General features: G+C 38.9%; 3 protein-coding genes across 10 annotated transcripts; 2 read left to right on the plus strand and 1 right to left on the minus strand.

Annotated features, from left to right (window-relative positions):
• Positions 1 to 37,169: 37,169 nt before the first annotated feature.
• gabrb3 (gamma-aminobutyric acid type A receptor subunit beta3) lies at positions 37,170 to 102,969 on the minus strand (the record flags this gene model as incomplete). 3 transcript variants are annotated; one of them, XM_079460277.1, is made up of 10 exons in its annotated part: positions 37,170 to 37,520; positions 39,831 to 40,075; positions 47,524 to 47,676; positions 54,169 to 54,306; positions 55,182 to 55,264; positions 58,994 to 59,214; positions 74,299 to 74,366; positions 74,476 to 74,567; positions 78,101 to 78,148; positions 102,875 to 102,969. In XM_079460277.1, the coding sequence occupies 10 exons, from the start codon at positions 102,967 to 102,969 to the stop codon at positions 37,170 to 37,172; spliced, it is 1,494 nt and encodes a 497-aa protein (XP_079316403.1). The 3 variants fall into 3 exon arrangements, with proteins under 3 accessions (XP_079316403.1, XP_079316404.1, XP_079316405.1); XM_079460278.1 differs by lacking the exons at positions 78,101 to 78,148; positions 102,875 to 102,969 and adding an exon at positions 74,657 to 74,736; XM_079460279.1 differs by lacking the exons at positions 78,101 to 78,148; positions 102,875 to 102,969 and adding an exon at positions 74,657 to 74,706 and having other exon boundaries at positions 39,825 to 40,075.
• On the plus strand, positions 68,115 to 112,227 carry gabra5 (gamma-aminobutyric acid type A receptor subunit alpha5). 6 transcript variants are annotated; one of them, XR_013786899.1, is made up of 11 exons: positions 79,977 to 80,069; positions 81,100 to 81,184; positions 81,390 to 81,514; positions 82,442 to 82,509; positions 83,424 to 83,644; positions 87,952 to 88,034; positions 101,285 to 101,428; positions 106,755 to 106,907; positions 108,374 to 108,585; positions 110,212 to 111,516; positions 111,734 to 112,227. XR_013786899.1 is itself a non-coding variant. In XM_079460283.1 (10 exons), the coding sequence occupies exons 2-10, from the start codon at positions 81,102 to 81,104 to the stop codon at positions 110,497 to 110,499; spliced, it is 1,377 nt and encodes a 458-aa protein (XP_079316409.1). In that variant the 5' UTR covers positions 68,115 to 68,223; positions 81,100 to 81,101; the 3' UTR covers positions 110,500 to 112,227. The 6 variants fall into 6 exon arrangements, 4 of the variants coding, with proteins under 4 accessions (XP_079316409.1, XP_079316406.1, XP_079316407.1 ...); XR_013786900.1 differs by having other exon boundaries at positions 79,992 to 80,507; XM_079460283.1 differs by lacking the exon at positions 79,977 to 80,069 and adding an exon at positions 68,115 to 68,223 and having other exon boundaries at positions 110,212 to 112,227.
• A 2,846-nt stretch (positions 112,228 to 115,073) lies between these two features.
• Positions 115,074 to 217,435, plus strand: gabrg3 (gamma-aminobutyric acid type A receptor subunit gamma3; the record flags this gene model as incomplete). The annotated part of the gene is made up of 9 exons (XM_079460286.1): positions 115,074 to 115,126; positions 115,863 to 116,011; positions 140,475 to 140,542; positions 188,343 to 188,563; positions 197,863 to 197,945; positions 209,210 to 209,347; positions 211,587 to 211,786; positions 214,944 to 215,150; positions 217,157 to 217,435. 9 exons carry the CDS (start codon positions 115,074 to 115,076, stop codon positions 217,433 to 217,435), a joined length of 1,398 nt encoding a protein of 465 aa, XP_079316412.1.
• Between the last annotated feature and the right edge of the window lie 30,957 nt (positions 217,436 to 248,392).

The following is a 248,392-nucleotide window of genomic DNA, read 5'->3' on the forward strand; positions in this document are numbered from 1 at the left end:
GGAACATCATGTCATTCACACGTGATGATTTTTTGTCATTGTAATTTGCTTTGTAACTTGTTTATCAGACATTACAATGAATCAGTGAGCCATGAAATCTGGCATGGAAGGCTTATCGATATTCCAGGGAAAGCTATCATCGGTGAAATATTCAGGAATGATGACCATTCCAGATGATGGCATGTATGTCACTAAACACTGATATTGTTTTCAGCAATCAGTGACCAACAAGTGGGTTCCAAAATGATATTATCAGCATAAAAGTGACTTTTGAGTAAACACTGAAAACATGAATGTAATTGCTTATAGTTTCTGATACGTCCCTCTTTTGATTTAATGTCAGCATGCACTCAAGCTGGCGTGGACTGCACAAGTTTTCCACAAAAAGGCACGACCCATCTAATCCCAGCATGATCTGAGAATGTTCCATTTGTACAAAGATGTCAAGAACAATGGGATACATTTGAAGCTCCATTTTACAGCATTAAGATGTATTCTTTAATCCAGGTTTAAACTAGATAGCTAACAATTACTCATTTGCTATGAAAAAAAGGGTTAATTATATTTGAATAAATTCTGGACACAAAACAGCTGGCGAGAGAAAAGTTTTGTCCTCTGGCACCTTATTGCGCACATAGCAGAGCTTTAAAAATTGCATTGCACATATTATTCAGCTTTATTTTGTACAGCTCACAATTCAAGCATGAGCAATGAATCTGCATTACGGACAACGTATTTCACTTCTACATTTGTTTTCTGTTTATGTCACACTTTGCTGGTTAAGCAAATGAAAAAAGGCAAAGCACAGTAGAGTAGATCCCTTTCAAACCTTTAATAACAACTATTGCTTAATAAATTAAAGTAGTTCACCCACAAATTAAAAATATTATACCCATGTTGTCTAAAATCTGTTTTGCCTTATTTCTTACAACACAAAAAGTAGTTCGACTTTCAGCAGCTTGGACAGTCAGACTCATATGATCTATATTACAGGCATCTATGACATCAAGCCAAGTGTATATGCATGTCCACAGTGAAAACAAGGTCAGCAGTTCAGCTTGGTTCAACATAACATTCTCTAGACTGTCTGTATCGTGTGCTTTTTTGCAGAGGTGCTCTTTTGATAAATGACTCTATGCTTTTATGTGGTGCGTGCAGATTTTGTTTTGTTCATCTATCTGTGCCTATGCAGTAATGAGTAAGAGGGCAGGCAGTGTTGATAGCAGCAGATTCACATCCCAATCACTAACATTCTTTTACAAGCAAAGCTCTGAAACACTAGAATCTGCTTTCTGAGCCAATCTCAAGAGGATGCGGCAGTATCCGTTAAAGATGAGTTATCGAGGAGCGGTCAGGTGGGAAGAGTAAAAACAGTACGTGTGCGTGAAGGAGAGAGATGGAGAGACTCTGAGCTTTGGTCCAGTTAAACAGTTGGTTATGCCCTAATTACCATCAAAAAGAGCAATATAAAAACATTAAAATATTCTATATTATAATCTTTTCAATATTTTGGAAAAGTATCCTCGAAAAACGGCATAGCTATATATAAATACATTTTTATTTTTATGTAGGCCTTAATCACATTCTTTACTGTAGTTTTATTCTATTTTGTCCATCTATGCATGTCATTGATCATATTCTGGGTTCATAAAGTGATGGTGAGCTCAAAGCTGCTGTGCTGCAGTTTAGTAAAAACGACAAGTCAATTACGTACACAAACATATGAATCACCAGCAGATGGCGCTAGACTCCATCCATATACTCACAGATCCATCCTGGCAGTAGCAGTGTTGGCTGTGCAAAATGAAGTTGTAGCATACTGGTTAGTGCATATGTGTTGTTCACTCTACTGTTTAGTTATATTAATAATATTGTGCATTGCCACACGACTTGATAACGGTTTTCATATGACTTCAGAATCCAGTTTTGTTTAAAAGCTTTGCCAGCCTAATGAAACACAGATGATGTTAAAAAGGGCAGTTGATTTTACTTATCGTTCATTCATCACCCTGTAAATGAAAGGCTGATTGAAACACAGTAGTGATACAGTTTTCCTTACAGTCTGTATTGTTGTACTGCTACACTGCAGGAATAGCTTCTTCGTGTGTTTGTGTGTGTGTGGCAGAAAGCAATATACATCCTCAAAGTGTACACCTCTTCAGTGGGGTTCAATTCTAGGTTGTTTTTTTCTCGCCTGCACGCAGACCATTTTGGTGCAGTGAAGGAAAGATGGTTCTTTTAAACCCATCTGCAACATAAGTGTTACACTGCGAGGGCATCACATTACAAAAGCCCTGCCACTCATTCCTCTTCCTGTTTCCATGATCAACAAGCTGTTGTAGGAATATTACTGAAACAATCAATGCTGGGAAAGAGCCAAGTGTAATAGCCAGCAATGAGACAACATCTTATGATATTAGATTTAATCTGCCGGGCGAGATCTATGAGGAACAGAAAGTTCACCATCCAGCAACGGTCCTGTCAGACACCTCGCAACGACTCTGAACAGTTAGATAACATCCTCCTAAATCTGGTCCTGGTTGCCTGGAGACAGGAGTATGATTTGGATGGTGTTGATATGGGAGCCAAAGTGCCACTCCGGTGCACAGAGATGCTCTAATATCATCCGGGGGTGCTCGAAAATGCCCTTTAAACTAATGAAATAATAAAATTGACTAACGGCATGGGAAAATCACAGTTCTATTTCTTCCCCTGCAAATATCAAGCATGCATCTATTTTCTGTGCTGTCATATAGAGATGTCAAACACCAAACAAGCGACTGGAATGTACAGAAGTACAGGAACGAGCCAGCTACTACCTTTATTCAAGTGTTATTCCGGGACTAAATCTTTTAAAAAAATCCTCAAAGACAATGATAAACAGTCAAATAAAAATAAAGCCGTCTGTACGACGTTCAGCGACGATCAGCCCACTCAGCCATCTGCAGATATTTGATGGTTTCACAAGAGTCACCCAGAGCAATTCAACTCCAAATGCAATTATCATCATCCAAAGCCAGTTGGAAGTAATGTCAAGAAGAGTTTAGCACTGGGGAAAGCAGTTCATATTTTTCATACATCACTCTGCGGGGTGCTGGCTAATGACTTCTTGTGACCATCACTCTGCATCTGATCAATTGTGCTGATTTCCATTTCTAAATAGCTGTTGAAAGATTGAGAACTTCACACCAATCACAAGAGGAATTGAAAATAGCAAATTCGCACCCCATCACAACATACACCAAAGTTGCTTGTTAATGAAACATTTCACCCAAAACATTTTTTTTGGTTGAACTGTTCAATTTTAGCAGCCACACCCTTGACCAATCATCTTTGTTCTTTCTGCCATGCAAGCTCTTGTTTTTCAATTTCGCTAGAACTGAACCATATGGAAGACTACAGAATGACTACTGCAATCTCTGACGTACAAAACATAGCATATGTTACATTACTTTGGTAAGCAGAGCTCGAAATGAGAATGACTCAAGACCTATGTATGACACGTGACAGGCTGTATAAGGTGTTGTGTGGACACAATGGTATCTATTTTAATCCAAAACCGTGGGTGTCCTTCATGCTATACTGCCATAGCAGCTCCCCATCTGGTGATATATTGGTGATATACAAGTATGAACCAACTGTACATGGTGAACAGAAGCAAAGCAGCTACAGACTGAAAGTTCTCTGCAAGACACACACACTATGCTTCGTTCTAGACGTAATATCCCACAATACTCTATATGCAGTGGTAAAAAGAAAAAAGAAAAAAGAGTAGAAGAGAAATTGAAAGACTATTTGAAATATTAATTTATGTACACTGTACAAACAAAATTAGAGGGTGTGTCTTGTTGTTAAAGTAGGTGTTTTATTCTTAAATGGAATGTGTGGGAGACGAACAGTTGGGGGGAGGGGTTAACATATATTCACATTAACAAAAAATGTGTGACTTGCAGATATAGATAATTTAAAGAATGGTCAGTTTTGATTTCATGTTGACTTTAACCATAGTCTGTATACGGAAGTCGTCCCACTCGGTGGCCATGTTTGTATTTTAAATAGAGCAAGATCACAGTTCTGTCATCCACTGTAATAGAACTAGCTAAGTTTAGTGACCCTTCAAACTGCTTAAATTGCAAATAAAAAAGGGCACCATGGAGACACGTAAACAAAAAACATCCGATGCATCTTTGATATCGAGAACACATCTGGGTACTTTCATGCATTCTCTGTTCTTGTGTGTTGGAACCGGACTTTGACGGTTATTGATGACCTAGAGTGAGAACACAAGGACACAAATCCGCTGAAGAACGCAGACGTTTTAAACATTCTGCGAGGGGGGCCAGAGGACCAGGGTTAGAAACCACTGATAACTCTTCACACATTCTCAGGTGGGAGTACGGACCTCTAAAGTTGGTTCGCAATCCACCATCAAACTCAAAGCATAAGTTTGCTAAGAACTACTTATCACAAGAAGGACAAACTGCAATAAACATCACAACATCGTTTAATAGAAATGCAATAGTTTGACTGAAATGAGACGGCCTCGCAGAGAATTTCCGAATTGGGTCACCTTTATAAGCAGAGACGTTTCTGACTATTTTAAACAAATATGGAGCCAGAAAATTATATTTTATTTTAGAGAATATGACACGTTAAAACACAATAATGCACCAATAATGTTAATTAACAACATCAAATATAATATTAAAACACTGAAATTGACCATTTTAGTGAATTACATTCTTTTATTTAACTAAAGTTTTGAATGAATATTTACAAATTTCAACGGATTCTTTGTGATGGCGCCTCCTTATGGGCACGGGATGATGATGCAGAAGGGCACTTCAAGAAACTTGTGTGGTCCCATACACCCTTCAACCCTTCAAAGCTCTCACTCCAGAGGGTAAACTCTTCGAAGGTATTATAGGGATGAGCTCAATATCTATTCTTTTGCTTAGAAACAAGCTTATGTACATCAAAAAGGCTCAAATCGAATTTGTTTTCGAATTAGTTTTAGATCATGTGATGTTAAAATGGCCTTGAAAGCCTGTGTAAAACGAGTTTCTTTTAAAGCAACCTTCACACATTGATGCTGCCTTTAAAGTCAATGAGGCAGCAGGGCAACAAGAGATTGCAGACAAACCTGGGAGGCAGCAGGCTGATTTTATATATTGATACGATGAAGGGAATAAACAGAGTGATGGAAAAACATGAGCTTGGAGGAATGGCGCTAGGGTTAAGAAAAAGGAAGAAGAGAGAGAGAGAGAGAGTGAGAAACAGAATCTCAGACCCTCAGAAACAGAGGAGAGTGGGCCGCAGCAGATGATTGGTTGTGTGTGGGAGTTGCAGGCACCACACTGCCACAAATATTAAAACAAACTCTCTCGAACCGACCAGAGAGAAGATCTCAGAAACGGGACAACAGCCCTGAGACTGATTACCGTCACGATTACGCTCCTGCTCATGCTAATTAGCTCTCCAACCAATAAACTTCATTCAGAGATGAGTAATTCAAGAGAAGGGAGGTGGAGAGAGAGAGAGAGAACAGTCATGAGCAGTGGGGTTCAAATGAGATGGTCTCAAGATGACAAGCATATCTAGGTCATCAGTACTGTCAGGAACTTGGCTCATTGTGAGAAAGACCTGAAACTTTTTTGGAGTAAGATCACATTGTACAGTTTGGTCTGTTTTAACTGCACAGTCTTATGGCGGTGGTAACTAACCCCAGCACTAAAGAAGAAGGGTGATAGAGTTACAGTCAATTGGATTTCAACTAAATGTAAGACTACACAACAGAACACAATCACATCGAAATGTTAAGACGTGGCTAATTCATTAGAATTGATATGATCTCATCCATATGTTTTTTTGATAGGCTACAGTCTGCTTTTGCACCAGTGATGGTTAGGTTTAGGGGTGGGGCTCAGAACATGCTACTTGGTTTAAGAATTCTTGAGAAAGCTTGAGGCATCTTTGCATTCACATACCTGCCTAGAGTTGAAAGACAACAATAAAGTGTCCATTTGAAGTCAAAATAATATGCAAATAAATAATTATATAAATAAAAGTAAGATAGGTAGATTGACACAGTTTAATTTAGGTTATACTTTTTATTTATTTGTTTATTATTTTATTTATTTTTGTTGATATCCTTTTAAGGTAATATAAAAAATAAACACTATAATAAATGCAATGACAACATTAACAACACCACATAACATAATTATATAAATATTAAATAAAATAAAAACTTGTGGCAAAAAGTAAGCTGCAGGTAAACTTTCCATACATCATTTTATTTATTTGTTTATTATTTTAATTCATTATTTTTGCTGACACCCCTGTGTAATACAGTTCGTGATGGTAGGGAAGAAAGGAGACGTAGGCTGGGAAGCACCTCACGTTTTATTTATAACTTTCTTGGTTGGTGCCACTGCGCTCTTAACAAATAATAACTCAGAATAATGACTCGTCGTCTTTTTAAACACGCTGCTTGACGTCGTCTCGCAGGAGACGTTTAAGTTTCGGTTTCGGTTTCTCCCCACCAATTACTGAAACAGGACACAGGTGTTTACAATGTGAAATTGACCGAAATTGACTTACACACCGCTTACCTCACGCTTTCGCTGCCGACTCCGCTTAACCACGCCCCTCCACACCCTGTTAGGTAATGTAAAAAATAAACACATAACTGAAAACAAAAACTAGGATTTAGAACAACAACAACAAAAACATGCAACATGATAATAGAAATAGTCCAAAAGAATTAAATTAGTGACAAAAAGTAGCTTAAGGTAGATTGACACATTTGAAACTACAATATTTTTTTGCATATCTTTATGTATTTATTTGTTTAAATATTTATTTTTGCAGACATTTGATAATGTAAAACATACAAAATAGAATTAATTCAACAGTAGCAACAACAGCTTAATGAAAAAACATAACATATCATTCAAAGAGTAAAGCGAGGCTATGCATTCGGCTATCTTTCAGATCAGGAGGCCTCCACTTCAGATTAGATTGTAATATAGGACAGGACTGCCTTACTGATGGAATTTCAGAGTCCATTAAAGCAGAACCGATGGGAGGATTGGACCAGACATTAAACGATCCGAATCCAGAATGGAGAGGCTGTATCAGCCACATCTGTTAAGAGCATTATTGAATTAGAACAATATGGTAGAAGAGGCATACCGGCAAAAGAGGAGATCAATCAATATAGGTGATTTTTATTCTCTCGGAGCAAGTGCTCGGACATGCGGTAATATATCAGCTCTCTGTACTCTCTTCCTCACCGTGTCCTGCCCCCCACTCGAGCATTCGGATCCATCTGTGAGGATGCCCCGCCCACTTTTGCACTTTCTCAAGCAGTTCCCTTTGCAGGAGTGAGCAGGGTCGGCTCTAATATGGAGAAATTTGAGAAGCTGTCCGTGTTATCATTGCTGTTGAGTGTGTTCCAGCCACTGTCAGTGTACTATATTCAACCCTGATTTATGGCTAGTGTTTATCACATGCAGCCTGCAGAAAAGAGGATGCTGTGGAAACCGTGGGGATTTGACTTTAACACCACCTTGTCTTTCAGCAGAATGCCACGCTAGTGTTGCTGTATGTGCTATTTAAAAGCTTTTCATTGTATCATGTTCCAGAGCAGCAGATAGTGTTTAATCTGGCATTTTAACAAGAATCACAATCTTTAAGAAAATATACCTTTAGTGCACGTGGATCCCTGAAATATAGTTACAACTATACACCTGACGTTTAATGATAGTAACCATATTCATACATTTACAGCTATTCATTTAGCAGATAAGCTTATTTCCAAAGCAAACTGTGTACATTTTTTGATTGAGATTTACTTAAAAGAATAGAAATGTATTCACATTTGGGTTGTAGTTAATATGATAAATACATTTTGGTAAGAACTTTTTTATAGTAGTTTTCCAGTAGTTTTATAAACCGTCTTAAAACGTACACATTCAGGTGGGTAAAGGCTATTAACTATGTAATATAAACAATCAATAAATAGTAAACTATAAGTATGATGTTAAGTTCACTTAAGGAAACTTACCAGTATGACTTGACTAGTAGTTTACTGAGAGTATACTTCAAAGTGTACTAATACACTTGTAAGTGTACTTTTTCAATACCTCAAGACAAAATTGACCTTTTCAGTTTAAAAAATACATTTTAAGTAGGCTGCCCTCACTTCATAGTACAACATTTTGAGTAAACTGCTTAACATAAAAATTTTTCATTTGCACTCCAACTCCAAATAATATTGATAGTTTAAAGGTCCAGCATTTGAAATTTAGCGGTAACTAGTGGTAAGGTTGCAAATTGCAACCAACGGCATACTCCATCCCTCCCTTTCAAAGCACTACAGAGGCTGACACAAGGCTAATATGTCATCACATTTTCGCTTTTAAGGGCAGTGGTCTCCAAACTTCAGGTGTCCTTCAAAGTTTAGACGTGCAGGTGGCCACGCGCCACTCACACCAAACAAGTCAGTAAAGAGGGAAGCGCTGTTTATCCACTAGATAATCGATGATAGATACAGTCATTATCAAGGATGGATAACAAATTACAAAACGTGGCGGCCAATAATATACCTGGGCGGAGCGTCCAAGTAAATGCATTGCATGGTAAACGCTGAGCACCTTTATTTTTAAGAGCATGGCGAAATCCATGCAAGGGGACACGAGGTGTATGTAGATAGAAATATGTAACATTTCATTTGAATTCTAAGGTAACGAAAACATAACACTTCATTAACCTCTGAACACATAGTTATTTATATTATATTGCATTTATGTCAATAGATCATACAAAAAATTGCACAGAGCACCTTTAAAGTTTGATAGTTTGGGTGCTTTAGCGAACTTAAAGAACACTTACAATGCTTGTATAGACCATTTTTATCAACATAAGGGAGATGTTGTTTTTGTTGATATGTTTTTAACTATATAACTGTGAAAGAAGGGATATTGTGGTGTAAATGAAACAAGCACTGTAACGTGTTGCACACACACAACAACACTTTTGGGGCAGTGAGAGTACAACTAAATAGACTAAGAGTGTGTGATTTGAGTTTTTATAGAACTTTCTCAAAACCACAAGTCAGGACAGCCTCTTGCATCTTGATATCCAATATACTTGTTTATAAATGAAACTCCAAATGGTATTTGATATCCAAGTGATTTATGAAAGAGAGAGGGAAAGATCTTGCAGAGGTCAACAGCAGTAAAACTGCCCTCCATGGCTTTCAACTCACCATCCAGTAAAACAAGAGCCCGGAAGCAAAATTGGTATTTAATGAGAGAGCACATTGGTTGATCACTTCAGCCACCCAAGATTTTATGAAGTAACCACTGGTCCACTTAATTAAAGAACCATCAGCCCATTTAGATTTCCAAGAGTTGCAGAATTACTATATTGGCTCAGACTCCAGCCAATAAGTAGAAGCCCAAGTGCATTTTTCACAGGCAGGGAAAAAGAAGCAGGGAATTATATATCAGCAGCAATAGAGACTCTAAAGAGAAGTGAACGGAGAAGTGGGTGGGAGGGTGTTTGTGTACTCTGCAGGGTGCACTGAGAGATGCTCAGGTGACATCGGTGCCTGTGTTGTCTATCACAGTCACGACGGCAGTACCTAAAGTGAGGCAGCGCTGTCTATCGCTCTCCCCCTCTTCATCATTCCGTTACGGGCCAGTGTTGCTCAAACTCTTCAAGATAGAATCTTGTTTCTTTAATCCATTACAGGCTCACATTACCAACACAACACAAATACATCTCAGTTTGCCATGTCCTGCTGTTTGGATATAAAAGTGCCTCATTTAATCGGCTCATTATTTTCCCCGAAGACCAGCTCGCTCTAGTTTTTGTGTCTACTCGCACAAATTCTCACGTAGCACAATATCGTTTTATATCACGTACATTTACACTTACATTTATGCATTTGGCAGATGCTTTCATCCAAAGCGACTTACATAGAAAAAAATGTATTGGATAATGGTAAGTATGTGCTATCCCCTGGGATCAAAACCACGACATTGGCATAGTTAGCGCCATGCAGAAGAAAGAACAGACGTTGCCTTTGAGATGTTGTAAAACATAATCAAATCCAGCTCGTTTTTTTGTCACCCTTCTTCTTTACTCATCTTTTGTCTAGTTATACAGTGCATACACTTTTAATATACTTTATGCTATTCATAATATTAATCTCCATTTAATTATACCATGTTTTGTCTATTCTACAGAGTTCCCCACCAAAAAAACATACACACTAAAAACAGTTGTATTAAAAGCAACACATTTTGTGTACAGTTAAGGACAACGTATTGTACTGAACACATCTCTGTGTTATAATGTTTTCAAAAGCTTTCAAAAATGTGAAAAAAACATGATAGCAAATGACAGGAAGAGAATACATTAGGACATTTTGGGTGAACCATCCCTTTAAGATATTTTTTGGAGTTAACTTCCACCAACAGACATGAAGTCCAAAATAAATTTACCACCTGATACAGTACCTATTACTTGGAATATATTTTATTTTAAATATATTTCCAAGCTCTTAACTGAAAATGCACTGTATAACTGGACAAAAGATGGGTGGAGAATGGTTTTACAACATCTCAAAGGCAACGTCTGTTCTCTCTTCTGCTTTGCTAACGTTCCTACTGTAACTATTGGCCTCTTTTCCATTTATATATGAAAACTGATAAACACAAAGAGAAGAATCTGAGCTAAATTGCAGCACTCTGAAATATTTCTACCGTTGAACAACTAAAAGAAAAGAACACCTTAATCCCACAAGGAAATAACAATCAGACAAGACAACATTCTCTGTGGGATTGAGTAGTCTGGAATGTTCCTCTCTTTTGCTGATAATATTATTATATGATTTTATGGCTATTTGTGGTACACTCCCCAACAATAATCTTTTCCTAATGACATTTTTTCTTACATTAATCTCACTCAAAGGTCTTAAACATGTTTTCTTTCATTACAATTAAAGCGTCTGTTTAATGCCATAGAGGTTTTTGTTTAATTAACCAATACACCTTTGTTCTTGCCGGAGGCAATGAGAAAATGCATATCTGACAATAAATGTCACGATGTAACAAATGCATGTTACACCGCTCATTAAAATCGCGGTACTTTTAAATTATTCATACACTCTTGTTTTGTTATAACCGTTGAGCCATAGCAATTGGAAAGCACCAACCAGTCAGTGGATTTGTGCATGATGATCTGTTTATTAAAAAGGCGTGAGCTTGCCTTGTTTTTCTGACGGAATCATTCTAAAACTCCTGAAGCACAAAATCCAAATAAATATTCATTCATTTGGTAATTGATTTCATAACTTTTCGTGCAAAAATAATTTTTTTAAGGAGAATGGCGATGGAGGCAAAGATTGGGATCACAAGGCAAAGGTTCGGCACATAACAGATTGCCTAGAGGGTAAGTCACTCTTTAATTACACCAAACAGAGCTATGAGGCATTCAGCAACCCTTTAATCACACCACCAGAAATGGCAGCGCACATGGAACTTGCAACCAGTCATGCAAACTAAATTCACATGCCCCCCTCTGTCATTTCGTAGCTTCAATGCAACATTCAGTAAGTTTGACCTAATTGTCAAAATAATGGAAAGGTTTGTGTATAGTAAACAAATAATAAATGAATAGATAAATAAATAATAGAATAGAATATATACTCATATTAAAAACATGGCATTTTCTATGTAGTTAAATCACTTGATTTTTAGGGTCACATCATGTTACATCAAATCCTGTTATTTGGTAAGTTTAGATGTCTTTGGTCTGTGTTGCAATTTTCAATGACCACACCAGAATTCATCTGAAAGTGACCTGAGACAAACCTTTTCAGGGGTCTCTGCCCGCTTGTTTGGTGCACACCAAAGTTTCGACGGCAGCATTCACACTTATTCAAACGAACCGCACTAACAGAGAAATTGCATGAAACTTTGTTTTCATCGAACATTGCCATGCCAAGTGTGAACACACTCTAAAAATACTATACGGCAGCATCAGATCAGCACTCATAGGGCATGATTTTACTCAACCACTATCTCAAAGCAAGCATAGACAAGTCTGTTACTCTGAGCACTCCTCCCAGTATGAAAAAAATGAATGAGCAAAATATGGCGATTGAATAAACAATACAAACGTTAGCTCATTTTGACCCATATACTGATATTATACCATATCACCAGGTCGTTTCTGATTCCCACCCCTTGAAAAAAGCGAATAGGAAGAATGACAGGTCAGAGTTATGTGAGAAAACGAGAAAGAGGGGTGTAGAAATGAAGAAAGAGGATAGAGAAAGCGAGACGGCCTGTGCTGACCTTTATCTGGACGCATATAGTGGAGTGTGTCGGTGTGTGTACGGGGAGTGTATGTTTGTTTTTGCTTCTGTCAGTTCAGATTATGATCAGTAACAAAGGTGTGACCTCAGATTCACTGACCGCAGGCTGATTCCCGCGAGTATACGCTACAGATTACAGCCCACTTTTCACACGACCACGCTGTTCAGACATCTCACTCTCACGAGACCCAGACTGAAAGACAATGTGTTTTCTCGGCTCGTCTCTCAACACCAGCCAGCCTGTTTACTCAAACACTGCACTTACTGTTGAGTTTCCTTAAGATAACAACCAGTGGCTAAACATGTTCACAGGGGCTTTCATAACACCCCCTTTCAGGAAAAAGATTCTTTGTGAAGAATCGTTCAGTCATTCCTTAACTTTATTTTATAATACAATCAGTATGGAAAGGAGCAATGAATTTTGGTTGTTTGGCACAGTGATCAAATAACTGAAATAAACACTGAAATAAACATGATGGAACTGAATGGAAATTTTTTACAGGTGCAGAAGCTCTGTTTACCCTTCAGTCGGTCTCTCGACGTTGTGTTGAGAAACTGACTGGGGTTTGATCTTGAGAACCTATCATCTCCGAGATAATTTCAAAATGCCAATGGCTTGGCGAATGGCACGCGCACGCCAGTCTCCCCCCCGTACATACGGGTATAAAAGGAAGATCGGGGCGGTCATTCACTCATCCTTTTTTATTCGGAACCTGTTTGGCACATGCTGTCATACTCTATCGTCTTCGAGACTATGTTTCCTGCTGGATTTATGATGCAGAGCAGCGGACTTCTCCTTCTTGTGGACTTCCCCTGGGCGTGCAGAGAGCTACAGACCTAAAAGAGGTAATTTCCCACAGCTACGAGAATGTTTCGTAGCTGTGTCCTTGGGTGTGACAGACACATCCCTGAGTCTGCCGGCCATTATACCTGCGTCACTTGCTTGGGGCTCAATCATGCTGAGGTGGGTTTCACTGATTCGGCATGCTCCGTCTGTGCAGACATGGCAGTCAGGGTGTTGCAGTCACGGCTGGCTACGTTCTTCGTGAATGCTGCTGCCACCTCGTCTGCTTCCCAGGCGTGTTCGACTGACACTCCGGCGAGGTTGACCACCCATACCCCAACACACTCACTTGGTTCGTCCCCTATGGGCGGCAGTCGGCCGTCCCATAGCGGAAAGACTCCTTGCAGGGATGATTACGAAATCTCTGTCATTGCATCGGACAGCTACTGTCTGGCATCGGATGCGGAGGATTCCTCTGAGCTCCTGTCTTCGGGTGGTCGAGAACGTGCAGTCGTGGGACACCTGTGCCCGCAGACAGCTGCCACCTGTAGGGGTCGACCTAGACTTCCGTCCTCTCTTCGACACTCGTGTCTTACAGCCGCTTCCGCTCTCCATGCCATGGCAGTCCTCCAGGATCTGAAAGGATCTTAAAGTCCTGAAGGATCTGTACGGCGGGAAGTTTGCATAAGCGAGTTGCACACTGCCACTGATCTTGCGCTATGAGAGACGAAGGCCACGGCACGTGCCCTGGGTCGGTCGATGTCCACTATGGTGGTCCAAGAGAGGCAAACGGTGGCTCAATCTTGCACAGATGAGCGACACCCAGAAGGCCTGTGGTCGATTGGTTCGTGGCAATTGACCTGAAGGACGCGTACTTTCACGTCTCTATTCTCCGTCGAGAATAGCTTTGGATAAAAGCGTCTGACAAATGACTAAATGTAAATGTAAGAGGGTGGGGGACCTACAGGCATTCTCCGTGTGTCAAGGGTGCCTAGAGTTCGGGCCCGTTGATTCTCACGTTGTCCTTAGACCCCATCCCGGTTACGTGCCCAAGGTTCCCACCCCTCCCTTCTGGGACCAGGTGGTGAACCTGCAAGCGCTCCCCTCTGGGGAGGAAGACCCAGCCTCCAATGTGTTATGTCCAGTACGCGCTGCACCTCTATCTGGACCGCACATGGAGCCTTAGAAGTTCTGAGCAGCTCTTTGTCTTTTATGTGGGACAGCACCCGGGGAGGGCTGTCTCCAAACAGAGATTGGTGCACTGGATTGTGGATGCCATTACGGTGGCATACCAGTCCCAGGATTGCCCATGCCTGCTGGCAGTTAGAGCCCACTCCCCTCGGAGTATGTCCTCTTCATGGGCACTGGCACAGGGCGCCTCTCTGGCAGATATTTGTAATGCCGCGGGTTGGGCTACGCCCAGTACCTTCGCGAGGTATTACAACCTCTGCGTGGAACCAGTGGCAGCCCATGTCCTGAACGCCACCGGCGAATAGGACGGGCTTCTGATTTGGGCATACGCCTGCGAAAGAGCCTTCACGTGAGTCAAGTGCGCTATTTTAGCTTCCCCACTTTCCCCCCTCAGGGCGAAGTACAGGCATTCCTTCCATCAATCACTAAGCATTTGCATTTGGTAACAGACTGTGCGGAGCTGTATGTTGGATCCAAGTCCAGTATTGTTGGGGTCATCCCTACTCAGGTAGACCCCTTTACTAGGACTAGTACTCCATATGTAGTGACTCCCCTCTGGGTCGTCCCGTATGTTGAATTCCTCAGTCCTTATTTCACGATTGGTGAATATGTGACCTCCCCGCTGGTGGTGGTCCCACCTGGATTTGTCCCCCTACTCGGGCTGACACCTTTTGTCGCATGTTGTTCTCCCCACTGGTGAGACCATGTTTGTGTCTCCACATGTAACCTCCCATTTGGGTAGGATGTGGCCTCCGTAATACATTCTTCAACGAGAAGAACAGTGTTTCCCCAGTATTCGGCTCTGGACAGCACCTCGCTACTAGAGGCGTACGGCACTGTCCGTGATGACCGTCAGTACAGGCTTCTCAGTATGACCACTACTATGTTACTGGAAGATTACATCTCGCGGTAGCACTTTTGTGACTCACTAGCCTAGTCAGTGTCGCTCCGCTGGAGGTCGTGATACGGCCCAGCGCCGTGGCGTGTAGAAATATCCCCAGTCAGTCTTTCAACACAACGTCTCGTTCCCTCCATCAGGGAACGGAGGTTACAGTCGTAACTGAGACATTTTCACCATTAAAAATGTGTTCCCTGGTAAATCATTACTCCATGAAATAATCCCCAACAGTGTTTTTAGAGGTTTGTGCCCATGTTGCATTATTTGTGAGATTTACTGTATATGCACGATGACGTATAATGTCCCTGCCAAAGAATGTAGTTGCTTTTAGAAACTTATTAGCAACCGCCATTTAAAAGACACAATGATGCTTTCGAAAAACCACAAGCTGGTTATATCTTGGTTGTTTAATGTCATTTTGTTAGCCACAGATGTTGTTTCAGGCAATTTACCAAAAACCACCAAAAACATTGACTTTGGGGCGATGGAACCGGAAGTCGCTTCCGGGGTTTGCACACAAATATACGCCATCACCGATGTACTCCATACAACCCAACAGAACATTTAACTCAATCAAAGTGAACTCATACAAACGCCTTTAAGACTTTATTACATACTGTATGTAAAACAACAAAGAACTGCTTCATGACCAGTGTTGTTTACAGTACATATTGCAAAATGTTCTAAACAGATGTCAGGTTGTGTATTGGCAGCTCTGCAGAAAAATTGTTTAACCTCTGTTGATTTTTTCCACCTGCTAGGTTTTGTAGGTCATATCTGACAGAGAGAAAAACACGATTTTAATACTCAGCTCATTTAAGTTTACAAACATGATTTTCCCCATTTTGACTGATTCATTTGATTGAGGATCACAAGGTAAACAAGCAAATGAGGTGCCCCAAATGAATCAGTGCAATCAGTTTACAACAGGACCTTTAGTGAATATAAAACACAATCCTGTCAAATTTTTCCTGTTGAAGTTTAGCATGGTGTTAATATAGATCAATTCATTTCAAAAGGTCAAAGAAGCCATCAGGGAACCGATCTTTAAGATTGGGAATGCGCTCTGCAGAAACAAATGTGCATATTGCCTCAAAATTAACATTTAATTGCTTTGTTGATTGATTATTGATTCAAGCCAGACAGTGCAATCCTTCAAACAGATTTATCTTAAGGAAATCCCATGGTATTTGGAATTTTTACTGATCATACATATTATTTCCTGCTGCTTTCTTTACAACCATTTGCAATAAATACATTTTTATTGCTAATTATTATTGTGTAATATTGCAGCCCTAAATAATACGTAAAAACAAACTGTATTAGTCAGACTGCGTCTTTCTTCCTTTTCGTTTTTCAGTTATGATTTGTAGTTGGCTTTCTTGCTAATGTAGTGAGGCGTAGCAGGCAGGCTCAAGGCCATTTGCTCACCTGGGACAGAAATAACCTAGATATGAAAGATCAAGGAGGAACGCATTGATTTTTATACTATGAGTCAAACCGGCGACATAAGACTCAAGGGATCTATTTAAGGGATTCCCCAGATCTGCCGCATATACCCTAAAGGATTAAAAGCTGCACTCAGATGCGCTCTCACCTAAAGTTTGATCATAATGCTTTCCACAAAAGGTCCTTTCCGAAAGAACTTTAGTAGGGGCTTCCGCGATGCCCAGTTCAAAACATCCTGTATGTTTCTTCTGGAGACGAGAGTTCCTTTTTTCTGGCAATGAGGCACTTACAGTATATATTTTATTTTTGTTATTCTGTCAGTTAAGCACACAACAATATTATTTATTTTATCTCCCTTCTCTCTTGAGATAAACAGAGGCAATCCTGAAGAAAATATCACAGGGAATTTATTCTGTGCTGATTTTTGAAGAATTTTATGTCACTAGTGTTTGAAGATTTTATGGCACCAATTTAAAAGTAGATATTGCTTATGGTCCACAATATTATATTTAAAATTGGGAACACTTCAAATGTTACTTTCAGAGAAAAACATCCCATGATTTTGTTTTGATAATTCTTATATAATAACATTATTACATGTGCCGGGGTAACCTTTAGGTACAAAAGTGACCAAAAATGATTGTACGAAGTATACTTTACAATATTTGGTTTTAATGCTCCCCGAAGGTTAAATGAAACCATTGAAATATGACAAAACAATAAACTTTCCAGGTATTTACTGGATGTAATTATTTGGCAATAAAAATTCACTGCCTGGAATATGGGTTTAATACTAACATATAAAAACTGCAAAGAAAAGTAAAAAGCTCACAAATAAAACAAACATCGACTACAATTTTAGCTATTATTAATATTTATAGTACAGTATTTCTCCTGAGCTATGCCTATATAACTTTCCTCATGTATTGTCTTCACTTTTCTGTAAACTTTTTTTGTACAATACCCTATTTTTTAAAGTGTTCAGCTCCAAAATTCTTGAAAAATATGTGTAAAGTTAGACATTGGGCTATTCTACAGTCTCATAAATGTTCAGCCCATCACATTACAACATGAAAAGGCAACATTGAGCCTCCAACTGAACGCAGTGTATTTTTCTTCAATTCTTTAAAAAGAAAGGCTGTATCAAAAAGCACACAGGAATAAAAATCTATTCCCTGTGTCTCAAAGAGAGACTTTAATGAGCTGCTTTTTCTTTCTTTCTTTCTTTCTTTCTTTCTTTCTTTCTTTCTTTCTTTCTTTCTTTTAAGGGAAGTCATCCCACCCAGCAGCCATTTTTTCAATGCCCACTACAGCTGTCAAAATGTCCACAAAGGTCACTATAAAAGACATTGTTAGAATGTTGGCTATGTTACGTAAGACAACATTATATCTTAGCTGAGAGGATGCCAATGAACCAGGATCTTTGAAAAAAGCTGACTGTGTTCAAATTAATGTCTATGTTGTGTGGGTGCCCTGTGATGTAATTGGCTCAGCTGATGGATGAGAATAGCAAGAGGTCAGAGACCCAAGTCATTCTCCCCTTAGACTCGGTTCCAAAAATCCTCAGATACATCATTGGGACTAGCTGAGCGAGCAGGCACAAAACCAGTTAGTTTACAAGATTTCATTGACAACCACAGACAAGTTGATACTGCTGTGTAATGTCTGTAAATATACCCTGCTACTTGGGAATAAAGCGGGCATAAAGAGGGTTGTGGGAGGTAATGCTGAGGTTTGTGTGCTAGAACAGAGGACACCAGTGAACATTATAACTCTGTTGACATTCCCAAGCTGTAAGAGGAGAGAAGGGTTGCGTTTCAGCCTTGCGGGATGTCGATTTATTCAGAGAGTCCTTTATCTGAAGAGTATGAGTCACAGAGGGGCACGAACCGCAACACACACATTGAGAGAGATATATGCAGTCCCAAATCTATGTTTATAGTTTCTGAGGAAGATAGATGTGGTAGTGTAATATTACTGAAATGTTTCCATTTTTTATTTGGCCTCAGACAAGATTGACTCTACATATTGTCCCCGCCTATGTTGTGCTGGGACTGGTCGCGAAAACTTCACTCTTCTCCCCCAAACACTGTAGCTTGTGAACTTCATTCGCCATAGACCACAGCAGACTAGACCATCTGACCAAATATGAGTAGGCTGGCGGGAAGGAGGGGATTTTGGAAGGATGATTTGTTGAACAAATCATTTGAGAGTCGTTCAAGAAGTAAGGTGAGAAAAACTGCCTATTATAACAAAATAATAATGTTGTTGTTGTACACCAAAACAGGACTTAAAAATATCTACTCTTTAAATGTACCCATCTCTTACATCAAAGATTGTGGCTGTAAAATGGTAGAATGATCATAAATACAATTTTTAAGAACTTAATAGTTTCTTTCAGACAACAAATGGAGCAAATATTTCTTGAGGTTTCAAGTTTATGTCAATGTAACACACAGGCTACAACAATGCCATAGAAGAACCATTTTGCTGTATGGTTCCATGACGAACAAAAGAATTGGCATGAGTTGTAATGTACTGCTCTTGTCATTGTATACTGTCATTTAAAGTGGAATTTCAAGGTCTGTGTATTGTGTTGAAGCTTACAGAGCCACAATGACTGGTCATGTGTAGGTGTTTGCTATTAAATTGAGGGGTTTCTGGGAGCCGTGCCAGGCTTGCCAGGACAATGATAGGATGATAGAGCTCAACATCAACACAGTTATTGGAGTCCACCATCAATTACAGGAACGATGAATGTGTTTATACTTTAAGGGAGCTATGGGGAAAGAGCATCTTCTCATCCTTAATGTTTGTTTGTAGTTGTATATTGTCCACTGTTAATATAATTTCAGGGATGGGCAACTCAAACTGACCACCAGAGTTGAGCTTCAACTTTTATAAAACAGACAAAATACAACCGTGATATACTCTATATTTCTTTACATTAAAGGTCCACTGAAGCAGAACAAAGTTAAAGTTCACCCATGAAATATAAATTCTGTCATCAATTTTCACCCTCTTGTCATTTTAAACCCGTATGACTTTCAGTAGATATTTTGAATAATGTTGGTAACTGAACAGCGCCGGCACCCATTGACTTCTATTAAGTTTTTTTCACCTGCTACAGAGAAGTAAACTGACTTATTAGAGGGGTTAGATCTGTAGCACATCTGTTAATAAAAGCTTGTTAGGAGCGTTTGATCGGTGCATATCTGCAGTGCGGTCATTGATGGGCCCTACATCTGACAGAAGTGATTTCCTGCCTTGCTCGCCTTTGATTAATTGTGCTGTCTTCTGTGTGTGGGTGTGGAGGTCAGTTGTGGGAGATGGCAAATGAGAATTTAGTCCACACACACTTATTTGATATTGGAGAAGACTTATCACACACACTTCACCTCATGCTACCGCTTTTGAATACAACCCACACACACACGCACACACTCCATTTGGGGATCTTTCTGTTTAATAATAAGCACAATCCCCAGTGGGTGAAGGAATGTGATAGATCCAAGATAAGGAGAGGGAATTCATTGGAAACCCAAACAAAAGCTTTGTATAAAAAATTTAGAAAGTTCTTTACATAATATATGCGCACACACAAATGCATATAGAAACAAAGTCCTAATGTGTGTGTTGTATATAATATTAATAATAACAGGCCAAATTATTATTATTTCAATAAATTATATTTTCTTTAATGAACCTTAAAATTAAAGTGAATAGAGAACATGACTTATACAGTATAAAGTTATCATATTGTTTCAGAAGATGGGTTCAGTGGAATATAGTCCTTGAATTGTTTATTAACAATGGTGCTTTTTGCCCCATTTGGAACATTACAGGCCGGTGTCCATTCACTTTATAAAAGCAAGCAGCTTGAACTCATTCCACAAAATATTTTAGAAATATTGAAATTGTTTGAAATACCTTGATAGAGACCAAATTTATTTTTTATGAAAATAAAAAAATCACATTTTAATGTCTGTTAAATGATTGTTTAATGATTCTGTTTCATTAAAACAGAGTGGGATGTGCAGGATAATGCAATAGCAGATGTATTTGTAATGTTGTTCCCTAAAGAAATGCTTGAGCAAGAAAGCACCCTCCAGAAGAAGACTAAAGAATAATAGACATTAGGGGTGTCCCCGACTAAGGATTTACACATTCGAATCAGAATTGTCGAATCTTTCTATAGTCGACTGATAGTCGAATCAACTATGTGTGCGTGTGAATGGGTTACGAGGGGCACGACACTTGGAAGTCAGCAGGAGGGTAAAACTATTTTTATTTAATTTTACACACTGCACACAGCAACAACTTTTAAAAAAGCGACCAAAATTGCCAGCCAACTGACAGACGAACTGACAATGGCATTCTTATTTAGGTTTACATAAAAGTTAATGTTGTGGATAAACATTCGTAAAGCCTTTTCTCATAATACTTTAAAGCCGCGATCGAAATACAGAACATCACACAAATATATAAAAGAACATACCTAGAATACCTAAAAAAATACCCGCCTAAAGAGAAAAAGAACACACTGACTGCAGACAGGATTTGCATTTCACATTTTGCGAAATTAAATTAAATCTGCAAAATTGCCTGTGCCAGCATGCTTAAAGTGCAGCGCAACATCAAGACAACGAAAAACAATAAAAAGCATTAATTTACAGAATTAAATTAAAACAGAATATACATTTCTAATAATAAAAAATAAATAAAAACGAAATCAAGTCACAGGAAGCATAATAAATGTGTGCAAAATGCCAACGTGCAGGATAACATATATAAAAAAACACAAGCCACAGTTAAATTAGGTAACCCTGAGTGATCAATAAATAAAATAAAAATAAATAAATGATTAAAACGACGAAAGTTTAGCCAGAATTCTGAACTTTCTCTTTTTGACTGCCGCAACAACAATAAACGCTAAACGGACAGTTTTTTTTAGCTAAACATGTTCACAGCAAATTAAAATAGAAACGGCTGAAATGTTTGAAAACACTTGTACCCTACCCGATCGAAAAAAATCCAGTCTTTCACTCTGCTTGTGTGCGTTTGAGTCTTTTCAAATTGTGTGCGATAAAAACCAACTTGTTAACGTTGGCCAGCAGCAGTACGCTCCTGGTTTTAGGAGCTTGCCTTTAACTTTTACCATTTCAAAGTGCATCCACCCTTAAGATTTTCTCATTCCAGACATTGTTAAGAAATCCCTGCCGCCAAGATGCTCCTCATCTGTCACGGATCAGGGAAAGTGAAACTTGTCACAGGGGTGGTTGAATTTATTCACACGTACGTTAGATATATTTATTGAACGCTTCTTTTTTTCACGTTTTTTTAACAGCATTATCAATTAAAGGCTGTATAACTTAATACAGCCTTTAATTGATTAAACCCCCATATTGCCAAAATGGTATGATCGTTGTTTTTATAACAACCGCGAAGAATCGACTGTGAGATCGGTGGTCGAATCAGGCTCAGCATATCGATGAATCGAATCATCGACTATTCGGGTCACCCCTAACATAAAGAATTAATCCATTTATCAATTGCCTTGTTTAAAAATAGTCATATTTTCAAGATTTGCATCTTTGACACAAAGTATAAGCAACACAATCACACATGAATTTGTGACTAGGGAAGTGCAGACAGCGTTTAAACAAAAATACTTTTATTTAAATAATAAGGAGGGATACTAAGTCTGAGAACCAGAATCTGGAATCTGGCGAGACCCCTGTTGACGAACCTTCGCCAGGACTCCCGGGAGCAGAGCTATCAGAGGAAACGCATAAAGTCTGGGCCACGTATGGGCCATCGCGTCCAGACCCAGGGGAGCTGGATGACTCAGAGAGAAGTAGAGGGCACATTGTGCTGTCTCCTGTGTAGCAAAGAGGTCCACCTCTGCTTCATAAAATCTTTCCCAGATTTGTCTGACTATCTCGGGGGGGTTCCATTCCATTGTCAAAGTTTGTCTGGACAGCAAGTCTGCTCCCACATTCATCTGCCCCGGGATGTGAATCGCTCTGAGGGACAGGAATTTGCCCTGGGCAGGATCTGCTGGGCCAATTTATTCAGGTGGCACGACCGCAGCCCACCCTGGTGATTTATGTACGAGACTACTGACGTGTTATTCACCCGCACTGGGACATGGTAACCTCGTAACTGCCAGTGGAAGTATTTCAGGGCCCAAAATACAGCCATCATTTTGAGGCAATTGATGTGCCAATCGGGAAGATCCCTTGGGCTGGACGGCCATCTAAGACCGCACCCCAACCCGTGAGGGAAGCGTCTGTTGTTAGCATCTTGCGACGACAACACGGATTGAGAATGGGACCTTGAGTCAGAAACCGAGGTCTTAACCACATAGAAAGGGTGTGAAGCCCCTGACGCATCACCCTTATATGCTTCTGGGGGTTGGCCCTTGGATGCAGAGCATGTAATTCTTGTGTCAACAGATGTGCTCGCTCCGGTTGCACGGAAGTGGAGACAACGCCGTTGAAACCAAGGCGCGATATGCAAACTGAATTTTGAAACAGTCCTTTCTACCCAAGGAGAGATACCTGGTAGTAGCTTCCACGCTGCCAACTTCTCTGTAAGGGGTATCAATGTTGACACCTCTACAGTCCCGGGCACACACGTCTCAGGATCACCTCTTCTTAGAGGAGATGAACTGCCTCAGGTCCGGCCTCCACGAGGTGGCCTGAGGGTATGGTGGCCCTCTCCCCATGGGGGTGCAACTCGCACACACTGCCTGATGACTTCACACCTCATGTAGACCGTTAGACCGGACCCACCCAAGACTGTGTGCATGATCGGGAATGGGGAACTGGTCCGGAGTGCGTGGCTGACACTCCAGACGCTTGAGCACGATGGGGGAGATATACTACGGTTTTATCTGCATCACCTAACAGTCCAGAAGGCGAGATTGGGACATCAAGGAGGAACGCACTCTCCCAGTCCTTGATGACCCTGATGGCTGATGGCACGGGCTCTCTGCTTTGTCGCACAAAAAGACAAATCTGTCGCCCAGCATAGTTCTACGAACCCCGCCTCGTCGATCACCCCGTCAGTGCTCACGTCATGCAGCAGATCAGCCTGCTATGCCTGCAAAACCGCCATGGTGTGCAGGGCAGCACCAGCCTGACCGGCTGCCTGAAAAGCCTTCCCCACCATTGCAGATGTAATCCTGTAAGGCTTGGCAGGGAGAGAGGGCTTTTTCAGGGACGATGATGTCCCAGGGAAGATGACCATGATTAAGCCAGCGTCTCTTCGTCTATCATCGTGTACCCACATGGTCTCGCACCAACAATTGTTGAAGAAATTGACATTGATGGCACGAAAACACGAGAGGAGTGAGGTCTCTGCCATGATCAAGATACCTCGGCGTGGAGATCCTCAAAAAAGGGGAGGGCCGAGTTTTGGGCTAGTCCCCTTGGCCACCCGACAGATACCTGTTGTCCAGTTTTGAGTGCTTGTGGGTCTCTTGTTCCTGTGGCCAGTCGAGCTTAAGACGCTTGACTGCATTTGTCACCACCTTGAGAAGCTCGTCCGACATTTTAGCGTTGCGAGAGGAACTCCCTGAGGCGGCGCTCTCCAAGCCCACAGAAACAGGCCCACATACTTTCTCTTGATCAGTTTCACATTTGTTGCTTTGGATAAAAGCGTCTGCTAAATGACTAAATGTAAATGTGATAAATCCAAAAAGAGACGTGGAGAACAGCAGAGCAGTTAAGCACAGCTATCACATATGTTATGTTTAAGACACAACAATGAACAGGAAGAGGGTGAGTAAGGGATAGTTTCCTACTATGGTAATCAATGGTGGCCAAGAACTGGTTAACAATCTTCCAAATATTCTTCTCTGGGTCCATCAGTAAAAAGACATTTATACAGATTTACAACTTGAGGGGGTGTAAATGATGACAGAATTTAAATTTTTGGGTGAACGGTTTCATTAAATGCAACAGTCACCACCCCAAAGTGCAAACCTCCCCATCATAAAGTACCCACTTCTACAGATTTTTACAGTGAGTGTCAGCAAGTTCCAATGTGCTTGTTATTGGTTAGTGCCCAATATCATGTATTTTTGAAGTGCACTTAGCTGCTACAATGCCTTTTCTTGGTTATTCTTGATGGATACTTAAAAAACCCCACTCAAACCACAATTTCTCTGCACTTTAAGTGCTTACAACCTTGAGTGTACAAGTAACGTGCAGACCCTTGCATGATTTAAATGTCATTTAAGAATATCTTAAGCAAAGGATTAGACACGAAAGCGTGTGTTTATTAGGTCAACACCATAGTACATGCAATAAAGACTTGATTTTTATCTTATAAGGAAGGATCAATACATTTCCCCTTCCTAAAATAAAGGGGATTTAATTTATTGCTAATTTGATTTAATACTTTAATTAAAATGTTAAATAGATTATTCACTATACTGTTTTTGTATCAATTTCTTTTGTTGCATCTTTTTAAGAGTGTATATTTGTATTTATTTTTTATTGTTAGTAAAGAACAATCAGTTGTAAAAAAACATAATTCTCATAACAATCTAGAATAATAAAAATCCCATACAATTCCTGGGAACATAAATTAGAACATCTATGTTTACTTATACTATATACCATTGACAACGTTGACAAAAAGGGGCATTGGTAATGAGGGGGTATAGGGTGCAGCCTGTAGCATATGGTGGTATTTGCAGTCTCAATGCTACCATGGCAGAAAATCAGTAGTTGATCTAGTGTGCATTTATAGATTTTAAAATGTCTAAGTTTTCCATCACAGGAGTGGAGATCAGAGAGAGGATGTGGATGATATTTCGGAGAGTAAATGCTTGTTCTAGAATGTTCTGGGTGATGGATTAGAGTTGAGGTTGTCATGGACCGTTTAGCTCCCAACTGCCTGTGGAGCCCATTGGTCAAGAAGGTCTCCCTTATTCCTTACAAGTAAAAGATTCATTGCTGTCCGGTGAAGGTTGTGCTGTGGACTGCCTTTGCCATGGCTTCATATCTAAAGGGTGGCGCTTCGTGACAGAGACCGATTTATCATTGTGGCAGGTGGACTGATCAATTGGGCGGTGATTCAGTCAGTTTGGTCAGGGGATGAATGAAGGAGGTGATTGAATGCTTAACCCCAAAATATTTTCAAAACCTTGGATTACCATCCAAGACATAATCACTTTTACCATCCAAGACATAATCACTTTTGCATATATATGATATAACCTCACTCCACTTTTATTGCGTTTACCTGTATATATTCGGAGAGCAATGTGTTCTTCAACTACTTCTAATGTTCTCTAAAATTATATTCAATACACCAAAGATGCATCAATATGTGAGTGTATGTAAACAGAGCATTGACACATTTGTTTGTATTAAGTTTTGTAATTTGGTTCTGATTTCTAATAATTTACGGACCAGTCATTCATTATTTATGTATCTTATCACAGTGTGTGTTAAACCCCTTTTCTTGGAGAAATGACTTGGGCAGAGTTGGGGAAACATAATTGTACACGTAATACTATGATTTACATTTTCATGAATTAAACATATAGTGTGCCTAGCCCTCAGACCTCTGAAATAATACCGATGGCACACGGCCTGCCAAATATTGCATAAACAGCTATAACTCATCTCTCATTACCAATTTTTATCATCTTGATTACCTTGGACATTTGATGACAATTTTCGATGGAATATTTGTCAGTTTAGCTTCAGGGATAAATATGTTAAATGGTAAACGTTTATTCGTGCCAGCTTATTGCAAATGGACCCCACTTTTCTATTAATGTCCAGGAATGAGATCTTCCACTAACATTTTTTTATTATAATAGTGAGTGCAGTTGTTCCCTGCAGGAGCTGCAGGAGCTCATTCATCACACCATGCCTGGCTAGTCTCTTGATGGAGAAGTGCTTCTCTAAAGAGTATTGAGCTCAACCTCAACATGGTCCTTATCGGCCCCAAACAGCTTTCTGTCCTGCCTGGTTACTGTATATCTTCTGAGTAGCCCACCGGTCAACACAAGAGCATGGATACTTCTTAGCTGCCATAAGTCTAACTTTATTGGAGAGAAAATGTAATCTGATCATGAGAGACAAACAGGCTCTTACTCTCTGGGGGTCTACCATCAAGGCCATCTTGTTGTGGAATAGTTCACAGCAAAATTACCATTCTGCCAATACTTACCCTTGTCTTTCTTCGGTGTAATCCAAAATCAACACCAAAAAATAAAAGTATGATAAAGGTATCTGAAAAGTGGCCAAAGGAACTTACACACTTTATAAGAAGTCATTCAGAACAATATGTTTGTGACTACCCGATATTGTTGCTTTTTGAAAGCAATGTTAAATGAACAATTTGCTTCACAAATCAAAAACTTTGCACATGTCAGAACACTAACAGTACATTCTGGCATTAACGATTTTCATATAACTTAAATGGGTGATGTCAGACATTGTCCGACCTTTTTATAGTTCTTGTACAAATCTGTGGTGGTAATTGTTGTGGTGATATCTATTTTCAATGTTTTTGTTTATATTTAGCTCAAGTAAATGTTGTATTTCGGAATATTGCAAATAAACATAAAATAAAAAAATATTTTAATTCTAGAAATTTCTGTGGCAAAGGGAGGGTGGGTACATTTATATGAAATGTACCTTATATTAAATGTGTGAAAATATTTTAATATTTTTTTTTTGTGAGTACCTTCGATGGTAAAAAAAAGAATATGTGATTTTCATATTAAGCATGTTAAACATGTTCATTGTTTTATGTGTTTTGTTGCCGTTGACTCTCTGGTTTTGCTGGCTGCATATGTTGAACGCTTCTAAAATTTCAAGCGCTAACACAGGCATCAACCAATCAGATCACTTTATTCAAAAGTCCTTGCACAGGCACTTACCAATTGCATTCATGCAACAGAGAAAATGGAGTAACATAAAATAGAAGAAAGGCTATTGTTGTGGTGGATAATGACAACATTCTTTACCACAAATCTTAATACGTATCATATTCATAACGGAAGACTAAAACTGGCTGTCAATACCTCCTTGCTTGTGTTGTGTTGCGGCCCAATGTCATTGGCTGGCCCCCCTTGTGAATGTGGTGGAACATAAAATATAACTGCAATATTGTATAATGGCTGCATTCATTGAATTTATATATCCAGTGCGCTGGTGCACAATTTACGCCCTTTAAACAATCTGTCATTATAATGTAATAACATACATTTTATGACCATTTTAAAATGTTAAAAAGTTTCTTCACTAACAAATGGACGATTCCGTGAAAATGTCAACCTTACCATGAAAAAAACGGTATTACCGTTACGGTTTTTACTATGGTAATAGCAAAGATATTAACATTTGGTGGTTCAAATACCCATGTGAGATCTCTCTTCAAATTTGTAAAGCATTTGTTTTATTTTTAGTGCCTGATTTTTCATAGTCAGGTAAGTGGATTGTCACTTCCATAACGCTACATATTCCTCATAAATGGACACATGAAAATTTAAATAAATAACTATTTTATGTTCTATAAAGAAGCATCCCTTCTCCATTCATTGGGTATTATTGCTTCAGGTTTGTGCATTTTATTTCACAGAAATCCTAGAAAAAACGCATCTTTTTGTCACATCCTTAACGTTTATCTCCCTTTAGTTAAAATAGAAAAGAATTCATGGACTGACATTTGTTTATATTTAGACTCCATCAAAATATAAAAAGTGGACAAAGCAGTAGTTGAGATAGGGACGGACAGCGATGAGGAAAGTGATGTGAGTGAGGAGAACGATGAGAACGATGAGGATGATGAGTAATTCCTTTTTAAGAAGGCAAGAAAGTGATGATTTCTTATTTCAATGATTTCTTTGATTTCCAATTTTTATTTATTTCCTTTTCTTAGAAGTGATTTTAAGTAATGTTATGTAAAACAGCTTGCACATAAAAACAAAATAAAAATACGCCAATTGCAAATGATATATCACTAACACATTTGAATATATGTTCTGTTTATTATAGGGACACATGTTTTTTTTGTAAGACTGTTGGTCTTAAAGTGGCCATTGTTAGATTCTAGAATCTATGTTTCTGATAAGACACCATGAGTCTCGTTTCCATTGTGCCCCGGCTATAAGCGACCTACGAGGATGATATATGTTTCCTTATAAGGATGTATCTTATTGTGATTTAGAGATGGCACTGACGTGTTCCGAGAACAAATAACAAAGAACTAATAAATTGTCTTAGACAGGAATACTAACAAAGGTGTGATATATGTTCTGTAATACTAACAAATGTGTGATATATGTGCTGTGCACCAATGTGATGGATTTGAGCTCAAATCTCACTTCCTCCTTTGCATATATATAAACTGAACCCCTTTGTAATAAACTTTGACTTTGAGTGAACTGCACTTTTGTGTCTCAGTCATTCTTGGTCCCCGGATCCGGAACTGCTGAGTGTTCCATCGACGAGACTCATCAACTCGTAAAAGCTTTATACCTAGACAAAGGAATAATCTTACAATGGTTCAATATATTCGTAACAAATTCATTCTCTGAGCATTTTATGTCACTAAATGCAAAATTTCACGACCACAACGTTGAAATTGCCCAAAATGCTAAACGTTTTTCATTTTTCACAAAAAGTGACTACAACATTGCAGTGTGACCAAAGAACAGTTCTATACAAGTAATATCTGTATTATTAACTTTTTCATTGCAACGTTATATGGTTCATATTGCAAAGTGTTACCCAGGAAACCAAAGGTTAAACTGTTTTCATGCGTTGATTTTCCAGTAGAGCAATATTACTTTAATAAGCCGTGTGCGAGCATATCAAAGTAACAGCTGAGGTGTGCGCCATTGCTACATGTACAATAGTGTTTACGAGAGCATGCGGACGCAGCATTCTGCTTGACCCCTGTTTGTGATTAATGACCTTCTTTAATGAACTGCCTCTGCCGAGCATCCCTTTCCCCTCAGGTCTCATTGTGAATTCCCCACCACTAGAGTTTTTATTTCCTCTCTCTAACATTGCTAATTTAGATTAATTACACATCTCTCAGTGCAAATGTTCATGCCGTGCCTGTTATTTAGTCCAAAATATACATTATTGCCATCCCTACAGTTCTCCTCATATTGCCCTCCTACCTAGAGGAGCAGCACAAGACAATCACATATAATATGAGCTTCCCCGTCTCCTCTCTATTACCCAGAGGTGCGATCTTTGTTTGTGTAAAAGAGAGGGGTGAAAGCAAGCAAGAGAAGGCAGAATGGAACAATGTTTTCATACAGTCATCTCTCATATAATCAACAATCCAGTGACGTATTCTGTGTCGGGATGAACTTTTGTTTTTTATTTGCGGGCACTGTTTGAACCCTAGAATTGATTTGTACTAAAAATCAAAACATTTTGACAGAAATAATGGTTATAATGAGAACTGCATTGTTTTAATGGAAACTATAATGGTGTCTACATGTCTATATGGATTCTATTGGTGGGACATTAAATGATACTTTTGTAATGGAAACTATTAGAGTTTCTGTGATGGTTTCTATGTTTTTTCAGCAGGGACAGAAAAAAAATGTCAGTAAGCTGATCTTTTTGAAACTGTACAGCTACGCCACACATATCACTTTAGCATGTTGCCCAACGCACTCACGTCACAGTGGATCGCTTTAGCAATGTTTTGTTTTGCCTAAATATGGGACCACGCATCCTAATTTGAAATATCTGAGACATTTTTGTCACATCCAACAGTATGTGATTTTTCTGTGGCTCAGAGCTCCGGTTAATTTCTGTTTATATTATTATTCAGGTGAGTGGAAAATAATAGCGATTAAATACGTAAATAATGCTTGTTCTCCTGTAGTTTGAGCTCTGTAATACCACAGGAGTTCCATTTTCCATTGCACCTCCTTCAGAGAGCCCTTCCTGTCATTGCCGAATATCAGGTCCCTCATTTATACGCCAATTATTAACCAAATAGGCGTGTAAAATAATCATGTTAATGAAGCCAGTCAGCGCTGTTTGTTCCCTCATATCTGTTGTACTCCAAATAAACTAATAATAGATTGCGACCTTTTAACATATTCTTTGCTGCTCAGGGGCTGAGGATTGATAATGCTTTATAATTAATCATGCATGGTAATTATGCATCCCGTGACATTTTCCATTACACCCATTACAGCTGAGAGAGACATATGGAGCATATGTTTTTAGAGGAGAATCTACTGTGCTTATCGGTGCGTTATGAAATTCAGCAATATACACCATGCTGAGATCTTTTAAAATAGTTTACTGACGCTTTAAAGTGCCCTTTCTATCCATTGGTTGTAAAAAACGATTTTCAGATTATTTACTAATCAACTATAGTGTACTGTATTAGCCTATAGATGTTATAGGCTGACTGGCATCAAGGGCCACATCTATCAACTTAATAATAAAATAAAAACAGAGCATTTCTAGATTTAGGCCGAATTCTACAGTAACTAATATATTTTATTGTTTTAATTTTATTATTAACACTTTATTGGGTAACTTAGAATATGTTTTACAAGCAAAATTAAGTAACTTAAAGGAACAGTTCATCCAAAATCGAAAATTAGGTCATCATTTACTCGTCTACAGATGTAATGCCCCAGTGTCTTCTGTTGGATCATTGTGTGTGTGTCAGAGGTTGCTCTTGTCTCCCACCTTGTCCTGTCGCTCAAACGTAAGTCTAGTTTAGAGTATTGTAGTCATGTCTAGAGTTGTATTTAGTTCAGTGTAGTCAGTATATGTTCCTGTGTACCCTTCCTGTTCTGTTTGTTTCTTGTTTTGTATTTATAATTAAAAAACGCTTGTTAACCCCTTTACCGCTGTCTACACTTGTTCCCGCAACACGTCCCTGACAATACTTGAGCTTTGATTTGAATACCCAAAGAGTTTAGTCAGAAATGTAAGTAAACAAGGGAAATGTGTGCAGGCAAGAAACTGAAACTGTGCATATCAGACTCTAATAAGATTCCCGACCAAGCATGAAACTTATTAAGCAGTTGGAAGGAGACGCTCTTATTCACAAAACCTAAAATGTCATTTTTTTTACATGAAATGTCCTCTTTGAAGGATTAGACATTGATCTTATTTTAAGCCAGTCTCTTAGAACGGAAATATACAGTAGTAATATGCTGCAATACTATGTAATGGTAGATATACGGTGCAGTCCTGCTGAATTGGATTCAAATGACAGTGTTAAGAAAGAATGCGAATAATTTAATTTGTTGTTTGTATGCTGTTCATTTGTAAATGAACTTTGGTCATTTCCAGCACTATTTGTTTGTATAATGTGTAGTATATAATGTACAGTAACTGTAGCTTAATTGTGATCTTAATAACTTACCACATTCTGGGTCATTATAACATGGAGACCTAGTGCCTTGGCTTGTTCCTCAACAATTAGGCTCAAATTATCCCATTCACCATTGTGACTGATAACAGATGAAATAAGCAGTTTGCAGCTGAACTTTACATTTCAAGGTCCAGTGTAATTGTAACAATATCTAGTAAGCATTGTCAAAAGAATGAAAAAATTAACAAACTGCAGTTTTTTGCCCATCTAACAACATATTGCATGCCCTTCCAGAGACAATAACATTCTGGACCACTGCTACATTACAATAAAAGGTGCATATCACTCCGTCCCCAGAGCAGCTTTAGGACTCTCTGACTACTGACTGGTTCATCTTCTCCCAACATACAGGCAAAAACTTAAGACTGCTAAGCCAGCAGTAAGGATTGTAAAGAGATGGACCAAAAAAACAGAGGGGGCCCTAAAAGTTGTTCTTATTCTTATTCTGTCTGTGGACTTCAGTTCAGTCTTTAACACCATCGTCCCTACACTCCTCCAAAATAAATTAACCCAGCTCTCTGTTCCATGCTCTATCTGACAGACAACAGATAGTAAGAATTGGTCAAATTTCATCCAACAGCCGTGCCATTAGCTCCCAGGGATGTGTGCTCTCCCGACTGATCTTCTCCCTGTACACCAACGACTGCACCTCTAACTCCACTGTCAAGCTCCTGAAGTTTGCAGACGACACTACTGTCATCGGCCTCATCTGGGATGGTGACGAGTCTCATACAGATGTAGGTTACTGTCTGGTGCAGTCATAACAACCTGGAGCTGATAGTGGACTTCAGGAGAAACCCCTCAACACTCCCCAACTCACCATCATGAACTGTGGCTGCAGTACAGTCATTCAGGTACCTTGGCACCACCATCTCTCAGGACCTGAAGTGGGACATTCACATTAACTTTATTGTCAGAAAATAGAGGTACATAGGCTGTTCTTCCTTCAACCTGCCACAGGATCTGCTCATACAATTCTACTCAGCTGTCATGGAATCCGTCCTCTGCACTTCCATAATTGTCTGGCTCGACTCAGCTGCCAAAACCGACCTCCGAAGACTACAACGGATAGTCTGGACTGCTGAGTGAATCACTGGCACTACCCTCCCCACTCTCTAAGAACTGTACTCATCCAGAGTGAGAAAAAAAGGGCTCGCAAAATCCCTCTGGACCCCTCACACCCAGCACATTTTCTATTTGTACTGCTACCGTCTGGCCGGCGCTACAGAGCACTAAGCACCAAAACCACCAGACATAGAAAAGTTTATTTCCTCAAGCCTTCTACCTCATGAACAGTTACATTTTCTCCCCCACTGTGCAATAAAATATGTGCAATGCCTTTTACTCATATCTATTTATGTGTTATTCTTAGGCTACTGATTTAATACTGTTTACAATTCCCTTACATCATTTGTGTATACAGGTAGCACATCTGTACATAAACACTGTTACTCTGTTGCGCTTTTGTCATATTTGTATTTACATATTTATTTTTCACTTGTTTGTTACATGTCTTGTCACTTTCAACTATATGCGCACTGGAAGCTGCTGTCACTAAGGCAAATACCTTATGTGTGTTAAGCACACCTGTCAATAAAGCTCTGATTCTGATCAATCATCTTAAAAGATCATTATGGATGAAGAATCGATATTTGCTGCCAAAAGCTGATGTTGTTTTTTTATACAGATAAAATGATACACCTGAATGTTCCTGTTTCATATTCGCATTGGTTGGGTGGCAGGGGCAGGATCAGATCAGAGAAAAATCTATTAGTTGCATACTCGTGGGATTCATTAGAGAAGAAATTGTTCTGCTTGCAAGTGCAACTTCTACTTTAATTTGTAATTCCTGCCAAAACCCCTTTTCAAATTAGTTGGGAGAAGTAAATGAAGGCCTGTTTGTACATGTATGCACATGCATCTGAAGGTAATTTCCATTTTTTATGTTTGTTTAGTAATCTGAATAATTATTATAAACACACTGTGATTTGAGCATCGAATGAAAGAGGTTGATGTGAATGCAGCGAGAAGCTCATCCATTTGAATCATCCCCAGCAAAGCCACTAGAGATATTACAGACTATAGCTATAAAACAGAAAATTGTTCAAATTTGCCTTTGCATTGCTGTTATATGATGTTAATGGCGAGCCGAGGCTGTAATTAAACATTTTAGCATTAATCTTCCACCCTGAAACATTGTGAAATAAAAACCAACATTACAGAAAACTCAGACACTGAAAACTAGCTTCTAAAATATGATCCAGTCTTAAATGACTCTCTGTGGCTGAATATGAAAATATGAAAACTAAATGACTTTAGTGCTTTGCCACACACACACGCAACGCACACACACAAACCCAGTGTCCTTGGAATGACTGATGAAGAACCAATGAATCACACTAGTTAAAAACTTATTCAGCTGCATTGGCAAGATACAATCTCAACAGCAGCACCACAGCTACAGCGGAGCCAATGATTAACACACCATCTATTAAATTATATCCCTCACATGAGCCACAAATAACATTTGTCATGTTTATGATGCCGAACTCATTATTCGAAACTTGGCCTGCTTTTGGGGGAGGGATTCTGACATTCGTGGCATGCTCGTCTGTTTTCTCGAGAAATGTAGGACGATGTTTTTGATGTTTTTATTTACATATTTCAAGAAATAATGCTGATTTATCCTTCTTGGAATTTCTTTTTCGTTTCCTTTGTTAAGTCTTTGCTAGTTAAGTTACAAACAGGCGTAACTAGACCTCTTATTCCTTAGAAAAGTGGACTGTGTTGTGTAATTGTGAATGATGTCATAAAGCTGGTTGACTTCATGTAAGTCTGCCAAATGAGTAAATGTAAATGTAACGTAAGTGAAGAAATGCACAGACATGAAAAATTGGACTAGGATGAAATTATTTGATGTTTTCTGAAGTTATACGAGAGAATAGTTTATGGATTCCGGGGACAATTATACAGTTTAGCAGTTCAAAACACACTGTAAAAACAAGTTGTAGGATTTACTTAATTATTGTTTTTATTTGCGCAAGTTTAGCAAGTAAATTAAAAAAAAGTTGTAAAAAAAGTTTTAAAGTACATTTTAATTACAAAACTTTGCACACAGCTTTTTTAAAAGTAAAATCTGAATCAAGTATTCCAGAAAGCCAGGTAATAACTTTGATTATTACACCCTTCACGTTTTAAAATTAGTTTTAATATTAGAATGTTAAAATTAGTATTCACACAGTATGTCAAAAGCAAACTGGATTACATTTGAAATAAGACAAAATATATACTTGAAAGAGTAAACTTTATTCCGTTTCTTCATATTGCCCCCTGCACATTCCCCCCCTTCATTATCTAATCATTTTAACACATTTCATAAATAGAGATCTGGTGATTATTTGGGGTGGACTGTACAGAATAAACCTTCAAAACTGAATATTTCAAAAAAAGACGAGTCACACATGTGGATTGTGGGTTAAATATGTACAACATACAATAGAAGAGGAAAAAAGCAATTAAAGAATAATGAGCATCTACTGACACAGAGCAACCTGTTAAAATGGCATGTTATCAGCACACACAGAATATTTTAAAGAGATTTATAAATATATTGAGACGCTTTGCAAGCATGAGTTAAGTATACAGCATTACTCTCTAACCAGACAGGCCCGTGAAACAGAGTAAGTGCTAATAATGATCGTTGATAAAGAAACGTCTCGAACAAAATCAAATACAATCTCTATATGCAAACGATATCATGCGGTCTCTACGTCAAGAAAAATCTGTGATGGCGCGATACATTGGGTACATATAATATAAATTAATTACAATAAATAAGAATATGAGAAATTGGGTCATTATTATGTTAGAGGAGAACCTGAGACAAGTTGTGTATCGATGTCAATGTACAATCCTCTACAATCCCATCAAATGCAGCGTTTTCATTCACTGAAAGTAGCCTTCACCTTCTATAGTGAAGGAAATAAAATGCAATGCGTCTCATATATGGGCCACACTGCTTACATAAGGCCTACAATAATATCTTAATAAAACAATGACTCAAGCATTCCTAAAAATGGGGGGGATCACTCACTTGAAAATCATACGGTTGTTGACTACACATACACTAACAAAAAGCGACAAATCTGAATCACAACGTCAGAAATGTTTGTGTACTGATGTTTATGATGGAAATCCTCTGCAGGCCCTGATTCAGATATTCCACGTTTCTAATGTTTTTTTTTCTTTTTTGATATCCTTGAAATTAGATAAGTGTACAATCTTATCTTACATGTACCGTAGCACTTTACATGATGATTTCAAAAAGTGGCATATAATCATATCAACCGAAGGCAGATGGAAATCACGTTCCAAAAGCATATCATAACATGATTATATACAAACTTTGTCTAAATAAGATCAAAACAGTAAAGTGTAAAGTTTAGAACAGCTGATGTAGAAGATGTAATTCCACTTACATTTCTCTCTATATTGCGCTTCCACATTCTTCTTTAATAACATTGCACTATCATAATATAATATAATATTAATATCAATCTCCTGCGCTCCAAACAAACAAACAAACAAAGATTTATTGGCATTAAACATTCGCAAACAGCATCCTTCAATCGGGATAACATACAACAATCCATGATTCATATCCAGATTGTACGAATTAAAAACAGTGCATCATGCGGAAGTCCTGTGGCTTCAAAAAATTCAATACCTATATACAGAAAGAGTCTTTAGAAAATTGATTTGTGTGTTTGTGAATGGGAATGTTTGACTTTGTCGTGTGGGCATGGGCGTGTGATGAGATAGCCCCTTTTAGTGCAGGTAGTACTTCCTATGAACCCCTAGAAGGGTTTAAATGTAGAAAAACCTTGATATATATATATATGTATATATATATATATATATATATGTATATATATATATATATATATATAGCGTATAAGTATGTCCATTCGTTGGAGCAAAAAAGTCTCCATTTTTCACTTGGCAACATGAAAAATAACTGCGGAGGGGGAAAGCCCATTGACATCTGAATCCTAATTCACGTAGTACAGCCAGTAGATCAAGTTGAAAAGGGAGAATGCGGCGGGAAATATTATCCGTGACCATCGATCGATGGAGTTCACATCCGTGAGGTCAGGAATTTTGATTTTGAGCTGCGAAGAACGTCTGCGCAGCCGCGGCTTTTTCGGCTGCACGTTCCTGTCCAGACTGTGGCGTCCCGTTTCGGGCCGTGCTGTGCTCTGCTTTCGATATTGGATCCCTGAGTTATCAAACACCATTGAAGTGGAGTTTCGGGCCTCGCTGACGCTGGTGGTGATCTCGTTCCCGGCCACCTCGTTGTGGATCTCAAGGGTTGTCAGAAGGATATTTCCCTGGGAGTCCACCTGCAAGCACAGGCAATCCAGGTCACCGCACGTACTTACAAAACTAAGATTTGTGAATTCATCTCTAATAACATTTAAGTATATACACTTCTACATTACAAAATTATTTTAATTTCTAATACTATCTGAAATTAAACATATGTGTAAAATATGAAAATGTCACTTGGAAGAATACTATGAAGGTTTTTCAGTAATCTTAAATTCTTATTTGCTAAATACCAAAAAAAAAATGATATTCTTATAAATGGTGTAATGCTGTTATTAAGATGAATTGATGCTAATCTGGAGACTTCTGGGCACATTTGAGTAATCTATCAGATTAATTGTCTATTTACTATTACCTCTGGGTCTCTGCAGCAATAAATAATTCAGAAATACATTCTAGCAGAAATATCATTACAGCTCGACCTCGAGTCATAATCTGGATCAGTGTTTGTAATAGTATCAAACACCAAAACATGGGCATGGCATATTGTCGTATGAGATGAAGTGTACTGAACCAGAATGCTCCTCTGAGCGAAGGACATACGAAATATAAATTATGGTAACGTTGGTCGCGACTCACACAATCATGAAATGAAAACAAATATAGAAAATTCTACTAGATAACTCCACCAAAGCACACAACAATGTTTTGTGCTATGTTTTTTGTCGCTAGATTGAAAAGTTGAAGAATTTCTGAAGGTATGTTGATAAAAACTGGCAGGATTACATGCACTCACCCCTCGTGCATGGCGATGGCCTTGTACCTGATTGGATTGTTTAACGGCTGATGGCTTGCAGTTGCCTCCCTCTTGAACAGGCTGGTCAGAAAGATCACAAACAAAAACAATTTTTGAGTTTTATTAAAGAATTTTCTAGATTTTTTCTTTTGATTCAAAGGACAGATTGCGCATTCTTCAACCCATTTCGGATTTCCAATCATTGCTGCTTAAATGAACAGTTAACTCCCCCAAAAATAGTTCAAATAATTTTGTCGTTTATAAAATCATTTCGAAGAACCCTTACACAGCTTTATTCCATGCACAAAAAATATTTTAAACAGAAATACAAAAGTATTCGGACGTATTAGAAGACGGAGCGCCCCAATACTTTTTGTTCCTATGTGCAGTTCGAATTTTAATTCAACCAAAACCATATTCAGTTATACAATGCTTGAACATCAGTTCTTTTGGTTGGTGATTTAATTTTTCAGATGCTTAATTGTATAAAATCTATGATTAATTAAAATTTTTCATATAAAGCGACAAAATATGTGGCCCCCCTGGATCCATCTTGCCCCCCTGTTTGAGAACCACTGCTATAGTGTATGTTGGTCAACATGCTTTATAATAGGGATTATTTAAATTAATTGAATGACAGAAATGTATGCATTGTGTAAATCAAGTGATCAGACGTGCCCGTTCGCGGGAACATCGCTTGCACAGGATTTCGGTTGCATCCTCTGCAGGAATGCGAAATATATGTTTGGAGCATCATGTTAATATGTGCATTGCGCATCATGTCAACATACTTGTCTCCAGCAGATGTGTCGATTGGGTTTATAATAAAAGAGACGCTTGTGTTTGCTAGATGCTCTCTCAGTCTCATGTGTATTCAGAGATAAGCGTTAAGTTAGTGTCTTGCGAGCAGTGTTGGGTAATTAGTAAATGTAATTTTATAATTTTTCTCTTGGAAAAGTAAAGTAAGGTATTACTCTTATTTTTCTGTAATTTTTGACAGTTATTTATGATGTAATTGAACTGCTGTGTATACTGTGTAATAAATACTGTGTAATAAATGCTGTGTAATAAATACACTAGTGGAATTGACATCAAAAGTGAAAGCCTAACTTTAAAATGCATGCTTTAATTAGTCTTCACATTTGTAATACTTTGGTCGGTTAATACGAATACTTTATGTTGTTTTATATGATTTATTATATAGTTTTAGTAATAAGGAATTAAATACTTTTTGGAGAGAGTAATTTGTACAGTAATCTAATTACACTATTGAATATGGTATTAGTAACAAGTAAGTCATTACTTTTTCAGCAAGTATTTTGACATGATGGCTGACGCACATCATTTCATATGACGCGCCAAACACATTTTCCTGCATCCCCGGAAACGCAACCTCAGGTGGACGCAGCCAAAATCCAGTGCAGGCAGTTTCCCTGGGAACAGGTACGTCTGGTCACCTTAGTGTAAATAACCTTTTGCCTTTGTGTATATTGTGTAGCAATAGTGTATATTTTTCACTTCATTCATGTCTTTCTTTGGACCACAATGCAATCTGCAGTGGCACGACAAGAGATAATAATGACTTTACCTTGTTGCTGTCATATTTGTTGCGGTCATTATTGGCTTTTTCAGCTTTCTCAGCCAGCTTCTTTTGCATCTGAGGGCCTCGGCCAAAGAAAATGTAGTTGACAAAAGCATATTCCAGCAGAGCCAAGAAGACAAAGACGAAGCAGCCCATCAGATACATATCTATGGCCTTGACATATGGGATCTTTGGAAGTGTTTCCCTCAGGTGGGTGTTGATGGTGGTCATGGTCAGCACAGTGGTGATACCTGTGGAATTGTATGCAATTGGATTTTAACTTTGTGCAAGTTAGAATAACAAAAACGAAAAATAAAGGTGTGATCAAGATCCATAGAAGGGAAGGAAGGACGCGTGAACTGGGCGAATATTTTACAAACTTTAATTAAATTAAATAAACAAACAAGGAAGTAAAAGACCGGCAGCCACCTCACGGTAGACTGCCGGTCATAAAACCATTCACAGAAACTTAACAAATGCCCAGGCCCGGTCCTGTCTCGTCAACAGTCCTGCCGCTTGTCCTCTTAAGCTCCCGATCTCCTCCGTGAGATATGCGGGCCCCGCCTCACGACTCATGTCCGCCTTCCTCACCACAAAAGTCATGCAGAAAATTTTGCACACATGACCAATGACCAATAGGATAACAATGATATTTATCAACTATATGCAATGCATTTAAGTATAGTCCAGCATTTCTATTCAACCTTGACTGTAAGCTTAGCATTGATCCCAACATTCCAAAATATACCTGCTACAAAAAGAGTTCATATTGACTATAATGAGCTTTTGATATAGCTCCATAAAGTACTTTCTATACACAGAAAGTCGAGTTAATTCGATCAAGTGTAACTCATTTGAAAGTTGGAGCTTATGGAAGGGAGAACACATTGACACTGAAAATTCAGGAAGAGACTCAGCCAGGGATGAAAGCGCTCTCTTCTGACACCTCTGTTCTGACGCCCACCACAAATCTGGACTCTGAGCATGTTTAAAATGCCAGATCTGAGCGCTGCTTACTAAAAGGAATTATACAAAAACAACAACGTCTAATCTAGATATGAATTATCCACTTATGATGGCCGAATCACTAACATATTTCAATTCAATATCAAATAAATGCTGTTTTATCCCATTGCCGACTGCCTCTAAACCTTTAATTGGCTGCTAATTTTTTTTTATTTTATATTATGCATTATGAGAAGACGACCCAATTAGTTGTTTATATTCAATTCATTTGTACTGAAGCCAGGTCCGAGACGGTGGGAAAAACATACAGTATATCAAACAGCATGACTGATCAACAAACTTGGCCACAGCACACTTGCCTAGAACTGTTCTCCTACACTTCCCCTATTCCTCGCTTTCCTACCCAAATGTCAAATTCATATTAAATAGTCTTATATTATAGACTGCATTATTGTAGTGAGGTAGGAATCCCGGGAGGAAAACAGACATGCTTTCGGGGAGTCCTCCCTGCCGAGTGGCATCGCGGTGCCGGAGAGTTCGGGTAGTGCGGACGAGAGACAACTGCCAGAGGGCGGAGCATGAGTCTGTCCGCCCGAGGGGGCACAAGGTCTAGCGCTCAGGGCCACCGCGAAGGAGAGTACCCCGGGTGGTTGAGGACTGAGCGGCAGCATGTCAGGGAAACAGACTATAATTATTTTAGTTTTTTCCTCTCTCCCCCATCTCATTCCGGTCGCTCAGAGTGCTCCAGTCTCCATTCTCTCTTCTCGTTGGTGCATACCACCAGGGGATAGTCCGCTAGGGCTGTAGCAAGCACAGTCTTGGGGGAACCCCGGCCAGTGAGGGGCGATGGGGGTATGTAGTGAGGTAGGCGGGACGAGAGCCGGGATTCGAGGTACGCGCACCGGCCTTGTATCACGGAGGAGATCAGGAGCATAAGAGGATGGGTCATTGAGAGAGGACCAGGCCTGGACATTAAGTTGTGTTTGTATGGCCGGCAGTCGACCGCGAGGGAGATTTTAATTTTGTTTTATTGTTTGTTCATTTTATTAAATGTTGTATTACGCTCACCGGTTCTTGTCTCCTACCTTCCTTTTATGGAACTTTGTTACAATTATATAAGCTAAATATTTGACAGTTTGTGCATATTCGTTTGGATTCTACGCTGTGATACCCTATGCTGTTGATACTGTGAGTCAATCCTGAGTCACTGGCGTCTGAGTTCAAAGAGGAGCAATATACCAACTGGTCAAGCATCCATTCTGAAAATGTTCAAACACACACACGCAGAGAAGATAACGCAAACATACTGCTAAAACTCCCACTCGAGAAACGTCGCCATTGTTTCTCCAAACTTTTCTTTACACCAGCAATCTGCCATTATTTAACGTGTTGGATCCACAAACGTGTTGGCATTTGGGAAATAATGGCAAGTCAACATCAAATAAAGTTGTGAAGTGACACGTTATTATGTAACTTGTCACTTTCAAGAAGGTTTCTGCATAAATGGCCTTTGTAGAAAATACAATTAGGCCTACTATGAGAAATACACAAACAATGCCATATTGTCCAGTGTGAAATGAGTTTTTGGCCTAACCGTCTAATTTCAATTTAATACAAGCGAAACATGTTGTTGCTTTAGCATTGAAAAGAGTTCAAAGACATGCATTTTATAGGGATGGCCAGGGATTCCGTGCAAATTTATATAAACATACTGCACTTTACTGTGCTTTTACTGTTAGTACACACTGTGACATGTTTTTGTGGGCGGAGCTTAGGTGGAGGCAGAACGATCCAACTGACAGCTTTTCTAGATGTATTGTGAATAGTCCAGTGTCTGTTGAATTTCAAATCAAATTTGAGGATAATTTCCCTGATTTACATAAACACATACCTATAAATAGTCAAAGACATTTTTTCGTGGCTGTACAGTACATCCTGACAACGATATGACAAGCATGATCTTAGCTCAGATCTTCTCAACTAAAGCTATGGAGTGTAACGCTGTTTTTTTTTCTCTAATTAAAGTGTAATAAGTGCAGGGCAGGGGGCTTTACAGGAGACCATGTCTCCGTCACATTCGCACTCTCGTAGGAACGTCATTACCTCCTTAACAAGAAAGAGGTCTCGTCTGCTGACTACAAGGCAGGAATGTCCTACTTCCTGCGGAGCAGCACCGCATTAACATTTAAAGTTACATTTAGCACAAATCCTGGAATTACAATCCAGGCACTTTGCGACCATGACTTTAAATGCCCAGAACATCTCAGACAGTGGATTTTAGAAGAATGTACAAGCTTTTCAGTCTCCTGACTATTTAAATGGCCTTTAATAATTTAATGTGGGTGTTCACCCTAATGCTACAGTGAACAGGTTTCCACAGCGAGCAAAGTGATTTCTGTCCAACACTATTATGTGAACATATATTTTCTTTGAGGTAAGGCATATGCATATGCTATTCAATCAATGTTTTATGTTTATAAGCTTTTCATGGGACACAATAGGGAGGCAGGAAGTAAAGGGGCACTAGAAGTCTAAGATGGCCAGTCCAAACTGGTAGAACATATTGGACAAGCAAAAACCCAGCTAGCAGCAGGTCATATCAGCTTAGGGTGGTCAAGCTGTTCTTTGGAACATGTACTGTATAGCACATCAACCAGATTGGACCACAGCGACCATCCTGAGCAGTATGTTCCAACATGTACAGAATCCAAACCCTTGACAGGTGAGTTTTAACAGAAATACATAATTGACAATCCAAAATGTGCAGGTCTAGACTTCAAACCTATTCTCAAGCGGTATTACCAGAGTTGAGTATTACATTTTGGATATGACATCCATAGAGACGAAAGAAAATGGGTTTGTCACTTCACTCCCACAGCGTTTTAGCCATAAAGCCCCGAGTCTCCAGAGTGAAAGAGGACATGTGTGGGCAGATGGATGCTTGTCCTAGCTTACATAAACTCAAAAGCAGCATTCTGGTGTGAGGAGGGATGCACATGGAGCATGTTGCATCGATTCATGCATGGCACTGTCACAGAAATGGAGACTCAAATGCTTCTTTATTCCCATAGACTTGTGTGTATGAGCACAATGTGGCAATGTAGTTTCTTTCTTGGTTCATTTTTGAACAACCAAAAAACGCATTTGCTTGTTCTTTGAAGCACCCTGACCAGACACATGCACTCGGATGCCACCTTGCAACCATTTTTATGTAAATAATAGACATACTTCTATATTAGACATAGCTTCTGTATTCCTGGAAGGGGAAACAAATCCCCAAATCTGTCTATAGACTGTTTCAGCAGAACCTACATAAACAGCCCAAACCTAACTTCCAGTAGACATCTGCAAATAAACTTTTAAGTGGTTTTAATTTAATTAATATGCAATGTAAATTAATATTACTATAAATTAAATATAAATATAATATAAATTGTTTAATTATAACCAAACACAGAATGGAAATTTACTTCGGGCCAAGGCGCGTGCGCCATATGAACTAGTTTATTGAGATTGCTTATAACAAACAATAAAATCAACAATAAAATCTATAAAGTGATTTCACACTTTAAGGAACAGAAACGATTTCTTTCATCATTTATTCACTTCCGTGTCACTCAAAACCTGTATCAGGCCTTTTTCTTCTGAGGAACAAAAAAACGATATTTTGACATTTGTTTGAATGGCTTTGTCTCTACAATGAAAGTCAATGGGGTCCAACGTTGTTTGGTTATCCACATTCATCAAAACACCCTCTATTGCATTTCTGCAATACAAGAATTACATGGGTCTGAGTAAATTCTGAAACATTTTAATATTTGGGTGAACTATCCGTTTTAAAACATTGATTAAGAAATCAATCTACCTAGGGTGACCAGATTATGTCCTTATCTCAAAAAATATGAAAAACATGTAAATAATTTAATACTACATGAACAGTGACAACAAAGAATTATCTTATCTAAAATCAAAAGTCAAATATCTACAGAAACCATTTTGTTAAAATTAGCATTTTTATCTTTGGAAATATTTGCTGTTTGGAATTTAGGGAACTCATTAAAATACCAGAGGAAGCGTGTTAAACAAAACAGGCCAAAACAAAAGTGGCCCGTCTCCTCCTGCCTGATATTTCTGGTAGAATTAAAATAACAGTTGTTCACATACAGACTAGACAGCAAACGTAACTCACTTTCAAAACGCTCTCTGCTCGAGTCATTAAGCAGTCTTTAGATTCCAACAACCTCCCGAGAAAGAATCCACGCGTTCGACCACGTCAGCAAAACAATCGAATCGCAAGAGGCATCAATGAAACATCATCTACATCATTTCATAGGCTTGCCTCTTGTATCAGTGGATAACTTCCTTTCTGAAATGACTTGAGCCCTTAAGTGTGCTGCAGTAATGCAGTGTGAGATACAGTATGAGGTCGGGCCGGATGTGGCTGTAGAGGATGAATGGAGTGAGTGAGAGGCGGTAAGACTGGGCATTTAAGGCTGAGATTCATCTGTGCTGCTGCATGCCCTGGGATTGAAATGGAAGTTAAATGTAATTGTTTTCTAGCTGCATTGATCCCTTTGTTTTCAGTTGGCTGCCTAGCTGTGGGAGGACAGCACAAAAAAAAGAAAAAAAGAGGAACGAAAAGAGAGAGGAAGGATGGAGAGAGTTACATAGTAGAAGGATAGGAGGAGGACTTCATAAAGCTGCATAGATCACCAGCAGCTGGTGCTTTTAAAGGGGGGAGAAGCACAGATGCTCCATATCAATGGCCAAATATGAAGTGTGTACTTAAATCTTTGCAACTGTAATATTGCTTCTAAATGCTGAATCTTAAACACTAAGCAGTTGTACATAATTCCTTAACTAAAATCTCTAAACGCTCCACATTTTGACATTTCTATGTGTGTCACTTTTTCAATAAGCCGTTTATTTAAGAATCGCACCTACTTTAGAGCATGCTTATTCTTGTACAGGGAAGTTGGCTTCCAGACGGTTAAAAAAGGATTTACAGTGACTGAAAGCCCACATGAGTCAACCAGAGTCCATTTTTTCTAATGCAAATAGCACTCATGCTGCTTTACGGCGTCTGTGTTTACAGTCTCTTACCCAGCATACATTAATCTTTGCACAATTAAAAACAACACTAAAGGTATTCGTGATGGGTCTCTGGAAATCCTACACACAGACTAATGTACATTTAAACAAAGAATAAACAGTGTGGCAATATTTACACTTCAATTCTCTAAAACAATGAAGCACAGTCATAGATAAATGACATTCTCACATTTTTATCCATATTTTCAGGTTAAAAATGATGCAGCCCTGCAAAGCAATTTCTGTCACCTTAGGGGGCAGGTGATATAGATTGTGTGCATGTGGGAAACCCATGAGGCCGCTTCCTCCCTGTGTAAAGTGTTCTAATTTATCCACTTAACATGGTTAATGAGGACAGTTTTCCTAAAGCAGGTCCACATCCAACACATCACAGTCATCTCAGAGAGCTCCAACTGCACCTCGGTGCGTGTGCAAACACACACTTACATGCATAAATTACACGGTTAAAACAAACATTTAGCTGCCATTTGTAATCTATGATTTAAATCAAAAACCCAGATGCCACTACTGTATGTGCTAAATGGACGGACTTTACACTGGGTCTCTCTGTCCAAAATGGCAAGTGAGTAGGCTGGAAGCAATGAGGCAGAAGTTTTTAGTGAACTGCCTTGCTGTCAGCCAAATCACAAGAGTGAGTGATCTGGAACGCTTTACATATGTAACAATTCAACATTTTTGAATTGTTCTATTATACTGTTGTATTAAATTAAACTGTTGTATTAAATTGTATTATACTGTTGTATTAAATTAAGTGGTTTTACTTCAATGCTTTTGCCAAAATAAGCTTTGGGGCAAATAAGGTATCTTTGAGGGTGATCTCATAATTTATTAACCTGTATATGACTCTTTCTTCTATGGGACACAAAAGAAGATATTTTGAGTAATGTCTTTGTGTCCATACAATGAAAGTCAATGGGGGCAGATGTGTCTCGGTGACCAACGTCAAAATATCATGTTCAAAAAATCTTCTGTGTTCTGTCTTCCTTATTTAGGTTTGGGATGTCATGAGGGTGAATACTGTGCATGATCGAGGAATGTACATTTTTGAACTTTCCCTTTAAGATCTCCAAGCTCACTAGGTTTTTGGAAAAGAGCTATTGTGTCCCACTATTCAAAGCAACTGGTGAGATTCTGCACCCTTTGGGCAAACTGAGTCACTCCTCATACTTCAGTAACATCAGAACAATTTGCAGTGGAAAGACACACACACTCACACACACACACGCACGAGAACTCTCTTTATGAGCCGTAGTGTGTCAAAGGCAATGGGTCTGTGGCTACCTCAGAGCGATGGGTCTACCCTGTTCCTTGTTAAATGATGCATGCACCCCCAACAATATCTGTCTGCGTACGAGTGTGTGTTTGTCTGGAGGCAAGATCTGAGAAAAGGTAAACAAAGGGAAGGAGTGAACTCGAAGGAGGCCTAGAGTGCATCCAGAATGAGTTACAATTCAAATAGAATATTGAATGTTGGCATTGTAGTTACTCGAACATCCAACAATGTACTGTTCAATAAGGCACACGCTTCTACCGTGAAAGAGAAAGAGGACACGGAAATCTCTGCCCTGTTGCTGTCAGCTGTAAACAGGATAGCCCATGCAGGGTGTGCTGTAGAGCATACCTAATGCCACTCTGGCTGCTGAGGCATCATAGTTAATCCAGAAGGATACCCAGGACAGGATGGTGATCAGGATCGAGGGCATGTAGGTCTGTAAGATGAAGTAACCGATGTTTCTCTTCAACTTGAAGCTCAAAGACAGTCGAGGGTAGGCACCTGGTATAGCAATACGAGGCAAAGAAATAGATGAGAAAAGAAAGGAGGAAGAGTTAGTGAGTGATAGCAGATAGGGAGAGACAAGAGGGAGAGAGAAGATGGATATTTATTTCAAAGCGCTTGGAGAGATTTTTACATTTTACATCTTAGCATTGGCAGAACAGCTAGCTTTTGTTGCTATGGCAACAGGCAAGCGTGTACAAAAAAATGCAATTTGTAGCCTTGAGCACAACACCGCAATGAAAAACAAGAAAAAAGCAAACAGTTCGTAAACATTAAATGTTACAGTTTTTCTCGATTGTTTACACACAAATATTGGTACTTGAGACACAATGACCACAACATGTAACTCATTCACCAACACCCTGAACCAATTCTGCTAAACTACAAGCACAATTCCTGCTTTACACTCACATTGCAGTTCTAAAACACACTTTTTTCAAAACACTACACACAATTCTCTGCATTTGGCACAATTTTCGGGCAGAAAAATCTCTTTTGTTTTCACAAGGAACATACTGCCATTCAAATATGAACACTGACTCATCACATGGGCAAACACCTGTCACAAATGCATATAGCCCTTCTCCAAGCTATGGAAGATGCATGTGGAGATATAACAGCTGATGCTTTTCATGGCTGGACTGAAAAACATTGCTTGAGATGTGGATGAGGTGCTGTGGCCAAACCCAAACCGAAGAGAAGATGCAGCATAGTTTTTAACTGTAACGGTATACAGTCAATTCTTCTGTTGTTTTGTATGTACACCACTGTTTGTGCAACTTTGCGTTGGTTGGGATGTACACTGTACATTGTTTTTGTTGGAAAAATAAAATATATTTGTTATCGTGTATTTGTGTGTTCTGACTATGAAAACTATTTATATATATATAAAACAAAATACCATTTTGATAAGAAAGAACATTGTTTTGAATGTGAAGTTTAATTTTGCAGGAGAATTGAGGGGTTTTGCCCATTGTGTTTGTGTTTTTTGATTTGTGTGTAGAGTTCTCAGAATATGAGGCATGCTTTCAGAAAATGTGTGTAAACAATTGAGAAAAACTGTAAAAATATTTTACAACACACTTATATGTACTGTCTGTAGTAAGTGTAACACTGAACCATATAAAGAGCAAAGTCATTAGAAAAACTGTAAACTGGCATGAAGATATAGGATACATACATGTGACATGAACACGTTTTAGATTTTCTAAAGAACATGTTAGTCTTGCTTGTTTGTGCGAACCCAACCACTATAAAGCTATAGGGCGTCCATAAATACAAGAATATAGGCAGTGTTGTTTTGTTTTTGCTTTCTGGATTAGTTCGGAGAATCCAACACTCTCTATATTATATTTTAGTCTTTAGATATGACTTACAGGGAAAGTTCACCCAGAAATGAAAATTCTGTCATCATTTACTCTCTTGTCATTTTAAATCTGTATTACTTTCTTCTGCAGAACACAAAAGAAGACTTTTAAAGAATGTTGGTAACCGAACAATGGCGGTCCCATTGACTTGCATTGGTTTTGTATCCATACAATAGAAGCGAATGGGCACTGCCATTTTTGGTTACCAACATTCTTCAAAATATATTTGTTGGTGTGTGTTCTGTGAAAGAAAGTCATACAGGTTTGTAGTAACAAAAGGGTGAATAAATTATAACAAAATTCAGTTTGGAGTGAACTATCACTTTAAGGCCTTTGTTAAATATTAGCTTTTACAAAAAGATTTGTCTGCGAGACCAAATCTGTAAGTTTAATCTCCTAGACATGTAAAAATCACATAGTTTGAAATATCATTAATTTCCGTAGCACAATGTTTTTTTTATTTATGAAGTCACAGATAAAACTACAGAACATCAAGACAAGGCAACTCCATCAACAGTCATATATTAAGGCAAAGCAAATAAAAAGGTTTTCAACCTGGATTTAAAAATAGTAAAACGTAAAGGCAGTTCTAATTTCCATTGGCAGACTGTTCCAAAGTCTTGGAGCAGTTATGGAAAATACTTGATCTCCCCAAGTCTTGAGCCTAGATCTAGGAGCCACTAAGAGCTACAAATTGGCGGACCTAAGAGCTTTTGTAGGTTGATGGACTGTCAGCAGATCAGAAAGGTAAGACGGTGAAGACAAAAAGTGTGGCAACAAAATCATGACTCTAATTGAACACTTTGAGTTATGCCTTTGTGTAAAACCCAACATCTAAGTGTGTGAAAATTATTATAGACATTACATTCAATTTAGGACAATGAAGAGCAGGGGCTGGCGATATAACATCACCGTGAAACGCCACCTAACAACACTGCGACGCAAAAATACACGAGAGTGATCTGACACTGAACCGTGGTGCTTTTGAGAATATAAATCTGTTCTTAGTTATTTATGGATGTGAAAAAATAAGACTAATAAGCATTCAGCCCAGATAGACATGCACACACCCTATCTATGAATAAATCACACATCCTACATGCACATAACACAACCTACACATTATGCAAGCTGTATACAAATCACACAATCTATTAAAACGTGCTACATAAACTACATGATGAACTTACGCTACCTACACATACTTCAGACTAATTACTTATACACTTCACACAACCTTCCCACACATAACACACACAAACCAGTCACCATCATTCAGTACATGCAGTGCCGTACACACTTTACACCGATACAAGCACATGCATCCATCTATGTAATGTATGTGAATGATCCACGCACATCATGGTCAGGTCTGTGTTAATGTGAATTCCTTCTGTTGAAAATAACTCAAGGCAGTAGCAAGCCTCATCCTCAGACATCATGCCCACGGACTGCCTACGGTCTATTCACTGCCCGTCTGATTCATATCGCAAACAAAACTGGAAAGTGCTTTCTCGATCTGGCATGCTCTAATCGGATTGGCTGAATTCCAGAAGTGCATGTAGAAATACATACATAGCAATGATACACAGCACATAGAAAGACATAGTCAAATCGTGTTTACAAAATACCAGGTTTACACCATGAGCGTCTTCGTAGGGTGAAAATATTACTGGATGTGTGGTTTGTAGGATTTGTGTTTTGTTAGATAAGTGGCGTCCAATCAGATTTTTGTTTGAGGCATGAAGGGTTAATGAATACAAAATAAAAATGTTGTCAGTATTTACCCTCACGTTGTTCAAACCCCTGGTTTTCTTCTTTACAATGGAAGTGGACGCACACCTCACTCGTGAATATCACTGTTGTTTTAGCTGTAACTTTTTATATAAACTCGAAAATGACAATTCGTGTGACCAACTAATGTTTAGTCAAAAACGTTATAAGCTCCTAGCCCTCTCGAAACGAACTCTCCTCACTTCCTGTCATGAGGACGGGGCTATTGGAGAGAAAAGATTGCGAAGATTAGCAAATGATAATCAAGTTCTGCCAAGTACGTTTTTTCTCATCTCAGAAGACAGAAAAGAAGACAATCACTACTGCCCTATCATGCCGACTTTATAAAAAGTAAATGTCTCAAAACTGCATAAGCAACAAAGTTCAGGCACACAGAGAATGCGCAGGGAGGGATAGTGAACCCAAAAATAAAATGTATGTCATGAATTACCTTCAATTTGTTCCAAACCTTTATAAATTACTTTGTTTTGTTGAACACAAAGAAAGATATTTGGAAGAATGTTAGCAAAAAACAAACAGTTCAACCATTTTAACGGTAGTCAGTGATCCCTTTAAAGCTTAAGAAGACAAGTTCATAATCCACTCCCATTGTAAACAAGAAAAAACAAATTTTTGACAAACTCTGTATTTTGAACAAAGAAAGTCATTATATGCTTGAATGAGGGTGAGTAAATAAGCTTTTAACTACATTTCCACAAGCAGAACTGTATACTGTATAGGTCTGAGTGCATGTTAGTAGCAGTAAGGTAGCCACATCCTCTTTAAAAATAAACCTACTATTCCCATGAACCCTTCACTGTGTGCAGAAGACAGCCAGTTCTTTCTGTGTCATTAATTCAGGATGGAAAAAATCATTACCAGCGCTGCCTTCATGAGTGCCTCGGTTTCAGAAGAGAATAATTTATGCAGTGGGTCTTCTACCTCATGAATATGTGATGTTTGTATCAAGTGCCTCTTTTTTCTGTCTGACTCTATCGCTCACACTCTCCCCTCTTCTATCTCTGTTATTCTCTTTAGAAGCTTGAGGAAATAGACAGATAATTGCTTCCCCATTATTACGGGCCTGTTCTATCACGAGGAGAAAATGCATTTGATGCACAGGCCCCAATTAGGCAGCTTTTCAAGTGAGCTTATCACTCTCACTCGTTCTGCATTGGCAGAAAACAGAACATCAGAAGAACTGCGCAAAAACAACCATTGTCTGCAGTGTTCACTGATTTTTCAAATGTTCTACGTATAATGTAAAAAAACTGTTGTTTTACAGATTTTGCATGCATTTTTTAAATTTCAAAAAACTTAAAATGACTAAAAATACCAAACATTTACAAGAAAAACATGCAATTTTACTGGAAAAAAAATGTTATTTTACAGTTTATTTCTGTAGCCGCAGCTCGATTTTATTTATACAAATGCCACTACGATGTAAAGTTACTTAGTAATGTAAAATGACCACAACAAAATGGGTTGTGAAAGGTTGATGAGATACAAAAATTGGTATGGTAAGTAACAGTAATATTTTTAAACTGGTATATTTTATTCATAACTATGTCTATGTTATATATTCGCAAGACCAGAAAGTTGCCGGTTCGACCCAACGGGTAACGACTGAGGTCCCGGCGGGTAAAGACTGAGGTGCCCTTGAGCAAGGCACCTCACCCCACTTGCTCCCCGGGTGCTGCAGGGATAGCTGTCCACTGCTGTGCGTGTGTTCACTACTCTCTGGATGGGTTAAATGCAGAGGTCACATTTTGGGAATGGGTCACCATAACTGAAAAACAGGTCACTTTCACGTAATTGCATTTGTGTTATATCGGACTCTTATCGGCCAATCAGCCACATTGCTTTCCTAATATTAGTATCGGCTATTAAAAAACACTTCTGTGTTGTGAAAAAACAATGTCAGTGTAGTGAGGAAGGCGGGACGATGCGGGGCCAGTCCGTGAGGGATAGTTGAAATCAGCTGTGTGCGCACCGGTCCCTCATATCTCACGGAAGAGATCGGGAGCTTAAGAGGACAAACGGCAGGACTTGTGTTAAGTTTGTGGTTATGTTTTATGGCCGGCAGCCTACCGTGAGGTGGCTGCCGGTCTTTAACTTCCGTGTTTATTGTTTGTTTATTTAATTAAAGTTTCGTTAAACGTTTGCTGGTTCCCGCCTCCTTCCTTCCCTTCTATGGACCTGTGTTTTAAATATCCTTTAATGGGAAACAAGAATCATCTCTCTAAACTTACAGTTACACTAAAGGCTAAACTAAAAGCTGCCCCACAAAAATACATTTTGGAATTAACTTGCATAACTTTATGATCTTTGGTTGCATTTGAGAGCTTTAGTTATTGTCTACACACATTCTATGTCTCTATTTTTTCTTTATGCTACTAAGAGCTGAGGTGGACTAAGTGTTTGAAAAAAGATCTGCTTTGTTGTGAAGGGCTTTGAAGAAGGATCTACGAGACTGTACAGCTCAATATTTTCCCCTAGACTATTTAAACAAGCTAATATAATATTTAATAATTAATAATTAGAAACAATTGAAGTGATGCAGAGCAGTTGAGAGAGAGAGAGAGAGAGAGAGAGAGAGAGAGAGTGGCAACAACGGAAGTTCGAACTGCTCGAGCCTGACATTATTCATGTAGGCTTCAGAGTTCCAAGAAGTCTTGGTTATTCCTTTAATTCTATAATTTCTTTAACGTCTTTAAATGTGTTAAAAGTTCATCTCAATTGGTCTGATCTGCTGCAGCTCCATGCGTTGCTAGTAACTTCCAGGAACTACTGAGGCTCCATAAACCACTGTTAATGTGAAAAAACTGTTTTATGAAGGGAACAGAGTTGACGTGACTCTCTCTCTCAAAGGCTCCGGAGTGATGGAGGGATACTGAAAGATCTGTCACAAGGGTAAGATAAATAACAGCTCGATTTTGCTTAGTTAATCACACAAAGCTGTCATGACTTTAGTGTGACCACATGATGGTCCTTTTTTCTTTCGGGTCCTTTTAGACAGACAAGGTCAATAGAAACTGTCAATGTATGGAGGTTAAATAAATAATGAGATATTTCTCATTTTACATGAACTCTGCTTCTTGAAATGAAAAACAAATAAAAATAAAAATAAGACAAGCTATTATTTATTCATTAACAATGTTTAAAAAATCAGGCTAGAATTAGAAAGCTCTTCGTAGTGTGTACCACAGGGGAAGTGTGCTTCTCCAACCCTATTTAAAGGAATATGCTCTCTTTCAATGACGCATGCGACTGAAGCTTTGCATTACACGTTTAGTGTGTTTTGAGCCTTTTTGGTTGTAATTTCATCCTGTCTTGCTCCTTTCTTTACCTGTGGAAAAGACGACATTTCTGGAGACGAGTTTGTAGTCCACAATGGAAAACTGTGGGAGCTCGATTCGTGACACACCAGTCACCGCATTTTCTCCTCCCTTCCAGTAAAACTCGATGTCATCTGTTGTGTATCCATCTATAGAACAAATATACATCAAACTAATCAAAGCATAACTAAAACATCAAGTAAATATCTCAGGGTTGATGTTTTATTAAGATTAATTAACAATCATATTTCAAAAACATCTTCATAATATTGATACATTTATTTCAAGGGACAGCAAAAACGAAATGTTTTAAGATCTCTGTCCCAGTTTTCTGCCACTTTCCCAAAACTCGCTAATCAGAGAGGTTTCATTTATGTTAAATAAATAATGTTTGTTCAGAAAAGCTTCTCCCTTATTTTCAATTCTGATGATGCGCTCCTTAAAATAGTATTTATTTTCCATAATTAGTACGTGTAACATATGCTGAAAAATAGAAAAAAACGCACAAGTGCATTGTTTGCATAATCATGCATATGAGCATCTGTTATACACAAGTGTGGGAAGCTGTTAGGGGTCAGTTATCCCACTGTGCCACAGACCGTTCCGTATCGTACCGGCATTGTAGTGTTCGTAAACCATGATGAGCTATGTGGTTTTATTACAATGCCTTTGAAGGCAAATACTACTGTTTGAAATTCACATTTGGGCCACGTACTGTACACAGTGCAGCTTACAGTTACATGGTTTTAAGGGGTGCTTAAACACATTCTATACAAATAAAGTTTAAATGACATTAATAAACATCGCATCTTAGGTTCGAACTGTCATGTGTCTTGTTTTCCAAGGTAACAGGTTTATTATCATTTGGCTGACCCACCAAAAAGACCATCTTTCAGACTGGCTCTAACCAGCATTAACCAACATGGACCATAAAGAATTTTTACGCTACGGTATCAGATGTCTTTCTTTTAGAAGAAGAGTGTGTGTGTGTGTGTGTACATGTGCAAGGTGAGATAAAACTTACAACTCTCTATCTCCAGAGTGCAGTTCTGTTCATCTAATGGATACCTTCTCAGATCCATCATGCAAGCAGCTGTGGTGGTGATCCTAGAAACACAGACCAACTTGTTTATGGCTTTCCATTCCTTTTACCATGAGCCAATGATATTTTCTATCCTCTAGTCCTCACACAACCCATTTTTAGATTTACATTATTTAGTATGTTTATAAAGCCATTTTCTCTTTCCCACTCAAGGTGGCTGGTGCCCACAATTTAGGCGATTTAGTAACCTTGTGGGGATATTTGGTCCAAACCATTTAGGAAAACCTGACCCACACAAACATACACAGGTCAGATAAGTCAAACGGATAAACACAGTCAAAGACAGTCCAATAAATTAAAGTGGTTAAACTTTTATAGTATATAAAAGACAATGTCATACATGCTCAACCAAACAGTAGGACAAATAATTTCATATTAATTGTGGCTGAACTACATTATTCTGAACTACATTTTGATGTCAATGCTGTGTTCTTAACATACCAAAGTGCCACATTACCATAACAGCTATCAAGAAACTAAGATAAATTGTTACCATATTATTATTTATAAAGATTTTATTAAAGACTATTAGCATCACATTGATTAGACATGAGATCTGAATAAGCAAACAGCAAAAAAATTGTGATTATGTAAAAACAGTGAAATGTAAATGGAGCAGTGAAACAGGATGGAACATAAAAAATGGCTTATTCAAAAGGCTTTTGAACCAAATATAGCGCAGGCCATGAATATGCAAGATCTTGCATCAGTGGGCATGAACAAAACAGAGATTTCAATATGACATTATTAAGCAACTATTAAAGTGAATTTTGTGCCACATAGAAGTGAATAAAAGTAACGAAAGGTGCCAGACATAATTAGAAACCACAACTTTAACTTTGAAGAAAAGTCGTCTTTAAGATAATACCAATGAAAGTATATGGTTTGGTTTCTCATAACCCAAATGATTGTTGATTGACTGTTGTAAGAAAACCTGTAAATGATGTAATCTAGGCATGTCCAAGTTGGCCTGTCCATACTGGCATCAGCCCAGTTTGGCTAGATTCTACCAAGTGACAGATGGAGTTTGGTCGCAGAGCCTTTAATGTCAACAAAAACATGAAAATCATTTCCTTTTTTTGTCTGCTTACCCTATTTATTTTACTATCCTAACAACGCACAATTATATAATTCATTTTAATGTATTTATTTAATTTGACTTTTTTTCATTTTTAAAGGGGATATGCAAAGGTGTTTCATGCATTCTGACTTCTTTACATTGTTAAATGTAAATGTAATGTCTTCTCATGCTTGAGATGATTTAGTATTTTGAACTCAATACACTCCCCCAGCGTTCGTATAGGAAAGTTTTTTCCACCATGAAAATCTGTTTCTAAACAACTTTTCTTAGTCCCTTATTGGACAATTCTACCAGAAAAGCATGCCCACGCGTCAACCCGCCAGAGCGAGAAGAAAGAGCTCACCTATGCGTCAACTTAGGAGAGCGGGAGAAGGAGCATGCGCAAAACCAGCTGGGGCAACACGCGTTTGCGAAGTTCAGCTGTGTTTGTTTATTAACTGCCTTTAGGTGAGGAATGGTGGATATAATGCTGGATTTGGAGAATGTTTGGAACTGATAGATGGAGCGGTCCAAGTGCTAAAAGATGCCGGATATGAACCGCACGCAGTAAGTGAAAGTCATATGTCTGTGATTTTTGAGCAATGGGTGTGCACATGCTTTCGTTCCGATTCACTATGTAAGGTCTTTATGCACATCTAAAATCATAGTTATGTATATTACAATAAATTATTTGTCAATAAATCCTCCAAGATGTGTGTAATAAATAGTGTGATAGGAATTTGTGACAAAAAGTCACAAAATTGTATCTATTGATTCTTGTTTATGGACACGAATTTGAACTTTTACGTGTCACTCAGCACGACTTTCAATCTAATGTATGTCAACAATAAGTATTGTTCCTGTGTATTTATGAATAAATATATATATATATATGAACACAATCTGTATATTTTTACAAGGTGGCTCATTCCTATGAATTCGTACAATTCCTTCTCTTTTATACATTTTAGTATGATTTGCCTTTACCTGTGACATTAGGGTTAGAGTTGGCCCTTTATTTGCTTAGTAACCTTGTACAATTTTATCACAGATTTGCCTTTGAGCCTGTGATGTTAGAATTAGGGGTGGCTCAGCCACCTCTTAAAATATATAAATATAAAATCGTGCTAACTGACATGAAAAAAGGCGAAATTCATGTCCATGAACACAAATGAATAGATTCTCAACTTTGTGACAATGTCACGAACTGCCGTGAGCCTGGGTTGCCCATCCTGATAAAAAGGTATACCTTGAATGCTCGGTAAGTAGCTTTGGATAAAAGCTTCTGCCAAATGCAGAAGTGTAAATGTGAAATGTAATAGCTTACATTTTTGGGACCCATTTTAGTGTCAGGCCTTTGAATTAAAGCAATGGCCCTAGAAACTATCATTACTTAACAAGTGGACATATCATTTGAAAGTTCATTTAAAACGTATGGTCCCCTATGATGCATTTAATCACATTTTTAATTCGTTTTTTAATCCCTTCACTAACACATACAAGAAACAGCATACTAAAGCAGTCATTCGATTTTTTCATTGTCTCTCTAGTGCTTGTGCCCTCGCAGCATGTGCCATTCCCATCCATCCATTTAGATTAAAGGATCATCAAATTTGCATTTTGACATAGCAGCATATAACATTGCTATGGAGTGGGTTCTATTACCACGATTCATATGGTCCCTGCTTCCTGGAGTGGGTAAATTAAATTAAAGAGGAAACCTTATTTTATCTTTAAAGCCATTTTAATGAAAGCACATACATATGCCTTACCATAAATATGCAAGCTCTTTAATGGCTCCCAGTTCTAAGAAAATCAAATGAAAGCATTCCATCCCCACCATCCCTACATACAGCTGGATGCATTACATGATCATGGACCTCCCTAGTTGAACTGTGAAATTATGTTCAATGGATAGCTGACGTTACGTTCAGGCGTGATGCGATAAACCGTGAAAGTCGGAAGTGGTTCAATAAACTTTCCTCGCATGCACCGTGGAGTACATTAGCATATGGCTACATCAGTCCACGGGATCTCATTTGGAATGAAGCGAGAAGTTAAATTAGGCTACGGTTCCTGGCTCAAGAAGTAGAGCTCTAGCTGGAATAGGGGATGAAGACTTGCCTGAGCTCTTTGGTATGGGAATGAGCCAAGCGGCTTCTTTAAGATCAGACTCTGATATCACTAAAGGGTTTTAACAAGATAAAGGCACACATTAGCACTCATGTAATTTAGTAGCCGAGTGCACTGACCAGAATAGTGCCCATTCTCACAATACATAAGGGTGTCCGCTTAGGTGTCATGCTTGTTCCTCATCAGTTTTAAGTAAAATAAAAGCAAATCTTCTGACATGTGGCAGATTACAGTGTGTGGTAGAGGTGCACTGTAGATCATAGTCCATTTGATAAGATTTTAAAAGCAATGTTAGTGTAATCTTGGTTATAAAATCCAGAACATTCTTTAAAACAAAATTACAAGCATCAAAAGCCTGGTAATAGCCACAAACAGTAACAAGCTTTACCAGAAAAAAGTTAAACCCCAACACAAAAATATCATCCTGTTGTGAGCTGATTTTGTTTAGAAGAGTATTCTACTAATCTTTACTTGATTATGTCACTAAAGGATGGCAGTGCACAGAAGCAGAGGATATGGGACTTTAGCAACCAGTTCTTACCTTAATCCATAAAGGACTGTGCCATCTGGGTGCAGACGGATCATGCGGTTCTTTACCGTGACACCATGGACGAATGACTTCTTGTCATTTAGGAAATATGTGTCAGGAACCCAGAGCTGGTCGGCCACCCGGTTATCCAGGGTGAGATTAAGAGGGATTCCAGAATATGCTAGCCGCTTGTCCCTCCAGTACTGCTGGAAATACATTGTCAGCGTGTAGTCCTGTAGAAAAGTAAAACAAAAGCATCAGTATTTAATTTAAAAGGCACTATTATTAATAAATACAGTAATAAATATAAATATATTTATTTATAAATATTATAACCTAAATATATATTTTATCAATATAAACATATTTAGGAGAAAAACAAACAATTATACTTCATATGTTATAAGACAAACAGGAGAACTACTACTAAATAAATAAATAAGTAGAAAAACAATACATAGATAACAAAATATAGTAATAAGAATAATCTATAATACAATAATAAAAATCAATAAATCACATTTTCTATCTCAAACAGTACAAACTGGCCTAACACAAAAATTAATTTCCTTACATGAATGCCGTGATCAAAACCTCTTTCTCCAAAGCTTTTGAACCTCACTTTCATCTTGTTTAAAAAATTGTTATCTAGAATAATTTACGATATTTTAAATAGCCAACGATAACTATAGTGTACAAACAAATTATCACGGTAAGTGGCATTATTTAATTCCAACAATTTCATTCTTTGTGAGCTTTAAAAGGACGCACAACAAAAATCTTCCGTTTTTCCCTAAGACTCAAAAGTGCCAAGGTTGCATTTTGAAATCCAAAGGCTGTGGCCTTCGGTAAATTGATTTTCTGTTGTCCGTGTGATATTTATAGATGCATCAAACAACTTGGATTGGAAACAAGCTGCCTTTGGCCTCCATTTTTCAAGCCTGTCTGCCATGAAGACGCTGCGTGGCTGTCTCCGCAAGGCAGTCTGGTCTGCGCTGCACAGACTATAGATTTCTATTACCATTGCAGTAATCTCGGTAGTATACATCAGCTTGTAGAGCTATACTATATGACCATAGCAATACACGGTATAGAACTTCAATCAAACGAAAGAATTATATTTGGGCTGTCTCGCAGACTCAATGAATTTTAAAAGGGTTGAAGTTGTGGAATTTATGGATTCTATTCGCCTCCTGGGCCAGTGCCGAATCTAGTTGGAAACCAATAGCAGGCACAGTATGTATGTGTGTGAACTACTGTATGAGGTACTCATGGGTAAAATGAAGACCTGACATCCTGTCGCCTACAATGTGCTTAACCTGTTGATGTAATAAGAGGTAATTCACTTAGAAACATATGCTAGAGGGTCCCTTCTAGGCTCGGACCCCTGAGGTGGACTTCAGACACTGCCAACAGATCTGAATACAAAGGCTGTGCGATACAACGAGTACATTAGCTGAAGAGAGACGAGAGGGGACGGCGTGACACAGGCACCTTCTTTATGATAACTAATGTCTGTGATTCTCTCTCTACATCTTTCTTTGTTTCCACCCCTCTCCACCCTCCTGTTTTTCTCTCCTTCTACCTTCATCTCTTTCTGTAATGCTTTTGTTTTAATTACACCCTAAATGACACTTATAGATACAAATCTTTTCCACAATACATTAATGCACTGCCCTACTGAAAGTGTAGATGCTTATTAGAGTATTCAAGAGTGCTTGATGTCCCAGACAAATACAGTGTCGGCCAGCAGTGCCATTAAAGGCAGTTCATCTACATTTCTCAATAGTGATGTAGTGCTGTTTTTGATAGAGTGTCTTTTTTAATGATTCTGTTTAATTGATTAAGGTGCAGGGTGGATTTGTGAAAAGTTTTTTTCCCATGAGAACATCAATCATAAGCAGTTATTTTACAATATTTAGTATCGTTCACTGCGCAGAGGCACTTCCATCACGAATAACACAGTCATAATATTTATTTATGAATAAATATGCATAATTGTGCACTTTGTTACCATAGAGGATTAGTCAACGTTAACTATGCATCCAGTATAAACTGTACTGCAGGATGTTTCCGTTTGGTTTCGTAAAACATATTCAGCAAAAATGGGAAAAAGTTCATCTTTACTAGCAAAAATGGGAAATAGTTCATCTTTACAATGTGTGTATCTACTTTATTTTTTACATTTCGTTTAAAACTGGAATGGCCACAATGCATCTAGAAATGTTGATTAAATGTACATTTGGAATGGTCTCGTATACGTATATGCATAGGAAATCACTGTCATGTATAGCGTTTAGGAATGTATGGGTTGAGTGAAGTGTGTAAATACCAAGCGTGAGCGTTAGTCATGCGTGTCAATCACGAGTCTCTCCATCTGTCACTTTTTCTCTCTGTGCCTCCATCACCGTTTCTGGATGTGTGTGTGCGTATAGCATGTTCTGCGGCGAGGTGTCTCGAAGCTCTTGTTATGGTGACTTCCCAGGGTTTCGCTGTGTGGGCTTTGTGCATCAGTGCTGTTACACAACCTGATCCAGACAAACCAGCAAAGCCAGCATCATTTTGAAAACTGTAAAACCTGTGTCACATTCCTTCATGTTCATGCATCTCTATATGTGTGTGAGCGCGTGTGTGTACATTATGGGTTGCAAGAAATAGTCGACATCAATGCTCTGTCACATCATTTAAAGCTTGATGTCGACTAGTTGCGGGTACCTTTAAGACGGCGGCTGACTGTCCTTGCGCGGATGTCATTCCCATCGTCTTAAGCGGGATTCCGTCACATCCTGGCAATAATATCTGTAATCTTGTCCTGCTTCCACACGCATCATTCACAATGTGTCCTGTTTTCTTCCATAACATTCACAATTTGTTATGACGCCGCAAAAGCTTGCAGGTAAACCCATCAAATCTTGTTGCAAAACATTCCCTATCTCTTATTTTATTTCTTAATGACAATATCGACTAGTCAGTGCGACTTTTATCACATAACAGTCGACTTCAAAAAATCTTGGGACATTCAACCCCTGTATACATGCATATAGGTGTCACCAGATATCAAATATATCACAGTACTTACATGCATGATGTATATCTGTAAAAATTGAATATATCTCATACTATATCTACACATATTTCTAAAAACTAAAATTATAGCAGTATATGTCAGTGACAGCTAAAAATAAAAGCATCCAAGGATGCTCCTAGCTACATCTCAGGGTATGACTCCTCAGTAAATCATTGTTGCAGTTTTCCACCGAGAGATACAAGAGAGGGATCCCCTCATGATGAAGTGACACCACGTTCTGACATCAACACAAGTTCCCCTGTCCCCCAGATAAAAATAACAGATGAAGTGCAAGAGAAACAAACAGAGGAGATCACTTCAAATGTGAAAGCGACAAGCTATTAGTGTGGGGCTGATATGAAACACATGGGACCTTGAACTGACAATGGAATTGTGGCATGGGATGTGTTCAAAACCGATAACCAGTGTATTGCCTACTGTATGCTGCTTGCTGTTTTTGAATGTATTAATTGTTAAAAATAAATGACACACTATTTGCTATTTAATAGCAATATGCATAATATCGTCACTGTTCTTCTGAGACTTTGTATGTCCAAATTCCTTTTTCAGGAAATGTAAAAAAACTTTTTAAATGATTACATTCTGTTTTGTCAAAGTTGAAAATCACTTCATAATACTTTTTGTTGGCTAGATATTTGCAAAACTCACTGTCAAACATCGAGAATGACTTATGGCAAAAATAAACATCACTTAATATGGTGAAACGAGGTTTCGGAAGAACAGAAGCGGCATGCAACACTTTTAGTGAGAACCAGCCTGACTAAACATAAATCAGGTAAGATATTTTATACATTGTGGCTGGTATCACTTTTGGGTGAGTTGACACAAATCAAATAAACGGCTAATATGTGTAGTGTGCTTTATAGTATACAACACAATGAATGCAGATTAATTTGCAACTGTGCAGGAATACATACTACATACTGACAAAGTAAGATTACTGTACTATGGAAGTATGCAACTGTATTTCGAACACAGCCCCTAGGTACTTTTTGAGTGGATAGAAGTTAATAGCAATCATTGATTTAGAATATTTTAATTTGTATTAATTTGAGTCTTTTATTTGGTATTTTAGTTTTTAGTATTTTACAGTTATGATGAGGATGAAAAACAGTAAAAAACTGAGTGTAAAAGTGTCTGAAAAAAAGAAACCAATAAAATCCTCTGGTGTTTGGAGGCGTGTGCTCTCACACAAAGACGTATGCCAGTCAAAGAGCATTTACATCAACTTACTTGCAGAATGTCTACTTTGAACACTGAACTAAAAACAAGTCCAAAATACAGATACTTTTGTGGTAGGGCTTTTATCCAAAGTGTACAACACCTTCTTTTTCGTCATAGGCGTCCTATTTAAAAAAAATCCCAATGCTTGCTACTACTTAAATACAATGTTCCTGACTCTTGAAGCGTCAGACTCTAACCTCCTTTGTTTGTAAACTGTATTGGACAGCTCAAGGTTCGGGTCAGTTGCCGACACTGATTTCTTTCATTTTATATGGATTTATCTCCAGACACCAACGTGCTTCTTCACATGCAAACAAGTGCGATGGGAGAAACAGCTACTGTAGAGCACAGGAAAAACTTCCTGGTAACAGCTGATGAATTCCGGGGAGCGGAGAAAGATGCTCATCTCCAGAGCTCTGAAACGCAACAGGCTGTAGTTAACATGGTGTTCAAAGAGGCTGATGTCACAGCGTGATCTTGCTGGTTGTCCTCTCAACTGCCTGCGAGTGCTCTGCGGGGATAAGCCCAGGGGCCTTGCGGCGTATTGTGTATGTGTGTGTGCAAATGTTCCCGTGTTTATTGCGCCTACTAAGACTTTCAACAGGAGCTTGATAGTATCCCACAAGGCATATTGGCTGGATTTAAACAGCGGGATGTCCTCTTAACACAGGGTTCCATCGATAATTGAAGTGGAGCTGGATGTCACCTCATAGTTTACCCAGTTTTGGAAGGCACTTCCCACAGGAGTGAGAAAACACAAATAAGATCTCTTGAATGTCTCAATATTTTCTCTTGGATAACAATGTGTAGATGGAGAGCTCCTGTTTTTTCCTTTAAAACAGCCCCTGGAGAGTTTTAGAATCAGTACTTAAATCTCAACAGACTAAATTATCTGGGCCATACTCTCAACATTAATTTTAGATGCAACGTTATGTCGACAATAACCGGTATTGTCAATTTTTCACACTATCGGCTACAAATGGTTGAAAGCAGATGATGGTCAGGGCCGATATCCAGTAAATCAAAAGGAAAAAGCAGTGAATTTGTGCTCTGTATATACAAAATGTCCAGAAACATCACCAGTTTGATGTGCGATAAATCAGTGACATCAATGACTCTATGGCTTTCTTTCATTAAGAAATATAAACTTTGATATTGGCATATAGTTAATGCACCATGAACTAATATTTATAACTGTATTGACATGAACAACCATTGTCATGGATTCATAAATGCTGAAAACTAAATTGTTCATTATTAGATAATGTTTGCTAATGCATTTACTAATGTTAACTAATAGCACCCTATTGTAAAGTATTACCATAATTTTACTAAACTTAAACATCAAGGCTATTTCTGGGAAATTGCAAACCTTACCATTATTTTTTTAAAGCATGTTTTTTCTTAGTCAGATCAGTGCCACTATTAGAATTGCCACATCCGTACTGGTTCATAAGTAGGCACATACAAATTAAAATATTATAGCTATGAAGAATAGTTTTGAGAGATCCATTTGAGCGATTAATCGAAATCGCTTTCGATTTGCATTGGCTGCTTTGTGAAAAATATGAAACAAATCTTTTCCAAGCCCGCTTTGCGTGGCATTCTTGCTAACCAACTGAGTGAGTGCACTTCGTAATGCTCGTTTGTACTTGAGTCGGCTCTACACCGCAAGCGCATCTGGCAATATGGACGAGGCTTGACGTGCACCTTGTGTCAAAACTCACGCGTGGCTCCGGGTTTCAAACAAATGTAAATTCAATCAAACTGTTTTGTAATGAAACATTCAGCAAATTTTCTTACTTCTTTTTAAAATCTCAAATGCTTAAAAATTAATCAATCAGCCTATGTAACCTATTATTTGAATAATTCACTATCACAATAGAACATTTTATGGATTTAAGAGATACGATGGGAGTTGTATTTGTTTTAATAGTGTACACTGTTTTTTTATTCTATTGATGTGATGTAATCTGGCAGTTAGGAACCAGAACAACAGTAATTCCTATTTGAATAATGCCCAAAACACACTACAAAAGGAATTTTGTAATGGTTTTAATGGAAGCCATTAGCATTTCTGTAATGTTTTTTATTGTTTTCTTTCAGTAGGGTAACTATACCCATACTGTGCTGCACACTATTGACAATATTGAACTGAACTTGACTTCAAATCGCAATGTCTGTAAAAAAAGTCACAATTACAAATGTGCCCGAGATCGCACAGCCCTAATACTATAGAGTGATTTTTTCAGATGTCTGGACTCTACCAACAACAATTTAGAAAATTATAAACAGATGAATCAATATATTGCTTATAAATACATTCTCCGAAATATTATATTTCAAGTTATGACTGCAAATGTCACATCCATAACGCTGAAACTGACCTTCTATTTCATCCGAGAAAACATAATAGAAACATCTGAGACATTTGATTCTTCATGAGACACAACGCAGGACTCAAGTCTTCTGATTTAATAAAGAGCAATCTTTGAGAAATAAAATTCCACTCTGGGTTAGAGCGTTCCGTGCTCCATTTGCCTCCAGGTCATTCCAACAGACACCAGCCACTGAAAGGCAAGCACACCTATTTATCCTAAAGGTGGAGATAATAGGCACTTACTGAAGTTTGGAGTTAACACTTCTATACACTGATATTACGCCTGATTGAACAATTACAGGCCACAAAGCCGACTATCAGGCTAAAAATAAAGGGGGTGAGAGCAAACAAAAGACTAAATATATTAATAATTCCAGTCTCCTTGACAACGCTCTCTCTCTCTGCAGAACGCCCACACAGGCGTGCTGAGCATTTGGGCCGATACCTTGTGCGATTCTAAGGTTTCTCAGGCTTCTGCCTTCATTTTCGGTGCTTCTTCTACTTTTACTTTACTTCGAAGGTTCTGTTAACAATCGAGCATGTGACTCAACGTTCATGTATTGAGTTAAAGGAAATCACCAACATCCATCATCAATAACCAAATCATCATAAGGTTTCTGAAAGCTTCTGTGAGTTACAAGCCACACAGATCAATAGATCATTTAGGCATTTTTTTAAACATACAGCTTGACCGAAGCATAGCAGGCACGACTGGAGCCTTTTGTAGATATGATTATATTTTCAGCGTTTCATGCTTTAAAAATAGTAATTTCATAAAACCAACCCGACCTCCCTCTTCACCTGGGTAAGTACCACAAACATCTTCAGATCCTGACTAAAGATGATATTGGTTTCCAGGGCAACCACTTATACTTGCCACACACATTGTGCCAGAGCGATCATCTGCTGTGTATCCATGCAGAGCTCACACTGAATACGTTTCGCGGTGGTGTTCGTGCACAGACAGAATTTCAGACTTGAGAATTTCAGTCTTGTGCGTCAGTAGCAGTTATGAAATGTTCCCTTACTTCAGATGCTGTCGAGGAAAAGTCTCTTTCAGGCAGAAAAAATATCAGCAGCTTCATTACAGAGAACATGTTTACAGAAAATGATCATTTCTATTAAGCTCAATGGTAATTCTCATTACATTCTCATTACTGAAAAACCGCTGTAATAGAAGGATGTTTACTTGAATCAGCATATTAATTAAAGGCAAATATTACCACAAAGATAGTTACCTCAAAAATAAATTAAAAATAAATTTAAATCCTCCATGGCTATCTTTATTCTGCAGAACACAAAAGAAGATATTTAAAACAAATGTTTACTTGCATTGGTTTTGTGTCCATACGATAGAAGTCAATGGGGACCAATGGTTTTTGGTTACCAACATTCTTCAAAATATCTTATTTTTTGTTTTGCGGATAAAAAGACAGTCACACAAGAAATAAGAGTAAATTATGACAGAATTTTCATTTTTAGGTGAACTATTCCTTTAAGATTATGTTTTTTGCAAAAAAGATATAATGAAATCTGGCAAGCATAATAGTCACAAAAAGAAAAAAATATATATATTTTTGGGCTGAAATACTTGTGACTAGGATATGATCTCGACAGGTTTCCCTCCGCTGCATAACAAAAAACAGCAGCGGTATATTGATTATGTTTGCATGCTCTTGATTTCTGAGAACTATTCTGCTCACTAACAGCACATTTTGACAGTGTAATTTAATATAGCCTGTGCTGGGCTCCTATCAGGATAGGCTGTGTAAGCAGCATGGTCCGTTAGATGCACATTGTATTTAATTCATTTTTATGAAAGAGCGTTATATTTTCAACAACTTGCACACTTTTTCTCTTTCCCCAAACAATCTTGCTGACAGGCGGCCTGAAATGAGATTTCATGCCATAATTCTTGCGTTACTGCTCAACTATGCAAGTCAAAATGTGTGTGTGTAACATTCACTCTTAAAAATAAAGGTGCTTAAAAGGTTCTTCACGGTGATGGATGCCATAGAATAACCAGTTTTGGTTCCACAAAGAACCATTCAGCTAAAGGTTCTTTAAAGAACCATCTCTTTTTACTTTTTTATAATCTGATGATTATAAAGATGTTAAGATGTTAAAGGTTCTTTATGGAACCATTCTTTCTTATTTTACCTTTTTTAAGAGTGTTGTTCTCTACACTCAGATACTCTGTCTTAGCCAATAACAAAGCATGTGGATCAAAGTAAACAGTGACATTTCCTCTGTATGTTATGTTTTATGGACAATAATATGCATTGACATCAGAACATAAAATGTATACCAAAAACTTGTATCTCATTTTAAAGTGTTCACCCAATAATGACAATTCTGTCATCATTGACTTTCCTTGAACACCAAAGAAGATATTTTGAAGAATGTTGTTAACAGACAACCATTCACTTGCATTTAATGTGTCCATACAATATAAGTGAATGGGTGCCGCGGTCACAAACCTTCTTCAAAGCATATTCTTTTGTATTATTCAGAAGAAAGAAAGTCATTCAGGTTTGACATGACAAGAAGGTGAGTAAATGATGACAGCATTTCCATTGTTGGGGTGAACTATCACCTTAAGCTGAATCCATGTGGATATTTCATGATGTAATATAATTCAGCTTCATACGACAATAATGCTAATGTCAAGGTATTTGTACAAAAATGCAACTATGCAATTTACCAGGGCTCAATATGAATTAAGTTCTATTGACAACATCCATCACATGAACATTTTCCGCGCATCATTCTAAAATGTTAAAACAAACAAAAGTAGTGTTTACAGTAATACACTAACTATCGGAGAAAAAATACCTGACTTATTTTTCAAACTCCCTTCCTGATTCACATAACACATTAAGGCAAACCATTTTCACAAACTAAGCGCACAAAATAATGGTAGTGTTAGAGTAGAGGTAAATTCAAGACAGTGACTCATTCAACCAACAAAAAACATCTTTTCCTAGGAAACCCCCTCTGGGGTAAAAATCTGAAGTTCGTCTCAGTGTAACGGTCTTGTCTCAGCCTGTGTGCTCGATTGCTGTGGGAAAAGCTCAAATTCTCCTGTAATTTCCACCCATGTCACCACAGAACCTCTGGGACCGCTACTTTCGTCACGTAATACGATGGCAAGTCGTTCCGAAAACATACTCTATTGATCTCGCACTTCTTAGTTTTATAAACAACGTATTAACCAAAAACTCAATTGTGTTTCATGCTGTCTCTTACACGTCAGTCTGGCTAATGAGGTACCACAGTTTAATGTTTGACACACACGCATACACACATAGACACAAGCACATGCTGCCTACCCACCTGACACTCTGCTAGAGCGAGGCTCATTGCCATGGTAGCCAGCTATTTATACACTACGCCGCACAATCAGGCCCTGTCACAGTCAACAGGGGTGTAAGAAAAGCAGAGGATCTGTCAATCAATCATTACATATTTTTCTGTGACTCACCGGCTAATGGCCAGAGTTAACAGGCTGGACTCATCAAAGGTGGACGATGCAGCTGATTGTCCAATTCTGTCATTATATTACGTCTATCAATCTATCACACACATCACAGGCTTGTGACATGCAATATCTTTCATTTAAATTAAGCATTTTCTCACCCTCATATCAATTCAAGCCTGTATGACTTTGTGACTTTTCTCAAAAAATCGTGATTCTGGAATATTTATTTTTGGGTAAACTATGCCCTCAAGATTTCATGTCGGGAAAAACGCCCACATTAATAAAATGCACAACTGAGGAGAATGGCCATAGGTTGGATACAGCCGTATGTTTGATCCACAGTCTGATCTCAAATCCAAACACAATGAACCAGCACCACAACCACAAAGAATACTACAGCCTAAGCATAACACTTCTGAAATAACAACGAGGAAACATATCAAAGTCTGTACACTCCCAAATACCCTAAACCATAATTATCATAGTCATCAGTAGATTAATCACTAGAATTAAACAGGTTACATCTTCAGTCGAATAGTTTTTAACTGCCCCATCTTTAAATAAGAGTTTCTTTGTGAAGCCTGCATCATTAAACTAATTCGAAGTCTGAATTGTGCCAAACAGACACATAATCCAACACAGACAGCATCCACCGCTTTGTGATAATAAGGTTCACCATTCTTTCCTAATGATGGATTACATGATATTAATGAAAAATATGATACAAGATAACCTTCTACATGTAAATAATTTGACATACGCTATGCAATGCAAAAATGCTTCAAGTTTGTTAAATCAATATAAATTAAATGAAGACAAAAAGTTGAAAAAGAAAAGCTGAAAATGATATAACCAACATGCATGTTTCATTTATTAATAGACTTACTCAAAGTATATTTCTTTAAATATATTTTAGGCAATATTCTATGTCTAAGAAATTACATTTCTGGGTAGGGATACAGCTTCAGCTCTACACACAGGATTTTTGTCCACAGCTGTTTTAGAATCACATGCTTTTGCACTTCAGTCCAGACCTGGCTGGCACAAACATCCGCTTAGGTCAGCAAACATTAAATGCAGTTATTTCACATTCAGATACTCTGATACAAAAAGTCCTCTTCAAGCAGGGATGTTCATGAGAAAATACCTTTTGAAGGCAACCTGGGGTCAAGGAAATTGTAAATAATTGAAATTCTTAAAGCCTTTTGTGTTGTCAGCAACACTACAGGAAAACCTGTATTCAACACTCAGGGGGCTTTTTACTGGAATTAACCAAACACAAAGTGAAAGCTACTTGGTGTGACATATTGACAGCTTAAGGTCCTTTGTGTGTATGCATGTCCCCTTTTATACACATCGTATAACAAACAGTAGAGTTTAGTATATATAGTAAAATTACATTAACATGGTCATCCCATGTGGTAAATTGAGTAACCTGCAGCCACGAGTGACATGCTGTAAAAATGTGCTATGTGAGCATTTACCCTAACCAGTATGTTAAGAATAAGGTAAACATACCTTCCATATAGATATTTTGTGTTTACATTGACCAGAATTATGTGACATATTAGCCATAATAGTCTCAATGACCAGCAGAGAGTTGTTTGCCACTTGTGTTGCTAAAAGTTTGAAGAAAGCAAATCTGCCCAATATGACCAGTTTTGTCGGTTATCTTTGGAAGTAAATTCCAAATTGTGACATTATTAAATCAAATCAAGTCAATATTCTGAAGCTAAACCAAATACAATGAAAATCAGATTTCAGCACCATGGACAGCGACATAAGCTCTGTCTAACCAATTTGTCATCAACTTTTATACATAAACGGAGACACTCTTATTTTCATCCTACCATACACAAAAACACGCTTATATCCCAAAGTCTTTAAAGATAATCACAAGAGAGATGAGCCACTAGAACCATATGTTCATATATAAACAGGCTATAAATTTGTGTGTGTGTGCACCAGTGATGGGAATAACGGCGTTATAAATAAACGGCATTACTAACAGCGTTCGTTTTTTTAAAAGAGTAATCAAACAAATGTCTGTTCCCCTGTTACAACGCTGTTACCGTTACTGACAATAAAATGCAGCGTTACTCAAGTTGAGCTCACTGAAGTTTTCAAAATTTTCATCTTTTGCCAACCAGAAGCAGAGAAAGGCGGGCTTACTTTTCACACACAAACACAGTCGCACAGAGTACATCAATGCATAGGAGTCAGAGAGCGATGGCAAGAGCAACAAGTTCAAATGTTGCTTTCACAGACTGGAAATATAAGCACAACTTTTCCCTCGTAATGGCAAAACACTAGGAATGTGTATGTAATGTGCAACATTAGTAGCTCAGACCTTGTCCATAAGTTTCCCATTGAAAACTGAGTTTTCGTTTTAAAACGGTCTTCGACCACACTATCGTTTTCAAGTGTTTTCCAAACGCTGTCCATCCACACTGCTCTAAAGTAGGCCAATGCATGAACTAACATTCCGCCATCATACTGGAAAGCAGTCAAAACATTAAGAGCACTTCTTGTTATTTAACCATTTACTTTAGTAAGAAACTACGAAAAACAAATAGTACAGTACTGTATGTCTAGCAGTTGTGAAGTTGGTACATGTCTTTAGAAGCATCATTTATTTTTAGACTTATTTGTTGACCAGTTGCGGTCTGTGCAATAACTGAACAGTTGTAAACTGTTCTATTGTGTTTTATTGTTTCAGTATAGTTATGATAATATGTACAATATTTACAATAATATTATATTGATATATAAAATATTGAATGCAATAGGTGTATCTCACATTGACCCAGAGCAACATTAAAATAGTGTAGATAAGTGTACAATGTTTTATACACATTCTTTATTCTAATTAGTTTCCATTTCATTCATATAACATATTTAATATTGGGGGCATCCAAGTTATTTGAAATATTTGAAAAATGTTAAAAGGCAACACAATAGTTACATTCCCTGACATTAGTTGTATAATGAATCAACTCAGTTATTAACCCAATTACTATTTGTGTGAAGTAACTATAATGAATTACTTTTTTAAAGTAACGTGCCCAACACTGGTGCGCACAGATATGGCTGTGTTGGTAATGTTTCATATTGCTCTCTATTTTTGCCATTCCCTGGATGCTTAACTGTCTCACTGAATAATAATCACATTGACTACTGTAATCCCTACTGTGCACAGAGGTTTCCCTGATATCCCCACTGTGCCGGGCTGCGCTCAGAGCTTTGCCGAACTGAGCCTCCCCCTCCCACACACGTTCGCTTCCTCCCTCCGCCTGGATCACTGCTATTATCAATAATGGCCAACCCGGCCAAGTAATCCTAATTTGTACCTCCAAAAAAAGAAAATCCGTTATACAGAAATAACTAATCTGTAAAGAGCAACACCATTCTTAGACTGGAAAATCCTGTTAGTGCCTGCTTGATTACCTTACCATTAGACTTCCTGTGCAGGCACTCCGAGTTCTGTCAAAAGACTAACCCCGCCAAACGGGCTTGTATCTGCAGCAGTGTTGATTTCTGCTATAAACTGAGTTAATATTTCATGCTGACGGGGTCAGTTTAACTCCACGGGAGAAATAACATTAAATGTGGCTATAGTTAATAATTCACATACCTGATAAGACTAAGTGTGGCTGTGCTTAATTATTAATGATGTTAATATTGCAAAAATGCGCTTATCGATGCATCACTATAGCGAGTGGGAGAAGCGAGTGAAAGATGTGGGCGGAACAGCTGAGCTGAGTGGTATAACATTACAGACAGCTCCAATCAGAATGATGTAATAATGGTTCTGGAGTTTTCTTCCCAGCAATGACACTACTTAGAAACTGAGTGACACAAAAATGCTCATTAACACGCTAACAGGTTGAACTGGTTAACAGAAACAAATTTTCAAGATGAGAAACTATGCCAGATGTGGGCAACACAACATTTCTAGCTTGTTTGATTTTTAAGAGATGTTGATAATTAATTCAGTTTGTTTCATTATGTTTTCTGACCATTGATATGTGTGTCTGGGGGTAATCCAGGATTATGTCACCTTGTTTAAACTCTCACCTTTAAAATTAAAATCATAAGGGATACAGTATACGTGATGTCTGCGTGGTCCTTGCATTAAAGTCACGAAAACCAAAAAGATACTACCATTTATAACACATTTTTTCATTTAGTTTGAGATAAATTCTATCACCCTATCAAGACGTACACCAGACCAATGTCATCATGTCAATGTGCATCAACTTTATGATTGGCTAAACAGCCTGTTAACGAAATAAATGCAGGTCCTGGTTACCTCCCGTGTCACAGATAATAGTCTTCGCTGTGTTCTTAGCATATGTGTCCATCCCCTTGTTAACCAAGAGGGGCTCTAAACTGACAGCGTCCTCTATTCAGTGCCCAGGTGAGAGGGCTAACACATCTGCATATTCATGACTGTGAAATGGACACGGTCGCCATGGAGACAGCTCAGTCTCATATGCTGATGTGGAAACTGACCACTGATGACTTTTGATGCTACATATCTGACAGGACTTCCACAGCCAGCAAACATAGAATAGACAAATGTGACACAATAATTAATGCTTCAAATCAAACCTTTCTTGTGCGAGAAACATGAAAACAGCCGTGAAACCGCCGTGAAACAAGCAAAAAACGTATCCACTATTCAGTTGGGAACCCATTTTCTTTGACAGCACTCTAGTAAACAGTCATTACTCCAGTCGTACAAACTTTTTTATACACAGCCTTAAAATGTCCAACCCTAACCAAGTGGGATATAGCCCGACTTGTTTTCACATCATGATCATGAGAAATCACTATCACCTAATTTTGACAGTGATTTGCTGGTGCTGATCTGCACAACTTCCACCACTGACAGGAATCTTCTAATCAAATGTTTTACATGGGCTTTAAAACAGATTGAGCAGCAGTCTTCTGCTCTCAGTTAGAAGACAATAAGCTATGTTGTTTCAGCAACATGATAAAACCAGCACATATTAACAAACACATCAACAATTTAAATCACTTTATATGAGCGCCATCAAGTTTCTCAACAGGTAGGTATACTGTTATACTACAAATTCATTAGTTTACAAAACAATAAAACAGTAAGAAGGAAGACATACCATGTTGACCTCAGACACCATGTCTATGCTCGCCACATCGATGCTCATCCCAACTGCCACCGGTGCACCTTTAACGACAGAAAACTTAAACCTTAAGTACACCGAAACCGAATATTAGGATCTTTAAAGTATTGCGTAACGTTGAAAATGAGGTATAATAAAGTAGCAACACCTTACCTCCAAAGTCAGGTCGAAGACGAATGTCATACCCTTTCAACAGCTTGTCTACCGTCTCCTTGACAAAGGACATATTTCCTGGTTCATTGGCGCTGAAAAGAAACAATAAAGACTGTTATTCCATCATATCAGAGAGCCCGGGAGGTCCATGCTCGCGCGCGTCTCCGCCAGCTCTTCTTACCTTTGAGCACAGCACATCACTGCCACAATTACCGGTAATGAAAGAACACCAAACAGCCTTCGTTTCTGTTTCCCAAACATTCCTTACACTCTTTCGGAAAAGGAATCGAGCGACAAAACCGACGTTGAGAGGTTTCCTTGCGTGGGTAACAGGTTACGTTATTCCATCAGTAGGTCTTTGCTAAAGAAGTCATTGATGACTCCCAATTACTGTCAAACACGCGGAAACAATTCGCCGCAATCCGGGGTTTCGCTCTCTTGCGGAGACTGTGTTATTTGGATAGGTGCTCGGTAAATACAATGCATTTTGCCCAAGACACTACCGGAGCTTGCAGCAGGGGAGTCGGTGTTTGGGGCTCAGCCAGATCTCCATCCTTCGATTATAACGCCCGGTGCTGCGCTGTCCCGAATCTACACCCTCTGTTGAAGTCACAGTCTTACGCCTCTTTTTTTTATTAGAGCTATAAGCAATGGAAGGTCTGACTTGTTAATTAGGGAAACTGGATATTGCGCAACATTATAGACGTATTTTTGAGTTTTTCGGCACCGGCGACTCCGGGAAAACGTGAGAATTCCAAACTGAAACCGAAAGTTCGAATATTGATTTCGGCAACAGTAACCTATAACCACGCAAGACAGGAGTGTGATGAAATTGGCATATGAGCACGAGGGCTTCGCTATAAGCGTCCACGTGACTCGATGTTCCACGAGCTCGGGTGCGAACGCAGTTTTGTGGACAGCGCCGATCGAGTTTACTTTAAGTTTAGTCAACATTCAGTTCAGACAACAAGCGGGATAAACCCACGCGAGAAATGATTTTGGCATCGTCAAAAAAATAACGTGGGGCATTTCGGAAAGAAAAAAATTATGTTTGTGTTAAAGAGCAGAATTGCATTTTAGTCGAGGCTTGATTCAGCTTCGTCTTTATATTCGAGAAATCGACGGCATTCAGAAAAGGTTTGCAATTTTTGTGCTGTTGGTGCAGAACTTGAATTCAACCTGTGTACATAAATTCAAAGCTCTGAGGAAAAAGCAGCCACTCGGCAAGCAAACTGAGTCACGACTTTCTGATGTTGTGAGTTTCCTCGCCGTTCAATGGCGAGAAAGGTAGGCATTTTAAGAGATGTTTCTTCGCACGCTAGCGTTGTATCTGTGGTATTTTACGTGATGCGGTCATTGTTAATTAGCATCGGCTATTTCCTTCAGTCTGAGTAAGGACACGCTCTCTCTCTCTCTCTCTCTCTCTCTCTCTCTCTCTCTCTCTCTCTCTCTCTCTCTCTCTCTCTCTCTCTCTCTCTCTCTCTCTCTCTCTCAGCTGCGCGATCTTCTCCAAAGGTATCAAATGGATGCTTTAGAAACGTATAAGCACATTACACCTCTTGTACTGTATACCTCTGTGCACGCGCACATACATAGTGCTAAACAGATCAGCACGCGGAGTGCAAGAAGAATAATGCTGCTTCATTGACACCTTCGGTGATGGAATCAATCTGATATATTACTTGTCCTAACCACCACTCACCATCAGTGGATATTAAGGCTGTACCAGTGAGCCCATAGACAATTTTATTATACATAATCCGATTTTAAATGAGGCCTGACAGTCTGCTGGAGATTTAGCATGCGTACAATGGCTGCTACCAAGGCTTTAAAACTCACCTTTAAATTAAATCCTGTTATTTTGACCTGTGTTCAGAATTACAGGGCCCATTGCTTGGACTGATCAGAAAGGTGGTTTACAGGAGGCATTGGTGGATTGACGCAGTCATTGGTTCAAGTTAGTGGCCTTCTTAAATCCCTCATGCTGCATTAAGGCTGGAGTGTGCGGACCAATGCCGCCCTAATGCTTTTAGAAGCAGACGCCGGATATAGAGGGATGTGGCTGTGCTTCCTGGTACTGATTTGGAAGCTAAATTCCAGAGAGGCGAAGGCAGAGGCTCTTTCTTCTTTTGTCCTCAAGTACATATTATTCTGTTCTAGGATGGCTACATTTAGCTATTGATCCACTGTCTGAAAGAGTGTTAGGTTGATATTAGGAGACAATAATGGATACATTTAGATGGCCCTCTACGATTTGAATTGTTGGTGAATCGTCTCTTAAATCTTATAATCATTTCTAAAAAATTCTATTTGCTGATGCAATTTTTTTCACTGTTTTACCTGACACTTGGCAGAGAAGTATTCAATAATAATGTTGCTAAAAATGGTTTCCTGCGAGCCGTGCTGTATTTTGGGGAATGGTTTCTATGCTTCTTGCGATATAAGCATTTATCAGGAACAGATACTATAAGGAGAGAGATGGGAAGTGAGGGTTGTACTGAACAGCACTTACCCACACACACCCACAACTCATCATCCAAACAAAGCACTCCACTCACACATCATCTGCAAATGCAAAGGCTCCTCAGTGTGTGGGTTGAGCAAATGGAAGCAAGTCACGGTCAAACACCAAGCCAAATGCTGGTAGAGACTTTATAATCAAACGGGCCGTGGGAGGACTGAAACATTTTACTATGATCTCTGTTTCTATGGCCAAAAAAGTATTTTAAAATGGGCAGTCTCCTCTGACCCCTCCTATTGTGAGGTGTAAGCCAGTGTTCCCAAAGCCCACTAGACGTCGAAACGTTCAGAATGTTCTAATCTACTGTGGGATGAGCTACAGAAATATAACTGAGAGGGAATGAAAACAGTTGTGCTGGCTTCCTCTAAAAAGGGTTATTTCTTTTATTAGTGTCAAGTCGCAGATGCAGAAGACCTCACTCCTCCACATGCCCCCACAACCTCCTCCAGATTAAATGGATGCCGATAAATAGATCCTGTGGATGAAGTGAATATTGCGATGTGCTGAATAATTCATACAGTATATGTATGTGGCTGACATTGGGGCCTGGTTTGTTTTAGATTGTGACAGAACTCGCTGTAAAATAACTTGTAATACAGATCGAATTATACAGATTACGTGAGAGACAGCAAAAATTGACTTCTTATTTAAAACCCCTGTTGTTGCAGACCTGTCTGACTGAGTTCTTTAGATTGCAAAGAAGATCTGAGGCAGAATGTAAGTGACTGACAGCCTCACTCAGTATTCCCTTTCATTGTGTAGTGTCAACATTCTTTTATTTTTCTCTAGTGTTCCACTGAAGAAAGAGTGAAATATGAAGGATGAACATGACAACAGAAAATTTTTTGGTGAAATATGAAATATGAAAATCTGCCGTCTTTTCGTCATCCTCTTGGCATTTTGGCATATTTAGTAGAATGTTGGTAACCGAAAAACGGGGGTTTTCATCGACATGCATTGGTTTTGTGTCCAAACAAGGAACTAATTGGTACTGTTGTTGTTTGGTTACAGCATTATTAAAATATAATCTTTTGTGTTCTGTGGAAGAAAGAAAGTCATACAGGTTCGAAAAAATCTTTTCACCATATGTAGTCAGTAACTTACCTTGTGTCATAGATTGCAAAGAGTTTTTTATTCCCATCCACAGCATTCCTGCAAAACAGGGAAAGGAATTGGTTATAATAAGTTATTTGAAATCATGTAACATTGGCTTGTGTCCTCTTAAAAAGAACACTTTTTAAAACTCTGACCTATTCAAATAATTACCAAATATCATTAGTTCTTATAATATGACATCTCATACGTGGCTTGAATTGAAACAGGCAGGGATGATGGCTGTAATTATCCTGTTCTAATAATCTTAGTTATTCAAGCTCTGTTTAACATGCCCACATACACAATAACTAAATCAAGATTTTCAGATGGTTACAGGGCACAGGTGGACTGGAGATGTAACAGCTGCTCTCGTGTTAGAGTCTCTGGAGTACACACATCAAGTATTCAGTATTCACACATCAATATTAGCGTTCGGACTGAAGCGTTTCAAAAAGAATCAATCCCCAGAATGCACGACTAATATCACATTGTTAGTTTTTGTTTATGTCTCACAATGATGCAGTGCAACTTCATGAACCTTGAATTAATGTTGCTTTGAAAATATGTTCCGTTTTTTGTAACCGGCGCTGTGACCAAATGTGAATATATTGGGGCGGTTTCCAGGACAGGGATTATTTTAAAACCGGTCTTGGTTAAATTAGTTTAAATTGTTTTAAAAAAAACGACTTCACAAAAAATCTTGATACGAAACAATCGCACTGATATGTTTTAACACATGCCAGTGCAATTGTTTTCGATTAAGACACCTCTAACATTAAGTTAGTCTGGGCCTAGCCTTAAACCCAACGGTCCCTTTAGGTTTAATTTAGTCAAAATCTGTTTGGTGCTCCTATAGGCTACTGTAAATCGGTGTAACACCACTCAACAGTACTTTAATCTGCACATACCCATTTAAAGGTCATCTTTATGGGTCACACAAACGCAAATATTTATTGACTGGAAAACTATATTTAATGTTTATCTTTAAGGTTATTGTTTGTAATAAGTCAACGATCCCACATTCCTAACAACATAAATACAGTAAGCTTGTTTCTGTTGAAAAATGTGCACTCTCACTGCCAGTCCGAACTTTTATAAATGCTGTGCATTATGTTTATGTACAGTAGGCTACTACAGTAGGCCTACCTATCATGTCAGTCCTCCCCAATTCAGCAGAAATTGTATTATTATTAAATAAACTAGTTCAATAATTTTAACCGAGGAACATGAAATTGGAGCAGCCCGCTGTAGGACTTCTCGTTGTCATGTATTGACCAAGTTTAGGCACTGCGGAGTCATTTTCAGCATAAAAAATGGGATAAGAGTTCCCTCTGATGGCTGTCCTCATAACTACCCTGACAACTCTCTTTCTTTCCCAAATACATACCGAAAACACAACGCACTCGGGTGTTCGCATTTGGTTCCAAAAATCTGAAATAGCCATCTCTCTCTGACCTATGATTATACGTTTGTATATAAATAAATTATGTATGTAGACAGTTTATTAGTTTAATGAATTATAGTATATTTAAGCGCAGGATGTGCTTTAAATGACATTAACTAAAAAAAGCAAATCTAATATTTCAACAATAAGTGGATATATATACAGTATTGGTCTGCAGTTAGTCCTTAGAGAAATCGGGTCTTCATTAAACATCCTCACAGACTCAAGGGAGCTGCGTACGGGCAAATGCTCAGTCAGAAAATGCCCAGTAAGCAGAATTGTTTGGAAATCCGCTCGTTTTATACGATCCACGTATTTATCGCTCGCCCGCGACGGGGTAACCGCGCATTTCTCTAAATAAGCTTAATAAGTTTCAAACGCCGCCGGTCGCTAAAATGTCCCTCGGGGAATAATTATGCAGCGCGCGAGCGGAGGTGACGTCCTATTACTTTGCTCCGAAATATGAACGAACGCTACTAGAGTGACAGTCGAGTCGGATCGGAGACGGCGACGGACGTCCGAACCGGCGACCCGGTAAGCGGAGAATCCCGTTGAAGTCTGTTACGCTCGAACGGACGCGCAGATAAGCGTTGAGATGCTGAACGGTAGGCTGCCACAAAAAGCGATGTAGAGGGATGAAGGGAAAAGTAATGGTGTGTTAAAGGGGGTGCGCTGTGTAGAGGGAGAATAAGGAAAGAGAAAAAACTGGGATGTTGTATAGGCAACTGTGCGCTTTCTGTCGTTCAATTGGATTTATGAGTGATGAAAAGGAAGGGTTCCTCTGCAGCGGTCGCTCAGTCACTGAAACGTACGAGAATACGGAACAATGAGTCTGTGTGTTTGTTAAGACTGGATGTATGTGAAGAACAATGCATCACCATACAGCTGTAAACTGAACATTGCGGGATTTTGCTTAGCGCTTCGGAAGGAATTCGTTGCCGTTCTTCAACGTGTATCCATCGCACAATTCAGGTAAAATGGGGCTTTTACAGTACGGGGATTATGTATCTATGATATGCAGTTGGATACTGAGTTGGACAAGTTTATACGCCAGAGGCTGTTAAAACTAAGAATGACGGCTGCTGCAACTCTGCGCCCTAACAGCCAAATTGCAAAGGAGCGCGTTGCAAGAAACATGCCAAACTGCTATTCGCCAGATTCGTTGATTTCTTTCTTTTTTTTGCTTTTCTTTTCTTTTTAGAAATTGTTGGGGTTTCTGTATAAAATCTGCTATTAGAAATGTTTTAAAAAAGTCATAATTAATACAATCATTTTTATTTATTTAATTAAAATATCTGTGCTATATTTAAATCTGTGCAGATTTAGGTGTGATAGTGTTACAGCATGCATTCAAATCAGAGAGCTGTTTGATGAACTTTTTTTCATGAAATATGATATTTTATGAGGAGATTTTGCACACATTCTAGTATGATAAAGTACGTCATATAAGGAGCCTGCATAATTCACTCTCACCGAGAAGGATCATATAATCAGTGATACAGCCTGTCTGGATACCACTCTCTTCAGTGCTGGTGTGGATGACTGTATGCTGGACTCTTTGCAGGTATGGGATATGGACCACACTGCAGCACCAAAATGAGAAGTCTCTGGGTCGGTGTTGTTTTCATGACTTTCACCTGCCATCTGAGGTGTGTTACTTTAATACTATAATATTCACTTTCGTGCTATTTATTGTATTGTTTCATTTTTATTAGAACATGTAAAACAATGTCTATGTGATTTGATGTCAGCATATTTCTAGACCATCGCTCTAAAACACTTCATAGTTGAAAACGAATGCTTATGGCTGTTCATTCTCTGTGGTAATTCTAGTTATTTATTCTGTCTGATCAGCCTTTCCCAGTCCACTGCAGGGACCCCTAAAGAGGCAGAGCTCAATGATAACATCACCGTTTTCACACGGATCCTGGATGGATTGTTGGATGGCTATGATAACAGACTGCGACCTGGGCTAGGAGGTAAACTCTGCCTAGATACCATCTCTATCTTAAAACACCATCAGAACAAGCTTTGCTTTGGAGGTGTTTTTTCCCATTGAATGGTTTTTTTACATCACTTACATCTGACATTGACCTTCGATGGTTCTTCTGAAAAGGGATCTTCGGATAATGGTTGATGTTTTTTGAAAAATAATTCTGTACATTCTATCATGACATCTGCATGAAGGACTTTCATTTGAAAAAGGCGATAGTTGCTGCTTCTATTCAATCCACCAACAGATCAGAAGTACACAGAAACGAAAAAATCTCCTACAAGCAGAGATGTTTTCACTAAGCAGAAGTGATTACTGAAATTGCCAGGTCCTCTGTGGAACTCAAATGGGCACAATTTCCCAGCACTCTCAATTACAGTGTTCTTGCAAGGGACAGAGGTGGAGAGAGGGAGGACGTTTGGCCACTGACCTTGAAAAATCTATCGTTCTTTTCGAAGGGGGCAGGTTCATTGTTTTTGGAGGGCAAAAGCAAGGCATTATGGCAGAGAGCGAGAATAAACACCGAGCTACTTTATTTACAGTATGTGGGAGAGAATAAAAGAGAGAAGCGCTGTGATGTCGGTAGACAAATAATGGGAGTGAACCTGATGTAGTGCTTTGAGAAGCGTAGTCAGATGAATAAAATGGAATGCTACTAAAGACAGTCATTAATTTTAAGAGAACACAGCTAGCTCATTAATATGTCGCTTGTATTTCAGAATCAAAGCATTCATTAAACTTATGCATTTTTTCATATTTGGATGTATTGTGCATGTGTCCCTATTACTAAAAAGTAATTAAGCCATTGTATTGTAATATATAGCAGATCCATATTTAGAAAAGGAGATGTTTTATATACATGATGAAATAAAAAATGACTCTGATTAATCTTATTCTGCATGTGGCTTTACAGAGAAAGTGACAGAAATTAAGACCAACATCTTTGTCACCAGCTTTGGGCCAGTTTCAGATACTGAGATGGTAAGAAGCATTTTCTTTCTTCATTTAGAAAGCATTCATTAGACTGCACAGCTGGAAATTCCCATCCGTGTTTTTCCGTTTCATCAAGGGGCCGATCACTTCATTAAACCCAGCCTCAATCATTCCTTTACCTCGCCAACATTTCCCAATGTAGGAATAAAATGCATTATGCCAGATATCTTAATGTGAACTGATGGTACTGTTTTGATATCTAGTAAAATTATGCTTTTGATTCTCCATTAGAGAGGTCCATCATGTATATTTACAGGGCTGAAAAATATATAAACAGCTTTAGGAAAACGTAAGAGATCGTTCCAAAATTGTTTTCAGTTTTTCATGTGTTTATGTAAAATTATGATTTTTGTTTCATTCTTTAAACTACCAACTTTATTTCTACCACATTTCAAATCAAAATATAGTTTATATTTGCATTTATAGCAGAACAATGAATACAGGTCAAAATAACTGAAAAGATGCTCTATATTTTTTCAGACCTCAAATACTGCGTAGAAAACAACATCATATGCACTTTTAATCAATACCGCAGTAATATTTGTTTGTATTTATTTAATGTATTTATTTAAAAAAATGTGATAACCTCGTTTTTATCACAGTTTTCATGTGTCTTGTCATACTGTCAGTCTTTCACATTGCTGTTGGGTGACTTTATATCACTCCTGAGGTTTGATTATGTTGAAATTCAACAGACACTGGACTGGAATAGCCACAATACATCTAGAAATGCTGATTAAATAAAACATTGAATAGCCTCTCAATTTTTTCATGACGCTCATTGATCCCCCTTCATCACAGGACCCGGGACAGCGTTCCTGGTTTTTCAAATCCACTCACCACCTCCCCACCCCAGACCAACACCAGTGCTCTATTAAATGACATTGCTGTTTCCCTTCCAGGAGTACACCATTGATGTATTTTTCCGTCAGAGCTGGAAAGACGAACGTTTGCGATTCAAAGGCCCAATGGAGATGCTACCTCTGAATAACCTGCTGGCCAGCAACATTTGGACCCCTGACACCTTTTTCCTCAACGGCAAAAAATCCATCGCCCACAACATGACAACGCCCAATAAGCTGCTGAGACTGAAGGATGATGGGACATTGCTGTACACCATGAGGTACCAGTTTAGACACTAAAGTCTCAAGTACAGATCCCTGTCAGCATGTGAACCAATGTCTGCTTGAAGGGTTTGAGTTTTTGTCTGTAGAGGAATCATACAATTTACCGTCATTTCATTTATGGCTTTCCTCACCCACATCGTGCACTGAACCTTTGTCATTTGATAGATGTGTTAAGCACACGTCCGCTTCGCTTCAGCTGAACTCAGCTGCTCATGTTCTGCACCATACAATCTCAGTGGGAATGTTTGGTGTGCCCCTTGCTAAAGCTAGGATTTCTCTTTATTCTCCTTTATTATTTTTTTCCCGAGGTTATGTCTATTTTCATTGTTTTAAAAGCTTGGTTGGCCATGAGCTTCTGCGTCTGTAGTCAATCGGAAAGGATAAATATGCTGTCAAAACTTAAATCTTAAAACGATTACACGCAGTTACCTACTTTCAACAAATCGGTTGAGACTGCAGGACGGGTATTATGTCACCTCATTAATATTCACTAGCGAGACTGATTTGCCCCTTTCTTGACTTTCTGCCCCTGCTGTTTACTCAGTTATGTTATTTTGACTTTGTGCCTCAAGGCTGAGGTGAACAACCCAAGGTTGTACCAGAGAAACGAAAGAGAGAGCAGAAAGACAAGGAGAAACAACAAAGGAGAACGAGGGCATGTGGCTGTATGTTTATACCCCGTTGTTGAATCGTTCTCCACAGACTGTCTGCTCCATTACTCGCACTAGCAGGGCGGAGGGAGAGAGCGCACACGCATTCACTCGCATTCAAACACACACAGTTTTTGCTCGCCATGCTGCCATCAGCAACAATCTACTGCCAAGAACTGTGCATCGCTGTGTTAGGACTGTATAAAAGTCGCTATTGTTGTTCTAAGAATGGCATCAATATTGTGGAAAACACTTGACTAAGTGCTGAGGAGCACAATCGCAATGATGTTAGTCAGTTGCTTTTATTCTCTGAGGTTACAGTTATGCTAATGCATTGTAAAACAAGTTATTAGCTTTTATTTACTCAAATTTGAATGCAAAGGGGGATCCGGTAACACGGGTATAATTAGATTAAACGTAGTAGGGCTAAAAGGGATCTAAAATAAATAAAAAAGATGGATCATCTATTTGCATAAAATGTATTTGTTTGCTGTCTGTGCTGTATTATGAGACCAAACACACAAATGATTACAAAATCCTTCAGTTGATGAAGACTTAAATAGAACTGCTTTTCGTGATCACGTTGTCATTTAGATTGAAGGCGAGCTCATCAATCAAACATTAATGACTCTGAGACGGAAATGACTCAGTCTATGTCATTTAGAAATCGATGTTGGAGATATTGTATCTTGCCTACAATGAAGTCTGCCCGGCGTTGTATTTCCTAACAATGCAAACCATTAAAAGGGCCTTTTACCACTCGCTAATGCACACATTGTTTCGGGAAAAGCGATAAGCAGTAGGTTTTCTTCTCTTTCCTTTCAGGATGAAGAGGAGAACCTAAGATGCCATCAAAAAGCAGGGCAAACTGTTTCACCACCCACATTCTAAAAGTGGAATGCAGTCTATGGGCTTTTATTAGCGTTAAAAAGGAGGTTATGAGATTGAACAAAAGGGAGATGTGCTAGAAACTGTCAAATCTTTTGAAGGGTCTGTCATTCTTGAAAAATGTGTGTGTGTGTGTGTATATATATATATATATATGCTTGTGTATATGCATGTTGAGACGAATGGTGCAGTATAGGCAAACTGGGAGTATAAATTAAGAATGAAAGCATGTGAGATGTTCACTAATATCAAGTAATAGATGTCACAGATTTTTTATCATACAAGTCAACTTTAAATGCGCAAATGGATACAAAGTCTAGAGGTCATTTTTTCTAGGCTACACGGCTCCTCTTTAATTTTCTAATACATATTTTAGGCAGTATTTTGAAACAAAACACAAAAAAATGATCTGTGGCATTGGCGTACTTAGTCCCCACTGTACGAGATGTACTGTATAGTGTACTCTGTATTTGTTTTCCCTACTATGGCAGTAAATGGAGGAGGAGATCTGTTTGGTTTCTGACATTGGTTACTGATCGTTTGGAACGATCTTAGGCTCAGGAAATGATGACAGATTTTTTATTTTTGGTGAACTATCCCTTTAAGAAAAAAAACACGACCACCTCTTTACAATTCTAATAAATATTTAATTAAGTATTTCAAATGGTTGTGGCTAAAATACAAAAAATAGCATATTTGTGGCTTTGGCATATTTAGCCCTCACTGTACGAGATACTGTAAAGAAAAATTCACGATCACCTCATTACTACTCAAATAAATATCTTAAGTAGTCATTTCAACGGTGCGTTACTACACCTGATATGTGTGACTTAATATTGCCTAAGCACAGGATCAGCCACTGTTAAATATTCAAAATCCATCTATAGGACAGGTTTATGATATTTGAAAGCAGAAATAGTTGTAATGGACTATCGCAGACCAAACAAAGCTCAAAGTCAGTATGAAGCTCTGAACACTCCCAGCTTGTCGAGGCTCGAGTACCACATCATTTCTTCTACACCCAGCAACGCTGACCTCAGCACTTACTGCTTTCAGTAAGTACATAGCGAGCCCTTCACCTCCCATATGGCTGGTTTTGATAAAGTTGTGTGAGCTGGGTGAATAGAGGTTGAGTTTAGAGCACATTCTTTCATTTTTTCCATACAGCAACTCATCATCAAGCTGTCAGAAATGAAAGGCCCCGCTTTGATTAAGCGACGGAACAGCGCCTCACGTGTCCCGCCCCATTAATTACATTCTCACAGGGTTTCCAGTCAGAGATGCAACCACCGGCCCTTCAACTCTGGCCCCTTCCTCAGCTGCTGATGATGGAGGTTTCAAACAGTTACAGCACTGTGGCAATATCAAGCCTTTCATTATGCTGTCATCTGAGGGTCAATGCTTTCATCTTATTGCATTGCTTACACCAAAGCCCTGAATGGAAAGCAGGGACTTTGAGAGTGAGGGCATAATGGGTACAGTGTGGCATAATAAGGTAGCCATTATGATAATGCTAGCTATGATCCTCTCTGGCCTCCTACAACTGCTTTGCTAAATGGCCTTGCTAATGACTTTGCTTTAGCAGCAGACGTTGATAAAAAATGACTGTTGTATTAAAGAGGCTTATGCAACTTTTCTGTGGTGTGGTGAGCACAATTACGTTTTCTCAACACATCTAAAGACTTTTAACACTGCTTTACTATCACTCATAAACAGGCAAAGCACTATAATATCTAACATACTATCATACTCATCAGAAAAGATTTTTGTATGACTGTACATTGTTTACATATGTTTCTTAAAAATTCATCTTAATGACATTTAATGTTTATACAAATTGTATCTACTCCACTAGAGGTCACTGTAGGACAGCTGTTTCCGCCATTGCAGAGTAGCGTCTTCTCTACTTCTGAACACTGATTCAGATTATCTTACTTTATTTTTTTATACATTTTATTCAACCTAAAAACATGTTTTCTGTTGTAATAAAACGATTTATTACATTGTTGTTGAAGTCATAATATTTTAAAGCAATAATTAGACAAAGTTGAAACTATTTAGAATCAGAAAAGCTGTACAAACATATGCGACAGGGCATATAAAAGGGTAATCCAGAAACTATTTTCATTACAGTTGTGTAAGAAATACACATATAAGTGTAAATCAAACATATAAGGCAAACATAGTCGGGTTTTTTAACAACAGAAGACATTAATTTAATTAAAATGAAAAAAAATTAATATAAGAAAAGATAAAATAAAAAAAACAATAGTCGAGATTTGAGGTGACAATTCTCTTAATGGTAAAGAACTGAAAGTGACAGCAGGATTTCCCAAACTGGGATGCTCGAGCCCCTGGTGGACATGTTTACCTCCTCAGGGGGGGTACCTATCAGGGGGAACTTAAAGTAAATTATTTTGGTCAAGTTTGAACCCCCCTGATGTACAGTATTCTATTGTTTTGTTGCTCTCAAGAATTCCAGCAGGTGGCACTATCAGCCAAGAAATACTTTGCATTCAGATATTGAAATAAAGCATGAATGAAAAATATGAGTGTTTGCGTGTGTGTCTAAGCAAAGCCTGAATCAGAAGTGATTTACTTTGTCGGTTTGGCAGTGCTCCACTTTTTGCACTGGATGGCAGCCTTGTTCTTTAAATAAATCTTAAGAACACATTCAAACCGGTTTAAACTAACAATAAAATTACTGTAGTTATTTTATATATATTTTAAAAGATCAATTTACATGTTAATGTTTCTTTCTTCAGATTGACCATATCAGCAGAATGCCCCATGCAGTTGGAGGACTTCCCTATGGACGCTCATGCCTGCCCACTCAAATTTGGCAGCTGTAAGTCAACCAATAGCCTTTTCTTTCTGAATGAAATTATGCTAAAAACAAAATGAAAGATTATATTTCGGCTCTCTTTACAGTAAGTGGTTTTGCAATTAGTTGATATAAAAAATGAAAGAATTTGTAATGTTTTAATTCCTGTTAAGCATCAAGAGTAAATCAATTCGATTTCTAAAACTGAGCCGTTACAGCCCAAGCAGCAGGAGACCACACTTTTAGAGAATCCCCAAATTTCTAAATACCAATTTGGTTGGCTTAGTACAGCAAGGAATTCCAGCAAGGGATATAAAAGTTGGCAGAACAGTAATTTAGTAGAAACACTAATAGAGATTAATCTTGTATTTGTCATGGGAGATTCCTATTGAAGTGGAAGATGGGAGATTTATCTTTCTGCTAGTATGTGGCAAAAATATTTTAGTCTTTCTCTTTATTTATTATATATTTATGTTTTTATTGACCAGTTTTATTGCACTTTTGACCAAACTGTTGAAGTAAATCAACTTAAGTAGCAATAAATGCTATGGGAGTCATGTCATAGATTAGGCTATAGGGATATTTGTTTCATCTTGGACTAATGTAAGATTAATGTCGAAACAAAACAAACATTTCCTGTTCCCTTTCTGTCGGTCTCTCAACGTTGTGTCGAACCGACAGATGGGGTTTGACTTGAGAACCTATCATCTTCTGACTATTTTGAAAAGGCCAATGAAATTGGCGAATTAAATTTGAATGCCGGACTCCGCCCCCGGATATCCGGGTATTAAAGGGAGACGGCGTGCTGCATTCATTCACCTTTTGTTCTTCGGAGCCTTCGCATCTGATGACAATACTTCTAAAAGAGCAGCGTGGGTGATATGGGGATTTCCGTGAGCATTAATCCGTCAGCCACCGGCTCGCGGCCCGTTCATGCCCCGTCTCGCTCGTCTAGCCACTCCCTAAAAGACGGCACCTCGCCGTCTTGCTCCTTCCCCACGTACTCGGACACGATGCATGATGAAAATTAGATCCCTTGCAGCATCGGAGGGAGACGTACTGGCTTCCGACCCGGATGATTCCTTGGAGCCCCCTCCCCGGGAGGTTGCGCTCGGGATGAAACGGACTTGGAAATGTCTGCCGTGCGCTCTCGGGCCGGCGCGAGCATTCGGAGGCGATGCACAGCACCGACTCTAAGCCGCGCCCAGCCCCGGTGCCTTTTTGTCCCCGAGGTGCATGAGGAGCTCGGTAAGATTGGGAACGTGCCCTTTTCGGCGCGTTTTCCGTCAGACTGACTCTGTCACTTTCTCTTCCCTCGATGGGGGGGCAGCTAGGGGCTACGTCGACGTACCCCGGGTGGCGGGTGACGTTGCGGTGCACTTGTGCTGCAGGTCCATCAGTGAAAGAGTTACACGAGGGAAGACCAACCCAAAGGTAATGCAGGAACTCTGCGCCACCACCGACCTCGCCCTCCGGGGCGACGAAGGGGGCCTGGTGCCCACATGTTCACAAGAGCTTTCGTTCCCCTTGGGTCTTTCTCACAGCCGCTCTCACCCTCTGCGGACGGTGTTCGGCGACTCGACATTGCGTCACGGTGACGCGCAGTGCAGAGTATAAACACTTCCCGTGGGGGTCTCCCCCGGCGGGGGACCGGCACTGCTGGCTGTCGAACCACCCCATCGCGGGGGCGATGAAGCAGATTGTACCTCTAGTCCCCCTGTTTCGGTCTTTGGGTGCTTGGGTAGCACTTTCCAAGCCGTCACGGTGGCTACAGAATACGGTCCCTCTCGGCTATGCGATCCAATTCGCCAGGCCTTCGCGCAGGTTTCGGGGCATCCTCTTCACCTCAGCAGAGGCAGAGATGCTCCTGTACTACGGGCCGAGATTGCCCGTCCCCCCGGCCAAGATGTCCAGCGGGCTTTACAGCCGGTACTTCGTCGTCCCCAAGAAAGGTGGAGGGTTGCGCCCTATTCTTGATCTGCGTACCCTAAACAAGCACCTGCAGAAGCTGCCTGTTCAGGATGCTCACGCAGAGGCGCATCTTAACGTCTGGCAGACGTCAGGATTGGTTCGTAGCCATCGACCTGAAGGACGCATACTTTCATGTCTCGATTCTCCCTTGTCATCGGCCGTTCCTACGGTTCGCTTTCGAGGGACGGGCATATCAGTACAGGGTCCTCCCATTCGGCCTGTCTCCACGGGCCTTTACAAAGGTCGTGGAAGCCGCCCTCGCTCCCCTCAGGGATGCTCTCAGGCTCCTCAGCACAAAAGGTGAATGAATGCAGCACCCCGTCTCCCTATTATACCCTGATATCCGGGGGTGGAGTCCGGAATGCAAATTTAATTCGGCAATTTCATTGGCCTTTTCAAAATTGTCAGAAGATGATAGGTTCTCAAGTCAAACCCCATCTGTCGGTTCGACACAACGTCTCGTTCCCCCCATCAGGGAACGGAGGTTACATACGTAACCGAGACAGTTCACTTCATTTTCACAGGGTTGTGGTTATTCGTATAAACAATATCTACACTTATATTCTTATCTGTATAGATTCTATTGTGCAACGATTAATTGCATTCAGAATAAACATTTTTGTCTACATAATTTATGAAGAGTTTGGTTCCAAAATGAGATAACTCAGTTTTTAAGCATTTTAAAAAATCCGTTTTTTTATTGTGCAGTCCAATTAATATCAATCAAACTGCAGATGTTTGTTTTGATTTGAGCCACAATAACTCAATAAATACAGCTAACTAACACAATAAAACACAATAAAAACATGTTAATTGAAAAGGTTTAAAGTTATCTCATTTTGGAACCAAACTTTTCATTTGTCTGTCTACTGTGCATATTAATTGTGTATTATAAAGACATTTTCACCTGCTAACAAGCATTGTCAATACTAAAGCCACATTTTCAAAACTCTTCACACATTCAGCAAAACAAAAGTCTGTGCAGTCCAAACTGTGATTGATTTTTCATTGCTTTCAAACTAAATACATTTAGTGACCACATTTTTCATAATTCACAAATACTTTTGTCATTTTAAAACAAATGTCATGTATATATTATATATTTTATTTTTAAGTACGTAAGCAGAAAGTTAAATAAAATTATTTTTTCCTGAAAGATTTATGACCACCATTTACATGACTAGATGACTTAACTGTACATGTATGTGAGTGTGAAGACACTTCTCCTGAAAACTGCCAGTGTTGGATTAGATATTCACACTGTATTTTTCAAGATGCATTTCCAGAGAAGATGTGATGTTGATGAGAACTTGTGGCCAAATGCGAGAGGGAGACATTTTTTCTTTTAGTTTTTTTACAGAAATTATCATTGCAGTCCTGGGATTTCAGGATTCCCCGTCAAATCTTTTCACCTTTTGACTGTTATTGTTTGTACTATATTAAAAAAATTGAATTGCTGCATCTCAGATTTAGTATTTTTATAGTACATTCAAAATAGTGGAAAGTGGTTATTCTATATAAAATTTGGATTCATTTAAATTTCAAAATGAAACTTAATCATTTCTGTAATGCTCCCTCACCTTTGTTAGTGTTTTTAATTAAATTTTTGTTTTCTGAAAGAGAATTGTTGCGAGTGTTACTTTGCGACAGGCTTATTTTTAGACATACATGAAGTGTTTTGTTGGTCTAAGTGAGTTTTGGAGGTGAGATGAACTGTTTGGCCGACAGTCATGTTGGTAATGCAAACTGTGTGAAGCGTTCTGAAAATGTGGCTTCAGTATTGAACAATGCTTGTTAGCAGTTGAAAAAAACTGTAATAGGCCCACATGCAAATGTTTCATAAATGTTTATATCTATATGTGTACGTGTATGTGTATATAAATACAAAATGAATATGCACAATACACAGACATAAATTATGTAAACACAAACTTTTATTCTGGATGGGATTAATCCCTCTGCATGCAGGACAGCTAACGTACTGGTGTTTTAGATTCACTGTAAAATGTCGACAGAAACAAAAAATGTGGTAATGTCCGATTTGTCTAGTGTTATTTTTTTAACAGGTTGTTTAGCCTGATTGAATCAGTTTGACTACATCAGGCTTCACAAACACAAGTCGTAAAAGGTCAGATCAGGTAGAAATAGATCATTAAGGTAACAACTTCAGGTCTCTGCTTTTTTCGGTGTACGTCTGTCCAGTTTAGTCTCATTATCACATGGAATCCTGTTCAAGAGCAGGATTAAGATTATCACCTGCTGGCTGCAGGGAGGAGGGTGATTTGAGGACTGGATTAGGAGGAAGGTGTCCTGCCTTAAATCCACTCCATTCCTCCCATATTCACATACACTTATACACTGCGAAGAAAAGAAATTACTGCGTATAGAAATATGATATCCATTATATTTGTACTAAAAGTTAAATTATAATAGACAACAAGATTTGATCTGATTCCTTTTTGATATATGCGCCAACCCTGAAAGAGCCACAATGTGCCAATTTATGATACCCAGCTGTCACAAAAGCCTTTTGTGCACGGAGAAAACGCCCATATTCTTGTAGCTGACTGGTATGCCAAAACTTTTTCAATATTATTATTTCTCTTATGTTTAGTCTGGGAGAATGCATACCCACCTGTCTTTGATTCTTGCTTTTTTCCAACCTTGTTTCCTTTATTTCACTCTCGCTGCATGTACAACAACATTTACTTTGAACGTATGTGTTCTGTTGAACATAAAAGAACATATTCTAGGAATGTAGGAATGCAAACACTTTTGACTTCCATTGTGGAATGGGCTAATGGTGGCCAAGAACCGTTTAGTTACAAGCATTCTTCTATATATCTATCTGTGTGTCCATCTGAACAAAATAATTTTTAGAATTTTTATTTTTGGGTGAACAATCCCTTTAAGTATGTTCTTGAATGTTTAGTACACAATTAAGCTTTAATTATCATCAATTCTCACTATTAACTAGTTGTTATTAGCATGCCTATTATTGGCATATTGGCCGTTTAGTAGTACTTATAAAGCACATTATATGCATGACCATACTCTACATCCCTAATCCTACCCAACACTTAAACCTAACAACAAATTAAGAGTTTATGGGGGGAAAAATATCGTAGTTAATGGTTTTTTAACAGCGAGAATTGCCCTTATACTGAAGTGTGACCTATATTTGTTTTGTATATATTTATTTAACCTGATTTTACATATATGCCAAATATTTTTAAAAACCTTGTAAGCCCACATGATATATAAATAATTCATTATTACGCGATAATTGCATCACGAGACTCACGCAGGGAATAGTTTAACACCTTTTCTACTTTGCGTTCTTTTGGAGTGTTAGCTCAGATGTATAAAGTGGAGAATTAGTAATTGTACTTCAGGCAACAAATGTGTTTACTTCAAGTATTGTGCTCTGTTATGTAAAGAGTTATATAAATTGTGGCAGCACTTAGCAGCTTTTGTTTGGCCGGTTGGATAACAGTGACAGACGGCTGGTTTTCACCGTCATCTCGACCAAAATGCTCCAGAGAGAAAACAGTGCTCGAGAACTGTTAAGAGCAATTGTGAAGCTATGGTAATGCAGAGCCTTTTGTTCCAGAATATTCTGCTCTCAAAGAGATGCTCACAATCACTGCCGTAGTGGGTTATCTTCGGAGACGCAATGCACATTAGTCACAATGAACATTAATCCTGAATTCATGCCTTTGTATCCCATTCATCAATTGTGTTAAAACATTCTTTCAAAGGCACAATACGCTTATGCTGTCATCTAGTTGATTTTATTTGCTTGAAGAGTTAGCGAAGGTTGTTTTAACAAAGGGTCGTTGAATTGGATCTATTCAAACCATTCATGGAAAACTGCTAATGCTATGAAATACTACCTGCTATATGACCTTACCTGTAGCCATGTGCTGGCCCATAAGTGTGGATGTTGGCAAAAATAAGAGACAATTGAAATCTTACAAAATGATAACTATTATATTAGAATTAAAGATGTTACCATTTTTATAATCTAGCATCCTCTACTGAGGTATTCACGTACTCTTTCACGTCCTTCTTTTGTAGAAGGAAGGGTTCATCAAGGCTCCAGACTACAACTATATGGTCGAATTTTGCAACCAGTTTTTGAGACACCGCAAGCATTTTTTACAAGTACTCGTGCATGTGCCACCTTGGATTTTTTTCTAGTGGTTATATCTCATGTGAGGCCCACCAGTGTAGGCCTACAGTTATGTATGTGTGAAAGGGAGAGTCCGGAGCTGCGCGCCGTGTGCGGCTGGGTGACTGATGTTTCTCGCTTTCGTCGCGTCGGTAACAGCTCAGCTGATCATTCACATGTTTACAGACACAAGGGGAGCGCGTTACTACGATTCGCTGTTTGCTGTGACGGATTTTCTGAGCCTGAGGACAAACGATTTGATATTTGAGACGTTGAAAACGACACTAAACGCTGAGCAGTTCAGAATACATCATTTATCTGTTGAATACTTGAGACAGATATGAATCATTTCCAATTCTTTCACAACAAGAATGAACGACAAGCAGGGGCGGACTGGCCATCTGGCGTGTCGGGCCTTTTCCCGGTTGGCCGCTATCGTTTGGGGCCAGTAACGGACGCTTTTGGCCGTTAGCATATTATGAATGCGAATTAACCACGCATTAATACGAGCCATTTCGTTTGCTTTAACACTACAATTCAATTGGCTATAGTATACTTTTTCATACAAAATGAAATGCACATTTTTAGTTGGTCACAATGAATTAATTACTAATTTGGTCTGGTTTAAACAGTCTCTTTACTAAGCACTAAGCTTCTCTTTAGGCTCTTGCCTCTTTTTAAATGATGAGCAGAATCACACCCGCCACCTGCGGTTAACAGGTAGTATTTTAAAACTATTCTAACACATTTACACATATTTAAATATCTGGATATGGAAATATTCCATATTTTTAATGGGTCCTTTCAATAGTTAAATTTACTCTTAATCATATACAGATTCTAGATTTGCACATTATGTTACAAAACTTTTTCTCTCAATATGTTTCACAGGATAATGTGCAATGATATAAAGTGAACGTTCACATCCAAAGAATGAGGATTCAGTCAACATTTACTCACCCTTGTAATATCAAACCTGTATGACACCTGTATGACTTTCTTTCTTCTGCAGAACACAAAAGAGGATATTTTGAAGTATGTTGGTATCAGAACAACGGTGGCAACCATTCATTTATATTGTATGGATACAAAAAAAACAATGCAAGTCAATGGGTACCGCCATTCTTTGGTTACCTACATTCTTCAAAATACACTCTTTTGTGTTGACAAGACGGTGAGTGAATGATGACAGAATTTATCCCTCTAACTTCACTTACTAATCAGTTCTGGGTCCTGTTTTAAATCGATATCCTACAGTCTGTATCTTCTGTCTTTTTTCCCCAAACACTTTTTGCCACGTGTTTATCTAACTCCTTCCATACAGCATTACAGCTTCTGGGTTCTCTGTCCAGATTCCCCCAAAAGATGATATAGACTAAAGATTATATGATTCAACCTTGTAAAGGTCGCCAAAGGTGAATCATATTTATGATCAGAATAATCCAATATATATTTTCATATATCTATTTTAAAAAGTTTAGGCTTTGGTGCTGAAAGGTTAGGTCAGCACTGGAATGTGTAATATCAGCAGGTCTACACAATAACGTGTTACTCAAAAATTATAACTCGGCCACCATTTTTCTAACCCTTGTGTCATTCCATACCTGTACGACTTCATGGTTCTGTGAAACAAAAGAAATGATGAAGAATTCTGATGAATTTTATGCTGCGTTGTTTGCCACACAGTTACAGAACAGTAAATAGTCATAGTCAATATGTTCTTTCTCAACCTGCCAAGGTAGTGGATGAAGTTGAAAGCAAGGTTAACTGCTGTCTATGTTGCTGGAATCACAGTATTAGATGGAGCTAAGAGAGAAGGGCTTTAAGGACAAGCTGGAAACAGAACTGTGTGGGTGTTTATATGCATGGAGCGAGTGATGTTTCCTTTTTGTTTTTAAAAGCAGTTCATACTGTATATGCTTTTTTCTCATGTTAGCATTCTGAAGGTAAAATTTAGATAGGGCCTGCATCCTTAGTTATTATGTCAATATATTTCCTTTCGCACAGCTAAAGTTAATATACAGCGTAATAACTGAGCTCATATTTAAGAGATTATGGAGGAAGACCAACGTTATGACTAAAGTGCGAACAAAAACCAGATGGGATGTTTAACAAAAGTAAAACGTTTTCATTTCTTTAAAAATTAAAGAAATGCATATTCTTAGAGGCAGATCGTACGTACTATTCACTCTGTGTGCTGTGGTGACCCTGCTTTAATGGAGTGCTACATTTGTTTCCCCTCAAGCTTCAAACTCTGACCTATGACAGTACATTCCTCTTTGGCAGCTAGACCTTTGCTGTATCAAACAATGTTTCTGTAGTGTTCATGTAAAAAGCATACAGTATCTCCCACTGTGCTCCCACTTTTTTTCTTATTTGCTTCACAATACATTGCTTCACAATACAAACATTTCATACTTTTTGAGGTTCACTGGCCCTGAGTGGTCAAATTTATGTCTTCCCAATTCAGTGCTTTGTAAAACGCTTTATCTACACTGAGACTAAATGTATGGTTGACCAGTTTTAACTCATGAGTGCAGATCTTATTAAGATCAGCTAATGTCCACTAAATTTAAGCAATTACTTCTGCTTAAAATCACAGGCCTTATTTAGCAGTGCTGTCTTTACTCTCTCAGACTCCATTGGCTGTAGTCTCTTACCTCCTAGCTAAAGTGCTTCAGACGCCTGCCTTGGGAGATCTGACATCCTTTGATATGTAACCCAGAAACCCAGAAAAAAGGAAAAATGATGTTCAAAGGAGTCATGCTCTTAACTACAAACAATGGTTTTAAACAGAATAGGAAGTGACAGAGGTTTCACTCATCATCTGTTCAGGTTTCCTTTATAAAAGGTCTTAAATGTCACACACGGTTTGCGGAAGTTGATACCATGAATGCATCATAGTGAAGACAGCTGGTCCAACTAAGACATTTTTCACTTCAGAGAACACAGAGAAAACAGACTTTGTTCTTCAAAAGTTATGCTTTTGCATGGGGAAAACAGAAAACAGACACGCATGAGAACAGCTTATATGCTTGATTTATGTAATGGCTGGAACAAGCTGAAATTTGGAAAGTATTGTTATGCAGTAATTGTGTGCTAGAGGACGATCTCTACCCAGAAAATAGCATGTAAATAAGAATGGCAAGCTCGCTGTGAAATTAGCACTAGAAACATGCACTCTCTCACACACGAATGCACACGCACACACACACACACACACACACACACACACACACACACACACACACACCCAAGTACCATAGTAAAATGGTTATGCAATGATAACTGCTGTTTTAATCATTTATTACCATTTTTCAGAGGCTTTTGTTAACACTATGCAGTGATGCTAATTGTATTAAGTATGAAAAAACAATAAAACAATAATTTCTCCACTGAAAACGGTGCTGTAATTTAGACAATTGTAATTATTGTAACAATTAAGAGTTATATTTTTCAATTAACATCGTAAGCCTTAGCAAACATGAACTAACAAAGAGCAACTTGTTTTTACAACATTTATTAACGTTAGGTAACATCAAAACTATTTTTGATTGCTTTGATACAAATTTAAATATTAAAAATGAATTCGTAAATGTTGAAAGTAGCGTGAAGATAAATGAATGCTGAAGAATATTGTTAGTTCATGTTAACCATTGACCAAAAAAGTCTTAAAGGGATCACGTTTACACTTTTTCAACTTTTGTGTGTTGTGTTGTGTTGTGTGAGCAAAAAAAGGTCTGCAAGGTAAAGGGACTACAACAAGCTTCCTCCCGGGTTAGTGACATCACAAACCTAAATCTAAATTAACATAAACCCCACCCACAGGAACACACAACGGAGGGTCTCACACGAACTCTCCAAACACAACAAACAAATCCACAGGGCAACGGCAAACAGAGTAATCCAAAAGACAACAAGGCAAGACCAGATATTCAGACATAGAGAATTGCAGTGTGACACTAGACAAGACTTTGCAATAAGTGACTGAGACAACCGGGTATAAATTGGCAGACAAACCACAGCTAACAGGACACAGGTAAAGGTAATAACAGATAATGAGTCTGGTCAATGCTTTTGTGTAATGTAGTGTGATATGGCAGTGATGAGGGGAGTGCCTTCTAGTGGATTTGAGAGGGCACTGCAGCTGGTGACTGTAACAGGCCGCATGGGGCTGCTTTAGAGAAGATAAAGAACATTTCCAAATTTTAAAACCCCACAAGCCGTTTGCATAACTAACTAAACCAACTAAACTCCAAAAAATGTTGGGTTATTTTAACCATATACTGGGTCAAAAAGGGACAATTGGTAGAAATGGTGAAGACAGATGCAATAATGTAAGATGTGTGAAAAATATATATTTTGTCGAACAGACGAGCAAGATAACCTATTATAGGACACCCAAAATCAAGAATTTGTAAATAAACAAAACATGACCACTTTAACATGTTGACTAATGTTAGCAAATGTAACCTTAATGTAAAGTGTTGCCCTATTAAGTGTTAAAGTAACAATGCTTACTAGTTGTTCTTTTTTATTCCAGTTGTGTACATTTGCATCTGTTATTTAAATATGTTCTCTGTTCACCGTCTCTTACAATCTTTTGTGGCTGGTACACTATAGAGATTTAATATGTAACACGTTGGCTTGTCCTCAAGCCATTTGAGAGCTCAAGTCTTCGAGCAGCCTTGAACGCCCCTACCTCAAATCGGCCTTATGTAACATACAGCAATGTTTGAGTATGCTAAATATAATCTTTGTGGCACCTAAGACATTTGGTTTGGCTTGGCACATTTTTGTTTCAGCTCTCTCATGTGTGAGTATGCGTTTGTCATGATTTAGTCAGAGGTTGGGGAGAACTGTCACTGTTGAGTGTATTTGAGTCTCCTACATGGAAAGGCAAGATAATACTGAGAGTTTAAGAAATGAATTGCAATGTGGTGGGGTTATTCTAAGGATACTTTATGTTTGTAGACTGTGGGCAGAATAATCCCACAGTCTAGATAGCCGGAGTCAATCTCAGAAGCTTTGGAGACATCCGGCATGAGTGGTAGGATTAATGTTTTGCTTCAAGATTGGATGTCACAATGGAGGGAGGGGTGAGGGCAAGAAAAGTAATGAGAACTGAAATGTCTGCGTCCAAGTGCAGGTTTTTATGTAAATCATCAGGTGTTTATTATCAGTTCATAAATTCATTGCACTTTTTGACAACTTGATTTTAGAGAAGGAACAAAAACAGTTCCGCTAAGCTCTTAAAGTTGCATGACCATACAGTGATAGGAAGACAAGTTATGTTATAACAATGTCATTGTGAAGGGTAAACTATGCAAGGTTGCAATTTTTAGCATATGTGGGAGCTTGGCACCAGTTCAGAAAACGTCGCTTTTGTTAAAACGTCCTATCGTGTTGTCTTTAGGTGAGGTACATGTGTCTGTAGAAAGCTGTTTTTTCACCTGATCCTATTATGCCACACAGGTGCAGATGATTGAATTTATTATCTTGGCACAAAACCTTGCAGAGTCAGACATGCATGCCTGCTGTTAATAAAGAAAGCAGATATTTAGCTGTGATTGATAGATGAAAGCCCACTGCATGTCCTTAAGTTGAGAAATGACAGTTTGTCCATGTACAAGTAACTCAATAAATGTACAATGAAGAATGACAAATCCTAATTCGACCAACTCCATGCAATGTAGACTTATCTAGTTACTCACCATGTGTGGTTTACAAGATACCATCATTGCCAAAAGAAATAAACCTAAGCCTGCTTTTTTAAAGCTCTGAGTTCTCAATTGTGTTTAACTTTAAGTAAAAATGAAATTTTGCGGAATCTAGTGGTGAGGTTGCGAACTGCAACGAATGGCTCACTGACTCAGGGCCAAGATGTCATCACGGCTGCATTGCCGAAGGAGATAACATATGTACGAAAGCAGTTTGTCCATTAAGGGCCACTGTAGAAACAACATGACGAATTCCATGTAAGGTGACCCGTAGTGTATGTAGATAGAAATAGCTAATTCTAAGGTAATAAAAACATAACATTAAAATTATAACACCTCTGAAGAGATAGTTATGTATATTATAATGCATTTATGTCAATAGATCTTCCAAAAATATCCACACTGGACCTTTAACTTGCAACTTTGTTAGAAATAATGTTTCCCCTAACATTCTTACACTGTGTCTACACCGGATGCGACAGCCACATCCAGTGTCATGTTGCATTGTGAAAACAGTTAGCACACAATACAAATATTAAAGCCACAAAAGATGTATTAATTCAACTTTCATGAAATTAAAACACTTAAACCCATCCTTTCGCTGGAAAAAATAGTCCCTGATTGACTGTAAACTGCAAGGGAATGTTTACATTGCTAAGGGTGGTTGCTAAGGATGCTGCGCACTGATATATCGAATCGATGTGTGCATCTGTGTTTTATTGAGTTCCAGAGTGATGACATGTTTTTGTATGCAAACCATGGATGCAAGTTTGCATTTTAGTGCTTTTTTGCACCGGTTCCATTGCCCCAAGGTCATTGTTTTTTTTTTTGTGTTTTGATCAGGTCTGTGGTGAACAAAAGCTCGATATATTTTTACCTGCTCTTAATTTTTAAAGCGTTTAAAAATCTTAAAAACACTGGTTGCTAAATGCAATACAGAAAATGTCAGGGACGTTTAACATCATCTCGCATAAAAGTCCTCTAAATAATGCAATGTGGGCATAAATCTAAAAACTAAAAGGTAGATAGGAATTAATTCACAGAGTAATTCATTATCAGGGAACATGTTTTCAATAGAGTTTTGGGACGCTTGATGGTGGTGATGTTGAGTGACCGTGGTGTAGTCTGTTTATATGTTAGCTTCTTTTTTCTTTTAATTGTATTTAGGCTTAAAAATAAATGTGTTAATTTGTAATTACTTTAATAGAGAAACTGTGTATGTATCATAAACCTTTGTTAATCACAGAGGTTGTTTTTTGCTATCTTTTAAAAGTTTACGTTCCAAAGTTCAATAAATATCAGAATTAAACATATGGTGTAAAACAGTTGGGATATAAAAAAATGTATACATTTTCTATAATCGAACATGCTGGCAGTTATTGGATGTAAATTTCTGTTTACTATTCCAGATGCCTACCCTATCTCAGAAGTGGTATATAAGTGGACTCAAGACCCTGCCAAGTCTGTGGTCGTGGCAGAGGAGGGCTCACGACTCAACCAGTACCATCTGATTGGCCAGACAGCTGGCACTGAAGACATTAGCACAAGTCGAGGTAAATCATTTCCTCACACTAAATCCCATCTACCAGACATTTTTTAATCATTAGTAAGATCTAGTTAATCACAAAATGATATTGCATTTCTGTAGCTCGACTAGATCACTGCATTAGGAGTGGAAAGGTCATGGGTTTGATCCCAGGGAACACACATTATGATGAAATATCTACACCATGTGTCTGCCCGGCTTGTAAATGTGTCATTATCAATTTCTCACACCGTAGGGATTGATCTGATCATTGCACTTGTTGCATCTCACGCATTACAACCTTGAATGACATTTGTTGCATCACACCATTTCGGATTCACTTTCCTACATATGCTGCACATCATGACATAATTTCTCTTAAATAATGTGATAGCCCTTCTGTGATTGTGGCTTTTTTCAAATCAAGCCTGATGACAAATGTGTGATAAGGATTTAAATACACCTCCCACTCATCGCCAGCTGTTGTTGCCGTACGGCTATGGAGATGAAGATGAAAGAACGAAACAGAGAGAGATATAGGAATAAAACAACTTATCCTTATCCTGAGCCATTGGGTCTGGAGGGTTAATCCCCTCCCTATAAGTTGTGCTTTTACCACGTGACGTCAGTGAACGGCCATTGGCCAAAGCTGACGGGAGACACATGGGAGCGGGGTGGGGAGGGGGCTGGGTTAGACAGGGTGGCATCTGCCTAATTCTGTTATGTAAAGAGGACTGGTAATATACTCTTATTATTGCTGCCTCTGGCTTTGTAATCATTACAGGATATGTGTGGTGGGCTTTCCCCTGTTCCGCCTTTAGGGATGTACATATATGGACAGCCGGTCAGGTCATGCTCAATATGACATAGTATTGCGTAGGTCATGATCAAAGCAAAACAATCAAGTATGTTGAGCACGTCACCGCTACTGAGCCATTTTTCTTGCTAACTGAAACACTGGGATTGATTTGGTACGCACGCAGCATACGTAGCACATCTTTTAGAACGAATCTCAGAGGCTTTCCATTTCCACCAGTGTTTCCATCTCTTCCCTTTTTTTACACAGCTCGACATGCAGGACAAAGGTCTCCTGGTCATTACTGCTGCTAATCTGAGGTGCAAACCTCTTTACAATGACAAAAATAGATCCAGCGCGATTCAGTATCATGAGCACAGGGTCATTAGCTGAACTTAAAGAATCCAGCAGGAAGAGAATAAGAAATAAAGATCACATTCTGCCAAATTATCTCCTGTGAAAATGTCAACATTCCATCACTAGAGCCGCACTGTAAAGACATCCAGATAACCTGTCACCTTTAATGATTAAATACGCTCATCCAGAAAATAGCACCTGCCCTTCCCAACACTTTCATATTGATTTGGAGGCTGGCCCCTCGGGTTCTCGCTTGTGCTTTCAACTTTCAACGCCTGCTATGTTATTTTTAGTTTGAGTAGAAGAAAGTAGAACACTCACCAGTTGACCAGCATGGCAGCATTGTTCTCCGCTATAAACGGTAGCTCCCCGTAAACACTCCAAAAGCTAAGCAGTAAAATCCACCAGAGTCGCATGTTTGAAGTTCTCAGTAGAGTCTCACCCCGTAGGGCACATCCAAAGTGGAATATCTGAAATGGGGCACTGCCAGTCCTGTGAGTGGGAAACGGGGGTTGCCACCTGCACCTCTTGATGAGGACATCCTTGTCCCCCAAGGCCTCCACAAAGCACGACGGTCAAAGTTTTCCTCAATTTCCGATGCTCAACAGCTTTCGGTTCCCTTAATTGGATCCGCTAGAGCCCTCTGCTTTTATCCCGGCTTTGATTCCCGGATCACGTTTTCCCTCTTTTTTTCAGAATTTTCCTATTTTTGTAGGCTGTCTCTGTGAGTTGAGAGAGTATATCCTGAACAAGGATGCCCCGGGCCGACAGTATGGATGGAACTATTGAAAGAGAGAGAGCAAGAGAGAGAGAGAAGCCTGCAGGATGCAGATTGTGACAAGGGATTAGTGGGACACAAAAATCCGATTTTGCCAGGAGAAAGCAGCCGTCATCAGTGGATTTTCTATAGTTTATCAGCCTGTGTGGCTCGAAAGGATTTTTTTAAAGCTTCAAATTCAATCTTCGCTTGGTTAACAGGATATATTTTTCACTCTGTATTCTATTTTCTATTCCGGTTAATGATTTACTTCACCGTGTTCCAGTGCACAGTGTGAAACATGTGTGACAACATAACTGCTCCTATTTAGATTGGATCTATACAGATGTCCTGATCTATGGGGTTGTTTCATATTAAAACACACAGACACACACAAAATATAATAGATTTATTTTTGTATAGGTTTGTTGGGTAGACATTACAGTAAACGCCCACTATTTGGTGCTAATGAGACCACCAAGCAAGACCTCACAACACTACTCTTTATTGAGTCTTTCACAATATCACAGTTTTAATAAACGATTATTGTGTGGCAAAAACAATTCCCAATAATACAAAAAAAATGTTGAATAAACTTCATTACAATTGATGAAAACTTTTCAACAAAATTGAATAATTTTTCAACAAAATCTAATTTGTTTGAAATTATTTTTGTAATCATGCATAAACTTAATTTTGTTTGTAATCTTGACTAAATGAAAATCTGTTTGATTAACAGTTAATATTATTATTGGTTGGACATAGTAACATGATGTTTGATCATCAAATTTGTTCTGTGTTCAAGTTGCCTAATTTTTGTTGAACAAACATAATTGCATATAACATTTAAAGGGACAGTTCACACAAGAATTACTCTCTAGTTGTTCCATATCTGTATAAATGTCTTTGTTTGGTTGAACACAAAGAAAGATTTGTACACGAATGCTTGTAACCAAATTCTTTGACCCCATTGAATACCATAGTAAGAGAAATGACAATGGTATTCACAAGTGCCCCATAACTGTTTGCTGTCCTACATTCTTCAAAATGTCTTCTTTTGTGTTCAACAGAACAAAAAAATATAAAGCAATTTTTCCTAATATGGTAGTCAATGGGGTCAAATAACTGCAATAAGCATTCTTCCAAATATCTTTCTCTGTGTTCATCAGAACAAATAATTGTATACAGATTTCAGAACTCGAAGGTGAGAAAATAAAACAAAATTTTTATATTTTTGGGTGGACTTTAGATTTTGTATTTAAAGTTCCAAAGTATGCCGGGTTAATGGAAGTCAGCTTCCAGTTCAACACACAACACAACACAACACAACACACATATGATTAAATCAATAAAAATCATGCTGTGTCAAAGCCAACAAGATATCACAATTTCTGATGTTTTTTTAAGAAATAAATGTGAACCTTTACTTTTTGCAAATTGAATTAAACTTGACGGACAAATATAAGGAGGGGGAGAGAAAGAGTTGGTGACCATTGTGGCTCTTAAAGCAAAGCTTTAAACGGTGCTGAAACTAGTGCTATTAGTGTGTTTCAGGCTCTTGCCCTGTCCACACTGGATTATTGCAATGCGCTTCTGGCTGGACTTCCTGCTTGCACAATCAAACCTCTCCAGATGATCCAGAATGCGGCGGCAAGAGTGGTCTTCAATGAACCGAAGAGAGCATGTAACTCCGCTCTTCATCAGGTTACACTGTTGCCGCCCGCATAAAGTTCAAAGCTATGCTCATGGCCTACAAGACCACCACCGGGTCTGCACCATCATATCTTCACTCGCTAATGCAGATCTATGTTCTTGCCAGATCCCTGCGGTCTGCAAAGAAACAACGACTAGTGGTACCATCCCAAAAAGGAAAAAAGTCACTCTCCCGTACCTTCTCTGGATCTGTTCCACATTGGTGGAATGATCTACCTGCTGCTACAAGATCAGCAGACTCTGTTGCCATCTTTAAAAAACGCCTAAAAACGCATCTCTTCCGTCAACACGTCGCTGATTGATTTTTCCTAATTCTCTTCCCTTTCCTTCTTTAAAAAAAATAAATAAATAAAAAAAACACTTACTAACCTCACTATTCTTAGCTTTGTATACTGTGCTAGGCTTTAATGGACTAGTTTGATGCACTTATGTATTTTGTTTCCTATGTTGTTATAATTGCTTCCAATGTTTCCTCATCTGTAAGTCGCTTTGGATAAAAGCGTCTGCTAAATGACTAAATGTAAATGTATGTCTAATATTCAAAATATCCTAGTAAAAAGCAATACATTTAAAATACATTTCTTTCATATTAAGACGTTTATATGTGACCCTGGACAACAAAACCAGTCTTATGGGTCAATTTTTCGAAATTGAGATTTTTACATCAACTGAAAGCTGAATAGTTAAGCTGAATAATTATTGATATGTGGGTTGTTAAGATGGGACAATATCTGGTGGAGATACAAGAGTGTAAAACTCTGGAAGTAAAGGGTGCAAAAAATCTAAATATTGAGAAAATCGCCTTTGAAGTTGTTAATCCGAGGCACTGTAGCAGGCCAACCACTCACAAAAATAAAGTTTTTATATATTTTGGGTTGAAAATTTACAAAATATCTTTATGGAACATGATCTTTACTCAATATCCTAATGATTTTTGGCATAAAAGAAAAATCTATAATTTTGACCCACACAATGTATTTTTGGCTTTTACTAAAAATGTTCCCGTGCTACTTAAGACTGGTTTTGTGATCCAGGGTCACATATGTATTAACATGTATTTACTGACATAATACTTACTGATGTAAAATTATAAGTAAACTTTATTTGGAGAACTACTTGTACACAATGAACATTACTTCATATTAAGCCTAAAATGTGTTTTAATGCCACTTTTGATAAAGATTTTAATGATTTTTTAAACAATATCAGTCTTTTAATTCAAGATTTTGAAATCATGAATGAAGTATTCGTGCAATACTTTAGCACAATCATATATACTTAAGTGTTTATCTTTAGTTGGACATCGGCACTATTTCTGCACAATGAAAGTGCAAAATCAGTTTTCCAATTTAGCTGAGGGTCTGAGGAAGCACAGCACCTTCAAATGTACAAAGTAAACACCAGTAAACACCAAATTCCAAATACTTTCCTTCACAAAAATAATCTTCTGAAAACCCTAATCACATAACGTTTCATTTGCTTTGATTGATATTATTATGTCACCATATTTCCTTTGTGCCGTTTCTTTCCATCCCTCTCTGTCTTTCTTCTTTTTTTTAAACCACTCAGCTGGTTTTCACTTATCCCCCAAGAGTTTAATCACCCTCTATCCCTTCTTTCCTTAGTCCTTTTGTTTCTTTAGCATCCCTTCTTACTTATCTTTCAATCACTCTTTCCAATCCCCATCCTTTCTCTCATTTTTGTGCTCTCCTGTTTCACTTTTCTTTGCAGGTCAATACACAGTGATGATGGCCCATTTCTACCTGAAGAGGAAGATTGGTTACTTTGTGATTCAGACCTACATGCCCTGCTTCATGACTGTCATTCTGTCCCAAGTCTCTTTTTGGCTGAACCGGGAATCTGTCCCCGCAAGGACCGTGTTCGGTAAGTGCTTCCTTCAACCATAGAAATTCTCTAAAAAACTCATTAAGGTTGGCTTAATAGTATCAGATATTTACTCCCTAAGGCTGACTGTACATAGAGCATCGTTGAGAAAATAGGCTATGCTACTTTTTCCCTCACCTGCTTTACTCTACATTTCTTTCGCCCATTAATGAACGATTTGCCTTATATGTCGATTATTCTCATCAAAATGGAAATCAACATTGAATGATACAATCAGAGGGAATCAAAAGCTAATCCACTCAAACGACTGTTTATGAAACGCACCGCATCCCATTCAGCTCTAAAGGCCTTGCATTGTGTCTTGGCAATATTCAGCAAATTGAACAGACAGTCCGCAAGGAATACGCGCCCACGCAAACAAGTACATCTCCATGACTCCAAACAGCTTTTGTAAACACGCACACGTATATAAACATGAACAGAGAGAGAAGCACTTGCTGATATTGCACATGCGAAGATGTTTTATTTGCATAGCCTGAGGCTAAGAGATCCCTGAGACCTATACCTGAGGGACTGTAGTATCATTCCTATTTATGTCGAAAACCACCGCTGTCCTTCTCTGCCTGGGGCTATCTGCAGATCTCTGACAGGGACAGCACACCTCCGTTCTTTCAGACAATTCCCAAGTACTGTTCTCTGATGCCTTGCACCAAGAATTATTAATGACACTGTTAGTCCAATGCCATTTTATATATTAGACAGGTCACCTAGACGTGAAAATTGTGTCGAGTCGTACTAAACTCACATGGTTTTCTTTAGATTCATACCAAAATGTAGCACTTATGCACTATTCTACGCCATTTTGTAGTATAAATAGTAGTGCGTTGATAATTCTAAAAAAGAAGCGCACTTCAAGTACCCGGACAATGCTCTTTTTCAACCGAAAATACGAAGTGTGGAACTCTGGACACTTAAAAAAGTAGCAGTTTCCTTTACTGGGTTTTGCAAACATCTAGCCAATAAAAAGTATTTAAATAGAATCAGGAAGATGACAGATTCAACGATTTCTTTAAGGGACTGTAATATACAGTATTTTACCTTGCAATGGTGTCCTATTTGGCCATTTGTTATTACTTTTTGTGTTTGTTTTTTGAAGCTGTGTTCCAAGCTGGTTTGCTTTGTTTTGTTGCTAAGTTTAGTTTACGATTTATGAACCAATATTTTATTCATGCACAATGTTTTAAATAATAAAAGATTGTGTCATCATATTTGATAAAAGAGAAAAATGTCCCTCGCACTGCACATTCACAAACTCTGCCTCTACTTTAAAGTTTTCGTCAGGCAAACAATGTCATTAGCATTGCTTAAAAGCATTTTGAATCGGTTTATGTGCCAGCAGCTCAATTAAAAAAAATAGAGAAATGTTGTGTGAATGAGATCGATAAATATGTAACAATGCTGTATATGTTCATAATCGATGTGTTTAATCCTTTCTCTCTTGTAAGGTGTGACCACTGTGTTGACCATGACCACCCTGAGCATCAGCGCCCGTAACTCCCTCCCCAAGGTGGCATATGCCACTGCCATGGATTGGTTTATTGCTGTTTGCTATGCCTTTGTGTTCTCGGCACTCATTGAGTTTGCTACAGTCAACTACTTTACCAAGCGCAGCTGGGCGTGGGATGGAAAAAAAGCTTTGGAGGCCCAGCAGCCAAAAGTGAGTTTTGTACATAGGGTCCGAAAACCATTTAGTCAGACTGAGTAAGGTGCAAGTAAACAAGTTGTTTATACCGTTTACAGATTTATATATTTAGGTTTATATATATATGTATATAAAAATATTTATTTATATTTAAATATTTATTTTTCATTGCCAGTAATTTCACCCCAAAAACATTATTTAGTTAATTAAATGTCACGTTCATGCATTTGTGATGCACAATTCTCAGAAAGGCTCAGAAACAAAGCAGTTGTTAAGCAGTGCAGTTGCGTAACATAACAGTTCAGTTCCATGTGATGTGAAGGTTACAATGCATTACTTGCTTCATAATAGTTATATAAAATTCTTGCTTTTTCTAAGTAAATGTTTGGAGACAGCTTTGGGAGTCCTCAGTCACAACATTTCAGATGGTGATACTTAATCAAATGTCAACCAATTATTAGATGTGCCCCAGTTGTGTTCAGTTGCTAATGGAAGTCAAATTTTGAAGTTCTACAGGATGAATATTTAGCCTTTACCCTGAATGCCGCTTCCTTGAGATTTCTGAGAGCTGCTCATTTGATGTACACCTAAATGACATATTTTCATTATGCAAGATCCGTCTTCACACGGGTAGTAATTTCATATTCGTGGTGGACAAACTGAATCCAAAGAGATGTCATTGCACATGTGACAGTGGTGGGTGGGTTTGTAAAAGCTCTACTGTTGCACCTCTGAAGGTCAGATCTGGACCTCCAGCACAGCCTTCTTAAATGTCACCCTTACACTTTTATTTTATCAAACGCCAACATACACCTCGTCTCCTGCAGAGGAGTCTTTTCACAAGCTTGAACCCCTGCTGAGGAGCCCTTCTGTAGGCAAGGGCAGGAAGTGACGGTCATAGAGGCCGTTCATTATCTGTGAGGTTTAATTTCTCATGCTTCTAGAGAGTCGAAGCTGTTAAGTCCTTGCGAGGGCTGTTTTTTAAGGTTATTCTGTGCACATGCTCCACAGTAAAGAAAAGATGAAGTAGAATGAATGGGCTGGCTAGAAGTGGAGCACGATCAATACGTCTGTGCAACTCCAAACCCCATGAGCAGGAATTGTGCCAGATTAGCTCTGCCCACCTGAACCCGAGTCCCCACACCACTCGCACGTATTCCCAACTATTTTCTTTTCGATCTAATGCACTGATGTTAGATCGAACAGAACATACAGTACCACACTACTGTTGTGGTGCTAATTGAAAAAGCCTTGAAAGGATGTGCAGAAACGGCTCCGAAAATGTATTGTAAAAAATGTCTCTAAGTCACAGGCACATACTCTTTGCTTAAATTGAGCACATTAGGTTCGATCAGCACTGCTGACAAGCCCTTTGAACCATAGTTTCGGCTGCTCAATTATACTGTCTCTTTATTAATTAATCTTTTCTCCAAGCCCTTCAAAGGTCTTCGTTTAACGTTCAGAGCCGAGTCCCTGTTAACACTTGACTGTATTTCACCTTTAATTAGAAGGTTATGACCTTCAAACAGGTCCATTATCTGGGCTTTCTCAGAGCAGTTAGTTAGCGGATTCACTCATACAATGAGTCTCATTTAAAGGCATCTGACTTTAACGATATCATCTCACCTTTCTCAACCACAGAAAAAAGACCCGTTGGCGCTCTCCAAAAAGCCGAACAATGCCTGTTCGGCTCTCACGAAGGACGCGGCTATCTCCACCATCTCCAACAGCACCGCCGTTCAGCTGAAGAGCGCAGAGGCCAAGCCAGCAATGGACCCCAAAAAGACCTACAACAGCGTCAGCAAAATTGACAAGATGTCCCGGATTGTGTTTCCTGTCCTTTTTGGGACTTTCAACCTGGTCTACTGGGCCACATACCTCAACAGGGAACCGTTAAAGGGAATTAAAGGAGACGTTTCTCCCACATAAAATTGTTGACCCCATCACGGCAGTCCCTTTACATCCTCTTTTTCTCCTCCACTACAGTATTTAATGACAAACTGACCCTGCAAGAAACGATGCCAAGCACTTGTCTACCACAATTCTCACTTCACTAATCTATAAGGAGATTGCTACTCTTGAATTTCCCTTTCCTGATATCCTAAATTGCATGATAGATTCAAAGCTCTATGGGAATATTATTGCCATATCTGCCTTGACTTTCTACTTTATATTCCCCTGTACTAGGATTTCATTGGTTATTGCATTCATCTTACAAGGAAATGAGCACCACACAAGCTTCTCTTTCAAACATTCGATTTTCCAAAGGATGGGGACAGAAATAATGCATTTGGCATCAACATTCATCACATAATCCAAACAGAGTTATGAAAAGTACAGCAAGGCCAAATGCTATGCAAAAAACATGGTTTTCTACTACAGTATACTGTAATCTATAATTGCTTATGAAACCTTTGCTTTGTACGAATGGATATCTGTTAATTTGAGTAGCTTTAGCATAAGGGTGTAAGGCAGACAGATAGCCATGCTAAATACCTTGACTTCAGAGGGAATAACTTCATACAAGTGCTCCAGAATTTCCTGCAACTACTTCTTAAAGCTAAGTTTGATTCTACTCTTGTCATTTTTCTAGGCTTTTACAAAGTAGCTAACTAGCATTGTGAACCCTAAAGGCAGCTTTTCACACTTTAGTCTCTATTCTGCAAAAGAATTTGGTGAGTGCGTGGCAGCCAAGACTTTCAAAGAATTTGTACATAGCTTGTGTATGCTTTGCTTTAATGTAGACGCTGCTTAACGTTAGCGAGGAAGAGCTAAAAGCGGATTCTGCTACGCTATTCAAATGTGCAGACAATTACCATAAATGCGAGCTAGCTCGTTAGCCGTGAAAATGCAGATTTGTATCGTGAACTATCGTGGGCTTTGACAGAATGTGACATTTCTTTACAGTTCATAGTTTTTAACTCATTGAACGTAGCTTTTTACACTGTTTATGCGACAGCCATTTTGTTGTTTTCTGTGCTGTAAATTAGTAAGGATTTTGATATTCTGGATCAGGTTGGGAAGAGTTGGCCTTAAATGTTGACATCTAGTACAAATATGGCTCTTTGACTGTATTTATTATCTGAATGGAACTCGTCAGGTAACAAGGTATGGAAAAGAGATACTCATGCACATGTCCAAGGTGCATCATTATTCAGAGCAGATTCTAAAATGGCTGTTTAAAATGTAAGAGAGAAATTATGTTTCAGAGATTGTAGCTGCTGTTGTCAAAGCATGTGAAAATGAAGCTTTTTGAATCTGACATGTCACACCAACACCAGCTCCAAGCTTCCACACAAACGCATGGCTACTTTTTCGGGGACTAAAATTGATGGAGGAACGACCACCTTGTTAGAGCAACTCGAGAAGACTACAATTATTCTGTTCCGAACGTTTTACATGAAAGTGAGATGGCACAAAGAACAAAGTGACCCCGTGGATCCCTGTGTAGGTCATTAAGGGGGCCGACTACAGCAGCCATTAAGCCCAGTTCATCTGTAAAGCACTCAGGCCAATAGGAGCGAGAAATGAAAAATGAATGAGTTAAAGAGAGTGGGTAATGTGCCCTTTTACAACAGTGGATGGTTCCAGAAATGTGAAGTGTGTACAGTTCCTCAAAGCATACATGTCTATAGCAATAAATTCATGCCTGATATATTTCTCGAGTATGTTCTGTGATTGCTCTGCTCTATGGACATTGTTTTGACTTTTTTTTCAAATTATTGGCTTTTGAATTTGTAAAAAAAATTGTTACAAGGATTATTCTAGTAGTTACAGTGGAAACATCACTGTAGAATACACACCCATGTAACCTAGTAAATATGTATGCAGTTCCATTGCATTGCTAAATGCTTGACTGCACGGCAGAGGAAATTTATTTTGTTTACCGGGTTACGGATGCTCTTCACAGACTCATGTCAACAAGATTTTGTGCGTGAAGCTTAGCATGATATTTTCCTAATGGAAGAGTTGCTGAAGCCACTGTAACTGGAAGAAGGATTCTACAGATTACTCCTGGGATTATACAAACACACATGCATGCGCATGCATCAAGAGCGGAGTTCCTGGAGCAGCGAGGATACCGAATCCTTCCTCTGGTCCTCTGCGCTATCAACATCTGCCCCACATCTGTTCCAGTAGGATTTAACTCCACTTAAGTTGCTTTTTCCAACTGGTGCTCCTGTTTATGGTACCAATATAAACTAGTATAAGTGCAACCAAATGACTGCATCTCTGCATTGTGTACGATCTTATAGTCTAGAGGATTATCAGATATTCTGCTGTGTTTAGTGTGCGATGTCAACTCATGCTATACAATAGGAAAGTACAGCTGCAAGCGAACTGGTCGTAAAACGTACCAAGAATATACAAATTAAATATTTGTGAATTCTGTGAATCTTCCATTTTGCTGTTATTGCCACACGGTGCGCCACTTGAGCTTCCTAAATGTTAAGCTATGCTGCTTCTTTATCTATGTCTAAGTCGCTCTGACATTTATTTGACATCTCATGCTTTTGTTGCCGAAAGACTTACTTCATTTTAATACATGTAAGGCGAGTGTAAGCCACTCCAATATACTTAACTCATCTCTCACACAATAATGCACAGCATGCCAATGGACCTTAAACCTTTAATCCCCTGAGTGGCACATGCAAAGCTAGGAATCCTATTCCTGGTGCCGGACTGGAATTCCGCTAGTGTAGAAAAAAAGTATTTTTTTATAGATACATTATTCATACATAACGCTTTCATATTAGCAAGCTTTCCAGTAGCTCAGTGGTAAGAGCATGGTGTTAACAATGCTAAGGTTGTGGGCTTGATCCCAGGGGATTGCACATACTTAATGATGTATAGGATGATGCAATGTAAGTTGGCTTCGGATAGAAGCGTCTGCCAAATGCATAAATGTAAATATTATTATTTAGAAAATGTCACATTGCTTAAAACTTTTGATTATGTTTTATGTCATTTCTAACATTTATGCATTGGCAAATCCAGAAATGACTGCTGAAAATCATTACAAATTGTGAAAAGACTGTTAACCTGAAAAACATTTGAAAGTAAAACATGAATAGCGACGAATCAAAGATGGTTAAGAAACAAACAGTATTCTTATAACGTCATTTGCTCCGTGGTTTACTAGATCGGTTGCACCCTTTGAAATTCCACAACATTCTGTTCAATTTAATATGTACCGTTGTCTGTATGTGGCTCTTCTTATCTGCATTACTGGACTCAACCACAAGAGGATAGTCTATGATACATTTGCAGCCTGGGCGTCTCTGCTCTCTCTAAGGGAGACACCATAGCCACATTAAAACTTGGGAACGAGGCGAAATAGGTCGACGTAGTTTTGTGTGATTATAAAATAAATCACCATTGCACCATTTCTTCCCCAAATGACAACTTTAAAATAATGAAAACAGATGAGCGAGTGCCGCAGGTATCGAACCTTCTAGAAAAGTCTAAAAAGAAATTCTGGGAGCGCGCATACGAGAGAAAGGGGCTCGCGCTTTTTCCTGAAGCGCGTGGGCGAGCGGGAGCTGCCTGTGGTGATAAATGTCGGCGCTGTCTCTCAAATATTATACTGCATATGTGCACCTGATCACATACAGCAACAACGGTGCGGATACAACATATGGATTCATATTTGCAGCAATTGGCTTCGTTTAAACGCTACATTCGAAGCAGAACTTCTATATCCGGAGCCAACTCAAATAAACGATAAGATACTTATCGAACAAATGAAAACGTAACTGACCACAAGGGCAGAAAACGATATTTGACACTAAACTTAATTTAGTTATGCGGCGCAATGCCAAGAGCAGTTTTGACGTGTTTTCGTCAAGCTCTGTGGTAATTCATCTTCAAATAGGTTGATCATATTTTCTTCACCCTCAATCTTGGTTTATTGTCGCGAATCACGAAGGTTAATCGCGCCTTCGTGAATGCGCATGCAAAGTAATTACAGCAATTACGCGCCAATTTCCATTTCGAATACAGTCAGCGCGATAGTCATTTACCAACATAAACCATCGCGTCTCCTCGATGTTCTGGAACAGGATCTCAACTTGCACCTCACTGCTCGGATAAAGAGACGTGGCTCTTTATGACGTAATTCGAAGAGAGCTGGAGCATCTGTGGCTTGAAGGTGTCCACTTTGGAAGTTTGCGCCCTGCCTTTTGTGTGAACGTCAGTATGTATGTGTATCTGTTGGTGCAACCGAAGGCAGCGCAACTTCAAGGAGCAGGAGGGGCTATTTTATTATTTGATCTGATTAATTGCCAATGTAAGTGAACTGTAAGCACCGGACTCTACCTGAAGAGGTCTCGACGTTCTCTCTGGACTATAACCTAAGACTATTCGCCAGATTGTTTATTTGAAGGTAATTGTTGGAGTCTGGAAGAAAAGGCTGCGGCTCTGTCCCTTTTTCTCCTCAGCTGTGTCTCCGCGCAGCCCCCGCTCTGTGCCACATTCAACACGGAGTCAATCTCAACTAAAACATGTCCACCAAATTGTTCCTCTACTTCTCACTTCTGTCAGTGTTTCGTGTATGGTAAGTGACGTCGCTGCTCTCTTGTCTCGACATTTGATTCGGTTTGGAAAGCATAATTGTGCACATAGCTAGTTTTGTTATACTCTAGAAAAGTCTTATTGATAATTATTAGCCTTTAGTCTAGTGTCCGACGCCACATATCACCAATCTGACGATGATGCACGCACCGAGCACTTTTGCCTCAAAACTTTTAAAATACGTCTAATATTACATTCTATTCCTTAAGTTAAAGACTCTGGAATGTTTTTCTCAGTCATTGCATAGAAAGTGGTGGAAGATTTGTCGTTTTATCTATCTGCTTATCTTTCCAAAGGGCATCTCTGTGGGTCTTCTCGTTTGAGAATGGTCTAGATATGTTATTTTCTTATTGTGAGCGACTGTAAGGTTTCGATTTCTATAATGAATTAATCTGACAGTCAATGACTTCCACGCTTGTACAAAATCGTTGCAGTTTAGCACAGATAATGGTCTGACTAAAGAGATTCAACATTTTATTTCATAACGAGTTGAGCTTGCATAAGGAGTTATTTTAATTAGCTTTATTAATTTAATCGTTTTACATTCAATTTATATTACAAAAAATCTCTCTCTAAATGTTGCGTTGCGGAATTGTCGTCTACAAACAACAAAATAAATTACTTAAACCCATTACACATGCTCACTGCTTGTTGGACAACGTCTTTACAAAAGTAAAAAAATGGTGACACGGGAATTACATTTTCTTTTCTTTCTTTAGTTCTCAAACCGTCGCTTCTGAGGATGACGAGTACGACGACGTAACTGTGAATCAAATGTTGGCCCCCAAAACCCACGAGACGGACGCAACGCAAATACTAAACAACTTACTAAAGGAATATGACAAAAAACTTCGCCCGGACATTGGAGGTGGGTCAGTGTTAATTTTATATCGAGAACAACGCTCCGCACAGTCACGCGGGATTGTGACTCTGTCCATGGTGCTGAAATGTGTTCAAACTTCTCTTGTGGCTTTGTTTCCATGCATTACAAACAGACGTATTACGTTTATAAAGGGAATTTACATTCATTTACATTTATTGTGACTGTTTATTGTCTTGGTTGTGAATTGCATTAGCTGTATTGTATGTGAAGCTTAGAACAGACCTGCAAATTATTCAGAGTAGCTCAGCGGAGTGGAGGCAACAATTTTCCAATTGTAAGCAACAGCTAGACTGCGTGTTTATGGTTCAGCCTTAAGTAAATGAATCCCTGTAGCAGTGGAACATTCTCCAGTGATTTTCTACTTGCCATTTCATATTTTTTCATTTGCTTTCTTTTTTCAACCATGCAGTACTCATCATAACCACTTGGACTGCACTTTTGAATTTAATGTGACAGATTTGCTTGTCTTCATGTTTCAAGAGTTGCATTAGCTTACTTGCCTTCACAAAACTACTCTCCAAAAGTAGGATTCCTAGATCTGGCAGGAGTTTCTGCTGTTCAGCCAGAGTAACATGCCATTTTCATTTCACCTCAGACTAAGAGATTGATGCTCTTTTCCAGTAAATGCAATGTAATGGAGTGTCATAAGAGAAAATCACAATCTGAAATTCTCTTCTTGATCAGAGATGTCACAGCAGAGAATCTCAACTGCTCTTGACAGATCTGTCGGGTCTGTTATTTGTTTTCAGGCATTGTCGTGATACATCAAATATGATTGGATTTAAAGCATTCCCGAAGACCCCATTGCTGGAAAATCTATTTTTTTGTTTGTTTTTAATGAGAGGAACAACCTCTATGTTTGATGGATGTCAGTATCCAAATTATATTTCTATATTCTGATGTGTAAGAGGGAAGAGTGTTCATGTGCTTTCTCAGACAAACACACACACACACCTACATCGACCCACACAAGTCAAGCATATTGCCTCTGAGCTACCTTGGCGTGAAATAGCTTTTGTTTTTCTCTTCTGTGGTCGGTCTGTAGAGAACTGTAGTGTTGTAAAACAGTCAAAAATACCTTTGAATGGTTGTGTATAAAGACACTTACACAAAACAGTATCACAGATGTGCAAACAAATGCACAAAACCAGTGAACATATGCTGATGGGCACATCTCAGATTTGTCAACTCAGGTGCAGAGTGGAACATTGAAAGGGGCTCTGAACATACCGCTGGACTGTGGTTTCCCTCCCCGCTTATGTCTCAACCCACACACACTCACACCCACACTCTCTTTGTCTCTCCCTCTTTCCTTTATCAGACTCCGTATTATAAGATATTACATTTTTACCTCTTCGAATTTAGAGCTAAATTAGAGAAAGAAACCTCTTACAGATTTTCATGAGGCTTGTTATAAAGTACGATAACAGCAAGCGAATAACCCAATTCTCTTTCGGCTATAATTATTTGTCTAATAGTGTTGGGGTATTAAGCTAATGTGTTGTGCTGTTGGCATCATGTCCAGCTTCCTGTGGAGTTGTGTGTATTAAATCTGCAGTTCTGGTCACATTATCACAATGGACAAGTATAGATTTTTCACAATGGAATGTAAAACAACCCTCAGAGACGAGTAGCACGATTTAGCATCATCACTTGAATGGTAGACACTAGTGGAATAGTTGGAGCTATTCAGAATTCTCCTTGGATCCTTATTATAAAAATGTTTCCTTTGTAGACCAACCCTGATCTTTGTAAATAAATTTAAGACCAGGCTTAATATTGCATACATCCAATAAAACCTGCTCAAGAAGGTTTTAATACATATTGATCGTATCTTCACAGCCAAATAGCACCACAGACAAGTTTACTGCAGGAACTTACAAAACTTCAAGTAAATTTAGTTTGTCCTCTATAAAATAACAAAACCTCTGAAGTATGTCCATTGAGATTTAGTCAAATAACCATATATGGAAGGATCAGAAGACACACATTACAGTATACAGTAGGTTTTAGCTGTCCAGCAGCATACTGGCATGTTTTAAAACAAGTGTACAGCATTGTTGTCATAATCTTATTATACCTGTAATAATGAGAGATGCTTGCTATCTCTTATCATACCGAAAGCATCTGCCAACTGCATAAGTGTAAAATAGTGCATTACCGTCAATGTAAACATGGCTCTATTTTATGGAGTTTGAAAATGGGTGGCAGTCCATCTGCAGAAGTGAATTAGCTGAAAGGGAAGTTGTTTGCGTTGGCTGGGCGGCGAGAACTTGTCTCATTGAGCTTAATTCTATCGGTGTCCTTATCAGGGTCCATTTTGCCAATGAAATGACCAGTGGTTCACTCGTCTTCACTGACTTTTCCTCTTCAGCTTCCATTTGTTGTTTTTGCGCCTTTTGTTGGCCAATGTTCAAGGCGTCCATCTGTGCTGAGCTCAATCAGCTAGTTACAAGGTTGTCTTTTAAAAGGGTCACATGACTGAGTTGTGGCGTTCTGAAAGCAGGAAAATGGCTTGTGCATTAAAGCTAATATTCAAATGCAATTATGAAATGGAGCCATTACCGTTTTTTAGAAAGGTACCTAACAATAAAAGACAGCTAATCTTTATGATAATTTACATTAGATGGATGCATTTTAAATGATTTGTGATGTATAAGAGCATTTGCTAAATTGACTGGGTAAAGTATTGTTGATGGAAGTTGACATAGAGTATCATATTCAGTGTAGCATTAAAAGATTCTCTTGACTGCATTGTTTTACTAACAGTATATACAGAAGAGTGATTGACAGTGTCAGAAAGTGATTTTCTTCTTATCTTTAACAGGCAATGTTTTTTTTAGAATACTGTAAAACACAGAACCATTTATTTTAAATGTTTGAATCAAAGGCATTTGAAACAGTGTATTAAAATGTTGCCATGGTGACTAAATCATAACATGATACCAGGTTCAGGTTACTTTGTGTACCCGTAGGAAGATTTGGTTCGCATTGTTTTGTTCTTACATCTTACACACTTTTACAAACAACACAGACAATTTCTCATCTGCACTAAAGCAAGTACTGTAAAATAATTAAAGCTAATTTAATAGTATATACAAATATTAAATTTATAATAGAGATACACCGATACAAAATGTCTCCACTGATAATGACAGCTGTTTATTCAGATTGATATCTGCTTATCCCGATTCTGAACAATAAATTAATATATCTTTACTTTGGGAATTTACAAATTCCTTGCATTTTCCTGTTATATTTTGATTAACAGGATATATCGGCTGTTTTTAAAATATCAGCCAGTAACAAAAAAAGTCTGATAAGGCAGTTCGTAGCATAGGCAATAGTTTAGAATCTATTGATTCCTATTCATAGACACAAATTCCCCCCTTTTTTCAATGACAGTCAAGCATGCACTTTTTCCGTCTAACTTGGCATGTTTTCAGACCACTTGTGAATGTACAATACATTCAGAACCTGATTTTAAAGGAAGTTGAACATATTTGAGGTGGCTGACCAACACCATATCCCACCGCAAACAAAAAAGTACAGCTGCAAAGGCTAACTTTGCTAAAACTTTTATGAGGTGGCAAAAATATTTTATTTATTTTATGAGGTGGCAAAGCAACGATAGAGGCCCACCCTAAACCTAACATCACAGGAGCAAAGTCAAATATAAAAAAACCTACAAATGAAATGACACGAAAGAAACAGGAAATTCGTGTCTATGAACAATAAATCAATAGATTACATTTTGTGCCAATGTCACGAATTAAAAATAAATAGTAAAATAATAAAGAGACTTTTGTTCAGTTGAATAATGGCTGCTGGAACAAAGATGTTTTTATACCACTTTTGTCATGAACAGGTAAGGGAAGAACCCAATTGCAGGCAGACACAGGGATGACGGGGTTAACAAAGATTTTATTATAAAATAAACACAAAAAAAACCCCACAAGGGGGTAAAACAAGACAAGATAAATAATAATCAGGACACGGACTAACTAGACTGAGAAAAAATAAAACACTAAGGACACGACTAGACTCACTCACTCACTCACTCGGGTACTGAAACACTCAAGGAAGGTTAACGAGACAAAAGGGCGGGAAACACTGACGAGACACGAGAAAGCACATGGCAAGTCAGAATCAAAACAAAGCCATGTCTTTCTCACACAAAAACCTAAGGCTATGCCATGACTCCGCTGCAAGACCTAGAATAAACATGACATGCTGGCGGAATCATGACAACTTTGCACTTCTCTGTGGGACTAGGAACATACAGTACATCCAGATATGATATAGAAAAAGGCCTGGAATTGAACAAAGAACAGAAATTAAACGTGAAATGTTTAAACAGATAAAAACCGGGGAAGTCTCTGTGGTAGCATTTTAAATATCTTGAGAATTTTTGTCACTCAGGTTGGCATGCTTCCCCCGAGCCTTCATTTCCGACCTTGGAAGATGATATGATGCCATTAAATCAAATGTCTGTGCGCCAATCTTCAGGGGTATGCATTTGCGCATTTTTGGTACTGACACAGCAGCTATCACAGAAGAACTTGTGTCACAGAGGCCCAGTTGTGTCAGCTTTCCTTCGGCTGAGCTGTAGGGGAAACCCTCCTAAGTGGGTCAACCTCCCTCTTCTTTCTGTGTTTAAGTGCACCGAGCCTCGCACAGCCAGGCGGCATCATTAACCAGGGTAAAGGAATGACTGGGTATGAGGAATCAGGAACATTAAACTCATGTGACACGCATGCATTCAAAATGCAGGAAGTGATTCCTGGGCTATCCATGCAAGTTCCCTTCGAAAGGCGAGATGCTTTTATGGCATGTGGCAGATGTGCTCAAACGATTCGTTTCGTCTGCTGCATAAATTGAGGAAGAAGAATAATTTCACTTTGGGTAAGTCCCCTGACCAGCCCCCTGGAGGAATACTCATTATAAACTGCTAGTGTACGTTAGCCTTGATTCATCCCTCTAACAGAAAGATTGAGAAAGCTGGAGGCGTGGAGGGGGTAGGTTGGGGGAAATCCGTCTGGTCATTACCATGTTGTGATTTTTTCACAGTGGAGAGATAGTGTGTGGTGCGAAAGATGTAATGGTCCAGAAACAAAGCGATAGAATGTGGGAGGGAGAAAAAGAGAGAAGTGTAGAGAGAAGTACAGTAAACAAACCCTCAGGCAAGAGTGCCAGCCTGTAGAAATATGTGTTTTTTGTAGATTCATATGCATACTGTTGTCAATGGGGTAAGTTGGTTTATGTCAGGCTCATGACTCCACTTCTAGGCCTTTCTCTCTCTCTCAATTTAGTTTTTCTTTTCTCATTGAAGTCATGATGGGTACTTATACTGTATGAGCAGCAGTCAGTTTTTCACACATGTCACTCAACCACTGCGCTCTGCTCTATACATCAAGTGTGACATGTTTACCAAAGATCTGTTCTATTGAAGTCACAGAGGGTCAAACTTACATCTTGTGGTATTTTACCCAAATAGACAATAGCCTGTTATTGGCATATGGCTTAAAGGACAGTTCACTAAAAAAATTAAAGTCCTTTATGATTTAATGACCCCCTTGTAATACTAAACCCGCACCGCAGGGTCTAAAATGAACATTTGTGATTTTAGTGTAAACAACTTACAGATACAGTGGTGTGATACAGTTAATGTTCAATATGTTTTCTTGCAATTTTTAAGTAGCTCAGTGGTAAGAGCATGGTGTTAACAACACCAAGGCCGTGGATTCGATCCCAGGGGATGGCACATACTTAGAAACAAATGTATAGGACAATGCAATGTATGTCGCTTTGGATAAAAGCGTCTGCCAAATGCATAAATGTTAATGTGCTTTTGTGCTTTGAAGAAATGTTATTGTCTTAGGAATTTTTTTTTAAATAGACAAAGCTATTAGTAAGTAGGGCAACATGTAATTTTGGATTCAAAATAATAAAAAATATACAGCCGCAAAAAAGAGACCATTTCAGAAACTGGTTTTCTTGTTTTAAAATGTACTATTTAAAGGTATGTGTTTGGGTAAAATTACATTCTCTTACTATATGTTTTCCAAATTTCAAATAAAAATATAATTTCTATTTGCATTTATTTGCAGAAAATGAAAACGGGAGAAACAGGTCTACATAATAGAAACGATGCTTTGTATTTTTTCATACCTCCAATATTGCAAAGAAAACAAGTTCATATTCACTTTTAAGCAGTAATATTTGCCTACATGTATTTAGGAAAAATTCAAATTTTATTAACCTTCCATCGTGTCCTAACCAGACAACGCGGCACATTAACTTTTTTCCATGTTAATCCGAGGTTTTGCCCTAACCAGCCGTGACAGGGTTGCGCGACGAGCAAAGGCAATTTCTATTTTCGAAACAGTTTGTTTATCTGCGACATGGCGGCTGACAGCTCCGCCCACACAAGAATCTCATTTGATGTAAGTTCTGCAGCTCATGAATATTAATAGCATATTAATGTGCTGACATCACTGAATTCATGAGAACAGAACGCATCTCTCTGCATGTGCCCTCTGCAGCTGCATTGCGAGAAGGTGCGTTGACAGCAAAAAACTGTTCTGATTGGCTGTGTTTTGTGATTTATTGTAGCGTCCAGCCCCTTTTTCATGTTCGGTATGGACAAACTAATTGCTTATCGAAGGAATCTCATCTCATCGAGTTTGCATTCTGACTCCTTTACAATGTTAAACGTGCTGTCTTTTCATGCTTAACATGGTCAACTTGTCAAAAAACGAGTTGGACGTATTACGTAGTATTTCTGTGCTCAATACACTCCCCCAGCATTCGTACAGGTATCAAAACGTTTTGAAAAAATCGCTACGTAACAACTTTTCTTAGTCACTCATTGGACAATTCTCCTGGAAAAGCAGGAGAAGGAGCATGCGCACAAGTAATTTTCACTTGTGTGGAGGAGAGAGACAGCACTATGTTCGCGAAGTTCAGCTGTGAATGTGCATTTGGGTGATGAATGTGATATAAATTATGTTTTTATTAACAAAGTTTGGGAGGAGATGGAGCGTATAATCAATCTGCATCAGCAATTGCAGCCTTCTACCCTATCAGACCCAGCAAACTATCCAATAAATAAGGTAACCCTATGACCTACACTTTCTCAGTCTGCGACATCTCAAGTCCATGAAACAGCTCAACTCTACGACAGCTCAAGTCTACGACAGCTCAAAAGTCTTCGACATGTTAGACTCCTCGTCTTCTGCCGAAAACTAAAGCTCCAACGCCCAGGTCATGGCAGCTCATTCGAGCAGCGCACCGGCGAGGACCCCAGCTCAGCCATGCGGTCGATCAACTCACTGCTCTACTCCTCGCGCTTCAAAGCGCCGACGTCAGTCGCCACCTAGATCTGCCGAGTGCCAGCTTCCTTCCATAGCGTCATCTTACGCTTCTGTGCCATCCACCCATAGGGAAGTGGACCATCACCAGCTTACGCCCCAGCCCTCGATCCATCACTTGTCTCCGGAGGAACAAGAAGCCAGATTTATCAGGTGCGGATATAGATCTTTTTAACCTTCTTTCCCCACTTGCTCTCCCGTCATCAGATCGCCAGATTGCCTACGGCTATCTTTGCCTCACCTTTAAAAACACGTCCCATAGTCACACTCGCCCCCTCTCATTTTCCGAATTCACTGCTGCATTCTCACAATATTCGGAAGTCATCTGTTCAGCCTTCCCTCATAGGAGGTGCAAGCTCAGCAACTATCTAGCCATAGTCAGGGTATCAGGGTTGCTTAGGGGAACCAGAGCCCCTACTGAGCTCCACAACCGGGTCTTCTTAGGAATCAATAACATCACCTGCGCAGTTTGTCGCTCAGTGACCCACAGCACCGCTGTTTGCCCCCTGGTCAACTCCCCCGCTCTTTCAAGCCCAGTCACCCCTCCCACCGTCTCCACCGCTCACGTTCCGCTCCTGCTAAATTTCCCAGCCAACCCAACCCCCCTTGACCCCGCCATTTCCCGCACACATGGAGCTTGCATGAGCTATAACGCAGGTAAATGTGTTATATTTGCAAAAAGCTTGCATGTTTGCAGCCATGAATGGTATGTCCTGTGCGCTGAAAAGACAATTAAAATCTAAACCCTACCTTTCGACTCCTGTGAATGTTTTGCACTTGGACTTTGAATTATCAAACTACCCTGACACTCACCTTACAGACTACCTTCTAACTGGACTCGCGAAAGGCTTTAATCCCGGCGTTGCGAGTCCTCTGTTACATGTATCGTGCATTTGTATTTGGGGTATTGATCTGTGTCTGTGTTAATTATTTAGATGCTTTGCAGCTGTGGACCGTTGGAGTGCCCTAGTAATTGCTCCAGTTGTAATGGAACGCAGGGGAACTGCCTCTGGGAAACGAGTAGTCGCGCACATAATAGTTTAGGAGGTACTTGTACCCAGATTTTGAACGTTGAAAGGGTCCAACACAATCAATTATTACATCAAATGGTTCCGAGACCATAGGAATTGGATAAAGCGGGACAGGCCGAATAATTTGATTGTTTTTTCCCACTACCTGACAAACATGACAAGTACGACAAAACCTGGAAACATCACGTTTTAAACCAGGCCAATAGAAATGACGCAAATCCGATCATATGTCTTTGTGACACCTAAATGACCAGCCAAACCATTATGTGAAACACTCAATACCATGTCACGATATACTACCGGAACTACAATTTGATTCACGGTATCACATTCCTCCGCAGATTTGGGGGTACACCCATTTTCTCATCAGAATCTCATTGGTAAGAACAAATGCCTGAGGGGCACTTACCCTTTCTTGATCGGTTTCAACCAATTCAAACAATGGTGCAAGAGAAAGATCTGCCCTTTGAGCAGCAATTAAGTTATCGGAGCACAAAGGCAGATCAACGGGATCCTTGCAAGCATCACCTGCAGCACTTAAAGGAACCTGACCTAAATCTTCTTTCAGAGACACAGAAGACAAGTCATTTACATCAGGATTTACCATAAACATATAACAAAAATCATTCATCATTCCTAATGCCCTACATGGATCTCAGCTCATCAGGATCATCAGTTCATTTTAACAGCCAAACACATACCCGGGTCAAAAAATCTCTCTCGATTTTCCTTCCAGAAATTCAGGCTGTAAGCGCCGGAGGTGGACCCCATGCCAGCGTCCCTCAATATTCGGAGCTGATCTTCGAGTGAATCACTTTCTAAAAACACTTCTAGAGGCCACTCTCAACTTCATCACCCAAGCCGTCTCACCCAGGACCCTCAATTCCTACCGCATGTAGGAGCTTCAAATCATTCCACAACATCTACAACCTTCCCTTCCCCGACTTTTCCTTCCTCACCATCACGTCCTTCATCTCCTTCCTCAAAATCACAAAAACCTTCAAACCAAGTCTATCAAGTGGTGTGCAATTCTTCCACAAGCTCATCTTCAACGCACCCTCCCCAGTCACAGTCAGCTCCCAAACAATCATGTTCATTAAAGGCATTCAGAGAACCCAACCTGCCCGCCGAGACACTAAGCAACCCATAACCTTAGAATTATTGACAAAATGCGTATCGACCCTCCGCAGAGGCTATCAATCTATGCACATTGCACGCACTCTCGAAGCCATGTCTATCCTGGCGTTCTTCGGCTTTCACAGAATCTCGGAAATCTCCACCACCTCCAGCTTCGACCTCACCCTACGATCTCAGACCTGTCAGACACAAGCCCACGCTCTGCCGCTGCAGACACTAGCCCACGCACTGATGCCTCGTGCGCCTTTGGGGGGTACACAATCGAGGGGGAGAGATCCGGTTTTGAAAGGACACCAATTAAGCATACCCTCACTACTCCTGCTACTATCATTATTATCTGCATAGGTGAGCTCGTGAAATTATGTTTTTATTAACAAAGTTCGGGAGGAGATTGACCATATAATCAAGCCCGGCTGATTGGCATCACCAATCGCAGCCGATCCACATTAACTATCACGCCTTCTACCCTATCAGACCCAGCAAACTATCCAGTGAATGATTTAACCCTCTTACCTACACTTTCTCAGTCTGCGACATCCCTCCACCACCCCGGCTCCTCTTCCCAAACTCGCTTCTCTCACAGGATTCTGAGGGGGGTACGCGGGGTTCAGGCCGTTTCCGAGCTTGACGCAACTGGTTTATAGCTTGATTGCAGGGTCAGGTAAAGATTTAGAGAACAACAATATACATTTGAGTTGGAGAGTTTTATTTATTCAAAGAATACATTTTCTTTCAAAGTGCCACACCATTACTTTGGTTCATACAATGTTCCTTCCCTTTTTTTCACTGACTTCATCCCCTTAAAGTATTTGTTTATTTAATGAGCTCTGGTCATTTGTCTAGTTTTAAAATGCACACACTGATCAGGGGTCTGTGGAAACACTGTACAGTAAATGCAGCATTTGTTTATCAGTGACAAATGGGAAATAACAGTTAAATATTTTGAAAATTATGGTTGAAGAAATTTGAAGAAATATTAATATTTCTTGTAAATTAGATAGATTTGATACTTCAGTAATATTACTGATGTCCCTGACTGCTGTAACATCAAAAAGCAAGGAAAATTATGACATTTACATTTAGTCATTTAGCAGACGCTTTTATCCAAAGCGACTTACAAAGAAGAGTGCCCTCAAGTGGGACATATTGAAATCCCATTTGAGGTAATTTTGGTTCTTATGTGTTTAATGGGAGTTAATTTTGGACATTTCTAAAGACCATCCACTGCTCCACTGTGTAGCTGCGAGTAAGGGCAGACAGGCGAGCAACCTTTCAATAATTTAACTTCCCATCACTGTGGTCTGATTTGCTTAGTCCTTTTGCTTAAAATAAACAAAGCTGATGGAATTTTAATAGAGTCTTTAATAAAAGTATTTCGGAAATCAGACAGTAAAGGATTTAATTCACATTGAAATGGGGGGTTTTATACTATGTAAATAATATAATCTCTGTATAATCCAGTTCTGGTCAAAGGTTCATGTTCCAATCAAATTTGTCTCATTAACACTTATTCTTCAAGAGCCTCCCGGTTAAACCCTGACTAGTTGCTAGTCTTTATCAAGCCCTATTAAATAGGTCAGCAAGCCTGGCCGTCACACTGTCTTTTCCTTTTTTCAGCCCCTTAGCAGTTCAACAGATCCCTGCCAATTTCCAGAGTTGTCACGCCACCTGGCTCCTGATGTCTCTTTCAGTGTCTGTGACAACTTCCAGGTTCTGACTTGGATATCTGTCCTCGCTCATTGAATATTTCAAAACCCCTTGACATTTTATCCTGTAATGAGCCTGTACGCAGCCGTGGAAGGAAGGGCAGCTGCTAAGCACAGTCTAGACTCGGCTTCATTAATCCAAACTCTTTTCTGCTTGAAGCGATGAAGCCACCACCCAGGCAAGTCGCTGCTCATTCACCTGGTCTAGACCCCATTTATTTAGGGTAGCAATGTCTAAATCACTCATTATCCAGCGAGTGTGCAAAAGTCTGATGCACCCGATCAGGTAGGAAAGGTGAGCATGGAGAAACACTTAACACCTTTCTGGAAGTATATAAGCCTTAAAAACACACTTCTTTCCTCCTACGCAGAATCACAACTTCATATTGCAAGTTATGGAGGGTTCAGGCACAAAGATAAATTGAACAAATAGTGAAACCACTGGCTTTGATGAGGCATGAAATGCCAAAAGTCACTTCTTCAAGTCAAATGTAAGTTCATATTTCAAGTTGTTTACATTTATACAGATAGTAGGTTAAAGCCATACGAGACACTATTGGCAAATTCTTATCAACAAGCAACCAACACTTTTTAATATTCATGATAACATATTTAGTACTGTACTGTTTGGTACTGCGGGTACCCTTGCATGGAATTCCCCATGTTGTTTCTACAGTAGCCCTTAACAGACAAACTGCTCTACAGAGCTCATTTTGTAAATACTTTATCTCCTTCGGCAAAGAAGCAAAAACAAAGACAATTTTTTGAAAAAAAATTTGACCTGAAGATGTTCCTGCAGCTCGTCGGTTAATTTTGGTTTTCTGTGCTGGCATGTCGCATGTCCCTTGACTACAAACGTCCACTTCACAGCGACATCCATGAAAAGTGTCTCTACTGCTTTTTTTTTATTTAAATTTGTCCTCTTTTGTCCATTCCGGATTAAATGAGGTCTCACGTTTCTGCAAGTTACTGTTATGATGTGACGAAGCCAGCAAGTGGACTCCACTTTCACGTCGTGGAGGCTTGTTTACGTTTTTAACCAATGATATATCAGGTATTTATTTGACACCTCTTTCAGCCAATCATTTGTTCGACCAGAGATCTTACGGCATCAGACGCTTTGCTGCTGCGTCCCAATCAATGTTCTAAAGGGAATTTTGTTTAGGCCGGTTCAGCACAACTCAAAAAAGAAGGACAAATGAGCAGGGACGTGCACAGGGGGGTTGCACAGGTTGCCCGGGCAACTGCCCATATGCCCATCTCGACTCGCTTTGCCCTCCCAAAGTGGAAAATAAATAAATAAATCATACAATGGATGCAGAATTTCACATACGTCTAGATAAAATAACGCGAAAAGCCTCATTCACCTCCGTATTCGGGCTACGAAAGTGAAAGTCAGAAGAGGAAGGGCGAACTCTGTTTACATGGGTTCAGGGCAACATGAGTCGAGAAGGGCATATGGGCAGTTGCCCGGGCAACCTGAGCAACCCCCCTGTGCACGTCCCTGAATGGGACGTATACAAAATTGCTAAAATTAAATTTTTGGTAGAAAATAATAGTTTGGTCGATTTTAGAGTAGATTTTATGTATTACATAAAGAGAAGTTCAAGTAATTAACTTATTCTATTTCCACCAAGAAACGTAGCCTGCTCGTCAAAAATGTAAAAAGGCTATTATAACATACCTTAAGAGTTGCTATACCTATGTGACTTCACCATTCTTTGATATTAGTAGCCTATTTTTAATGCCAGAAACGATGCAAGATCTCTGCCAAACCTTTTATTTCTCTCCACAGGAGTGATGCAATAACTTGCCATGACAAGGATGCTATTAAATGTGATTTGCACTAGTAAGGCAAAACTGTGGCCACAAGCTTTGTTTTGTATGCTTTCTCTGTCAGCATATGTCACACTAATTGACTGGTGTATAATTCCTGGACTCAACTCTATCTCTCTCACAGTCTGTCCCCGTCACAGCTTTTCTCTCCTTCCTTCACAAACACAACAGATTATTTCCATATATTAGCAAGGACATCCCATTGTTTCAATACCAGGCAAAATGTTTTTTCTGAACTCCTGTTGACATGATTTGGCCAGTTTATAAATCTTTTTGCTATAGTGGCAATCATCATGGTTGTTTTAACAATCAATCAAGTATATAGCGTTTTCTAGCATGAACTGCTCGAAGATACACGGATGAGGATCCAAATGCAGTTTATTAAAAAGAGGTAATACAAAGACAAAATACACATGACAGGCATAAATCCAAACAAAGGTGGTCAGTCCAAACACAACAATCAAATTCACAAGACAACAGCAAACAGAGTGATCCAAAAGACATCAAAGCAAGACAAAAAACAGAAATACAGACATAGAGAACGCTAGGAATTAAAAAAATGACATGATACAAGACTTCTCAATAGGTGATTGAGAAAACCAAGTTTAAAAAAGCAGACAAACAACAGTTAAAAGGACACAGGTTAAAATAATGATAATGAGTCCGGGCAATGCTTTATGGGTAATGTAGTCCAGTTGAATGGCAACAGTCTGGGCATCTTGATGGTGGCCATCTTGGATGAGGCAGGGAGCTCAGAAGGGAACATCTTGGATGAGAAAGGGAGCTCATAAGCGGGCATCTTGGATGAGACGGGGGCTCAGTGGGTTCAGAAATAGCCTCTGGTGCGGACGAACAGCGCACAGCCCAGACACACAGCAGGGCAGCAGCCACCGCTGTCAGAGCAGTCTCCAAGGGTAGAACCTCAGGTACAGACGATTCTGGAACCACCAGAATTGGGACCACCGGTACAACAGCAAACCGCACAGATGCCAGTTCAGTGTCTGCCAGTCCAGAGACCAGACATTTGAACCTGGAACCAGCCATCACGCAAAGGGACTCTGGAATGGCGGCCATCTTGCGAACAGGTACTGGACTGACGGCTATCTTGGGAACGGGTTTACAGTCAGGACTTTCTGATATTTCTCTCCATAACACATGCTAAATTGTATGATAGTTGTAAATTTTTTTTGACCATAGTAATCCGGATAGAGCTATATTTCTAACATTGTAGACTAAAGTAGCCAACCCTGCACGCAACAGAATGTACTCCTTATCCATCGTACAAGGATTATTTCAGAAAGCTGCCTCACATAAATAGTAGAGTTATAATAGAAAAACAGAAGGGTGAGAATAAATTGAAAATATACAAACATTAACTGAATATATACAAATATGTTGAAGGAAGATTTGAGAGAGCTGGGCTGAAGTCCTCATTTATTCAACATAAAAATATATTTGTTATAACTTGGAGCTTAATTAATATTTACACATTTCTATGCAGAACCAGAAAGACAGGAAGTCCAGCCTAATCTTATTAGTTCAAATAATATTTAGGAATATTCGTGTGGGCGCAGGCATTTTAGAAGATTGTACCTGTCAATCAGGACAGACAAGTAATGGATTTTAGCACTTGTGGTAAATTAGCAGTATGATAACTACTCTGATGACACTACATAAATTTTGAGACGTGCAGGTTTGTTGACCAAAGATGAATGAGCACTGGCCTTTTTCGATTAAGGATAACCGGATTACAAAAAAAACGAATTATTTGCCAAGGATTACAACTGACCTAAATGACCCAGTTTCTATCTTAAGATGTGAAAACTGCATTGTAAAGGTGAAGGAAATGTATTTTATTCTGGGCCAGTGTGTCCATATACAGTATAAGAAAGTTTGTCATAAATGAGGGATGATATGAAAGGTAAGGACAGACATGAAGGAATTGTGGGTCAGACCTGAACTAAAGGATATACACTAAACTATATGTAAATACAGGATTATCAAACTGTTTCAGTATCATTTTGTGTTGGTAACCATAGCAACAGTAGGCTGCTCCAGTGTTTCCAAACATTCGCCAAACAATAAGCGCTATCATTATTTATCATTATAAAATCTCACACATTTAACACAAAAATAAATTTTGTTTAGGAAAATGCTTTTAGTTGACATATGGCTGTATGTACACAAAGCAATTCCTTATCTGAACTTGTTGACAGAAACTCCTATAAAAAGTCGACCGGAGGTATGAGAAATGATGAGAGGGAAGAGACTGGATATGATAGAGAGATCAGTCACCCGCCAGTGATATCGGCCTTGTTTTTCATGCCCTCCCTGGTGTCTCCGATGCATCTGAGTGTTTGAGATTGATATGGTTCAACTCTATTGTGACATCAGCTCCTCTTCTGACTGGTCATTGCCCTGGTGAAGATCAGCTACACACACTCCTCCAGGGGATGTTTACACACCCTCTCTTGCCAGGCACTGGCTCCCTCACTGAGGTTATGGTGATGAGTGTGACGATCAAGATCTGTTCTTTTCTCTTTCCCCGCAGTTTCTTCTCCTTCACCAACCCCCACCACTTACTTGATAGTTGCAGGCGTGCTGGACAGATGGTGGGAAATATCCTTGCTTTGTATATGTTTTATTTTTGTTAAAGTCACCAGTGGCTTCTTTTAAAAATGCCCCCTATGCCTGGGTTGTAACAGGTTTTTTTGTTTTTAAAGCACATTTTATACAACCGGGGTTGTCCAAAATGCTGTACATTCAAATTACCCAAAATATTAACAGGAATAGAATCCAAACCAAACAAATGCAAATCAGACAAAAGGAAACAAAACAATAAAAAATTAAAAAATTATCTTGTTATTAGAAAACATCTGATTATTAGTTTTTGGAAATGACTGTCAACGGGAAACTTGAATGCACAAATGAAAATTTAGAAAATGGAAAAAACCCTGTACTTATTGAATGATTAAAAACTGGGATGTCAAAGTTAACAAGCACTTTTAATACTTTAAATTGGTTTGATATCAACAAACCCAGTAACAAACATAAAGAGTGACATAATTTTACTAAAAATAAAAATGAGAATATAGGGATTTCAGAAGGAAAGCCAAGGTATTTGGCACATCTTCCTTTTGCTTTACTAATAACATTGACTTGTGCTGGCAAGTTTGTGCAAAACCTGATGATCCATGTTATCCCAGTGTGATTCGAGAATGTTCCAAAGAGCATTTTATGTGCTTCATTGCATTTAAAGAAATCTGACCTTTAGCACTGAGGTTTCATGGTAAATGAGTTAACATGGTAAATGTCAAAAATGAAATTTGAATACTGACTAAGAATTAGTATAACATATTAAATATTTATCATTTATTTTATGTCAGCTCTAAATAATTAAAATGAAATTATAATGTTAATATTTCATAAATATCACATTTAATATATTACAAATTACTTATTATATTACCATTTTGATTACGGCCCTAGTTACAATTACTTTTTTGCAGTTGTATATCGTGCAATCAGTAATGTGTTACGATAGCAAAAATCAAGCTCATTTTTATAAATGTTTTAAGTATTCAAGACAATAAAATTAACTCAACCTTAAATTTAACATAAACCAAATAGAATCTAGACAAGTGTAGGGGTAAGGAGCAGGGGCGTTTCCAACATTGAAGGACATCCGGGGCTTAGCAATGACGTATACGTGCTTCTGACGTATGCGACGTCAGAGGCATGGTCGGCTGTCAGTGCCAAACTCGTTTATAAAAATGAACCGGGATCCCGATCAGCACGACCTTAAGCATCCACTTCATGCATCAGTCACCATTAGAGACAACACCCTTTCCACGAAGAGGTTTTTTTTGTTTGTTTCCCGCTCTAGCTAGCCTAGAACCAATTATAACGCATCTGCATGTTCAGTGTTTTCTTATAAATATTTTTTAGAATTGTAATTTAAAGGACGATTTAATAAAATGATGCAGACAAAATTAAAATGCGGCACAAATCTGGCTTCCAATTTCAAAGCTTCCCGCAAAATGTGAGACAGGTGGTCCCCCTTTGGTAATATTAAGCAGGTTTTTGATTTACACACGGTTTAATGTTTGATGATGATCACGTTATTTTATTTTGAGTGAGTGAGCAATCTTCTATCACTTGTTTCAGTTTATTCTTCTGTGTTTTAATCCGGATGAGATTCGGTACTAGAAGATGCCAGTACAAGTGCTACCGTTTAACTTTAGCTTAGTTGACTTATTTCCGAAAAATCCCCAAAGTCTCGTTTGCTTAATTTTTCTTAAATGTTTTCTTTCCTGCTTGCTGACTGTCTCAGTTGTTAAGCGCAGTCAACTCTTGCGGTTGACTGCGCTAGCTCATCCCCTACCTGCTGCATTTTCAACCGAGAGGAAGAAACGGAGCAGCCAATAGGCTACCGACAGCAAATAAATGTATTTTTAAGGTCTATTATAACAGGCTGTATGCAGTATATGCAAAGCCAAAGTGCAATTAAATTAAGCAACTTATGATTTCGGGGGTTTACATTGGCTATTGTCCAGTATCATATTTGCTCAGTGACAGTCATTACATTCGGGGCTTGACTCAAAACATTTGGGGCTTCAGCCCCGGAAAAATTGACTGGTGCCACCCCGGTAAGGATTAGAAATCGGATTGGGCCCAAGTCATTCCCTTGGCAAAGAATGCTTTTTATAAACTCCACCCAAAAAAGACTAGAAGAATAATGTATTTTCCTTTATTGCCAGTCTAACACCTCCCAGACAACATGGTGTAAGATTATAAATACAATTGTGATATTAGTGGGTTGTAAAATTGTTCAGTGCTTTGGTCCAATACAACTATGACCCATTAGAAGCCTGCATATACATTTATTGGAAACCAAAGAGAGCTTGTACACAAATGAAGAATAAACACAAAGGTCTTCAACAGTGTTGAAAGTTCGATTGCATACTGTGAGAACATTATGAACACACCTACGCTAAACGGGTGAGATACGGTGCTGGCAAATTATGCTCTTTTGTTGAATCATAAACACCTTGAGCATTTCCCATAAGAAACACACAAACTGAATCCTGGAGTGCACTGAACCAAATAGTGCTTTTATTTCAAACTGCGTACAGGGACGTTGCGGTTTTGACAGTCGTTTCAATAGAAGTCAGTCCACGATGATTCCACATGTCTGTTTATAGTCTTAAAAGCAATGTTAAAACATGGCACAGTCCTGGAGAGAAGTGTTGTTTTGGCAGGTGGGTCACTGTCTTCTCTTGTATAAAAGTATTTTGGACCCACATCGTCCATAAAATCTAATCTTCTGCTCAAATGCAGCCAAACCAGAGTTTTATTCTCCGTCCGAGCAATATCTGTTGTCGAATTGATCTTTGTGTTCAGCGAGGCAACCCAAACCGGAGCAATGCTTAAAAAACAACTCATGAAAAGACAGAGCGTGTTTTTCAGAAAAGCTTTCGAGAAGGACATTCATCTTCCCTCAAGGTATCAGTAGTGACTGGCGACTACACCACCCCCCCTGCTGTTATTTCACTTACGTGAGATGGTTGAGGTTAATGAAAGAGCACAGGACGTTTTCCCGGGGGGGTAAACACACTTCAAACTAATAGAACAACCCACACCAAAACTTCGAAACTTCACAGTGGTGTAAGTTACAAGCAATGCCTCCTGCTTCTTATATCTCATGATGGTCTGATCCTCCTCCAGCTCCTCCCTCAGGCTGTAGATCCCTCTGAATAGAATAAAAAATTTCACTTTTTAACATGACCGGGATTCTGAAGTCTTAATGTAAGCTCCAGCAGGCGGTGGATATTTGCAAGCAGCTGATTGGAGTTTGAAGCGACGGCATTGGAGTTTTGGAACTCTAAAATCTCAATTTCTCTTAGCAATAATTCATTAGCATCTGTCTGCAAAATGGAGATGAATTTTAGCCTTCCAAAACCCCTATTGTTCGCATGTAAATTTAACTTCAGACGAAAAGCATGCGTTTCCATGACTTCACAGAAAAGAGGCTTTCGCTGAAACCATTACAGCAGTATTTAGGAAACAAATGTCAATTTGGGGGGAAATCTATTATGGAATGGAATGAGAAAGGCCATAAAGTTGTAACATCACAACTGCACCAGAATTCTAAATCCAGAACGGTTTCCCACATTAAAAATATGTTCTTTTGTGTTCAACAGAACAAAGGTTTTTGAAAAACTCGAGGGTGAGGGTGAGTAAATGATGACAGAATTTTTGGAAATGAATGAAAACTATCCCTCTAAGAATCACTGTTTATCAACATCCAGGCCAAATATGCAGTCATACTCTCCATAACAAAGTGTGAGCTCTGGTTGACCTTTTGATTCCGTACTGACATAATATGCATGCAGTGCATGTTTGCAGAAACAATTTAAAATGACATTTCACTAAATATCACAAACAACGGTGGTCCTAGAAATACAGCCATTGCGAATAACAAATCATTTCCCACACCACTGCTTTTTCAAGATACATATAATACAGACACTTCGTACTATAGATATCATTTATAGAGCTCTGCAAAATAAGTATTTTAATGTAAAATAAAATAAAATAAATTACAATTCTGACTACTTTTAAGTGCAACCCTAATCCACACCTTAGCTGTGCCTCAAAACCCAGCACAGACGGCATTTCAGATCATCAAATCATTCAGATTTAAAGGCTACCTCAAATTATAAACCCTTTAAAATACAATATATGTTCATGTAGACAGCTGCACAACTGAAGTGGAAAGTGAGTAGGCCTGGTAGGTTTCGAGATCCAGACTTTGTCCATTTCATCAAATGTTATTTACGTCTTAATGGTTGCATCATTAACAGGGTCATGGTTCTGTGTTTAGAGACTTTTAATGGCTGTTTATGGGGTGGTAGATGTCATCGTTATTGTTTCTCGGTCTTGCTCTGTTGCGGGTGATTTAATTAGCATGTCAATGGTGATTCTGGACAGAGAGCTTGCATATTAATGTTTTCATGGATAGACACACACAGAACACCACAGTGAGGAACCGTGTGCTACATGTGGCTGCACAGGGTCGATTGTTGCTAATTTGTTGCTGCACTATGATGATGGCTGTGTTGACAGAGAATTGACCCTCTGTCTACGGTTCGAATGCAAAACACCTTTTTGTTTCTTTTAAAGGACACTGTAAACAGAAAACTTGTTTTTTCTAACATGCAACACGCTTCAGAAAATCCACCCAAAGTTCCCTTTCAAGTAAACAAGCGACAACTCTCAATTGTAATGAGAATTTATTCACAAATGAATTTTCAAGCGATTATGAACTCAGTCTTACCAATCGGAGTGCCCAGCATAACGTATCTCTGCTTCTTAGCAACCCGCCACCCACATTGGTGTCAGCTTCCCCCGAATAACATTACACTGTTGTAAAATTATCATAGAATACATTCTGCTATATGTCACCGTCAATACGCGTCAGGGTGCAAACAACTGAATTCAAGCCATTAGTGTCTCAAAGGGCTATTTGTCAAATTGCATTACACATAACGCATGCACTTTATTACAATGACTACACAATATTCATTTTATATATACCTTAGGGAAGGAACGATATCCCTCAGTGCCACAAGCAGATAATCCATAATATGAATGAGTTCAAAACCAACTTGAAAAATGATGCTGGGCCATGCGTGTGCGTTCCATGAAACCTTCTATAGGAGTCAAAATCTGCAAAAGGGTTATTAAATGTAACAAATCATGTAAAGAAATTTGGAAAATTGAAATGTTATCAAACTTTGATCATTAAAAATAATCCAGGAAACGTGTGCACCGTTTCTCTGCTTCTCATAAATCCAAGGTATCGGGCATGCTATTTTTGGGAAGACATCAGTGTCATGATATTTAAATATGTATTTGAAAACAGATGGATGGTAAGGTAATAATAATTTTTTTCTTAGCCAGCAAGCCTTCGGCGATGAACGTCCATGGGTGTGCAATGCTGATGTTATTAGCTCTAATATTCCAACCAAGAGCCAAGAAGTTTTATATAAGGCTTAGATAAATGACATGTAACTCAAAGACTGACATGTCTGTCTTGTCAAAAGTGTTACATTCAGATGTCACAAATTCGTTTACTTTGCTGTTTTTATGATCTCCTGTAAAAAAATGGTGTATTTAAATCAGTAAAATGCTGATCCAGCTGTAATAAAATAGTGAAAATCATGTCCCATTACTATCCATTTGCAGATTTCGACTGATTTCAAGATGAAAGCTTGTTGTTTGGTTAGACTGATCACATAGACATGTTACAGGCTATTTATTTCAAAGTGTTTTATATACACAAATTGTGCAATTTAATCATTAAAGATACAATTATTATTATTTTAGACTTAAGACCATTTAGTAGCATTTCTCAGCATTCTCTCTTATTGCGGGGTAGTGCTTGTTCATGTTGCTCACTGGTTAATTCTATTTAGTTGGCCTTGATTATAATGTAGTGTTTAATCATTCTTTAAAATTTGCTTTGTCCTCCAGTATTAAAGCCACGAAGATAGTCTCCAGGGTCTGAAATGTTTGTGCATTTTTGCACATAACATGTTTCTTTACTTGTATTTTCCTCGATCAATCCATTAATTCACTCCCTCATGCATTCACAATAATTCTTCTGTCTTATTTCTAGATGCTTCTATTACAGAAATATTATTTAATTATGGTTGGTGGAATCACGACACTAATCTGTAGTGACCACTACAAGATAATAGCTCTTCTATTTTCGTCTCCTCTCCCGTCTATTCTATTATTTTGTATTCTATTTATGTCTAATCTTTGTTGCCACATCTGTGTGTCAGGCGATTAATGAGTTACCATGACATGCGACGCAGGGGCTTGTCCTCATCCTCACACTAATGAGCAGACATCATCTCTCAGAGACAGGCACCTGACCCCTTGCACCCGACAGCTGCCAATGGACACCAGACGCCAAAATGAAGTTTACATGCAGTTACATTAACCAAACTTCTTCCTTGACTTTGCTAAGGCAGGAAGCAACAAAAGATCTTAAAATGTGATTCAGAAGTTTAGAAATACAGTACAGAATCCCAACATTCTGTGTTTAGCTCCGAACACTAAGCTCATTAACGTTATTCCACAAAAACATAACGGAGCAACAAAATCTGTATAATTTGTATCATTGCTGTAAATTGAAAGCAATTACGAACAGTAAATGTAATTTTCCGGCTATGAAATAGGACAGTGGATGATGAACTATGAAGTATGAGTAATGAAATATTCATGGTACTTAGCTCTTATTTCCCATATCACATTCAAAGTTGACAGCAATGTGTTATACTTCTTTATAATTGATCACACACGTCGAGTAAAAGTTTAAAAGAGGTACCATGTATCGCTTCTGACTGAGTACCTTATAAATGCTTCATGTTGTGTGAGTGCATATGCTTAACAGCATCATCTGCTTTTATAATGTCGCTCAGTTTAGTCCGGTTAAAACACTTACTCGGGACAGAATCAGGATTTTAAGACATCATAGATGTCTTACGGACACAAAGTCTATAAGATAGACATCTTAACTGTGCTTCCTTATTTTTTTAATGGAGAATAAAGAGTTCAGTGAATAAAAAAGAGGAGTGAGTGTTGTGATTGTAGGCCAATTTGTTACATTTAATTCTGTAAAGTATTTATAAAAAAAAATTTTCATCAAAAAATGTATTTTACCCCAATTTGTTCTGTTCTATTAGGATAGCAATAGCATGTTAATGTAAACACAGTTCAAATCAATGATGAACATAATTTCTTCCAATACAATTCGGTTAAGATAAATATGATGCTGTCTTAGAAGGCAGCTGCCTATATAGGTATCATATAGGTTAGTGCCATTTTGTTCATTCCAACAAGGATGGAAATGTCTATTTTTGGTGCAATGCTTAGCAAAAAATTCAAGGGGAGATGAAAATGTAATGCTCATATTTAAGATTGAGCACACCTGAGGGATTGTGCCCACTGGAATGCTGGAGACCTAACAGAAGTGGTCAGAGGTTATCTGAGGAAATAATACACCTGAAGATGGAAAGAGAGAAGATAGCTATAAGAGCATACATAGAGTAAAATTGTATCTGATATTAATATCCTCTCGCATAGTCATTTTATAGCCATTCTACTGGGCCTTGACTCGGTAAGCTTTGTGCCATACATGTGTTGTGTGTTTGATGCACATTTGATGCAAATAAACTATGCAACATATACATTTTTAATATATCTTTAAAAGTATATTTAGAATCACAAACATGCTGCAAAGCAACTGTCTTTTGAGTGCAACTTTAACTGACACTATTCTTCTTTTCTACGTTTTGTGAAAATGTAACCCCTCCTCCACGTCTTCAGTCTTTTTCTGTTTAAAATGTCTTTCTAATTGAGGGTTGTCAGACAAAGCTTTCACTCATATTGAAATTCTCAGTTTCTTTGCCTTTTCCAGGGTCTTTCAATAGTGAGGAGTGCTTTTAAGCCACGCTTAGTGCCAATCATACCAATAGTTAAAAATGAAGATTGTTCAACGTCTCAAAAAGAAAATGTTTCGAAATTATCCAGGATGTTATAACATCATAAAGATTTTGACCTCTTCATTCATTACACTTCATTTCATTATACATTGTCCAACTAATTTGTTGAGTGATAGTGATAGATGTCCTCATACACGGTCAAGATATCTTGATCCTTTCTTTGGTTTTAAAATTTTAATGTAGTAATGCAGCGATACAACACTGATGCCTGTACCGTCTACCTTTTTCACAACACAGTGAGACCAATAAAAATAGAATAGCTTCATAATTACAACTTCACCTCAAAAATTGTATGTGCTTGTCACAAACATGGAAAGCAAATTTAACAAAAAAATCAGTGAGTTATGTCAGTCATGTTACATGAGGTATCAGTCAATGCATTTTTACAAGTACATGTACATGAGCTTAGTGTCGGTGCGTCCCTATTGTAATGTAATGAGACATGGACATATACAGTATCATATCCTGAGCCACTGGTGAACATGACACACATGCTGTAACAGATACGTTTTGATGGGGTGATAGGGTTTAAAATAGGGTGTGTTGTCTGCACAATTTGAGGTTGGTTGCTTGTAGTGAAGACAGCTTTGTTCATTACAGTATAGTGAAAGATTTTTGTGGTGAGACAATTGGTTGTTATCTTGATTGGGTAGAACCGATAACATTTGAATGGAGTCTAACAAATTTCAAAGAAACAAAGAAAAGTTGCAATGACTATATTATTATGTTTTGTTTTGTGGTAAGGAGTCATCTCATTTCTATTTATTCTGTTCTTTCTCTCTCTGCAGTTAAACCGACAGTCATTGATGTTGATATCTATGTAAATAGCATTGGACCTGTGTCATCAATAAATATGGTGAGTACACATCTATAAACCCCGTTGATCACTATAAACAATGTCTTTATCTCTTTGCTTTCTCAGTCCCATACTGGCACACACACACTCCCATAGGTGACACATGGCTGTAGGTTTGGGTTGAAAGCAGGGCCACTAACTTTCCCTTTGAGATGCAAGTAAATTCTTCAGCTTCCCTATGGCTTCGAAAAGCTTCAGGGGAAACAGCGAGACAGAGAGAAAATGGAACCAGAACATAGAAAGAGGCAAAAGTATGCATGAGTTGGCACTTATTTTTATAGTTTGGGAAAATTGGCTGAATCAACTGATATAAAAAATAAAGCTGTCCCTCCGTTCCATATTCAAGCCTACTTCCATAGATACAGTATATTTTACACAAAGAAGACAACTGTGAACGATCTTTTAAAATAGATATACAATTCCTCTGAAGCTCAATACATCACGTTCGTTCTTGAAAATCTAATTGTGCATTCACTTCCAATTATTATCGTCCAGGGTTCACAAAGAAAGAGAGAGAAGGGTTGGATAATGACTAGATTCCAAACCACGACCTAAGGAAACAGCAACTATCGATTGGTATGTCACATAATGGTGACTTTGTTAGACTTGTTTTAAAGCCTTTAGGGAGATGGATCTCAAAAGAGTTTCACAGGAGCCTATAATATTCGAAAGTGTTAAAAGTTTCCAAGGTCTCCCTTTGCACTTCACAGTTTGGAACATGGTTGTTAGACACGATGTCTAACAATCTTTTTATTTGTTTACTGTATGGTTTTTATGAGTTGGTAACAGAAAGGGGTTATTATAAAAATGGTTTGTTTCATGAAAGGACTGTAAAACAGTGTCTCTTTTGATTTCTCAATATCCCATTTATTTCCCATGACAAATTCATTTTCTTTCCCAGCTGGCCTTTACACTATCCGCCTCAGTAAATAAAATAGCTTGACACAACAAATAAATTGTTTTACACAACAAATTTTGTCAATGGATACATTAAACCCAATTTTTTACCTGTTTTTCAAATTGTAGGTGAACTCAACACCCTTCCTATGCATGTGTTGCCATCATGCTACATCACAACAATTTTTTGTGCTTTTCTGTGTCTGGTTAATGTTATATTACAATGTATGAGAGCATAAACACACCCTATACAGAAGAAGCTAAACCAGCGATTTAAGTGTGCAGTGAGTGTCGCAGCATGCAAGGTTTTCGGTTGTGCTGACGAGTGGAACTGATTTGGTTGTAGAGTGTCATTGTGCCGGGATTCATCAAGTTTATACTTTACATTAAGATACAGTGTTTGTTTTAGGAAGGACTCACATCATTTGCTTTAGTGCGACAAGCTTGGAATAAATTAGTTTATGTCCATCATTCTAATTATATTAAAATTGCATTTTACATCTTTAGGTTTGTCCAAAGAATAAAAGCACTGAAAAGTGTGCAGAACTCTATAGTACCCTGGAGAATTCTTTCCTTGACGTAAGAGGAAGACTTGCTAATGAATGAAACTTACAGAGAACAACAACAAACAAACAAATAAAACAACAGAGAGCAAAAATAGGATGCGAAGAAAGAAGTCATTAGGTGTTAATACTGTATGTCATTTTCATCAGTATTCTAACACCACATGTGACGTCAACAACTGTATTTTTGAACGAACTTGGTTCAAATGACAGATGTGCAACAAAGTTACTGTTTTCGGGAAACAATTGGGACTAGCAAGTTGCATTGTGCTATGATATTGATGATGATTCAGCAGCAAGATACTGTAAGCCGTTGTTGGGAATGGCTATGCTGACTCAACTGCCATAACAGATTTGACCAACACCAAACTAGTAAACTAATATAAATACGAGACGATCAAACAGCTGCCAAATCTCCATCTCTTGTAATAGACAGGAAATTCATTGCGTAATTTACCTGCGATTAAATCCGGCCATCATTGTTCAAATTCACGCTTCGATGGTGGATTAAAAAATAGACCTTAATAATTGGTATGCACAGGACGTGCCAAAGCATTGTCAAACAGGGACAAACTCTCTCTCTTTATCTCTTGTTGTTTGTGTCAACAGGATTCTTGCTGAGCACCTCCATAATTATGCTGGATAACAAATTTAATCAGGCATTGATTGTTGTATTAAAAAGGGTCTTCATTTGGGTTCATTTTTAAACTGTCTAAAACTGATTCTGTAAAACGGAATGTTTCAAAGCACAGATGTCTCTGGAAAGTACTGGCACAGGTGAAGTTCTCTCAGCATTTTATCTTGGTCTGGTCTTGCGGATGTTTCCAGCCAAGAACCACCCACGTGGCCTCTGGTTGATATGTAACCAACCACAATGAAAGCTTTGGCAAATCCATATTTTCATATTTCATCATCTCCAGCCAATCAGATTAGAATTTGACAGATGAGAGAAAGTGTGTGTTCATTTTTTAGCACAGTATGCATCAGGCGGTCAATGTGGGCTGTCTGCGGGTGTGCCGCCTGAGACCGAGACCATTACCACCCCGTCCTCCCTGCCACCACTCCAGTGGCACAACATTTACAAATTAAATTGAAGGCCTAGACAGGATAGACAGGGTCCATTTCGTCCAACACAGCAGGTCTCTTTTAGCTGCACCTAATTCTTCATGTGCCATTTAAAATCCTGAGGATTATGGGTAACAATTATATGAAAGAATGCAGGGATTAGTCATCGCGGCAGGCCATCACCATCACAAAACGCAGTTAATACCCTGCAGATGAGGCAACGGTTGAGCTGGGTTCTGTCTCTCTTTGCTCTGAATCCTTGTCCCTACGGAAAAGGTGAAAAGGTATAAGCATGTTCTCAAAGCTTTCCTTCTTTTCTGGCTAACGCTAAGCCTGTCCATACCTGATTAGCCTTAGATTTGGGCCCTTTCAACTGCAAAACTATCTCATCCTCAGCTTACACTTCCTTTCCGCGGGTTAGTTTGGTGTTGAAATCTCTGGAGAAGGACAGTGGCTCATTCAGTTTTTTTTGCAATAGTGTGTTGGTTTTTAATGTCGGCGCAGATGGTGCACCAAACTGACTTTTTATCTTGAACATCCCAAGCATTTGTTAGAGATAAAAAATGCACAGTTATTACAGTTTAATTATTGTTGCTTTAATCAACTGCAAAATTAAAATGTATAAATGTTATGTTTTGACAATTTTGTGTGCATGTGGAAATTCAGTTTTGCTTAGCTGCTGTTCAAGTAAAGCCCCAGGGCAGCTATTTTCTATGCAATATATAAGTAATACAAATACATCTCATATCTGCTGTATACTTATATGGGGAAAGACTAAAATCTCCAAGCACCAAATTGACAACAACTAATCAATGCTAAAAAGCTATTCTTGAGGACCTTGTGCATGGAAACAACTGGAATAAAAAAGCAGATTGGTTCTTTTTCACTAAGAGGCGGGACAACCATTCCTATAGATGCAATATGAAACGTTACGATTTCTCCCATGTATTTTGCTATGAGTCGACTGTCTCCTTCTATTTATAATGTCTTTGGATCAATTCACTGTGGTACCTGTGGTAAAGATCATGAAATCTCATTATTGGTCCTTGCAGTTAACCAGTTCACTGCCATTAGAATAAGTAGCTCTCATTCTGGCTTTTGATGTAAACATTGCTTAGATATATTAAATCTGTATGTAGTCATAGTGTCATTACCGATGCACACACAATGCTGCTGTCATTGTTTTACTTGGTTATGTTGATACTCATTTCATGATAAAACCCTACTATTGATATTTACTCTTATGATGCACATTTAAATTGAACACCTAAAATTAATAAAGGCAATTTTTCAATCATATTTTGGTGTGAACTGCAACAGTCTAAGACTAAACTGTTTCTGTAGAAAGGGGAATAAATAACAGGGTGCAGCACTATTCACAAGGGGTCAAGGTTTGTCTGGTTAGCACAGAAGTACGCCATCTGGATCGAAACCTTTTTCCCTCGACGGGCATTTAAAAGCAGCATTGGTTTCTGACAAAATAACATTCTTTGCAAGCAACACAGAAATCGCAACTATTTCATTACATTGTGGTAGTTGTTTATCTGCGATTATTTTCTGATTATTTTGAACAAACTCTCACAGGAGTGAGATTGAAATTGTTTGTGATTTATATTATTTTTATTTTAGACTAGCTAATAGTCGCTGGTGAGGACATTCTTGTGGTCCCTGTTGTGGAAACACTGAGTTATGCTGGTCAAAAAACAGTATGGAGAATTGAGTTCCCTCAGGGAAGCATGGGAGATTTTAAATTGTGTACTATTCACAGATCCCTCTTGACCCACCAACCCCAATGGTGGTGCTCAGAACAAGCCAATGCATGTGCTATAAAAAAATAAAAAGGCAAAGCAGTTTTGGATGGAAAAATGTTCTTCCCTGAGGCTGGCATGCAGAATTACTAGGGAGGTACTGTATCAAATACGGAAAGCTGCTGTCAGCTAACATCTGCTTGTCAGTCTGAAGTCAGTAAGCACTCCATTCACCAAACTATTCGAGTCTGTCCTTAACCACGACCACCCGGGGGAGCGCAGGGTTGTTAGAAGGGTTAGAAATGGTCAGTCTGAGACGATCAAATTAGTCAGAGGACCGATTAGGGTATTTTAGCACATAGCAGGACGACATTGTGGGTTCTGTTGAAATAGATTTGTATTGGAAATATCTGCACTTACAACGTGATTTCGTTTTTCAAAAATATAAATACTCGTAATAACTAACCAGGATTATCAAAGCTGCAGTGAGTGGCGCTTGATTTCTGTCCACATAAGAAGTCAGCTTTGCTCATCAGTCTTACTGTGTGAGGCTGAAATAGCCAACTTCATAGTATTCACTGTGAAAACGGGTTCTCAAGCGCAATATTATGTGATTTAAATGTCTCTATAGAACACCAGTCAGCTAGCAGCAAGACATTGAATAGGACTGATAAATAAGCATCAGTCATTAATCCCTGGTCTGAATGTCCCTCTTCATCTTAAACCTCAGCAGATAATATACTTTTATTTAATAAAGCTTTGGGATTCTGATTACATTTTGTTAAATTATCGTACTAACTGTAGATTGTACCTTTACTGCACAGCTAAGAAAAACATCAACCCAATGTTGAGATGTCTCCGTATTAGATTGGATGTCAAGCCCTGCATAAAAATCGATGATCCTGCTTGCAAGCAGAAATGTGATTGATAGCGTCAAACTGAGCATCATTTTTTGGTTTCCCTCGGCGGTAATCTACGAGTCAGACAGGTGGATGCTCCCTTAAATAAATGACGGCTGTCATTGTAGCATATCAAAGGTAGAAATTTTCTCCCTTAACACAATAGTCTTTTAAGATGACATGACCAAATGGAGAAAGGACATTCATTTTACTATTGGCAGTTCTGTATAACAACCTGAACAATAAATTATTGATCACTCATTTCTGCTCCTAGAATTAGCTGCTAATAACTGTTATATAAAAATATTTAATATTTTGTATAATGAAATTGGACCTTCTTTCTTTCTTTCTTTCTTTATTTTCATCACACTTGTTTGTCTTGTCTGTTTCACTAGTGCAGATGACTGAATAAAACATAATTGTACAAAAAATGTACCAAAAATAAGTTATTTGTACTGCAATTTTTCAAATAAAATGTCTTAAAAAATCATTTTATGAAATGTTACTGTTTTATTAACAGATTTTTCACAGATTTTTGAAATAAGGTCAAAAACCATCAAATAAAAAAGGCTGCAGATTTACAAAAAAAATATTTACTGGAAATAACTGTTTTAATTAATAACTGTATTTGAAATATGGTCAAAAAAAGTCCAATTACAGAAAAAGACCGCAATTTTACAAGAAAAACAGAGAAGGCCATGTTATCTTACAGGAACACACTGGCTCCAGCAGCCAGAAAGTTTAAGTCTTTTTACTGGATTTTTATACAGTGTAGATAAATTGTTAAAACTAAAGTCTGATATTATTTAGTTAAGTGCCGTTTAATCTAAACATTGATAAGAAAACAAGTTTTAAAATAATTACATTTAAATGTTGCTGTTGTTTACCAACTTTCTTCAAAATCTCTTCTTGTGTGTTCAGCAGAAGAATTTAAGTCATACAGGTTTGAAATGGCAGTTAATGATGTCAACCATTTTCATTTTTGGGGTGAACGATCACTTTAACATTAGATAAGAAGTAAAAATCTATCTGAGGTACAGCAGAAGAGCATTACCAATGATGCACGGAAATCACAAGGGCTTTGCATGTAACATTGTCTGAATTGAGAATTCTCTTGATCTTCAGGCAAATAAAAATAGCTGTTCCTTCTGCACTAAAATGCTTTTGATGTCACTTAATAGGGCTCTTGTGAACATGCAATCTCAGTAACAGAGCAGATCAAGATGGAAAGAAAATAATTTTTGCTTCTATTAATTTTCAAGGCTCTGCTACGCACATTGTTTGTTGTGAACTGTCTGTTTCCTATGCTTTGGAAACCAATAATTATTTATTGAGACAGCTAAGGTGTAGTAGCTTGAGTAGAAGGTTTTAAAAGGCAGTACATTCTAGACGTCTGACAGCTTGTTCTCTCTTTTTCTCAGATTGACCACTTTGCATGGACTTTTCATCAGGTACTGATAAACTCAACAAGTCTGACATGATGTTGTGACTGAGCCCATCACAGACAATGAGTTTCACCTCATTAACACAAAAAGACTTGGAAAGGCCAACATCAATGTGGCGGCGCTCAGGGTGGCTATTTTTAAACGTCTAGGTCAGTCGGTGTCCTAGGCAACCATGCGTAGCTAAGGAAATCCTTCACTGTGGTACCCGTCGATAATAACATGCAGGCAAGCCAGTCTCACCCACACAAACCCTTCTTGTACAGTTGGATCTCTTTAGTAAAGGCATCTACTGTCTGGATTGAAGGTATTAAAATTCAGGAATGTGAGGAACATTCCCCACTATAAAAGTTCAGATGTGATGGAGCTTGTATAGTTCCATGTATGAGAATACAACATTAAATAACCCACAAAACAGTATTTTAAGTCAGGGATTAGGGATATTCAATAATGGGCAGTGCAACACTGTAAAAATAATATTGTGAAATTTACAGCAACTTGCTGGCAGCAACAATATGCTGACTGTATTTTAAAGAAATGGTTAGAGACATGCGGGTGAGTAACTAGAATATTATTAGCGGTGCAGTTACCCAGAAGGACGAGGAGTGTGGGTGAAGTTGAAGTTGTTGGAGAGGGCCGATGGAGAAGCAGTGTTCTCTTTACAGATCCATGTTTCGGTGCCAGAACATTGAGATTGGACTGACTGGCGTAGTCTGCCTTATTGACAGATGACTGGCAGTTCTAGTGCCCTACAGCCAGACAAACAGACTGTGGAGGGCTAGTGCAGAGTGACCGAAGATGGTGCTGAGGTCTCTGCTGTGTACATTTGTAAGTGCATCTACAGTGGACAGTCTGAATGTACTGGAAACACGTTAGTAGCAAAAAAACAACATCAGCTGCTGACAGATTTGTTGAAACATATCCAACAACATAGTTTCAACTGAAGATGTTATCAAAACAATCTTGCCACATACGAAAATATATCATTACATGAGCAAAACTTTTATTTTTGTAATAATATGCACACGCTATCATACTAGCTCTGGTCGGTGTTGTTCTTTCGCTATCCCTCTCAGCGCACTCAGATACCCTGACAAGAGGAAACGTTTGTTTAGAGAGACTGACTGGGGTTTGATCTTGAGAACTTATCATCTCCGAGATAATTTCAAAACGCCAATGGGCTTGGCGAATGGCACGCACACCAGTCTCCGCCCCGTACATACAGGTATAAAAGGTCTATTCACTTACCCTTTGTACTGAGGATCCTGAAAGGTCACGCCCGGTGGCTGCAGCGGTTCGGCGAAGCATTGTGACCTTCAGTCGGTCTCTCAACGTTTTGTAGAGAGACTGACTGGGGATATCTCTACACGCCACGGCGCTTCGCCATATCACGACCTCCAGCCGAGCGACACCGACTAGGCTAGCGAGTCACGAGAGTGCTACCGCGAGATGTAACCTTCCAGTAACATAGTAGTGGTCATACTGAGAAGCCTGTACTGACTGTCATCACGGACAGTGGCGTACGCCTCTAGTAGCGAGGTGCTGCCGGAGCCCAATACTGGGGAAACACTGCTCTCCTCATTGAAGAGTGTGTTACGGAGGCCACATCCTACCCAGAGGGGAGGTTATATGTGGAGAAACTAACACTGGTGGGGAGAACAACATGCGACAAAAGGTGTCAGCTCGAGTAGGGGGACAAATCCAGGTGGGACTACCACCGGCAGGGAGGTTACAGATTCACCAATCGGGAAATCAGGAGTGAGGAATTCAACATACAGGACGACCCAGAGGGGAGTATGGGGCACTAGTCCTAGTATAGGGGTCTACCTGAGTAGGGATGACTCTACCAATACTGGACCTGGTTCCAACAGACGGCTCCGCCCAGTGTAAATGCATAGTGATGGATGGAATGCCTGTTCTTCGCCCTGAGAGGGGGAAAGTAGGGAAGCTAAAATAGCGCACTAGTCTCTCCTGAGGAGGGGAGAAGGCGCTTTCGCAGGTGTACAAAACCAGGAGCCCATCCTATATGCCGGATGCGTTCAGGACATGGGCTGCTACTGGTTCTACTACTGGTCCCGGAAGGGAGTGGAGGGAACATTGGGCATGTAACCGGGATGGTGACTCAGGACAGCGTGAGAATCGCTGGGCCCAAACTCTAGACACTCTTGGGACACAGAGAATGCCTGTAGGTCCCCCACCCTCTTGATAGAGGCATGCTCGTAGCCGCGGGAACTTACCTCCTAAAGGTCTGTAGCTCTCTGGCGAAACGCCCAGGGGAAATCCTTACCAGAAGGAGAAGTCCACTTCTCTGCGTCGTAAATCCAGCAGGAAAAAATCCAGCAGGTTCTCAAGATCAAACCCCAGTCTACACAACGTCGAGAGACCGACTGAAGATGAACTGCGCTAAATAAACAATTATAGCAACAAATAATGATTCAAATTGAAAAATTACTTTTCTGAATTCAAGATTTTGAAGGATATATCGAGTCTCTTCAGATTTGTACTGACAAAAAAATAAAAGTTAAAAATGACTTTATATTGATTCACAGCATAAACATATTTACTGAAGATTTCTCGCGATGCTTTGCAGATATACAGCAACCTGCTGTTTACAGGTTCTACAGTAAGGATTGGATAGTTTTACAGTAATAATGCTGTAAAAAACACAGAAATGTGTTACAGTGTACCCAATAAAATACAAATTGGAACCTCCACACACAGTATTTGAAAATGCATTTTAGCTCTCTTGTTGTTCAGATGTGCAGAATAAACTTGTACATATTTTAAAAGTAAAGGGTATATTGGACAGTGCATTATAAATGTTTCACCAAATATGTCAGCAGTTACAAATTTAAGCGCGAGAGTCATCCGGTTCCTCTGTGTTGTTTTGTTCCTTCACATCAATAGCCAAATCACACATACAAACACATTAAAGTGTTTTTAATAGAACAGTTAATGAGTAAAGCATCCATGTAAATATCCAATTCAGATTTGTGTGTGGCTTTCCTTTCAAGGAATGCCTTAATGAAAAAACAACATATCAACATTTAAGGCACTGCCATAATCAGCACAGGGCCACATTAGTGCACTTCTAATGCTGAATGATCATTGTACAAGCTATTACATTTCTGATCACGTCCACGATTTCGAGGAAAAGAGTTCCTAACTTATTTCTCTTGCCCTTACATGGAAATCAAAATGGTGTCCCAATTACTGATGGGCTGGAGAGTGATCTTTAAATAACTTCCCTACAATAGAAACAAGAATAATATTAATATTATAGATTAACTTGTCGGATATTTTATATATATTATAACGGAGCTATGAGAATAAATCAGAGACTATAGACAGTCTATATATCATTGATGATCAGCAAACGGTTCCCACAGCTCAAATTCTGTGAATTCTGTTTACAATACAATACAAATCGCAAAACCTCATATGGCTGGAGTGCAGTAATTTAGTAGAAAAAAGTCATATTTTAACCTAAATATAAACTCGGGTTGCAGGTGCAAATATTTTGCCGTCCAAGGTTGTGAGTCCCAGGGACCACACATACTGATAAGCGTTTAATTTAAATAAACACATCTGCCAGATGCACCTTAAATGAGATGATGAGCAAGATTTATTTTAGGTGCCCCAGGTTATTTCACTCTGCCTGTGGGAATGGTCCACTGATTGTGGTTGCCAGGGCAACACTGAACTCACCACAGTTGGGGTGTGTTCACACTTGGCATGTTGGGTTTGATGAAAACAAACTATGTTGCAAAGTGTGGTTCTTCTGAATAAGTGTGATCGCTGTCATGGTACCAAACAGGACGTGGTACCAAACAAGACGACCCAGATGCCTAGATGCCTAAGATCTTTCTTGGCTTGAAAAGATGTATAGACGGGACATGGACCAAAACATCAAAAGTACCAATAACAAAATCTGATAACCAGATTCGACTGATTTTAAATATTCTTAGATATTTATGTGTGCCTAAGAGGAATGCCACCATTGTTTTTAATCCTTTAAAAATTAGCTCTTTGTAATAATGTGACATCAAGGTGAATAAACAGCTCTCTTTGTATGGCCATGTCTAGAATCGCTTTTGTTTGTTTAAATTTTTATTTTCCCAATAAATAGAAATGACAGACACAGTTGGTACTCAAATGAAACACAGCTGAGATATCAAAACAGTCTCTTGAGCAATAGTATTTTAAAGAATTTTTTTCTTTGTGGTAATAATTTTTTGCTCATCTTTGAATGCCATTTTGTATATAATTGTTTAATTCAATTTAATTCAATTTTATTTATATAGCGCTTTTCACAATTTGCATTGTTCCAAAAAAGCTTTACAGGGGAAAAACGAAAAACCCAAGAAAGGGTAAAACACGCTACATGGTGTTTTATATAATAAATCCAATTATTCTAGTAAATAATATCTAATGTCAGCATCTCCTGGTGGTTTATTTAGCATATTTTTCATTAAGTGAATGCTTGGCATGAAAAGATGCATTTTTAATCTAGATTTAAATTGGGTGAGTGTGTCTGATCCTCGAATAATATTAGGAAGGCTGTTCCAGAGTTTAGGTGCTACGTATGAGAAAGCTCGACCCCCTTTGGTGGATTTAGTTGTTCTAGGTATTATCAAAAGTCCTGAGTATTGAGATCTTAGAGAGCTTGATGGGTTGTAGTGTGATAGAAGCTCTGTTAGGTAGGTAGGGGCTAAACCCTTTAAGGCTTTATAAGAGATTAAAAGAACTTTAAAGTCAATACGGTACTTAATGGGTAGCCAGTGAAGGGTTGATAAAATTGGGGTTATGTGATGGTATTTTCTGGACCTGGTTAGAACTCTGGCAGCTGCGTTCTGAACTAACTGTAGTTTGTTTATTGATGATGCAGGACAACCACTAACTAGCGTATTACAGTAGTCAAGTCTTGAGGTCATAAATGCATGAAAAAGCTTCTCCGCGTCAGCAACACACAGAATATTTCGTAACTTGGCAACATTTCTTAGGTGGAAAAAGGCTGTTTTTGTGACATTTGAGATGTGATTTCGAAATGACAGGTTGCTGTCTAATATAACGCCTAGATCTTTTACTGTATTTGTTGGAGTAACAGTACATCCTTCAACTTGCAGTTTATAATCAGAAATATTCGGTTTGCGTGTCTTTGGTCCGATAAGTAATATTTCTGTTTTATTAGAATTTAAAAGAAGGAAATTTCATCCAATGTTTTATATCTTCAATGCACTCTGCCAATTTGGATAGCTGGGAGGAATCATCTGGTCTTGATGAGATATATAGCTGAGTATCATCTGCATAGCAATGGAAGCTAATTCCAAGTTTTTTAATAATGCCTTTTTATAACAATTTGCACTCTCTTTCCACGCCATTTTAAAGACCTCTATTGCGATTTTATCCATTTGCGCTCTAGTTTGCGAGTTTCTCTTTTAAGGGCGCGAGTGGTGCTATTGTACCATGGTGCAATATTTTTCTCATAAATCTTTTTTGACTTCGTAGGTGCGACAGCTTCTAATGTATTAGAGAAAATAGTACCCAATTTCCTGGTCATGACATCGAGCGATTCTTTATTTATTGGTATGGTTATTAAAGGAGTCAGATCTGGCAAGCTCTTTGCGAAGCTATCTTTAGTAGCGGAGGTGATTGTTCTACCCTGTCGATAACGAGTTAAAGGGCCGATTCCTGACGTGCGCAAAGTACCCGTTATCAGATAGTGATCGGTGACATCGGCGCTTTGAGGCATAATATCTATATTGGTTAGATCGGCTTCGTGAGAAATAATCAGGTCTAGTGTATGATTAAATCGATGAGTGGGTCCTTTAATGTGTTGTATTACCCCAAAAGATTGTAGTAGTTCTGTAAACGCCAGTGCTAATGCATCGTTAGCGCTATCTACGTGGATATTAAAATCTCCGACAATTAGTATTTTATCAACGTTAACCAATAGGTCCGATAGGAAGTCCGCAAATTCTTTCAGAAAATCAGTATAGGGACCAGGGGGTCTATACACCGTAGGCAATGTAAAAGAAAGCAATGGTTTTTTACTTTTGTTAGGAATAATTATGTTCAACGCAAGCACTTCAAATGATTTAAATTTATGCTCTGTTCTCTGAGTTACAGTAAGAAAGTTTCTAAATATTGTAGCGACGCCGCCACCCCGACCAACCGGACGTGGCTCATGCATATAACAGTAGCTTGGTGGGGTACACTCATTTAGACCGAAATAATCATTTGGTTTAAGCCAGGTCTCGGTAAGACAGAGTATATCAAAACTGTTGTCCGTGGTCATTTCATTTACAATAACTGCCTTTGAATTTAGTGATCTAATATTAAGTAGGCCGAACTTTATAAATTGGTTTTGGTTGTTTATTACATTGTCTTCAGGTTTAATCACGATCAGATTTTTTCTCTGACTTTTGCCAAAAAGTTTACTTTGTAGTATTATTCGGGGGACACATATGGTCTCTATATATTTGGAAACAGTAACATTTATAGCAGTTGAGGCGCACATACTAAGGTTAAAGTTTTGACTTACCTAAGGGAGACTTACCGGAGTGAGACATAGTCAACAGGTGAGTAGCGCCTTCGAGATGTTGTCGGACAGGAGAGCCGCTCCGATGCTGCTGGGGTGCAGGCCATCGGGGCGGAAGAGCCTAGGTCGCTCCCAGGACAGATCAAAATTATTTACAAAGAGCAGCTTCTGTTCAATACACCATGACATCAACCATTGATTAAGCGAAAAAAGTCTACTGAACTTATCATTCCCTCGTCGGTAGGTAGGCAGCGGTCCTGATACGTAAATCCTCGCTGTGGGCGATGCGTTGCGTACCGTCTCAATCAGACTCCTGAAGTCCCTATTCAGGATCTCCGACTGCCGCATCCTGACGTCGTTCACTCCCGCGTGCAGCACGACAGCTTCGACGTTAGCGTTGTCCTTCAGGATCACAGGTACCTGCGTAGACACATCAAGAACACGAGCGCCGGTAAAACAGTGAGTGCGCACCTTACCTTTAGTAGATGTAGCGCGTATGTTCCGGACGATCGAGTCACCAATGATCACAGCGTTGCATTCGGTCTCGCAGAGGGCGGCAAAGCAGTTCCTGGTCGGGATCTCGAAGACCGGTGGCGGCAGCTGAGTCATCTCACCGGTCCTGGCTTGCGCCTTTCACCGTGGGTGTGCCGGTGCAGGAGTGAAGTTCATTCGGGCTGATCGTGTTCTCGTAGCCTGTGCAGAGAAGCACGCGGAGTAGAAGTGGAAGAAGTATTATAATCGCGATGAAAACTTACCGCGGATTTGCGAGCTTCAGCACGGGATGTTTCCAGCGCCGTTTTACGTTCTCATAGCCGTGTCTGCTTCTGAAGTAAATCCTGGATCTGCTTCTCCACAGCCTCCAATTCCGACTGAAGCGCGAGCGTTCCTCATCTGAACTCAAAGGTACAAACACGTCTGAAGCATTAGCATTAGCACAGTATGCAGGCTGGTAATGCTAATAGCCACAGAATGATCCGATAAAAATAATTTATCAGTACGTTTAACAACGATTTTTGTTTATGCTATACTTAAGGATAGGTTTCACTCTCGCTTAATAACAATTTAAGACACAATTCTTCAAGATGTAACAAGAATTATTAGATTTGAAAGAGCTCCCACTCAAACCACGCGCTCTCAGTAAACTCTCAGCAAACAGGAAATGACGTCACAACCCTTTGCAATCTCTCTATTGCAAAGCTTTTAGAGTGCAAAGCTTCTAATTGTTTTGCTTTTAGAGTGAGTCACCTCCAAACTGTCACCACAGTGTTTCCAGTCATGCTGAGATAATCACTAGATTCTGTGTATAGAGGGAAGAAACAGGGGAAACAAGGAACTGCGGCTCAAACACTTCACTCAGTTAATAGAATAGGGGTTTGCTCACTTCTTCAGGCTGAGACAGAGCAGATTGAAGTGGACACCATTGACTGAGCTTTGGAGCAGAAACCGTAGAGGCGTTCCGTCGCGAAATGTCACCTTGAAATCGGAGGGTCATTTGCGATCAGGAGCGTTGCGTAGATTAGTGGAGAGAAGACAAGCGGAGCCGACAACAAACCACTTAACTTGTCTCTTTCTCGTATTTCTCCTCGAAAGATGGACTTAGAGGAGACTTTAGACTTCAGATGCCGGTCTCAAGACCGCAGCTCAAAGGATCACGATAGACTTGTTTTCAAGCTTGTGCTGTGTTTTAGAGGGTTTTGCTTTTAGCTGTTAAGCGAAACTAAACTAAGAACATGAAAGCTGACTAAATAAAGATGTTAGTTTATCTAACAAAATAAAATTGAAATACTGTTTGTATTTTAATAACATGGGATTATATATTGAAAACATTATAATATCTAAAAGTTGGTTTTAGCACTGGAAATATTTCTGTATCTTATTCTGAAATAAAACGAAAAACAAAGTGAAAAACGGGATAAAGTCATCTCCGCATGTGAGTCATTTTCTGGTTAAATGGAATGCCAGCATGAATTCTCCTATTAACAAGATTGTTTTCTTGTCAGCATCACGTGACATATGGAAACAAATCACTTAGTTCTAAATCGTTGTGTTTGTTTTGCTCTTTTATTTTGCCTATTTGTTATATATTTTCATCACTTGCAATGTTAGGATAATTAGGTGTCGGTGATAAGGCACAATGCAGTCTTATCTTCAGACCAGATTTAGCCTCAAACAGCAGCATTTTTCAAAGATGATACCAGCCTCCTTCTCATTGTCTGACAAAGACAATGATCTTAAATTCCTTTGCAACAAAATATAGATGATTGGATATAAATACAGCAACTGCCATCTGCTTATGCTCTCATAATCATTATCTATAGAAAATTGGATTTCCTTATGAGAATCCAGCTGAATGTCAAAGGGTCAGTATATTTTAATCATGAATAAATGCTTGGGAGCTTTATATTGCTTAGAGAGATGCTGTTTTCTTGCGTTTTCCTGCTGATTTAATCTTGACAAGATTGTATACTTAAATGTTATGATTCTTCCTGAAGTCCAAAATAGCAAAAACATCTAATTCATTAACGCAATTTTACACCTTATTTTCTCTGCTTTCCTCTCATTTAAATCTGTTTTTAGTGCTGGTTTTACTTTCAACATCAATATCTCTGGATTCCAGTATTTGCATAGAAATTAAGTATCAATCAACCTCCATGCCATATTGCAAAGCACAAACATACTATGCTTAATAATGGATTATGGCGCTTGATGTCAGCAATTTATAATCTTAAGCGAAGCCACATACAGTTCCTACTGAAACAACAGTCGCAAATACTACTCCTCATCAAAAAGAAAATCTGGTGAACTTCACACTGTCATTCATCAAAGTGCTTTCGAAGAGTTAACACGAAAACCATTTTCCATTAAAAACCAGACATTCATTGAAAGCTGAATGCCACCAGTAAGATGAAGACAACAAGGTCAGTAAGCTGTTGCTTCTGAATACTTCAGTAATTAACAGACACATTAGTTTGTTGTGTTGATTTATTTAAGTCTTACAGCAGTCATTATTACCCAAAACTACACTAGTTACAAATAGGAAGGGTTTATAATTGTGTACCTAGCTGTTTAATTAATTCTAGGTGATGCATAGGCTGCTGTTGCATCATCCATAAATATCAAACATTAGAATGAACTTTAGAATTATATCGTATATAAGTTACATTCGGGGTCAAAATGGCAGCCCCCATCTTTCAATAATAGTTGAAAATAGGTTGACATGTGCTGAATGAACATATAATCCCACACTGACATTAGAGACATCTTACAAACCTGTCCTTTAATGATACCCTAGCGATTGTTATGAAAACAACCCCATATGCCGTCTTGTGCAGACAGATACATACCTATTTATTTTGCATTTGTTAAACTATTAATGCTTTAATAAATGTTTATGGATTCAAAGATATTTTTAGAGTACCTAACCCCACAATTTACCCTAACCAGTTGACGCTGTTTGTCACAAGACAGACGAAAGCAATGATATTTCACTTTTGAGGCTGAAGTAACGTGGCGCCAAATTTGACAGTGCTGTAACAATGCCGAAACCGGAAGACATCAGATGGGGATCGCCTCGTCTCTGTTCCGCATACAAATAAATATTTTGACCTCCGTACATGTGGAATGTTTTTACTTTTTAAACAATTTTAAATAAGCAAACCTTTGTGGGGGCCATTGTCAAAGTTAAATTTAGATAAACATCTGTAAACTATAAGAAAAAAAAAATCATTTTACACACTTGAAATGAATAAAAACTGAAGACAAGAACATTAAACTGTTAGTTAGAACAAGTAAGTATATTACCCAAAGTAACGTGTGGAACCATCTAGCTGTCAAAAAAACTGTAACATGCAAATGCAATGTGTTTTTACTAACCAAATGAGTGATTAACAAAAATAAAACATGATCAATTTAATTTACTCAAGAGAGCTAAGCATATGAAAACACATCAATAATTCTCTAAATGTGATGACACAAAAATATCACATTATCATGAGCAAACGAACAGTGGATTGCTGTGCTGAGATTCACATGATCACTGCACAGCTGGTATTTTGACTGTAGGTCATTCCTATTGAGCTTTAAATAATGGTATATTTTGTGTATGAACCCACAAAGTTTTGAAGTACACAGTAACATTTACATGTTATTTGACAGTTTATTGTAATAAATATCAAAATTTTTAAAGGTGTGCATTACAGCTGTCACCCACGTAACCTATTGTAATGGTTTCGTGCAGAGAACACCTGAGAAACGCAGATAATCCAAAATGGTTTAATATCATCCAAGGGAAAACAGGCAGAAGCACATCACCACATACATAAACATGTATTTACATAAGCAATACCTAAGAGGGGTAGACAGATGATGGGGATTAACGAATAATGTCCAAACGATGGGGATCAGGTGACACGGCTGCAAAGGATTATGGGGAGTGTTGTCCGGTGGTGAAAGAGGGCAGACAGTGTATTGTGACACCTATATTAATGTGTAGCCTATGTAACTTTGGAGACCGTCACTAAATTCAGACTATCGAACATCCAACGTTAAACCAACTTTACATTCTAGTGTTTTTAAATGGGTACTCAAGGGGGCCCCCTGGTGGTGCAGAGGCTCTTTGCAACCTGTCTAGTCTGCGTATAGGAAGGATCGGCTATGTAAATAAATGTGTTGCGTTACTTACTCAAAATGCCTGAATATGTGTGTATGTGTAAAGGCGGGCGTACAGCGTTTCAAATTCTGACAATTGGTAGCTCGTGAGCTCTTGTATATGTCGCGAGTGAATTTATTCGGCAATCGTATAGATACAGTCACACACGACAAGATTTTACTATGATCCGACGAATTTTGAAGCAGGCATAAATCAGGTTTAAAAATATAGTCACATTAAGTTTTTTATTTGTACTACTATCATTTTTATATCTGTAGCAGCCACAATGTTTTCCCAAACCCAATGTCTAGGCCCACTTAACATGTTTAAAATGTCATATCTTACAGGCAGATTTTAGAAATATATTGTGAATTTGTCACATTATTGTTGATATTCGATTTTACACTGAAATATGTTTATCTGCTGTAAAATATAATTTTTGATGACTCTGTCATGGTAAACGCTGTACGACACACAACGCTGGCCGGTCCTCAAGTAAACTTCTGATTGGTCAACTTCAGATGGATTGTTAACTTCACACACGTCACAAACCGACAGCTCCCGAATCTTTTTGACATGTTTGAAAATGATCAGGAGGTCGGGAGGTGCTCGTAACATGCACGGCTTGGCTCGTAATTCCTCTCACACAATGCGAGCCGTGACCATACGAGCATAAACGATTTTCTCTTCGCCAGCAAAAATCGCACTGTGTATGCCTGCCTTAATGTAAATTCAGTTATCATGACATGTTCAAATGAAAATCAAACCACAATACATGCTATTATTGCAAACATGGGCAGACTGAGAGTTCTGCAGTCTATTGAATACTTCCATGGCAATAAAATGTAAAATCACACACAGTAAAATCTTATGCTTCATATGCTATAATCGTATCTGTTTCAGTGTGTTTTCAGACATGTTAACTCGAACACACGTCTTAAATTACATGACAAACCATTTTTTTTCCCGAGGTTGTCCACAACAAAACTCACAAAAGTTAAGTAGTTTGCATCTCTGTATCTTACCATTGAACGTTTTTATTGTAAATCCGTTGGCTTTGTTATGTTTGCCTGTTTACATCTCACTACACGGTCATCACTAAAAATGTTTCCCCGCATTGGAGTTAGAGCATGTAAAGCGCCCGCCTACCGACAGGGAGTTCTGCCTCCTTCAATTGGATTGGCTGAAAGTTCTGTCTTCTTTAGTTTGATTGGCTGTATTCTGTGTGGTCTCTGAAATCTGATTGGCTTGAATTCTGTGAACCCGGTCTTTATTTAATTTGAAATCTTTAGACATTCACAAGCACTTGTTACCGATGCTGCATTAAAGCACTGGGACACAGAAATCACAACAGCCAGGGAGGGCAGAACATTTGCATGGCGCCCGCATGATCATTGCCCTTATCCATCTGCATAGAAAAGAGATGTAATATTATGGCTTCTGACTTTTTGTACTGAGCTGGCCGGCCCACATTTGCCAGTGGCCCACCAGAAAACTCCCAGTGCTGCAGATGGCCAGTCCGAAGCGGATTACATGTACATTTTATAATGACGTTATAGGCGATAGTTTTGCTATTTTTGAGAAAACATTACAACAGGGTACAATAGCACCACTCACGGCCTTAAAAGAGAAACACGTAAACTAGACACAAATGGAAACAAACCCAAACTGTTATAAAAAAGCACTAAAAGCAGCAAAGGCTAAGCACTTCCGAAACCTCATAGAAACGAACAAAAACTGTTGCTAAATTAACAAATAAACAGACATCACCTGACCTGGTAATTCCGCCTCACCTTGGTAGCAACGAATTTATAAAAAAATTTACAGAGAAAATCGAAAACATACAAGACAAAATAGTAAAAACTCAACCTCCAAGATGTTGCCTGTCATGCATGTGATGTCATGTGCTAAACGAAGGCGTTTGGATGTTTTCGTGCGACTCGCACATGAGGGGTAACGTTACATATTCCATTCGTGTCGCAATGGGAGTGCGCACCGCGCAGCTGAACAGCAGATGGCTATAACACATGTGTAGCAATTGCAAGTTCGCATTATGTTATATTAAATACACTCACAAGCAAACATCTTCAAAAAGCGATCATGTTCTCCTCATACCCGGAACACTATTGCGATGGAGGGGGCCCCGTGTACAGCTTAGCATGAGCCAATGTTCAGCTCTTGAACTTTTACCTCCATTGGGATCAACTTTGCAATCCTTGATGTTGTTTTTTGGACCGATCAAAACAAAAGATGACAGATGTCAGATTGCAGCGTTTACCCAGAAACCATCTTTTGCTTTTGACACAGTTTGACACTTTTATACCCGAGATCTAGCACAGGATGAGCTGATGTTTAATGGGCTCAAACGTTTTCCTAGTCATTTGGCCATTTTGTTGTATTACTGTACATTCAGATATATGCCAGCGCTAAGTTTAAATGTACTTTCGAATAACAGAGACCAATCATTCAATCTTGGAGGACAAACAGAAGTCAGGTTTATTTTTGATGCATAAATGATTTCAAACATGATATGCCAAATTAGCCGCTTATCAGGAACGCATTACCGATAGCAAACTCTTCATTAAACATGAATTAATCGGTAATTGACCATAGAACTAGCATTTAAAAAAATGCTGCACTCATATGGAACCGCACTCTCTTTCTGTGTAAAATGCAATTCCAATATTCCAATAGAGATCTCAAATCAAACAATACAAAACCACGGTAGCCTTTGTTAAAGAATATGCTGCCTACTGAAACAACACAAAACTGAGGTGAACTCAATAACTCAAAGGAAATAAAGGCATCAAAGAAATGCACAGTTTATGTCCAAATATAATCGCCTTCCCAAATATTTACTGTGATAATAAGCAAATTAACACTGAAAAAGTTGCTCCCCAAACTTCCCTCACAAGAAACTCGCTGCAGGAATTGCTGAGGAAAGCACATTGCTCCTAAACTGAGTCTTTCTTTGCTTAGAGGATGAGGAGAAAAGGAAGAGGAAGGCCTGTCTTAACATGAAGGATGGAGAACACGGCACTCTAAACGAGTTAACCAAGAGCGATTTTGATCTTTCCCGAAGCTTACTGGGGGGGGGCCGGATCAGATCTGTTTGCTACACAGGAGCAACACCTACGCCCTCCGCAGCGTTCAGGCGGCGGGGAGCAGTTGAACTACATCATCTTCAGCTCTCAGAAGTGATGGAATCCTATTGCATCAGCCGAAGAATTTATTTAGTTCTCGCTTTAATACGGTTGAACAGTCAGCCAACCTAATTCAATAGTGATAGCTTTGTGATGTATTATGGGAGGCTGCCTCAAGCTGGCCGAACACAGAAAATGGGATCTTTACAGGATTTACTTCTTCAAATATATGAAATGGAGAAGGTTTAATTTAAAGCTTAAAGTCTCACTAATGTTCTCTTATTTTAAGAAATACATGGTTACATAGTGGTTATAATGTTGTGGATTATTAGACAGGGTGAGGGAAAGGGATCAGAACCCAGATCTTTGTACATGGGATACCAGGGTTACCAACACATGTTTATTTATATTACCAAATATTTGCTTTTATCCAAAACAACTTTAAAAAATGGACAAATGGATCTTCATTTTGCATATTATTGATATCAATTAATAGAGCATGTCAGAATCTTACATGTGTCTTTCTCGCTTTTACCTTCTGCATGAGTATAACAGTAATTTTAATGACTGATCTCTTAAAAGACATTACGAGATGATAAGGTGTGACTGTTGTAAACAGAAATAGACTAAAGAAGCGGTTCTCAAACCGTGGAACGTCTACCACCAATGGTACTTGAAGAGGTGGTGGTAGGTGACACGACAAAAAATTCAAACTACAGCATATTTTAATTTACATTTCTATTTTAAATAGAATTTCAAATGTTTCATACATAATAGATAAATACGGAATACATCTCAGCCTATGTGCAATTTTAATGTAGTTGTATGAATTATTGTTTATTTATCATTGGTCGATGTAACTCAGGCTCGTGACAGGCAGCTCAAACATGAACACTTGAAACCATAAACTAGACATTTTACTGACATTTAATTTGCTTTCCATGGACATAAAATAACTTTTGTACATTTCTTTTGATTGGGACATCTTAAAGTCTTTGACCCTAATGTGGCTCTACATTACTCTTCACTGATTCAGTTTTGAGATCTTAACATTAATGAAACACAAAATAATTTACCCTTTTAAAGTAAAAAAAATACATTCTTAAGTATCAAAAGTATTAAAAAAAGATGTGTTTGACTTCATCAACAACCAAGTACAGTCATTGGCCCCTTTCACGCTGTCACGGTGTCGTGCCGGAGAGAGACAGACGAGTATCCAGGCATACGAAAACAGGTAACTTTTAATAAACACAGACTTGTACACAAAACGCAAGACAATCAATAACTGACAATGGGAAAAACGGAAACACAGAGTATAAATAGTCTTTGATAACGAACAATGATGGCTGGCAGGTGCGGGAACAGCGTGATCACAAATGACGGACAGGTGCGGGATAGTGAATATAAGTCCATGGGGAAAAACCGGCAGGGAAACGGACGGGAGTGTTACAGTACACCCCCCTCCCCAAAGGCGCGTCCTCGCGCCAACGAAACACCAGGGAGGGGGGGTGGGCAGCTGAGAGACTCGTGCGGGACATACAGACTAGTACGGGACAGGGAGTCTCTCAGCTGGCTTCCCCCTGGCTTGGGGTCAGGAGGCTTGGGCTCGGGCTGTGGGTCCGGAGGCTTGGGCTCGGGCTGAGGGTCCGGAGGCTTGGGCTCGGGCTGAGGGTCCGGAGGCTTGGGCTCGGGCTGAGGGTCCGGAGGCTTGGGCTCGGGCTGAGGGTCCGGAGGCTTGGGCTCGGGCTGAGGGTCCGGAGGCTTGGGCTCGGGCTGGGGGTCCGGAGGCTTGGGTTCGGGCTGGGGGTCCGGAGGCTTGGGCTCGGGCTGGGGGTCCGGAGGCTTGGGCTCGGGCTGGGGGTCCGGAGGCTTGGGCTCGGGCTGAGGGTCCGGAGGCTTGGGCTCGGGCTGAGGGTCCGGAGGCTTGGGTTCGGGCTGAGGGTCCGGAGGCTTGGGCTCGGGCTGAGGGTCCGGAGGCTTGGGCTCGGGCTGAGGGTCCGGAGGCTTGGGCTCGGGCTGAGGGTCCGGAGGCTTGGGCTCGGGCTGAGGGTCCGGAGGCTTGGGCTCGGGCTGAGGGTCCGGAGGCTTGGGCTCGGGCTGAGGGTCCGGAGGCTTGGGCTCGGGCTGAGGGTCCGGAGGCTTGGGTTCGGGCTGAGGGTCCGGAGGCTTGGGTTCGGGCTGAGGGTCCGGAGGCTTGGGTTCGGGCTGAGGGTCCGGAGGCTTGGTCTCGGGCTGAGGGTCCGGAGGCTTGGGCTCGGGCTGAGGGTCCGGAGGCTTGGGCTCTGGGCTATCCGGAGCCATGGAACGACTGGTGGGTGCCGGGCTCCCCGGATAGGCAATGTGCACCCCCCCAAAAAACATTTGGGTTGGCCCCTGGGGTTCCTTGGGCTCTGGAGAGGGCTCGGGCACGGGTTCGGAGGCCTGGTGAGGCTCGGGCACGGGTACGGAGGCCTGGTGAGGCCCGGGCACGGGTACGGAGGCCTGGTGAGGCCCGGGCACGGGTACGGAGGCCTGGTGAGGCCCGGGCACGGGTACGGAGGCCTGGTGAGGCCCGGGCACGGGTACGGAGGCCTGGTGAGGCTCGGGCACGGGTACGGAGGCCTGGTGAGGCTCGGGCACGGGTACGGAGGCCTGGTGAGGCTCGGGCACGGGTACGGAGGCCTGGTGAGGCTCGGGCACGGGTACGGAGGCCTGGTGAGGCTCGGGCACGGGTACGGAGGCCTGGTGAGGCTCGGGCACGGGTACGGAGGCCTGGTGAGGCTCGGGCACGGGTACGGAGGCCTGGTGAGGCTCGGGCACGGGTACGGAGGCCTGGTGAGGCTCGGGCACGGGTACGGAGGCCTGGTGGGGCGCTGGCACGGGAGTGCTTCGGGGCGCTGGCACGGGAGTGCTTCGGGGCGCTGGCACGGGAGTGCTTCGGGGCGCTGGCACGGGAGTGCTTCGGGGCGCTGGCACGGGAGTGCTTCGGGGCGCTGGCACGGGAGTGCTTCGGGGCGCTGGCACGGGGGTGCATCGGGGCGCTGGCTCGGAACACCAGAGGGAATCCAACTCCCGGAGTGCCTCTGGTGCGATCAGGACCGGTAGCTGTGCCTGGGAAGGCCGGGGATTTTGACCCTCACGGCCTTCCATATTCCGCTGCTGCGGAATCTCAGGAGCGCACTCGCGCTGCTTGCGCTGTAGTGCCCGCCGACGTGGATGGCGCCGACGGGACTTCGTGGAGGAGTGAGGCGCGGTCCCGGAGTGAGTCAGAACAACCCCCACGCGGATGACCGGTACCGGACGCGAACCGCTCAAGCCACCGTCCAGCTCCCCAACGCGGTCCACGGATTCCTCCCCCGGGAGAACCTGATTGATCAACTCCTCCAGGGGAAGGTCGTCCGCGTACGGGAGCAGAACGGCGGCGAGCAGGTCGTCGTCCAGACCGGTCAAAAACACACGGTTAAGTGTGGGATTGTCCCAACCCACCCGGTAACACACCTCAACAAACTCCTCCACATACCTCTCCAGTGGCCGTCCGTCTTGAAGAAGACCCACGAGCTGGTCCACTGGAGAGACGTAGATGTAATCCATACTAGGTCAGTTATTCTGTCACGGTGTCGTGCCGGAGAGAGACAGACGAGTATCCAGGCATACGAAAACAGGTAACTTTTAATAAACACAGACTTGTACACAAAACGCAAGACAATCAATAACTGACAATGGGAAAAACGGAAACACAGAGTATAAATAGTCTTTGATAACGAACAATGATGGCTGGCAGGTGCGGGAACAGCGTGATCACAAATGACGGACAGGTGCGGGATAGTGAATATAAGTCCATGGGGAAAAACCGGCAGGGAAACGGACGGGAGTGTTACACACGCGTAGTCGTCACTGTTAAATTGCCAGAAAATTGCAGATTGTGTGTGAAGAACCTTTCCAGTAAATCAGAACTCCATATTAACCAGTAATAGGAGCTATAAGATTACCGGCAAATTACCAGTTTGAGATGCTGATTACCAGTAAAAGCATGAACTACGCATAACGACACGCTCACGTCCCTCGCGCACCTTCTGTGTATCTGAATCTATGAACAATGCTGTTTTTGCCTGCAGTTGTTTTATAGGGTCTCTGCCTTCGTCCTCATATAGTTTAGGTCAGTTTTTTAGTTTTCAATCTCCCTGTTGTAACATAAAGTTGGGAAATATATAAAAAAAAGTAATAAAATTTTCAGAGAAAAGGACTGACACAAAGCAAAAGTTTTTAATACTTTCCTTGAGTTTAATAAGGCAGCGTGTGCATCGTCACAGTCATCAGCATACATGCAGATTCTAGAGACAAAACATTTTAGATATCCAACTTCAGTCACAGAAACAAAAAATAAATAAAATAAAGAACAGAAGCCGGCGGAGCAGTTCTCTCATCTTACGTTAGTTCTCCCCCTCACCTCTGTCTTCTTGACATGCCACCCCATGCATGTGCAGATCTTTTTTACACGAAGTGACTGTAAACTGTCTACATCTACACCTCATGCGAACGGCAAGGCGCAGTGTACTTGGGTTCGTTTTACGGAAGAGCAAGTGCATGATCGAAACATCAACAACACTGCGTACGTTCGGATATAAAATCACACCCCGCCATATTTTTAAACATATGTCCGGTTTTATTGCTACTTCTGCATGATGACATCATATTACCGGTATTTTGAGACAACTGTGTGAACGCTGTCTTGCCGGTAAATTTACAGAATGCCATTGATTGTGTGAACAGCACATTTGTGTATTTACCATAAATGTACTAGTAATTTACCAGCATTGCTGTATGTAAAGGGCTATGGACAATAAATACTAAAGGAATGTGATATTATTTATGCAAACTCCCCATATGTGATTTTTACATCACTGATTTTTCAGGTCAACTGTCTTCTAGACTCTGATAGGATACATTTTATTTTGTACAATAACTTTGAATTGTTTTCAAAGAAAAAAACAAAAAACTAAAGAACAACCCCCCAACAACATGATTTATGCACATGACATACAGTGCTAGTTAAAATAAACAAACACAGAATGTACCTTCCAGCAGCAAATAAGAAAAACATTAAATAATAAACAAAAGTTCTAGGTGCTCATCAGTGATGATAATAACATATTTAAAAAAGAAAAAATCATGGATGAAAGTTATTTACTTTAACACTAAAAGAAATAACTTATTTTGCAGTAAATACCAATACGGCCCAGTAGCTTGGACAAAAAGAATCGACTTCTGGAAATGCATTGACTCTTTTCTTTTTTTTATAATAATACAAACGTGGGATGGAAACCGCAGCTAAACAATAACTCTGAACATGAAGAGTGCTTAACAAAACGCCATTATCTTTCTATGAGCACAGAAATGTTTCAGTACTCAACAAGCCTTCAAAACTCATCACAATTCAGTTCACTTCATTACGCCGTAAATCATCCAATGATTATTGCTTTCCAAGGTCAGTGAATAATTACTTTTATTATGTATCTGTGCCACGGCGTTTTCTGTTGTAGCCCTATCAGACAGGTTTATTTACTGTACGCCTATACACATCCGTTGGTTTACTAAGCTTCACCCATTGACAAAACCAATTGTATCTTCACTGATGTATGACTAGAAGTGCTGAAGCTGGTCTCTATATAGATAACCCCCTTATCACAGTCTATTGATCACTATGGGAGCATTTCATCACTCTTGTGGTCTTTCTGCGCTTTTTCGCCTGACAAATTGGCTCAGTGATCGCACAAGACATTTTTTCTTACAAATCAAACTGTCTATTATCTATCACCGACCCCTTTTAACTCCCACATGCATACTGATTCAAAGGCAACAAAGATGTTATTCTTGAGCTTCAAAACGATGTAGAAAATGCATTTAAGTAGGTGTGTAGTATAAATATTCTTGCTGCATGTTCCAATGTTGCATGTTTGACTGCATGTTGGATTGCATGATGTTTGTAATAGCCACTCTTTGATGATAGAGCTGTGATAATAATTATGGATGTGAGGCCACGCACATAGACCCATACAGTATGCAGGGCCGGCCCAAGCCTTTACAGGGCCCTAAACGGAATTTTATTTTGGGGGTCCCCCTGTGCCCCCAATAAAATTGACTCTTATCAATGTTTGATTATTTGCACGCACACTTTAAATAAAAAAACAACTATAGTAGTTATAGTTGTGTTTGGAATGTAGCAGTGTCATAAAAACAAAAACGCATTACAAGTACATTGTGGTTGTCAACATTATATAACTTCATTACTTCAAATTTAAGGTGAATTTTCACTTTAAATTTTGAGCACAGACCATACAGGGACTAATCATATAAAGGTTGTATAATTTATTGTTCAATGCATTTAACTATTTGCTAAGATTTTTATTTTAAAATAATTTAAAATTTGTAATTTAACCACAACCTATAAACTGTTTTAAGGCAACACAGACCTTGAGGATGATTTAATCTTTTTTTGTATGTACTGTATTTACTTGAGAACCATTAAATTAATTTACAATGCACACAATTCAAATTCAGAATTCAAATAATTCTTAACTTTATCCCAAAAAAGATGAATTGACAGATAATTCGAAATGACCTGAATTTCATAAATTAGATATTTTTTTATCTAAATCAGCATTTTACAGTTTGCCACAGTGAATGCTGACAGGTTGGTCTACATTTACATCGTTAAACACTAAACAATTGTCAAATATTCAATGTTAAGTCACTTACAGTATGTTATGTGTTTCACAGCACTCTTTCAACTTTAAAACTGAAGCGTCTTGCTGAACAGCTGAAGACATGACAATAGCTCCGTCTTCTTTGATTTGATTAGTCAATTAATATTGTGGGTACGGCCCTGGTTGAGAAAATGGATGTGTGTTGTGAATATATCTAAAAAAAGCTGTGATTTAATATGCTTTTTGGGGACCCCTAGTGGTGGCGGGGCCCTAAGCAGCCGCTTAGTTCACTTATAGGGAGGGGCGGCTTTGCCCATATGCTTAGTAAACCATCAAAACTGCTTTTTAAGTAGTGCTCCAAAAATACCTAAACAAGCAGGGTTAGTTTGGGAGGAGAATTACTCAAGTTTGCTAGAGAAAGTGGGTCATTAATCTAGAACCGTATAAGCAAAACACATTTACATTTACATTTATTCATTTGGCAGACGCTTTTATCCAAAGCGAATTACAAGTAGTTTTTTTTTTACAGTGACACATTACTGCAGAGCAATCAGGGGTAAGGTGCCTTGCTCATGGGCACTTCAGTCATGACCTGCTGGCACTGAGATTTAAAAGCTCTAACCCCCAGGCCACAACTGACCCAGTGAGGGTATGAAATAGAAATAGAAAACACGGAGGAGTTTTCGAAAAACCTGTTGTTAGAAAGCGCCCGTAAAAAATACGGAAAAACTGTGTGAAATTGTCTGTAAAATTAACACGAAATTCCATCTTTTTTATGGAAAAACCCTGTAAAAAATGCCTGTGAAATTAACAGTGAAATTCTGCAGTTTTCACAGAGAAAACTGTTGTCAGAAAACGTTCGTAAAAATACGAAAAACACTGTAAAATTCTCTGGGAAATTAACAGTGAAACTCCACAAACACTTTCACCACCTTCACTTACAGACACCATTGTAAAAAATTTTAAGACAAAATGAATGACATTTCAGCAGGTAGCCAAAATCCTTGTTCCAGAGTACTGTCTTCCCACTGAGTCAAAGTTAGCTCACCTGCTAGTATTGCTTCTTGGAACAAAAAAACTGTCGCTTAAGCTTTCAAAACACTTTCTCCCCATCTATGCAATTTCACACAAATCCTCTCTGCTTCGCTGAAAATATAAACAAACTAAAATATAATAGCATGCATGCATGGCTTGAAACTTCGAATCTTGAAAGCTATTTTCCTCAAGCATAAGTTGGAAACAAACACAATATTTTAAGACTCTATAATGAACCCCTAGTGTGGCTCTCGGTCACAGGAGGCCGCATTTTACGACAGCAAAGTCTGTCCATGTGCTGTCGTCTGGTTAACCTTGCATGCCCCCAATTTCATTTCAGATTAAACACGCTCAATTTTGGTGGTCAGCGCCATTCTTCTATTTAATTTCCTCCCGAACTATGCTGTACGGCAGGGAACGAGTGCCTTTCGGACGTAATCTGCTTCCCTAGTAAATCAGTTTATTACGGGAAACTATCAAAGAGCACAGGGCATGATGGGAAGGTAAGAAGCAGGACTAGAACATTCCTCTGTGGATAAAATTCTGTGCTTGTTCATTGCATTCCAGAAAAGTTAATTACGAATTTAATTATTCTTGTTTAGCACAGATGGACTGCTAACAAGGTATTCAGGCCAGGCTGTAACATCCTTTGGATTTGTTATGTTTATTTATAATCTTATGTAAAGCCAGATACATGTATTGTCTAAACAAACATGTAGCCTTTGTGTCAGGCAATCACTTGACCAACCGTCTCATGAGTGAATCGGTGGGTGTGCAAATTTAGTGGTATTTGGGTGTCCTTTATGATACTGTATGATGTTTTTAATTAAAACATGACTCTCACTTAAAGTTACTGATGACCTTTCTGCTTGCCTCACGCTGTTATGAAAGCATTTTAAAAGACACTTCTTGGTTCAAGAATGTGAAAGCGATTATTAAATGTTCTGCACAAAACATTAGGGGTGCTTCCTACCGAGGGTTGTCAGTGGTTGGTAGGGCATTACTAAGTTGTGGCTTACTGTACTGGCTGAATCCCAACAACCCAATCCCACTTCTCTATGATATTCCAAATCTGGGCAATTTCAAACAAATGTCAACCTTAACATGAAAAAATTAAGTTTTGCCCAAAGGTTTTTACTATTCTGGTAGCACAAATGTCAACATTTGGTGGTTCAGATACTCATGTGAGGTCATGAGCATTTTTTAGAGCCTTTTTGTCACATCCATAACACGTTTATTTTCCTTTTTTAAAGATTTTTTTGATGTTTAGACCACATCAACAAGGGTTTAGTAAAATATAAAAAAATATGTTTTAGTACATTGCTAACAAATACATTTTTAGTTTTAATGTCAGATCCATGACGCAAAATGTCACATCCATAACTCTGGAATTGCCCTCCTTACATTTCTGGCTATTTTATATAACAAAAATCATAGTCAAATCATTTAGAAATGTAATAGCGCTCTAATAAGCCACAAAAATGACTAATCATTCATTTCCGGAAAAGGGCAATTTCATGGCAGAAAACTATTAAAATATTAATTCTCAGAGAATATATTTATTACCAATATATTTAATCATCTGTATATATTTTACTAAACCCCTGACGATAGTCCAGACACCAGAAAAATATCAGTCTAAAAGACGGAAATATACGGGGATATGGACTGTTATGGATGTGACAAATTCACTAACCTGAACAAAACACATATTGACATCAATACAGTAGAAACCGTAGATTATTTACCCTAAGGTTGACATTTGCAGGGAATTGCCCGATACAAACTTTGCAGTTACAGTATGTACCAGATTTTAAAGCTCAAGGTTTGGAATTTGAACAAACCCTTAAGCAATAACCATAGTGATGCTTGCCATAGCAAGACACAAATAATATATTGTCATTTCTTAGCATTTAAATAAATATCTGTGTAAAAATAGAGCACTCTGCGCATATAGGCAAGATTCATATAGCGGATGTTAGCTTGTCAGAATGCATCATTCAGAGGAGGATTGTGATGCCGGAGCAAATGTGTTAACTCATTTATATGTGGCTTCAGGGGAGTTGTGACATTAACTGCACAGCACAGAGGTATGATACAGTTTGTGTGTGTGCACACTACTGGTAGATTCTGTGCTATTCAAAAGATAAGAAGCAGCAAATGTTTAGATTGAGTTCACGGCTTTGCCTCCAGCTTGAAACCGTAACCTATTTAGCTTTTTCATTTAGCCTCGACAATACTGTAGCTTCCATCGATGAAGCAACCCTGGGGTGTCCATAATGAGGCGAATGCCTTTAGGACTGCCAGCGAGCATAAGCGGTTGAGTTTCAAGTTGACCCTGTGGAGTTCTGCGGTACAGTCATGCGTTGAGCTAACTTTTTAAACATGGATACATCAGCCATCCACTTAACTGTCACTTTGTCTGGGTGGAGTAAGATGATCTGAGAAAACTGCCATTTTAAAACCGAGCCTTCGAGGAGCCAGAGATCCTCACTGTCTCTTTCTGCCTTTTAAGAGGATGTCAAATGGTGGGGTTGAGATTTGAAGTGCAGGGTAAGAACTTGACTGAGATGGTGAGTTTGAATTCCAAGAGGGACAGAATGATGGAAAGAAGAGAGGGAGGGAAAAAATTGAGCGAGAGGAACAAAGATGACTCCAGGTGGAAAGGTGAAAGCTTGAGACAGGATTGGATAGAGGAGAAAATGAGGCAGAGAATGTGAATGAGCGTGTGTATAAGTGGGGGAAAATTGAGGGGTAGCTAAAAAGGAGGGGGGAAAAAGGAGTGTTTGGGTAAGAGGACTGCAGAAGGTGAGAGGAATGACATGAAATTAGAAGCAGTGTAAGTACTTTTTGTGTGAAAGGAATTTCTTCTACAGGGAATTCCTTAAACTAACTTTTTTCATGGATTTCACAAGGCTTTTCACAGCTGAGGGGTGTCTAGTATGAGGAGGATTCAGACCTGAGCGTCGGTTTGTATTATAGGATTTTGGCCATGATTTAGTCTTTTAGCGTCAAGGAATGTATTTATTTTGTTGTAAAATTGACAGTGACTTGTTGTGACATGCTCACTGCTGACTTTTGTGATGAATCTTCTTTTGATTTTTGTTTGCCTGCTGTGTGAATGATTCTGTGACGTCTGCAAAATCAGAATGCCCTTGTGTTCTGACGAATTATCGATGTATTACTGTACCTCTTTGCCCTCATTGGAAATGTTCTCATCTCATTTTTAATGATCGTTTGTGTAATTGTTGTGTAAGGTCACCTACAGAGAGCAATCACTCCACCTCGGACCACTGGTATCTTTATTTAAATATATGTTTGTTCAGTTTACCCTGAAAAATATAATGTAGCTGCTTTTATGCTGCTATCGAGGAAATTACTAATGCATTTGTTATAGTTACTCCATAGATTAAACACATAATTTACATAGTGTAGCTTTAGCCTCTATGGGGTAGCGTAGCAGCAGGAGTTGAATTTGTCCAGTTAAGTGTTGTTCTACCTCTGAAATAATTTTAGAGACATTATTTTAAGGTCCAAAACAACAAAGTGTTGCTTTCGGAGATTATATATATCTTAAAAGAACTTAAAATAAATAAAGTTAAAGTCTAATTTGAGAACCATTTTAATCAAAACACAAACAAATCACACCCAACCGACTATATTAACCTTTTTCTAAGGTCCAAAATGTTCAGAAGGTCTATTATTATTATTATTTTAATTGGATAAAGATTAAATGTGCACAGACATCTTCTTAACTACAGTTTTTTACCAGGAGGTAAAGTATTAATGATGATGAGCACAGCCACGAGGCTGCTTAACATTCATTAGTATCGTCTCAAGAGAATGAAACTGTCTGTTTTTCTTGCATAGGAACATCTTTGAGGGACTCCTTCTGCATGATTTAAATAGTTTTAGCAGGGTTTGTTTTATAAATAGAGACTAATCCAGGTGAATTATTATTAAACCATCTTTAACCACACAAACTAGAAAAGCTAACACCTTAGCCAGCAAAAATAACAGCACACTGTAATCCTTACAAATCTTGCTGATGCTTTTAACATTGGGAGCAAATATGTCCAATTATATTAACATTGGATTATTTGGCTTCTTTCTCCGTGGATTAAAATTGTTCCTAAAAGGCCATGTTGTCCTCAGGGGACACAGCAAAGATCTGCAGCTCAGTTGGAAACTACTTTTCTCACTCTTCAGACTAATCTAAAGAGTTTACTCAAGGCTTCTGAGAACACATTGTTATTTCTCTTTTTTTTTAGGGGACAGAATTAAAGTACATTTTGTTGAATTCATGAATATTTTATGATGGTTTTATGGAACATGAAATGGCATACTATATGTATTTAAAGATATGGATTAAAATGAGGACACGGCATCTTGATAGGCAGAATTTTTTAAGAAAAAATGAAAAATCATTAAAGCTGTGCTCATAATCATAATAAGGCACTTTTGTGTAATTAGGTGAATAAAATGATTTTTTAAATTACATGGTGAACTAAAGTGCAAAGTACAGTATTTTAAAGTTTTTGTATCTAGAAGAATAACCCATTCTTAAATTGGCCCTGCACCCGTGTGTCATGCTTTCTGACTTACTTAAAATGTTAAAACTGTTGTCTTTTCATGCTTGACATGGTAAACTTGTCAAAAAAACAAGTTGGACGTATTATTTCTGTGCTCAATACACTCCCCCAACGTTCGTACAGGTTTCAGAACGTTTTTTTGGAACATGAAAAATCGTTACTTAACAACTTTTCTTAGTCCCTTTTTGGACAACTCTCCCAGAAAAGGACACGGCACACCTACATATCAACCAAGCAGAGCGGGAAAAGGAGCATGCGCACAAGTCACTTTCATTTGTGTGCAGGAGAGAGAGAAAGACAGAGAACTATGTTCAGACTTTGCTCCCTTTCTGACGTAGGTAGCCGTTGCTATTATAATATTACTGCCACGTTTTCTAAATGTGTCCACCCATGGCGTGTTCTTTCGCAGATAGATAATGTGACGTGTTTGTTTGGAGTCCGTTCGCTTATAAACATACCTGTCAACACTCCGGTTAGAATCTCCCGCCACCCTCCCGTGTTGTTGTTTCACCCATGAAAAACAGGTTTCAATTTGAGTTTTTGGTTTCAGAACAGCTGATTTGAGTAAAATAAATTTACTCTGAGTAGGCTTACCCTGGATTAAGCACCGCGACAATAAAAAGCCATGATCAATGGAGCTCCGATATCAGATTATCCATTGCAACGGCACCAAAAAAAAGCAGCATGGTGGCAAAAAGCACTTGAGACTGCTCTGCATACAGTGGATTTACCGATGTACTGAACATTAAATTGCTCTGTCCTGAAATCAAAGTACATCCCTATGAGCTAATGACACCTCTTCGTGTACTAAATCCTCTATAAAAGCAAATACATGGTCACAGAGTAAGTTACTATGGTTACTGACTCGGAGTATAAATTACCTCTCTTTTAGGAACGGGCTTGAGTTACCCTGCTTTCTCGGGTTTGAGATACCTCACATTCTAAAATGGAAAACGTACTCGGTTACTAACGTAACCTCGGTTCCCTGAGATACGGGAACGAGTACTGCGTAGCAGGACGCTATGGGGAAAACTCCTTTTTCTCTGATGACTGAAGCAATTCAATAGCGCAGTGAAAACTGCACGGTGATTGGTTGGAAAAAAGTAAAACTTTAAACCAATCGTAGCGGAGCTGCCGGACCAATGGCGATGGCACCCGCCAAAATGGGCGGGGCTTATGGCTATATAAGCAGACACATCGCCATAGGGTCTTCAGGTTACTTCGACTGAAGCGACGACAATGCAGCTCGTAGCACGGCAAGGAACGCAGTACTTGTTCCTGTATCTCAGGGAACCGAGGTTACGGTAGTAACCGAGTACGTTCCCAATCGATACTTCACTCGTACTGCGTAGCAGGACGCTATGGGGAACCAGTATAATCACGGCGTGCTACAGATGGAATGAAAAACACAGATAGTCTCGGAGCCTTGGCTCTGAGACGGGGTAAAACAGGGAAACCCTGAAAAGCGGAGAAGGCCAAGCTAGTAGGTGGCTTAGTCCGGTTATCGTCCCAAAGTTGTTAGGCGCTGGCGTGGCTATAGAGCCAGGGCTCAGCGGCCTAATTCAAGTAGAAAGGACCCGGGCCGGAACGTCCAGATTGTAAAATCTTGTAAAAGTGGACGGCGAAGCCCAGCAGGCCGCCGCACAGATATCTTTTATAGAGACACCGCTATACCATGCCCAGGAAGAGGCAATGCCTCTAGTGGAATGGGCTCTAACTCTCGTGGGACATTGAAGGCCCAAGGAAGAGTACGCCAGCGATATAGCCTCAACTATCCACTTTGATAGTCTATGTTTCGAGACAGAGGACCCTCTGGTGCGGTCACCGAAGCACACGAAGAGCTGTTCCGACCGTCTGAATAGGGCGGAGCGCTCAATGTATATTTTTAATGCTCTGACTGGGCAGAGCAGACTAAGCTCTGGGTCCCGCTCGGAGGAGGGGAGAGCAGAGAGCGTAATGACCTGTGCTCTGAACGGAGTAGAGAGCACCTAAGGTACATAGCCATGCCTTGGTTTGAGGACGACCCTGGCGTCGTTAGGCCCAAATTCAAGACAGGATGGGCTCACAGAGAGAGCCTGTAGGTCACCCACACGCTTCACCGATGCTAAAGCGAGAAGCAGAGCGGTCTTGAGCGTTAATGAACGGAGGTCCGCAGATGGCAGAGGCTCAAAGGGAGGACCCTTTAGAGCCCTCAGGACCGTGGGCAGATCCCAAGTGGGAACTGTAAGAGGGCGAGGGGGGTGTAGCTGCCTGGAGCCCTTCAAGAAACGAACAATAAGGTCGTTCTTGCCCACTCCTTTTCCTCCGATGTGGGTATGTGAGGCTGAAATAGCTGCCACATAGACTTTGAGCGTGGAAGGGGCACGGCCGTTATCCAACAACTCTTGTAAGAATGACAGTATCAGCGATATGTCACAGGACACCGGGTCAGCGCCGCGTGGTGCACACCAGGAGGCGAAGACAGACCATTTGAGGGCATAGAGACGTCTAGTGGACGGGGCTCTAGCCTGGGATATGGTGTTCAGTACGCTCTCGGGGAGGTCCGTAGGCTCCCGTCGAGAGGCCAAAGGTGCAGAGCCCACAGCTCTGGCTGGGGGTGCCATATCGTGTTCCCTGCCTGAGAGAGGAGGTCCCGCCTCAGGGGAATGGGCCACGGGGCTGCTACTAGCAGCTGGGAGAGATCTGCGACCCAAGGCTGGTTTGTCCACAGAGGGGCTACCAATAGCACTCGGTGCGCTTGATCCTTGATTCTCCTGATCGTCTGCTGCAAGAGCGCGATCGGGGGAAAAGCATAGAGGAGCCGGTTGGGCCAAGTGTGGGCCAAGGCGTCCTTGCCCTTCGAGAAGTACGTCGGGCAATGAGTATTGTCTTCTGAGGCGAAAAGGTCGATTTCTGCCTTGCCGAAGATTTGCTAGATTTGCTGAACCGACATGGGGTGGAGCGTCCATTCGTCCGAAGGAACATTGCTCCGAGATAGCATATCTGCTCCCCGGTTCAGTTTGCCTGGAACATGAGTTGCCCTCAGTGAGCGCAGATTGGACTGGGCCCATTCCAAGAGGCGTAATACTAGGGAAAAAAGGTGTCTTGAGGAGAGGCCTCCCTGGTGATTTATGTAAGATACCATCGTCATGCTGTGTCTGTCGTGGAGGCGTCTGTCGTGACCACTTTCCGGCTGTATGTGGAGCCCATGGGCATACCCTGCTCTAGCCAAAGGGGATCTTTCCACGAGGCTAGGGCTGTTACGCAGGCTTGGTTCACCAGAACACGCAGACGTCCAAGATGCCAAGCGTGTGGAGGAACTCTGGGCTTCAGCCAGTACTGGAGGGGGCGCATCCGGAGGATGCCCAGACTCAGCACTTGAGATGCAGAGGCCATAAGGCCCAGCATTTTCTGAAAAACCCTGAGGGGGCGTGAAGCCCCGGGTGTGAATGAGGCCGCAAGCCGTCGAATGACCAGAGCTCGTTCTGGCGATATTCTGGCGGTCATGCGTTTTGAGTTGAAGACTGTTCCCAGGAACGAAATACGTTGGCTGGGTGACAGTGCACTCTTGGCAAGATTGATCCTGAGTCCCAGGCACTCCAGGTGGCTGAGGAGGAGGGATCTGTGGGACCTTAGCTCGTCCTCCGACTGGTCTAGGACAAGCCAGTCGTCGAGGTAATTCAGAATGCGGATTCCCTTCTGTCTGAGAGGGGAAAGAGCCGCATCCATGCACTTCGTGAAAGTGCGGGGAGCTAGAGAGAGTCCGAATGGAAGGACTATGTATTGATAAGCAATTCCCTCGTAGGCGAATCTCAAGAATCGCCTGTGACGGGGGCTATCTGAATGTGGAAGTAAGCATCTTCCAGGTCCAGAGAGAAGAACCAGTCCTCTGGGCGTATTTGCGAGAGGATCTGCTTCATCGTGAGCATTCTGAAGCGCCGTTTCATAAGGGCGCGATTCAGATGTCTGAGATCGAGGATGGGGCGGATGCCGCCGTCCTTCTTTGGTACGAGGAAGTACCAATTTGGTCTGGGGGAACCATTTCTATGGCTCGTTTTCCCAGTAAATTCCTCAACTCCGTGCGCAGAACGTGTGAATTTGAGACCTGTTCTCGGGTGGGGACGACCCCGCGGAAGCGCGGGGGTCGACGAGCAAACTGGAGTGAATATCCTCGGGATATTATATCCAGAACCCAATCTGACACACCGGGGATGGCTCTCCAGGCCTTGGCCCGGGTGGCAAGGGTTCGGGTGCAATGAGGAGGTACGCCGCCTTTTGGGGGCTTGGCTCCCAAGGACAATGGAAGAGGAAGTTCGCTCTTTTTTTGACAATGTTTGTGTTTTATTCAACATTTTGCAGAATGTGGTGTGGGCGTTAGAAAAGGCCCCGCACTTACAACTTTGCACATTATCAACATTTTGCCGGCACCCGGAACTGAACAGGGTGACCAGGCGGACATGAGAGCAGTCTTTGAAGGAGGGCCAGCCGGAGAGGGTCCTGTAGCCTTCCTCTTCCTCGCATCTGTCTCAGGATGGGGCCTGAGGCGCAGGGTCCAGTGTGATCCTAGGCCGGGGACCTTGTCGGGGAGGATGCGGGTAGCGTCGTCCAGATCGGGAGCGTTGACGGCTGTCAGCTCCCGGAGCCTTCTGAGCAGCAGGGGTTCTCACCGGCTGTTGCGTCGGAGCTGGCTTAGGGTGGGTCGCCACCGGTCTGGATCCGGGTCTCTTCGGCAGAAAGTGTCTCATGGCCTGCGAAGACTTCTGCGCAGCCGTGAAGCGTTCCGCGAAACCCTCCACCGCCGGTCCGAAGAGATAGGTAATGGAAATAGGAGCGTCTAGGAAGGGGACCTTGTTTGCTTCCTTGATCTCCGTAAGCGTCAGCCACAGATGACGCTCGAGAACTATTAAGCTGGCCATGGATCTTCCTATCGCCTGGGCCGTGGCCTTGGTGGCGCGTAGAGCAAGATCCGTTGCGCTCCGTAGCTCTCTGAAGAGCACAGGGTCAGGGTCGGACTCGTCCATTCCTTGGAGGAGCTTGGCCTGGTATACCTGGAGCACCGCCATGGAGTGTAGCGCTGAAGCCGCCTGGCCTGAGGATGAGTATGCGCGTCCAGCGAGGGCCGAGGAGGTTCTGCACGGCTTGGAGGGATGAGATGCCTTTGCCTTCCATCTGATGCCGGTGGGCGGATACAGATGTGCGGCCACTGACTAATCGAGGGGGGGCAGGTTCTCATACCCTTTCTCCTCTGCGCCGTCCACGGAGGTGAGAGCAGAGGAGGAAGAAGGTCGAAGACGGGCCGAGTAGGGGACGCGCCATGACTTCGTGAGTTCGCCGTGAACTTCTGGAAAGAACGGTGAAGTTCTTTGACGAGGGGCCTGACGGCGGCCCGGCAAGAACCATTCGTCCAGGCGGCTGCGAGTGGGTTCCTCTGGGGGGGACCACTATAGACCCAGTACGTTGACTGCCTTCATGAGGACCCGGAAGAGCTCGGAGTACGCACTTGGGCCGTGTCCCCTGGGTTCTGGCGACGGCGAGGGGGCGGGGTCATCTACCGAGCCCGCTAACTCCTCCCCGTCTGAAGCCGCTAACAACATGGTGTCGTCTTCCTCGAGTTCGTTTCCACCGAACGAGATCATGTCACAGGCGGCCACCAGTAGACGCTGATCTGTCCGGGTGAAACAGACCGGGGAAAGCTCTCTCTCCGGGGAAGGCGAGGCATGGCGAGCCGGCGTGAGCTCGCGCTTCCCCGAGCGCTTAGTTCCTCTACCCCGCTGCTTCATTCGCACAGTGGCCTGTGCGGGCAGAGGCGGCGGGGATCGAGGGGCGGAGTCACTCTCTGAAAAGAAAGCTATCCGCGAGCGCAGAGAGGAGAGACTCATACTATTGCAGTGAGAGCATTCCGTCTCTTTGAGCGCGTTCTCTGCGTGGGAGAGACCCAGGCATGAGACGCACTCGTCGTGTCCGTCAGCGGCGTGTAGGAAGACCCCACACGACAGGGACGACGCAGCATTGTAAGCGCAGTGAAAACTGCACGTAAATACCGCAGGAAATTTGCTCAGAAATTAACTCTTTTAGCGTCGCCGGATAGCGGCAGGGAAAAGACCGTAGCTGAGTAGCGAACCGTTCGCTAGCGAAGCCGCCAACAGAATCCGCCGGAGGGGAAGCGCTGAACGAAGCCGCTGAGCGAAGACGCTGAGCAGGAGGTCGAATCCGCTGCAGGTGCTCTCTTGACGGCGAAGCAGTCAGTCTCGGGAAGCGAAGATCAGGTCGTCGCTGAAGGAGAAGAGATCTGAAGACCCTATGGCGATGTGTCTGCTTATATAGCCATAAGCCCCGCCCATTTTGGCGGGTGCCATCGCCATTGGTCCGGCAGCTCCGCTACGATTGGTTTAAAGTTTTACTTGTTTCCAACCAATCACCGTGCAGTTTTCACTGCACTATTGAATTGCTTCAGTCATCGGAGAAAAAGGAGTTTTCCCCATAGCGTCCTGCTACGCAGTACAAGTGAAGTATCGATAGGGAACCGAGTGTTTCCCTCATTTCGGGGTCAATATACATACTCAGAGTTTTCACTAAACCTCCATTCTGAAACGGGCCCTGGAACGAGATCGCTGGACAAGATCGCTGTTATCACTCCAAAAGCGATCTTGACCGGACCAACGGGGACACAAGAGTATATTGTTCTTTCATTCCTGAACAAAGTGCAATAATTGCGGTAAAATCAGTCAAATGTGTTAGAAATTAACATGACGTTTATAAAATATTATATACTGAATCTATGAAAAGGAGGTCAAACTTTTTTTAACTATAGTATTAAGAATTATTTGGGACAATATTCCAAAAAGGCTGTCAAAAGCAAATGATAAAAAGCTGGAATTTTAGACTTATTCGATAATATAAATTATATTTCTTGTTTTGAATTTATTCATAGGGCACTTCTTGGTTATATGGTTTGTTTTACTATCTTTTATCAATTTTTCATGTCTTATCCCCTCTTAAAAATGATTGTTTTGAATGTAAATTGTCGACCATCTTGTTTTGTACAGTTTTTGTTATACTTTATTAAAAATTAAATGAAAAGCGCATTTATCGGAGATTAAATCAATGCAATTGAATTGCCACTGCTTTTACATGAATGTGGTTATGAGGACAATATATTTCACATAGGTGTGATTTTTCCACATATATCTCACAAAAACTACTTCAGTTAATGGAGTTATTAATGGAATGAAAAATATATCAGCTGACATTCTGGAGGACAGGGGTGGAGGACAGCAGCTCATTTGGACTTAAAGGGACACACACCAAAACAGCGCGTTTCTCCTCACATGCAAAAACTGGGCATCTAGAGCACGGTATAATAAAAGATCTGTGGTGTATTTTGAGCTGAAACTTCAGACACTTTACAGATACATTTATTTTATATTTGTGTAAAAATAGAAACAATTATTTCGTTTAAGGTCTGACTGCATCCCTTGTACAAGCATGAATTGGCTATTTAGAGTCCATAAAATGTAATATTTTCAAGGCTCTGCCCCACAATCATACACCTTTAAAAAGAAATCTTCAGGCATTGTTTCCAGCTTGTCAAATTTTCAAAGTGCATCATGCGACCCCTGTATAATCTGCATAATGTTTTAAATGCAAGGACATGTTCTGTGAAAAGGCCCACACGAAACATGTTCAATTTGGGTCAGGTGAACCCTTAACTGGTAACCAGCCTAATTATACAGGGCTCTCCGTAGACAAATTAATCAGCCACTGTTGTCATGGCAACCCACCAACTAGCTGATCTTGAAAAGATGCAGTTTAGCACATAGAAACCTAACCCCATTATTACAGAACAAAACTGCTAATTGTGTTCTGTCTTGGTCACCAATAAATTAATTTATCAAGTAACTCAACTTTATCAATACATTTGTTACGAATGTATTAAATTCACATTTTTAGACCGGACTGTATCACACCACTTGGTCAATTCAAATTTGCTCGGGTCGCATCATTTACCTGCTTTAAGGAACAATACTAAACATACCGTGGTAAATCACAGTGCTACATATAAATATATAGAACAATTCTCTAACAATTTGTGGTTTTGCAACCAACATCCAGGTACTCTTTAGACCGTGGGCTCTTCCCATGACAATGGCATGCCCAAATGCCACATTCATTTAATGCTGCTCATGTGAAGCCCCATGGACATGAATGTTCCAGAGCTTGCATAACTCTGCCTTTGCCTGTTTTATCATTCATTCGGCAGGTCTTTATTTATGTATTCTCTTTCTTGGATGATAAATGGCACAAGGAATTTAATTAGAGCAATGGGAGAATATGGAGGTCTGATGAACCTGATGCTGTGCGGCTCTCACACACAAATCAAAGGTGAAAGTGTGTGTACGCATTGAGGCAGCAGAGCAGGGAGATGTCATTACCTCAAATGGTGTGATGTGTCTGTCAGGTGCGTTGGAATTAACTCACTCATTCTCATCTAAACAGCTATGGGAGACAGCGGGACGAGCGAATCCGTCATCTGTATGCAGGTCATTTGTGGACATGACAGGAACCTGAGCAGAAAATGATTTGTTATTCAAAAGAGTCTGAGCCAGACGATTTACTGTAATGACAAATGCTCCAGTTCATATGTTTTAAAAAGTACAAAATATTTCTACTCTAAAACACTGTTTAATGCATTCAGAGAATTTTTTTGAGTTTAAGTTTTATTTCCAGAGTTGGGTCGAAGGTGCCAGACAACAGCTGGATTCTGGAGAGGTTATCACAATTTGCTTTGAATAAGAATAGGTCCAATTTGTGGAAAGAGAGCTAAAATGCAGTGCAAAGATGGTTATGTATTTTTGGAAGGAGTTAAGACAACATTATAGTATTATGCACATAAACAGGACTGAAACAAAAGGCTAACAAAATTCTCACTTTAATTATATCCTCATCTTTTTGGTGTTTGACATCTGGTCACTATGAACAGTCACTGAGACTCAAAACAATCCAGTTGAATTATTTGTTGTTTTAGTTGTTAACACAGACAATCATATTCCAGTGCTTGCATCATATTTATAATTACATACATTATATAAAAGCCACTATACACCTGCATTCCTGATTTGTTTTGTTTACGACAGCCAACTCTAATGAAAATCATTTGAAACTGTTGAACCACTTGAACTCTTTATGTCGGTGTGAACTTGAAAAATCTTAGTAAGTTGGTCGTTTTTGATGAATTTACATAATGTAATGTTATAGATAATCATCTGTGGAAAATATATGTTTTCATCATCACAATATGGTCTGTCTGCACGTCTCAATTTCAGCTGAGGGTCGATCGAGAAATCGCATAAAATCACATCAAATCTACCCAATCAGCATCCACAAATCTTATCTGAAATGGCCGATTTTTCTGTGGCCCCAAACTGCTTAAATCAGGGTGGCGTTGTAGTGGCGCAATTTCCAACTGTGTGACAATGGCGGGCTCAGGTAATTCCGGACACGAAACTGACTCTGTAAAATCTCTACTCCAATGCACGTTAGAGAAGAGAACTTTGGCAGAAAAACTGAAGGTTAAGGAGCTGGGTCCAGATCAGCCTGACCTCTTAATCAGACAGCAGACAAGCGAAAAAGGGAAGAAGTACACGAGAAGCTTCTCTTCCCGTTGGTGCACCAAAAAGGCCTGACTATGTGGTTGCGTTTCTGCTAAATGCCTTATTCTGCTTTCTGTGCCTGTTGTTTAAAGCAACTGGGAAAGATCCAGCATGGACAATTACGGAAGTGTGGGTTATGAAGCACCTGTCCGAGAAAGGAAGAAAACATAAGAACACCAGGGTACACGTGGATAATTCTGTAATTTAACTGGGACTGGTAAATTAACTGATCAGAGATTATTTAATGAATAAACAGGTAACTAGATGTTCTTAAATTTTGTTGCTTGCTGAAATTGTTTGCTGTGCCACTACCTCAAACATTTATCACCAGCCGCCACTGCTGAACTTACTGACGGAATTTAAAGTATATAGCCTACACATATCATGCCTGTGGAGAACAGATACGCTTTTCCCTATACATACTTCGCCAAGTACACGGGTAATGTATTTCCTCCACGGGTATGAATCAACTTGTATGCTAAAGCAGCATCTAATGAATGGTACAGCACACAACCACTGACATAAATGTGTCAGTGAGGAGAAATTAGTTGTTTCGCTCCTCATTCATTAAACAGGTCTCAATGCTGCAACATAACAGGAAGCTTGATTCTCTATACATTCACATTATCTACATATCTTTCCCACTGACATCCCAGAGGATTCCCCAAACAAAAACTCAACTGGCGGAATCAGACCGAAGCAGACGCTTTCTTTTTATCTCAGACTCCCAAACCTGGCGAGTAAATGTGCAAAGTATGTGAAGGCTTGCCTTAAGTTGAGGACTTCCATCGGGACACAAACAAACCTTCAACGTTTATTTATTAGTCCCTTGGAGTTTTGCACAAAGATGCACTGATACACACAGCTAAAATAAAAGTTCTTAAATGGTTCTTTGTAAGGCTGTGTTTTCCCATAAAGAGCCCATAACATCAACAGAACATAACTACAGTACAAAATATTATTTTTAGTTTCTTAAGACCATGAATGTAAGGGGAGAAACATTAGGAACCTTTCACTGACAAGGTTTGAGGGAACCACATAACACACTTTTACATTCAAAGCACATATCTTTGATGTGTTTATTGTGTGAAATTGTTTTAGTAATGCAAATCTTTGTTGATCACGACAAGAAAAGATTCTTTCATGCTCATTGAAGAGGTTTTTTTAAGCTGAAGCTGGTCCACAGCTCTGAAGTGAAGCAGCGCTCTGAAATCTAATTAATATAACAGATTGTCTACCAGTGCACAGACTGTGACAGTCTGGGACCCTCAAACACTAACAACAACAACAACAACAACAAATTTACACTTAGCCTGATGTATGAGTTCATTGATAATCTCTTTCTTTAAAGAAACAATAGTTTTTAATTTTACTTTGTAGCTCCAAAATGGCAAAGACTTAGCTTGGCTTGATGCATCTTTTGGACAAATATTGTTTTCCCACTCCATCTGTCTTTTGGTTTCATCTCAATGTAATGAAATCATCTCACATTAGTTCTGTTTAATCCAACACTCCACATATTTTGACATGGATGGTTATTGGAGTTGAAGTGCTCTGTTGTGATTCCCTCTGAACTCTCTAAAGCATCCAGAACAAAAGGTCACAATTATGGCCTGATGTTCTCCTGTCTTCTGACCGGTGATAAATGAGACTTGTGTTATAATGAAGATCCCACCTTTGGGGAAAGATAGCAAAAGGTCAAACCGCTGTCAGGTGGGATGTGTAGCAGTGTTGATTGGTGACCACCATTAATCATGAAATGCGACAATCTGAGTTTCAGGTAATATGCTAAAGAAAAAAGGACAACTATGGAACTTTGAGGTCTTTTTGAATATGAAGTCGTTGCGCTTTAAAAGTGACTTTGTTTAACTGTACAGTACAAAGGTGACATTTTTACAAACTGTGCATCACGTGGCGCACAGATGCCACTAGTCCCGTTCATGGACCATTTACAGAGTTACCGGGGTCACAATGATCCAGATCGGGTCAGTGCACTTAAACACTGTCCGGTTGAAATGGCTAGAGTAAATAAGCTGGACTTTTATAGGGCTGTATTCAAACATCAAAGCTGAAATAGATAATGAGACCATTAGTCTTTCTACCTCAGATCACTCTGTAGAAGATAGTCTTTCTCAAATACACTTTCACACACACACACACACACACTGATGCGCAGGCATATATTTTGATTGGACTGCTTTCACATAATGGTTCTAATCGTGGTAAATGTTTGAAATGGAAATTGATTCTGTGCTATTTATGCACCATTTCAGATGCAGTGAGTCTTTGAGCAAAGACACCCTGTCAAAGAGACATCATCTGCATTCCGTTCTGGCTCTTTAAACTAAACGTCATTTTATTTTTATATTTCCATTTACGGAGTGTCTATTTACACTGAGTACAAATAGCCCGCCTTGTTGGCAGAGACTATTTGCACTAGCTCCGCCCACCAATATGTGATTGGAATAAAGAAAGTGTAAGAATGACACTATTCAAACGGAGATTCCAGTGGCGTAAGGTGTAAAGTCTCTATAGCTTTGAGACTGGGGTTCTAATCCACATCTCACTGAAAAAGCTCTTTTACCTTTTTCTATCACATTACAGATCAAGGTTGCGTTTCCCGAAAACCTTCTTAACCCTAAATCGTACTTAAATTATACCTTAAGCTGTAATTTATCATTCATTTGTGTTTCCCGAAACCTTCTTAGTTAAGTATACTTTCTGTAAGTCATACTTTTGTAAGGTTGGTCTGGAGCGCGCTTAGCTAAACCTTATCGCCTTTGTTTCATATGCAATAAGCTTTTCCACATCGCAGTTTAATTTCACATATAAAATTTTATATAATAACTTAATATAAAATTCTATATAGTATTAAATTTACAATTTTACTTTAACTTAGTTTTAATTTTACAAAAAAACTCTGGTTTAAGTGGCTATTTACGTGTTTTCATGAATAAAATTGTCATACACTGATGGTTATTCACGTTTTTAATTATAGCCTATTATCCAAAGCTTCAGCTCTTGCATCTTGTTGGCCCAACTTTGTAGAGACATACTTGACGTAGCTGCCCCCTCAGCCCCAAAAATCAGCTGCTTCGTGGGGAGTTTTCTGGAGGTGTTTGGGGATGAATATGGGCTGAGAAAGACCTCGGGGTGACGGTGCGTTCACTCATCTTGCTCTGTTATGCCACTGATTTACATACGTATGCCTTTCGTCAGGCATGAAAAAGTCATACAGGTTCCGATAAGGGTGAATAAATACCGATTTTTGATTTTGGGGTGAACTACCCTTTAAGTCAAAATATTAATAGGTACAAAACTGTTACCAATGTTATCATTCTGTATGTCTATTACAGCTATAATCATGATTCACAGTTATCAATATTATGATTATTGTCAATGCTGGTATATCGTTACACAATAATATAACCAAATGCATGCTCTCCATATTGTCTCTCGTGAAACCACTTATTTATTTTGTAGTATTCGCTCTGACACTAATAAAAAATGTATCTCCTGGGAACGGTCTTCCATGCATAAGACTCATTGTACCATAATTAATGTATTAATGGTATAATCTGATTTCAAAATTACCCCTTTTTGGAGACTAATTCCTACTGTAATGATGACAAGCGGTCACAAAACAGTTGTTGGGCTTTCAATAAACCCTGGCCTTGGCTGTTTTTGCTTAATTATCGTTGCTTCAAGCCTTTAAGCTTAACCCTCTTAAAAGTCTCTTGTGCAATAACGCAAGGCCTCTAACATTCATATATAAACTATACTGAATATAATATAAACATCAGATTTTAACTCTGACATTTATACATGAAATCTAAATGTCCACAAGAATTGGACATCTGTAAAACTTTTATGATGGTTTATGGAATAAAGCTTATCTAAATTATGTTTCTTTCACCATGTTCAAGGTTCCTCAAGCCAGTCTCTACAGTGACAGAAGCTCATAATTCTTGTAAAGTAGCTTATAGCTGACTCTGACCTCCATCCAAGCCACAGGGGAGTTGGCTGAACTCCACTGTTGAAGTCTGAATACTGCTCACATTAATAAAAGGGCTATGAATTGGGAATGTTATTAGCTGTATTGTAAGGCGATGTGTGAGTGGCACCAATCAGAGCTTCTGTAAATACCTTTACATTTACATTTAGTCATTTAGCAGACGCTTTTATCCAAAGCGACTTACAAAGAGTTCGGGGAGCAATAAGCGACATGTCATAAAAGAGCAATAGTACAGTAGGTGCTAATACAGTTACTAGTTTCAACAAAAGCTAGACCCCTACTTGTTGAGAGAAGAGGGTTAGTGTACGTTTTTTTTTCTTCATTTGTCTGTCAAGTATTCGCCGAAGAGGTGTGTTTTAAGTAGTTGTGGGAGATGTGGTTGACTGGAGCGCATTGGGAAGAATGTTCCACCAGGAAGGAGTTGTGAAGGAGAATGAGCGGGAAAGGGATTTAGTGCCCTTATGAGAAGGCATTACAAGGCGCCGCTCGTTTGCTGAACGCAGGGTTCTTGATGGGGTGTAGGAGTGTAGTAGGGTGTGAAAGTATGCCGGCGCAGATCCAGTGATAGTCCTGTATGCAAAAATCAGTGACTTGAATCTGATCCGGGCTTCGACCGATAGCAAGTGTAGAGACATGAAATAGTGCATAATGGAATTGTTGTAATAAATGCCACACTGTGAAAAAACTGAAATTTTCTGGCAGAATGGGCATCAGAAATCGACTGTAAAATATTTTTTACAGTGTAGAGACTGTATATTAATTACTAATTCAGTAGGTGAAAGAAAATGTATATATACAAATGTTATTTTTATTCAAACAAAATGGGTCAATTAAATACTTCTTTTCCAAAGTTATAGTAGTTGAGCTTCATGAGTTGGATTTTTCTTTGTTTTCCCACAGGAGTACCAGATTGACATCATTTTTGCCCAGACGTGGACAGATAGCCGCCTCAGATACAACAGCACTATGAAAATATTAACTTTGAACAGTAACATGGTTGGACTCATTTGGCTACCTGATACGATCTTCAGAAATTCCAAGAGCGCTGATTCACATTGGATTACTACACCCAATCAGCTACTTAGAATATGGAATGATGGAAAAATACTTTACACTCTAAGGTAAGCCTATCCAAGTCAATATATATCAAAGTATAACAGCCTGAAGAAGCTCAAGGAGAATACAAATAAAATACTATGTTGGTTTGTGGTTAAGTGTTTTTGTGTCCTCTAAACTAACCAGGTTGCTGCAAGTTCTGTTGTTTTCCGAAATCAAGTTGTGTGGTTGGCACTACCTGTGGTTAGAAGTAAAGCTTCCTGTTTGTATAACCAGTAGACTTTGGTCGTTCTGTTGAACTAAAAAAAAGCAACCGAATGTACGTATATCCCCATATTATATTTCCTTCACCCTGACAAAGCCAAAAAACAAAAGAACATCTCTAAAACCCACAAGCTTTGACAATATTATAGCTGGACTGTAAATATCTGCAAGAATACTGTACAGTAATACAGAATTGTAATGCAGGATTGTGTTCATTAAACGGGTACTCGAGTGTTAATGATCTTATTTCACGTTTTTGTACTTTTTGAGATCAAAGAAGTTCTAAAAGCCTTTGTCTGAAGAAATCATCTGACATGAAATTGCATCCACAGTCAGACAATTCAAAGTTCTTAATTGGGGTGAGAAGCCTAAAAAGTAATCAGCCACAGTCAAAAATATTAGATTGAAAAACTTTTTAAAGCATAAGAAGAACAAATAAGGTTTTCAGAAATGTTTTCTATTAATGCAGCTACAGAAAAAAAATTATTCACCACTCAAGAATTATTTTCAGCTTTTCAGAATTATGTGTTAAGGTAAAATTCTGAAGAGTTGCTTATTTTACATGTCAACAAGTTTAAAATATTAGTTCACATTATATAATTGATCATTTTTTATTAATGTCAGTTCATTGTGCATTAGCATTGAAAATCAAAAAACAATAGTTACTGTTAAAATGACATATTATGAAGTAGAGTTATTGTTTATGGTTGGTTATTGTTACAAATATAATTTTATTGTAAGTGGTTATCAAAGTTTCTCTAAGTGAGGGATAAAATAAATTCACAGATTACTACAAATCCACATTTGTCCCCAACTAGCTTCTACACTGTAAAAAACATTTTTTTCAAAGAATTGTTGGGCCGGTTTCACAGACAAGGTTTAAGGCTATATCCCAGACTAAAATGAATGTGTGACCTGTCTTAACCGAATGTAACATGCCTTGAAATTTCTTAAAATATATCATTGCCATTGTTTTGTCTGAAGATACACACCATGTATTCTTCCAAGGTATTTTTATAAAAGCGACATAAATATAGGCATAGTCCTGTCTTAAACTAAGCCGTGTCTGTGAAACCGGGCCATTATATTGTAACTAGTTCCACATAAAATTTACTTTAACTCAATATTCTGTCTCCAAAGTGTTACTTGAATTGTTATTTTGTAGTTGGCCCAAAGTTGACTCAAACATTAAAAATTATGTTTTATAGTTCATTCAACTAAGATGTTATAATCTGTAATTTATTTTAACTGCAGTAAATTCAGTTAAAGTTTTAGAATTAATTCTATGTGTTTTATGTTATTTAAACTAAGATTTATAATTTGATTATCGCCTTTATTTTTGAATAATCTGCATTGGGTAAAGTACAGATCTTCTAGATGAAAGGGAACAGTGACGCGCCAGAAGAAGTGCCTCAATGAACCATTTGCAACCTGTTCTAGAAAGAAGATAACAATTTAACCAGAAATGCTTTTAAAGTCATTTAAAATATTTGTTTATTGTTGCAACAAATTAATTTACTCCACATTGTAACATACACCGGAGTGAAATTACCGTCGGACACTAAACATTATCCAGCCCCTCTCGAAAAACGCCATTTGGAACTATCCCGTTTCAAAACACATGATTTTATCATAGATGGGTGTTATTACGTGTGTGCACGCATTCAACATGCTTACGTTCCAACAATGCATTTTCTGTGTTTAAAAAATCATGTTTGATAGATTTTAGTAAATTGTTTTAAAATTAAGCGTTACAATTAGCCTACATAGCATAAGAGAAACAGTAGCTTCATGCCATCACTTCAGACACTCGAAAATATATAATAAAATATAACACAATACAACAAAATTAAACCTAAAACGCACTGCAATAATACAACTTTAAAAATGACGTTTTATGAATTAAACAAAGTTAAAGACTACGTACCTTTGATTTGTCTGAACTCCCATCGAGATGCTTGCTACTTCTCACTTCTAAACAAAAAAAACACAAAACATTGAATACACTGTACGTTTCCGTCGTTAAATTTGGTTAAAAATTTATGTTTATTTAGTGCCAGTTATATCAGGTGACGCTTCCCTCCCGCAACCCGCAAAGTCATTCAGGCAGGAACGTCGCATTGAATCAAATAAAAGGTCGGTAATCTAGATCCTTCCGTGTATGGAATCATGGAATTAAAAATGAACTACAGTGGGGCAAAAACGTATTTGGTCAGCCACCAATTGTGCAAGTTCTCCCACTTAAAAAGATGAGAAAGGCCTGTAATTTTCATCATAGGTCTATAGAGAAAATCACATTGTCTGATTTTTAAAGAATTTATTTGCAAATTATGGTGGAAAATAAGTATTTGGTCACCTACAAAAAAGCAAGATATCTGGCTCTCACAGACCTGTAACCTCTTCTTTAAAAGGCTCCTCTGTCCTCCACTAGTTTCCTGTATTAATGTCACCTGTTTGAACTCATTATCAGTATAAAAGACACCTGTCCAGAATCTCAAACAGTCAGACCCCAAATCGACTATGGCCAAGACCAAAGAGCTGTCAAAGGACAACAGAAACAAAATTGTATACCTGCACCAGGCTGGGAAGACTGAATCTGCAATAGGTAAGCAGCTTGGTGTGATGAAATCAACTGTGGGAGCAATTATTAGAAAATGGAAGACATACAAGACCACTGATAATCTCCCTCGATCTAGGGCTCCACGCAAGATCTCACCCAGTGGGGTCAAAATGATCACAAGAACGGTGAGCGAAAATCCCAGAACCACACGGGTGGACTTAGTGAATGATCTGGAGAGAGCTGGGACCAAAGTAACAAATGCTACCATCAGTAACACACTACGGCCCCAGGGACTCAAATCCTGCAGTGCCAGACGTGTCTGGGCCCGTCTGAAGATTGCTAGCAAGCATTTGGATGATCCAGAAGAGGATTGGGAGAATGTCATATGGTCAGATGAAACCAAAATATAACTTTTTGGTAAAAACTCAACTTGTCGTGTTTGGAGGAGAAAGAATGCCGAGTTGCATCCAAAGAACACCATACCCACTGTGAAGCATGAGGGTGGAAACATCATCGTTTTTCTGCAAAGGGACCAGGACGACTGATCCGTGTAAAGGAAAGAATGAATGGGGGCATGTATCGTGAGATTGAGTAAAACCTCCTTGCATCAGCAAGGGCATTGAAGATGAAATATGGCTGGGTCTTTCAGCATTGACAATGATCCGCCCGGGAAAAGAAGGAGTGGCTTCGTAAGAAGCATTTCAAGGTCCTGGAGTGGCCTAGCCAGCCTCAGATCTCCACCCCATGGAAAATCTTTAGAGGGGAGTTGAAAATCCGTGTTGCCCAGTGACAGCCCCAAAACATCACTGCTCTAGAGGAGATCTGCATGGAGGAATGTGCCAAACTACCATCTACAGTTTGTAAAAACCTTGTGGAGAATTACAGAAAACGTTTGACCTCTGTCATTGCCAACAAAGGGTATATAGAAAAGTATTGACAACTTTTGTTGTTGACCAAATATTTATTTTCCACCATAATTTACAAATTAACTCTTTAAAAATCATACAATGTGATTTTCTGGATTTTCTTTCTCATTCTGTCTCTCATAGTTGAAGTTTACCTATGATGAAAATTACAGGCCTCTCTCATCTTTTTAAGTGGGAGAACTTGCACAATTGGTGGCTGACTAAATACTTTTTTGCCCCACTGTATCTATCAAAAGATTTGTGATGCTCTTATGTATTTAATACCAAAATTAGGTCCTATATTCAGGTTACGGTTATTAATTCTTTTAAATAATGGTTATATTAAATTGTTTTGGCCATAATGTTGTATTATCATATATTGGCTGGATCTGGGTTTAGTAGTTCAACTTTAGCCACTATGAATGTTAAATGAATTAGTAAAGAAGGCGTCATTTTATTGTTTTTTTTATATATATTTGCAGGCTTAATTAAACTAGTTAATTAAGTCCAACCAAGAATATTTGTTCAACCGAGATATTTTTGCTCTTCCCTCGTTTTATTATTGGGATTTTTAAAGTCTACTGGGTATTTCTGAGGTTTTATTTACTCTAACTCGTCCATTGTCATAAGCCCTGTCCGATTTTGAGCTCTGCTTCGAGACAGCGTTTCTGGTGTGGTGTGACTCCAGTGTCTGTGATGCTGAGAGGTGATGACGCCCGATCATATCCAACTGGCCCAGTTTGGTCCAGTGCTTGGTGTTCGTGACAGATCTATTCAATAAGAATCTAGGCAAGGTTCGGTCAAATTTAGGCCAGGAAGCTGTAGAAACTGGATGTGATGTCTTATGGATGCGATGTCTTATATTATTTATCAGTCTTCTGCAAATGGGTCCGTAAACAAACCATTGAATATCCTCTGCATGGGCCAAACCACAGTGCTCTAGTTAATCTTTTATGGGGTAAACCACTGTGAACAAACTACAGAACAAGATCTTTTACTTGCGATGTCTTGACTTTTGATAAAACAAAATACTTTTGAACTGATTTAAGAACAAACCGCAATACTTGTCAGAAGAAAAAGAAACACATGTGCCTGGAAAACATATTTTAAACAAAATTGTTGAAAAATCACCACTGTTGACATTACGAGTGGATGTAATATGAATTACGGTACACGCTTCTGGCCCTTGTCATAAGTACATATTTTTCATTAAAGTAGACTGGAATGCACTTTGGAAAACTTCGTCTGCTCATAACTTACATAATTGAGGATTCAAGCAATTGGTTTCCACATTCTCCTCAGCCATGGGTGCCCACTTTTTTTCTCTCAGACCCTAGGGAAATGATCACATCTTGTCCCAGTCCTTCACCAATAGCGATCAGCAATCTTTCTCTCTTGTTTTAATTGCATTGTCAAGATAAATGTGCACTATATGTGTTTATATTTTCTTTTGTCTGCTTATAAGTCTGAATGTAGTGCTGCAGTTTTGCAAATTTAGTCATATGAGGGGGTGTCCACTGAAGTTGAATCTGCCCTAGTTATTCAAATCAGGGCATTAAAAAGCACACTGCCTAGTAACTTGTCATGTCCTTTTTAAGCTATCCCATCGGAAAGGCTCACATCAATGAGGACAATGGTTTAGGCAGGCAGGCTCAAACCTTGTCTAGTTTGATAGCATCATGATTTAAAGACCATGTGTTCATAAAAATGTGCATTAAAGTTGGTATTAACTAACAAAGCAAAGTATGGCCTTATGAAGTGAGTTAGTGAATGTTTGTACTTATTATTTGTAAGATCAACATGATTTTATAGTGTGTTGTTATCTGTAAGGTCTGTACCACAGCTGCCCTGAAACTATCAGTATTTCTTTTCTGCATTGGCTAATCCACCAGTATGTGAAAGCTCTGTAGTCATAGTATTTGTAATGCTAAAATATAATCATTGTTGTTATCCATTCTTTTTTCTTTTGCTGTTTTAAAAAAGGCAGATCAAATAGCAAAGCACTTCATTATCTTTTTATTCAGATGATCAATTACAGACGATAACAAAAAGGCAGTGTAAGTTCATACAGTAGCCAGTGAAAATGCAAGCTGCTATCAATAATTTTTGCTTATTTTGAACAAAGACAATTTAGTTCTTGCAGTTTGTTATTTCCCAAATAAATATAATTGCTGCAGTGTCTTGACCACACTTCTGCTGGAAGATGTTGAACAGATTAAATATGTTTATACATTTCAACATATACTTTTAAGACTATTACAAGAAGGGCTGTCCAACAAATAATCACGATTAATCACATCCAGAATAAATGTTTGTGTTTACATAATATGACTGTGTACTTGTCACAGCCCTTTCTGTTCCCCTGCCGGTTTTCCCCTTGTGCTGTATCACCCATCCTCGTCCACGCGTCCTCACCCGTGGTTATGGCTAGAAGGGATACAGCTACTGGGCATGCGCACTTCAATACTGCATATTTTTTGTCATGCTGACAACAGTAAATTACTATTATTTTGATTATTGTAAGGTTAGGTTAGGTTAGGTTTAGGCGTTAGCTTATGTTATTTATTGTAATTTAATGGCCAGATTTTGCATCACTTCCGGCCAAAGCTGTTTCCCTTCCCGTCTTAAAAGTGACTCACGTTTTGCTGTGTGTATTTGCTCTTTTGTTTTTGGTGATTCTCTTAAAAGGACATTCTTGGTTAGTTCCTCGTCTGTGGTCCTTGGAGCAGTGTTACAGTACTGTGCATATTTATTTGTATTTATAAACACAAAAACACTAACCAAGTTGTGTAAACACAAACTTTTGGATCTGAATAATCACAATGAATCGTTTTACAGCCGCAATTACAAGTAATTTCTCGTATTTTTGAGAAAACCTCATCTATGTTGGTAAAACATAACATTACATTGATAAGATTTTATCGGCAGAATATACAATGACAGTGTTCCATATGTAACAATAATTCAACATGTCCGATTCAGAAGTAAATTTGCGAAGCATTAAAACATGATGAATACAAATTTACACGGCAGCTCTGGATCAATACTGGAATGAAACCTCCTCACAGTCTTTAGCTATCAGGCATTCCTCATTGCTGAATGCTGCTCTGGAGCTTTGTTTGTTACATAGTATTTGCCTTGGGCCAAAACACGTTAACAAATCTTTAGTCCAATGCTAAATATAATTTTAGATTCAGACAGCCACTAATGAAGATTAAGTTTAAAATACAACACAACAACAGATAAACCAAGACCAAACGGCACTCTGCGGGATTCAGAGTAGTATTTTAATTAAGGCAGCTACTCGGTTTATGCAACTCTCTCATACCTTTGTGAACGGGCTTCAGGTTTCTCTCAGTTCTCTGAACAGACGAGCGTTTATTTAGACCTGAGGAAATTTTACAGGCCAGTGGAGAGACTAACATCATGCGTCTCCATTACTCCATGAATATTTCCTTGGCAACGGGAGAAACAGTGCAGATGCTATGGGGCGAAATCTGAGGATGGAGACATCGTGGAACAAAGGCTAACTGGGTCCTCCCATTGGAGCTCTGTTCCTGATCGATATTCAGTGACGCGGGAGAGATACGCTGGTGGTATTTAACAGCTGTGAAAAGGGATATGGGTACTGGGGGCTGTGAAATGTCACTCTCTATTCTAGTTGTACACATTGGGGGTTTGAGGTAAACAGGGATGTACAGTATGTGGGCTCTGGGCTGTATGAGCATTAACATGCAGAAGGTCGCACAGGTCCAGGAGTTCAGAAATGGAGTTAAAGTGATAGTTCACCCAAAATCAAAATTCTGTCATTACTTACTCACCCTCATGTCATTTGTAATGTAATTGGTAACCGAACAATGGTGGTACCGATTGACTTGCATAGGTTTTGTATCTATACAATAGAAGTGAACGGGTACCATCGTTGTTTGGTAACCCACCTTCTTCAAAATATATTTTGTGTTCTGCAGAAGAAAGTCATACAGTTTTGGGTGAATTTGACTATAAATTTGATTTTATATATGTCTTCATAATTCTTAATGTGGTATTGGTTCATTTTTATTGGTCACAGTGTACCACCGACACATCAGTATATACCATGTTGGCTTCTTTGTCTAAGATTTTGCAAAGTCTAAGATTGGTTCAGTAATCCTTTTATCCACTGGCACAATTTTTCTCGCTGGGGTACGGATTGAGTGTTCGCAGCCGACTGAGAACTTTTGATCTACTTGGCTATACAAATGCTCTCGAAGCAATTTTTCATGCAGGAGATGGAATTTACCTGTAATCTACTTTACATTTATTTATCAGATTAAGAACCATTTTACAGAATCAGAACATGTGGAATAAGGTCCAGGCAAAACTCTAATGGTGAAAGAATTAAGAAAATGTATACAGGCTATAAATATTTATTACTGCATATTTAAGTGTTTTTTTCTGTTTATGTTAGTGACTGTCAGTGCCTACTGCCTTATATACTAGCTGCCTGTTTCTCTATAATACAGCACCTTTTATAGACACTTGCAGATTAGTTTATATTTTGTTTTTGATATTTTCATTGTGGTAGTTTAAAGGGATAGTTCATTCAAAAATGAAAATGCGGTTACTCTCTAGTTGTTCTGAACCTGTATAAATTTCTTTGCTTGGTTAACACGGAGACAGATATTTGCTTGAATGCTTGTAACCAAACAGTTCTTGGACCTCATTGACTACCATAGTAGGAAAAATGAAAATGATAGTCAAATGTGCACCAGAACCGTTTGCTTTCCTACATTCTTTAAAATTTCTTCTTTTGTGTTCAACAAAATAAAAAATATATAAAGTAATTTTTCCTACTATGGTAGTCAATGGGTCCAAAAGAAACCCAACGACTGATGGCAAATGCTCCAAAGAGGTCAACGTTTTAGAAAACATATGAGATGGGGTGCATTTTTTAATGTTCATGTGTTTGATTATAACAGTTCAATGGTCATACTTTCTTACTTTTCAGTAAATTATACTATATATTGTGTTGCAGTTCCTTAAAACACCAATGTACTCATATTTATGAGTCACTTTTTTACAGAAATCTACAAATGAGATTCATATTTCGGTGTTATATTAACAGTATTCTCCTGGTTAATAAGCACTCAGTAACCAGAGATCTTATTCATTATAAAGACAAAATCCAGAACTACTGTATGAATCAGCAGTGCCGAGCGTCACTGTTTTGTGAAAGAGAATTAAACCTGTTTCCATGTGAACATCTCTCAAACAAATCTATCTTTCTTCACCTCTTCTCACCTTTAAAATGAAAAGAGAAAAGGTGATGTCGAGTATGATATAAAATGTGACAGTGTTGGCTTTCTGAAATAATTTTAATGAAAAATCGCACTTATTATTTTATTGACTGTATTGTGAGGCAGCTGTGAGGCAGCTCATAACACAATTTCATTCATACGGTAGTCAGATCTACATTTGCATTTTTTTTGCCGTGACAAAAGACAATAAAATGCATTAGAACCCATGCATTGTAATTTTAAATTTTGTCCACATTGGATGTGTCCTGTGTAGACACTATGTTAAGTGAATATTTTATATTTAATTGTGACCTTCTCTATGTTTAAATTCTAACTATGTTTTATCCTTTTGTTTACAGATTGACCATTAATGCAGAATGCCAGCTTCAACTTCATAACTTTCCTATGGATGAACATTCCTGCCCCCTCATCTTCTCTAGTTGTGAGTACTTCAATACTTCAATTTATTCTCCAATTATTCTCTCTCTGCTTCCTGGGTTTGTTTTTTCTTGACATATTGATATATCGACCTTAAGCATACAAGTACAGAAATATCATTGTGCATTATGTTATGCTTAATTTAAAGCAAAACTACTGTTTTGCTTAAATGACTTCAATTTTGTAAATGGTCCAATGATGACTGGCACGTAAAAGTGTAGTAACATTATAAGGGAACAATAAATAATAATAACTACAATAATCAGGACTACAAACTTGTTGCCAGACTACGCAGTGTTGTTTTCAGGATAGATGTCTGTGTAGGTAATGTGTCACATTTATTGACGATGTCATTACATTGTAATAGTAAATATCATAGCGGTTTTACGGTGAGTTCAAGTTGTTTGCATATACTGGATTGCATTTTAAATTCAGATTTTAAACTTCTAACCATCTCTGCCCTTTTATGTTTCTCAATGTCACCTGCACATTTCCCTTCCGGGACAAATAAAGTGTTTTTGATTATATTGAACAATATGAAAACAATATAGACATGCTGAAAACTAGGCCGCGTGTATCATTAAATGTAAAAACCAAGGGCACTTGTAGACTTTGTAATAACTTGGCTCGTCCACTGGACTTTATTAGTAGGTTGTCATGAATGACATTACTCAAGGGTGATGGGGAATAGGGGATGCAGCTGAAGCGTTAAGAGTCTTAGCAAGAAGGGTGTAGTTAAATTGGAAAAGTCGTTTTCTCTTTGTAATACGTTTTCGCACCTTTTTTTCTCACACCCTTCTGTTTGTACCCTCTCATATACAGATCAGGGCATTCTTGTTCTTTCTCAAAACATTCCCACTCATTTGTGGAGCCATGATCAAGATGTCACAATGAAACAATTTGTAACATAACGCTTTTGTTATTGTTTATTTTACATATTCCACCATAAGGACAAAACACAAGCGCTGGCAACCAGGAACCATATAGTCCATCCACCCACTTTTTTATAAACCTTTAATTCGATTGACGTCATCATTCACTTTACAGAGTGCAGTGTGCGCACCGCGGGTCATTTTACTAGAGAAAGGGCGCGGCTCTCATTTTCGCGCAGTTTTAGACACGAAATGTGAATCGAGGCTTAGCCAGCTAAAGAAAAGTCTTTATTTCAGAAAACACTGTTGTCCTCGCTAGGATGCAGGTCCACATCAGTCTGAAGGTTTGGTCCTCTGTTCAGGCAGTGGGCTTATACAACAGTTGTTTTATTTCCCTGATGTGTAATGGCCAAAGAATCTTTACACCGAACTACACATACTTTATTGCTTTATATTTGTTTAGGTGTTGTATCCCTGAAGTGTTGAAACAAAAAGCTTGTTCCAGTACATTTCAAATTTGGTTCTGTTTAAGGATAAACTATAAAAATAGAATTACAGATTTTCTGCACAATTCAAAATAAAGGTTCCTATAAGGTTCTTTGTTTGGATGTATGGTTCCATTTAGAAACCTTAACATCCACAGAACCAGATTTGCTGTAGTGAAGTAAAAAAAATATTCAGGTAAGAGAAAACCTTTGACTGAAAAATTATTTAGGGTATTAAAAATAGTTATTCTATTGCATTGCTGGAAACACCCTGTTTTGCTCATTTATTTTTTGTAATGACATCTGTGCAAGTTACTTGCAAATAACTGTTTTAATTTCCCCAACTGTGCATCAGTACTTCTTTTGTTTTTTTCTCTTAGTTTACAAACACGATGTAAACACAACAATAGTTGACTGTGAAGTCCTCATTGTGGGTTACCATAGTAACGCTGGGCAAGAACACAGTTTTTCACATTTTAACGTATGCTTCTCTCTCAATAATGGTGTTTTGCTCTTTTCTGATGAAGCAGACAAAAAGTCTTCTGCTGTGTAACTTTAACAGCCCACTGTTCTGTAAGTGATAAATCTCCATGTGCTGTACTGTGTCACACACTAGGATGGGGGTCAGACCTTTTTTTCAGGAGAATCTTACGGTTCAGTATAGTCAGTGTCCCAATTTAACTTTTAACTGATTTCAAATTGAAACAGCTTTTGGTGAGTAAATAAATAATGGATCAGTACCCCCCGACAGAGTGATCTTAAATTTTTCTGCAGGGGTTTATTTTATGTTAATGACTGACTGACTCTACATCATGCCATTTATTACATGGCTCCTTACTAAAAAAGTAAATGGACATAAATATTGAGTTGAGTTCAAATTATGTTGTTATGAGAACCAAGAAACTCCAGAGTTTTACAAGAGATAAAAATAGCAGTAGTGTGAGAACCTGCAGTCATTACAGAAATACATTTGATCAGCAGAATCAATAGAATCACATTTTAAAGAGAGCTTTTAATAAAACAATTATATTCTAGGGTTTGGAAATTATAAACACTAAGTTAAAGCCTACATATTTTAAATATTGTATGAGACACAATGTTCATTGTGAACCTAAAATGGATTGCAGAAATATGTATGGCAAATAAATGTGTACTTCACCCTTCATAAGTACAGGGCAGGCATGGCAAAATTAATTGAGGACCCTGTCTGTACCGTCTTTAAAATGCAATAAATGTCCAAAATCATTGTGTGGAATGGGACAATAAGCCATATTAAACAATCCCACAAGCTTTTGCTTTTCCCTTTCATTTTCACCTCACAGCCACTGTCTTCTATTTCCCTGCTGTCTTCTCTGTTTGTTTTGAAATGCAAGCGCTGGGTTACAAGCCCTCCATTTTAAATCAAATTGATATGCAAATGAAGGTTAGACAAGACCTTGCGGACCTTTCTCGTGTTAGTGGTCACATAGGAGTTTACATACTCGGGTCCCTGTATCGTTCACAGAGAAAATGGTCCCACATATGTACCCAGAGAGAAGGAATTTGGCAGAAATATTATTTTAATATGTTACACCTCGCTGCCCAGTAGAGCAGTCTGTCCTCCAAAGCATATTTAACAGATTCAAACATAGAGAGCTAAAGTCCCCAACTACATAAAAATACAGATAAATGAAATGCTCCTGTGTGTTTGTGTATATCTGGCATGAAGGACATGAGATGCCTTGGGGTGTTCAGCACACCTGACACTAGTCACCAGTTACTTCTGCATCATATTGGGTAAAAAAAGTTACTACGTTCTACCTGTATATAATCGACAAAGAATTTACCAGGTAAAACAAAACATAATTTCATACAGTATCAAACCCTCACACAATAAATTCATACAACTCATAAAACAATAGTCTCCAGCTGAACGTTGTACCATTTGTCTATAAGAACATCTCCCAGTTGCCTCGAGAGGTTGAAGCAGAGAAACTGTTTCTCCATCATCTTATAATTGTGGAGAATGTTGCTCTTGAAACCCCAAACAGTGTGCTGTTTAGGTTACAAGTGCTCCTGCTAAATGCATATTATTTTGTCCAACCCCTGTATGTTCAAAAGATGTGCAATACACATTGTTCCACAGTTCTGACCTTTAGTTGCCATATTGGAAAACAAACATCAGCCTCCAGAACAAACACTGACTAGACACACTGTTATAGACACTGCAGAGTCACATTATTCAGATAAAGTAAAACCCTGTTGTGACAACATGCATCATTAAGTGAACTTTTTTGTCACTTCACATCCATCAGGCAATATAATCGAAATAGTGTTTGGAGACCCGAGGATAAGTCATTGCTCACGAAATGCTGTACGAATACTCGTGAAGATTGATGGAGAGTTCAGAGTCATTTAAAAAAGGGGGGAAAGTGCTGGATGCGCCTGCAAATTCTGTAGAACTCACCTGCACTAACCGACTGGAGCTGCTTTTCTGCCGCATAGAATCACCTCTGCGCCATTAACTGGAATTGCTTTGACCCCCTCTTCAAGATTTGCTTGCAGCGGACGAGAATACCATTTCAATCAAAGCCATTTTACTCTGCATAGAGGTGGTCATGAATGCCCTCATCCACCGATGGCACTCCGGATCATCTACTGTAGTGGTCATGTTAAAAAGCTCATCCAAACAATCTGGATGAATGTTTGGGGTTAATGCAGACGCTTCCTGTGACTATTTTGCTCGTGCTGAAGTTTGTAACATTACAGTTAGTACATATAAGACAATGGCAAAGTGATGCAAAATGAGGAAAATAATTAAATGGGAAGTACTAAATAGTTTGTCTCATTAGCAGCATATTTAGAAGCTTTTGTTCATACCAAACCTGTCTTCTGTGTCAGAATTGGGAAACTCTTTTAATTTGTGTCATGCCCCCTCCAACCTGTTATGAATTAAGACATCCTTGTGGTTACATCTCTTTCATCGCAATGTTTCAAATGCTGTAATACGATTCTATTAAAGAACTTCAAAGCTTAGTTTCCCATTATTTTTAATCTTCTCACAAGCAATTTACAGGATTTCAATCTTTGGCATAATCCAAAATTTAAAACGTCTGTGAACTCTTTGGGTACCTGTTATAGCATCATCAAAGGTAGGTAAACAGAAAAAATAAATTAAACAATTACAGTTTGTAGATGATGACAACATGACAAAATGTTAAAACTATAAGGAATTGCCACTTTTCATCCAAAAATGTAAACACTTGGTGGCAATATGTGGAAATGCATTTAATAAATAAATATTATTTAATATATTGCCTTATAATTTCCTGTAGATTCCCATGTATTTTGTCAAAATGGACTTTCCTTAAATAAATGTGGCATAGTAGGAATAAATAAGTTAGTTTTTTCCAATGTGTATAAAATGCATCCGTTCTGTTTGTCACTACATCATAATGCATCACATGCTGGTTTTATAACTTTGCTTCTTCTATGTCCTATGCAGGCCAAACTTTAGCCGTTACGCACTGTATATAGTTAGATGTCCATCCTGATCTCTCTGGAATTTGTAACTACTTTACAAGGTGCCTAATTGCATGAATTCATATACGTTGTGAATCGTACGAAACTGTACGATCACCAGACAAAAAACAATATTAAAGCCCCGCCCCAAAAGATGACGTCACTTGCGCGAAAGCAAATCATACTAAAATGTATAAATGCGATCGTACCACTTCATATGAATTAGCCAAAAATAGCCACATTGCAAAATAGTTTGAGAGTGTTGAAATGTCCAACAGTCTGCTTGCGGAGAATTGTGCTTTGACATTAGTTAAAATCACAGGGATGTCCCTAGTGCTTAAAGTGGTATTCGGTGTGACGATGAGAGTTACTGAATCCACCAAACAAATAGCACAGTTCAGTGGTTTAGAACCCAAGGGGGATGGAAGCATTCAATTTTGCATAGACACCCAATGGGTTCTGGATCACTGCTTTTTGGACCCCCTGGGTGAATCAGTGGATCAGATTTTACACCTGGGTCCAATACATCACCAAGAATACACAAATAACAGTTGCGGAGAGTCAGCTATGAAGATCAGATCTGAGTAGGTTGAACTGGAGTTCGTTGTGTGAATACAACCCTTTGAATTAAAAAAAGGAATGCAGGTGCTGACACATACCGAAATGAATTGAATCTTGAGGGTTTCTTTTTCAAAGGGTTTTTCACAGTAACAGATAAACAAAACAACAACCGATGACTTCTGGTTCCTCGTTCTTATAGAAGCATACTCTGCATGGCCCATACACTGAAATCCGTCTGAAAGCAATCCATCTGTAGGCCTAAAGCATTCCACAGTCAGTCATGCTCAATATTCATCATATTCATTTTCTCCCTTAGTTCTTAAAGCCAAATCTGTCACACTAACCCTGACTAAACCCATGTCTCAGCTGGTCTGAATATGGGTTTGTCTCCGTGCTTATTTATGCTAGTGCGGTGTGCTAGCAGTCCTGATTATTGAGTGTAGAGGAGGTGATTTCGCCATCTCCTGTAAAAGTGTGTGACTAAAGAATTTACCTGCTCTGCTTTTGTCTGCGAGATATAAAGCTCCATCCTGCCACATCACCCCCCATATATCTCTATCAGTAGTGTCACTCAAGATTATTCTTTGCTGCAATTCATTAACTCATGAAAAAAACAAAAGATAGCGCTCGAACTAAATTACTTTTATTTTTAATATGATTTTTTGGTTAAAAATGATGTATACCTACCTCAAATATGAACAAAGATAATGACAATCAAACATAAGAACCTTATTTAATGTTTATTTGCAGTAAACTATTGTTGAAAAATAAAATGACAAATGATGTGTTATTTAAACTGAACAGCCCTTACAGATGTTATCAATTATTAGAGCTTGTGTCTTTTTCAGGTGTCAGTTGTGTAAGATTTGACCTGATAACCTCTCACACTAAAGGTGAGAACTGTTTCTCTGAGGCACATCTATTTCGGCTCAGGTAATGGGCTGAACCCCATAAGACCAAAACCCTAGAATCGCCCCTGGCTCTGACAATGTCCATTCTGGCTGCGTCCATATCGGCTCTGGTTTGAGAATATTATTGTTCTAGTCATTTATCAACAAAGGACAATATTACAAAGTTTTGTGTTGCATTCTCCACGCAGCCTATTTGGTTTAAGTCACATACTCTTCCTCCTGCCGCCTGATGTTCTTGCTATTGCAGGAAACCGTCGCATGCTGTGATTCATCAGTGCCCCTTTCTTTACCCACTGAAGCCATTGCATGGTGTTCGGGTTCCCATGGCGATGGCTATTTTTTCCTCTGATGAGGTAGAATTTGCTTGTACCTCTTAGCCCATTATGACCTGAGGGCTATACAATAATGAACCGAGGACAATGCAAATGTGGGAGACGGTTACATGGGCAGGTGTTGTGACGAAATGAAGCAAAACATATCTTTAACATCGACCGTGGACGTTTTTCGAAAGGATCAAAAAGAGATCTCCTTTCCACCTTATGAACTGATTGTGATTTAAATTCAGACAGTGTATGCTGGGCAGCTGTACACCGCACTCAGTTAAATGTAGTGTTTTAGGGATCTATCAGCATGTACACTGTAGAAATAAATACACTGCTTAAACCTGTTTTGTACACAAGGGGTTACACTCTAAAAATGGTTTGGTCCAACACGAACTAACCTAACTGTTGGGTTAAATTTTTGGTTAGTTTGGTTCGTCCATTTTTAACCCAACCATGGGTTGAAGGGGTAGTTCACCCAAAAATGTAAATTCTGTCATCATTCACTCACCCTATTTGAAATATCCCTTTAAGTGTAGGAAAGTCTACCACACCATAGCTTTTTAACTAAAACTAGTACGATGATGCCATTTAATGTAACTTTTTTTTAGTTGGTGATATGTTGATTCACCCAAAATGAGAAAGAGGATTTCTCAGCTTATTAATTGTGTCGATTATTTTTTTCATTTGCTCTTATCCCTGCAGATCACATGGTTACAGCCCCCCCATATTCTCACTCGTTCCATATAAGCGGATTATGAATTTAATGGATGTCCAACAGATGTTTACTGTGACACACACCAGCTGGGGCTAAATTAGCCCTTGGTATTACCTCCAAATACACAGTTGTATTTAAACAAACAATGAAACCAGCTCCGATCTTGTTGCATGCAATGTAAATAGCACACAGATACAGTAATAACAGCGGTGGAAAGTAACAAATACTTGTGTTACAGTACTTGAGTAATTATTTCTATTTTTCTACTTATTGTGGTACTTTTACTCCTACTTGAGTTGAATGAAAATAGTTATCAAGCCATCAACTTCGCTACATTTATTTTTCACCAAAAGCAAAAAGTACAACATAGACAAAGTCGTTTTGACAGGCACTTTTCAAATTAATGCATCTGTGGGGCCAGCCCTGCTCTTCAGACAATAACGGACAACTGATAACTGTCTTATTTGGGCAACACCAATCAAAACTTCCAGATCAGCTGGGGGCGGGGCACTTAAACCACACTTTGACATTCAGTCACTGGCGCTTTGAATTTGCATTGCTAACATTTCAGTATTTAGCTATGCTCATATTGTGATTGTAAATTGTGATTTAGTCAGCTCCTGCAATGGGTCATATCTGTCGTGACTATGCATCATAATATGGTGATTAAGCAGCGAGCAGTTCTAGAGCTGTAGTTTTAAACACCTTCTTCTTAAAATCTTTGTAAAGCTGTTTGCAAATGTTCATTAGAACAATAGTTTTGAGCCATACTTAAATAAAAAAAATGTACTGGCACCTTTATGTTAACATTGTTTTATCTCTAATTTCTTTGATCAAACCTATCACTTTTATTCTGTGCCCCTCATAAAACCATTCAAATCATGTTACTTTTGACATAACTAACTTGTGTGGTTGTATGTTGCTTCTTATCATAGACTAAGATAGAAAAAATATATATTCTTTTATAAAATTCTAAAATGCTGTGCAGGCTTTGTTGATTATAAATATGTTCCAGAGATGGCTTGAAGAACAACATATGCATTATTTTATTGTCTTCATATTGCAGTCAGTCAAACATCTCAAGTTTTCTGGCTCACTTGTGGTCTTTATGTAAGTGCCCTCCTGCCCACAGTGAATTTTGTTATTACATGAACAAGTTTACCTCTTCATAATACTCACAAAACCCCATTTGGGGTAAGAATAGAAAAACAATAGCCAAGGACTTTGTAACACTGTACCAATGCTGCTAATTTTTCCCTTAAAATCATGTTTTTGATTCATCTGGCCTTTCGCTCATTATTACCTTTTTGTCTTGTGACCTAAACAAAGCCTTTTCACTTGACCCTTAAAACATGTCAAGTTATATTTTTCATACAGTGCTAAAGGTTCACAGGCTGAGAATAAACAGTGTGTGAAATGATCAAACAATATACACTACGTTATTCAACTCAGCAGCCTTTTTCACACCATCTACAACCTTTCTTTTTATCTTAATACTGAATTGAAGGCACTACGTTGTTGTTTCGTTGCATTCGGCCCTGAGTGCACTTAGATCATTAAAATAGGGCCCTTAACATGCCAAGTCAGCCATATGCGATGGTCATTATACTAAATTACTGTTTAATTAAGAGGACGATTACACGATAAAGAACAGAAAAGTTTTTCCTTTGCGTTTTTGAAAGGTTTTACGTACACACGACTGCGATCTGCATAAACATGGATCCCGGAAAATGAAAAAAACAATGTATTATGCATGCCAGGTCAGTGGAGGGTGCTGTTGCGCTCAAAAGAAACCCTATGTGCTTGCGCACATCCGCATACACTGTTTAAATCTAAAAGCGCTTTTAATACACTTTGTTGGCGTGTATGTGTGTTTATAGTAGTGTGAATATAAATACTATGTCTCTGATGTGCAGTAAATGTACTTTTTGCTAGAGAAATGATAGTAAGTATGTCATGTGGCACAAACATACAGCATGTATGCATTATTGTTTGGGGAATACTTGTGCATGCCTGCGGACTGTACGCGTAATACGCATGGTTAAGACCTCATCATTTTTGAAAAACGGTGCCTTCAGAGTTTACAAGGAAACGATAATGCCGTCGTTTTCCAAAACTTGCACTTTGAGATCCCTTTTCAAAAGATTGCGTTTTCAGTTCCCCAAAATGCCATTTTTGTGTAAATGAACAGCCAAAACGCATAAAAAGTTTTCAATTTTTTGTTGAAAACGGTCTCATGTAAATGGCCTCTAATTCAGTTTCACAAATCTGTCCATATGTGGTCATGACCAGTTCCAGTGCGACTTGAGTTTCTCTTATCATAGTCCAAGAAGAATTTTAATGGAATTTTATTCAAAGAACAAAACAAAAAACAATTAGCAATTAGGATGGAGCTGCCTCTTTTGCATTTAGTGCACTTCTGTTAAGAGAATGACAATTACTGCAGATGGCCATTAGACACAATCACCATTTAAACCTCTGTCTAAAGAATTAATATGTATTTGTTAGAAACCTAATCATGTTGTGTTATTAATCAAGGTCTGGGTTGAGTGGATCATTTAAATTTCTACTCAGTTATCCACGAATGCGGCAAATAATGGAAATTCTTTAAAAAGTGGATTTAAAGGGAATTATGTTTTTTCTCCAATGGACAACCTGAAATGTGTTAAATCATTTTTGTATGCACATTTATTTTATGGGTAGTAAAAGAACACAATTAACTTTATTTTAAACGGTTTAAACAAGACATGAGTTTTGGCAGGTGTGGTGTATATATGGTGCAAAACTTATAGATAAAATGCTGCTGCAAGATCTTAGACAGAGGCACAATAGAGGACAAGCAGACTATTTCATAATACAGGATGTATTATAGTGTAACCATAATTTCATTTTCTTTGAATCTGCATTGAAATACACATTTATTTCCTGTGACAACTCCATTGTGATGAATAAATTGCAACAGCTGGAGCTCTGAGTTTCTCAATGTGCTTCTGTAGAAGATGTGATTCAGTGTGATTGGATCTTAATTTCATCTTAGTTTATTTATTCACTCATAAGCACACAGTCTTGTACTGTAACTTTCTGTTCTGTACTTTAAACTGCATTTTTGCATCTTGCAGTTGGTTTGGTTTAAAGTCATGAAATCATTATTGTACAAATTTTTGAACGTCTACAAGAAATGAATGGCGAAAAATACTTTTGACAGTAACCCATGCCTGTAAAAAGAATTGGGCAGAGATTAGTTGCACTTTATTATAGAAACAAAATCCCCTTTTAGAATGTGTCACTCTAATCATGCATTTACATGTAACCATTATGCCATTTTGGCCTTTTTGGTGCTTAACATTCATGGTCACTATGAACTGTCACTGCATGTGTCCAAAAAATTCTACTGTTGTGTTCTGTAGAGAAACAATGTATACAGAGGTCTGGAATGCAATGAGGGTGAATATATAAGTACAGAATATATTAATATGGGGGTGAACTGTTTCTTGAACAACACTGTTCAACTGCTTAATACAAAAAAGTGCATACAATATTATACACATAATAATAATAATGTATATAAAATCTAAATAATCAGTGTTAGAGCAGAAACAGAGAAAGGTTTTAAGATTGGAATTCACTATCCTCAGGAAACCTCTTTTTCAAATATATTGCAAGGTGGGGTGTTGATACCAAGATTGATGCTGTCTACAATCCAACCCTAACTTCTCATTTACTTGTATTTCCTTTCTGCCTCTGTCTTTCTTTGTACCTGTGATCCGCGTTTTATTAGCATGCTCTGGGCTAGAGAGACAAATGCCCCAGTTCAATGAATGATTCCAAACTGCACTCAGGCATCCATCACACGTGAAGGGGGAGCTAGGGGTCACTGGCTTATGCTCTGTGTAATTACAGATGGATACCCGCAAGATGAAATGATTTACAAGTGGAGAAGGAACTCGGTGCAGGCTGCCGATCAGAAGTCATGGAGACTGTATCAGTTCGACTTCATGGGCCTGAGGAACACCACAGATATTATTAAGACAACAGCAGGTAATTGCTTTCTGCAGCTCTATTGTTTGGATCAATTGAGAATATGATTATGTATTAGGTGGCGAAGACGAGGATGGATAAAAGAATAAGGGCTGCTGATGATGTGTAGCAGATATGGGGAAAGTTGCCACACCTCCATATATATTTATATATGTCTAAGATATTAACATTTATAGCATAAAACTGTAGACTATCAAAGGATTTTGAGCACTAAAACAATAAAAAAATGTATGAACCGCAAAAAAATGAGAGGTAGCACACAGAAATCATGCATAGAAATGTTTGCAAGTCTATGTTTGGAATAGCAGGAATGGCACTTCAACCAAAGCCTTTCGTGTATTATTGGTAGAACTTTAGCACTTTTTAAAGCTCCATGAACTCTTAAGTTGGGCTGTCAAATTATCAACCAGTGTCTAATAAAATCGTGTCATGTCAAGTGTGCAAAATGTTGTATAATTATTATGTATATATAAATATACACACATGCATGTAAATATATAAGAGTAATTATATTTGAATATTAAATATTTATAAATTAAACAAATATAAAAATGTATCTTCACTTGTAAATATTTCCTAAATATATACATGTATGTGTGTGTGTGTGTGTGTGTGTGTGTGTGTGTGTTTATACATAAATAATTCTTATAAACACATATACAGTACATATATTACGTAAATCAAAACTTATTATGTATATGATTAGTCACCGTTAAATAAACAAAAAAAGATCAAAGTAAACAATTACATATTTACAGTAAATTTACAGAGTGGCATTTCAATGATGACGTGACCTATAGCAGAACCTGTGTGAAAGCTGTTGTAACATGCCATTTTTACTGCCCTTGATGTCCCCGCAGATATTTCCAAAAAACACAATTATTGCCTTCAATTCAGTATTAAGATAAAAAGAAAGGTTGTAGATGGTGTGAAAAAGGCTGCTGAGTTGAATAACGTAGTGTATATTGTTTGATCATTTCACACACTGTTTATTCTCAGCCTGTGAACCTTTAGCACTGTATGAAAAATATAACTTGACATGTTTTAAGGGTCAAGTGAAAAGGCTTTGTTTAGGTCACAAGACAAAAAGTTAATAATGAGCGAAAGGCCAGATGAATCAAAAACATGATTTTAAATTATTGAAAACATTTGAATGCAGCCAAATACAATCTTAACATTGCAAGTATTTGAGGCCCTGGACCACAAAACCATTCTTAAGTAGCACGGGAATATTTGTAGCAATAGCCAACAAAACATTGAATGGGACAAAAATATAGATTTTTCTTTTCAATCTTTCATTACAGCGGTAAGCCAATAGAGAGCATTGAAACAAACTTGTTTCCTCTTAGCAACTGCGATTTTCTCAATACTTTTCAATTATTTGTTATTTGTAAATCTGAATTTCCAAAAATAGACTCATAAAACTGGTCCAGGGTCACATTTAACTTCTAAGACAGATTTACAGAGTAACTAGATATGCTATATATATATATATATATATATATATATATATATATATATATATATAATAAAGAACGAATGATGAACCAGATCCATTTGCTGTTTATTGTTCAGTGATTGTTTAGCTGCTATAAAGCAAATCTTATCCTTGTACAGTGTGCATCTGCCTGTTTGTTTGTGAACACAACACGCTCACTATTAGCTGTAAAGATTGTTTGTTTGCTTTCCTGCGGCTCAGCTGGTATAGAGAACAGTGCTATCAACACCCTGGACATGAGATCCATAACCAGAAAAATGTACTGTGCTGGAATTACTTCACTAAGGTCTTTTCATACTCTCAGAGTATCTGAACACAGAAAAGTTCTTTCTCATACAGAGAGATGTTGACTTTTAATTGAAGTGATTGCAGGTATTTTTAAAGATTTGGTTGGCATAATGCTATAGCATGACCTTAATATTTGTTATATGTTCAGCTATACAAAATTAGTGTTTGTAATGGTACATTTATGTGCCTCACATTTGTCATGTTGGTTACACTTGTTAACATTAGTTAATGCATTAGCTAAGATGAACTAACAATAAACAATACTTTTACAGCATTTATTCATCTTAGTTCACGTTCATTTCAGCATGTGTTTATACATTTAAAAAAATTAAGCATTGTAACATATTTAATGTACAATGGACTTACATGAGCAACAAAGATAAATAAATGATCAAAAACTATAATACTCCTTGTTCAACCTTATTGTAAAGTGTTACCATCGTATTTTTCCAGGTGATTACGTTGTCATGACGGTATATTTTGACCTGAGCAGAAGAATGGGATACTTCACGATTCAAACCTACATCCCCTGCATCCTTACCGTGGTCCTGTCCTGGGTCTCCTTTTGGATAAAAAAAGATGCAACTCCAGCCAGAACAGCCCTAGGTACATACAGCAAATACAGACACCTGAACCGTGTGCGATTCATCCATGTGTGACTTGATGTTTTTGTGTTTTTTTGTTTTGTTTTGTTTTCCTAACCAACAGTAATAAAGTCCTTTTCCCTTTGATATACGGTAAGTTTGAAGCTATTTTGGCCACGTACACACTGCACAGTTTTGAGACTGAAAGTCAAATCAAATACGGGAGTGTGTACAGAATACCTGAGTGACTCTTGACGTTGTGATAGTTGTTGGGACTAAAATCACCTGTTGAAAAAATGCAGTAGAGAAACATCATATTTAACTACAGTGTGTACGTAGCCTTTAAGATTATGACAATTTATCTCTATAAGTTATTATTTTTAAACCCACTTATACTGTATAGAACTACAATCTATCCTAAATCACACAAAATGAAGCAGAGTTACACAGCGTCTATTCAGTATGATTATTTGTATACACATGTTTTTTTTTTTAAAGAAAATAGAAGATTGTCTGTGGTTTGATTTTTAAGCACTTTTTAATCAGCTCACATTTATTCTCATTTCATGAAAGCCCTTCATTGTTTTTGTTTGCTTTACTAATTTCTTTATAGTTTACTGGTTTGATTACATCAATGTCCTGTCCTGGTATATGTCCGCTTGTCAAGGTAATTTTTCTTTTTTCCAATTTTCATCAATATTTCATTTTTATTGCTTTTTTGTGTCTATTTTCTAAAAGAGGGTGATTGTTTAGATTTCATGATTGAAATTTTCTTTAACTGTCTTCATGAGTACAAACACATTTTTGGGACTCCCCTTTTACTTGTATTATACAACTTTAAACTGCAACACAATCAAAGCAAATGCAGACAGACTGTTAACCATGACTTTATTCTTTGCATACTCTTACACTGTCGTGTTCCATTACCTCTGAGAAGACCACACATTAATGTGGCCTGAGATATTGGTCCCACTGAGTATTCCCTATTTAGCAAGCCGGATCACTGAGGATGGGAATAGCAGGATCACAGATTGACATAAATTGGTTATCCACAAACATCCTGCTGTTAGACGCTAAGAAAAATGAGAGGCAGGAAGAAATGTTTGCAAGTCTATGTTTGGAAGAAATAAACTGGCAACATACTCTAAGAATGAACAGAAGGATGAATGCAATTAATCTGTCTAACAAAAGAAGTCATTATAGCTTAACAGAAAGAAAGAAAGCAGGAGCAAAAGTCGAGATTTGCTTTACAGGTGTCCAGTTGATCGATGGTGTCCAGCGAGAAAGGCAGCAAAGATAAAACATCAGTGAAGGACAGACCTGCTCTCACAGCTGCGTAAATGTCAAGTTCGAGAAGGGCGTGACCAAGAGAGAACTCAGAAGAACAGATAGAGGTCAAGTTTAGGGGCCATTTAGTCTTTAAAGACCAATTGAATCATTAGAAAAAGATTGAGTGTCTTTAAAAATAACCAGTGGATTTGTTACTCATAGACATACAGTATATAATACCTAGACGTGTAACTGTCCGCTGGATTGTATGTCAAGGTGTCGCCATATTGGTCAGGGCAAAAGCAGACTATAAGTGAATGGTGGGGCTGCAGTTTTCTGCATATAAACACAATAACGGTTTAATTTCTCAAATAATTCCAATTATTAATTATTTATATGTGGAGTACAATAACGTTGTGGCTCCAGTTAAAGATGGTTAGACATACATTTTTTTACATGTTTTTAAATTAAATTTAAAGTAGATTAAATGAAAAATACTATTAATAATGCACAACAGTGGTATTTGTTTTACCGTGTCACATACATGTTTTACTGCTGAAATTGTTTTACCGGATTTATAAAAGAACATCTTTTATTTTTGAAATTGTATAAATTATGACAGAAAAGGCCATTTCCCCAGTTAAATATCGTTAATAAAAATCGAAAATATGAATCGTTTTACCATTGGGTTTTTTGATTGATGGTTCAAATAAAACTCAGAAACAATCTTAACATTATGTGTTTTATTCTTGACTAATACTTCCACATTTGGTTATTTTATTCTGTTGCGTACATCCCTAACAAATTACTGAGCATGGCCATTTAATGGATTCTCCTGAATAACAGGCTCAATTAATGTATATTATATGTATATTTCACAATTCCTTATGACAAAGATTTATAAAGTATAACTATAGGGATAATAAGGACATTGGGACATGATACATTTGTACTCTACGTATAACGCAAACCACTGAAACGTGTTAAGAAATTTTAACGTGATTGTGTTTTAATGCCGAAAAAGCTCAGCTCTTCCACTCACTTCTATGAGTTTAGTGGGCATTTGCCCTACATGATATGGGGGCGATGTTGACGCATCTCAGCAGCGGAGCAGAGCGGCCACTGTTGTGTCTAGGTATTATGTATCTATGTTTTTATGTCACAGCTTGCTAATAATTATTTTTCACTTCTGGGAGTACTGCAGATGGGGAGAAATATTCTCATCCAAGAGAGCAAACATCCATTAAACATCCATTCGGTTGTTATGCCATACTTACCCATTTTAAAACAGATGAGTGAACTCGTGAGGTTACAAAGAAAGCTTAGCAGTTTAAGGAAGTGCAAATTTAATAGATGTATTTCATTTACAGTTTTTTTCTAAATCAGACAGGCAGTCATTCAGCTAAGTGACACTGTATCAAAGGAAGTCAATCTAACATGTAGGGGTAATCACTGTGCCCATAAAGAATGAAGCAAAAAGGAATGAAGTGCAAAATATCTGTCGAAAATAGATGAAGCTTTCTTGTTTCCATAGAAACCCTTGCAAACCTCTCTATAGCAACTCTAAATGGCCATGCAAGAGCTAAGATTGTCTGCACGCTTCTATGATGCGATGTTTGTGTGGGTGGATTTTTTAACCTTGCAGGTTTGTCTGTTCTTGTCGAGTGCAACAGAATGACATCAACTGGATAGGTGTCAAAATGTAAGGACAGGTGTCAAAAGAAGACTTGTGTTATTTTTCTGAGGAAAGAAATAGATGGACACGCCTTAATCAAGTTTGCACTGTGGAAAAGCAGTGCATGATTTGCTTTGAGACGAAGAAATGTGTTTAATATTCAGCAGGGGTATCGTTGTATTTTACACACGCTAATAATGTCAGAATACACTTCATATGATTAAGCTAATATTTTCCATTAGCGGCCATTTCCTTTGGTACCAGCATCTAATTTTCTCTTTTGGTTGCGCAGGAATAACAACAGTTTTAACCATGACAACGCTCAGCACAGTGGCAAGGACATCACTACCCAGGGTGTCGTACGTCACGGCGATGGACCTTTTTGTCACCGTCTGTTTCCTGTTTGTTTTTGCGGCCCTCATGGAGTACGCCACTCTCAATTACTACTCCTACAGCGCTAAACCAACCTGCAACAAGACAAAAAGACCGGTGAGCATTATTTTCGGACATTATGCTAGTTATATCTCTTGAGTAATGTATTGGTAGTAATCGTGGTCGTAGTATATTAATTCTGTATTATTATTATCATTAATAATTACAATGATAATAACAATAACAAGAATAATTTTAAGTCGTTTATCATAATCATAATAATTATGCGTAATAAGCAATGTTCTATTATTATTATTATTATTACATTACTAATAATGGTAATATTAATAATAATGCTAATATTTAAAAAAATAAGAATGATTACTCATAATAATTGTAATGATCAACCGTTTTCTCCCTTACGAAATGTGCTTTTATTATTATCATTTATTATTATTGTTGTTATTATTAATATTAATATTATTATCAAATGAAAAAGACTAATTATTCTACTGGACTAATCACACAAAGGACAATTAATATAACTAAAAAAATAAATAAATAAAAATGTATAATAAATTCAAAAGATCTTCAAATAATAGTAGAGTTCATATGACAACAATGACCATAACAGTTATATTGTTGGAACCACAGGAATTGTGACAGCTGTAGAACTATAAAACATTGACAGTCAATCGAAATTAAATTGAAGGAACTTGTAATAAGCATTGCGATATTTTGTGTTTAAGTGTGTTATCTAATTCATTAAAATGGCCTTTTAAAAGTAGCCTAGTGAACTGGTATCATAAATATAAAGTATGGCAATATCATGGTGCTTTGTAGGCTGTACTATACACTGGTTCCATGGCAACTAATATGCATTATTAGTGTTTAATAACTCTTTTTTTTAAATCAGCTGTATATAAAGTCATTTACAAGCTGCACATGAAGCTTTTCATTTAGTTAAAGAATTTATTAGGAATTTAATTCCTGGCTGGCAAAATAAAAGGACTTTTTTGAAGGTTTGGTTTCACTTGATTGTAATTAAATATTCACTCTTTCTGTTCTGTTTGACAAATTCAATGAAAAGATCAGAATCAAATGTCTCTGTTTCTAATTTAAAGTATTGAAATAAAAATAAAAATGAATTTCTTGAATTTTGCGGAAAATATAATAGTGTAGTACGTCACAGGCACCTGAAAATTTTACATTAACCTGCCACTATCCCACCACTCAGAAACAAATAACTTTGCTCAACTCTTTTATTAGTTTAATAACAGTACAGTGATGTCATTACCAACCCAAGGTATGTTGAAAGAGGTTTCCCAGGCTCCTCTCCCCCATGTATTTGATAGTGGTGGATATCACAGTGTAGTACAGTTGAAAACTAAGATTTCATTAGGCTGGTGCTGTTAGTCTTTCTCTGTTTGTGTTATATGACACTAGATTACGGTCGAGCAAGCACATCTCACATTTTATTCCATGTGCATCTCAAGCGGCAGGTTAAATTTTCTCGCTCCCTTTCCCGATAACTCATTTTGATTAGATCGTATCTCTGCTGAGAAGCGAAGAAAATTACCATAGCAATTTTACACAAAACAAATATTACCCTATAGGTGATCTCACATAGATTATCTTTCAGTGCTGTAATTACCACGCTTTTCTAGTTATGTCTCAATAATGAGATGAGTAACTGGCATTAAAGAGAGAATACAGTCGGAGAGTTTTGCATTGTGGGCTCTGAAAGGATTCAGAGGAAGGGCTGTAAGGATCGACGACCACGCTGGGATTTGAGGGCATTTTACCTGCCTCAGTGAGATTGATGCTTCACTTGACCTGCCCATTGGATAAAACACTGTTAGTTCAAGTGGGTGGGAATCTCCTGAAAGCCACCATGATCTTATGGTTTGATTGACATCCCACTCTGAAGGATTTGTTTTGCTCACAGCATAGATTGTATGAGTGTACCCTTCATCTCAGTTTTGTTGTTCTCTTGAACTATTGTTCTACAGCCCCATCCAAATGAAAGGCTCTATTTGCATTTATTCAGAATGTGTTTGCGGGACGCGCATCGCAAACAAGAGCCCTTCAATTTGTAACGGGATGTTGTTTATGTCCAACAGAACTACTCAGTGCTGGATGTGGGTCCCCCTCCCACCGTGATAACCCTCAACAACTCCATGTACTGGCAGGAGTTTGATGACGCCTGCGTGTACGAGTGCTTGGACGGAAAAGACTGCCAGAGTTTTTTCTGCTGCTACGAAGAGTGCAAAGACGGAGGGTGGAGAAAGGGTCGTGTGCATTTAGACATTTTGGAACTCGATGCATACTCCCGCGTCTTCTTTCCCACCTCTTTCCTATTGTTCAATATCGTCTACTGGGTAGGCTACTTGTATCTTTAGCGACCCTACACACCTCACAACGCAAAGACCTTAACTTTGTCCGGGGAGACTGAACCTTTTCCGGGGTACAAAGAGCGGACACTGGTTACCAGAGCAGAGCTGTGGTCAGAGGACTTCTCCAGTTTATCATGAAAAATGAGACGACACTACAGCCGAAAGCTACAACAGGTGTAATCCTAAATGCCAGACTTTTTCTACATTGTCAGGAAGTATATCACCACAGGCTGTCTATCTGGTTGCGTTTTTCTGGCAGAAATCTTTGCCTTTTGTTCTTCAGGTACCAGGAAAAATGTTTCACGATGTTCCTCACACACAATCTCATCTTTTTATGGGTGAGAAAGCAGCTGTTTGAAGTCAGGGTGCGAAAAATCCTTAGGCCAAGACGAAGTGAGAACAAAATGCCTTGCGAAGCATGCGACCCTCTGACTTTTGATGTCTCATACGATCCTGGTCGAACGTTCACATTAGCGGAAATCTGTCATTTAGCCGTCAGTCAAAACCAGACAGCTTTTATGTAAGCAAAGCGTTCAGAGCCATCTATAGTGCCTTCCGTTGGAGGAGAAGCCATCCGGCAGAGAAATCTAACACATGATGGCAGGAGCAGTATCTGGTGTTGACTGACCGCTGATGGTTTTATCTTGGAGTTTACTTCAACCATGGTTGTACACACAATAACACGTTATTTTAAGGCATTCGACATTTCGAAATCCATTGTCACTGCATGTTATATGATAGAATAAAGCTCTACCCTCAATCAGCACAATACCTAAATGTATGAGAATAGATCCTTTTGGAATATAAATTAGTATGTAGACTGCAAAGGTTTGCCTATATTTCTAGATTTTATAGCATAATTTTTCCACTCAAAACAGAGAGGTTCATAAAAGATCAAATGGATATATTACAAATTATATAAATATTTTGTAAATCAAATTATTTTGTTTAATTTAATATATAAATTAAAGATACTGTTTGTTTTAAACAGCTTAAATCTCTTAGCATTAGTTGCATGCATAGAATGGGTTGCAATATTCTCCGTCCAGCCCAAGTCTGCGTTATATTTACTACATAAGCGTACATGGCTTACACCAAGCATTTAAACCAACTCAGTCCAAACCGAAAATTGGCACATTTTACAGTTTCACATGCCCCCCAGCATCTTTTCCAGAGATCACATCTATTATTCTAACTAGCATCCGGCAAGTTTTTTTCCCACCATCTGAAATGGCAATATGTTTGGTAGCATCTATAACTTCAGAACTTGCGGGTTGAGTGTCACTACCCACCTAAAGGGAATGATGTCCTTACCGACTCATCCTCATATAGCTTGAGAGTAGGGCTGTCAAACGATTAATCGTGATTAATTGCGTTCAGTATAAAAATTTGTTTTCATAAAATATGTCTGTGTACTTTGCATATTTATTTTGTATTTATAAACACATACAGATTAATTTATACATATTTTAGTTTATTTTCATTTAAATTATATACATCAATGTTGAATATTGTTCTTTTTTGTATTTACATGTATGTGTTGATAAATAGAAATGTAATATGCACAGTACACACATTTTGATTCTGGATGCGATTAATTGCGATTAATCGTTTGAAAGCCTTACTAAAGAGACATGACTTCTCATGGTACACAAAGCGAGTGTGCTAAATGAGTAACAGAACATCAAGGCTGTGCTTTCTCATATAATAAAAACAAATGATGACTGGGTCTGTTGAGCTAAATAAGATGGTTTCTGTGCTTTATGTTCCACGGCAAAAGAGAAAAATCATACAATTTCAGAAGCAACATGTGGGTGAGTATATTTTTTGGGGGGGGGGGTTGATCTAGGCCTTTAATAATCAAATGAAATGGAGTGTCGGAAAGAATCATACTCACAGTCAACATAATCTCCAAGAATACTAGAGTAAAAACCCAACAGAATCACTGTGCTCGTAACTGAAAAGTGTAACCCACAATAAGATTTGTTACTGTGTTGCCTTAGGGTCACCTGCACAGAGCTACTGTGAGATGATCCATTTCAGAAAGACAAATGGATTAATATAAAGTATCTACTTCAAATTATAGTCATTACCAAAGGATTCATACTAGATGAAAACATTTTATCTTGTCTGCATAATTATTTTGTAATCGTTGTCTTCATTATCATTGATTGATTGTTGTATTTACGTCTCATCATGGCTATTATGTCTGTGCACAGCAGTGGCAATAGTTTGTTGTTTGCTTTCTCAATAACAGCATTTGTTTTGATCAATGAAACATTTTTGTATTTTTCATTTGATACTACTGTGGTGTAGGTATCAATTATTAACATTAACATCTTAACCCTCAAAATAATTTTCCACCTCTGTAAGTTTACGCTTTGAAATGACATATTTACTTTTTTGTTTTAATTTCTTTGACTCATTGAAGACGTATGACGCCAAGTGATTTTGTAAGGTTTATTATATTATATTATATTATATTGAAGGATCGTCTTGCTGTTCGTTAATGACGTTCTTAATAACCACAAATGTCCTGTGAATTTATTTTGCATTTCATGACGCTATAGTGATGTTTTATTTCTTCCGAGGCTTTCATGAAGGTATCGGTCCATTCATGACCTGTTTCGTGATTCTATTCGATGATAATCTGTGAGTGCTTCATCATGTTGGTGTTATTGCAGATGTTCACTTTGGCATACAATAATTATTAGCTGTTCATTTTTAGTGGTGCTAGATCTCTGAACTGACCTTTCATCATTCAAGTTAATGGTTTTGGTTGTCGCACCCAAGAATTCATAGTCTACAGTTCTGATAAGTTACCTAAAGCCATATGCTGGAATTAAATTCAATTACACTTATGCTTTTTATAGTGGCCTAATAATGACATCAATTTCCAATGACGAGGTACTCTGAGGAAGGAAATCGAAAATCTGTGCTTCAGCCCTTGATGGGGTTTAATGCTTATTTGGTCACTTTGGTCATTGACTACGGGTCATCATTATTCACTGCTCAAGCCCGGGGCTCCTTACAGTGCAATGAATAAAAAGGCGCGTTTTTGGTTTCTTTAAAAGAGTGAAACGATTTACACAAGTGACCTTTTAGAAGGGGGATATGCTATCCTTAAGGAATATAACATGCACACACAGAACAGGACTCCATCCTTCAGGCTGTATCTTTCTTTCTTTCTCTTTCTTTTATTGCTTTTTCTTTCGTTTTAACTCCCACACAACTATAAAATAATATATTTCAAAGTGCAGGTCGACCAGGCTAATGCCAAAGAAATCTCATTCACTAATCTGCTATGAGGATGGCTCCCCCTTTCACATCATTCATTCTGCTGAACAATGCTGTTCGGATTTATTTGTGAATTACCCTATAAACCCTGTAATTCTTCACTTGTTAGAAACCTTGTGTTTAAAATGGTCAGATTAGTAGCAATCTTTATACATTTATGTCAGTGGCCTTTTGTTTTTGAGAATAGTCTTAATATATTACCACCCACTAACAGTAATTATTGCCCCAGTCTCAAAAACACACTTCGTGCACCTCTTTTCACAATAAGACACAACCTATCATTGTAGATTATTGCTTTGTGTTTACAATGACGATTTGCTGTGTATTTCCCATGTTTCTATGGTTTGTGAGTGCTCACAATGTGTAGTGTTGTCAGTGGGGTTGTCGTTTGGATTTGATGATGATAATAGCGGGTTTTTGTGAGTTTTGGCCTGTCTGAACTCATTTCTATTTCTCGTGCTATTTTCATATATGTCGTTCTTTTTATAAACGAAATGTAAAGTGCAGAGGGAAATCAGAAGATTATAAATAAAACTTTGTTTTCCTTTTTTTCCATTTCTGTATGTCACTGCAATTTTACCTGCACTTTATAAGTGACTTAGTTCAATACATTTACTATGAATTAAAGGTATTTTGTAAGTAGGAAAAAGTTTATATTGCCAGCTGGCGGATTTGACTTTTCTTTTATTGATTTGTTCAGCAAGTAATTTTTGCTGTCTCATACAACACTGCACAGTAATTAAGTCGATTCCACATTGATTTCAGCAGCAGCCTCTGTCAATAACAGCCTCAGTGACTGTACAGTATATCAAAATAACAACGCTCACATGTTTTCTTTGACATCAGCCTTCTTGGAAGTATACTGTCCAGTACAAAATGGATTTGGATTTCATCTTATTCAGCAACACAGACAGAAACTGTGGATGAGTTCATTTCAGTTTAAAGGAACAGTTCTACCAAAAATGTCTTTGTTCTGTTGAACACAAAAGAAAATATTTTCAAGAATGTAGGAAACCAAACAGTCCTCGGGCACGTTTGACTACCATTGTTATTTTTCCTACTATGGTATTAAATGGTGGCCAAGAACTGTTTGTTTATAAGCATTCTTGCAAATATCTTTCTCTGTGTACATCAGAACAAAGACATGTTTGAGGGTGTTGATAGAGTGTTGGGTGAACTATACCTTTAAGAGCAAAACATGCCGTTCCCTGAAGTTTAGGGGGTAAGAAATATTTAGAAAAAGAAATTAGTAATAACATTATATAACGTGTTCTCACTAACTCTCTTCAAAATAAAATGTAAAATGACTTACACAAAGTCTAAATGTAGAATTGCTATCAAAAAAACAAAATGAGCACAATTCAATTCAATGAAAGTGAACTTAAATAATCATGAAACTTTTGGCTTTGTCTTAAATGTGTTCCTGGTTGTGCTCTTGTGAGACCCTAATCTCTCCAACACTAAACTGTTGGAGTGGTTGCTATGGGAACATTGTTCGTTCTGTGTAATGAAGCGAAACCAAAGATGAGAGATGAATGATTTGGAGCTGAGGGTCTGACCTACTTTTGAAAGGCATTTTAACTCCTTATCTAACTTGCACATGGTATGACATGATCAGCCCTACAATTACCTGCAGAGTTTATAAACTATGCCAATCTGACCATCAATATGACCTGCACATGCAGTCATCTCCCATCAGTGTTCATTTTTGTTTATGTAATATTTTATCTCTACAATACATCAATGGTGCTCTTTTAGCAAAACTGCAAATTATGTAAGTGATCCCCAGGCAAGTCTGACCACTCTTATACACTGCAAACTTTTGATACTGTGCAGGGCATTTATTTAAATATGAACTCATTTTATGACTTTACATAATTACATTCTCAATAAATATGTAACCTTATAACAAACTTAAATACAATTTTAACCACCCAAAACGCATTTTATTGCACAAATTTTGCTGACTTGTATTGTGAATTATTAAACTCTGCACTTGGCTTTTCCCTGTATAAAAATGTCTTCACATCCCAGGACACACTGCAGTATTTTTCACGGTATGGTGAATTTTACCTTTTGTAACTTTCAGACTTAACAGTTGGGAAGATTTTTATTCTCAAAAAAAATTCACATGCATATTTTATTAAGAGATGCACTCAATATAAAACATTAATATGTTCTCCTAACTGAGGTACAGCAAGAATATATGTGTAAAGTCTCAACAAACATTTTTTTCACGAGCTGCAGACGGTACCAAAGAGCTGTCAGACAAATAAAAGCCTGCTTCTGTATATCGCAGCGGGAAGAGCACATGACATTTTGAATTGAAAATGTTCACTAACTAAGAATTTTACAACCCTAAAGAGCAAACACAACTAACTAAACAAAATAAAAACAGCGTTCAGAGGTCGTACATGAATAGCAGATACTGCAAATATGTAGAGTAAATATGAAGTGTCCTTTAAATAAATTTAAGTCGGTATTTGTTTCTCAAAATACTTTGATTATTTAGATTCCGAATGAAAAGTTATAGTAGTTACTTCTATAATTCATTATTACTGTATGGAACAACATTGACATTATTTAGTCATTCTCCATCATTTTCACCGCTGTCAACTCCAGACTTCTAACACATGCTGCTGTTTACTTTCATGATATTTTTCTGCCTGGTGCCAGATTGGGTGATGGATGTTTGTGAATAAAGCAGGACAGGATGTCACGGTCTCCCTCTCATCTATCCATTCCTCTCCCATAACCAAGCGTTTTGCCTCCATTGAAAAATACGATGAAAGTCCATCAGCAGCAACAAGCCTTGACATGAAAGAAGGGGCAGTATTGAGTACGCTCCACAGATCCGCCTGAGCTATAGGCCTCCTCTCTATTATGGTTATGTACTGCACCTCATTCCCATCCCTTGAAAGCTTTCACAGTCCAGTTGCTTAGCTTTCTAGCACTAAGAGCTCTAATGATTCCCTCTTCCGTCACATCTATCAGGAGAAAAACATGACCTTTGTACCCAGAGCGAATTTTGTTGTAATAAAGAGATCAGTCGCACAACATTTTTTAGAAGTTCCGTTTTCAGCTTTTATGAAATTAAAAATTCTATTAACTTGACATGCCATGTTAAAAAGCAGACCTTGTGTGCTTTGTTTGTTTCGAATTGCAAACATTTAACTCTACTAGCGTGTTCTCAAGCATCTGTTGTTACTAAGGTAACAGTGAAGACAATAAGCTTATTGAATTGTGTCATGTCTTGAAATGTCAGAACGGGTACATTTCATTGAGAAACGTGTCCACGGACTTGAATTAATTCGGACCAATTATAATAACAGACTATGTGTTTCATTGAAAATGAGATTTGAGAAGATCATTTTGTTTGACAGAAAGTTTGATTAGATTATACATTTCCATTAACTTTACGTTTCCGCATACAGTTTACAATGAAAGAATTAATTAAAGAAGTGAACGTGTTTAGCCAGTTGGAGGTGGAAGTTCATTGTACCCACAATGTTATTATTCAACTCATAAAGCACAGAAATGAGTCATACGTTTCAACCATTTTCATGTTATCAATGGACTGAAAGAAGATCACTTTATATTGACATTTCAATCAGGAAAGATGTTCCTTTTCTCAGATTAAAATGAACAACAATATTTTGCGTTTCAGTCCTTGCTTTTCACTATATCTTTTCCCACATAAATCCGGTGTTAAAAATGATCATGAATGAGAATTTATTTCTTAGATATTTACTTCACATGTTTCTGATGTTTAAAAGTATAAAAATAAGACTTTGTAATGAAGGCTACTCCACTTCCTGTTGATCCAAACATCAAGTTAAGGTAAAACTTCAAAAAGCTTGTTGATAAATTTTAAATTGGCCTTAAGTGTCCTTTTTTAAGACAAATGTTATTACTAAAACAGACAGAACAGATTTTAATTTATATGGGATATTTCTTACTTGCTGGTCATAATCAAAGTCATATTCTAGTTATGTTGATGTTTTTCTATAGTGTTGATAGGTTTGCCATTATTCTAAAGAATTTTTCTAATAATTCTAATCAACCACCCATCTGGTTTTTTTCTTATTTTTAATTTAGACAAATATATGTTTGGCTGCTCATTCTGCAGTACTCCGAGGAAACAATTGTGGAGTTAGGTAAAACGTGTCATGGGCTTGAAGCTCAAAAAAACTGTTTTGATTCACTGACATTATGTATTTACTACAGTATAGAAAATGTTTAACTAAAAATAGAACGGTAATGCTTCAGAAGATTCAGAAGCTTAACTAAAAGTTCAAACTGTACATAACATATTCAAAGCTAATAATAGTGCATTGTGTGTTTGATTGACTGATAATAAATCCAATTAGATTCAGGCAGGACCAGTCCCATTTCCCTTCACTGCAATTACTTGCTACATGTTTATAAATGATAAAGCCTTTGTGAAGGAAATATGTTTTAGTCATAGATATGCAAATAACTCATAATATCAGTCGAGAGTGCGACAGACTCTATCAGATCGGATCAAAAGAGGCATTGCTGTGGTACTTGCCCTTTAAAACCTGTATTCTTCTCATCAAAGTATATTTGGAGAAATTGTGGGGTACCGTGTGTCACAGTTTTGATTTGGTTGACAGTGCCAATGACACGCTTTAGCCTTAAAAATTACTCTGAAAGCAAATGAGTCGGGAATTAGCGTTGAAAGTATTATCTTGACCTAGTCATACCCACTAAATCTGACAACTCCTTTTTATTATGATTTAAATCACAATGGAAGTCATGCTTCGTTTACTTCATTTCAAATGTGAAATTAACATACATTAGCATTATTGGTATATAAAATACAAAGAGAAATAATAATAGATATATCATAAATAAATAGAGCACTGGTTACTGTACAAATATTTTTTAAACCAGGTACACAACATCAACATTCAACCCAGTTTTCTGAGTCATGGGCCTTTGATTTAAAGATGGGGGTGAACTATTTTTTTATTTAGTAAAGTGTACATACCGTACGCTTTGGACATCTTTTCCATTCCATCATTCAGGAGGTACACCACATTCTAAATGGAATCTGTCCATCTCAAATACATCTTTTCAGGCTTTATACGTCAGTAAGTTGCGGGCACTGTGGAAAGCTCTAAAATAGCTTTCTTTAGCCTCCATTAGCCTTCCAGCTTTTAAAGACTGATGGATACAAACCCTTCAAAGACTGAGCAAACCACAATACCTTGATACATATGTAAAGAAAAATGAGGCTGAGAATTTTTTTTACTTCAGTTTGTTTGTTGAAAGGCTTTATTTAAAATATATAAAGAAATTCCCTATAAACAACTGGCAGCAAGATATTGTGTGGGGGATATTCTTCATCTTAACAAAACTAACCAAATGATTTGCCTTAACTTTAAATATAAAAAATATTTCAGGTACTTTGTACAAATGTAAGATTGTAAAAAGTCCAGCAAAAAGGTAGTCTCTCATAGCAAGGCCTACATCAATGGTAAAGTTGTAATTTGCCAAAGAGCAAATCCTTGCGAGCAGAGAAACACAATGCTCTTCTCTCAAACTGGGGTTCCCTCTATTACCAGTTGGTGTGAGGATCCATATAGTCAAAGTCAAAATAATTTCTATAGTGTATTTCACAATTTTGCATTGCTGAAGAATATATGTATTTATGGCAAAAAGAGAAGAGGAGCTGCGCCTGTTGGCCTTGGGGGTCCCAGGCAGTGCAAGGATGAGCATCAGGGTGGTTTGGAGCTGGGTCTGTTTGCCTTTGGTGTCCCTGGGAATAAGACATGGAGACAAAAAAGAGGGCTTAATATTCACAAATTAGCACATTAGCACATCGCAAATTAGTTTACAAATGTAACAATAAACTAAATATTACAATATGTGGTAGTCACTGCTTTGGTCTATATGGTTAAGGAGTATAATATACTATTAATAGCAACAACTGTAATAATCCACTTTATTCAGATTTTTTCATTGTCAAGTAGTATTTTTACATGAGCAAATATAACAAATAACATAATAATAATAAATATAATACTTTTAATTGCTGCTCAAGTGGAAAAAACTGAAAATAAATTCTCAGGATAAAAGATATAAACAGAACTGGATATGATAAAAAATATTTAATTAGACAATTTATGCAACATGGGAGGGGAAACTATTCAACACAAACACCAATAAGTTAAAAAAGAGCTATACATTCACTTAAAGTTAACAAAATAGCTACAAGTCATTGTTTGTCATTTAACACTACCGTTACCATTTAACGTTAGCCCCGCAAGCTTCATCATTAATGTATATGCGTAGTATCTTGGCTAAAACAAGCACTGCATAAAAAAACTGTTCAAACACCCCAAAACAGCCATACAATTAGGCGTGTCAGAGTATACAATTATATAAATAGTATATAGTAAGTATATTTAAGTTATTTATATTTTGGACATGCCTCTAATTGGACAGTCAAGAGGTTGTAGCGATCCGTTATTTTTAATTCCCGCCTTTGGCGCGAGCGGAACACCAGTGAACACTCGTACCGCCTCATGACACAGAAGATGTTTGATCGCAGACGGATCGGCGTATGACATCAAAGCATGTGAGAGCGGTACGTTTACATTTTCAACAGATTTCAGTTACTTAGGATCTATATATAAATTATATATCAATTATTAAAAAGCTTGCTGAAATTAAAAAAACAAACATTTAGTCTTTTCTAATCATGTGGATGATTTTAAACTGTGTTGTCACATAGCAGGGGCCAAAAACCAAACTTTGGACTATTCTTATTCTTATAAAACATCAAAATGATCTGACACTAAAAATCCCTATTTCATGCTGAATTTTTTGGGGCTCCTCTAGATTCTGTCTTTTACAAGAGAGATTCTCCAGGAACCACTTACAAGTTTACAGATCTTACGAGAACCATTTTTTAGAATTCGAGTTCCTTCAATAAGCTGCAAAGAACTTTGAGGTTCCAGTGTAGTAAATAGGTGACTCCAGAATTTCAGAACCGAATATGTTTTTAAGAATCGTATAGTTCCTGGAAGAACCAAAAAAACTATATATGGTTCCACCAATAACCTTATTATGAGAAAAAAGAGCTTTGAAGCACTTAAAATACAGTTTAAGGTTCTTTGATTACATAACAGGATTTTTGAGACACCTTTTATTTTTACAGTGTACTGGTGGCCACATGGGGATTCAAAGTTGCTGCTCTTATGTGCACAAGCTTCCATGTCTTCTCGGACACCTTCACCAGGCTGACAAATTTGTTCCCCTCTCAGTGTTCACACCAATCAGTCATCTTCAATGTACAGTTGTCACGGTTACCTTCTGTCTCTCCCCGTGTTTCCCCCTCGGACAACATTACCCATGCTCCTGCACCTGTGTCTCGTCCGCCTTCACTCCAGCTGTTAGCAATATCCTCATCACATTTACTCTATTTATACTTACCATGTTTGCCCCTTGTTATGTTATACGTTCTCGTCCGTATTACCGTGCTCATTCAGTGTATCTTATTGTATTCCATTAAAATATTGTTTCGTAAAAATGAATTGCACTTGAATAAGACAAAACCCATTGTACTGTACCGTATCAGCATTAAATTAATGTAGGCAGCCTTATATTTCTATAAATATACATTCAGAGAAACCACATTTAAAAGATGAATTAGGCAGAAAACTATGTGCCTGACATGTAAACGTGTTGTTGCACAATGTGTTGCAAGCAGGCACACGCACATGCACACAGACATCAAAAGGGGCTTGAGCCCCTGCCCTTCACTTCCTTGATAAAAGGTTCCCTTTTTTCTGGGGATTTATTATGAATATACCATTCGTGTATATGTGTGTGCGTGTTTCTGTTTCGGTTTGTGCACAGCTTTAAAAAAATCTAAATATCAGGTCGGGAAATGTTTCTTTCAAGTTCCGATACCTTTCTCCCCTCACATCTCTGCACAGGTGCGCACGGCGCACAGCAGTCAGTCAGTGTGTATGATAAAGCACAAATGGCACATCGCAGACAGGCACAGTACTGGCAGATAACCGCAGAAGTGAAGCCCCACAATTTTATGAAGGTAAATCAGTAGCAAAACTTGAGAGCATGTAGATTTTTATTTGTGAACTTGTAAAGTAATGTACACTCAGCCTCAATATGAAAACTTGTCAAATAAAAACTGTTGAATTTAGAGATTTGCACTCGTGGACAAAACTCACACATTTGTCTTCTGAATTTGAAGATGCAGAAAAATAGTCACAAATGTGTAAACTAGCATTTACAAAATACATTGGAAGATTCAAATGCATAGCACATATTTACACGTTTTCCTAGATCCAGATTTGAATTGCAACCACAAATAGGCATCTACAACCTCTCAAGCTGTCACTGCCTCGTGCTTCTACTTTCGCGATAAACCCGTTGCAAAACTAACTTGTGCACTTGAAAGCTCAGAGGCGAGCAAAGGAGCTGCATTTGATGACGTCGTGCGGCTGGGCCACACTGCCCCTTCATGGCCAGAAAATCAGTTTGTGGAGGTCGATCCGGTGAGCCAGATTTGACTAACACTAAGCTAAATGCAATATCATGGGCATAAAGGCTAACTTAACATAAAAACGGATAAAAATAATAATAAAAATTTCATCAAAATCGACGTATCCATATCATGCAAATTAGGCATTAAGCTACTCTCGAAAAAACTCTTCAAATATTGAGTAATAATGAGGCCTTCAGAACACAATGTTAGCTTCTTAAGATTAGTGCACGTTGCAATAATCCCTAAACCAAATGATTGTCAAATGAGAGTCACATTTTTTTATAATAAATGAATGGATCACACATACCTCAGACAATTGATTAGATTGCAAATGAACAAACAGTAAATGCAAATGAACAACCTCGTAGTTTGCTGATTTTGTTTATCCTACAGTATTATGGATATAAAAAGCTAATAAATCTCTGTCTTTAGTAACGTAATTCTATAGATTTTACTACGTGAATGCATAGTCGAAGCAAATCCGTATACTTAAAGCTTCTAAGTAGTCTTTGTCACATAATAAAATAAAACATATGTAGTGTTAAAACAGTGATGCTGCTTCGCCGTGACTCCTCAGAGAAGTTATGAGCAAACTCAAGCAACAGTGTCATGTCTGACTAAACCAAATTTCTGTATTATTCCGTAAGACAGAACAGTAGCTTAGCAATTTTATCGTTATTTACAGTATTATTCAAATGTATTTATGAAGAACAGTAAACTACTGTTCAAAATTCTCAGTATTTTAACAGCAATTTATATTTGGTATATTCAGTATGTAAAAATACTTATATAAGAACATCTTTTCACAGAATGTTACAGATGTTGGTGATGGTGAATTAATTGAAATAATCATCAAACATCAATTTATTTAATGTGCAAGACAAACTATTTTAACAGGTACAATATGCTCTTTTAATAAATAATTATTTCACTTACAATCTGCTTTTATGACAATGATGTTAGATTTAGTGGCGGGGTTAACGGTGAAGCTTCATTCTTGCTTTTTGAAGATTCACATAATTGAAATTCATGCGAATTAGCCAATTTATAGGTTTATCAATCCCATTTTCAATTTTTTGTAAATGTTTGCAGTATCAATTGCTTTGTCTTTTATAATTGTTCTGTTTTAATTGAGCTAAAAACCCATAAGATAAACTGTTAAATGTCAATTTCCAGTTGGACCACATGCCCCAAATTACATTCTGTATTTAATAACAGTGGAATTTTTACGTGCCAAAACAAAAATGACACTGAGCACCAGTCTCCCTTGGTGAGAACAATTCAATTCTTGCTTTTTAATTCTACTGTTTAATGTTTCACTGTGGTTTTGAATGTAACCAGTGGATGTTTAATCCATCCAAACTCTGTCTGGGACGGCCAATGCCATTTACTATGAAGACACATCTCAGTCTCAGTTATTAGATTCGTTCTCTCTTCTATCCAGGACCGCACTGACAGCTCTACCCTGAGGTAGGATCTCTGCTTTGCGCTTCCTAATAGATCTGATTTCTCCTCCGCCTGATGGGATCGGTAGATTGATTGCTTCAGTCTGGCACCAGTGGTGGGGAAGCGAGATAGAAATGTTTCCATGGAAACATGCCCAGATGTGTCTAACAACATGAGGGAAAAGCTCAATATACAAAAGGACAGAGACAAAACTACTGTCAGACCAGCAAGCTGCTTATATATTACAGCAGTGACCCTGTTCTTCTTTATAAAGTAAATCAATAAAAAAAGAGTATTTGCTGGACATCTGTATGGTCATGTCTTCCACAGAAGGTGAAAAAAAAGGAAGTAGTGTAAGCTGGGAAAAGCTTTCAGTAAGTTATGAATAGCTTGTGTCACACAAACTCAAATGTATTTAGTTTAGCAAAATAACATGAATGAATTACATTTAAAATAAATACAAATATTGATTTACTCTTATTTGGGCCTACTTTGTTTCGTTTACATTGTATTTACTTTGATGGCCACAGGAAAAGGACAAATGCATTAAAACATTTTTGATGATTTAAAAACTAAACACACTTTGAAAATTATAATATACTTCATATTGAGGCTGTACAACCACATATTGTATTTGGAAGCCATCTGAAAGGTCAAAAATCAGGACTGAAAACTGCAAACAGAAAGTTTGTACATAAACTCTATGATCATTTCATATGCATGTTCCTTACTTAAGAAATCATCAGACACACTTAAAAAATCTATTTTTTTGTTGTAGATTAAGGCCTGATTTCCCTGGAGATGGAGTTGTCTGTGTCTGCAGCCCTGGAAATTGAATTAAATGAAGGACACAAAGCTGTTAAGGGCGCATATGCCTGATATTCCATTATGAGAGAGATGGCTGTTGAGATTTCAATGAGTGCTTTACACACAGAATAATATATAAAGAAAGTATAATTCCCCTCCTAGACCACAAGCATCCTTAACCCATCCATCAGAGAAACAAAAAGCCCCTTTGCTAAACACATTTCAAGGAAGACCTGATTCAGATTAGATCTGTAATGCTTTCAAATCCCATGTTCAGAAAACAAAGAATGATACCAACAAATCGAGCTCATTTCTCAAATAGCTGAGCAAACTATATGAGCTTGCACAAATGTGATAATATAATGTACAAAATGTTTATGTTCTTTTTACATGTAAAATAATGTAGTTTAAATGAGGAAGTAATTTGTGTCATCACTACAGATTTATTCGAGGGATTAAGTCATTTGGTGTGTTGTAAAGTGTCTTTACTACACAAACAAATCATGTAGCATAAGTTTTACAATTTGCCATGATTATAAAACAATTTTAAATAAAATAACAACTCAGAGTTACAACATTCAAAACAAGACCCCTTAAAGACCCCTTGTGGTGAAAATCGAGTTTTCAATGTTGTTTATATGTTTATGTGGTGTTTTTAATGTTTTAAAACAAACCATGTGCAAATGTATAATCTTTTGCTAAGAATTTTCTTCATAAACCTGCAGTGTGCAATACACAGTTTATAATTGTGGTCTGGTTAAAGACATCGTAAACCTGAAACTAATCACATCAACTCATTTGATCTCTATGGATCAGCAGTTTGAAGCATAAATATGCAAAGATGGCACATATTCGTGCTTAAAGTGGTGATTTAACGGTGTTTCATGCATTCTTTACAGTGTTAAAAGTGTTGTATTATTCTTGACATGGTCGAATTGTTAAAAAACTATTTGGACGTATATCCAACTAGAGCTTGATACACTCCCCCTAGGTTCGTATAGGTATTGAAAATCCATTTTGTAACAAATATTCATAGTCCCTAATTGGGCAATTCTCCCGGAAAAGCATACCCTGCGGCAAGGAGAAAGAAATAGCCTACCCACGCGTCAAATGATGAGGGATTGGAAAACCCGCCTACCATCAAGATGGGCTGCGCTGCGTCAAGATTGGCTGTGGGCTTGCAGCTGCAGCTTGTATACTCTTGTGATACTGAGTGAAGCTGAGCTGTGTTTGTTTGTTCACAGCATTTCAGTGATGGATTTTTTATAAACTGTCAATAAAATGCTGGATTTGCAGATCGTCTGAAACTGATAGATGGAGCGCTAAAAGATGCCGGACACAACTTTCTGTGTGGTGTCTAAATCTTCATTGCACAGTTAATTCAGAATAAAGGTTGAAGCTGGCAGTTATTTAGATACCACACAGACTGAGACAGATCAACTTGAAGGTCATTTCATCTAATATGTGTGATATCCCGGAAATCCTTTCGCTCCCTGTTTCTCATGGGATGTGGCTCACAAACAAACTTAAGACTCAGTGAAGCGGAGACAGTTTCTCAAGGTCCCTCTCGCTAAAGAGACCTATCGATGTGACAGATGGTGTGTTGCTGACGGAGCAGAAAAGATGTTCTTTGCTGTTAAGATGTGTCACTGATAGGCTGAGTAGGGACTGGGTCACCTCCGGTTAAAGCTCACAATGGAAAAATGGACGTGTCATTGAAGGGCAGACAGCATTTATTATGCAACCTCAACACTCTTAAACAAGTACAATTTGAAAAAAAACATGTATGGTTGTATGATGCATAAATAACCATTAACAAATAGTAAAACCAAAGAGTAGTATTGTAGTATTGCAAACCTCATGTTCAAAACACTTCTGCATTATGTTACGTTAAGAATAAAAGAAAAACAATGTGTCTTGATGACGTTGTTGAATAGGTTGGTAGAGTGTGACTTTGTGTATTATGAAATAAAATAGCCACAATGCAGCAGGTAAATTCTTATGTGGGTACCAAATGGAAATCAACGTGAGAACAAAACGGTGCTTTGCAGAAAAGTCAGATTTATAAAAAATGCTTCAATCTGACCTTTAACAATTAAAAATTCAATTAAAGCCATTCATAAAAAATTGCACTGATGTATGTTAGTGAAATGAAAGGACAACAAAAGGCATTAAATAAGGTAGCTGTTCCAAAGAAAAAGACGTCCCATACTTCTAAATCATCTTTGTTCTCCACTACCAAAGCTTTTTTATTAAAAAATGCTTTTATTTATTCAATGTACTGTATATAATTGGACAGTATTGCTGGAAATGAAATAAACAATGATAACATTTGATGGGCAGATTTAATTTTTTGTCCATTAATGGCTCATCATCTGTTAGTAAAATTAAATATTGCTTTCTGCTTTGTTTAAACACTCAACAGCAAGAACATGCAATGTCGAGTCTTCTAGATACCTTTCTTAAAATAAAACAAGAACACACTGTTTGTATGATACTAATTCTATGGCCATAAATATGGATACAACCCTATTCTGCTGCTGGCTATTCCTTTGTGTGCTTGGTGAAACATTGAATAAGGAGAGCACGGCACAAAGATCTGTGAATTCTGCACTGTCATGGCAAAACAAGAGAAGTGGAAGCATATCTATTTCTGTTTAGGGTGGATAAGATGAAGGGATAGAGAGGCAGACAGAACAAGAAAGAAAAGGAAAAAGACTCATCCAATGTTTAGTAAAAGAGGGAAATATTTAAAAACAGTAAGAAAGTCTTTGTACAAAGGTAAAATTAACCACAATGTCTCACATATTACCGGTTTCTTCACAGCCAAAGGATAACTATCAGGCATACTAACAGTGGTGTCGCTGGGGGGGCAGCTCAAGAGCAAGAAAACGTTTTGGTTACGTATGTAAACTCGGTTCCCTGATGGAAGGAACAAGGCGTTATGTCCAGACTGACAGAATGGGGTTTGACTTGAGAACCTATCATCTCCGATTCTACTTTGAAAAGGCCAATGAACTTGTCGAATTGCAGACTCCGTCCTGTACATGCAGGTATAAAAGGGAAGATGCCCATTCATTCACCTTTTTGGGCTGAGGAACTTGAGAGTCACTCTCGTTCACTGCAGCGGGCCGACACAGCACTCGCGGCCTGATGGTCACCAGCCTAGGTGAGTCATGCATGAACGGCCGACAAGGACGCTATATGCCCCAGGAGCCTCTGAGTGTTTCAGGGCGACCGCTGACTGCTGCCTGACGAGGGCCAGGCAGCACATCACCGACTGGGCATGTTCTAGTGAGGCATGCTTTATGGTAACAGAGTCTAGTCCCATACCGGGAAAAGAGGTACTCCGACAGGGTAGATCATGCATTTGTCCTGGTTGACCCATAGGGCCAATCGGTCGAGGTGCCAGGCACATGATCCCTGTGCGTAGGCCACAGATCCCACGAGTGCCAAGATAGGTCAGTCGTCAAGATAGTTAGCATACGCACTCCCTGCTCCCGGGGGGGGGGGAGTGAGGGCAGCCTCCGTGACCTTCGTGAAGGCACAGGGAGGCAGGGCCAGACCAAGGGGGAGAAGGCTGTACTTGTAAGCTCGACCCTTAAGAGCAAAACCAAAGAAACAGTCTGCCGGAGAATCGAGGCACGAAGTACGTGTCCTTCGGGTCGATAACCACAAACCAATCCTGATGTCAGATGGACTCCAGGATGCGCCTCCGTGCCATCCTCGCAGGATGGGGCGCAGCCCCCCACCTTACTCGGGGGCGATTTCAGAGAATGTCCCGAGAATTGGGTGAGGGCCTGGCAACCGAATCGCGTGGCCGAGACGGATCATCCTCACTAAGCACCGTGACGTGCTGGGGAGCTGTGACCAGGCCCCCAGACATTGTGACGGAAGAACTAATGGGAAGATCTGCTTCATTTCACCGTGGGGGGAGGTACTGTGGTGGCAGCACGGCTGTCCTGCCAGGGTGAGGGTCTGCTGACTTACCTGCCTTAAGTCTTCACTGCCGAACGCACCGTCGCATGAAAAGTGCGGAGGGCTGTGGAACTGGCATGTCACAACATCAAATTGAAGCTGTTGCATGCTGTGGGCACCCATAGCGTGGCCGGAGCTGCGCCCAATGTCCTGGTTATCCCCGGGTGGCTCCTGCCAGCCATGTCCCGGCAGGGTATTGATGTCCATCCGTGGGGGCCACCTGAGGAGGGGGAACCGGAGCCGGGGGCGGAGGGGCAGGACTGCAGACACTAACCGGGGCCTGCATAACCACTGGGTCCTGCTTTCCCTCGTCTAACCACTCCAACACCTTAGCCTGCTGGATCTGCAGGCTGGCCATGGGGTGAAGGGCGGAGGCAGCTTACCCGCCTTAGTGTAAGGCCTTGACATCAGTGATGCCTCCAGGTGGCACATCTGTGGACACAAGTGCACTCGTGCCACGAGAGCATGCTCTACCTGGGATACTGACATAGCCCTTAGCTGCTCCCGAGTCGAGGGAAGTCACAGCACTGCAACCCGATGCTCACAGCGTTCTGGGCATTCACGGCTGACATCTCCACGTCGGCATCATCCAGGGCTCGACCGGCCGTAGCTGGGAGCTGCAGGGAGTCTGATGTCAGGAAATCACTACCCGATGTTGTAACCGAAATTTCATCCTATGCACGCCGTGGCCTGGATACACTATGGAACAGCCTTTCTAATGTGTTTGGATAAGATAGCTTAGGTCTATCTTTATTTTTTGCTTCAACGTCACATTCACTTTGCACTTTAATTGACAATAGTTTAAGTAGAATTTACAGGAAATTTATTTTATTTCACCTCTGTGTTATTAGCTGAAACAAATTATTTGTGTATGTACGGTTTAAAAGTGAAATAAAAGTAACTAATTGGAAAAAATAAAAGCCTCCTAGCGTTCCCGTGGGCCGTATTATGGAGCTCAAGCCTATTGTGAATATATTCAATGTTTTGATGAATCTGCACTTTATGGGAACACGTCATGGTGTTTACTGAAACAAGTGCGTTTAACTGCAAATTCTATTTCAATACAAAGAACATAAGAGTATTGCATTGATTAGTTTACTTTTGTTTATAGACATTTATAGACAACAATAACAATAACGTTTGCACCTAAGTGCACCTATGGGAGAAGTGTAGATTAATGCACTAATACAATATTGTTAAAAAAGCTTTTTTGTATTTAAACAGCAAAAATGCATGTTGTCTAGGCATTTATTAATTTTATTAGCCCACCCTAAACTGTTAAGCCCCCCCTCAGGACCCCCATGAAAAGTCCTGGAGCTGCCCCACCTGCTAACCTGAAAATAAGATGCCATGAACCTGACCGAGCTTATACGTATTATTATTTGCTCTGACCAAACACAACTGCCACAGTCCCCTGCACTATAAAATGTACAAATATTCTACTACTCTATATAAAAGGATTTGTGTAACTTGTATACATATTATACATAATGCAAAGGGATGATTATATACTATGTAAGGATATACTGTAATTAATTCTCTTAAAAATAAAGGTGCTTTTCTGTTTGTCAGAGGCTCTTTGTAATGGGAAAAAAAGGTTCTTTACTGAATCTATAAAAAGGTAAGAAAGAAATGGTAAATTTAAGAATCTTTGACTGAGTGGGAACCATAAAGGGTTTTACTACGGCATCGCTGTGAAGAACCTTTTGTAGTACATTTATTTTTAGAAACCATTGAATCTCAATAAGTATCTGTTTCTGCATTTCAGTCATGTATGAATATTAACACATTAGATTTAATGTGATCTTCACACTTACACATTATCTTTAATTTACAGTGAATTGTGGCTGCATTTATTTCACAGGTAAATTCTGAATCCAGTTTTATTTTATTAAAATCCTGACAGTATTTAAGCAAGTCTTTCTGTTTCAGTCAGAGCAGGTCTCATCCTTTTCTTCTCTTTCCTGCAGTGTTATGTCCACTCACTGACACACAATAAAAGTTTATATTTAGACATTACGAATGTAATGATATTTTTTACTGATAGTGACTCCAAAAGTTCTAAAAGTTGAAATAACAGCTTTCAGAGAAAATCTCTATGTTTATACAGTGCCTAACAGAGCTGAGTGCTGTCGGAGAACAGCAATCATCTCACGTTTATTATCCGTTGAAAGATAAATGCATCTATGATTGTAAGCCACCATCTGTGTTTCTGGTGGACAATGCAACAAAAGGCAGGTCCTGATACTTAAAGGGATTGTTCACCCTCAAATTAACATTCTTTCATCATTTACTCACTCTCAGATTGTTCCAAACCTGTACAGATTTCTTTGTTCCACTTAACACAATGTCAGTAACCAAACAAATCTCATCCCCCATTGACACCCGTAGTATTTATTTTCCCTACTATGGCAGTAAATGGGGGATGAGATCTGTTTGGTTACTGAGATTGCTCCAAAAGTCTTCCTTTGTGTTCGGTGGAATAAAGAAATGTATACAGGTTTGTAACAATCTTTATCCGTTTTATATTTATTGCATTTTGTAATTGTCAGTTTTCTCCTTGGCATTTACCTGTATGTCCAGGCACAGCCAGCAATGCATACTCCAACGTTTCAATACTTGCCCTTTAAAGTGCAAATTGTTTGTACATATCATCGTACTTGTATGCAAGAACACAAGTTAAATTTACTATAATGTAGGCCTCAGCAGAAAGTTTATGACTTGTGAAAGCGGCCCTAACCTTGAAAACAACATGCAGAGAATCCAGCCAATGAACGAGATCTGTCTGACAATGGAAATATGTTGGCAACCACTGGCCGTCCCCATCCAGCTGAAAAGAAGACTAATGAGACTGTCATCGATATGGGTGTCACGGCAACTGGTCTGTTCTCAATGCACTGGACATGACTTGTGTGCAGGTGGATTTTTCCGAAAAAGCAACCGTCACAACAACGTGAAAACATATGACATGTCGCCATGGATACAGAAACAGCTTCAACATTAGCAGCAGGGACTTTAAGAAAACTATTTCAGAACTGTCCATCAACAGCTTGCGAAGTCACAGCTTGTGCTGATGCCAAAGTTTAATATAGCCTATCTTGTTTCTGAGCTGGGCATGTACTGAAGGGCATTTTAAGAAAACCAATCAAACCCCTAAGATGCACGTTTGATTGAATAATGTAATATTCGTATATTCAACGTATATTCACAAACTATTCAACTATTCAAATTCACTAAATGTTCTATTAATTTTATTCTAAATATTCTTCTCATTGTTTATTGCAAATGGCACTAAATGTTAAAGGGACAATATGTAATTTCTCCCCAAAGCAATAATAAAATGTAGGAAAGAAGACTTTATTAACAAAAAACCCAGGACGGGGCAAACAAGAAAATAATCGCAACTGACGACCATAAATTTAACAAAACACTTCCCACAAGTCCGCCTGTATCCCGGATACAGGCGGCTGAAATGAGCTTCCTCCGCAGAGTGGCTGGGCGATCCCTTAGAGATAGGGTGAGAAGCTCGGTCACCCGGGAGGAGCTCGGAGTAGAGCCGCTGCTCCTCCACATCGAGAGGGGTCAGCTGAGGTGGCTTGGGCATCTGTTACGGATGCCTACTGGACGCCTTCCCCAGAAGGTGCTCCGGGCCCGTCCGACCGGGAGGAGACCCCGGGGAAGACCTAGGACACGCTGGTGGGACTATGTCTCCCGGCTGGCCTGGGAACGCCTCGGTGTCCCTCCGGAAGAGGTGGAGGAAGTGTCTAGGGTGAGGGATGTCTGGGCATCTCTGCTTAGACTGCTGCCCCCGCGACCCGGCCCCGGATAAGCGGTAGAAAATGGATGGATGGATGGACTTCCCACAAGTAAGAAAACAAAAACTTGAAAAGATTTCAGACTCACTCTAAGGACAAGGCAGGAACCAGGGTAACGTCGAAACCAACTAGAATTAACTTGCATGGGGCAGTAAACACACGGGGCATTAAAAAGGGAAAACTAATGAAGGATAATTACAATGGGCAGGTGAGGGGACTGAAACGCTAATAGGAAAAAAAACAGGGAAACGTGGGGGCGGGTCCAAGGCACGCGACAGGAGAGCACATGGCACAAGGCAACAAACAAAAGACATATGCTTCCACACAAAACACAAAAGACATGGTACTGTTACAACCCCGTCCACAAAACTAGAAAAGTCCTGACAAGGAGGACAGGATCATGACAAACGCAAACCTGATTAGTAACGTTTCATTGGTTAAAATTGCGAATTTCAGAAAATTCTAACATTTTTGTTTGAAACATTTAGATTACTGTAAGTACACAATTTAACAAAATATACATAACACTGTGCTATTGGTTTTAAGATATCTCAATGTAAAAATCGTACAAGTTGTGTCTAGTGTTGCACAGTCTACCAGTTATGTTTTCTTAGAAATAATAGCGTAAGGACATAATTTACATAATAAATATAATTATGCAGTCAATATGATCCCTACTATACAATTCGGATTGAGATTACCACCACAAAGAACAAAAGTCTGTTATATAATACAAATGTATTTGCTTATATTACTCTTAACCCCACAACAATCATAAATAATACTATTTTTTAAAGATTGAACAGCTTTGCAAGGGTTTAGGTATAATAAACAAGTCTTAAATATAACATAATAACACCTGTTGTTGTTATTATGAAACCCTGTTGTTGCTATGGTGTAATTACTATTGTTTGTTTCCTATATTAAAATGTTTTTGAAGGATTTTCCCATGCAATCATTAATTTTCCTTTACCTCTGAATGATCACCACGGTTTAGAATGAGCTCCAGAAACATATGCTGGTTTCACTATGAATTTCAAAGGTCATCAGTGGAAATGCAGAGAGGTGCTCAATGACAGCACCGGTGCTGATCTCATCATGTGATCTCATCAACAGGCCAACATTCCAATATTCAGAACCCCTCTGCGAGTCTCCCCTAAGCTCCAAGCCCAACTTCTTTAATTACAGTCGACATAACCCATTTAATCCCATTCTAATTAATATGGGACTCTGTATGCTGTAGTATTGGGCTGAGAAGGGCAATGAAAATTAGACACAGACTACAATCAGGGAGAGAGAAAATTCGGTCAGAGAGCTGAAGGGACAATTACAGTATCTGTCTTTGTGGAACAAAAGAGTGCAGTGTAAAAGAGCAGTGTCAAGCTCAGCCTCCTACGTGGCTTACTGGGTATTTTTCTTATTCAACATCATGTATAATGGTGCCAAAATACAGGAGATTACAGATTAGTCGAACACTGCTTTCATATGCAAATGATGATACTTTGTTTGTGAATGCTTGTATATTGTTCAAATGAGCATAATTCTTTACCCAGCATGCTCTATGATTCGACGATGCAGAGATCCAGTCTACTTATCAATTCCACATCCCGATTCCAATATAAAGTCAATGAGTTCAGCATTTGACAAGCTCAGACAAGCTTTAATAAATCATATGCACAAGACTTCTATGGTTCACTTTAAGCGAAAACTACAAGATCTAAGTTTGGAAGACAACCAAAAGCTTTTTCCTCTTCGGGATCAGGTCTTGAACAAGCGTAAAGCAGACAGATTAGATAGCGGGTGATGTAGCACCACAATAATGACTCATTCAGTCCCAAATAACGTTAATCAATGGCAGCAACTGGGGTGCAGATTCAGCTCTTTGAATGACATTTACATTGCATTGTAGCCCTGAAAGGCTAACCTGAAAGAAGAAACGGCCACACGAATACGGATGACAAAATCGCATCAGTTTAGCCGTAATGAAATTTGATCTTCACATTCTTTGTTTCCAACACCCAAAAGCCTGTTTATGCCTTTTACAACACGATTTACCACCTACCTCACTGCCCTCGAGAGACGTGATTGTTACTTAAAGGAAAAAAGTGAAATGAAAAGGAAAACAATATCTCAATGACACCAATTGTGAGACTAATACAGGACCGACATGGCAACATCACAGGAACAGAGGACTATAAACGCTTTATTCAGAATCAAAGTCTGCAAAATAAAGGATTACAATTTTGGGTAACATTTCAGTATAGAGGGCAATTCTCACTAATAACTAGTTGTTATTAGCATGCATATTATTGGCATATGGTCTGATTATTAGTACTTATAAAGGACTTATTCTGCATGTCCATACTTTACAATCCTAATCCTACCTAATACTTAAACCTAACAACTACCTTACTAACTACTAATAAGCAACAAATTAAGTTAATGGTAGTTAATGGTTTGTTAATAGCGAGAATTTCCCCCATACTGAAATGTGACCCAATTTTGTTGTCATGAAAACATGTCAGAAACAGAGCTGGGTGTAGTAAGGGGCAGATTTTCACAATGAAAAAAAACAAACATTAAATTCTTCTTATTTGCATTATGTACTAAATAATGATTATCAATGTAATCACAGAAAAAATGGGGAAATTACACATGCAATTAATTATAATTATATTACTACAAAAATATACAGCAATTATTGATGCCTAACCACAATTTCTGATAAGACCCCCAAACAAGCCCCAACTCTAATCAAACCCACCTGAACAAAGGTAATCAAGGTTTTTTTTAGATTAGATTCAACTTTTTTGTCATTACACATATACAAGTACAGTGTAACGAAATGTAGTTTAGGTCTAACCAGAAGTGCAATTAGCAAGTGCAGGATATACAGTTAGAATAAATACAGAATACAATATTGATAAAATATTATACAGTTATGAAAATATTTTACAGTAGGTATGTTCTATGAAGATATGAAAGTAGGTATGTACTTGGACAATATATACAGATGACTATATACTATGAACATTAACACTATGAACATTAATGTACAGGTGGATATGAGCAGATAATAATTTAGACTAAACAATAGTGCAAGAGATTTAAGTGTGCATAGATTATTGACATTAGCTGTTAAAGTTGAAATGCAATAGGTGAGTTAATGCAGTTGTTGAAGTAACAGTGCAGTGGATGAGTTAATGCGGTTATTAAAGTTACGGTGGATTATAAGAGTTAATAATAGGTTGCAGTCCAGAAGATGAGTTAATGCAGTTAATTAGGTTACAGTACAGTAGATTAGTTAATGCAGTTATTGAGGTTACAGTGCAATAGATGAGTAGATGCAGTTAATAGAGTGACAGTGCAGTAGATAAGTTAGTGCAGTTATGAAACTGGTCCATTATTGCAAATGAGCATATTTCAGATGTGCAAGTGAGCAGTAAAGAGTGCAAATGATGCTCTGTGTGTGTGTAAACAGTCCAGTAGAGCAGATAACATGAAGTACTGATGTGTACAGTTCAGTCATGCATGCAGCCCTGTAGTGCAATGTAAACGATGTTATAGCAGCTTGGAGTTCAAGGTAAGAGAGCTAGTGGAATCAGTGGGGGGGGCAGAGTTCAATAATGAAACAGCTCTGGGAAAAAAGCTGTTTCTTAGTCTGCTGGTTCTTGTCCGGAGGCACCGGAAGCGCCTACCGGAAGGCAGGAGAGTAAACAGTCTATGAGCAGGGTGAGAGGAGTCCTTGAGAATGCTGCGAGCTCGATGCAGACAGCGTTTCTTCTGGATGTCCTCAATGGGAGAAAGTGTAGTCCCTGTGATGCGCTGGGCTGTTTTCACCACCCGCTGCAGTGCCTTGCGCTCAGCAACAGAACAGATCCCGTACCAGACTGTGACACAGTTGGTCAGGATGCTCTCTATCGTGCAGCGATAGAAGTTCACCAGGATAGTTGAAGACAGTTGGTTCTTCTTCAGTGTCCTCAGAAAGAAGAGATGCTGGTGAGCCTTCTTGACCAGGCATGAGGTGCTGGTGGTCCAGGACTGGTCCTCCGAAATATGAGTGCCCAGGAACTTAAAACTGGAAACACGTTCAACAGCCATCCCATTAATGTGGATGGGGTCGTGTGTGCCTCCTTTCGCCTTCCTGAAGTACACGATGATCTCCTTTGTCTTGAAGGTGTTAAGGAGCAGGTTGTTGTCTGAGCACCATGTGGCCAGGTGCCGGACCTCCTCCCTGTATGCAGTCTCATCGTTGTTGCTGATGAGACCAATCACTGTTGTATCGTCTGCAAACTTGATGAAGGAGTTAGATCCGTTCACAGGCCTGCAGTCGAGTGTGAAAAGGGAGTAGAGAAAGGGGCTCAGTACGCAGCCCTATGGTACACCAGTGTTGAGGGTGGTGGTGGTGGAGCAGATGTGGCCTAACCTAACAAGCTGAAGCCTGTTCGTCAGTAAGTCCATAATCCAATTGCAGGTAGAGTTGTTAATGCCTAGGTTTCCAAGTTTGACGATTAGCTTGGAAGGGATGATGGTATTGAAAGCAGAGCTGAAGTCTACAAACAACATGCGTGCGTAGTGTCCTTATTGTCCAGATGTGTGAGCACAGAGTGCAGCGCCATGGACACTGCATCATCCGTGCTCCTATTGTTGCGATAGGCAAATTGGTATGGGTCCAGTGTGGGTGGTAGGGAGACCTTTAGGTGTGCCAGGACCAGCCGCTCAAAGCACTTCATAACAATGGCATGTCGGGTTCGAATGTTTTGGGATGGGCACAATGGAGGTGGATTTAAGACATGCTGGAACCACTGCTTGGGCGAGGGACAGGTTGAAGATGTCCGTGAAGACCCCAGCGAGCTGCTCTGCACATGCCTTGAGTACACGACCAGGGATGCCGTCTGGGCCAGCAGCCTTGCGTGCATTGATCTGGCTTAGTGCAGTGTGAACATCAGTGGAGTTAAGTGTGATGATTGGGTGGTCAGCAGAGGGTGTGAGCTTGGTAGCTGTTTCCTTATTGTCTCTCTCAAAGCGAGCATAAAAGTCATTAAGCTCGTTCAGGAAGACGGCATTTGTGGCTATGGGGGTGGAGTGTTTGGGTTTGTAGTCACTGATGGCCTGGATGCCCTGCCACATGCGTCGAGGGTCAGAATTAGAAAAATGCTCCTCTAGCTTCAGCTTGTAGCAGTGCTCGGCCTTTTTGATGCCCCTCTTCAGATTTGCCCTAGAAGTACTATAGGCCTGTGCATCATCCGATCGGAAGGCAGTGTTGCGTGCTTTCAACAGGAGGCGCACTTCCTTGTTCATCCATGGCTTCTGATTAGGGTACGTGGTGATCTGCTTCTGGGTTGTGACACTATCAATGGTGGAATTTATGTAGTCCAATACAGAGGAGGTGTAACTGTCGATGTCCGTGTGAGAGCCACTGGTGGCCTGAGAAGCAAAAATACTCCAGTCTGTGTGTAGAAACCTTTCCTGGAGTGAAAAGTCTGCCCCCGCAGGCCACACCTTCATGGTCTTCACTGATGGCTTCACACGATTAATGAGATTAATGTACTTGGGGGTGAGGAACAAAGAAAGATGATCAGATTGACCCAGGTGGGGGAGGGGGTCACGGCGTAAACTTCATCCATGTTTGTGTAGACATGAAGGTCTTAAGCATGCTGGCATCACTCATCTCAGCAACTATTCAGAGACAAGTGAGACCAAACTAGATTCGTCCTTGAGATACGTGGAGCCACAGTACACATTCAATGTGTAGTTTTGTCATCTATACATGTTTAAAGTCTTACACAAGTCAAGTCAGCTTTATTTATATAGCGCTTTTTATAATTTTCATAGTTACAATGCAGCTGCACAAGAAAACATTGACTATAAGCAAAATATATAAGGTTATGCAAGTCAAAACACAGGTCAAATATCAGCTGGACTATAAATTCCTATATGCGTTGTTAATTAAATAAAACTATACAATTCTAGCAGCCCCCCGGCCAGGCAAACAGTGCAAAACATTATGCAAACGGTGGTTAGGAACCCAAAACTCCATTGGAGGAGAAAAAAAAACATTCCTAACCAGGGGATTCCAGTTCCCCTCTGGCAAAAGCTGCAGCCTCTGCACAAGCTCGACAGTGCTTGCTCAACAAGGCAACATAAACCAGAAACCAGATTTAAGATTATCAATAATAATCTAGTAGCGGCTGAAATTTTGTAGAGTCGCCACGTCCTTTGTCCAGCTCTATCATCACAGTACTTGTCAGGTCTGGGCATGGAATGCGTCCTTGCCCGTGTCAGCATCCTGCCTCCTGCTGTTTGTCTCCAGGCCTCTAGAGGTCACCTGTATTCCCCTCTGTTTTAGTTCTTCCCCTTGTTAGCTTTATCCAGGTCACCTGCACCTTGTTTCCCCTAGAGTATTTAAGCTGTGTTTTTCCCCTTATTCCTCACTTGGGTTTTAAGTCTTGGCTATGCGTCTCCTGCCGTCTCCCATTGAGTATTTCCAAGTAAGCAAAGTTATCCCAAGTAAAGTGTTCTTAGTTATTTGATTTAGCTTTTTCTCCCCTCATGGAGTTATTTTATTTACCTCCTGTGATTGTTTGCAATATATTTTTTGTTAGTAATACCTCTTTCAGAGAAGAACTTTTGTTGGACTTTTTATTACTTTTTATTAACCTTTCTTTTTAAAAATAAATCACCTTTACCTGGAGTATTGCCTTGAGTGTTTCGTTTGGGTCCAACACTATCTGCTCTGTGGCTCAGTGGTAGATCTCTCAACCCACCACACCTGAGACCCGAGTTGTGACAGCCCGCTCTAGTAACCTTGGAACAATGAGACAGGACTGGCTGAGTGTAGAGTACTGTTCTGCACACTTTGATGCCACAAATGCATCAGTTGTTATTGGAAGTGTTCCTGGTACCGGTTGATCTAACTAGTGCAGCCGAATAATAGGATTACACATATATATCGGAATATATATATTATGATAGTGTAGCGTATGCAACATTAAAAAGATGCGTCTTTAGTCTAGATTTAAACTGACAGAGTGTGTCTGCCTGCCGGACAGTGCAGCGAAGACTGCTCCAAAGGTTAGACGCAAGATAGAAAAAGAGAGCGTAGTGCACGTGAAGGACTGTAATACAAGAGAAGTTCACTCAAGTAGTGAGGAGCTAAACCATGCAGGGCTTTATAGGCAATAAGCTAGATTTTAAAGCTAATTCTGTGTGACTTTGTTATATCTCCTAGAGTTAACATGTATAATGTGAAGAGCATAGGCCCTAAGACTGAGCCCTGTGGTACACCGTACTGGACTTGCGATTTGCGTGACACCTCATTGTTTATTGCTACATATTGAAATCAGTCAAATAAATAAGATTTAAGCCATTTCAAAGCTATTCCCTTAACACACTCTAGACACATATACTGTGTTTTTATTGTTGCAGTAAGGACTCAAAAGTGTGGGACAGGGACATTTACTTGAAAAAATCGTAACAATTATCAGTAAATAATAATAAAAAAAATGATGTTCGCTCACAGGGACCTGGTTTCGAATCCAACCTGGGTCATGTCCTGATCCCACACTACGTCTCTTACCCTCATGCTCCTGTCTGCTTCCACTGCTTTCTACTAATAAATAAAAGGCCAAAAATATAATAAAAAACTATATTGGGTGAACTATTCCTGAAAAACACAATATTGCAAAAACAACATTGCTCCAACTAATTTAACTTGTTGTCTTATTCCTCATTTTGTTTAAAGTGATTAAATTACAAAATCGTCTAAAAATATATCCACTTAAATGAATATTGCCAACCATTCACTTTTCCTAAAGCCACCAGGTGATGGTGGCACTGTTGCAAGGGCCCGATCAAGGCTGCTTGCAGCTTTAATTATAATTTTGTTATTACTGTTGCAAAGCAAGGACGGAAACAGGAATCAAAATCTGGTTTTGTCTTTTCAAACCAACATATTACCAACAGTAGACATGTAGTAAAAATCGAAATCTGGCTCTTTTTCAAGACTGCCTTTGCTATACAGCATTTAATACATACTTCTAATCTCCACCTGTAGACCCTGGGACATGTCAGGAATGTAATGCCTAATTTAAAAAAGCTATTCCCTGCATACGGTATATTGCCCTATACATTTTTGCATTGCCTTTGCAGTGGTCTTATTTTGTAAGGTTGGACTTGAGATGTTATAGTGATTGCTTTGTATGATGAAAAGTGGAGAGAGAGCTGGAAGCTGGAAATTAGAATGTAACCAGCTGACAGATTTGTTCCCATCTATCAACAAATTATGTTAGCAGAGGTTTGTAGGCCTACTACACAACCCTAAAAAAGGTGTTGCATTAATGTGTACAAGGAAAAAATATTGCAAATATCAGCAGGCTAGTACATGTCTTCCAGCTTGGCCAAACCGGTCAGACTGACCCAAAGCTAGTCTGGCTTTTAGCAAACATTTCAAAATTATAATTTAGCAATAGTAGCCGAATCATAATAATGTTGATTTAAAACTATATCAGTATTTAACTTGTGGGTTAAATACTCTAACTTTAGATGTCACAGTGATACTACAAGAAAGTAAATAATGTCAGAATGCTAATGCGCTAGGTGGCTGATACATAAACAGCGGCTCTACAAATGCTTGGCAGATGTTGCTGTGGCAGAAATGTTATCATGCCATATGTGCAACTGTCTAGCCCAGTATGCTTTATCCAGAAACTGAGTCAGAGGGGAACTGACTTACCATTCAGCACATTCTCTATAAAGCCCACAGCCTCACAGATGTGTTTACTTATCTGTCCAAACAAGTATATTCCAGTGAATTATATTGTTTTTATACACAACTATTTACAACACTATAACTTTACTCTAAAACATACAATAACACTAACCCTCAAAGGAAACTCTGCATTTAAAATTTTTGTTCAAGCATTACATATTTTGTAGTGTTTTTCTTAATATCCCCAAGGAAGGTTCTGCATTTGGGCAAACATAAGAAATATGTGACACTGGACAACAAAACCAGTCGTATGGGTCGAGATTTAGACTGCAAGAATGTCAGTAACCAAACAGATGTCATTCCCCATT

Source organism: Barbatula barbatula (assembly GCF_947034865.1).
Source record: "Barbatula barbatula genome assembly, chromosome: 7".
NCBI lineage: Eukaryota > Metazoa > Chordata > Actinopteri > Cypriniformes > Nemacheilidae > Barbatula > Barbatula barbatula.

Excerpts from the sequence above, each read along its gene's own strand:
- gabra5 (XM_079460280.1), top strand. Across the intron at positions 81,515-82,441 it reads ACTGCGACCTGGGCTAGGAG|AGAAAGTGACAGAAATTAAG; the intron begins GTAAACTCTGCC and ends GTGGCTTTACAG. Across the intron at positions 88,035-101,284 it reads CCCACTCAAATTTGGCAGCT|ATGCCTACCCTATCTCAGAA; the intron begins GTAAGTCAACCA and ends TTACTATTCCAG.